The 254,809-nt window shown below is 42.6% G+C and overlaps 1 protein-coding gene across 12 annotated transcripts; it reads right to left on the bottom strand.

Annotated features, from left to right (window-relative positions):
- Nucleotides 1–15,488: 15,488 nt before the first annotated feature.
- On the bottom strand, nucleotides 15,489–228,535 carry LOC126067740 (zinc finger protein 343-like). 12 transcript variants are annotated; one of them, XM_049869923.1, is made up of 6 exons: nucleotides 228,217–228,531; nucleotides 71,358–71,621; nucleotides 71,128–71,186; nucleotides 60,371–60,497; nucleotides 42,664–44,322; nucleotides 15,489–15,576 (listed from the first exon to the last, which is right to left on the bottom strand). In XM_049869923.1, exons 2-6 carry the CDS (start codon nucleotides 71,473–71,475, stop codon nucleotides 15,521–15,523), a joined length of 2,019 nt encoding a protein of 672 aa, XP_049725880.1. In that variant the 5' UTR covers nucleotides 71,476–71,621; nucleotides 228,217–228,531; the 3' UTR covers nucleotides 15,489–15,520. The 12 variants fall into 12 exon arrangements, with proteins under 12 accessions (XP_049725880.1, XP_049725877.1, XP_049725878.1 ...); XM_049869920.1 differs by lacking the exons at nucleotides 15,489–15,576; nucleotides 71,358–71,621 and adding exons at nucleotides 31,826–40,053; nucleotides 224,223–224,476 and having other exon boundaries at nucleotides 228,217–228,535; XM_049869921.1 differs by lacking the exons at nucleotides 15,489–15,576; nucleotides 71,128–71,186; nucleotides 71,358–71,621 and adding exons at nucleotides 31,826–40,053; nucleotides 186,348–186,403; nucleotides 186,576–186,825 and having other exon boundaries at nucleotides 228,217–228,535.
- Nucleotides 228,536–254,809: the final 26,274 nt, after the last annotated feature.

Below are 254,809 nucleotides of genomic sequence, written 5' to 3'. Positions count from 1 at the left end.
TCATTCTCATCAATCTTCCCCTGGACTAGGCGCTTCGCCACACAGGAACCCTGCATCCAAAGGATGCACTGTGCTCCTGACAGTGCTTTCTTGGTGGTTTGAGGTCTCCATGTCTCTTTGCTCACTACTCTCTTTTATATTTCAAAAGAGACTGGCTTAAAATACTACCTAATCTTATAGATCTCATCAGTATAACTGCCACTAATCCATTATAGTGATAGGATTTACAACACATAGGGAAATTACATCAGATGACAAAATGATAGACAATCATACAATACTGGGAATCATGTAGCCAAACACATATTTTTGGGGGACACAATTTAATCCATGACAGTGCCCAGTCCAAAGAAAGGTGATCCAACAGAATACGGAAATTATAAAACAATATCATTAATATCACACACAAGTAAAATTTTGCTGAAGATCATTCAAAAGTGGTTGTGGCAGTACATCGACAGGAACTGCCAGTGGTTCAAGCCAGATTGAGAAGACATGGAACAAGGGATATCATTTCTGATGTCAAATCTTGTCTGAAAGCAGAGAATACCAGAGTGATGTTTACCTGTGTTTTATTGTCTATGCAAAGGCATTCGACTGTGTAGAACACAACAAATTATGGATAATATTGAGACGAATGGGAATTCCAGAACACTTAATTGTGCTCATTTGGAACACATACATAGTCTAAGAGGCAGTCGCTCGAACAGAGCAAGGGGATACTGCATGGTTTAAAATCAAGAAATGTGTGCATCACAGTTGCATCCTTTCACATACTTATTCAATGTGTATGCTGAGCAAATAATCCGAGAATCTGCACAATATGACGAACACAGCATCAGGATTGGTGGAAGAGTCATTAACAATCTGCGATATAACAATCTGCAACATTTCTTGCTGAAAGCAAAGAGAACTTGAAGCACTTACTGAAGATCAAAGGCTACAGCTTTCAGCACAGATTATACCTCAACATAAAAAAAACAAAACCCTCACTAATGGATCAATAAGCAACATCATGATAAATGGAGAAAAGATTGATGTTGTCTCAAGGATTTCATTTTACTTGGATCCACAATCAATGCCCATGCAAGCAGCAGTCAGGAAGTCAAAGACATATTGCTTCGGGCAAATCTGCTGCAAAAAAACCTCTTTTAGGTGTGAAAAAGCAAAGGCGTCACTTTGAGGACTAAGATGGACCTGACCCAAGACGTGATATTTTCAATCACCTCATATGCATGTGAATGTTGGACAAGGAATAAGAAAGAAAGAATAGATATCTTTGAATTATGGTGTTGGTGAAGAATACTGAATACACCATGGGCTGCCAAAACAAAAAACAAGTCTGTCTTGGAAGAAATATAGCCAGAGTACTCCTTGGATGTGAGGGGATGGCAAGACTTTGTCTCACATACTTTGGACATGTTATCAGGAGGGATAAGTCCCTGGACAAGGATATCATGCTTGGTACAGGGTCAAGGAAAAAGAGGAAGACCCTCAACGAGATGGACTAACACAATGACTGCAACCACGGGCTCAAGAATAATGATTGTGAGGATGGTGCAGGATCAGGTGGTTTCATTCTGTTGTATAGAGTTGCTATGCGCTGGAACTGACTCAACAGCACTTAACAACAATAACATGCTATATGACCCTATTGAAGTCCTTCACGTATGTGGTTCAGAGATCACATGTAGTGTTAGGAGCTATGCCACCTTCAGAAGCTCCTTACACACCCTGGCCAGGGTCTTAGCCCACATAACTACAATCCTACTGCCGTATTGTTGCTGTAGTTAGCTGCCACTGAGTCTTCAATTCATGGTGACCTCATGTTTCCAGAGTAGAACTGTTCAGTACAGTTTTCAAGGCTCTGACTTTTCAGAAGCAGATTGCCAGGCCTATCTTCCTTGGTGCCTCTGGGTGGGTATCAACTGTCAACCTTTCAGCTAGTAGTCAAGAGCTTAACTGTATGTGCTACCCAAGGACTCCTTACTGCTGCCTAGGACCCCTTTAAGGCTAGCTAGAGCTCCCCTAAGATGATCTCGTGAGTCATTTGCCAACACTGCAGACAGAGCTACTTACTCCATCTTCTGTCCAACCTAGATATGTCACCTTAGTCAAACTATTACAATTTTTCTACTTAAATGACTGCTTTTACTAGAATGTGAGCTTCTTGTAAACTGAAATCTCTATCATTCTGCTAATCCTGGTGATTAGGATAAAATAGGCCTCTCTGGCAGATTTTATCATTTTCCCCTACTATCTGTTTCTCAAAAAAGGGTTATACTTCCCTGCCCCTGACCTCCGGCTTGACCTTGTGACTTGCCTTGGGCAATGCATGTGAGTGAAAGTGATAGTGGGATTTCTAAGCATTGCAGGACTCCACCATCTCTCTTGTTCTTTTTCCTCTGCCATGAGAGAAACATGTTCCCAAAAGGGGCTCTCCTTCAGCCTTGGTTCTGCTGGAAAAGGTCACGGTGTAGAGCCAAAGCCAACCTATGAGGGGTGAGGGAGAGGGTTATGTTTAAGGTTAGATGACTGTGAGTTTTTGGGTCATGTGTTACTGCAGCACAACTTAGCCTGACCTGATAAATACAGCTCTCCTTTTCTCTGCAATAACTCTATCAGCAGCAAACATTTATAAACCAGGTGCTGTACTAAACAGAGTTCCCTTAATCTTCACAACATGGCCAAGATAAAGATATCACTACTATTTCCAACTGACAGAGAAAAAAACTGAGGCATTAAGAAGCTGGTTTACTTGTCCCTAAGGCCATACAGCCATCAAATGCTGGTGCCAAGCCTAGAATGCAAGATTCTTATTCATTCACCAATGTCTAAAATAATGTCCACTGAAAAAATGACTGCATAAAAAAGCAGTGACCAGATGTCCACAGGGTTCAAAACTCACCCTAAAGAAGCCAAGACCTTGAGAGTGAAGTGGAGGAAATGGTCTGTATTGTTTAGCATGGGCTGTGTTATTCTGCAGTGAGAAACAACCTCTCGCAATATCAGTGGCTTAAAGTAATAAAGGTCTGTTTCTCACTCAGGCTTCATGTCTATCATGTATTAGTTGCAACTGTGCTCAATGTTATCTTCATTCCAGGTCAAGGCCAACAGTTCACCCCTACTTGGAACATGGCCAGTGGGAATGTCAGAGAAAGGGAGTGAAAGAAGGAAATGAAAGATGAAGAACCACACACAGTAAATGAATAATTTCATGAACAAAAAGTCAGCACAAAGCTGGTTCCTATGAGGTGGCGGTTAAACACATGCCAGATTTCCACCTTCTCCAAGCTGCTGTCCCAGTCCATCATCTTGACGCCAGCCACCCCCCCTCTCTTCAGCACTCTTCTTTGCCCTGCTGGGTTCGGTAATTCACTGCAACGTCTCCCAGAACCCATGAGCTGTACTTACAGTTAAGTGATTTATTGGGATACAACTCTGGAGACAACTCAGAATAGGATACAACTAGGGAGGGACAGGAGACAACTCAGGATGCAGTCGCCTAATCAGGACAGCTTCCTGACAGGACGACCCTTGGAAGAAAAAATGCTCCCCACTGTTACACTTCCCCATCAGGACCTAGGACAGTCCTGCTATCTGGGCCTCCCTGCCGTCAGGGCGTCTCTGCTCTCTGCTGCTAACCGGCCCAGCTCGCACCCAGGGTAACAGCCTGCTCAGCTCTGCAGACTGTTCTCTGCCATCAAGCCTCTCTACAGGTAGATGGCTCAGCTCATAACCAGTGTAGCAGCTTCAGGGCCATTCATCTCCCTCATGGCTCTGCTGCTTCTGTCAGCTCAGCTTTCAGCCAGCATTTCTCTACCAGGAGACTTCAAAAACCTCTGCTTTTCACCCACCTATATATCCTGATCCTTATCCCTTAGAAGGCAGGGTATCCCTCACCAGACCAGAGACACCTATTCTCAATTACCTATGTCACTCAACTCAGGTATTATTAATCATCAGTCCAGGCCAAAGTATCAAACCATCATGCTGTTTACAGCTTATTTAGGAAATGTCAATCAACTCAGGGAATCCCCTGGGAAAGTGAAACAAACACCCCGAGGTGAAAATAAGCTGGGAGCCCCCTCCACTAAGCTGTTTCTCCAAAGAACTACAGCAGAGGCAACACTCCTAAGGCATTAGGTGGAAAATCCCCCAAGTTGTTTTCCCAAAAAAAAAAACAAGACAAAAGGCCACATAAAGGAACTCACTGCGCCACACACAGGCTGTTAGAAATTCTACCCTGTAACACTTCTGCCTGCAGTTCACTGGCAGAACAAGTCATACAGTTAGTCACTCTTGAATTCAGCACAAGGTAGGGCTATATTCTAACAGGGAGAGGCACCCAAGGTGGGGGGACAAATTGTCCATGAATAATAAAACATGCTACAAGGTCCCAGGCCCATGAACCCACTCTCATTCAGCCAAGTCCCCACTAATGAGTGGGACTTCAATACGCTGGCACCTGTGGCCACGCCCAGGACAGAAAAATAAAGAATATAGTTCCTACACTTGCCATACCCTAAGGGAACAGGTAGAAATACTGACCAAGGAAAACCTAACTCAGCACACAAAGAATAGATGCTTTCTTAGCAAACCCTAAAAATCTAGAGGTGGTCAGGTGAGGCTCTCAATGAGAGATTAACTTGAAGTACCCTTGTAAAAATAAAGGGGGAGGAGAGGGGAGAAAGGGCCTGGGTAGTTTGAGCCTTTTCCCAGAAAAAAGGTGCACGGACCTTTGCAGAAAACGTCTGAAAATATGTTAGGCTTCTAAGAAAGAAAGATGAATAGTTTGCAAACGCTGTGGTCCCAGTCATGAATCTCCAGGCACGCCACCCCTGCTGTACTTAATATAAAGCCAGCGCTTTGCCACAATTCACTGGAGCACTTTGTAGTGTTGCCTAGTTGCAGCTCTTACTCTTCCTCTATAAATCTCTTCTTTCATTCCTAAAAGATTGTTGGATTTTGTTACTTGACATTTCTGGCGTCAGAAGTGGGACACTAAAGCTGTGTTGCTTGAAGCAACACATGAGGAATCGAGCATTTATGTCCTGGTACAAGCCCAGGCGTTTAGGCTTTCCCCATTCACAAGCTCTTGAGAATCGTCGACAGGCAAACAACTTCTCAAATCCAAGCTCTGCTCTCTTTGCACTGAAAGCTCGAGCTTTATTGAAGGACCTATTTCTGTCCAGATCTGTTTTCTCTGTCCTTGCAAGGTAGTTCACTAGATTTCTGGAAAAATGGGAATGTCCTAAGGGCAAATTAGAGCCACCCTATGGCACTCCTGCCCACTATATGAACAAACACCTTGGTCCTTCAAGGTGTGTGTTTTCATCTGGCTGGCATGACCCTAAAAAAGACAGTCTGGAAAATCAGTGGCCACTCTGGGGTTCTACTGAACTTTCAAAATTGGTTTTTCTGTGTAGTAAACTAGAAAATCAAGGCTCCTGAATCGACCAATCTGAATGGGTTGCCTATTCGGACTGTTACTTGGAGGCATCCAGAAGACATTAAAAAATCAAAAATCAAACCTGTTGCCGTTGAGTCAATTCCGACTCATAGCAACAGGACAGAGTAGGACTGCCCCGTATGGTTTCCACGGAGTGCCTGGTGGACCTTTTGATTAGCAGCCATAGCTCTTAACCACTATGCCACCAGGGTTGCTTTGCTGCAGGATACTATTTTTAAATTTACTAAAGAAAATAAAAAATTACAATATCAAAATTCAGACCCTATCCCCTCCACACCATTGCCAACAGCTACTCCTTTGATTCCTTCTTTGCCACCATCTGCCTATGCCAACACTTTATCTGAGCTCCCTTTCTTTCCAACAAGATCGGCTGACAAACCTTTGTCTGAAATACCTTTTAAAATTAGTCCTTATACAGATGTAGAGGATCTTCCCTGTATTACCTCTATTCCTTGGATGGGCTCAGAATTACTTAACACTGCAAAAGATTTTCTTTGACAGTTAAGAAGGAATGAAACCAGGTATTGTATGGTTGTTACAAAGGAATCCCAGAGCTCTCAAGCCACAACAAAATGCGGGTACAGGTTCAAGCATCTTAAAAGCCTTTAGGGTGCTTGCCACCAACAGAAAGACACCCACGAAAGGGTAAGCTGAGACATGAGATGGCCAAAGCATTAGGCTTCCCGCTAGCTGCAAGACAACTCTCCTACAACAGAAGCACTCTGTGAAACACAACACCGTCCAAATCCTATGACAGACGCGTACTAGAAATTTTATTTCACTCTGGGAAACCAAAGTTTCAACCAAATTTTTAAATATATTTGATAAATGAGCCTGGATTTCTCCTACCAGGACACCAGTTTAGAATGTTCTTTGTCGATAGGTGCGTTCAATCAGAACAGATTATTAGCTCAGCATACAGACTGAATAGTGTGGTGAAAGGGTACAACCCTGATGCACACCTTTCCTGATTTTAAACCATGAAGTATCCCCTTGATTTGTTCGAACAACTGCCTCTTAATTTATGTAGAGATTCCTCAGGAGAACAATTAAGTGTTCGGGAATTCCCATATGCCGCAGTGTTATCCATAATTTGTTATGATCCACACAGTCAAATGCCTTTGCATAGTCAAAAAAATACAGGTAAACATCTTTCTGGTATTCTCTGCTTTCAGCCAGGATCCATTTGACATCAGCAATGATATCCCTGGTTCCATGTATCTGTCTGTTACGCTGTGGGGGCTGGTGTGTCGCTGTGATGCTGGAAGCTATGCCACCGATTTTCAAATACCAACAGGGTCACCCATGGCAGACAGGTTTCAGCTGAACTTCCAGACTAAGACAGACTACGAAGAAGGACCCAACAGTCTACTTCTGAAAAGAACCAGCCAGTGAAAACCTTATGAATAGCTGTGGAACATTGTCTGATATAGCGCCAGAAGATGAGCCCCTCAGATTGGAAGGCACTCAAAAGATGACTGAGGAAGAGCTGTTTCCTCAAAGTAGAGTCGACTTTAATGGCATGTATGGAGTTAATCTTTCAGGACCTTTGATGATATGGTGTGACTCAAACTGAGAAAAAACAGCTGCAAGTATCTATTAATAGTTGGAACCTGGAATGTATGAATCATGAATCTTAGAAAATTGGAAATTGTCAAAAATGAATGGAAGTCATAAAGGTCGATACCCCAGGCATTAGTGAGCTGAAATGGACTGGTATTTGTCATTTTGAATCTGACCAGTTTAGAACACATGTTCAAAATACTATAAGCTGAATATAATAGGAGAAATTTAGAATTTTAGTGATAACATTGGGAAGATGAGTTCCTGTTTGCATTGCTGTTTTGAGAACTCTGCTCAATGCTCAGTTTTAGTCCAAGGGTCCAAATAAAACCCTTCCATCTTGAGACTGTGGCAAGTTAATTTATCTAGGACCTGACTTTTCTGTTTATTTGAGTTGATCTTACCAAAGAATTGCTGTATATATTTTACGGAACTGGGTTCCTGTATTGCATGGTATTGTAGAAGCCTGGTTTTTGAGCTGGCCTCACAGGTCAGTGAATTTCTGTGGTTTTTCTGTTTCTTTTTGTTCTGAGAGTTTGCCTCTAGTCTAGAATGTTGTGTCTGAGTTTCTGTCCTGTATCAAGTTGGTGGCCATGGCTGGCAGTTGCTGTTTTTCATGAGGCAGTCTTAAATACACGTTTTTTTCTCTTCCAAGAAAAACTGTCTCTTGCACCTCTCATGATCTGGGCTTTCAGTAGCTACTCTGAGAAACCCTGATATAAATAGGTCTATTTGAAAAGTTCAACGATAAAGCATGCACTGTTTATTTTGATTTGTATAACAGGGCTTGAAGGACAAATTACTCTAAAATTGTATCTCTAAAGGATCCAATAAAGCATGCAAAAGACAGGGTTATGAAGATATAATAATTTCCTACCTCCAGATGGTATTATTAAGTTAGAATATAATATTTGCTCAAAGAACTTACTGGTTTAATATGAAATAAACACTTAAATTTAATAGTCCAAATATTTCCAGGAATTAATGAAAGGGAACGCATTCTGACAAAGGCTTTTATATTCTACACTACGGCAATCTTAAAAGCAAAACCTTTTTAAGTAACTTAAAAGTAACTTTGTTGTAAAGTAAAACTAGTAGTTCCAGAATGGAAAAATGGAAGCAAAGGACAAGACTACAGGAAAAAATGGCTAGCCAAGAACTGATGAATCATTTACAAAGCTGCTAAAGGGCTTTGGTAGTTACGATAAAGAGAATACAAAACTGTTTACCAAGAGAATAGGTAAGAATAAAAGGGCAAGAATTTGGTTTCTTTTGTCTTTCAAACTACTTCGGCCAACTTAAACACACGTAAACAATTGACACGACCTATTCTTGTCTTTAATGATGAATCAAATGAGAGGGAGGGCAGCAGCATCAGGCCTCCCCGGCCTCCAGCCTCTGAAGCCATGCAGCTCCACGGGACTGCTCCCAACTAAGTGAAGTCCTTTTAAGACAAAAGAAAATAAGATAAATAACGTGGACATTGAAATTAAAAAAAAAAAAAAAAGGCTGTCTTCATATAGTTATCAAAAACTGGGTAGATCCTCACCATAAAAGAACTGTAAACAAGTTCCCTCTATTGAAGACGATTTCAAAGAGGCCAAAACATAGAAATGACAGTGAGACACACCTGGAATGAAATGGCAAGATGGAATGGAGACATTTTGATTCCAAAAACAAACAAACAAAAAGTCAAAAAAATCTAAGGTTAAATTGAAAATTAAAGGAAATTGAAAAGGACTGAGTGAAAATACAGTTTAAACAAACTTTATTTCAACATTTTTGGGTACTTTACTGATACTAAAAAGAGTTATATTCATTATAATTGAAGTCTATAGGCTCTTCCTTTTCATGCCACAAAGAAAATACATACAGATATCTCGGTCTGGCCATGACTGTATTCACTACTATAACAGATATGTTACAAGGACAAGAAATTTAAACGGTTTCTTAATAAGGGAATTTATTTGATATGGTCAAAGTTTTTATCTGACTGGCTAAGATTTGATGGATTAATTCATGAGATTTTTAAGAACTTTTGATGTTAAATAGCATATAAAGCAAAGAGCTGGGTTTCTTTTTAAAATAACAAAATTTCTTTAATTACTGGGTTGAAGAGTTAATGTATTATTTGTGCAATCTGCTTCGAAGGCAAGGGTTTGGCCTCTCATTACAATAAAATTCCTGAGTCAAAAACTGGGACGCATGATTTTGAGAAAAGCTAACATTTTTACCTTTAAGGTATTTAATTAAGTAACTCAAAATATTGCTTCTCACTGACATACAATAAACTCCTGAGAACTTTGAAAGTTTGTGGAAAGCCACAAAAGATGTAATCTGCTTTAAAAAGGAAAAGGTGCTAAAAGAAAAAAAATTTTTTTTTTTTTGTTTTTTAAAGGGTTTATTTAATGTGTTATAAGTTACATGAAATGTGTTGTCAAATCAGAAGTGCCACATTTTCTTTGAGTTACAAATTATATCAGTGGTGTTCGCCTGATATCAGAAAACCAGTACATAATACTGTCATAATTTTATTATTTATTTTCTTAATTGCCAACATGTTCACAACTTTACTTCTTTTGAATCTAGCATTGTCAAAGCCAATGGTTTAACCATGGAATTCACATCATTTACCCATGCAGTCTATCATTACTATTCAGATGTTTAGAGACTTGATAATCTTGGTATATTCTTGGTATATCCTGACTCAATGGTATTACATCTCAAGTTTATTATATATAAAGGTCTTTGAAAGTAAGGTTGCTATGTTTAGAAATATTTTTGTCCAAAGTTTTTTTTTTAATTGACTTTATTTGGCTTTGCACTACTTTTGTAATTAGTTCTCATCAATTCTTTCACTTTTAAGAAGTATTATTACTATAAGTTATCATGGCTATATTAAGTTTTGTCACCTGCAGGTAAGTTTTTACTTTGCTGGCTCACTAAAAATGCTTGAGCAAAATATTTCAACAAAAGATAGACTATACTGGACTTTTGAAAAGGACTGTGATATTTTAAACATGGATACTACTAGACTGCATCAAGATTTCCAGAACTCTTGTGTAGAAACTGATCAGTTTACAGATTACAGCTGATCCAGAGTCATGTGGAACAGAAATTTAACTGTATAGGACTCAGTGGACTAAAGGATTACTATGAGGGAATACTGCTGATGTTTTAATTCATAAGAAACCATTTTCCTCCTTTTCCTAAATTATCTAAGGGTTTTCTTTTTTTTACCTGCAGATTTGGACTGCTTCTTGTTATGTGATTCCATGTGTTTATGTTCCTGTTGTTAGTACCATTGAGTCAGTTCCGTTTCATAGTGACCCCAGGTACAACAGAACGAAACACTGGCCAGTCCTGCACCATCCTCACAATCGTTGTTATGCTTAAGCCCACTGTTGCAGCCACATCTCATTGAGGATCTTCCTTTTTGCTGACCCTCTACTTTACCAGGGATGATGTTCTTCTCCAGGGACTGATTCCTCCTGACCACATGTCCAAAGTATGTGAGACATCCTTTGAAGGAGTACTCTGGTTGTACTTCTTCCAAGACAGATTCGTTTGTTCTTTTGGCAGTCCATGGTATATTCCACATTCTTCCCCAACACCACAATCCAAAGGCATCAATTCTTCAGTTTTCTTTATTCATCAGCCAGCTTTCACATGCACAGGTAACTGAAAACACGTGGCTTGGATCAGGTGCACCTATGTCTTCAAGGTGACATCTTTGCTTTTCAACACTTTAAAGAGGTCTTTTGCAGCAGACTTGCCCAACACAACGCAGCATTTGATTTTTTGACTGCTGCTTCCATGGCTGTTGATTGTGGATCCAAGCAAAATTAAATCCTTGACAACTTCAACCTTTTCCCCACTTATCGTGATGTTGCCTATTGGCCCAACTGTGAGGATTTTTGTTTTATGTTGATGTGTAATCCATACTGAAGGCTGTGGTCTTTGATCATCATAAGTAAGTGCTTCAAGTCCTCTTCACTTTCAGCAAGCAAGGTTGTGTCATCTGCATAGCACAGATAGTTAATGAGCCTTCCTCTAATCCTGATGCCCCATTCTTCATATAGTCCAGCTTCTCGGATTATTTGCTCAGCATACAGATTGAATAGGTATAGTGAAATGATACAACCCTGACGCACACCTTTTCTGACTTTAAACCATGCAGTATCCCCTTGTTCTGTTCAAATGACTGCCTGTTGGTCTATGTACAAGCTCTTCATAGTTAGTTAACTGTTTTGGAATTTCCATTCTTCACAATGTTATCCATAATTTGTTATGATCCACACAGTCAAATACCTCTGCATAGTCAATTAAACAGAAAGCAGAGCATACTAGAAAGTAAGCATCTTTCTAGTATGCTCTGCTTTCAGACAAGATCCATCTGACATCAACAAGGATGTTCCTCATTCCACATCTGCTTCTGAATCCAGCTTGAATTTCTAGCAGTTCCCTGTCAATGTACTCCTGCATTAGTTTTTGTGTTATCTTCAGCAAAATTTTATTTGCATGTGATATTAACGATACTATTTAATAATTTTCTCATTATGTTGGATCATCTTTCTTTGGGATAGGCACAAACATGGATCTTTTCCCACTGGGTGGCCAGGAAGTAGTCTTGTAAATTTCTTGGCATAGACAACTGAACACTTCCAGTGCTTCATTCATTTGTTGAAACATCTCAACTGGTATTCTGTCAATTCCTGAAGCCTTGTTTTTTCCAAGGTTTCTTCAGTGCAAATCAACTTTTTCTTTCAGTACCATCAGTTCTTGATCATATGCTACCACCTGAAATGGCTGAACATCAACCAAATCTTTTTGGTACACTAACTCTATTCCTTCCACCTTATTTTGATGCTTCCTGCGTTGTTCAGTATTTTGCTCATAGAATCCCTAAAATTGTAACTGGAAGCTTGAACTTTTTTCTTCAGCTTTTTCCACTTGAGAAATGTCGAGCGTGTTCTTTCCTTTTGGTTATAAAGTATTATTTCATTATAATACTCTGTCTTCGCGAGTTGCCCTTTTAAATCTTCTGTTCAGCTCTTTTACTTCATCATTTCTTCCGTTCGCTTTAGCTATCGATGTTCAAAAGCAAGTTTCAGAGTCAATTCTGATATCCATTTTGATCTTTTCTTTCTGTTTTGTCTTTTTAACGACGTTTTGCTTTCTGCATACATAATGTCCGTACGTCATTCTGCAACTCATTTGGTCTTCTGTCGTTAGTGTTCAACATATCACATCTATTCTTGAGATAGTCTTAAATTCAGTTGGGATATACTGAAAGTTGTAGTTTGGTTCTCATGCACTTAATTTTCTTGGTTTCACCTTGAACTTGCATATGAGCAATTGATGGTCTGTTCCACAGGTGGCCCCTGACCTTGTACTGACTGATAATACTGATGTTCTCCATCACCTCTTTCCAAAGATGTAGTTAAATTGATTCCTATGTATTCTATTTGGTTAGGTTCACACGTAAGGTTGCAGTGTATGTTGCTGAAAAAGGTATTTGCAATAAGTCATTGGTCTTACAAAACTCTATAATGCAATCTCCAGTGTCATTTGTATTACCAAGGCCATGTTTTTCAACTACTAATTCTTCTTGTTTCCAACTTCTGCATTCTAATCACCAGTAACTATCAAGGCTATCAATGAGCTCTGACTGCACGTTTAATCAATTTCAGACTACAGAAGTTGGGGAAAAATCTTCAATTTCCTCAATTCAGGCTTTAGTGGTTGGTGTGCAATTTGAATAATAGTCGTATTAATTGGAAACCTGGTGGTGTAGTGGTTAAGAGCTACAGCTGCTAACCAAAAGACTGGCAGTTTGAATCTACCAGGTGCTCCTTGGAAACTGTATAGGGCAGTTCTATTCTATTCTATATGGTCACTAAAAGGCAGAATCGACTCAACAGCAACAGTTATATATATGTACAGATACATGTAGACACATGGATATTATCCTACTACTGACAGCATTATACTTCAGGATAGATCTTGAAGTGTTCTTTTTGAGGATGAATGCTACGTCGTTCCTCTTTATTTTTTCCAGTAGACCGTATTATCGTCTGACTCAAAATGGCCAGGACCAGTCTATTTCAGTTCACTAATGCCTGGGATATCGATTTTTACGCATTCCATTTCATTTTTGACCACTTCCAATTCTGCTAGATTCATACTTCGTACATTCCACAGTCCAATTATTAGTGGATGTTTGGAGCCATTTCTTCTCCTTCTGAATAGTGCCACATCAGCTAACAAAGGTCCTGAAAGCTTGACTCCACCCACGTCATTAAGACTGACTCTACTTTGAGGAGGTAGATCTTCCCCAGTTGTTTTATGAGTGCCTTCCAACCCGAGGGGCTCATCTCCCAGCACTGTATCAGAAAATGTTCCACTGTTATTCATAAGTTTTCATTGGCCAATTATTTCCAAAGTAGGCCACCAGATTTTTTTTCCTAGTCTTAGTCTGGAAGAGCCACTGAAACCTGTTCAGCATGTCTGACCCTGCTGGTATCTGAAATACTGGTGGCACAGCTTCCAGCATCACAGCAACACGCAAGCCTCATAGTACTATAAACTGACAGATGAGTGATCTTTACCAACCCTAGGTCTAAAGGTTGTGCGGGCAGCTAGCAGAATCAGGAGACAGCAATATGTAGAAAGGATTGCTTGATACAAGTTTTGGCCTTCAGCAGAGTTACACAATTAACTGGGATGACCCAGTACAGAGGGAGTCAGGAGAATAAACACATAAAAATGGCTTAAGAGGGAATTCGGTAAAGACAGAAAAGCCATCTGAACTAGTTTCCTCTTAAAGCTAATGAGTAAATGTTATGAATTATGTTCTCCACCCCCGACCTAAAATATGCGTTGTCGCCCTAATTCCTGTACCTGTGGATGTAATCCAATGTAAATAGCTCACATGCGCTGTAACATAATGCAATCACCTTCCAAGACATTCTAATGTAATCAGTGAGTCAGTCTGTTATACCATAATAGATTGAGTCCTAGACCTAATCAATTCTGAGTTATAAAAAAAGCAGAACAGACACAACACACATGTGGTGGGAAAATGATGTGTGAGGATTGTCTACAAGCCAGGAGACCAAAAAACACCCGGAACTACCTAAAAGGAAGGAATCATCACTATTAATTACTGAGTTTGGGCAGCATCACAGGTAGGCAATAAGAAATGGCCTTTAGTAGGTGAGTGGCTTAATCATTTTTGACTCAGAGGAACAACTCAAAAGGCAGGGTGAAGGGTAAATGAAATGTGGAGAAGAGATGAAAATCTGAGTAGTGCAGAAGTAGAGACGACGGGAGGGGAAGAACAGAAGGGCATACCCGTCAAGGCAGAATTGAGAGGACTCAGTAACTAATCAGATGGATGAGAAATCTGAAATAACAAGGAGGTAAGAAGGACTCAGTGCTCCAGTTTCTGACAAGGGGTGGAAGTTGCAGCCATTCACAGAGATCAGCAGTAGGTAAAAAGAAAAAGAAGTGAAAGGGAAAATTCACCTTGCTGAATTCCAGATGCTCCTATCCATAAATGCTTCTTCCTGTTGACAGATTAGGTTTGAACTGTAAAATGACATCTTTAGAACAAATTGAAAAAATTCAAAACCAACTAGGTATTAAGGTATTATGGAATTACTGTTAATTTTGTTGACTATAGTAAGAATATTCTAGTTATACTTTCAAAAAACAATCCTTACCTCTTGGAAATGCATACTACCGTATTTACAGATGAAATGGTATGATGTCTGGACTTGCTTCCAAATACCCTAGCAAAGAAAACAAAACATGGTGGTTGGTGGTACTGGATGAAACAAGATTAGCACTGTGCATAACTTATGAAGCTCACCATCCTGACCCCAGCCACACTGCAATCATTTTTACTCCTGTAATGTGCTGCTACTTCTTCTGTGAAATGGGAATTTTGATTACTAACTTTTAAGTTGGCTGAAGGAATCGAATGTCACGCTGATGGTAAGGTACAGCGTCCGGCAAAGAACAACTGCCAATAAATGACAACAACTATTATTTTTATTTTCACAGCAGCTAGCACAGACCTGGGAATCCAGCTACCAGGATAAAATGCTGCTGGGGCAAGAATGGTGGTAACCTAAATGAGACCACAGGTCTGGGGTAATACACCTTGTACAGGCCCTTCTCCTTAGAACAGGCCTGGATGGTGGGAAAGGAGGCTGGGCCTCTGAGCCTCAGAAAGGATACTGCAGGGCACAAAATGTCAAGGACGCACAAAGGACATTCACATGGAGCAGAAGACACACTGTAGTGAAAGGCGGGTGGTACCCACCCAGAAGGAGTCTGACAGGAGCCAGGAGTCCTCTCTTTTTCTACAGGGTCCTCTCAGGACAGGCAGCGGTGTGAGGTGGACTTGGGAATGAGAACGGCAGTGTGAGCATAATGACTTTCTCTTTCTGTCCCCGCATGTCAGGCTAGGAAATCTCAAGTTTCAAATGAGGAGGCTTCCTCTTCATCAAAAACAAACAAACATCTCAGATCTGTCACAGAAGAGAAAAGTGCACAAACATTAAGCTAATACTGATTAGGGAATTCATCCTTTTTGTGCCTCAAGGCCACAAGTTGTATTATTACTTTAAACAGTTAATACTTACTAAACTCTTACTACATACCAGAAACAACTCCAGACATTATACAAGTTTATCTCCCAAGAGTCCCATGAGTTAGAGCTTATGGTAAACTGAGGCACAGAAAGGTTGTGCTTCTGGTACAAGGTAACAAAACTAACCTAACCTAAATTTGAACTCTAGCTGTGGAGTGCCACATTTTTAGCCAGGGAGGTCAGTAATAATGTCAGCAGTGATGAACCCTGAGGGATGTAACAATTCTCAGTGTATCCACACACACGGTTGAGAGAATGTAGATGAAACAAAATTATTCATAAGTTTCATTGTACTATTCTAAGTAGGTTTAAAGTCTGTCCTTAATGAAACATTAAAGTCCTGATATCAGGACAGCACCAGAGATGCTGGATGTGATCTGGATAGTCAGCCAACAGCCCTCAGATGTTTCCGCCCTACCTAACCCCACTACAGCCCCAAACCAGAGGGGATCAGCTGAGCTCCAAGGCTTGAGGCCAAAGTAGACAAGGGAAGATGGAATCAGCCAAATAGACACCTACACTACAACTGGATATCTTGGCACAAAGTAGAGTGGGCCCAGGCCTGCCACCCAACGAACACTGGGAGAGCAGATCTCTGAGAAGATGACCTGCCCCCACTCAGAAAAAAAACTGCCTGCCCTGCAGTTCACCACCACCAGAGTACGTTTCGCTGTCGGTCACAGGAAAAAAACTCCTCCATCCCCTAAAAGCCCCAGGGACCCCAGATCCCATACACTCTCCCATGAGCCCCCAGGAGTATTATACCGTTATTAAGCTCACCTCCAATCACGCCTACCCCCACAATAAACCAAGGCGCAGCACGTCCTGAGACACGACTCCTCCAGGCCCCTCTCAACTACCTCCTGGGACGTCTCCAGCCCCCAACAAAAATAAATAAACCTTGACATGCACGATGAGTCCTGGATGCCAACCATGACCTGGAAATGCAGGACCAAGGAAGCGCTCTCCTCCTCCCCCAAACATGGGGTTTTATAATCCTCGCCGCGCCCCCAGAGACAGGGAATGTTAGTCTCTGTGCCCCTGGCTGAACTCATCCCACAGCACAAATAACCCCAGGGATGACACCCGGAGCAGCCCTCTCTATTCGGGAATTGTTTGTCCCAGACTAATCCCACTCCTTTCAAAAAGGAAATTCCAAGTTCCAGGTCACTCTCGTCCCAGGCCCAACCCGTGCGCCTGAAGTCCGCAGAGCGCTCTACAACTCAAGAATTCAAGGTTGGGTCTTATTTACTCAACTTCCTCGCCCCAAAAGCGCGTCTAGAGCCGCGCCCCCTTCTCCTAAAATGGAGCGTCCGGAACCGGAGAAGCCGAACCGCCGAGCGCCGCCCCCGCCCGCCGCCGGGCCCTCTCCCCTCCCGCCGAGCTCCACCTCGGGCCCTAACGCTAGGCCCAACCCTTCCCGACCCTCCTTACCGCGGGGAAAAGACGCCCGGGGGTCGGGGACCCTGAGGGCCTCGCTCGGTCCCTCCACTCATCGGCCACGGGACTCCCCCAGAACTACAGTCCCCAGAATCCTCGCGGCCTGCGGCTCCCATTGGCCGTCACAGGAGCGGCTTCTGAGCCACGCGGGTCCCGGACCCGGACGACAGCCGTTGGGGCGACAGCCTCTTCCGTTTCTTTTTAAAATACTCATTCATCAAGCCCTAGCAGGTCCCGAAAGAAGTCTCCGCCCAGGCTTGCTCAAACGCTACACTCAAACGCTTTCGCTGACGCCTTCCGGACACCGCCCCCCGGCGCGCGACGTTACGTAAAAGGCGCTTCCGGTTGGCGTGCATGTCCCGTCCAGGGCGCTGGCTGAAAAGGTGGCTATTGACCTGACTCTTTCTGCTGAAGCAGAGCACGGTTCCCTGGGGTTAGGCCGTAACATATACCCCACCAGCCGTGAGCGCCATATAGGCCTGGCCTCGTGCTGCCCCGCACCCCTGTGGTCAGCCTCATTTTTCTTATGGGAAACAGACCAGGAAAGCAAAGAGGCTCCTGAAGTCTCAGTGGACCCCTTGCACTCAACTCCAGCGCTTTCCTCTGTCGTCATTTTCTTCTTGTCAAAGGTCTCAAAGTCAGTAGTAAACTCTCACCCTGCTCATGGGGAATGGAAGCCTCACTCAGGTCGGAGCCTGGCTTCTTGGCCTTTTTTCTGGGACCCTGATTGAGAACTGGGCTAGGCTAGTCCCTTCTGTAACACGCCAGTTGGGGTTCTACAAAGCAGGTGTACTTTCGTGCATGGAAATGGTGTTTAAATTGTAAGTGTAAATAAAAAATTAAATTGGATTTTCCCTGTTGCCAAAAGGGAAAGATACCTTTTCTTCCACAGTCTCAGGAGAATACATACTGTGTTCTTCATTTATACAACATTCTCAGAGACACGAAGCTCCAATCACGGAGAACAGATCTGTGCTTGCCAGGGAGGGTGGCAAGGATTTTGTATGAAGGGATTACAGAAGAGAGACTTTGAGTTGATGAAACTGGTCTCTATCCTGATTGTGGTGGTGGTTAAAAATAATGAAGCTGAACCCACTGTCTCATGTCATATACAAATACCAATTCAAAATGAATCACAGACCTAAAAGAAAGAGTTAAAATGGTAGAGCTCTTAGAAAAATATATAGGGTTAAAGCTTTTAGACCTTGATTAGGCAATGGATTCTTAGATATGACACCAAAGCATAAGGAACAAAATAAAAAAATAAACGTCATTAAATTAAAAACTGTGCTTCAGAGGACACCACCCAGGAAGTGAAAAGACAATCCACAGATTGTAAGAAAGTACTTGAAAAACATGTGTCTGATAAGGGACTTGTATCTAGAATACAAAAAAAAAAAAATTTACGATTCAATTTTAAAAGGCAAATACCCCCAATTAAAAAAATAGACGAAGAATTTGAATAGACATTTCTCCAAAGAAACTTTTAAAATGAACAATAAGGATATGAAAAGATACTCAAAACTGCAATGAAATACCACGTCACACCCATTAGAATGTCTTTATTCATAAAGATAAACAATAAAAAGTATGTGGAACCCTCATACATTGCTGGTAGGAATAAAAAACAGTGCATCTGCTATAGAAAAGATTTTGATGGTTCCTCAAGCAGTTAACTACAGAGTCAACATGTTGTGCACCACCGAGTCAATTCTGACTCATAACGACCCTATAAGACACAGTAATCATATCCACCCAGAGAGTCATAGAACCCAGTAATTCTCCTAGATATGTACCCAAGAGAATTGAAAACATACTATAGTGAGTTAATAGTGTCCCCTCTTTATTCATGTCCACTCAGAATCTCAGGATGTCACCTTATTTAGAATTAAGTTCACTGTAGAGTAATTTGCTAAGAAACTCAAGAATGAATCATACTGAATTCAGGGTAGTACCGAAATCCAATGACTGATGCCCTTATCAGAAGAGAAGACATAAACAGGAACACAAAGAAGAAGGCCATGTGAATACAGAGGCAGAGTTTGGAGTTATGTTGGCACAAACCAAGGAACTCCTAGGGCCACCAGAAGCTAGAAGAGTCAAGGAAGGATTCTCCCCTAGGGATGACATCAAGGACATCATACATGAAGAAAGCCAAAGGTCATTAAAAACAGAACATAAAGAAAAGACCAAAATGGATGCTAAAAGAAAATCTTAAACTTGCTCTTGAACGTAGATTAGCTAAACTGAATGGTGGAAATGATGAAGTAAAAGAGCTGAACAGAAGATTTGAAAGGGCAACTCAGAAAACAAAATAAAGTATTATAATGAAATGTGAAAAAACCTGGAGCTAGACAACCAAAAGGGAAGAACGCATTCAGCATTTCTCGAGATGAAAGAAACTGAAAAAAAATTCAAGCTTTGAATTGAATTTTGAAGGATTCAAATTGAAAATATTGAACAACACAGGAAGCATCAAAAGAAGATGGAAAGAGGCGGAGCCAAGATGGGAGAATAGACAGACGCTTCCGTCGAGCCCTCTCTACAACAAAGACCTGAAAAAACAAGTGAAACGAGTATATTTGTGACAAGCTGGGAGCCCTGAGCATCAAAGGCAAGCTTGGACAACAAACTGGGGGTGGGGGGGGAGAGGAAGAGGTCATTCAGAAGTAGAGAGGAGTTACGGGACCCGAATCGCTGGGAGCCCTCAGGCACCACTCCCAGAGCGGCAGCGGAGGGCTACTACTAGCGTTCGGCCGCAGTTTCCTCAGGGAGAAGCAGCAGCCAAACAGCCCACTGACACCTCTAGAACGTGAGGAGAATGGTGCTGCTCTTGGCAAAAGCTAAGTACTTGCATATATTTAACTGCGCCTCCCCCCGCCCCACCCCCAAGCCAGCTTCAGTGGCTGAATCCCTGGGCCTGAGATAGACCCTGGTGAGCACCTAGAGCCATCCTCCAGGCCTTGGGAAAGGAAAAAATTTGCAACTGGGGGGAAAAGATAATTTGCTAGCTCCATTAACCAAGGGAGCTCAGGACAGAAGCAGCTCCTGTCGAGACATAAACCATCCGTGGATCTTGAGCACCTGTCCCTTCTGCATGGACCTGTGTGGGCCTATTTTGGGAGAATAGGCCCTTGTTGGCAAACTCCAACCATTTCAGCTGTGTGGTGGAGAGGTGGGTGTTTGACATTTGACATTGCTTTGCCTATAAAACAAGGCCCTCACCTACCCACATCAGGGACCTAACCACTGGTAGCTCCACTCAGGTCACCAAGCCACCCATGACAGGGGTCCAAAGATAACTGGTACCTCCCAGTCCTTACAACCAAAAATTTTGGGTGCCCATGGTCCCTCTGCAGAACCCACCCACCAGCATGCTCTAGGGAACAGAGATGCGTTTTCCTCAGAGACACTTGGGGGTGGGTTCTCAGCCCCCTGCCTTGTTCAGAGCGTGACCCCCTGCTGCAATCAGATACCAGTATACATGCCAATCACCCCTGCCCCTCTAAGACTGTAGGACACAGCCTATACCACACACTTGATATCAGCTACCTGGAAACCTGAGCTGAATTCATACAAGAAAACTGAATGGACTCCTCGACTGATATACCTCATGACAGCTCTAGCCAGCTGGGGACAGGACACCAGAGCTCCAAAGGCGAAAATAATCAAGCTAGCTCACTCAAACAACCCATAGGGGTATACCAAAACAAAACAAAGCAAGTAGCTACAACACAGTAAGCAAGCACAAACTAATACAATAACTTATAGATGGCTCGGAGACAACAGTCACTATCAAGTCATATAAAGAAACAGACCATGATCACCTCAACAGGCTCTCAAAACACAGAATCCAGGGATCTTCTAGATGAAAGTGCATTCCTTGAATTACCAGATGCAGAATGCAAAAGTTTAATATACAGAACCTTTCAAGACATCAGGAAGGAAATGAGGCAATACGCAGAACAAGCCAAGGAACACACAGATAAAGCAACTGAAGAAATTAGAAAGATTATTCAGGAACATAATGAAAAGTTTAATAAGCTGGAAAAATCCATAGACAGACAGCAATCACAAATTCAAAAGATTAACAATAAGATTACAGAATTAGATAACTCAATAGAAAGTCAGAGGAGCAGAATTAAGCAAGTAGAAGCTAGAATTTCTGAACTTGAAGATAAATCACCTGGCACTAAAATATTTGAAGAAAAATCAGATAAAAGAATTAAAAAAAAATGAAGAAACCTTAAGAATCATGTGGGACTCTATCAAGAGACATAATCTGTGAGTGATTGGAGTACCAGAACAGGGAGGGATAACAGAAAATACAGAGAAAATTGTTAAAGATTTGTTGGCAGCAAACTTCCCTGATATTGTGAAAGATAAGAAGATATCTATCCAAGATGCTCATCGAACTCCATATAAGGTAGATCTTAAAAGAAAGTCACCAAGACATATTATAATCAAGCTTACCAAAACCAAAGATAAAGAGACAATTATAAGAGCAGCGAGAGATAAAAGAAAAATCACCTACAAAGGAGAGCCAATAAGAATAAGCTTGGACTACTCGGCAAAAACCATGCAGACAAGAAGGCAATGGGATGACATATTTAAAAAATTGAAGGAATAAAACTGCCTGCCAAGAATGATATATCCATTGAAACTGTCTCTTAAATATGAAGGTGAAATTAAGACATTTTCAGATAAATACAAGTTGAGGGAATTCGTCAAAACCAAACCAAAACTACAAGAAATACTAAAGGGAGTTCTTTGGTTAGAAAATCAATATCAGGTATCAACCCAAGACTAGAACACTGGGCAGGGCAACCAGAAGCCAACCCAGACAGGGAAATCCAAAAAACCAAAGCAAGATTTAAAAAAAAAAAAAGCCCAACACAGGGTAACAGCGATGTTATTATACAAAAGAAGGCAACATTAAAATAATAAAGAGGGACTAAGAAACGTAATCATACACCTTCCATATGGAGAGGAAGATATGGCGATACAAAGAAATAGAAGTTAGTTTTAAATTTAGAAAAATAGGGGTAAATAATAAGGTAACCACAAAGCAGACAAACTATCCCACTCATCAAAATAAAATACAAGGGAAAAATACAGACTCAGCAGAAACAAAATCAACAACAACAAATACGAGGAAAGGACAATGTATAAAGAAAATCTACTCAGCACATAAAATCAAGTGGGAAGAAGAAACTGTTAACACACCAAAAAAGACATCAAAATGATAGCACTAAATTCCTACCTGTCCATAATTACCCTGAATGTCAATGGTCTAAATGCACCAATAAAGAGACAGAGAGTGGCACAATGGATTAAAAAAAAAAGATCCATCTATATGCTGCCTACAAGAGACGCACCTTAGACTTAGAGACACAAACAAACCAAAACTCAAAGGATGGAAAAAAATATATCAAGCAAACAACAATCAAAAAAGACGAGGAGTGGCAATATTAATTTCTGACAAAATAGACTTTAAAGTTAAATCCATCAGAAAGGATAAGGAAGGACACTATGTAATGATTAAAGGGACAATACACCAAGAAGATATAACCCTATTAAATATTTATGCACCCAATGACAGGACTGCAAGATACATAAACTCTATCAGCATTGAAAAGTGAGATAGACAGCCCCACAATAATAGTAGGAGACTTTAACACACCACTTTCGGTGAAGGACAGGATATCCAGAAAGAAGCTCAATAAAGACACGGAAGATCTAAATGCCACAATCAACCAACCTGACCTCATAGACATATATAGAACACTCCACCCCACAGCAACCAACTATACTTTCTTTTCTAGTGCACATGGAACATTCTCTAGAATAGACCACATATTAGGTCATAAAGCAAGCTTAGCAGAATCCAAAACATTAAAATATTACAAAGCATCTTCTCTGACCATAGGCCATAAAAGTGGGAATCAATGCCAGGAAAAGAAATCAAACACTTGGAAACTGAACAATACCCTGCTCAAAAAAGACTGGACTATAGAAGACATCAAGGATAGAATAAAGAAATTCATAGAATCCAATGAGAATGAAAACACTTCCTATCAGACACTTTGGGACACAGCAAAAGCAGTACTCAGAGGCCAATTTATATCAATAAATGCACACATCCAAAAACAAGAAAGGGTCAAAATCAAATAATTATCGCTACAACCTGAACAAATAGAAAGAGAGCAACCAAAGAAACCCACAGGCACCAGAAGAAAACAAATAATAAAAATTAGAGCTGAACTAAATGAAATAGAAAACAGAAAAACAATTGAAAGAATTAACAAGACCAAAAGCTGGTTTTTTGAAAAAAATCAACAAAATTGATAAATCACTGGCCAAACTGACAAAAGAAAAACAGCAGAGGAAACAAATAACCCATATAAGAAATGAGATGGGTGATATTACAACAGACCCAACTGAAATTAAAAGGATCATATCAGATTACTATGAAAAACTATACTCAAACAAAATTGAAAACCTAGAAGAAATGGATGAATTCCTAAAAACACACTACCTACCTAAAGTAACACAAACAGAGGTAGAACAACTAAATAGACACATAACAAAAGAAGAGATTGAAAAGGTAATCAAAAAACTCCCAACAAAAAAAAGCCCTGGTCCGGACGGCTTCACTGCAGAGTACTACCAAACTTTCAGAGAAGAGTTCACACCACTACTACTAAAGGTATTTCAGAGCATAGAAAAGGATGGAATACTACCAAACTCATTCTATGAAGCCACCATATCCCTAATACCAAAACCAGGTAAAGACACCATAAGAAAATTATAGACTTATATCCTTCATGAATGTAGATGCAAATATCCTCAACAAAATTCTAGCCAACAGAATCCAACATCATATCAAGAAAGTAATTCACCATGACCAAGTGGGATTCATACCAGGTATGCAGAAATGGTTCAACTTTAGAAAAACAATTAATGTAATTCACCACATAAATAAAACAAAAGACAAGAATCACATGATTTTATCAATTGATGCAGAAAAGGCATTTGATAAAGTTCAACACTCATTCATGATAAAAACTCTCAGCAAAATACGAATACAAGGAAAATCTCTCAACGTAATAAAGAGCATTTATACAAAGCTAACAGCCAACATCACCCTAAATGCAGAGAGCCTGAAAACATTCCCATTGAGATCAGGAACCAGACAAGGATGCCCTTTATCACCACTCTTATTCAACATTCTGCTGGAAGTCCTAGCCAGAGCAATTAGGTTAGATAAAGAAATAAAGGGCATCCAGATTGGCAAGGAAGAAGTCAAAGTATTTCTATTTGCAGGTGACATGATTTTATACACAGAAAACCCTAAGGAATCCTCCAGAAAAACACTGAAACTAATAGAAGAGTTCAGCCGAGCATCAGGATACAAGATAAACATACAAAAATCAGTTGGATTCCTCTACACCAACAAAAAGAACATCGAAGAGGAAATCACCAAATCAATGCCATTTACAGTAGCCCCCAAGAAGATAAAATACATAGGAATAAATCTTATCAGAGATGTAAAAGACTTATACAAAGAAAACTACAATACACTTCTGCAAGAAACTGAAGGAGACTTACATAAGCGGAAGAACAGACCTTGCTCGTGGATAGGAAGACTTAACATTATAAAAATGTCTATTCTACCAAAAGCGATCTATACATTTAATGAAATTCCGATCAAAATCCCAAGGACATTCTTTAATGAGATGGAGAAACAAATCACCAACTTCATATGGAAGGGAAAGAGGCCCCAGATAAATAAGGCATTACTGAAAAAGAAGAACAAAGTGGGAGGCCTTACTTTACCTGATTTTAGAACCTATTATACCGCCACAGTAGTCAAAACAGCCTGGTACTGGTACAACAACAGATACACAGACCAATGGAACAGAATTGAGAATCCAGACATAAATCCATCCACATATGAGCAGCTGATATTTGACAAAGGCCCCAAAACAATTAAATGGGGAAAAGACAGTCTTTTTAACAAATGGTGTTGGCATAACTGGACATCCATCTGCAAAAAAAATGAAACAAGACGCATACGTCACTCCATGCACAAAAACTAACTCAAAATGGATCCAAGACCTAGATATAAAATCTAAAAGAATAAAGATCATGGAAGCTCCTAAAAATCAAACACCTATGCTCATCCAAAGACTTCACCAAAAGAGTAAAAAGACTACCTACAGACTGGGAAAAAGTTTTTAGCTATGACATTTCTGATCAGTGCCTGATCTCTAAAATGTACATGATACTGCAAAAACTCAACTGCAAAAAGACAAATAACCCAATTAAAAAATGGGCAAAAGATATGAATAGACACTTCACCAAAGAAGACATTCAGGTAGCTAACAGTTATATGAGGAAATGTTCACGATCATTACCCATTAGAGAAATGCAGATCAAAACTGCAATGAGATTTCATCTCACTCCAACAAGGCTCGCATTAATCCAAAACACACAAAATAATAAATGTTGGAGAGCCTGTGGAGAGATTGGAACATTTATACACTGCTGGTGGGAATGTAAAATGGTACAACCACTTTGGAAATCGATCTGGCACTTCCTTAAAAAGCTAGAAATAGAACTACCATACGATCCAGCAATCCCAGTCTTTGGAATATATCCTAGAAAAATAAGAGGTTACACGAACAGATATATGCACACCCATGTTTATTGTAGCACTGTTTACAACAGCAAAAAGATGGAAGCAACCAACGTGCCCATCAATGGATGAATGGATAAAGAAATTATGGTATATTCACAGAATGGAATACTATGCATTGATAAAGAACAGTGAGGAATCTGTGAAACATTTCATAACATGGAGGAGGAACCTGGAAGGCATTATGCTGAGTGAAATTAGTCAATTGCAAAAGGACAAATATTGTATAAGACCACTATTATAAGAATTTGAGAAATAGTTTAAACTGAGAAGAAAACATTCCTTTGTGGTTACAAGAGGGGGGAGGGAGGAAGAGTGGGAGAGGAGCATTCACTAATTAGATAGTAGATAAGAACTACTTTAGGTGAAGGGAAAGACAGCACACAATACAGGGGAGGTCAGCACAACTGGACTAAACCAAAAGCAAAGAAGTTTTCTGAATAAACTAAATGCTTCAAAGCCCAGCGTAGCAGGGGCAGGTGTCTGGGGACCATGGTTTCAGGGGACATCTAAGTCAATCGGCATAATAAAATCTATTAAGAAAACATTCTGTATCCCACTTTGAAGAGTGGCGTCTGGGGTCTCAAACGCTAGCAAGCAGCCATCTAAGATGCATCAATTGGTCTCAACCCACCTGGATCAAAGGAGAATGAAGAACACCAAGGACAAAAGGCGATTATGAGCCCAAGAGACAGAAAGGGCCACATGAACCAGAGACTACATCATCCTGAGACCAGAAGAACTAGATGGTGCCTGGCTACAACTGATGACTGCCCTGACAGGGAACACAACAGAGAACCCCTGCGGGAGCATGAGAGCTTTGGGATGCAGACCCCAAATTCTAATAAGACCAGACTTAATGGTCTGACTGAGAGTAGGACCCCGGTGGTCATGGCCCCCAAAGCTTCTGTTGGCCCAGGACAGGAACCATTCCTGAAGCCAACTCTTCAGACATGGATTGGACTGGATGATGGGTTGGAGAGGGATGCTGGTGAGGAGTGAGCTTCTTGGATCAGGTGGACACTTGAGACTATGTTGGCATCTCCTACCTGGAGGGGAGATGAGAGGGTAGAGGGGGTTAGAAGCTGGTGAAGCGGACACGAATAGAGAGAGTGGAGGGAGAGAGTATGCTGTCTCATTAGGGGGAGAGTAATTGGGAGTGTGTAGCAAGGTGTATATGGTTTTTGTGTAAGAGACTGACTTGATTTGTAAACTTTCACTTAAAGCACAATAAAAATTACTAAAAAAAAAAAAAAAAGGAAGAAGGAAGGAATACAGAGTCACTGAACTAAGAAGAATTGGTCCATGTTCAACCATTTCAGGAGGTAGCATATGATCAAGAAATGATATCGAAGGAAGACATCCAAGCTGCGCTGAAGGCATAATTGAAAAACAAGGCTCCAGGAACTGACTGAATACCAGTGGAGATGTTTCATAAAAGCACTAGAGGTGCTCACTCGTCTATGCCAAGAAATTCAGAAGACAGCTATCTGGCCAGCCAACTGGAAGAGATCTACATTTGTGCCCATTCCAAAGAAATGCGACCCAACAGCATGAGAAAATTTTCAAATAATGTCATTAATATCACATGCAAGTAAAATTTTGCTGAAGATATTTCAAAAACGGTTGCAGTAGAACATCAACAGAGAGCTGCCAGAAATTCAAACCAGATTCAGAAAAGGATGTGGAATGAAAGATATCATTATTGATGTGAGATGTATCTTGACTGAAAGGAGAGGATACCAGGAAGATGTTTACCTGTGTTTTACTGACTATGCAAAGGCATTTGACTGTGTGGATCATAACAAATTATGGATAACATGGCAAAGAATGGGAATTCCAGGACACTTAATTGTGCTAATGTGGAACCTGTACATAGACCAAGAGGAAGTTGGCTGAAGAAACAAGGGGAACAGTCAGGAAAGGTGTGCGTTAGGGTTGTATCCTTTCACCATACATATTCAATCTGTAATGCTGAGCAAATAATCCAAGAAGCTGGACTATATGAAGAAGAACAGGGTATCAGGCAGGATTGCAGGAAGACTCGTTAACAACCTATGACACGCAGATGACAGAACCTGCTTGCTGAAAGTGAAGAGGACCCGAAGCACTTACTGATGAAGATCTAAGATCACAGCCTTCAGTATGGATTGCACTTCATCATAAAGAAAACAAAAATCCTCATAAGTGGACCAATAAGCAACATCATGATAAATGGAGAAAAGATTGAAGTTACCAAGAATTTCATTTTATTTGGATCCACAATCAATGCCCATGGAAGGGGCAGTCGAGAAAAGAAATGCCATATTGCATTAGGCAAAGCTGCTACAAAAAGACCTCTTTTAATGTTGAAAAGCAAAGATGTCACTTTGAGGACTAAGCTGCCCCCAATCTAAGCCATGGTATTTTCATCTGCCTCATATGCATTCGAAAGCTGAACAGTGAATAAGGAAGATCAAAGATGAATCGACACATTTGAATTGTGGTGTTGGTGAAGAATATTAAATATACCATGGACTTCCAGAAGAATGGTGGACCTCTGGTGGCACAGAATTTTAAGAGCTCAGGCTGCTAACCAAAATGTCAGCAGTTCGAATCTACCAGCCGTTCCTTGGAAATCCTATGGGACCATTCTACTCTGTCCTATAGTGTCACTATGAGTCAGAATAGGCTTCACAGCAATGAATTTGGTTTTTTTTTTTTTTTTTTTCCCAGCTAGAAGAATGAACAAATCTATTCAGGAACAAGTACAGCCAGAATGCTCCTTAGAAGTGAGAATGGTGATGCTGCTTTATCTCACATACTTTGGACATGTTAACAGAAGTGACCAGTCCCTGGAGATGGACATCACGCTTGGTAAGATAGATGGCCAGTGAAAAAGAGGAAGACCCTCAGCTAGATGGACTGACAGGGTGGCTGCAACAATGCACTCAAACATACCAATGATTCTGAGGATGGCACAGGACTGGGAAGTGTTTCCCTGTGTTGTACATAGGGTCATTATGAATCAAAACCAACTTGACGGCACCTAACAATAATGACAAAATTCCAATGCCCCACCAAAAACCCTAAGACACACAGAGAAAAGAAGAACAATGGCCAATCCAAATGAGCATGATGAAGGAGTGAAAGTGCATTTGTGGAAGACTGAAAAATGAAAAGAACAAAATTATATAATACGACAATGTTAATCTTAATAAATAGATAAGGGAAAACATAGACAAAGATCTAAAAGAAATAAGGAAAGCAATGCAAGAACAATTTGAGGACCTAAAGAAATACACACAAAAAAATCAAACAGAAATACTGCAACTGATAGGGGCAATAAATGAAATGAGAAATACAATGGAAGGATTTAATCATAGAAAAGAATAAATCAGCAAATTAGAGGATGGGAGAGTCAAAATTTCAAAGGCTTAAGAGCAAGAAGAACAGAGCCTCAAGAAAGATGAGCACAGTTTAATGGAATTGTGGGACAATAATAAAAGACCTACTATATGCATCATGGGTACTGAAGGACATGAAAGAAAGTGACAGAAAGAATATTTGAAGAAATAATGACAGAAAATTTTTCTAATCTGACAAGGACTTGAATCTACAAATCCAAAAGGTCCAAAGAGCCCAAGCAGAATGAACCCAAAAGATCTACACCAAAACACATGATAGTTAGGCTCTCAAAAGTAAATAGAAATTGAGAATCCTGAAAGCAGTGAGAGAAAAGCAAACAGTCACATACAAATGATAATCAATAAGCGCCAATTTCTCTCCAGAAACATTGGAGGCCAAAAGGCAATGAAATGATATATTTAAAGTGATGAAATTAAAACCAAACAAACAAACAAAAAAAAAAACAGTCAAATAAGAATACTGCACGAGGCAAAACTGAACCTTTAAGAATTAGGGTGAAATTAAAACATTTACAGACGAAAAGAAGCTGAGAGAGTTCATATCCCCTACACCTGCCCTATAAGAGACACTAATGGTAGGTAGTTCTGTAGATGGAAGGGAAAAGACATGAGAAAGTAATTCAGAGCCATACACAGAAAGATTTATTAAAAAAGGGAATTGCATGGACAAGCATAATGGCTAGTAACAGGTATTCACACTTAATAATTCTAATTGTTTTCACCTTCATGCTTTTAAATAACAAAGTATAAAAAGCAAAGATAAAATCAGGTTACAGGGTACATAAAATGTAAATACTTTATTAGTGACAACAAAAACAAAATGGGTAGCATGGGAGGAATGATATAGATATAGAACTTCTAGTATGTTACTGAAGTTAAGCTGGTACCAACTTACTCTAGGATGTTATAAATACAAGCTGTTAAATGCAATATTCATGGTAACCACTAAGATAATATTTTAAAAACATACACACAGGGCAAGGAAGAAGGAACCAAAATGACTCACTACAATAAACCAATAAAACACAAAAGCAAGCAGTAGTAAAGGAAAAAGACAAAGAAGGCTTAAGACACACAAAAACACGGCAGAAGTAAGTCACTTCTTATCAGTAATTACAGTGAATGTAAATGGACTAAACACTCCAATAAAAAAGCAGAGACTGCCAGAATGAATAAAAACATGATCAAGACATGCACCTGAGGCCCAAGGACAGAAGTAGGTTGAAAGTTAAAGGATGGAAAAGAATATTCCAATCCATTAATAACAAAAAGAAAGCTGGGGTGGCAATCTTAATATCAAACACAGTAGGCTTTAATACAAAATCTTAAAATCAGTAGGCTTTAATACAAAAAGAGATAAAAATGGACATTATACAGTGATGAGTCACTTCATCAGAAGATTTATCATATATATATATATATATATATATGTAAACCCACTGCCGTCGAGTCGATTCCAACTCATAGCGACCCTATAAGACAGAGTTGAACTGCCCCATAGAGTTTCCAAGGAGTGGATGGTGCATTTAAACTGCCAACATTTTGGTTAGCAGTCAAGCTCTTAACCACTATGCCATCAGGGCTTCATATGCATATATAAATAAATATATATATGCACATAAACATATACACATAAATACATATATACATAAATGTATATATATATGTATGTATATATATATACATATGGTTGCTATAAGTCTGAATTGACTCAACAGCAACGGGTTTAGCTTTTTGGTATATAAATATAAATTATATATATGTATGTATATATAAATATGGAAACCCTGGTGGCTTAGTGCTTAAGAGCTAAAGCTGCTAACCAAAAGGTTGGCAGTTCGAATCCACCAGCCACTCCTTGGAAACCCTATGCAGCAGTTCTACTCTGTCCTTTAGGGTCACAAAGAGTCAGAATGGACTTGAGGGCAAAGAGTTTGGTTTTATATATTTATAATTTATACAATTATAAATAATTTAAGCAATCATGGTGTAGATGGTCATCATTATTAGGTAAAGGTAACAATGTAGCTGGATTCAGAAAGGGTATAATATTCGGTATGTAACTGAATATTAGAAGTGGCCCAAAGAACTTCATAAGAAGTCAGCCTGCTGGCCGACAGGCGTTGAGTAAGTGTTGAATATAAAATGGCTTACACCACAGGAGGGACAATATATGTCAAGAAAATTTACTAAAACAATATCTGCTGTGGCATCGACTAGTCTAGCAATTGTAGTGAGTACTCTAAGGCAAGGGGGTACCCCTTGGGACGGGGTCCAGCTGTGTGGTATAATAAGCAACGGGTGTCTGTTGTTCTCTGTGTTTTCGAATGACGAATGACGACTCTTAGAACATTCCCTGAAATCTTATGGACAAAAAGTGAAAATACTAAATTATAATTACAAAACTCTAGAGCAGAAGTGTTAATTAATGCTTCTTTAGTTGAGTTATGCACTTTTGGCTATCCTCGGAGAGCTGGAAGGGGCCAAGCTCTGAACTCTTTAGATAATGATAAAAAAGGATGAAGCAGCAGAGAAAAAATAGGTATTCAAGTTCTGCAATACCTGCAATCCCTCCCCCCGCAAAAAAAAAAACCCCACTGCCGTTAGGTCGATTCCGACTCATAGTGACCCTATAGGCAGAGGAGAACTGCCCCATAGAGTTTCCGAGGAGTGCCTGGTGAATTAAAACTACCAACCTTTTAGTTAGTGGCTGCAGCATTTAACCACTACGCTACTAGGATTTCCGCAATAGCTGCAGAGTCCTAGAAATTCTCTTGTTTCTTGGTAGTACAGACAGGACAAGCTAAGATGGTCTCTTTTCTTATGAGGTCTACAGTTACCCCTTTGGCTGAAATAATATGTCCCAAGTACTCAACAAATCTGATTGTTTGGACTATATGAAGAAAGGGGCATCAGGATTGGAGGAATACTCCTTAACAACCTGTGATATGCACATGACACAACCTTCTGCAAGTGAAGAGAACTTGAAGCACTTACTGATGAAGATCAAAGACTGCAGCCTTCAGAACGGATTACACCTCAATGTAAAGAAAACAAAAATCCTCACAACCGGACCAATAAGCAACATCATGATAAACAGAGAAAAGATTGAAGTTGTCAAGGATTACGTTTTACTTGGATCACTATCAACATCCATGGAAGCAGCAGTCAAGAAATCAAAAGACTCATTGCATTAGGCAAATCTGCTGCAAAAGACCTCTTTAAAGTGTTGAAAAGTAAAGATATCACCTTGAAGACTAAGGTGCACCTGACCCAAGCCATGGTGTTTTCAAATGCTTCATATGCAAGTGAAAGCTGGATGAAGAATAACGAAGATTGAAGAATTGACATCTTTGAAATTGTCAAGGAATATTGAATATACCATGGACTGGCAAAAGAACAAACAAATCTGTCTTGGAAGAAGTACAACCAGAATGTGCCTCAGAAGCTAGTTTGGTGAGACTACATCTCACCTACTTTGGACATGCTATCAAGAAGGATCAGCCCCTGGAGAAGGACATCATACTTGGTGAAGTAGAGGGCCAGCAAAAAAGACAAAAACCCTTAACAAGATGGATAGACATAGTGGCTGCAACAGTGGTCTCAAGTATAACAATTGTGATGATGCATGACCAGGCAGTGTTTCTTTCCGTTTTACGTGGGGTCACTATGAGTCGGAACCAACTCGATGGAACATAACAAGTACTTAACAAAAGGCTGGGCTAACTAAATTTTCTCTGGATGCTTTGTGACCTGTCTGGCCAAATGTTGTAACAACAAAATACTATCAGTAAGATGTGCCTGCTGATGTTTAGAGCAGATCAGTTAATCATCCACATGTTGTAATAATGTAGACCCTTAAGTGAAGTGTAAAGCCTGTAAATCTGCATGCAAAATCTGAGAAAAATAGGTGGGGGATTCAGGAAAACTTTGGGGCGTGATAGTCCAGGTAAATTGTTGGTCTCCCCAAGTGACAGCAACAAATACTGACTGTGCAGATGGACTGGAATGCTAAAAATAGCCCTGCAAAGTTTGACTACTGAAAAGTGAATCACTTCAGGGGGACATTAGAGAGGAGCAGGTAGTGTTACAAACTATGGAGGATCTTGGGATTACTATATGATTAATAGCATACAAGTCTTGTACAGATCTCCAGCCCCAATTGTTGGGTTTCTTAACAGGAAAAACTGAAAGTATTGCAGGAATTAGCACGAGGTGTTATTAAGCCTTTAGTCAAAACATCTTGAATTACAGGAACAAGTGTTTCCTTAGCTTCTCATTTTAAATGGTATTGAGAAATTTTAGGTACGGGTTTAAAGGCATCTATTTGAATTTGAATTGGTTCAGATGACAGGATTCAACCAACATCAGCAGAATTAGTAGCCCATAAACTCTCAGATACAGAAGAAAGACATTTCATAGTACTGGGTAAAGCAGGGGAATGACCTTCTTCTGGTGGTAAGCTGAGTGGTGTAAATAGCAGTAGGTTTCTTCACTCATTTTCCATCGTAGTCCACCTGTTGATTGGCTTCAGGTAAATCTAATAGCATTTCTCCTGTTCCTGAATTTTGGCAATTCCCTTTGGGTACAGATCTCTTCCTAATAAATTTACTGGAGTATTTAACCTGAGTAAAAATGAGTGCATGTCCTCTGTAGGACCTACAGAGACAGAAAAGGCTGAGAATGTGTTAAAATCTGTTCTTGATTAGCAATCCTCATGACTCTTGAAGTTTATAACTCCAGAACAAGGGCTTCTGTAAATTTGCATGGTTTATTGCAGATAGCACCAGTTTCAGTTAAAAATTTACATGGTTCTCTTTTTTATCTGAGAGGTAGTTTCTTCTGAGAGTTTACTGCTACCATTGGAAAGCCCTATTTTTACCCAGAGCCCCTTCATTCTATCACCTTATGGACAACACCTGGTGTTAGGTTGCTCAGATTATTTTTAGTTTTAAACATTCCCTTTTAGAATGTTCAGGCTTTTACAGTAGTAACAAACAAGGGGCAAGTTGCTGGTTCCAGTCTTACAAACTTAAATCATTGAAGGACATCACTTGATTGGTAATACATCATCATAAGCAGGAATTCCTGACGTGGGAACTCGTAGGGCATTACTTGCTGTGGAGGGACCTCATGAGGCAGGACTTCCTGTAATTCAAGTTTCTAAGGCAACTGGCTTAAAAAAATGTATACGTATCTTTCTTAGATTGGCTATACTGTAGTAATTACAAGGGGATGTGATGGCGGAAGTGGAGTCGTACTATCGTTACATCATCATTACTGGACATTCCTCTCTTAGAAACAGCAGAGAAGATGGCTGCTGCTACAGTGAATACAGGACCAGTAAACAAGGAATCACACCCAATCCTCAAACTCGCTGTTTCAGATCTTATCAGGTACTTTTATTTATTTTTTAATTCCCTTACACAATTGTTTTTTGTTTGTTGTTTGTTTTGGTCTGTCTGGGGGAGAGGGTTGTGGGGGATATTCTAATCTGATCACTTTTTCAGGGTGTCAGAGAAATGTCACAGGCTGGGGGCTCTAGTGCTGGTTGATATAGATAATCAGAGCCAGATTCCACACTGAGGCCACTGAGGGGTCCTACAGTGAAAGGGGGTGGCTCAAGAAGGTAGGTGTTCCAGGGGTCAGTACTTATCCCTGTTCCCGTTTCTTCCAGTGCAGGGTGGAGCAAGAGGGTGGGCCAGGAGCGGCTCTCCAGTGACAGGTAAGATGGGGCAATGCGTTTCTCAGAGCCTGCAGCACCCACTCCCCTCTGGCCCAACCTGGCACCATGCCACCCAGTATTTCTCTTTCATCTTTTTCCTTTCCTCCCTCACATTCACTTTCAACACAATGCACTGAACCTCTCCTCTCCCCAGAGGCAGGCAGTGTATCATTGGGAAGAACACAGAACCTGGAGTGCTGCTAGAAGGGGCCGAGACTCAGCCCTGGGCGCTAGGGAAGGCTCCCAGAAGAGTCACACTTGGGAGGCTCGTTCCAGGCAGGACTCACACCCAGAAAACCTGACTCCAGGGAGCACACTCTTAACCTCCAAATTTATCAGCAGCAGTGAGGTCTCGGTCACCTTCCACCGGGAATGTGATCACAGCTCTTCTGTAAGCCAGTGAGGGCTTTACTCCAGCCAGGCTGGGTGAGGCCCACCTGCCCAGAAGAAGCTGGACAGCCTATGGAAGCCCCAAGTGGGAGAGAAGACCTTTGGCTGTGATGAGGAGGGGATCCAAGCCACACCCACAGGCTGGGCATCCTACACTTCATGTCACAAAATATTTTATCGTACGATTCCATTCTCCCACAACCCAAGCAGGGCCAGGTCCCCACCCCGCTTACAGGGTAGCAAGCAGAATCTCAGGGAGTGATGGATTCTGGGGAACTAGGAGACTCCCCCACCACATTATGAGGGGGAAGGGACTCATCCTGGTGACCATCCTGGCATGTGGATCATGGAGGACCTGGCCTCAGCATGCACCCCAGCGCTCTTCCTCTCCTGTCACACACTGCTCCACTATTGTTGGCAGCCGGAGTCCTTGGTGAAGCAGCCCCATGACAAGGACAGAGCCTCAAGAGCAAGTGCCTCCAAGGAGCTAGGGCTCTACAGGAGGGAGTATGGCCTCACTGCTGGCACCTCTATGATCCTTCCTGTGCCCATGGCTCTCCAGTTCCTCCCCAGGCTGTCCCTGGGCCACTGTCCCTCTTCCCCACTCCATCTCCCTTCCCTAGCCACTCCTTACCTCGCTCAGACACAGGAGAGAGTGAGGAAAGTGTGCTGTGCCCCAGTGGCCAGATGAGAATGCCTTCCTCACAGGCTCCTTTGGTGACCAAGGCCTGTGGAGGCTCCCGTCTGGTTTTCCACATTCCATTCCCCTCTTGTTCTCTACTTCCTGTCCGCTCAGCTGAAGGGGTGGGCCTTGTCAGAGGGACCTCTAGGGAAACAGTCCCTGAGCAGCATTGACATGGAAGTTCATTTTACCTAAAACTCAAACCCCTCCTTACTGAAATATGCACGTATACTTGTTTTTCATTTCTCAAAGAAAAAAGGTAGCTGAGAAACGGGTCACAATGTTCATTTCAAGGATCTAAATGGCCAATGTGTTTTATTGACTATGCAAAGGCATTCGACTGTGTGGATCATAACAAACTATGGATAACACTGTGAAGAATGGGAATTCCAGAACACTTAATTGTGCTCATGAGGAACCTTTACATAGATCAAGAGGCAGTTGTTCGGACAGAACAAGGGGATACCGATTGGTTTAAAGTCAGGAAAGGTGTGCGTCAGGGTTGTATTCTTTTACCATACCTATTTAATCTGTATGCTGAGCAAATAATCCAAGAAGCTGGACTATATGAAGACTAATGGGGCATCAGGATTGGAGGAAGACTCATTAACAACCTGTGTTATGCAGATGACACAACCTTGCTTGCTGAAAGTGAAGAGGGCTTGAAGCACTTACTAATGAAGATCAAAGACCACAGCCTTCAGCATGGATTACACCTCAACATAAAGAAAACAAAAATCCTCATGACTGGACCAATGAGCAACGTCATGATAAATGGAGAAAAGATTGAAGTTGTCAAAGATTTCTTTTTACTTGGATCCACAATCAACAGCCATGGAAGCAGCAGTCGAGAAATCAAAAGACACGTTGCATTGGGCAGATCTGCTGCAAAAGACCTCTTCAAAGTGTTGAAGAGCAAAGATGTCACCCTGAAGACTAAGGTGCACCTGACCCAAGCCATGGTATTTTCATATGCATGTGAACGCTGGACAATGAATAAGGAAGACTGAATAAGAGTTGACGCCTTTGAATTGTGGTGTTGGTGAAGAATATTGAATATACCATGGACTGCCAAAAGAACGAACAAATCTGTCGTGGAAGACGTGCGGCCAGAATGCTCCTTAGAAGCAAGGATGACGAGACTGCATCTTACATACTTTGGACATGTTGTCAGAAGGGATCAGTCCCTGGAGAAGGACATCATGCTTGGCAGAGTACGAGGTCAGCAGAAAAGAAGAAGACCCTCAACGAGGTGGATTGACAGTGGCTGCAACAATGAGCTCAAGCATAACGATTTTAAGGATGGCTCAGGACTGGGCAGTGTTTCGTTCTGTTGCGCATAGGGTCACTATGAGTCGGAACCGACTTGACGGCAGCTAACAACAACAACAACAAATGGCCAAGGGAGGCTGTGAAGTTAAATGTTGGAAATCCATTAACTGAAACTCAATTACATCTAGATTTTCATTTAAGGATGGGAGAAATAGTCAAAGAAGGGTTATGAGTCCTGAGTTTGTTTAAACAAACAAAAAACAGTTGCCATCAGTGAACTCCTACTCATGACATGTGTCAGAATAGAACTATGGTTGATTTTCTAGTAGCAGATTGCCAGGCCTTTCTTCCAAGGTGCCTCCAAGTGGACTCAAACCTCCAAGCTTTCGGTTATCAGCCAACCATGTTAAATGTCTGCAGCACTCCGGGACTCCAAGATTCAGCTTGGGGTGATGTAAAACATATCGAAATGGAGTGGTGATGGTTACACAACATGGCAATTGTAATTAATGCCACTTAAGCGTCACTTAAAAAATTGTTAAAATGGCAAATGTTTTGCTATATATATATACATATAATCAAAATAAAATTTGAAAAAAAAAAGAGAAGGACAAGATTTCCATTTAAAATCTCCTCTGGAGGAACCTCTAAGGAGATCTGATATGCTATTCCTTCAGCTTATATTCTACTAGGAGGGAAAAAAATGTCTGAGAACGCAAAGTTCTTTTCTCAAAAAAAAAAAAAAATTACAATTTGATATCACATTTGCTTAAAAGGGTCAGAACTCTTCTTACTCCTGTATCATTTGGTAAATGCAGTTAACTGTTAACATGAATAAGGGGCGAGGTGGCCCAATGGTCCTTCCAGCCTCTCCTCAGCCTATTCTGTGCTCTGAATTCTCTGATTTGAGTCAGGTGCCTAAGCGGAGGAAGCCTATTAAAGTCTGTACCCGAAGTTTGAAGGTCTTCCTAGTGTGACTGCTGCCTTTCTGGCTCCTAGACTATACATGGTGTGGAGCCCATTGAAGACTGTGAAAGAAAAAAAACGAAAAAGCAGCTTGTGTTCTGTGTAGAAGAGGCGAGGGGAAAGGTGAAAGGTGAATTCTGACTATTTTCCATGTTCCACATGAATTTTGTTTAGTTGGGAAGGGAGACTGTAACAGGAATTTCGGCTTGGAAAAAAATTTATTAACCTCCATGTTCTATCTGCAGTGCTTGGAGGAATGCATAGTATGGTTCATTACCCAAAAGAAACCCATTTTACAAGCTGGTGGAGGACACATGCCAAGTTTAGAAGATGAAGCAAAGGGTATTGACTATCTTATCCAGTTTTTTAAGCAATATGGACTTGGTCTTGGATGGGTTCCAGGAGACCCTTCTCCTGGCTTCCCTTGCTCACTCCACTCAATATTTTATGCTCCTCTGCCCTTCCCCAAGGGCCTGCATCAGTCCTGGAGAAACTCTCTAACGACCCGCAGCTGTAGTGATATTTGTTTCTGGCTGCATATAGCTTTCAAAGGGGGGTGGGGTGGGGTGAAGGCTTTTAGAGCCATGGGGGAAGCATCTACAGAACAAACCCATTTCTCACTGGCTAATACTGACCAGCTTCCTAAATTGGACGAGTTATTACCCTAAAATAGACTTTCTCTACTTAGTCTTACCAAAGACCCTCTTTCTACAGAGGTCTGGGAGAAGAAAGGGGTTAGGGCAGGAGTGGATGAAGGCAGCCAAGGACACCGAGTCTCAAAGACATGGAGATGGTTAATAGCGGATTCAGACCAACGCTTCATACCTCTTCTTGCCTTCACACCAACTGAAGTAACCACAGCAAACATGCTTCCAGGGCCCCTTCCAGTGACGGGAACCAATGTCCCCGACTTCACATCAGCCTCTGCCATGTTGCTAGCACAGTTCTTGGATGCAGACCTCACTCAACAAAACCATGATCCAGCCTCACCCTTCCAATTCTAACCAAGCTCCCCATGGGCATGCACTGCTCTCTGGGCAACCTCCTTGTGTTAGTTTCCTAGCGCTGCTGTAACAAATTACCACAAACTGGGTGGCCTGAAACAACAGAAATTCAGTCTCTCACAGTTCTGGAGGCTAGACCTCTGCAATCAAGGTGTTGGCAGGACCATGCTCCTCCGAAGGCTCCAGGGAAGAACTCCCCTTGACTCTTCCAGCTTCCGGTGGCTCCAAGTGTTCCTTAACTTGTGGCGCCATAACTCTAATCTCTGTCTCCGTCTTCACATGGCCATCTTCCCTGTGTCTACTGTTCAACTTCATTTAATGTAGGCCACCACTTAATCCATGCTTCAGTGAACCAAGCAAATAAACTCTTACATCTTTCCTAACCCCTGGAGCTGAAATTGAATGAAGAATCTGTGCTTAGTGCCCCCATATCAATAAACTCAGACTGATTCAACTTGATGTTCCTTGCACTATTATCCTACACCCATAGCAGCCATTCTCACACACAGTCCCCAGTTTTCTGTTTGTATATATCTGACATCAAGCAGTTCTTCTGGAGTGTTGCATACTTCCTCCTGGGTCACAGTATATACTTCACCTTTTGGGTTATGCTGGGACTTAAGTCTAGTTATAGGTCTAGAAGCAAAAATGGATGGTGGGAATGGGTCCTAAGAATATTCAGCAATGTCTTGTAAGGCATCTGCTTCATGCAATGCCACAGGTGGCACAAAGTTGATATCTCACACAAAGACTCTTCAGGAGAAATAGCTGGATGAATTTCATCAGATGGGGGTGGAAAGAATAACAGTTCTATTAGCGAGGGAGGCTTAGCAAGCAGAAATGGAGTAATCTGTTCACATGGGAGTAAGAGAGCTCATTCTGTTGGCAGGAATGATTCAATACAATTTAGGTGCCCAGTGTCCCCAGCTTTCTGATTATCTGCCCATATGTCCCCATCCCCGGTTTCTGGATCTCATTTCTTCCCAATCAATGCCCTCACTTTAACTTCGGACACCATTCAAGGTTGGAAATTCAAGTGGTATTATAATTCAGCCACTCTTATGATAAGACTCAGGGTTTGGTTTTCATCAATATCGGCTCTGTTGCTAAAACAAATAAGGCTTTCAGGGAACAAGTGGAAACTTTCAGGTCTTTTATGCAGTGCTTGGGCTGTGACTTTCTTGCCCTGAGCTCATCCCTTTCGCTACTTTGTCTAGCAAAAGTGGACCAACCAGCCAGCCTCCCTGTACTTCTCACTCTGACAAATACCGTAAAGAATCAAATATAAAATCACACAGCGCCTTGCTTCTCACAAATATTTGATCTATTGGTGGTGATATTTTTGCATATTTCTACTGCCACCTCATGCCATGGACCAGCAGTGTCCTTTTTACTACTGGAGGCAGAGTCATCAGTGTCTTTAAGACTAGCCAGACTTGAGAGCCAATTCAGAATTCATCCTTACAATTGTGTTCCTCCAGAAGCACTCTGGATACCAAATGTCTTAGGCTGGTTTCTCTAGAAAAGCAAAACCAGTGAACCGTATATAAATAGATTTATCTCAGGGAAATGGCTCACATGACGGTGGAGCCTGGCAAATCCCAAATTCATGGGTCAGGCATCAGGCTGGAGGATTGTGGAGTCTTGTGATGATTAAAGTTTTGTGTCAACTTGGCCAGGCCATGATTCCCAGTAGTTTGACAGTTATGTAATGATGTAATCACTTCTATGATGAGATCTGATGTAATGCAATCACCTCCACAATGTGATCAATTATGAGCAATCAGTTGAAAGGGAGGTTCTTAGGGGTGTGTCCTGCATCCAATATACATGGACTTTCTGGCAGAGCTTGCTGGCTTTTGCTCACTCTGGATCCTGCATCTGGCATGTCATCATCTGACCTCCAGTTCTGGGGACTTGAGCCAGCAGCCTGCCATCTTACCTGCTTATCTTGCATTTGTCTGCCTTTGCAGCCCATGAGCCAGTAGCCTGCCATCTGACTTGCTGATCTTGGGTTTGTCAATCCCTGTAGCTAGGTGAGTCTTTAGTTTCTCTTTATTGATTTTCTCTTTATTTCCATTTTTCCCCAAGAAGGTGCTAGTGTTCTTGATTGGCTTTCTTTCCCAATGGCAGGGAAGGGGCCATATGATTATCTGGAATCCTCCCTCCTCAAACTCCTAGAGATTACATATCCATTTACTTTCCCTCTCACTTCCAGTTCTGAAGAGAGAATGTTGGTCTTAAGGCAGTAGGGAGGAGGTGGGGAGGACTCTGGAAAGGGACATTAAGGAAAATGTGGTAAAGTTTAGGGGACCACATTTCAGGCACTCCTACCCTTTCCACCTGAGCAGAATCAGAATCAGAATCTTTGGAAGCTGGCTTCAAGGCAAGAGACAGTGGATAGAGGCTGCGGGGCCAGTGACTGCTCTAACATTCCTGTGCCCTGCTTTGATCGTTTGTTCAAAACACTATACTTTTTCTATTCTCAAAATATGGTATCAGTTCTGCTGTCCTAGAAAACTCCTAGTGAGCAAACAAATTTGCGGCAGCCTAGACAAACCCTCTCTAGTGAATAGTTATTGCCCCAGGACACAGCAGTAAAAGCCAGGACATGCATAGTAGTCAAAAAACTGAAAAATTTCGGCTCCGAGGAGGAGCACTGAAGAGAGGCATGGATAAAGGACCAAGTCCTTGAAGTGAAAATCAGAGGAGGAGGTATAGCTAGGTTCTCAGAGTACTTATTAGAATGATGTGGGAGTGCCATTAGCAGCACTGAGTCCAAGGATCGGAGGGCTGAGGGTACATGGCTAGCGGTCCTTACACCTGGTATTAGATTATCTGTTTAGGTGTCGCTAAACCTAGCATTATTGACCTAACATATGGAGTAGCCAAGAGGCCTCAAAGGAACAGGACTGGAGAACAATCTGAATATGGTTAAAGGATCTGACCCTGGAATCTGGAAGGCTCTGGAACGCTGACTTCAAGGTGAGGGACAGTGGGTAGTTAAAAGGACCCTGGAGCTAGGACTGGGAACTGAGCATTAGGGAACAGCAATACTTCCATGGGTGGAGAAAGATTCAGCAGACCAGAATAGAGACTAGAAAGCAAGAAGGAAAACCAGGGAAGGGAGCTTTCACAGAAGCCAACAGAACAAGGTAGTGACAGAAAAAATTATTTAGGAGAAGAGGTAATTGAGTCTCTGGAGATGTAGGACATTCTGTCCCTTCACCTAGCATCTGTCTCCAAAACCTAGATCACTTCTCTCCCCCTGCAAAGGATCAGATTCCCCAATAAATGTGTGTGTCCTCTGGTGTGTGATGAGATTTGATTTGCGGTTAAAGCCTCGGCCACACTGCAGGCACACGTAAGGTTTCTCACCTGAGTGTGTCCTCTGGTGTGGGATGAGATTTGATTTGTGATTAAAGCCTCGTCCGCATTCCAGGCACATGTAAGGTTTCTCACCCGAGTGTGTCCGCTGGTGTCTGATAAGATTCGACTTCTGGCTGAAGCCTCGACCACATTCCTTGCACACACGTGGCTTCTCCCCCGAGTGTGTTCTCCAGTGCATACGGAGGTCTGGTTTCCGTTTAAACCCTCGGCCACACTCCTTACACATATACGGCTTCTCCCCTGAGTGTGTCCTCTGGTGTATCAGGAGGCGTGATTCCCGGTTAAAGCCTTGCCCACACTCCACACACACATGAGGTTTCTCACTTGAGTGTGTCCTCTGGTGTGCGATGAGATTTGACTTGCAGTTAAAGCCTCGCCCACACTCCAGGCACATGTGAGGTTTTTCACCTGAGTGTGTCCTCTGGTGTCTGTTGAGATTTGATTTGTTGCTAAACCCTCGCCCACACTCCTTGCACACATACGGCTTCTCCCCTGAGTGTGTCCTTTGGTGTGGGATGAGAGTGGACTTGTAGCTAAAGCGACGCCCACACTCCTTGCACACATACAGCTTCTCCTCTGCATGAGTTCCCTGGTGGGGATGGGGGCTTGATTTCTGGGTAAAGCCCTGCTCACACTCCAGGCTCATGTAAGGCTTCTCACCTGAGTGTGTCCTCTGGTGTGTGATAAGATTCGACTTCTGGCTGAAGCCTCGGCCACACTCCCTCCACACATGTGGCTTCTCCCCCGAGTGTGTCCTCCAGTGCACAAGGAGGTCTGATTTTCGTTTATACCCTTGGCCACAGTCCTTGCACACATAAGGTTTCTCCCCTGAGTGTGTGCTCTGGTGGATAAGGAGGTGTGACTCACGGTTAAAGCCCCGCTCACACTGCAGGCACACGTAAGGTTTCTCTCCAGAGTGTGTCTTCTGGTGTGTGATGAGATGTGATTTCCGGTTAAAGCCTCGCCCACACTCCAGGCACAAGTAAGGTTTTTCACCTGAGTGTATCCTCTGGTGTCTGCTGAGATTTGATTTGTTGCTAAACCCTCGCCCACACTCCTTGCACACATGTGGCTTCTGCCCTGAGTGTGTCCTCTGGTGCAAAAGGAAGACTGATTTCTGGGTAAATCCCAGGCCACACTCACTGCACACAAAGGGCTTCTCCTGTAAGAGGAACCTCTGGTGTGTAATGAAGTCTGACTTCAGGCCACAGTCTGGTTCATCCTCTCTATGGATGACTGCTCCTAATTTTGAGGTTTCTAATTCCTTCAACCCTTTGCCCCTTTCCACAGACTTTACCCTTTGGCCTGAGCTGGGCTCTATCCCTATCTCTGTGTTGCCTTCTCCAGGGCTTGCTGACTCTCTTCGGGGTGGGCTGAAGAACACCCTTGAAGTCTCTCCCTCCCCTGTCCTCCCACACAGGGGTCTGGAGACTTCTCTGTCTTGACCTGTGTTTTCCCTCCAGCAGCTGAGATCAGAATCCTGCTGCTCTGGCTGCTTCTGATGCCCTAGGCTGGAACGCCCTGGATGGAAGTGATGTTGTGCACAGAAGCCTGGGAAGATCTGAAGCACGTGCTGGCTGAGGAATTGCTGACAGGAGACAGCCAGAAGGCAGGAGGAGCAGGGGTAGAGTTCTGGCTTCGGTTCTGCTGGAGAGAGAAAGGTTTCCATTAGAGTGGTCGTAAGTGGGCGGCCTGGGCTGTTCTCCTTCTCTTACGACAGACAGCATCTCAGTGCTGGAGTCCCTGGGTGGCACAAACAGTTAAGCACTTGACTACAGACTGAAAGGCTGGTGGTTTAGAAGACAACCTGGTGATCTGCTTCTGAAAGGTCACAGCCCTGAAAACCTTACAGAGCAGTTCCACTTAGCAACATGGTGTCACCATCCATCAGAACTGACTAGATGGCAATAAAGAACAATTTATTGCCACACTTGTAATTGACAATATATACAACACAATTTGTTGCCCACCAATAATTCATTTATATTCCATTTTTACAAATTACACTTTCTGTTCCAATCCAGAAGGAGCCCTGGTTAAAGTGCTCAGCTGCTAACCCAAATGCTAGCACTTCGAACCTACCAGCCACTCCATGGAAGAAAGATGAGCAGTCTGCTTCTATACGATTTCCAGCCTTGAAAACCCCATGGGGCAGTTCTACTTTGTCCTATAGGGTTGCTGTGAGTTGGAATCCACCTGACGGCAGTGGTTTTGGGTATTGCAATCCAGATAAGCCACACCAAAAACCTCTTCAACATGTCACCTCGACTAGGAACTTCTCAAGCAAGCATCAGACGCTATTCTGCCTTATAAACACTTGTATTATAGTTAGCTTTTTTCTTCTACTAAAATCCCATAAGACATGGGCACTCACATTGATATACTGTCCATAACAATTTGCTAGTACTTGGAAATAACATCTCTACGACCTATGTGGAAATCTCCTCCATGATTTTTCTTCCTATAAAAAGGGACAGACGGACACAGAAAGTCACTCAGTCTGGCAGGATTTCAAGTGACAGAGAAAGTGGATGTGTAAATATGGCATAGTAGCAGTGTCCAAACCTGTCCAACTTCAGAGAGGGAAATGATCAGGATCAGCCCAAAGCGGATTCCCATGAGGTGGAGGTCAGACATGCTTCCACCTTCCAACACCTTTACCAATTCTGACACCAGCCGTATTCCCCACTGCACTCTGCTTCCCTTCTGGGTTCAATAATCCGTTGCAATGGCCACAAAGAACTCAGACCAAACTTACAGCTAAGTGGTTTATTAAGGAAGAGAGTACAACTCGGGATCACGATCAGGAAGCCTGCAGGCAAAGTCTCCCTTCTTCAGTTCAGTGCAGGACAGCTCTCTCAGCTCCTCTTGATTGTGCAGGCTCTGAGGGCAGGCCTCCTCTTGGCCTCGTGAGGACAGGCTTCTCTCAACCACCTCAGGAGAGGCTCTTCTTCACCCTCAGGGCAGACTCTTGGACCCCTCAGGACACACGCCTCTTGGCCCTGCCATCTCGGGCCACCAGCTCTGCCGCTGGAGCCATCCTGAACTTGCTGCTGGCTCTGCCAATGGGACCCTTCCTGGCCTCTTGTTACCTTCAGTGTTATAGCCCTTGATCTGAATTACAGCTCTTTCAGGAGGTTCCTTCCTCCTCTCTCTCTGCTTCTTCTCACTTCTCTTTTCTTTTTTCCTTCTGCTTCTTACTGCTGCTTCTCTTCCCGCTTCTTCCTGTCTGACAAATCCTCTGGGGGACTGGCTGTTTATATATGCAAACTCCTCATCACTTTCAAGGCATGGTCCTCCTACCAGGGCCACAAATGAACAATTCCATCTCAGTAGGCCACAGACAGACACTACTTTTGCCCAGTTCACTGACCAACCCCTCCAGGTGCATGCCAATCACAGGGCAGGCTGCAGCCCATGACAGAACAGAAAGTATCAAAACCAAGTTGTTTCCAGCTTACCCCGGAAATGTAATAAACCCTCTAGGGTAGAAAACTAATGCGAAGGTTACTCCTTAGGGAGTAGGGGCACAATCTCCCAAGCTATTTTTCAAGTCCAAGGCAAAGGGCCAAATAAAGGAACTCATTTTACCACAATATGCAATCGTGTTTATAGAGACTGTATATGAAATAAATCTGAATTACAAGTTGCTTACTCATAGACGAATACTTACTCAGCTTTTTTATTTGTCAACCCTTTGTGATCTCTGTTTTAGTTTTTGACTATCTGCACTTTGCTTGCTTGGGCTGGGACTGCTGGACTGCCATATGAATAACACTGTACTGGGACTGAGCCGCTCAAACGTGCTCAGATCCGGGGGCTTGGCAGCCTTGCCATGGCTGAGTCTCTCTGCAGGCTCTGGGTGCTCTCTCGGAGGGCTCCCCATTTTACTTTATTTACTCAGGTTCTCTGAGGAACCTAACTCTGGTTTGTTTCTACTTCTGGCCAGTCATCTCCTGTGAGACCATGTGGTGACTCCAGAGTTTGTGAGCTGAACTCTCAGTCTTGGCCTTTTGACCACCTGTGATTTGTCGCTGCCTTCCCTCTGGCTTACCTACAAGCTCACCAGGTCATTCAGACTACAGCCTGTTACACTCTACGTCTCTGAGAAGGATTGGAGTGGGAGAAAGAATCTCTTTTGTGTCTATTCTGTGTTAAACACGGGAACTGCAGGCTCATTACAGTTAACACCCTTGATAAAGGAAATCACATAAACTCACTATAATTCTAATTCCGTACAAGTAAAAGTGTCACTTCACTGAAGATTATTTAGATTGACAGAGGCCACTTTGGGGAACTTTATTTTACACTGTGCCCTTTAACCCTTAATAGGAACTATATTTCTGAAGAACAACCGTATGTATTTACATTAACCCCAGCACAATCATCGCAATCGGAACACTTAACGGCACAATGTTGTTAGGTGCCATCAAGTCGATTTCAACGGCCAGCGTCACCATGTGACAGAGTAGAACTGCCCTATAAGGTTTCCTAGGCTGTAATCTTCATGGGAGCAGATCCCTAGGTCTTGTCTCCAGCAGAGGTGCTGGGTGGGCCGAACAGCTGACCTTTAGGTGAGCAGCAGAGCACCTAACCCCTGTGCCATCGGGGCACCTTAATGGCACAATACTGTTATATTTATACACAAGTTACTCAAATTCACCTGGGGTGTGTGTGTTGTATGTGTATATATGTATACGTCTGTCTTTCTGTGTGTCCACGTGGGTATCTCCAAATATGTTAAAACTCCTAAGTCTCTTCTGACACCTCCTATTCCAGTCCAAATCCAGGTTCTTCCTAGCCTTCCCCATTCCATATTTGTATCTCTGTTCTCCAATAGTGAGAAACCTGGCTCCCATCATCAATATATTTATTTATTTACTTAATCTTAAAATTCAAAGAAAGGAGTTTCAGAAGAGTTGACCCATATAGCTACAAAAAACAAATAAAATATAGTTCAACATTATATACAGGTTTTTCCTTTTTGGGGGGAGGTGGGAGAAGTCAATAGACAAGGAGTTGGCCAACTTCTGTAAAGGATCAAATAGTAAATATTGTAAGCTTTGCAGACTACACGGTCTGTTCCAACTACTCAACTCTGCCACAACAGAATGAAAGTAGCCACAAACAGTACATAAACGAGTGGCTGAGTTCTGAACACTTTATTTACAAAAATAGGTGGTGGGCCAGATTTGGCCTTTGGGCTATAGTTTGCCAACGCTTGCTTTAGACTGAAGACATGGTCAAAGTTCTCTGTTCAAAGGTTAACTGGGTTTTTCTCCCCCTGTTCACCATGGTCATGTTATTCATTTCAAATACAGTTAGATTTGTTTTTTGTATTCTATTTTAGGGTTTTCTCCCTATCTTTATTGAATTAATTTTATTTCTTTGAGTATGTCAAATACTGTATGGTTCCAAAAGTGAAAAACTATTCAAAAAGGTAACCTCAGAAAAATGTCTCTCCTTCCCATATTCTTCCAGCAATATCCTACGCATAACCCCTTAGGAGATCAATCTCATTATTTTCTGGTTTATCTATCCTGTGCTGCTTTATGTAAAAAGAAACAGGTAGATGTTTAATTATTTTTTTACACTTTTATTCATTTTGTTGTTGCTGAGAATATACTCAGCAGAACATACACCAATTCGACAGTTTCTACACATACAATTAATTCACTGATGACATTAAGTCTTTGAGTTGTGCAACCATTCTCAACCTCCTTTTCTGAGTTCCTCCCTCATTAACATAAACTCCCTGCTCCCTAAGGTTCCCATCTAATCTTTCGAGTTGCTGTTGTCAATTTGATCTCATATAGATAGTTCTGAAAAGAGAATAATGCTCAAGGCACACATTGTTTTACTAGTTAAGCTATATTGTTTGGTTTTAAGAAGACTTTAGTGACATTTTGATCAGAGATTCCATAGACGAATCCTGATAAAAAGAAGGAAAATGCAGAACACAGTTTCAAATTCTCACGGACTCTAGACTTTCTGGAGCCTGAAACCATTGCCCTGAGATAATGTTAAACCTTTAATCAAAAATATCCCTGAAACATGGGAAATACACAGTGGAGAGAAAGAGTGTGCTGTCATATTGTAGGGAACACAATTAGGGTCACATAACAATGCGTGCATAAGTTTTTGTATGAGCAACTGACTTGAACTGGAAACTTTCACTTCAAGCACAATAAAAAAAAAAAAAAAAAAGATATTCCCTGAAGTCCTCTTAAAACCAAACAATAGTTTAGCTTAACTAGTAAAAAAGATTGGCCTTGATCATTACGTTCTTTTAAGAACTATCTATATGGGATCAAATTGACAACAGCAACTTGAAAGATTAGACAGGAGGAATCTTAGCAGGAAGTGAGTTTACGTTAATGAGGGAGGAACAACTCCATAAAGCAGGGTGAGAATAGCTGCACAACTTGAAGAATGTAATCAACGTCACTAAATTGTACATGCAGAAACTGTTGCATTGGCATATGTCTTACTGTGTATATTCTCAACACCACCACCAAAATAAATAAAATTTAAAAAAAGAAGACGATACCATCTGACCCCTGCAAAAACAGCAGTGATCAAAATACATAAAACGACAAATGCTATTGAGGTTGTGGGGGTATTGGAACTATTACACACTGCTGGTGGGTTTGTAAAAATGGCACACCACTATGGAAAACAGTATGGCACTTCCTCAAAAAGCTAGAAATAGAAATACCTTATAATCCAGCAATCCCATGCCTAGGTATATATCCAAGAGATATAAGAGCTGTCACATGAATAGACATACATACACCTATGTTCATTGCAGCATTATTCACAATAGCAAAAAGATGGAAACGACCTAAGTGCCCAGTAGCAGATGAATGGATAAACAAATGGTGGTACATACATACAATGGAATAGTACACAAAGATGAAGAATAATGAAGAATCCGCGAAACATAACACAGATGAATCTGGAGGACATCATTCTTAGTGAAACAAGTCAATCACAAAAAAACAAATATTTCATGGCCCCATTATTATAAAAAGTTAAGAATACATATACACACAGGAAGCAAAGTTCTTTGATGGTTACAAGGTGGGGGAAATCACTCTGTAGACAGTGGACATTTTTTATTTTGGGTGATGGAAAGGCAATACCAAATACTTGTGAAATCTGCAAAATCTGACCAAGGTAAATGAAGATACTAAGAAGTATACAAGAAAGGGGGCCAATTTCAGTAAATTTTGCAACAAAGTATTAGCAACCCCAAAATTATATGTGGTTATATAGATATACACGCACATAGGTTTATAGGAAGGCACTGGTACACATGTCCATGTGCATGTATAGGTGTATCTGTAGGCATATGTGTATACATGTTTGTGTGTGCTGCGTGTATATACACATATACATAACAAATCACAAAGGAGGCACAGTTATGGAGACTTCCTACACATATCCAAACAACTCATGGGACTGCTTTACTGGGTTAAAAGGCTTAGTTAGGATCATGGTCTCAGGGAACAACTTAGTCAATGGGAATAACATAGTCCAAAAAGATAATGTTCTACATTCTAGTTTGGTGAGCTGCATCTGGAGTATTAAAAGCTTACACGCAGCCATCTAAGATGTAACTATTGGCTTCTACTCATCTGGAACAAGAGAATGAAGGAAAAGCCAAAGACTCAAAGAAGAACACAGTCCGCAGGACTAACAGCCTACACGAACCACAGCTGCTTCTAATCTGGGACCAGAAGAACTAGACGGTGTCTGGCTACCACTACCAATCATTCTTACCAGGGACACAACAGAAGGTCCTGGATAAAAGGGGAGAAAAATATAGAGCAAAATATAAATTACTAAAAAACATCAGACTTACTGGACCAATAGAGACCAGAGGAACCCCTGAGACTATTATCCTAAAATACTCTTTGAACTTGGCAGTGAATCTACTCCTGGAGGTCACCTTTCAGCCAAATGATAGCTGGCATATAAAATACACAATTTCACCCATGAGTGATGTGTTCCCTTAAGCAATCAACTACATGAGACCATTTACCCAAAAGAAAAGATCAGAAGTCAAGGGCAGGAAGAGAAGCTACGTGAATGGGAAGAGAACAAACAGAATGAAATTAACGAGATTGCAGCCATATTGTGAAACCTGTAACCAATGTCACAGAACAATTTGCATAAAAATAGTTAAATGGGAACCTAATCTGCTGTTAAACTTTTACATAAAACACTTAAAAAACAAAAAGATGAAGAGAGAAAATGTGGGATGTAACAATCTCTCTGATTTTCTTCTATACAAACTACCTTTATTGTAATATTCACTTCATATTTATCGAGGGCTATCACTTTTTTTTCTTTTGGTTGCTGATAAAATGCCTTTTGTGCTCTTAAATATCCTGAATATATTGAAATCATATTTCTCCTGTGGCTTCACATTTAGCTTATTAAGAATGCCAAAAGCTTTAATTAATACATAATCATGTTGGCTTTCCACCAAAAAAAAAAAAAAAAAAAAAGGACGACTTCAGGAGTATATTTGGCTTATGGTTTAAAGATTGTCTCAGAGTAATAGTTTCAGGGTTTTATCCAGCCTCCATGGCACCAGAATGTCTGCAGTCCATTAGTATTTGAAATGCTGTCCTACATTTTCCCCCTTTTGACAAGGATTCTTCTATGGAATCTTTCATCAAAATATTCAGTAATGGCAGCTGGGCACCACGCATTTCTTCTGATCTCACAGCAAAGGAGGCAGCTGTTCACGGGGACAATTAGCCACACATTCTGTATCCTTCTCCTATTCCTGCCTCTTTCTTCCTCTGTTGCTCCAGGCAAAGAGAAACCAATTATTGTGCCTTGGATGGCCCCCTGCAAGCTTATAAGACCCCAGGCACCAGGCAACAAACTAGGTGGTAGAACAGAAACACTAAACATGTTATTCGGTCAATTCACTGGGATGTCCCATGAAGCCATAAACCTAAACACCAAACCAGGGAACCAAACCCCATGAGGTGTTTGGTTGTACATAAGCAGCCTCAGCAGCTACTCTTTTGTTGTTGTTGTAAATTATCTATGAGACAACTTTTGCCAATTCAACTTTTTACAGGTCTAAAATTTATTAACAGCAGTGACAATAATAGGCTGTGCAAACCTACCCTTCGTCAATGTGATTTTTCTATCACCACTATCCCTCACTTTTCCTCTCCCTCCCACCCCTGGTATAACTAATAAACTGTGGCTTCTATACATTTGTCTTTTTATATAAGTGAAGTAATACAGCATTTGTCCCTTTGTGATGGACTTATTTCACTCAACATAATGTCTTCAACTTCCATCCATATTGTACCAAGTATCAAGATTTCATTCCTCCTAGGGGATGAGTAGTGTTCTGTTGTATGTATGTACCACATTTTGCTTATTCATGCACTGCTGATGGGCATTTAGGTTACTTCCAACATTTTATGTACAAATAGTGCTGCAATGAACATTGGTGTACAAGTCTCTGTGTATACCTAGGTGTATATACCTAGGAGTGGGATTGCTGGATCCTACGGTAGTTCTATTTGTAGTTTTTTGAGGAGCTGCACACTATTCTCCACAACGGCTGTAACATTTTGAATTCCCACCAGCAATGGATACGGGTTTCAATTTTTCCACATCCTCACTAACGTTTGTTGCTTTTTAAATCTTAGCCATCCTGTTTGGGAGTGAAATGGTATCTCATTGCAGTTTTGAGTTGCATCTCTCTAATGACTAATGACATTGTGCATCTTTTCATGTGTTTGGTGGCCATTTGAATGTCCTCTTTGGTGAAATGTCTATTCAATTGGCAGAGCCCACTTAAAAACAGAACGCACGCAATATTTGAGTAAAACTATTTAATCCGTTGTAGAAAGGTACACCCGACAGCATCACCCCGCTTCTTCTGAGAATTTTATGGTTTCAGTTTGCATATTTAGATCTTTAGTCCTCTTGAAATTTTTTTTGTGTATGGTAAAAAGCATGGATCCTATTTCATTTTTCTGCGTGTGTAAATCCAATTTTCCCAAAACCATTTATTGAAGAGACTTTAGTTCCCTCATGGAATAGACTTAGCACCCTTGGCTAAAATCAGGTGACCATAATGTAGGGGCTTATTTCTGGAGTCTCAATTCTGGTCCATTGGTGTATTTGTCTATCATGCCAGTGCCAAGCTGTTTTGATTACTGTGGCTGTATAATATGTTTTAAAATCAGGATGTGTGAGTCCTCCTATTTTGTGCTTCTCTTTCAACATTGCTTTAGCTATTGAAGGCCTCATGTCATTCAATATGATGCTAAGGATTGGTTTTTCCATTTCTGCAAAGAAGGCTGTTAAAATTTTTATTGGGAATGCATTAAATTTATAGATCACTCTGGGTAGTATTAACATCTTACAATGTGAAATCTTCCAACCCATGAACATGAAACATCTTTCCATTTATTTCAGTCTTCTTGAATTTCTTTTCAGCAGTGTTTTTATAATTTTTATTCTTTAAGTACTTCCCGTCCATGGTTAAATTTATTCCTAGATATTTTATTCTCTTAGATGCTATTGTAAATGGAATTGTTTCCCTTTCAGATTTCTCATTGCTGGTGTACAGAAACTCAATTGGTTTTTTTTCTGTTGATCTATACCCCGCAATATTGTTAAATTCCTCTGTTAGCTCTAGAAGTTAGATGTGTAATTTTCTTCTCATTTTTTTTTAAACATTCTCTGCACTTGGCTTTTTTCACAATGTATCATGGATTTCACGCTACATCAGTTCAGAGATATGTTTCTTATTCTTTTTGAATACCTTTGCAGAAATTCATTGGGAGGATGTACCATAATTTCCTCAACCAATTTACTATATATGGGCATTAGGTTACTTCTAACATTTTATGTACAAATAATACTCAGTGAATAACCTGTATAAATGTACTTTCATATTGTTGAAGGTGAATCATCAGAGTAAATTCCTATAACTAGTAGGACTGCTGGGTACCTGTATACGGATATTTCATTTTGTTAGATATTGTCAAGTTTCCCTCTATAGTGGTTGCACCATTTCATACTGCCATCTGCAATGTATGATTTCCCTCAACCTTTCCAACAGTGTTTTGTCAACCTTTTGAAATACTGCCAATGTCATAGGTGAGAATGATATATACCTAAGTATAATTTTAATCTGCCTTTATCTCAGTAGAAGGGAAGTTGAACATCTTTTCATACACTTAAGGGTCAATGTCATATCTTACTTTGTGAACTGTCTGTTCATGTATTTTGCGATTTTTTTCTTGAATTTAAAAATTTCTTTCTGCATTAGGAAAAGTAAGGCTTCATAAGTCACATATGTGGCAAATGTTTCCTGCAGTATGTCATGTGTCTTTTGACTTCGCTTCTAGTGTCAAATTTATCAATCTTCTATGTATCTGGGTTTTTAGCCAAATTTAGAAAGCCTTTTTCTATGCCCAGGTTATGGGGGAATTCACTTATATTCTGGTACACCTGCAGTTTAATTTTTTACATTTAGATCTCTGAAAATTTGGAATTTTTCTTGTGTATAGTATACAGTATGATCCAATAGTATCTTTCACTAAATGGATATCTAGTTGCCAACATCATTTATTAAAATGTCCAGCTTTACCCAAGTAGTTTGAGATACCATCCTTATCATATACTAACACTCCATATGGACTTGTGTGGACTTCCTAACTTCCTCATCGATTCCACTGGTCTATTTGTCTATTCACACCAGTATGACACACTGTTTCACTTCTAAGGTTTCACAGCAGGTTTTAATGCCTGGTAAGACTAGCACTCTGTTTTAGCTTTTTCTTTTTAGTTTTTTCCTGGATATTCTTTTCCATGTGAACTTCATAAAGACCTTGTTGCTGTTTTTTTTTTTTTTAAATCGGTTTCTGTTAAATTGATAAATAAACTCAGGGATAACTGATAGCTTAATTCTAATCTAAACATATTTTTTGAGAAATTTTAACACAGATTTGGTATTAGATGCTACTAAGCTATCATCATTAACTTCACTGGATGAGGCAGCAGTATTGTGATTATGTAAGAATCCATTTTTAGTTTTTAAAGAAACATAAAACATTTATTAGAGAGAAAACATCATATTAGGGATTAACTACGAAATAATACAGTAGAAGAGAGAAAAAGGGAAGCAGGAAACAAGTGGTAATACGCTTATAACTGTCCATCTTAAAACTTGTTGCCATTGAGTTGATTCCGACTCAGTGACCCTACAGGACAGAGGAGAACTGCCCCACAGGGTTTCCAAGGAACGCACGTGGGTTTTTTTTGGTTACCGGTTAGCAGTCTGAGTTCTTAGCTACTGCACCAAACCAAAAAAACCAAACCCATTGCCGCTGAGTTGATTCCGACTCACAGCGACCATACAGGACAGAGTAGAACTGCCCCATAAGGTTTGCAAGGAGTGCCTGGTGGATTCAAACTGCTGACTTTTTGGTTAGCAGCTGTAACTCTTAACCACTACGCCACCAGGGTTTACACCACTGTGCCACCAGGGCTTAAATATTTCTTCTATGAAGTGTATAAAGACTATTTCAGGGAGAATTAGCCCATTAATTTTTTAACAGAGCACTTGAAGAAAAGACATCATAACATGAATATATGAAGAAACAGAGAAAAAGAGACTGGTTTAGGAGAAAATATATTATCCTAAATTCTGTTAAGTTTGAGAATAAACTTTTAATGTTTTGTAGGCAAGCAGAAATACAAGTGAGACAGTGACAGAGGGAAAATGGCTTCATCATAATATGTGATGGTCAGAATCATTAAAGTTCACAAGTTCTTTAAGGATGTGAATATAGACACAGAAAAAGAGCATATGGCACTAAGTCCTATGGACCACTACAGTCTGAAGAAAAGAGACAGAAATAAGAGAAAAACCCAAAAGTAGACATAACAGGCTAGAGACCTCAGGGTACTGTGTTGTCTAGCAAGAGAAATGAAAACCTGTCAAGAAACGCAACTGGATCCACGGTTTCAAAATCAATGTTAATTTTAACCAGGTAGTTTTAGTATTTTCCTCTCAACCAGTTAAATGTACTAACAAAGAGGAAGATAATACTATAACCTTAGAAAAATAAAAACCTAATCTAACTACACTGACTAGTTATGGTCAAATCAAACCACATAAAACTAGATTGAAATCGATACATCTACACAGGTAGTCCCCAACTTACAACAGGGTTCTGTTCCTAAGACTGTATCCTAAGTTGGTTCTGACCTAAGTCAAATATCTCAGTTTTTTTTTTTTCTTCATTATTATTGCTTTTTATTATCCTATCTTTGTCTTTGGGGGTTGGCAAGAGAATGGTAACATCAGCAAATTACACAGTGCAACATTATGTAGCACATATTACTAACAATAAGATGTTTCCAAAAAAAAAAAAAAAATGCAGGCAGTCCTAAGTGCACTTCATTTTAAGGCAAAGACGTTGTAACTCGGGGACTACCTGTATTGAGTTTGATGGAACCAGTTTGTGATGAGAATAGTTCAAACCAGACAAACTCAGATAAAAACATGTCAGAGAAGATGAAAACGGAACAAAATAAATCTGCATTAGGGAAACAGCCATGCTGTTTGAAGGAAAGGACTACCTGGAACTGGTTTGTGCCTCAAAAAATGTGATTCTTTTCTATGTGGTTGCTCTAGATTTAGGAATATCTAGAAAGGCAGTAACCAACACAGTAGCCACTCGCCTTATATGTTTACTGAGTCCTTGAAATTATTTTAGGGAGAATTAGCCCATTTATTTTTAACAGTGCATTTGAAGAAAAGACATCATAACATGAATTTATGAAGAAACAGAGAAAAAGAGACCGGTTTAGGTGGAAAAATACTATCCTAAATTCTGTTAAGCCTGAGAATAAACCTTTAATGTTTTGTAAACAAGTAGAAATACAATTCAAGGCTAGTCTGAACTAAGATGTGTTCTAAGTGTAAAACACACACGAGATTTTGAAGACTTCATACACAATAAAGAAAAATATCTATTGAATAATTTTTACATTGATTAAAACCTGTTAAACCAAATGCTTTGTAGTTGAGTCGATTCCAACTCACAGTGACTCTATAGGATAGAATAGAACTGCCCCCATAGGATTTCCATAGGATTCAAGCTGCTGACCTTTGGGTGGGCAGCCATAGCTCTTAACCACTGTGCCACCCGTGCCCCTTACACTGATGATATGTTAAAATGGTAATATGGTGACATACTGGGTTAAAAAATATTATTAAAATTAATTTCACCTGTTTAATTTTACTTTATTTAATGTAGATACAAGGGAGCACGGAGGGCGCAGCAGTTAAGAGTTCAGCTGCTAACCGGGAGGTCAGCAGTCTTAATCCATCAGCTGCTCTTTAGACGAAAGATTGGGCAGTCGGCTGCTGTAAAGATTCACAGCCTTGGAAATCCTATGGGGGAGTTCTACTCTGTCCAATTGGGGTGCTAAGAGTTGAAACTGACTCGATGCTAATCAGCTTGGTTTTTTTTTTTTTTTTGGTTACTCAAACCAAAACCAAACCCGCTGCCGTCAAGTTGATTCCAGCTCACAACAACCCTGGAAGACAGAGTGTAACTGCCCCACACGGCTTCCAAGGAGCACTTGGTGGATTTGAACTGCTCACCTTCTGGTTAGCAGCTATAGCTCTTAACCACACACCACCAGGGTTTCCTTTTGGTCACTAGGAATGTTAGGGTTACCTATGTGGCTCCCATTATATTTCTACTGGGCTGATCAATAACAAGAGATGGGAAACCCATGGCCCGGAGGCCAAATCCACCCCTCGATCTGTTTTTGCACGACATGCAACAATCTAAGAATATATTTTACATTTATAAATGGTTAGGAAAAAGTCAAAAGAATAGTATTTCACAATATGTGAAAATTATATGAAATTTAAATTTCCGGGTTCACAAATGAAAACATAGCCATGCCCATTTGTTTTTGTTGGTGACAGCTTTTGCCATGTAACAGCAGAATTGAGAGTTCTGAGGGACCTAAATAGCTACCATCTCACCTGTTAGAGAAACAGGTGGCCAATCCCTGACCTAGAATAAGTTGCAATGGATAATATTCATCAACCTGAATTTACAAATCTGCGGTGCGATGGATCGCTTTTGTATGGCTTTTCTTGCCATTTTCTTGTAACTTGAACCCAGATGATTGGGTTAAAAAAGAAATCAAAATCATTGCTGTCAAGTCGATTCTGACTCGTAGCAACCCTCTAGGACAGACTAGAACTGTCCCATAGGGCTTCCAAGGAATGGCTGGAGGATTTGAACTGCCAACCTTTTTGTTTGTCAGCTGAGCTCTTAATGACTACACCACCAGGGCTCTAGTGATTGGGTAGGGCTGTGCAAATAAGGTAATTATGGCCCACCAAGGGGATTGGTCAGTTTTGCCATGCAGCTAGGCTTAAAATGAGCCATTCCAGAGGCACCACTACCAAGGAAGAACAGCCAGGGACGGAGTGTGTCCATTGGACCTGGGATCCATGCACTAAGAAGCTCCTGGAACCAGCAGAAAGAGAGAGAAAGAGCTGTAACACTGAAGATGGCGAGGAACGGAGGAAGAGAAATGGTAGCAGGAGAGACCAGTGAGACACAACATGGTGGGCTTACCAGCCCATGGAGCGAGAAAACTGAGTGCCTTTGGGCAAGAGGGTTGCCGACAGAGTAGGGTGTCTCCAGGTAGTGGCAGAGCTAGGTTTGCTGACCTACAGAGCTACAGCTGAGCACGTTCGGGCCAAGGCCTAAAGGCAGAGAGGCAGAGTGGGGTGCCTTTGGGCACTTACTGGCACAGTGAAAAGATCTCTGTAACACTTTCCCAAGAAGGGCAGAGACCAAGGACCAGAGACGGGCAGAGAGGCGTGCCTGACTGCACAGTAGAAAGAGGCTGTTCTGATAGAAGAATTGTATCCTGAGCATTCCTGAAGCTGAATTGTAACCTGTTACTTCCCTAATAAACCCCGCAATGGTAAGTATTGTCTGTGAGTTCTGTGTGGCCATTGCAATGAATCATCAAACCCAGCAAAGAAACAGAGAGTGCTGTGCGAGGGACGACTGGTGTCAGAATTGGCACAGATGGTGGACAGAGAGGGCATGTCTGACCTCCGCCTCATAGGAACCTGCCTCAGGCTGTTAATATTGATTCTCCTGCCCCTTTGTGAAGTTAGAGGAGGTCAGGTCAGACACCCCTGCCATGCCATTCCTACAGAATCACTGTAAATTTTTTTAGTAAATAAGAAAAGAAAATACATGGTTTATGAAATCCAAAAGCCATAAAAAGTTTGGCATTTAATTTTACCTTCTGTTGCAGAAGGCATCTCTCATGACTCTCCCTTTGCAAACTATGCCCCAACTTCACTGGCCTCCTTACACTTCCTCACACTTGGCAGGCACATCCCTTCCTTAAGGCCTTGGCACCAATGACAACTCCCCCCATCTGGAATGCTCTTACCCTCGGTACTGAAAGTTCTAACACCATCACTACTTTATGTCTTTCATCAAATGTTATCTCCTCGCTGATTTCAAATACCCAATTTCAAAATTCAACCAGCTGCCCTGTCACACCCAATACCCCCTCCTCCTGTTCTATTTTTTACTAGTTTTTCACTTTATGGTACTTGTCATCTTTTAGTACACCATTCTGTAATTTTTCCAAGCATAAAGTGTACTTTTGGTGCCTGTCTCCTTATACTCAAAGATAGGCCCAGGGAGGGCAGGGATTTCCCACTCTTACATTTACAAAAGAGTTCTCAGTGTCTAGAACATTATCTGGCACACAGTAACAAAAAAACAAAACCCATTGCTGTCACCGAGTCAATTCCAACTCACAGCGACTGCATGTGTTACAGAGTAGAACTACTCCGAAGGGTTTATTTTTTCTTCTTGTTTATTTATGTATTTTATTTGGTCCATAGGGTTATATTGGCTGTAATCTTTACAAAAGCAGACTGCCAGGCCTTTCTTCTGTGGTACTGCTGAACAGGTGTGTCAACCACCAAGCTTGGGGTTAATAGTTAAGAGCAAAGTGTTTGCACCACCCAGGAACCTTTGGCACATACCAAAAACCAAAACCCAGTGCCGTCAAGTCGATTCCGACTTATAGCGGCCCTATAGGACAGAGCAGAACTGCCCCATAGATTTTCCAAGGAGTGCCTGGTGGATTCAAACTACTGACCCTTTGGTTAGCAGCTGTAGCACTTAACCACTATGCCACCAGAGTTTCCAAAACCAAACCCACTGGCGTCGAGTCAATTCCAACTCATAGCGACCCTACAGGGCAGAGTAGAACTTCCCCGTAGAAATTCCAAGGAGCGCCTGGTGGATTCAAACTGCTGATCTTTCGGTTAGCGGCTGTAGCACTTAACCACTATACCACCACCGCCGTTGAGTCAATTCTGACTCACAGCAACCCTATAGGACAGACTAGAGCTACCCCACACGGTTTCCAAGGCTGTAAATCTTTACAGAAGCAGACTCCCACATGTTTGTCCCATGGAACAGCTGATGGGTTTGAATTGCTGACCTTCTGGTTAGTAGCTGAGTACTTGACCACTGTGCCACCAGGGCTCCTTTGGCACATTACAGCTGCCCAATATATATCTGCTGAATTAATGAAGGAAAAGAATAGAACACGTGCTCACCCAATGAGAGCAGATTCCTGACAATCTCCAGCATCACTTCTTTGTATAGGTTCTTCTGCTCAGAGCTCAGTCTCTCCCATTCTGCCTCCGTGAAGACCACAGTGACATCCTTGAGTGTAACTGATTCCTACAATGAGCAATAAATCAATGCACAGCAAGTCACCACTGATTTTCCCAACAAAAGGAGTTTAACTGGTAGCCTCCAAGAGTCTGAATCTGAAGAAGCTCCTCTAGGTCTTTTCGGAAGACCCCATGTCAAGTTCTACTGGACACCAGGCTTTTGGATAAAATCTGAGGGACTACAAGTGATACACAAATCCCATCCCAGCGTTCACACACCTATGGCTTCACTGGAGAGATGCTGTGTGAATCAGTTTGAAAGCACTAAGCAGTATTCAGGAAAGTGACTGAGAGTTCATAATGGAGGAATACAAAGACAGGAGAGTACAGGACGGGCTAGAAAAGAGCCAAAGGCGTCATGGAGGTGGGGCTTGTGCTGGGCAGGAAGGGACAGTGAAGATTTAAAGGAGAAGATGGAAGGGAACTTCACCTACAGAGAAAAGTGGGATGGAACAGATGGGGTCTGGACAGAGCATTTCTGAGGAGTTCAGGAAATAAATGGGATCTGTAAAGTCACTGTCTTTGTGTCTGTATTTTAATGTCCCCTTCTAATAAAACCCTTAACACTTCACTCATCATGTAGAGTAGTATCTCATCTATGCAAAACAGGTGCCACAAGAATGGCAGTAATATTCCAGAAAAGGACATTGACAGATAACGTAATCTTTAAAAACAAAAACAAACACTTTAACCCATTGCCACTGAGTCATAGTGACCCTACAGGACTGAGTACAAGTGCCCCATAGGATTTCCAAAGCTGTAATCTTTATGAAAGCAGACCACCACATCTTTCTCCCCTGGAGGGGCCTAGTGGGTTTGAACCTTTTGGTTAGCAGCTAAGCGCTTAATCACTGCACCACAGAGGGTGCCTACAAACACTCTGAGGTATAATTTGCAATCCATTTGCTTTGTAATTCACCCACTTTAAATACAAGAACTTCTCACTTTGCAAAGTTTCAGTCATCCTGGATTTCAGTTACCACAGTTTAGTTAAATGACCATTAAAAAAAACCCAAACCGGAGGCGGGGCCAAGATGGCGGACTAGGTAGACGCTACCTCGGATCCCTCTTGCAACAAACACTTGGAAAAACAAGTGAATCGATCACATACATAACAATCTACTAACCCCGAACAACAAACACAGATTTAGAGATGGAGAACGAACAAATACGGGGAAGCAGCGATTGTTTTCAGAGCCTGGAGCCAGCGTACCAGTCAGGTAACCTTCGGCGCCCGATTCAGGGCAGAGCCCAGGGGAGCAGACGGCACAAACAAGGGGCCCAGCCCTAGTCCCTGAACTCACTCCGGGAGGGGGCCCAGCCGGTTCACGTGGGCGGCTGGCGACGCAGTCGGTGGGAGAAGTCCCCGGGAGGCAGTGACTGGTCTTGGAGCGGGGAGAGCAGCGTCACAGCCAGGGAACCGTCCTGCCGGGATTTTGACTGGGCGCAGGCATGGTACAAGCACAGAGAGCTGCTCCACTCCCCTGAACTAACCCCGGGAGGGGGCCCAGCCTGTTCGCGCGGCGGTGTGGCAATGCAGCCGGTGGGAGAAGTCCCCGGGAGGCAGTGACTGGTCTTGGAGTGGGGAGAGTAGCGTCCCAGCCAGGACAAGCGGTCACGGCACAAGCACGGGGAGCTGCTCCACTCACCTGAACTAACCCCAGGAGGGGGTCCAGCTAGTTCGCAGTGGCAGCAAGGTGACGCGGGTGGTGGGACGAGAAGTCCCCGGGAGGCAGCGACTGATTTTGCAGTCGAGAGTGCACCGTCCCAGCAGGGGAAACTTGACGTTGGGCATGGGGCTGGCAGCGAAGGATCTGACCGTGACTTCAGTGGGCCAGACCCCCCGGGGACAATCTCCACACAGCCAGCACACATAGGCGACGTGCCCCGCGAAAATCTCAGATATAATAGTCATTCCAAGCAAGGCAAGCAACTCTGGCTATATTCTGAGGTGCTACTCTCCTATCTCTCTGATCCCTCCCCCACCCTCCCCAGGCGGCTTCATTAACATCCGAATTGCCTGAGCCAGAGGGAGAACTCTGATAGGGATCTGACTGCATTTTTTTTTAGCGGATTTTCTGGAAACACTAGTTTCCAAGTGATGGCTCGGAGACAGCAGTCCATATCAAACCACATAAAGAAGCAGACCATGACAGCTTCTACAACCCCCCAAACAAAAGAATCAAAATCTTTCCCAAATGAAGATACAATCCTGGAATTATCAGATACAGAATATAAAAAACTAATTTACAGAATGCTTCAAGACATCAGGGATGACCTCACAAATGAAATAAGGCAAACTGCAGAAAACGCCAAGGAACACACTGATAAAACAGTTGAAGAACTCAAAAAGATTATTCAAGAACATAGTGGAAAAATTAATAAGTTGCAAGAATCCATAGAGAGACAGCATGCAGAAATCCAAAAGATTAACAATAAAATTACAGAATTAGACAACGCAATAGCAAGTCAGAGGAGCAGACTCGAGCAATTAGAATGCAGACTGGGAAATCTGGAGGACCAGGGAATTAACACCAACATAGCTGAAAAAAAATCAGATAAAAGAATTAAAAAAAATGAAGAAACCCTAAGAATCATGTGGGACTCTATCAAGAAGGATAACTTGCGTGTGATTGGAGTCCCAGAACAGGGAGGGAGGACAGAAAACACAGAGAGAATAGTTGAAGATCTGCTGACAGAAAACTTCCCTGACATCATGAAAGACGAAAGGATATCTATCCAAGATGCTCATCGAACCCCATTTAAGATTGATCCAAAAAGAAAAACACCAAGACGTATTATCATCAAACTTGCCAAAACCAAAGATAAAGAGAAAATTTTAACAGCAGCCAGGGATAAAAGAAAGGTCTCCTTCAAGGGAGAATCAATAAGAATAAGTTCAAACTACTCAGCAGAAACCATGCAGGCAAGAAGGGAATGGGACGACATATACAGAGCACTGAAGGAGAAAAACTGCCAGCCAAGGATCATATATCCAGCAAAACTCTCTCTGAAATATGAAGGCGAAATTAAGATATTTACAGATAAACACAAGTTTAGAGAATTTGCAAAAACCAAACCAAAGCTACAAGAAATACTAAAGGATATTGTTCGATCAGAAAACCAATAATATCAGATACCAGCACAACACAAGGTCACAAAACAGAACGTCCTGATATCAACTCGAATAGTGAAATCACAAAAACAAACAAATTAAAATTAAAAAAAAAACACATAACACGGAATCATGGAAGTCAATAGGTAAAAGACCACAATAATCAAAAAGAAGGACTAAATACAGGAGGCATTGAACTGCCATATGGAGAGTGATACAAGGCGATATAGAACAATACAAGTTAGGTTTTTACTTAAAAAAATAGGGGTAAATAATAAGGTAACCACAAAGAGGTATAACAACTCCATAACTCAAGATAAAAGCCAAGAAAAACGTAACGACTCAACTAACATAAAGTCAAACACTATGAAAATGAGGATCTCACAATTTACTAAGAAAAACGTCTCAGCACAAAAAAGTATGTGGAAAAATGAAATTGTCAACAACACACATAAAAAGGCATAAAAATGACAGCACTAAAAACTTATTTATCTATAATTACGCTGAATGTAAATGGACTAAATGCACCAATAAAGAGACAGAGAGTCACGGACTGGATAAAGAAACACGATCCATCTATATGCTGCCTACAAGAGACACACCTTAGACTTAGAGACACAAACAAACTAAAACTCAAAGGATGGAAAAATATATATCAAGCAAACAATAAGCAAAAAAGAAGAGGAGTAGCTATATTAATTTCTGACAAAATAGACTTTAGATTTAAATCCACCACAAAGGATAAAGAAGGACACTATATAATGGTAAAAGGGACAATTGATCAGGAAGACATAACCATATTAAATATTTATGCACCCAATGACAGGGCTGCAAGATACATAAATCAAATTTTAACAGAATTGAAAAGTGAGATAGACACCTCCACAATTATAGTAGGAGACTTCAACACACCACTTTCGGAGAAGGACAGGACATCCAGTAAGAAGCTCAACAGAAACACGGAAGACCTAATTACAACAATCAACCAACTTGACCTCATTGACTTATACAGAACTCTCCACCCAACTGCTGCAAAGTATACTTTTTTTTCTAGCGCACATGGAATATTCTCTAGAATAGACCACATATTAGGTCATAAAACAAACCTTTGCAGAGTCCAAAACATTGAAATATTACAAACCATCTTCTCAGACCACAAGGCAATAAAACTAGAGATCAATAACAGAAAAACTAGGGAAAAGAAATCAAATACTTGGAAACTGAACAATACCCTCCTGAAAAAAGACTGGGTTATAGAAGACATCAAGGAGGGAATAAGGAAATTCATAGAATGCAATGAGAATGAAAATACTTCCTATCAAAACCTCTGGGACACAGCAAAAGCAGTGCTCAGAGGCCAATTTATATCGATAAATGCACACATACCAAAAGAAGAAAGAGCCAAAATCAGAGAACTGTCTTTACAACTCGAAAAAATAGAAAGTGAGCAACAAAAGAATCCATGAGGCACCAGAAGAAAACAAATAAAAAAAAAAACAAATAATAAAAATTAGAGCTGAACTAAATGAATTAGAGAACAGAAAAACAATTGAAAGAGTTAACAAAGCCAAAAGCTGGTTCTTTGAAAAAATTAACAAAATTGATAAACTATTGGCTAGACTGACTAAAGAAATACAGGAAAGGAAACAAATAACCCGAATAAGAAACGAGAAGGGCCACATCACAACAGAACCAAATGAAATTAAAAGAATCATGTCAGATTATTACGAAAAATTGTACTCTAACAAATTTGCAAACCTAGAAGAAATGGATGAATTCCTGGAAAAATACTACCTACCTCAACTAAAACATTCAGAAGTAGAACAACTAAACAGACCCATAACAAAAAAAGAGATTGAAACGGTAATCAAAAAACTCCCAACAAAAAAAAGCACTGGCCCGGACGGCTTCACTGCAGAGTTCTACCAAACTTTCAGAGAAGAGTTAACACCACTACTACTGAAGGTATTTCAAAGCATAGAAAATGACGGAATACTACCCAACTCATTCTATGAAGCCACCATCTCCCTGATACCAAAACCAGGTAAAGACATTACAAAAAAAGAAAATTACAGACCTATATCCCTCATGAACATAAATGCAAAAATCCTCAACAAAATTCTAGCCAATAGAATCCAACAACATATCAAAAAAATAATTCACCATGATCAAGTGGGATTTATACCAGGTATGCAAGGCTCAGAAAAACCATTAATGTAATCCATCACATAAATAAAACAAAAGACAAAAACCACATGATCTTATCAATTGATGCAGAAAAGATATTTGACAAAGTCCAACACCCATTTATGATAAAAACTCTTACCAAAATAGGAATTGAAGGAAAATTCCTCAACATAATAAAGGGCATCTATGCAAAGCCAACAGCCAATATCACTCTAAATGGAGAGAACCTGAAAGCATTTCCCTTGAGAACGGGAACCAGACAAGGATGCCCTTTATCACCGCTCTTATTCAACATCGTGCTTGAAGTCCTAGCCAGGGGAATTAGGCTAGACAAAGAAATAAAGGTATCCGGATTGGCAAGGAGGAAGTAAAGTTATCACTATTTGCAGATGACATGATCTTATACACAGAAAACCCTAAGGAATCCTCCAGAAAACTACTGAAACTAATAGAAGAGTTTGGCAGAGTCTCAGGTTATAAAATAAACATACAAAAATCACTTGGATTCCTCTACATCAACAAAAAGAACACCGAAGAGGAAATAACCAAATCAATACCATTCACAGTAGCCCCCAAGAAGATAAAATACTTAGGAATAAATCTTACCAACGACGTAAAAGACCTATACAAAGAAAACTACAAAGCTCTACTACAAGAAATTAAAAAGGACATACTTAAGTGGAAAAACATACCTTGCTCATGGATAGGAAGACTTAACATAGTAAAAATGTCTATTCTACCAAAAGCCATCTATACATATAACTCACGTCCGATCCAAATTCCAATGTCATATTTTAAGGGGATAGAGAAACAAATCACCAATTTCATATGGAAGGGAAAGAAGCCCCGAATAAGCAAAGCATTACTGAAAAAGAAGAAGAAAGTGGGAGGCCTCATTCTACCTGATTTCAGAAGCTATTATACAGCCACAGTAGTCAAAACAGCCTGGTACTGGTACAACAACAGGCACATAGACCAATGGAACAGAATTGAGAACCCAGATATAAATCCATCCACGTATGAGCAGCTGATATTTGACAAAGGCCCAGTGTCAGTTACTTGGGGAAAAGATAGTCTTTTTAACAAATGGTGCTGGCATAACTGGATATCCATTTGCAAAAAAATGAAACAGGACCCATACCTCACACCATGCACAAAAACTAACTCCAAGTGGATCAAAGACCTAAACATAAAGACTAAAACGATAAAGATCATGGAAGAAAAAATAGGGACAACCCTAGGAGCTCTAATACAAGGCATAAACAGAATACAAAACATTACCAAAAATGATGAAGAGAAACCCGATAACTAGGAGCTCCTAAAAATCAAACACCTATGCTCATCTAAAGACTTCACCAAAAGAGTAAAAAGACCACCTACAGACTGGGAAAGAATTTTCAGCTATGACATCTCCGACCAGCGCCTAATCTCTAAAACCTATATGATTCTGTCAGAACTCAACCACAAAAAGACAAACAACCCAATCAAGAAGTGGGCAAAGGATATGAACACACATTTCACTAAAGAAGATATTCAGGCAGCCAACAGATACATGAGAAAATGCTCTCGATCATTAGCCATTAGAGAAATGCAAATTAAAACTACGACGAGATTCCATCTCACACCAACAAGGCTGGCATTAATCCAAAAAACACAAAATAATAAATGTTGGAGAGGCTGCGGAGAGATTGGAACTCTTATACACTGCTGGTGGGAATGTCAAATGGTACAACCACTTTGGAAATCTATCTGGCGTTATCTTAAACAGTTAGAAATAGAACTACCATCCAACCCAGAAATCCCACTCCTCGGAATATACCCTAGAGATACAAGAGCCTTCACACAAACAGATATATGCACACCCATGTTTATTGCAGCTCTGTTTACAATAGCAAAAAGCTGGAAGCAACCAAGGTGTCCATCAACCGATGAATGGGTAAATAAATTGTGGTATATTCACACAATGGAATACTACGCATCGATAAAGAACAGTGACCAATCTGTGAAACATTTCATAACATGGAGGAACCTGGAAGGCATTATGCTGAGCGAAATTAGTCAGAGGCAAAAGGACAAATATTGTATAAGACCACTATTATAAGATCTTGAGAAATAGTAAAAACTGAGAAGAACACATACTTTTGGGGTTACGAGGCGGGGAGGGAGGGAGAGAGGGAGAGAGTTTTTTACTGATTAATCAGTAGATAAGAACTGCTTTAGGTGAAGGGAAGGACAACACTCAATACATGGAAGGTCAGCTCAATTGGACTGGACCAAAAGCAAAGAAGTTTCCGGGATAAAATGAATGCTTCAAAGGTCAGTGGAGCAAGGGCGGGGGTCTGGGGACCGTGGTTTAAGGGGACTTCTAAGTCAATTGGCAAAATAATTCTATTATGAAAACATTCTGCATCCCACTTTGAAATGTGGCGTCTGGGGTCTTAAAAGCTAACAAGCGACCATCTAAGATGCATCAATTGGTCTCAACCCACCTGGATCAAAGGAGAATGAAGAACACCAAGGTCACACGACAACTAAGAGCCCAAGAGACAGAAAGGGCCACATGAACCAGAGACCTGCATCATCCTGAGACCAGAAGAACTAGTTGGTGCCCGGCCACAATCGATGCCTGCCCTAGCAGGGAGCACAACAGAGAACTCCTGAGGAAGCAGGAGATCAGTGGGATGCAGACCCCAAATTCTCATTAAAAGACCATACTTAATGGTCTGACTGAGACTAGAGGAATCCCAGCGGTCATGGTCCCCAGACCTTCTCTTGGCACAGGACAGGAACCATCCCCGAAGACAACTCATCAGACATGAAAGGGACTGGACAGTGGGTGGGAAAGAGATGCTGATGAAGAGTGAGCTAATGATATCAGGTGGACACTTGAGACTGTGTTGGCATCTCCTGTCTGGAGGAGGGATGGGAAGATAGAGACAGAGGGAAGCTGGCAAAATTGTCACGAAATGAGAGACTGAAAGGGCTGACTCAATAGGGGGAGAGCAAATGGGAGTACGGAGTAAGATGTATGTAAACTTATATGTGACAGACTGATTGGATTTGTAAACGTTCACTTGAAGCTTAATAAAAGTTAATAAAAAAAAAAAAAAAAACAAACCACTGCTGTTGAGTTGAATCCAACTCAAAGCAATCCTATACCAAAAACCAAAACAAACCTGTTACCATCAAGTCGATTCCAACTCACAGTGGCCCTGTAAGACAGAGGAGAACTGCCACATAGAGTTTCCAAGGAGCACCTGGTGGATTCGAACTGCTGGCCTTTTGCTTAGCAGCAGTGGCTCTTAACCAGTATGCCACCAGGGTTTCCAGCAAACCTATAGGGTCATAAATATCCCTAGTTTCCCCAAAAATGGTTTAAATTTCAGTTGCCATGGTACATTAACTGAGTAATTGCATAAATTACACCCTTTTCTGCTAGCTCTTCAGTTCACAGATCAGGACATAAACATAGATGCGAGTCAAGATCAGTCAGGAATCACACCACTTCTTTCAAAGTCCAGCTGACCTCAGGGGACTGATGCAATCAGTCAGGGCGGTGTAAGGATGTCAACAAAAGCTCTGGACACACAAGCTCCATGGGGTTCCTGGTTGGTGAGAGACATCGATGCACGTGGGATGGCAGCACATCCCTTTCTAGGACATGGAAGCTCCATACTGGGAATCCTCCCAAACTTTGTCCTATGCATTTATTCTATGCTTTTTTGGTATAACAAAACTCTACTCCTAATTACAGCCCTTTTGTGAGTTCTGTTAGTCATTCCAGTGAATTACAAAACCCAAGGAGTAGTGGGAGCCAAAAGGTAAGAAGTGAGGGAGCCCAAGGCAGGGACCACCAAGCTTGCAGCTGGCACCTTAAAGGGATAGAGGAAATCTCAGAGTTTGTAGGGAGCAGGTCAGAAGTCAGGGTGTCATGTGGACTCTCAAACTTGTGGACAAAATCGGCCTATCTGGCAGTGTGAAGAACAGTATCTTTTTAACTTGTGAGACTGACCTAGCTCCAGATGGCCAGGGTCAGAGATGGAAGTGCTGTGTGGGCAGCTGCTATAAGAACTGAACAGGGAAGGGGAAAAGTGGCTATTTTGGTATTTATCATTTTGAGATTCATCCAACACATTAGCATATTCCTATAAATAAGACTGGTCATAGATGATGGCTGAAGCTACACAATGGTACCTGAGAATTTATTTTTACTATGTTCTGTATTTCTGTATGTTTAAAAGGCTCAATAATTAAAAAGTAAAAAGATGCCACGTATACAAGATGCTTTCATTAGATAGTATGTATGTGGATGTTTAGTGAAATTTAATAGTACATTTTAAAGTTTTAATAATCAGTTTATCAAAAATATTCCTTATGAATCTAGCAAGAAAACATTCTGCATCCCACTTTGGAGAGGGGCTTCTGGGGTCTTAAATGCTAACAAGCGGCCATCTAAGATGCATCAATTGGTCTCAACCCACCTGGATCAAAGGAGAATGAAGAACACCAAAGATACAAGGTAATCATGAGCCCAAGAGACAGAAAGGGGCACATAAACCGGAGACTACATCAGCCTGAGACCAGAAGAACTAGATGGTGCCTGGCTGTAACCGATGACTCCCTGACAGGGAACACAATAGAGAACGTCTGAGGCAGCAGGAGAGCAGTTGGATGCAGACCTCAAATTCTCATAAAAAGACCAGACTTAATGGTCTGAGACTAGAAGGACCCCGGAGGTCATGGTCCCCAAACAGAATTCTGTTAGCCCAAGACAGGAACCATTCCCAAAGCCAACTCTTCAGACAGGGATTGGACTGGAGTATGGGATAGAAAATGATACTGGTGAAGAGTGAGCATCTTGGATCAAGTAGACACATGAGGCTATGTGGGCAGCTCCTGTCTGGAGAGAAGATGAGAGGGCACAGGGGGACAGAAGCTGGCTGAATGGATACGGAAATGCAGGGTGGAGAGAAGGAGTGTGTTGTCTCATTAGTGCGAGAGCAACTAGGAATACACAGCAAGCTGTGGATAAATTTTTGTATGACAGACTGACTTGATTTTTAAACTTTCAGCTAAAGCACACACACAAAAAAAATTATTCCTTATGACTTAGAGTTTCCTGGATTCTTAATATTAATCTTGGGTAGATTTTCCAAGAATAAAAATAAAATGCAAAATTGGAGAAACCATTCTAAATTGCCTAACAGAACACTTGACACAAACGCATGAAACACCTAAATGTTGATCACCTTTTCCCTTCTCAAAACAGAGAATATGTACCTATTCTCTTGAAAAGATGCCAGCATTTCAGAAAAATAAGGTAATTCCAACTCACCAGTATTTGGGGCTTCCTCTTCTTCTCTTGGTCCCAGTCAGTATCCTTAGAGGACAAACCTAAGGGAGAAAGAGAAGCTGTGAGAAAGCAGACCTCCCAGAACGCTCCCAGAGTACCTCTTCTCAGCCCTGGGATGGAAGGAAGTAGCCACTTCACTCAGCTGTGGCCACTCACCTGAACTTGGAGCCTTGGTGCCCCCTTCACCTCTCCAGATCCTACACAACTCTCACCTTTAGCCTCATGTTTTTGAGTCAGTTTCTTCATGGTCTCCACATCTTCCCTGTTCTGTGAAGCCAAAATCTTCTCCCAGTCCTGCTCTCCCCAGGCAGAAAGATCAGGCAACATCATGGCCCCAGAGCTGGTACAGTGGCTGCCTTGAAATTCTGCCACAGGGCCAGATGGAAGTTACTTCACCTCAAGATGGATTTCTGCTGCCTGGGGAACTTCTTCAAACCTCAGTTATGAAAGCCCTCTTGTTTTCACGCGTCCAGGACCTGTGGGAGGAGAAACTGCTGGATCCTTCACTGTGTGCTAAACCCCTGCCCCCTCAGCAGGGATCCTGTCCTCTCTCACCCACCTCACTCAACAACCACAGAGTCTCAGTCTACTCGGCTTCTCTGGATTTTCTACCTTTATTCATTTCTGCCCTACAAGCCCTCAAGTCTGTTCCCTGACACTCTCCCTTACCTGTCACAGTTTACTGGGTCCCTCTTGTCCCACACCTCAGATTCAAGCTCCATGTCCCAGATCAGTTTCTGCTACCTGAGTCAGAGAGAAGGGCAAACACAGCCTAAGGCCTGTGGAGAAACAGCCTCTAGCATCTCCCTCCAGACCCATCAGGGCAGCAGCAGTCAGCTTCCGACTCCCCAGCCAAGGTTCCAGCTGTGTTCAATTCCCTATGTCCCCACACTCTGAGGAGTTTGGGGTCTGAACTGAGTCCCTTCAGGCCTCACGACGACTTCTGCAAAAATAACACCCCCCGCCCCACCATTCTGTGTGTCTATGCCACGTGACCCTATCACTCAAGTCCTCCACTCATGTGGTCCAGAGGGGGCAGGTGGTGGTAGGAGCTATGCTACCTTTAGAAGCTCCTCAGCAGCGTGGCCAGGACCTTGGCCCACATGCCTACATCCAACTGCTGCCTTGTTGCTGTTGTTGGCTGCTGTTGAGTCAATTCCCACTCATGGTGACCTCATCTGTGCAAAGTAGAACTCCTTCATAAGGCTTTCAAGGCTATGACCTTTCAGAAGCAGATTGCTAGGCCTATCTTCCAAGGTACCTCTGGGTGGGTACAAACTGGCAGTTGTGAGCTTAATTGTCTGCACTACCCAGGGACTCCTTCCTGCTGTGTAGTGCCCTTTAAGGCTAGCTGGGGTTCCCCTAAGACGTTCCCCCAACACCGTAGGCAGAGCTGCTCAGCCTACACATCACCTTAGTAAAACCAGATTGCAATTTTTACTTAAATGACTGTTTTTACTAGATTGTGAGCTTCCTGTAAGGAGAAATGCCTCTAGGTCACTTTGTTAATCCTAGTAATTAAGATAAAATAGGCCTTTGAGCCAGATTTTATCATTTTTGCCTACCATCTGCTTCTCTATTAAAAGATTATACTTCTGTGTCCTTGACATCTGGTGGCTTAGTGGTTAAGCTTTCAGCTGCTCACCAAAAGGCTGGCAGTTTGAACCCACCAGCCGCTCCTTGGAAGCCCTACGGGGTAGCTCTAATCTGTCCTATAGGGTCGCTATGTCTTGGAATCCACTCAATTGCAATAGATTTGGTTTTGGTTTGACTCCTGACATCAGTCTTGTCTTGGGCAACACATGGGAGTGAGAGCAAAGGTGTGATTTCTAAGCCTTGCAGGACCCCACCACCTGTCGTGTCCTTTTTCCTCTGCCATGAGAGTGACAGGTTCCCAAAAGGGGCTCTCCTTTGCTCTTATTTCTCCCAAGCTGTTTTTCCAAAGAACCAAGGCAGAAGGCCCCATTAAGGAACTCATTTCACTGAAGACAGAGAAAACATTAAGGCAAACAGTCTCAGGACTAAAAAGGCAACATGTCTACGGATGGACATTTAAAAACTGTTATTGGTTCCACTTTGTAATTTAAAGTATCTGGAAGAAATGGGTAATTTCCTAGGAGAATACAAATTGTCTAAAATAGACTCAAAAAATGGGGAAGGAAAAAACACAGATATTATTAACCACAGAAGAAAACGAAAAGGTCGCCGAATCCACTCTCTAAAAGGCATCAGCCTCATGATTTTATTGGCCAGTTTTAGCCAAGTTTTTGGGAATAGGTAATTTCTGTATTAAATATTACATGCCCCAAAGTATTAAGCAGAGGGTTAGTGAAAAAGAGAGACCCTCAATGAGATGGACTGACACCATGGCTGCGACAATGGGCTCAAGCAGAGCAACGATTGTGAGGATGGTGCAGTACCAGGCAGCGTTTCATTCTGTTGTAGAAAGGGTCGCTATGGGTCAGAACTGACTTGATGGAACCTAATAACAATAGCAAAGCATTAAAAAAAAATAAGAAATGGTTTCTAACGCATTCACCAAGGGCACCAAAAGCAAACAAGAGCACTACAGAAAAAGAAAACGAGGTCAGTTCCACTTATAAACATAGATGCAAAAGTCCTAAGTAAAACACTAGCAAATTGCAGCTGTACCTTAAAAAATTATAGTACACCATAACCAAACATATTTTATCCCCAAAATGACAGTATTTTATTCCAAAAATGACAAAACAGCTTAATAACATCAGAAAATCTACTACGGGAGTGATGTAGGAGTTAAAATTGGAGCCATTATTCCTCTCCGTGAGTATAAAGAATGTAGCCTAGCTGGAGCAATAAGAACTCACAAGGACACATCACCTGGGCCCTGAGGTACAAAAGCGATAGCTAGGACAATCCTGGAGAACATCCTTTAGGGAACCTGTCACATAAATCCTAGATAGAGCGCAAAAGACCCTCAGTTGGAATCAATCCAGGTTTGTTTTGTTTTTTATTTATCTTTTTTATTAGCATTTAGTAAACAGTAAGATTTGTTGGACCAGTGAAGACAGCTCCTGTCATTATTGAAATCTGTACCAATGATTATTAGAAAAGACATTTGAAAATATAAAAGCTTGGTGATTTTGGCAGCTTTCAGCCAATCTCTGAAAACGTGAAGCTTCTGATGATTTTACATATTTGTAACGTTAACATACACTAACGAGTCTGTAACATTCCTTCAACTCGGGCAGACGTGGCTCTGGCACCATGCTTGTCTGTTTCCCACTTTTGCCTCTTGTCTTTCTTCTTGGTTTACTATAACTTTGTGGTGATTTCACCCTAGAACAGGAGGAGGAACCTCCATTCTTCTAGTAAACTTATACATTAGAAAACATTTACAAAAATCTTGGTAAAGTATGTGGAGGAGAACTCTAACTGAGGCCCCTGGCAAAAATGAAATGGCTGACACAGGTCTGGATCACAATCCATTTTGTTTTTGTTTCTGCTCTTTTCTGAATACATGACCCATAACTTCTATAATAGAAAAACTTTAAACGCAGAAAAACAGGAAAGAGAACAAACTGTGGTGAAGCTAAAGTAGGTACAAAGATACGCTTGTAGTTAGGAACACAAAGACATGCTTGTGGTTTTCCTGTGTAAAAAACACTTCTCTCCTCCTGAACATCAGAGCACACTACAATTTTACAATATGCTGCCCAGCTACAGCTCTTCTATTCCTCAATAAAATTTCTGTATTACGCCTAATAAAGTACCATACTTTCTCCATTGACAACTGTGATCCAATTATTTACATTTTGCCCTATTTGCTTCATCACATATCTATCCACTCATTTAGGTGGGCATACAGACATCCAGTGTAACATATCTTTCAGTTTTCTGTAAGCGTGAAAGTGTCGTAAGAAAACACTTGGAGGAAATAGGGTTCAGAGAGATTTAAATATTTATACAATATATAAGTCTAGAAGAACAACTTTCATCTGTTTATTTTTATTTCCCACATAAATGAATTGTGTGATTTTCATTTGAGTAAATAATTATACTTCTATGAGTCGGAATCGACTTGACGGCACTGGGTTTGGTTTTCTTTTTTCTATAGTATAAAAGACTTCGTGGATGAAACGTTATCTGTGGCTATAAACTGTAACATGAAGTGTGCAGAAAATAAACACTGTAAGCATGACTTGCATCAAAAAATTCTGTTTAAACCCAGATATAAATTCATCCACATATGAGCAGCTGATATTTGACAAAGGACCAGTGTCAGTTAATTGGGGAAAAGATAGTCTTTTTAACAAATGGTGCTGGCATAACTGGATATCCATTTGCAAAAGAATGAAACAGGACCCATACCTCACACCATGCACAAAAACTAACTCCAAATGGATCAAAAACCTAAACATAAAGATGAAAAACGATAAAGATCATGGAAGAAAAAATAGGGACAACTTTTGGAGCCCTAATGCAAGGCATAAACAGAATACAAAACATTACCAAAAATGACAAAGAGAAACCAGATAACTGGGAGCTCCTAAAAATCAAACACCTATGCTCATCTAAAGACTTCACCAAAAGAGTAAAAAGACCACCTACAGATTGTGAAAACTTTTCAGCTATGACATCTCTGACCAGCGCCTGATCTCTATAATCTATATCATTCTGTTAAAACTCAACCACAAAGATAAACAACCCAATCAAAAACTGGGCAAAGGATATGAACACGCACTTCACTAAAGAAGATATTCAGGCGGCTAACAGAAACAGAAACATGAGAAAATGCTCTCGATCATTAGCCATTAGAGAAATGCAAATTAAAACTACGATGAGATTCCATCTCACTCCAACAAGGCTGGCATTAATCCAAAAAACACAAAATAATAAATGTTGGAGAGGCTGCGGAGAGATTGGAACTCTTATACACTGCTGGTGGGAATGTCAAATGGTACAACCACTTTGGAAATCTGGCATTTTCTTAAAAAGTTAGAAATAGAACTACCATCCAACTCAGAAATCCTACTCCTCGGAATATACCCTAGAGAAATAAGAGCCTTTACACAAACAGATATATGCACACCCATGTTTACTGCAGCACTGTTTACAATAGCAAAAAGCTGGAAGCAACCAAGGTGTCCATCAATAGATGAATGGTTAAATAAATTATGGTACATTCACACAATGGAATACTATGCATCGATAAAGAATAGTGACGAATCTGTGAAACATTTCATAACATGGAGGAAGCTGGAAGGCATTATGCTGAGTGAAATTAGTCAGAGGCAAAAAGACAAATATTGCATAAGACCACTATTATAAGTTTTTGAGAAACAGTATAAACTGAGAAGAACACATTCTTTTGTGGTTACGAGAGGGGGGAGGGAGGGAGGGTGGGAGAGGGTTATTTACTGATTAGTTAGTAGATAAGAACTGCTTTAGGTGAAGGGAAGGACAATACTCAATACAAGGAAGGTCAGCTCAACTGGACTGGACCAAAAGCAAAGAAGTTTCCGGGATAAACTGAATGCTTCGAAGGTCAGCGGAGCAAGGGCGGGCGTTTGGGGACTATGGCTTAAGGGGACTTCTAAGTCACTTGGCATAATAAACTCTACTATGAAAACATTCTGCGTCCCACTTTGAAGTGTGGCGTCTGGGGTCTTAAATGCTAACAAGCGGCCATCTAAGATGCATCAATTGGTGTCAACCCATCTGGATCAAAGCAGAATGAAGAACGCCAAGGTCACATGATAACTATAAGCCCGAGGCAGAAAGGGCCACATGAACTAGAGACTTACATCGTCCTGAGATCAGAAGAACTAGATGGTGCCCGGCCACAACCAACGACTGCCCTGACAGGAAACACAACAGAGAACTCCTGAGGGAGCAGGAGAACAGTGGGATGCAACCCCAAATTCTCATAAAAAGACCAGACTTAATGGTCTGACTGACATTAGAAGAATCCCAGTGGTCACGGTCCCCAAACCTTCTGTTGGCCCAGGACAGGAACCATTCCCGAAGACTACTCATCAGACATGGAAGGGACTGGACAATGGGTTGGAGAGAGATGCTGATGAAGAGTGAGCTACTTGTATCAGGTGGACACTTGAGACTGTATTGGCATCTCCCGTCTGGAGGGGAGATGGGAGGGTAGAAAGGGTTAGAAACTGGCAAAAAGGTCACGAAAGCAGAGAATGGAAGAAGGGAACAGGCTGACTCATTAGGGGGAGAGTAAAATTTTTTTTTTTTTTTTAAAAGGGAGTATGTAGTAAGGTGTATATAAGCTTATATGTGACAGACTGACTCGATTTGTAAACTTTCACTTAAAGCACAATAAAAATTATTAAAAAAAAAAATTCTCTTTATGTCAAGGTGCCATGGATATAATCTTCTACTAAACCCAAAACCAAACCCACGGTTGTTGAGTGTATTCCAACCCATAGCAACAATCTTAGTGCTGCTATAACAGAAATACCACAACAAGATGCCTTTAACAAACAAAACTTTATTCTCTCAGAGTCTAGGAGGTTAGAAATCCAAAACCAGGGGGCTAGGTGCAGGGGAAGGCTTTCTATCTCTGCCAGTTCTGGGGGAAGGTCATTGTCATCATCTTCCTTTGGATAAGGAGTTTCCTCAGTGCAGCAACCCTTGGTCCAAAGGAAATGCTCTGCTCCTGATGCTTCTTTCTTGGTGGTATGAGGTTCCACCTTCTCTCTCCTTTTATCTCTTGTAGGATAAAAGGTGATGCAAGCCACACCCCAGTTAAGCTCTCCCTACATTGGATCAGGGCTGTGACCTGAGTTAAGGGTGTTGCATTCCACCCATCCTATTTAACATAACCTATTCTTGCCTCATGAAACACAGGCAGAGATTAGGATTCACAACATGTAACATAATCACATCAGATCACAAAATGGTGGACAATGACACAATACTAGGAATCATAACCTAGCCAAGTGGAAACACATTTTGGGGGACACAATTCTATCCATAACAGTGACCCTATATTAGTTCCATTTAATTATGAGAGATTCAGAGATGGCAAATGAAATAATTCCTATAGTACACGTTCAGTTACATCTCACTTTCCCCTTTGTTTGCCATGTCCATTGTGACAAATCTATCTCCTTATAAAAATGCAAATACTTCAAGGGCATAATCTTCTGCAAGCTACTATGGAGCTACAGAAAAAAAAAAATTATTGTGCTTTCAGTGAAAGTTTTCAAATTAAGTCAGTCTCTCGTACAAATATTTATATACACCTTGCTGTGTACTCCTAGTTGCTCTCCCTCTAATGGGACAGCACACTCCTTCTCTCCACCCTGTATTCACTGTGTCTACTCAGCCAGCTCCTTTCCCCCTCTGCCTTCTCATCTCCCCTCCAGACAGAAGGTGCCCACATAGTCTCATGTGTCTACTTGATCCAAGAAGCTCACTCCTCACCAGTATCATTTTACAGAAAAGTTTTGATATAATACAGGAATATTCTCTAAATTCTTGGTCAGTATTTTATCCGAAGGGTCTCCGGATATTATATCATTTATTTGGTCCCAATTATCATTAACATAGATGTTTTAAAGTGCATTGTCCTCACGTAAGCCAGGTAAAAGATGGCAAATCAACTAGGTAATTAGGGAGTTTAGCAAAGGGACAATTTATAAAGGCGTGGGCAGGATTACAGTAACTACAAAGGAAGCCGATGTACCACGGGAGCTTACAAGAGCATAGTCTTTACCAACCTAGCTTTAAAGGTGGTGGGGGCAGTTAGCAGGCTCAGGAGACAGCACTATGTAGAGGGGGTTGCTTTACAGAAGTCTCAGCCTTCAGCAGTGTTACACAATGAACTGGGATGACCCATTACAAAGGGAGCCAGGAAAGTAAATACATAAAAACAGCAGAGAAGGTAGCTCAGTAAAGGTAAAAAGCCATCTGAACTAAAAGTCCTTCCAAAGCTAATTAGTAATTGTTACGGATTGAATTATGTCCCCTCAAAATATGTGTTGGGGTCTGTCATGGATTGAATTATGTCTCTCCAAAAATGTGTGTATCAATTGGGCTGGGCCATGATTCCCGCTATTGTGTGACCTTCCTATATGTTGTAAATCCTGCCTCTATGATGTTGATGGAGGATGGGCGGCAGTGATAGTGAGGCAGGATTCAACCTATAAGATTGGATTGTCTTGAGGCAATCTCTTGAGATATAAAAGACAGAAGCCAGCAGAGACGGAGGGGGACCTCATACCACCAAGAAAGCAGCACTGAAAGCAGAGAGCATCCTCTGGACCTGGGGTTCCTGCACCTAAGAAGCTACTCAACCATGGGAAGATTGAGGACAAGGACCTTCCTCCAGAGTCCACAGAGAGAGAAAGCCTTCCCCTGGAGCCGAAGCCTTGAATTTGGACTTTTAGCCCACTTTTCTGTGAGGAAATAAGTTTCTCTTTGTTAAAGCCACCCACTTGTGGTATTTCTGATATGGCAGCACTAGGCGACTAAGACAGAATTCTAACCCCTATACCTGGGCATGTAAACTAATGTAATTAAGTGCTCCACATACAAGGTAATGCAATCACCTTCCAAGGCATTTTAATGCAATGTAACCAGTCAGTCAGTTGAGGTCATGCATAATACAATGTGTCCTAAACCTCATAATCACTCCTGAATTATTAAAAAACAGAATAGACCCAGATGCACACCTGGTGGGAAGAATATGCCATGTGCGGATCGTCTACAAGGAAGGCCCAAGAAACACCCGGGACAACCTAAAAGGAAGGAATCTTCACTATATTAATTATTGAGTTTGAGCAGAGCCAGAGGTAGACAATAAGAAATGGCCCTTTTTAGTGAGTGGCGTAATAATTTTTACCTCAGAGGAACAACTCGAAAGGTAAAGAGATGAAAGCCTGGGTAGCGCAGGAACACAGATGAAGGGAGGGGAAGAACCAAGGGGTACACCTGTCAAGGTGGAACTGAGAGGACTCAGTACCTAATCAGATGGATGGGAAATCAGAAAGAACAAGAAAGAGGAAAGGAGAATTCAGCTTGCTGAATTCCAGATGCTCCTACCTCTCACATTTCTTACTGGTGAAAGGGTGGAGGGTTTGAACTGAAAAACGACATGTTTAGGACAAACGCAAAGAATTCAAAACAAACTAGGTATTAAGGAATTACTGTTAATTTTGTTGACTGCAATAACAGTACTGTAGTTATAGTTTCAAAAAACAATTCTTATCTGTTGGAAATGCATCCTGGAGTATTCACAGTTGAAATGGTATGATCTGCTCCAAATAGTCTAGCAGGGAAAACAAAATGGAGGTTGGAGAGTACAGGATGAAATAAGAACAGCAGAATGTACATAACTGATGGAGCTCCCAATCCTGAGCCTAGACATGCTACACATATTAACTTCTATAATGGGCTACTACTTCCTCTGTAAAATGGGAATTTTGATTACTAGCTTTCAGATTGGCTGAGGGAATCAGAAATCGCAGTGACTGTAAAACGCAGCATCTGGCACAGAGACTACTTAATAAATAACAGCAACTATTATTTTTGGTTTCACGGCAGCTGGCACAGCCCTGGGAATCCACCTTCCAGGCTGAAGTGCTACTGGGACAAGAATGGCCGGAACCTGAATGTAATAACAATTACTATCTCTTAATACATACCAGAAACAATTCCAGGTCTTACTGGAAACCCTGGTGGCATAGTGGTTAAGTGCTACGGCTGCTAACCAAGAGGTCAGCAGTTCGAACCCACCAGGTGCTCCTTGGAAACTCTATGGGCCAGTTCTACTCAGGGTCGCTATGAGTCGGAATCGACTTGACGGCAGTGGGTTTGGTTTGGTTTGGTTTTTGGTGATAAACTGTGGCACCCAACCTACAGAGAGGTTATATATATCTTGCTCAGGACTACAAAACTAAAGTGCCTAGATCTGAACTCTAGCTGTGTGGTGCCACATTTTTAGGCACCAAGGCCAGGGAACATGTCAATAGTGACTGGCCCCCTGGGGTGCAACAACTCTCAAAGTGGATCTACACACAGGGTTGAGAGGATGTAGATGAAACAAGATTGGCCATGAATTAGTAAATGCTCAATCTGTTGATGCGTCCATCGGTTTCACTGTACTTATTCTAAGGATTAGGTTTAAAATCTTCCCTTCATAAAATATTAAAAATGAAAGTCCTGATACCTGGACCCCACCACGGATGCCGGAAGCGATCCGGATAGTCCGCAAACAGCCCTCAAAGGTTCCCGCCCTACCTAACCCCTCTACAGCCACAAACCAGAGGTGGCCGACTGAGCCCCAACACTCAAGGCAGAAACAGACAGGGGGAAGGAAAATCAGCCACATGGACACCCACCCTACAACAGCTAGAGATCTCTGTCACAAAGCAGAGCGGATCCCTGTACCCAACAGACAAGCCGACCTGCCTCCACTCAGAAAACACTGCCTAGATGCAGGCCCCGACGGCGCAGCTCCCCACCACCGGAGAACACATCGCTGTCAGTCTCAGGCCAAAATCTCACTCACCCACTAAAAGCCCCAGGGACTCCAGGCCCCATAAAACTCTCCCACGACGCCCCGGGGATAACATACCAGTATCAAGCTCACCTCCAATCACCTAGCACCCCAACAACACACCAAGCCACAGCAGGCCCTGAGACACCGCCAACCCCCACCCTCCGCTCAACTACCACCTGGGACGGCCCCGGCCCCTCTGAAAACAAACTAACTTTGCCGAGTGCGCTAAGCCCTGGATGCCCGTCACGACCCGGAAATGCAGGACCAAGGAAGCGCTCCCCACAAAAACCCCGGGGTTTTATAGCCCTCGCCGCGCCCCCTCCAACAGGGGTCTCAGTCTCCTGGCCCCTGGCCGAACTCATCCCACAGCCCAAGTAACCCCGAGAATGCACGACCGGAGCAGCCCTCTCTACCCGGGAACTGTTTGTCCCTGACTAACCCCACCCGCTTCCAAAAAGAAACTCCAAGTTCCAGGTCGCTCCTGCTCCAGCCCCAACCCAGGGGCGGAAGGCCCTCGGAGCGCCCTGCAACTCAGGGAGTGAAGGTTGGGTCTCATTTACCCAACTTCCTCGCCCCCAAAGCGCGTCTAGAGCCGCGCCCCCTTCTCCTAAAATGGAGCGTCCGGAACCGAAGGCGCCGAACCGCCGACCGCAGACCCGCCCGCCGCCGGGCCCTCTCCCCTCCCGCCGAGCTCCACCTCGGGCCCTAACGCTGGCCCAACCTTTCCTGACCCTCCTTACCGCGGGGAAAAGACGCCCGGGGGTCGGGGACCCTGAGGGTCTCGCTCGGTCCCTCCACTCACCGGCCGCGGGACTCCCCCAGAACTACAGTCCCCAGAATCCTCGCGGCCTGCGGCTCCCATTGGCCGTCACAGGAGCGGCTTCTGAGCCACGCGGGTCACGGACCCGGACGACAGCCACTGGGGCGACAGCCTCTTCAAAAAAACAAAAACCCAGCGCCTCTTAGGTCTCTTCTTAAAATATCCATTCCGCAAACCCTAGAGGTGCCCGAGTGAGACTAGGAACAAGACACTTCCGGTTGGCGCGCATGCCCCGCCCGGGTCGCTGGCCGGCAAGCCGACTTTGACCGAACTTTTTCTGCTGAAGTGGAGCCGGGTTCCCTGGGCTTCGGCTCGGCAACATACACCCCACCAGCCGGGAACGCCATACACGCCTGGCCTCGTGCTGCCCCGCAGTCCTGTGATCGGCCTCATTTTCCTTACTGGGAACACACCTGGAAAGCAAAGCAGGCTCCCAAAGTCTCGGTGGAGCCCTTACCCGAAACTCCAGCGCTTCCCTCTGTCGTCATTCTCCCCTTGTCCAAGTCCTCAGCCTTTGTAGCAGATTCTCAGCCTGCTCAGGGAGAATGGACGCCTCACTCCCAGGTTGGAGCTTGGCTCCCTGCCCTTTTTTCCCAGGAACATTGCGGAGTTATCAGTATATATTAATGTTATAAATGGGCAAAACCGTTTTCACAGATAGGCTAGAAACTCTGATCCTACATTTCGAATTGTCTGTCTTAACAATCATTCTTACAAGTTTTCGTGAGGACAGTCAGGAGGGTCTTCGTTGGTCCAACAATTATTACTATTCAGTAAAAGATAAGAGTGGAAAGTACCTGGGTCTTTCGATGTGTTTATGATTTATGGGAAAAGTTCCCTAAAAGATGTTTTTCCAAGATTGTCCTAGCTATTGTCTTTATACTTCAGGGCCCGGTTGATGTATCCTTGGGAGTCCTTGTGAGTCCAGCTCTAGCTGGGTCACATCCTCTGTGCAAGGACAGAGAATAATGGCTCCAGTGTTATCTCCAGAGCAATTATAAGGTTACATGAAAATTAAATTGAACTTTCCCTGTTGCCAAAGGGAAAGATACCTTTTCCTCCATGGTTTCAGGAACCTACATACTCTATTTATAATTTCATTTATAAAATGTTCTTGTAGAGATGAAACTAAAGTGATGGAGGACAGATGTGTGGTTGCCAGGTAGGGTGGCCAGATATTACTACAAAGAGATTGAACTAGATGTTTGAGCTGAGGGAACAGTTCTGTATGCTGATTGTGGTCCAGGTTAAAAAGAATGAAGTTTAACCCCCTAACTCACATCATATACAAATATCAACTCAAAATGAATCACAGATCTAAAAGAGCTAACACGGTAACGCTCTTAGGACAAAATATATGGTTAAAAGTTTGTGACCTAGATTAGGCAATGGATTCTTAGATATGACACCAAAGCATAAGCAACAAAAGAAAAAATAGATAAATTAAAAAAAAAAATTAGGCTTCATCAAATGAAATATTTTTGTGCCTCAAAGGACACCATCCAGAAAGTGAAAAGATAATCCACAGAATGTCAGAAAGTATTTGAAAACTATATATCTGATAAGGGACTTGTATCTAGAATATATAAAGAAATCTTAAAATTCAACGTTAAAAAGGAAATAACCCAATTTAAAAAATAGGCAAAGAAAAGAAATGACCAATATGAATATGAAAAGACACTCAAAACCACAATGAGATACCACTTCACACCCACTGGAATGCATTTATTCAAAAAGATAAACAATAACAAGTGTAAGAAAACATACATTGCTGGTGGGAATACAAAATGGTGCGACTGCTACGGGAAACTGGTGGTGGTTCTCAAAAAGGTTTTCTTTCAGGGCACAAGTGGAAACTTCCAGGTCATTTATGCAGCACTTGAGCTTTGACTCGGAAGCCCTGAGTGAATATCTTTCTTTCACCAGTTTATCTAGTAAAAGTAGGACCAACCAACCAGCTTCCTTATACCTCTCATTATGATAAAATTGTAGAAAGGTATCACACATGCGATCACCCAGAGCCTCGTCTTTCACCAATACCTGGCCTATTGGTGGTTCTATTTTGCATATTTGAATTGCCACCTCATGCCATGTTTAGTAGTGGCCTCTTTACTACTGGAAGGAGAGTCATCAACATCTTTAAGACCAATCAGACTTGAGGAAAAATTTAGACAACTCATCCTGACAATTTTGTTTCTCTAGAACCACTCTCGGTACCAAATGTCTTAGGTTGGTTTCTGTAGATAAGCAAAACCATTAAAGCATATAAACATATATATATATATATATATGCAGAGAGAGAGATTTTTTATCAACGATATTGTTCACATGGTTGTAGACATTGGACCATCCAACGTTTGTGGGTCAGGTTAGTGGCCTCTCCTGATTCAAGTAGCTGCAGAGGCTTGCGAACACAAGACTGGCAGGTCAGAGAGCAGGGCTATTGCTCACAGGCTGCGAAGATTGATGAATGCCAACATCGGCAGGCAAGACTGCTGGTAAGCTGCTATCTCAAGTCCAGGAACTGGAGGTCAGATGAACATGAGCCAGCTACAGGATCCAAAATGAGCAAAAGTCCACAAGCCTTGCCAGAACGTCTGCTTATATTTGGATGCAGTCCACACGCTCAGGGAAACTCCCTTTCAACTGATAGGCCGTTCACAGCAGATCCCATCATGGGGGTGATGACATATCAAACACCAACAGGGAAATGATCACAACATTACACAATTGGAAAAACACTGAGAATCATGGCCCAGCCAAGCTGACACGCAATCTTAACCATCACAAAGAGTAAATAAAACTTAAATTGAATATTCCTTGTTGCCAAAAGGGGAAGACACCTTTTCCTTCATAGTCTCAGGAGATTATGTACTGTATTATTCCATTCATAGAATATTCTCAGAGAGACAAAGTGATGCAGAACAGATCTATGGCTGCCAGGGAGGGTGGCTAGGTATTACTACAAAGGGATTGAACAATTGTTCTCTATTCTAATTGTGGTGGAGGTTAAACGATTGAAGTTGAACCCTTACCTCACATAGCAGAGAAACCAATTCAAAATGAATCACAGATCTAAATCCAGGAGATAAGATGGTAGCGCTCTTAGAAGAAAACATAGGGTTAAATCTCTGTGACCTCATTTAGGCAATGGATTATGAGATACAACACCAAAGTATAAGTAACAAAAGAAAAACATAGATAAATCAGAGTTCATCAAATTACTTTTTTTCTTCAAAGGACACCATCCAGAAAGTGAAAACACAATTCCCAGAATGTGAGAAAGTACTTGAAAATGAAATATCCGATAATTTCTACTTGTATGTAGAATATATAAAGAAATCTTAAAATTTAATGTTAAAAAGCAAATACTCCAATTAAAAAATGGGCAAATAATTTAAATACACATTTCTCCAAAGAAAATGGACAAATGACCAATAAAGATATGAAAAGATACACAAAACCACACTGAGATACAACTCTATACCCACTGGAACATCTTTATTCAAAAAGAAAAACAATAAAAATGTGTGGAAACCTCATATATTGCTGGTCGGAATACAAAATAGTTCAGCTGCTATGAAAAACATTTTGGCGGCTCTTAAAAAGTTCAGTACAGACTTATATAACCCAGCAATTCTACTCCTAGGTATATGTGCAAGAGAATTGAAAACACATTATAGTCGATCAAATTGTATCCCTTCAAATTTCATGTCCACCCATAACCTCAGAATGTGACCTTATTTAGAATTAGGGGCATTGTAGGGAAGGCTCTCAAGAACAAGTCATACTGAATTTAGGGTAGAACTTAAATCCAGTGACTGACATCAATATGCGATGAGGGCAAGGCATAAGCAACAACACAGAGAAGAAGAGCATGTGAAGACAGAGGCAGAGTCTGGAGTTCCGCTGGCACAAGCCAAAGAACTCCTGGAACCACCAGAAGTTGGAAGAGTCAAGGAAGTATTCTCCCCTAGACCCTTCAGAGGAGCATGGCCCCTCCTCCACCTTGATTTCAGATCTCTAGACTCCAAAAGTGTGAGAGAATAAATTTCTGTTGTTTTAAGCCACCCAGGTTGTGGTACTTTGTAGATGAATGCACATATACCCAAGGAAACCCTTGTACACACATGTTCATAGCAGCACTATATATGATAGCCAAAAACTGAAAACGACCCAAATGTCCATCAACTGATGGATGGATAAACAAAATGTGGTATATACACAAACAATGGAATACTATTCAGCCATAAAAATAACGAAGTACTACTTCATGCTGCAACATAGATGAACAATGAAAACATGGTCATCTACAATGAATGACCCAGACACCAAACACTATGTATGACTCCATTTATATGAAATGTCCAAGATAGGCAAATCCATAGAGATGGAAAGCAGATTAGTGGTTGTCAGAGTCTAGAGCAGAGGGAGTGGGGAATGGAAAGAGACTGCTTATACTTATAAAGTTTATTTTTTAGTACAGAAAATGTTCTGGAGTTAGATTATGGTAATGGTTGCACGTGGAGTCGCCAAGAGGTTGATCTGACTTGAAGACAGCTAACAACGATGATGGCACAGAAGGCAGTGGTGGTTCAGGGGCAGAATTCTTGCCCTGCATTCGTGTGAACTGGGTTCCACTCCCGGTCAAGGTCCCCGAGAGCAGCCACCACCCATCTGTCAGTGGAGGATTGCATGTAGCTATGATGCTGTACAGGATTCAGTGAAGCTTCCAGACTAAAACAGACTAGGAAGAAGGGCCTGGGGATCTACTTAAAAAATCAGTAAGGAAAATCCTGTTGATCACAGTGGTTCAATACCATTGTGCTCGGGTCACCATGAGCAGCTAACAATAATGTTTACACAACTCTGTGAATAAACTAAAGACCATTGAATTTTACGCAATAAGAGAACTTTTATTATGTGTGGATTATGCCACAATAAAGCTGTTAATTAAAAAGTAAGACTAATTAGACCTCAGATCTTCTCCCTCACTCCTATAAACCAAAAACCAAACCTAGTGCCATCGAGTCGATTCCGACTCATAGCAACCCTATAGGACAGAGTAGAACTGCCCCGTAGAGTTTCCAAGGAGCGCCTGGCGGATTTGAACTGCCGACTCTTGGGTTAGCAGCTGTAGCACTTAACCACTACACCACCTCACTTCTATAGATGATTCAAATTTGACTCTCTGGAGGGCCTGAAGATGTGAATCGCCCATCCAGTAAAAATCTTTCTCTCCACCCCAAAGTGTGTACTTGAATACCCGGGCATTCTGGTTTATCAGTGGTAACTTGCTAGGAAGAGTGAGCTTTAGCAACAGGTAGAATTCAAAGCAGCCAAGGGAAACTGTTAGTTGTATACTGTTTGGGATTTCCTGCCTTGGACTCTGCTACAACTCCACTAAGTTATCCCCAAACTGTGGTTCGTGACTGATTACACACAGCAGCCTGGGGTTGTTGCTGCTCTGTGGCATGTAGGAGGAGAGGCCATTCTGTTCATGAAGTCAAATGGGACAGAGAGAGCCCAGCAGAGGCCAGAAGTAGAACAGCCAACAGGGTGGATGTAATGTTCCTACCACCACGTTACTCATTAAAGTAGTAACACCCAGTAAGAAGGTTTTTAGCAGGCGTATGGAAGGAAGTTCAAATCCACCAGGCACTCCTTGGAAAATCTATGGGGCAGTTCTACTCTGTCCTATAGGGTCGCTATGAGTCAGAATCGACTCGATGGCACTGGATTTTGGGTTATGGAAGGACAGGAGGAAAGAAGTTGGTCCATGTAGTGGTAATCTGGGGCCTAGAGGTGCTACCAGCCTGAGCACTGAGCTGTGAGCACAGAGACAGAGGGGCAGGAATTCAGTGCAGAGTGGTCAGGGTAACAGAGATACCCCTCCTCACTCTTCAGACCTTGAGGGTGTTGAGGTTACAGACACATTATCTTGCTCAGCCCCCAAAGGGCCCTTGCAAGAATAGCAGCAGAATGACCTCCACCTAACACAGGAAGGGGGTCCCTAAGTAGTGCAAACAGTTGAGCACTCCACGGCAAAACGAAAGGTTGGAGGTTTGTGTCTACCCAATGGCAACTTGGAAGAAAACCCTGGCAATCTACTTCCAGGGAAATCATCCATTAAAACATTAAAAACCCTACGGGATTCTGAACGATGGTGGCACGAATAGGCCATTGTTTCTTCCCTCTCACACAAGAAAGAAAGAAAGAAAGAAAAGAAAGAAAGAAAGAAAGAAAGAAAAGAAAGAAAGGAAAGAAAGAAAGAAAGAAAGAAAGAAAGAAGAAAGAAAGGAAAGAAAGAAAGAAAGAAAGAAAGAAAGAAAGAAGAAGAAAGAAAGAAAGAAAGAAAGAAAGAAAGAAAGAAAGAAAGAAAGAAAGAAAGAAAGAAAGAAAGAAAGAAAGAAAGAAAGAAAGAAAGAAAGAGAAAGAAAGAAAGAAAGAAAGAAAGAAAGAAAGAAAGAAAGAAAGAAAGAAAGAAAGAAAGAAAGAAAGAAAGAAAGAAAGAAAGAAAGAAAGAAAGAAAGAAAGAAAGAAGAAAGAAAGAAAGAAAGAAAGAAAGAAAGAAAGAAAGAAAGAAAGAAAGAAAGAAAGAAAGAAAGAAAGAAAGAAAGAAAGAAAGAAAGAAAGAAAGAAAGAAAGAAAGAAAGAAAGAAAGAAAGAAAGAAAGAAAGAAAGAAAAATAAATGACACTCATTTTTGAGGAATTCTGAATCAGGAAGAGAGAAAAGCAACAGGAAACCGTAGACAGGCAAGAATGAACAAATGAACAAGTCGAGTATGACAGGAAAATCACTTCTTCCACCGTCCTTACCCATCCCCACCAGCCAAGTGGGCACAGGTTGCTGTGAACCAGGAAGTGGCCCCAGCAAAGAGACTGCTTCCCTAACCACTACACACTGTAGCTGAACAAAGAGACAGGAACCAAAGCTCCCACTCTAAAATCAATAAGACAGACCTCTCAGAGGTCCCTTTGGAGGGTTTCAGCACCTCCCCCACCTGGAAACCTTAGCAGCAAGGTTTTTGCAAATGGGTACAGAAGGTGTCCTGTGTTGGAGTTGGCTTTCAGAAGCAACACTCTACCTGCCTCCTAGCACACGCCTAGCTCATACCACTGTAATCAATGGGACAGACATTCCAGGGGGACAGTTTGGGTCTGTCTGCTCCCCCTTCTGGTTGGTGCTAAGGACTATTGCCTGTGTGTTAGAAAGCAGGCATCTTGAGTACAGACTACACCCACAGTCACCATACTACTGTGGGTGAGGCTCTGAGAGCAACAAGGCACACCTCTTTGGGGGTCTGTTTGGAGAATGAGAGCCCCTCCCCCACCCAGATGCTGTCAACTGCAAGACTGCTGTGAACTGCTACAGAAGACACTCTGCAGTAGTCTATTCCCACAGTCAGCACACTACCTGCTTCCCTGCACATCCCATGGCTCAGTCCTCTGAAATCAACAGGATCAGACCTCCTTGGGTATTAATTTGGGTTAATCTGTTACCACTTCTGGTCAGCACTTAGGACTTCTGACTGAGGCTACTGTATGGTAGGAAGCAGGTGTTTGAGTGGAGGCTGCACTCGAAGCCAACAATCTACGGGATGGGGGGTAGGTTCTGAGAGCAACAAGGCAGACCTTTCCGGAGATCCAATTGAAGTGTGGCACCACCTCCCCCACCTGGTAATTGTTTGTTGTTTCAAATTGCTACAGAAGGTCCCTGCAGTAGAGTCTGCTCCCATAGTCAGCGCTCTTATCTCCTGTCCTGTGCACCCCATAGGTCTGACTTCGGAAGCCAACAAGACAGAACTCTTTGGGGACTAGTTCAGGTCTGTCTGCTCCACTTTGCAGTTGGTGTTGAGGACCGCTGATGGAAGCTGCTGTGTGGTAAGCAGACTTTTTTAGTGGAGGCTACACCCAAAGTCAACATACTTCGGGGTAAGCTCTGAGAGCAACAGTGCAGACCCTCCATGGGGGTTCATTTGGAGTGTGACAACCCCTCCTCCACCAGGTAACTGATAGAACTAACTACAGAAGGATCCCTAAAGTGGAATCAGAAGACAAGTCATCTAAGTGGAGACTGCTCCCAAAACTACCACAGGGCCACTGGGGCTCTAGAACCAACAAGAGATGGGTAACTCATCTAACTGAAGACCAGACGAGTTGAGGGATGACATCAAGGACATCATACATGAAGAAAGTCAAAGGTTATTAAAAAGACAGGAAAAAAAGAAAAGACCAAAATCGATTTTAGAAGAGTCTCTGAAACTCGCTCTTCAATGTAGAGTAGCTAAAGCAAATGGAAGAAATGTTGAAGTAAAAGAGCTGAAGAGTCGATTTGAAAGGGCAACTCGAGAAGACAAAATGAAGTATTATAATGAAATGTGCAAAGAGCTATAGTTAGACAACCAAAAGGGAAGAACACAGTCAGCATTTCTCCAGCTGAAAGAACCGAAGAAAAAATTCAAGCTTTGAGATGAAGGATTCTATGGGGAAAATATCGAACAACAAAGGAAGTAACAAAAGAAGAAGGAAGGAATTTAGAGTCACTGAACAAAAAAAATTTGTTCAATGTTCAACCATTTCAGGAGGTGCCATATGATCAGGAACTGATAGCATTGAAGGAAGAAGTCCAAGCTGCACTTGCACTGAAGGCATAGTAAAAAGAAACAAAGCTCCAGGAATTGACTGAATACCAATTGATGTGTTACAAAAAATGGATACATTGCTAGAAGTGCTCACTCATCTATGCCAAGAAATTTAGAAGACAGCCACCTGTCCAGGAAACTGGAAGAGATCTATATTTGTTCGATGCCAAAGAAAGGGGATCCAACAGAATGGGAAAATTTTTAAACAATAATATCACATACCAGTAAATTTTTGCTGAAGATAATTCAAAAATGGTAGCAGTAGGACATCAACAGGAAACTGCCAAAAATTCAAGCAAGATTCAGAAAAGGATATGGAACAAACGGTAGCATTGCTGAAGAGAGATGCATCTTGGCTGAAAAGAGAGGATACCAGAACAATGTTTACCTGTGTTTTATTGACTATGCAAAGGCATTTGACTGTGTGGATCATAACAAATTATGGATAACATTGTGAAGAATGGGAACTCCAAAACACTTAATTGTGCTAATGTGGAACCTGTATGTAGAGCTAGAGGAAGTCATTCAAACTGAGCAAGGGGATACTGTGTGGTTTAAAAATCAGGAAAGGTGTGCACCAGGGTTGTATCCTTTCACCACACATATTCAGTCTTCGTGCAGAGCAAATAATTCAAGATGCTGTACTATATGAAGAAGAACGTGTCATCAGCATTGGAGGAAAACTCATCAGGCAGCAATAAGCAGATGACACAACCTGCTTGCTGAAAGTGAAGAAATCTTGAAGTATTTACTGACGAAGTATAAAGACTACAGCCTTCAGAATAGATTACAATTTACCATTAAAAAAAAATCCTCACAACTGATTCAATAAATATTATAATGATAAATGGCAAAAATATTGAAGTTTTTAAGGATTTCTTTTTATTTGGATCCACAATCAATAACCATGGAAACAGCAATCGAGAAAAGAAACACCATATTGCACTGCGCAACCAACCAAAACCAAACCCAGTGCCATCGAGTCAATTCCCACTCATACCAACCCTATAAAGCTGCTGCAAAAAGACCTCTTTTAAGTGTTGAAAAGCAAAGATGTCACTTTGAAGACTAAGGGGCGCTTGACCCGAGCCATGGTCTTTTCATTTGCCTCAAAGCTGGACAATGAATAAGGAAGACCAAAGATGAATCGACACATTTGAATTGTGGTGTTGGCAAAGAATGTTAAATACACCATGGACTCCCAAGAGAATGGTGGAGCCCTGGTAGCACAGTGGTTAAGAGTCCAGCTGCTAACCAAAATATTGGCAGCTCGAATCCACCAGCCATTCCTTGAAAACCCTATAGGGCAGTTCTACTCTGTCCTATAGTGTCACTATGAGTCGCAATCAATTTGACAGCAATGAGTTTGGGTTTGTTTTATTTGGCCAAAACAATGAGCCAATCTATCTAGGAGGAAGTACAGCCAGAATAATGCTCCTTAGAATTGAGCATGGTGACACTTTGTCTCACATACTTTGGATATGTTATCAGGAGGGAACAGTCCCTGGAGATCGACATCATGCTTGGTAAGATAAAAAAAAAAGATAGTGAAAAAAATGAAGACCTTGACTAGGTGGATTGATAGGGTGTCTGCAACAATGCACTCAAACATAGCAATGATTGTGAGGATGGCACAGGACTGGACGTTGTTTCGTTCTGTTGTACATAGGGTCGCTTTGAATCACAACCAACTTGACAGCACCTAACAATTACAATAAAATTTCAATGACCCAACAAAAATTCTAAGATACATGGAGGAAAGAAATGATGGCCAATCCAAATGAGCATGATGAAGGAGTGAAAGTGTGTCTTTGGAAGACCAAAAAATGAAAAGAATGGAATTATGCAATACAACAATGTTAACCTTAATTAAAGAGATAAGGGAAAACAGACAGAGATCTAAAAGAAATAAGGGAAACAATGCAAGAAGAATTTGAGGATCTGAAAAAAAAAAAGAAACCAAACAGAAATACTGCAGCTGTTAGAGACAATAACTGAAATGAGTAACACAGTGAAAGGATTTAACAAGAGATTTAATCACAGAAAAGAAAGAATCAGCAAATTAGAGGATAAGACAGTCAAAATTTCAACGGCTTAAGAGCAACAAGAACAGAGGCTCAAGAAGGATGAGCACACTTTAATGGAATTACGGGACAATAATAAGAGACCTAATATATCCATCATGGGAATTCAAGAAGGAAATGAGAGAAAGTGACAGAAAGGATATTTGAAGAAACAATGACAAAATTTTCCAAACCTGACAAGGACATGGATCTACAAATACAAAAAGCTCAAAGAACCTCAAGCAGGATAAACCCAAAGAGATCTACACCAAAACATATCATAGTTAGGCTCTCAAAAAGTAAAGAGAAAGTGAGAATCCTGAAAGCAGTGAAGAGAATCAAACAGTCACATACAAATGATCACCAATAAGAGTGAGTGCTGACTTCTCTTCAGAAACACTTAAGGCCAGAAGGCAATGAAACAATATATTTAAAGTGCTGAAACTAAAACAAAACGAAACAAACTATGGGCCAAGAATATTATACCAGGCAAAACTGAACCTTTAGGAATGAGGGTGAAATCAAAACATTTCAAGACAAAAAGGACTTGAGAGACTTCATATCCACCAGACCTGCCCTACAAGAGATACTAACAGGAGTTCTGTAGAGGGAAGGGAAAAGACACTGGAAAGTAATTCAAAACCATACATGCAAAGAAAGAGTCATAAAAAAGGGAACTGCATGGACAAGCATAATGGCTAGTAGTAAGTATTCATGCTTAATAATTCTAACTGTTTTGACCTTCATGCTTTTAAATAACGAATGTATAAAAAGTAAGGACAAAATTATGTTACAGGGCACATAAAATATATAGACTTTATCAGTGACAACAACAACAAAATGGTTATCATGGAAGGAATGATATAGGTATAGAAGTTGTAGTATGTTACTGAAGTTAAGTTGGTACCAATTTACCCTAGGATGTTATAAATACAAGCTGTTAAATGCAATACTCATGGTAATCACTAAGAAAATATTTAAAAACCATACACAGAGGGAAAGGAAGAAGTAACCAAAATGGATCACTATAATAAACCAAGAAAACACAAAAGCAAGCGGTAGTAAAGGAAAAAGACAAAGAAGACTTAAGGCACGCAAAAAACAAATAACAAACTGGTAGAATTAAGTCAGTTCTTATCAGTAATTACAGTGAATGTAAATGGGCTAAATGTTCTAATCAAAAAGCAGAGAGTGGCAAAATGGATAAAAACATGATCAAGACACACACCTTAGACCCAAGGACAGAAATAGTTTGAAAGTTAAAGGATGGTGTCTTAGGCTGGGTTCTCTAGAGAAGCAAAACCAGTAAAGCGTATAAATATATATAGAGAGATTTATATCAAGGAAACAGCTCATGCGATTGTAGGGGTTGGAACATCCCAAGTCCTTGGATCAGGATACACAGGCCTTTCCCAATTCACAGAGCCACAGAAACTGATGAACCAAAGATAAGCAGGTTGGAGAGTAGGGCTCCCACTCACAGGCTGTGAAGGTTGAGGATTCCCCAAGTCCAGCAGGCAAGACTGAAAAGTTTCTCCTGATTCAAGTAGCTGGAGGGGCTGGCAAACCCAAGATAGGCAGGTTTGGGAGCAGGACTCTTGCTTGCAGGCTGTGAAGATCAACTAAATCCCAAGATGGACAAGTAAGAACCAGAGGTCAGTCAAGAGAGAGCTGCTAGATCCAGAACAAGCCAACAACCTTTGCAAGGTGAGCAGGAAGGAAATAGGTGGCGGATGACAGAGAGATGAAGGCTGAGTGGGCAGTGAGCCACCACAATGAGCGGGTGGTAAGCCACCACAAGCCCCACCCCTACTGGTACCATGCAGCAGATTCCATCATTGAGGTGATCACATATCACATTTCAACAGGGAAGCAATCATAACATTACACAACTGCCGAAACACTGAGAATCATGGTCCAGCCAAGCTGACATACAATCTTAACCGTCACAGATAGAAACAAATATTCCATGCAAATAATTGCAAAAAGAGAGCTGGGGTGGCAATCTTAACATCAAACACAGTAGGCTTTAATACAAAATCTGTTAGAAGAGGCAAAAATGGACATTATATACTGATAAAAGTGTCAATTCATCAAGGAAATTTAACAATCATATACATATGCAGTCAATAGTGAGCATCTAAGTATGTAAAGCAAACACTGATAGAACTGAAGGGAGAAATAGATACCACCACAATAATAGTTGCAGACTTTCAGTATTGGATAGAACATCTAGAAAGAAGGTCAACAAGGAAACAGAGGACCTGAATGATACTATAAACAAACTAGACTTTACAGACATATATAGAATACTCTAACCAACAACAGCACAATATACATTCTACTACAGTGCACATGGGTCATTCTCCAGGATACACCACGTGTTAAGATAAAAAGCAAGTCTCAACACATTTTAAAAGATTGAAATCATATAAAGTATTTTCTCCAAGCACAATAGAGTGAAACTGGAAATCAATAATAGAAAAAAAAAAAAAAAAACCTGGAAAATACACAAACACATGGGAAATTAAACAACACACCATTAAACTACCAACTGGTGAAGGACGAAATCAAAACAGAAATCACAAATTTCTTACAGTCATATGAAAACGAAAGTACAACATGCCAAAAGTTACGGGATGCAGTGTAGACAGTACTCTGAGGGAAACTTATAGCAATAAATGCCTACATAAAAAAAGAAGACAGATTTTTTTTAAAAAAACCCAGCTTAACTCAACAACTCCAGGAACCAGGAAAAGAAGAACAAACTAACCTAAACCTGTCAGAAGAAAGGAAGGAACAAAGATCAGAGCGTAAATAAAATTGAAAACAGAAAAACAATAGAGAACCAATAACACCACAAACTGGTTCTCTGAAAAAATTGAAAAAAAACTGACAAACCATTAGCTAGACTGACAAAGAAAAAAAAGAGAGAAAATATACAAATAACCAAAATAAGAACTGAAAGAGGAAACATTACAACAGTTTCGATAGAAGTAAAAAAAACTATGACAGAATATTATGAACAACTGTATGGCAACAATCTGAATAACCTAGATGAAACGGACCAATTCTTAGGATGACACAACTACCCAAAATGACTCAAGAGGATATAGAAAGTCTCAACAGAACCATAACAAGTGAAGACATTAAATTAGTGATCAATAACGTCCCAACAAAAAAAGTCCCCGGCCAGATGGCATCACTGGGGAATTCGACCAAACATTTCAAGAATTGACACCAATCCTGTTTAAACTTCTCCCAAAACATAGAGAAGAAAGGAATACTCCATAATTTATTCTATGAAGGAAACACAATTATCTTAGTTACCTAGTGTTGCTATAATAGAAATACCACAAATGGATGGCTTTAAGAAACAGAAACTCATTTTCTCACAGTTTAGGAGCCTAGAAGTTGAAATTCAGGGTGCTGGCTCTAGGAGAAGGCTTTCTCTGTTGGATCTGAAGGAAGGTCCCTGTCTCTTTTGAGCTTCTGCTCCTGGGCAATCTTCATGTGACTTGGCATTGCTCTTGCCCAGTCTGTGTTTCTCTGGCTTGCTTGTTTAATCTCTTTCATATCTCAAAAGAGATGGACTCAAGACACATCCTACACTAATCATGCCTCTTTTACATAACAAAGACAACCCATTCTCCAGAAGGATTATAACCACAGGCATAGAGACTAAGATTTACAATGCAAATTTTGGGAGACACAATTCAATCCATAACATTCCACGCTTTGGCCCCTGTCATGGACTGAACTGTGCTCCCCCCAAAAAAATATCTATCAACTTGGCTAGGTCATGAGCCTCAGTTTTGTACGATTGTCCACCATTTTGTCATCTGATGTGATTTTCCTATGTGTTGTAAATCCTAATCTCTGCCTATGGTTTAATGAGGCAAGATTAGATTATGTTAAAGAGGGTTAGGGTTGGATGTAACGCCTTACTCACGTCACATTCAAGATCCAATGTAAAGGGAGTTTCCCTGGATTGTGTCCTGCATCATATTTTACCTTACAAGAGATAAAAGGAAAGGGAAGTGAGCAAAAACATGGGGACTTCATACCATCAAGAAACAAGAGCCAGGAGAATAGCACATTCTTTGGACCTGGGTCCCTGTGCTGAGAAGCTCCTTGACCAGGGGAAGACTGATGACAAGTACCTTCCTCCAGAGCCGACACAGAAAGAAAGCCTTCCCCTGGAGATGACGCCCTGAATTTGGACTTGTAGCCTACTAGGCTGTGGGAGAATAGATTTCTCTTTGTTAAAGCCATCCACTTGTGACATTTCTGTTATAGCAAGACTAAATGACTAGGACAGCCCCCCAAATTCATATGCTTGCTGCATGAAAAACACAGTCACCCCATCACATCATCCCAGAAGTCTTAAATCAACTCCAAGTACAAAAGTTCATCTTCTGAATCATCTCAATCAAATATGGGTGAGACTTTAGGTGTATCACCTCCTGGGGTAAAATTCCCCTTCATCTGTGAACCTGTGAATGCTAGAACACAAGTTATTTCTGTCCAAAGTACAATGGTGCTGCACGCAGAGGTAGACATTTTCATTACAAATATGAGAAACTGAAGGAAAAGAAGGGATAACAGGCACAAAGCAAGTCCAAAATCCAGCAGAACAAGTTACATTACCTCTGAAGGCTTGAAGATAATCCTCTGTTCTTTGGGACCATCTGGGCAATGACTCTGGGTATTGGCCATTCTCTCTGGATTCTGGTTGGAGGTACCTTGGACTTGGGCTTCAGCTTTGCTTTTGCGGCTCACTGGGATGACAACTCCACTCTCTTGAATTTGGGCAGCCCTACTTTTTTTTCTTTACTTTCCTAGTACATCTGAGTGGCAACCCATCCACTTGGCCGTGGCAGGCTCAATTTGCTGCTACTTAGACACGGCAGCTCCACTTCCTCAACTGTGGGCAGCAGCCCCATCCTCCTGGCAAAACTAAATAGCAGCCCTACACAGGAACAGAGTCGATGAGCACATGACTCTGAAAGCTAGGAAGGAGGATGTGGCTCTTCTCTTTGAGATCCCGGAGGCCATGGCTCCACTCTTTGAGACCTGTGGCCCTATCCTTTGAGATGGAGGCAGCTCTGCTTCCTGTGCTCCTTCCAACAGTTCTGTTGATTTCTGAGCTACTCCAGGGATGGTTCTTTTCTCTTCTTGGACAATAACAGATGCAGCTCCTTTGGCCTGTTTCCTACCTGAAGAATTCCAAGAGGCAGAGTTCTTTCTTTACGTTCTTTCTCTGTCAGTCTAAGCTGATGGGTTTTCCACTGTGGTAGTTGGTTAGATCCATCAGTCACAGGCTTAAGCTCTTTAACAAAAGGTTGTGTAGCCATGTCCTTGGTGAAAATTGTTGGACATATGTACTTAGTTCGTACAAAAGAACTTTACAAATCTTTACGTTCTGTTTGCAGTTTGCACAGTTCATTTTTAAGTCCATCTCTTTCCTCTTGCATTTTACTTAAGTGGCAAGGAGAAAATATGTGTCCCCTTTAAGATCTTTCTTAGAATTCTCTTCAGCCAGATAGCCAAGTTCATAACTTAAAAGTTCTACCTTCTTGTAAACGTTTGAACATAATTCACACAAGTTCTTTGCCGGTACATAAAAAGCATTACCCTTCCTCCATTATCCAACCACATTTTCATCATTTTCTTTTAAAGTCTCAGTAGAAGCACATTTAACATCCACATTTCTAGCAATGTTCTGTTGTTTGTGCCATTCTCTAAGACAACAGAGACCTTCTCTGTAAGTCTCCTCACTTCCATCTGAGCACTCACCAGATTTGCCTTTAATGTCCATAATAGAACAAACAATTTCTTCAAGGCAATCTAGGCTTTTACTGTTAAAACCTTAAAACTCTTCCAGCCTCCACCCATTACACAACTTCAAAACTGCTTCCACATTTTTGGTATTTGTTAGAGCAGCCCCCAATTCCCTTTACCAAATTCTGTCTTAATTATCTGATGCTGCTATAAACAGAAATATCACAAGTGAATGGGTTTAACAAAAAGAAATTATCTTCTTCTTACAGTTTAAAAAATATAGAGCCTAGAAATCCGAGTTCAGTGTATCAGCTCTAGGGGAAGGCTTGCTCTTTCTGTCAGCTCTGAAGGAAGGTCTTTATCTTTTTTGAGCTTCTTCTCCTGGGCAATCTTCATGTGCCTTAGCATATCTCTCTACCCATCTCTGCTTCTCACGCTTGCTTTTTTTATATCTCAAAAGAGCTTGACTCAAGACACATCCTACGCTAATCCTGCCTCATTAACAATAAACAAAGACAACCCATTCACAAATGGGATTAAAACTACAGGCATAGAGGCTAGGACTTACAATGTATATTTATGAGGGACACAATTCAGTCCATAGAAATAACCTTGATACCAAAACTAGACAAAGACACCAGAAGAAAAGTAAACTAGCCAGCAGTATTCGTTATGAATACTGATGTAAAAATTCTCAACAAAAAACTAGCAAACAGAGGCGGGGCCAAGATGGCAGACTAGGTATACGCTACCTCGGATCCCTCTTCCAACAAAGACTCGGAAAAACAAGTGAATAGATCACATACATAACTATCTATGAACCCTGAACAACAAACACAGATTTAGAGACAGAAAACGAACAAATACGGGGAAGCAGCGACTGTTTTCGGAGCCTGGAGCCAGCGTCCCAGTCAGGTAACCTTGGCGCCCAGTTTAGGTCAGGGCCCAGGGGAGCTGACGGTGCAAACAAGGGGCGCAGCCCTACCCCCCTGAACTCACCCCGGGAGGGGGCCCAGCCGGTCCACGCGGGTGATGTGGCGACGCAGCCGGTGGGAGAAGTCCCCGGGAGGCAGTGACTGGTCTTGGAGCTGGGAGAGCAGCGTCCCAGCCGGGGAATCTTGCTGCCGGGCATTTGACTGGGGGCTGTCAGGGCGCAAGCACGGGGAGCAGCTCCACTCCCCTGAACTAACCCTGGGAGGGGGCCCAGCGGGTCCGCGAGAGAGGCACGGCGACGCGGCTGGCGGGACGAGAAGTCCCGGGAGGCAGCGACTGATTTTGGAGTCAGGAGTGCAGCGTCCCAGCAGGGGAACCTTGATGCTGGGTGTTGGACTGGCAGCGGAGGATTTGACCGCGGCTGCAGCGGGCCAGATCCCCGGGGGCAATCTCCACACAGCCAGCACACATAGACGACACGCTCCTCGGGAATCTCAGATAAAATAGTGATTCCAAGCAAGACAAGCAACTCTGGCTATATCCCGAGGTGCTGCTCTCCTATCTGTCTGATCCCTCCCCCACCCTCCCCAGGCGGCTTCATTAACATTGGAATTTCCTGAGCCAGAGGGAGAACGGCTCCGGTTCCGCGGCAGCTTTGCTTTTCCCCCTTTTTCTTTCTTGTTTTTTTCTTTTGGTCTTTTCCTAACCCACTCTTCCAGCCTGAGAGAAGGAACCACAAAAAACCCAGGGACCAAAAATCCATCCCTAATTGGACTAAAAACACAGAACCAGCTACAGCCAAGCATATATGATCCAAATCACAGACTTTCATCCTTACAGGGAACAAGGTGGAGGTTATAATCCAAAGGCAGTTCTGATAGGGATCTGACTGCATTTTTTTTTAGCGGATTTTCTGGAAACACTAGTTTCCCAGTGATGACTCTGAGACAGCAGTCCATATCAAACCACATAAAGAAGCAGACCATGACAGCTTCTACAAACTCCCAAACAAAAGAATCAAAATCTTTCCCAAATGAAGATACAATCCTGGAATTATCAGATACAGAATATAAAAAACTAATTTACAGAATGCTTCAAGACATCAGGGATGACCTCACAAATGAAATAAGGCAAACTACAGAAAAAGCCAAGGAACACACTGATAAAACAGTTGAAGAACTCAAAAAGATTATTCAAGAACATAGTGGAAAAATTAATAAGTTGCAAGAATCCATAGAGAGACAGCATTCAGAAATCCAAAAGATTAACAATAAAATTACAGAATTAGACAACGCAATAGGAAGTCAGAGGACCAGACTCGAGCAATTAGAATGCAGACTGGGAAATCTGGAGGACCAGGGAATTAACACCAACATAGCTGAAAAAAAATCAGATAAAAGAATTAAAAAAAATGAAGAAACCCTAAGAATCATGTGGGACTCTATCAAGAAGGATAACTTGCGTGTGATTGGAGTCCCAGAACAGGGAGAGAGGACAGAAAACACAGAGAAAATAGTTGAAAATCTCCTGACAGAAAACTTCCCTGGCATCATGGAAGACGAAAGGACATCTATCCAAGATGCTCATCGAACCCCATTTAAGACTGAGCCAAAAAGAAAAACACCAAGACATATTATCATCAAACTTGCCAAAACCAAAGATAAAGAGAAAATTTTAAAAGCAGCCAGGGAGAAAAGAAAGGTTTCCTTCAAGGGAGAATCAATAAGAATAAGTTCAGACTACTCAGCAGAAACCATGCAGGCAAGAAGGGAATGGGACGACATATACAGAACACTGAAGGAGAAAAACTGCCAGCCAAGGATCATATATCCAGCAAAACTCTCTCTGAAATATGAAGGCGAAATTAAGATATTTACAGATAAACACAAGTTTAGAGAATGTGCAAAAACCAAACCAAAGCTACAAGAAATACTAAAGGATATTGTTTGGTCAGAAAACCAATAATATCAGATACCAGCACAACACAAGGTCACAAAACAGAACATCCTGATACCAACTCAAATAGGGAAATCACAAAAACAAATTAAGATTAATTAAAAACAAAAATGCTCATAACAGGGAATCAATGAAGTCAATATGTAAAAGATCACAATAATCAAAAAGAGGGACTAAATACAGGTGGCATAGAACTGCCACATGGAGAGGGATACAAGGCGATATAGAACAATACAAGTTAGGTTTTTACTTAGAAAAATAGGGGTAAATAATAAGGTAACCACAAAGAGGTATAACAACTCCATAACTCAAGATAAAAGCCAAGAAAAATGTAACAATGCAACAAACATAAAGTCAAACACTACGAAAATGAGGATCTCACAATTTAATAAGAATAACGTCTCAGCACAAAAAAGTCTGTGGAAAAATGAAATTGTCAACAACACACATAAAAAGGCATCAAAATGACAACACTAAACACTTATCTATAATTACGCTGAATGTAAATGGACTAAACACACCAATAAAGAGACAGAGAGTCTCAGACTGGATAAAGAAACACGATCCATCTATATGCTGCCTACAAGAGACACACCTTAGACTTAGAGACACGAACAAACTAAAACTATATATCAAGCAAACAATAAGCAAAAAAGAAGAGAAGTAGCAATATTAATTTCTGACAAAATAGACTTTAGACTTAAATCCACCACAAAGGATAAAGAAGGACACTACATAATGATAAAAGGGACAATTGATCAGGAAGACATAACCATATTAAATATTTATGCACCCAATGACAGGGCTGCAAGATACATAAATCAAATTTTAACAGAATTGAAACGTGAGATAGACACCTCCACAATTATAGTAGGAGACTTCAACACACCACTTTCGGAGAAGGACAGGACATCCAGTAAGAAGCTCAATAGAGACACGGAAGACCTAATTACAACAATCAACCAACTTGACCTCATTGACTTATACAGAACTCTCCACCCAACTGCTGCAAAGTATACTTTCTTTTCTAGCGCACATGGAACATTCTCTAGAATAGACCACATACTAGGTCATAAAACAAACCTTTGCAGAATCCAAAACATCGAAATATTACAAAGCATCTTCTCAGACCACAAGGCAATAAAACTAGAAATCAATAACAGAAAAACTAGGGAAAAGAAATCAAATACTTGGAAACTGAACAATACCCTCCTGAAAAAAGACTGGGTTATAGAAGACATCAAGGAGGGAATAAGGAAATTCATAGAATGCAATGACAATGGAAATACTTCCTATCAAAACCTCTGGGACACAGCAAAAGCAGTGCTCAGAGGCCAATTTATATCGATAAATGCACACATACAAAAAGAAGAAAGAGCCAAAATCAGAGAACTGTCCCTACAACTTGAACAAATAGAAAGGGAGCAACAAAAGAATCCATCAGGCACCAGAAGAAAACAAATAATAAAAATTAGAGCTGAACTAAATGAATTAGAGAACAGAAAAACAATTGAAAGAATTAACAAAGCCAAAAGCTGGTTCTTTGAAAAAATTAACAAAATTGATAAACCATTGGCTAGACTGACTAAAGAAATACAGGAAAGGAAACAAATAACCCGAATAAGAAACGACATGGGCCACATCACAACAGACCCAACTGAAATTAAAAGAATCATATCAGATTATTACGAAAAATTGTACTCTAACAAATTTGCAAACCTAGAAGAAATGGTTGAATTCCTGGAAAAACACTACCTACCGAAAATAACACATTCAGAAGTAGAACAACTAAATAGACCCATAACAAAAAAAGAGATTGAAACAGTAATAAAAAAACTCCCAACAAAAAACAGCCCTGGCCCGGACGGCTTCACTGCAGAGTTCTACCAAACTTTCAGAGAAGAGTTAACACCACTACTACTAAAGGTATTTCAAAGCATAGAAAATGACGGAATACGACCCAACTCATTCTATGAAGCCACCATCTCCCTGATATCAAAACCAGGTAAAGACATTACAAAAAAAGAAAATGACAGACCTATAACCCTCATGAACATAGATGCAAAAATCTTCAACAAAATTCTAGCCAATAGAATTCAACAACATATCAAAAAAATAATTCACCACGATCAAGTTGGATTTATACCAGGTATGCAAGGCTGGTTTAATCTCAGAAAAACCATTAATGTAATCCACCACACAAATAAAAGACAAAAACCACATGATCTTATCAATTGATGCAGAAAAGGCATTTGACAAAGTCCAACACCCATTTATGATAAAAACTGTCACCAAAATAGGAATTGAAGGAAAATTCCTCAACGTAATAAAGGGCATCTATGCAAAGCCAACAGCCAACATCACTCTAAATGGAGAGAGCCTGAAAACATTTCCCTTGAGAGCGGGAACCAGACAAGGATGCCCTTTATCACCGCTCTTATTCAACATCGTGCTAGAAGTCCTAGCCAGGGCAATTAGGCTAGACAAAGAAATAAAGGGCATCCGGATTGGCAAGGAGGAAGTAAAATTATCTCTATTTGCAGATGACATGATCTTAGACACAGACAACCCTAAGGAATCCTCCAGAAAACTACTGAAACTAATAGAAGAGTTTGGCAGAGTCTCAGGATATAAGATAAACATACAAAAATCACTTGGATTCCTCTACATCAACAAAAAGAACGTCGAAGAGGAAATAACCAAATCAATACCATTCACAGTAGCCCCCAAGAAGATAAAATACTTAGGAATAAATCTTACCAAGGATGTAAAAGACCTATACAAAGAAAACTACAAAGCTCTACTACAAGAAATTAAAAAGGACATACTTAAGTGGAAAAACATACCTTGCTCATGGATAGGAAGACTTAACATAGTAAAAATATCTATTCTACCAAAAGCCATCTATACATACAATGCACTTCCGATCCAAATTCCAATGTCATTTTTTAAGGTGATAGAGAAACAAATCACCAATTTCATATGGAAGGGAAAGAAGCCCCGAATAAGCACAGCATTACTGAAAAAGAAGAAAGTGGGAGGCCTCACTCTACCTGATTTCAGAAGCTATCATACAGCCCCAGTAGTCAAAACAGCCTGGTAATGGTACAACAACAGGCACGTAGACCAATGGAACAGAATTGAGAACCCAGATATAAATCCATCCACGTATGAGCAGCTGATATTTGGCAAAAGCCCAGTGTCAGTCAATTGGGGAAATAATAGTCTTTTTAACAAATGGTGCTGGCATAACTGGATATCCATTTGCAAAAGAATGAAACAGGACCCATACCTCACGCCATGCACAAAAACTAACTCCAAGTGGATCAAAGACCTAAACATAAAGACTAAAACGATAAAGATCATGGAAGAAAAAATAGGGACAACCCTAGGAGCCCTGATACAGGGCATAAACAGAATACAAAACATTACCAAAAATGATGAAGAGAAACCAGATAACTGGGAGCTCCTAAAAATCAAACACCTATGCTCATCTAAAGACTTCACCAAAAGAGTAAAAAGACCACCTACAGACTGGGAAAGAATTTTCAGCTATGACATCTCCGACCAGTGCCTGATCTCTAAAATCTACATGATTCTGTCAAAACTCAACCACAAAAAGACAAACAACCCAATCAAGAAGTGGGCAAAGCATATGAACACACACTTCACTAAGGAAGATATTCAGGCAGCTAACAGATACATGAGAAAATGCTCTCGATCATTAGCCATTAGGGAAATGCAGATTAAAACTACGATGAGATTCCATCTCACTCCAACAAGGCTGGCATTAATCCAAACAACACAAAATAACAAATGTTGGAGACGCTGCGGAGAGATTGGAACTCTTATACACTGCTGGTGGGAATGTCAAATGGTACAACCACTTTGGAAACCTATCTGGCGTTATCTTAAACAGTTAGAAATAGAACTACCATCCAACCCAGAAATCCCACTCCTCGGAATATACCCTAGACATACAAGAGCCTTCACACAAACAGATATATGCACACCCATGTTTATTGCAGCTCTGTTTACAATAGCAAAAAGCTGGAAGCAACCAAGGTGTCCATCAACGGATGAATGGGTAAATAAATTGTGGTATATTCACACAATGGAACACTACGCATCGATAAAGAACAGTGACCAATCTGTGAAACATTTCATAACATGGAGGAACCTGGAAGGCATTATGCTGAGCGAAATCAGTCAGAGGCAAAAGGACAAATATTGTATAAGACCACTATTATAAGATCTTGAGAAATAGTATAAACCGAGAAGAACACATACTTTTGTGGTTATGAGTGGGGGAAGGAGGGAGGGAGGGAGAGGGTTTTTTACTGATTAATTAGCAGATAAGAACTGCTTTAGGTGAAGGGAAGGACAACACTCAATACATGGAAGGTCAGCTCAACTGGACTGGACTAGACCAAAAGCAAAGAAGTTTCCGGGATAAACTGAATACTTCAAAGGTCAGCGGAGCAAGGGTGGGGGTTTGGGAACCACGGTTTAAGGTGACTTCTAAGTCAATTGGCAAAATAATTCTATTATGAAAACATTCTGCATCCCACTTTGAAATGTGGCGTCTGGGGTCTTAAATGCTAACAAGCTGCTATCTAAGATGCATCAATTGGTCTCAACCCACCTGGAGCAAAGGAGAATGAAGAACACCAAGGTCACACGACAACTAAGAGCCCAAGGGACAGAAAGGGCCACATGAACCAGAGACTTACATTATCCTGAGACCAGAAGAACTAGTTGGTGCCTGGCCACAATCGATGACTGCCCTCACAGGGAGCACAATAGAGAACCCCTGAGGGAGCAGGAGATCAGTGGGATGCAGACCCCAAATTCTCATAAAAAGGCCATACTTAATGGTCTGGCTGTGACTAGAGGAATCCCGGCGGTCATGGTCCCCAAACCTTCTGTTGGCACAGGACAGGAACCATCCCCAAAGACAATTCATCAGACATGAAAGGGACTGGACAGTGGGTGGGAGAGAGATGCTGATGAAGAGTGAGCTAATTACATCAGGTGGACACTTGAGACTGTGTTGGCATCTCCTGTCTGGAGGGGGGATGGGAGGATAGAGAGAGTTGGAGGCTGGCAAAGTTTTCACGAAAGGAGAGACTGGATCATTAGGGGGAGAGCAAGTGGGAGTAAGGAGTAAAATGTGTATTAACTTATATGTGACAGACTGACTTGATTTGTAAACGTTCACTTGAAGCTCAATAAAAGTTAATAAAAAAAAAAAACAGCAAAGAGAATCCAATAGCATATTAAAGAGTCATACACCATGACTAAGTGGGATTTATTCCAGAAATGCAGGGATCGTTCAACATTAGAACATCAATCAACCTAAGGAGCCATGGTGATGCAGTCATTAAGCACTAGGCTGCTAATCAAAAACTCAGTAGTTTGAACCCACCAGCCTCTGTGGGAGAAAAATGTGGCAGCCTGCTTTCATAAAGACTTACAGCCTTGGAAATCCTGTGGGGGGGGTTCTACTTTGTCCTACATGGTTGCTATAAGTTAGAGTCAGCTTGATGGCAACAGATTTTTTGTTTTAATACACCACATTAGTAGAACAAAGGAGAAGAATCACATGATCATTTCTATGGATGCAGAAAAAGCATTTGAGGAAATTCAACACACTTTATTGAGTGCTGAAACTCGGTGGGACTGCCTTTTTTCTCTGGGTCTCACAAGTTTTCTGCCTTTGACAGGGTACAGTCTTACCACTTTTCTATCACTATTAGTGGAAAATATTTGAGTTTTCCTTCTGTGACAGGTTTCCATTTTACACAGGTTCTGACTTTCACAAGTTTTACTATAATAAAAAAAAAGCACGCACAGCAAAAGACAAAATAGATAAATGGGACCTCATAAATATTTACAACTTTTGTTCATCAAAATATAAAAAAAGTGAAAAGATAAGCTACCAACTGAGAGAATATCTTTGGAAACCATTTATCCGCTAAGAATCTAATAGCCAGTATATATATAAATTTGACAACTTAACAACAAAAAGACAATCCAATCATAAAGTGGGCAAAGAACTTGAATAGACGTTTCACCAAAGAGGATATTTCCCTAAAAAGGACACCAAACACATGAACAGATTCTCAACATCATTAGCCAATGAGAGAGATGAAAATCAAAACCACGTTGAGATACCATTTCACTCCCACTAGAATGGCTAAGAGAAATAAATAAACAAAACAGAAAATAACAAATGTTGGTGAGGATGTGGGGAAATTAGAACCCTTATTCATTGCTGGTGGGAATGAAAAATGGTACAGCCATTGTGGAAAACAGTGTGGTGGTTCCTCAAAAAACTAAAAATGGAACTATCGTATGATCCAGCAATTCCACTCCTAAAAGACTTGAAAGCAGAGACTCGGACAGATACTTGTGCACCAATGTTCCTTGTAGCACTACTCACAACAGCCAAAAGGTGGAAACAACCTAAATGTCCATCAACAGATGAATGGATAAAGAGAAGGTGGTATATACATACAATGGAATACTACTCAGCCAGTAAGGGAAAGGAAGTATTGATATATGCTATAGCATGGATGGAGCTTGAAGACATTATGCTGAATGAAATAAGTCAATTAAAAAATGACAAATATTGTATAACCTCACTTCTGTAAAAAGACAAGAACAGGCAAATGTATAGAGACCAAAGCTTATTAGGGGTTACCAGGCATGGGAGGCAAAAAGATGGAGTTACTGCTTATGAAGTACTGAGTTATGGTTGAAAGTGATGGAAAGATCGATTTAATTAAGGGTAGGGTTACATATCTGATTGTTGTAATTGCCGTCAATAAGTTTTACACCTGCAAAAAGTTGAAATGGGAAAAGTTTTGTGATATGTATATTTACAACCATCAACAACAAAAGGAGTAGCTGCTGAGGCTTCTTATAGACAACCAAACACCTCATGGGATTTAGTTCCTTGATTTGGAGGTTTAGGGTCATGGTATCATGGGATATCCCAGTTAATTGGTTTAATGTATTTAGTTCTTCTGTTCTGCCTCCTGGGTCCTCGTGCAATACCTGGGGTCTTAAAAGCTTGCAGGCGGCCATCCAATGCATGACAATTGGTCTCTACTTGCCTGGAGTAACAGAGGAAGAAGGACAGTCAGGAATAGGAGGAAGACATGGAATGTGTCGCTAATTGTCTCCAAGAACAACTGCCTCATTTACTATCAGACCAGAAGAACTGGATGGTGCCCTGCTATCGTTACTGAACATACTGATTAAAGATTTCATAGGACAATCTTTATCAGAAAAGGGAAAATGCAGAACAATTACAAAATCTCATGGACTCCAGTCTTTCTGGAGCCATGTAGGTGGATGAACCCCTGAAACTATTGCCCTAAGGTAATCTTTAGGCCTTAAATCCAAAATATTCCCTGAAGCCTTCCTAAAACCAAACAATAGTTTAGGTTAACTAGTAAATAATGTCTGCCTTGAGTATTAGGCTCTTTTTAAGATCTGTCTGTATGGGATCAAATTGACAACAGCAACTTGAAGATTAGATAGAAACCTTAGGGGGGAGTGAGTGTATGTTCACAACAGAGGAACAACTCAGAAAAGGAGAGTGAGAATGCACAGCTCGATGAATGTAATCAATGTTACTGAATTGTACATGTACTAACTTGAATTGGTGTATGTTTTGCTATGTATATTTTCAACAACATAAATGAAAAAATTATTTAAAAAAAAGAAAACTCTATGGAGCACAGTAATACTGTGACACACATGTGGTTGCCATGAGTCAGGGTAGGCTGAACAGCACCTGGTGAGAGATAATGAAGAAGCAGAGGTAGAGAAATCTTCAGTGCTTCCCCACAGTTCCTTTGGAGCAGGGGACTGAAGAAGGATTTAAGCCCAAGCCTGTCTGACTCAGCTGATGTCCACATATGGAGTTTGATTTACTTATTGAACATCTTTCCTGTGAGGAGCATTTCCAAGTTATTAATTGTCCTGATCTCCACTGGGCAGATAAGGCTTTCTGCCTGAATCCTTTTTCCTTACTTTTCTTTCTCTGCCTCTTCCTCTTAAGGTGGTGGGAAAAGAAGCAGGCAAAAAACAAACAAACAAAAAAAACATGGACCCCTAGGTGTTCTTTTATCTTGGGCTGTGTAGAATGTTCCCAGCAAGGTGTCTTCATCGGTCTGGCTATATCTGTCAGTAACAGCCCCTGCCCTGGGGGTGACAGGCTCTCCCTAAGATCCCAGATACCTGTGTGGGGGTCCAACTTCCTGATTGAGACCAGAAATGGCAGGGACCATCCAAGCACTTCCTCACAGACAAGAGGAAGACCCCTTTGTCTCTTCTTCAGTGCCAATCACAAAAGGTCGAGGAAGTAAGTCCCTGCCCGACGGAACCTTAGAAACCCCTTGTCTTACTTTCCGAGAGCCTCTATAAAAAAAAATACCACAAGTGGATGACTTCAAAGAATCAATATTTATTTCCTCACAATTCTGGAGGCTAAAAGTCTAATTCAGGCTCTTCACCAAGTCAATTTCTTCCTTGTCCGTAGCTCTGGGCATTCCTTGGTTCCTTAGCCTGTAGATGATTCTCACATGGCATCTGTCTTCCCCAGCATGTGTTTGCCTCTGTGTCTAATCTGCTCTTTTTCTAACTCAGAAATAATTATGTTTAGGACACACTCTACACTGATTAAAGAAAAAAAATCCAAACCCATTTCTACCTAGTTAATTCTGACTCACAGCAACCGTATAGGACAGAGTAGAATGGCCCCAAAGGGTTTCCAAAGCTGTAATCTTTACGGAAGCAGATTGCCACATTTTTCTCCAGCAGAGCAGTGGATTTGAACTGCTGGGCTTTTGGTTAACAGCCAAACACCTAACCACTTCGCGACCTGGCCTCGTTAAGATAACACAGAAAACCCTGGTCCCAAACAGGGTTACATCTGATAGCCAACTCTGCCAGGGGTTGCTTGGCCACTGTCAAGCAAGACCTACTCCTCCTGTCCATCAGCAAACAAGTGATGGCTGTGTGTGTGGCTCAGCTGGGAACTGCTCAGACCACGCGGAACCTGCCCCCTCCTGTTCATTTTCCTCAAAGCCCTGCATGGGGCTTCGGCCAGTCATGGCCAGTTGACTAACCTATATGCCAAGGAAAAAAATGCAATTTGTCTTACTGCGCCTGTGTGCCATGATAACCTACGTAGTCCGTAACGTTTGTATGTACTTCTTTGTGACAGACAGTATCAAAGGCTCAAGTATAAAAGCAACATGAGGCTATTTTTGAATACCTGTGGGAGTACACTCCAGCAGCACTGTTGTTTATTGTCAATTTCGGGGTCCTCCCAGTGAAAGGCAAACAGTTCTTGGCTTTCAGACTGTCATAGTATACAAGAAAAGGCAATTTTAAGTCTAGAACAGTAAACCAGACAAAATCTCCTGAAAGGGTGGCTAGGAAAGTATATGAATTTGGCACTACACGATAGACTATAAATACCATTTGGATAATTGCTCAGAGGTCCTGAACAAAACAATACTCATTGGAATGAGGTTTCCTTACAGGAAAAATTGGTGTATTATAAGTGGATTGGCATGATCTTATGAGTCCAGATTCTAGATATTGGTGGGAAACGGGCAGAGGCCTTGTTTCTCCTGGTTAACACCTCAGCCTTGACTGCAAAAAAATTTTTAGCTCACCATGGTTGCCCACGTACCCATACCCCAGGGACTACTGCATTCTCTATCTGTTTAGGCACAGTCTTAGTGGGGATTGCAATGGGTGCCATGAGAGTCAACGGTTGGGCCTGCATTCTCCACCTGTTAAATTTAGTTTACCATCTTGGAAATGAATTTAAGCTTGTAATTTACAAAGCATAGCTCACCCTAGTAAAGGAATCGGGCACTCCAGCATGTAGAAAAAAGAGTGAGTTTAAGTAGAGCCCCCCCTGCCCTGTCCTCACCTTCATCTAGTGCAGGGAGTTGTCTTAATGGGTATAGCCCTATTGAGGGTTCCGGGACCTCCAGACAAAAGTGGGTACCACTTCAAGTATGCACCGACGAAAGCATCTCCGCACTGGAGGCCTTATGGGCTGACAGAGGTTTACAGGATAAAGGGGAGGTGTATGACCTCCAGTTAAAACCAGGTCCTCTTCCAGAGGAATAGACAAAACAGGGTTGTTGCTTTTTGTTTTTTAATTTTTACTGTGCTTTAAGTGAAAATTTACAAATCAAGCCAGTCTCTCACACAAAAATTTATATCGCACCTTGCTATATACTCCTAGTTGCTCTCCCCCTAATGAGACAGCACGCTACTTCCCTCTACCATCTAATTTTGTGTCCGTTCAGCCTTCTCTCCACCCTCTATTTTCGTGTCCATTCAGTAAGCTTCTGACCCTCTCTGACTTCTCACCTCCTCTCCAGACAGGAGCTGCCCATAGTCTCATGTGTCTACTTGATCTAAGAAGCTCATTCCTCACTAGTATCATTTTCTATCCTATAGTCCAGTCCAGTCCCTGTCTGAAGAGTTGGCTTTGGGAACGTTCCTGTCTTGGGCTAACAGAAGGTCTAGGGACCATGATCTCCGGGGTCCTTCTAGTCTCAGTCAGACCATTAAGTCTGGTCTTTTTACGAGAATTTGAGGTCTGCATTCTACTGCTCTCTTGCTCCCTCAGGGGTTCTCTGTTGTGTTCCCCTGTCAGGGCAGTCATCAGTTATAGCCGGGCACCTCCTAGTTCTTCTGGTCTCAAGCTGATGTAGTCTCTGGTTTATGTGGCCCTTTCAAAACAGGAGTTTTAACCTCGGTTTGAACTATAATTTTACATTGTTTCACAAGTTCTCATTTTGCCATAATGATATAAAAGTTTCAACATACATTCTCTCGTCCCATTTTCTATCTTTAGCACAGAACAAATCTATTTGCAGTATGGTATTTTAGGATCCATTCTTAGGGAGCATTCACCATTTCTGAGCTTGTATTTGGGCCAAGTGATGGTACAAAAGAAAATTCATTTTAGACTTTTCCATTGGGTCATATCCAACTCTTTAAAATACACCCTAGAGGACTACATTCTGGAATGCTCAAATTATTTCCCATGGTACCAAAAGCTAAAGCTACAGAATGCCATTTAAAACAAAAGTATTTGACATAACCTTCTCTGGTTAAGTATTACCATAATCTACAGTCTGACTGCTTTTCTACAAATAGGACTTATTTCTATACGAAATCTGGACTCACAGATGCCTACTCAAAATGAAAGTGTTTGACCCGACCCTCACTGACTAAGCATTACCAGATGTACAGTCTATCTACTTTCTGAGCAACACAACTTATTTCTGTACTCACCAATGGAGTCTTTTCCCTCTTCCCAGGGCACCATTCTCTCTCCTCTTCACGTAGTCCACCAGCAAATGTCTGAGTTTGGCTCTGGCCTGGAGAGACAAAATGAATCTTCCACTGAGAAAGATTACCAGTGAGGCATTGATCCCATATGCCTTGCCAGAATTTGTTACCCAAAGCAGGTACCTGCTTGGCCTGGCTTCTCGTCAGTAAATGTGCGTGAAGGTGAGGATGGAATAAGAGCACTTACTGCAAGCACGCAGGCAAGGAGCAAGGAGGTGTGAGGTGTATACATCAAATTAAGCTCCCAGGACGAAGGGAGGCAGAACCTTTGATACTGTTTCTCACAAGAAAGTACATACAAACATTATGGAGTACATAGGTTATCATGGCTTGCAGGCACAGTACGATAAATTGCATTTTTTTCCTTGGCATGTCAGTTAGTAAAAACTGGGTTTGACTGGCTTGAGCCACATGCAACATTTTGAGGACGGTGAACAGGTGAGGGCAGGTTCTGCTTGGTTTAAGCAGCTGCTAACTGAGCCACTCTCAGCACTGTCACTTAGAATTTTGTTTGATAATGTCTAAGCAGCTCCTGGCTCCATTGGCTATCATCATCCTCTGTCTTGGATTGAACTGTATACTCCAAAAAATATATGTTGAATTCTGTCTCAGTCATCTAGTGCTGCTATAACAGAACTATCACAAGTGGGTGGCTTTAATGAAGAGAAATTTATTTCTTCACAGTAAAATCGGCTAAAAGTCCAAATTCAGAATGTCAGCTCCAGGGGAAGGCTTTCTCTGTCAGCCTTCTCATCAATCTTCCGCTGGACTAGGAGCTTCTCTGAGCAGGGATCCCAGGTCCAAAGGACTCACTCTTCTCCCGGTGCCTCTTTCTTGGTGGTATGAGGTCCCCCTGTCTCTCTGCTCACTTCTCTCTTTTATTTCTCAAGAGATTGCCTCAAGACACAATCCAATCTTGTAGGTTGAATCCTGCCTCACTAACACAACTGCTGCCCATCCTCCCTCATTAACATCATAGAGACAGGATTTACAACATACAGAAAAATCGCACAATATCAGGAATCATGGCCCAGTCCAACTGATACACACATTTTTGTTGTTGTTGTTAGGTGCCTTCGAGTCCTTCTGACTCATAGCGACCCTATGCACCACAGAATGAAGCATTGCCCAGTCCTGAGACATTCTTACAATTGTTGTTATGCTTCAGCCCATTGCTGCAGCCACTGTGTCAATCCACCTCTTTAAGGGTCTTACTCTTTTCCGCTGACCCTGTACTCTGCCAAGCATGATGTCCTTCTCCAGAGACTGATCCCTCCTGACAACATGTCCAAAGTATTAAGATGCAGTCTTGCCATCCTTGCTTCTAAGGAGCACTCTGGTTGTGCTTCTTCCAAGACAGATTTATTCGTTCTTCTGGCAGTCCATAGTATATTCAATACTCTTCCCCAGCACCACAATTCAAAGGCATCAATTCTTTGGTCTTCCTTATTCATTGTCCAGCTTTCACACACCTATGATGTGATTGAAAATACCATGGCTTGGGTCAGGCGCACCTTAGTCTTCAAGGTGACATCTTTGCTCTTCAACACTTTGAAGAGGTCCTTTGCAGCAGATTTACCCAATCCAATGCATCTTTTGATTTCTTGACTGCTGCTTCCATGGCTGTCGAGTGTGGATCCAAGGAAAATGAAATCCTTGACAACTTCAATGTTTTCTCCATTTATCATGGTGGTGTTTACTGGTCCAGTTGTGAGGATTTTTGTTTTCTTTATGTTGAGGTGTAATCCATACTGAAGACTGTGGTCTTTGATCTTCATTAGTAAGGGCTTCAGGTCCTTTTCACTTTCAGGAAGCAAGGTTGTGTCATCTGCATAATGCAAGTTGTTAATGACTCTTCCTTCAATCCTGATGCCCCGTTCTTCATTTAGTCCAGCTTCTCGTATTATTTGCTCAGCATACAGATTGAATAGGTATGGTAAAAGAATACAATCCTGACGCACACCTTTCCTAACTTTAAACCAATCAGTATCCCCTTGTTCTGTCCGAACAACTGCCTCTTGATCTATGTAAAGGTTCCTCATGAGCACAATTAAGTGTTCTGGAATTCCCATTCGTCGCAATGTTATCTATAATTTGTTATGATCCACACAGTTGAATGCCTTTGCATAGTCAAAAAAACACAGGTAAACATCCTTCTGGTATTCTCTGCTTTCAGCCAGGATCCATCTGACATCAGCAATGATATCCCTGGTTCCACGTCCTCTTCCGAAACCAGCCTGAATTTCTGGCAGTTCCCTGTAGATATACTGCTGCAGCCGTTTTTGAATGATCTTCAGGAAAATCACGCATTTTGGGGGGGGGGGGGGAGACATAATTCAATCCATGACAGACCCCAACACACATTTTGGGGGGACATAATTCAATCCATGACATTCCACCCTTTGGCCCCCCTAAAATTGTATCCTTGCAACATGCAAAATATATTCACCCCATCATATCATAGCAAAAGCCTTAACTCTAAGTTCAAAGTCCAAAAATTCCTCTTCATCTGTGAAATCTAGAAGTTATCTGTTTCTAAGGGTAAAATGCAGAACAGGCACAAGATAGATATTTCTATTACAAATGGGAGAAACTGGAGGACAAGAAGGGATAAGAGGCACCAAGCAAGTCAGCAGAACACATTACATTAACCCTTAAAGCTTTGAAAATAATCCTCTGTTCTCTGAGACAATTTACACAATGACCCTGCCCTCCAGACTCTAGGTATTGGCCACATTCTCTGGATTCTGAGTGGAGGCCCCTCAGACCTGAGCTTCAACTCGGCCTTCGAGCCCCACTGGAACAGCAATTCTGCTCTCTTGGCTTTAGTCGCACCATTGTCCTAATCCAACTGAGTGGTGACTCCACCCTTAGAAACACCAGAGGCCATCATGGCTCCACCCTTTGAAACCCCTGAGGTCATGGCCATACCTTTTGAGACTGAGGTAGCTCGGCTTCTTGTATTCCTTGTCTCTTCAGCTCCCATTTCCTAGTTTCTTAGCCTCTCGGCTCTTGGGACCTTATGCCCACGTCTGCCCTGCTGGGGGAAGTGATCCGAAGCTCTATAGCTCCATGGATAAGTGTCTGGAGGCGCCCCACTCTGCCAGAAAGCCTCCTGTGCACAGGCACTCAGCTCTCTCAATCCATGGGTCAGCTCAAGCGTTGTCTTGTGCTGGTCTCCTGGTTCTGCTGCTGCTGGTTCTCTGCTCCTGCCTCTTCTCTTTCACTGCAGATTCTCTGCTGCTGCTGGCTCTCTATCCATTCACAGTTTCAAAACCACTACCACATTTTAGGTATCTGTTAGAGCAGCACCCTACTCTCTCGGTACCAAATTCTGTTTTAGTTATCTAGCGCTGCTATAACAGAAATACCACAAGTGGGTGGCTTTAACAAAGAGAAACTTATTTCTTCACAGTAAAATCGGCTAAAAGTCCAAACTCAGAGTGTAAATTCCAGGGGAAGGCTTTCTCTCTCTGTCGGCCTTCTCATCAATCTTTCCCTGGACTAGGATCTTCTCTGTGCAGGTACCCTGGGTCCAAAGGATGCGCTCTGCTCCTGGTGCCTCTTTCTTCCTCTTTTTTTTTTTTTTTTTTAAATTGTGCTTTAACTGAAAGTTTACAAATCAAGTCAGTCTCTCACATAAAAACTTGTACACACCTTGCTATGTACTCCTAGCTGCTCTCCCCCTAATGAGGCAGCACACTCCTCCTCTCCACCCTGTATTCCCCATGTCAACTCAACTAGCTCCTGTTCCCCTCTGCCCTCTTGCCTCACTTCCAGACAGGAGTTGCCCACATTGTCTCATGTGTCTACTTGATTCAAGAAGCTCACTCCTCACCAGTACCATTTTTTGTATTATAGTCCAGTCCAATCCCTGCCTGAAGAGTTGCCTTTGGGAATGGCTCCAGTCTTGGGCTAACAAAGGGTCCGGGACCATGACCTCCAGGGTCCCTCTTGTTTCAGTCAGACCATTAAGCCTGGTCTTTCTATGAGAATATGAGATCTGCATCCCACTGTTCTCCTGCTCCATCAGGGATTCTCTGTTGTATTCCCTGTCAGGGTAGTCATCAGTGGTAGCAGGGCACCGTCTAGATCTTCCGCTCTGAGGTTGATGTAGTCTCTGGTTTATGCGGCACTTTCTGTCTCTCGGGCTCATCTTTACTTTATGTCCTTGGTGTTCTTCATTCTCCTTTGCTCCAGGTGGGTTGAGAGCGATTGATGCATCTTAAATGGCCGCTTGCTAGTGTTTAAGACTCCAGATGCCACTCACCAAAGTGGGAGGCAGAATGTTTTCTTAATACATTTTGTTATGCCAATTGACCTAGAAGTCCCCTGAAACCATCGTCCCCAAACCCCTGACACTGCTACTCTGGCCTTCAAAGTATTTGGTTGTATTCAGGAAACTTCTTTACTTTTGGTTTAGTCCAGTTGTGCTGACCTCTCCCGTATTGTGTGTTGTCTTTCCCTTCAGCGAAAATAGTTCTTGTCTACTATCTAATTAGTGAATACCCACTCCCTCCCTCCCCACTCTCGTAACCATCAAAGAATATTTTCTTCTGTGTTTAAACTTTTTCTTGAGTTCTTATAATAGTGGCCTCACACAATATTTGTCCTTTTGCAACTGACTAATTTCACTCAGCATAATGCCTTCCAGATTCCTCCATGTTATATTTCATGGATTCATCATTGTTCTTAATCGTTGTGCAGTATTTTATTATGTGAATACACCATAATTTATGTATCCATTCATTTGTTCTTGGGCACGTCGGTTGCTTCCATCTTTTTGCTATTATAAATAGTGCTGCAATGAACATGGGTGTGCATACATCTGTTCGTGTGAAGGCTCTTATTTCTCTACGATATATTTCAAGGAGTGGAATTGCTGGATCGTATGGTGGTTCTATTTCTAGCTTTTTCAGGAAGCACCAAAGCAATTTCCAAAGTGGTTGTACCATTTTACATTCCCACCAGCAGTGTGTAAATTTTCCAGTCTCTCCACAACCTCTCCAACATTTATTATTTTGTGTTTTTTGGATTAATGCCAGTCTTGTTGAGGTGAGATGGTACCTCACTGTAGTTTTGATTTGCATTTCTCTAATGGCTAATGAATCGACTCGACGGCAATGGGTTTGGGAATGGCTAATGATCGTGAGCATTTCCTCATGTATCTGTTAGATGCCTGAATGCCTTCTTTGGTGAAGTGCCTCTTCATATCTGTTTCCTATTTTTTAATTGTGTTATTTGTCTTTTTGTTGTTGAGTTCTTGAAATATCACGTAGATTATAGAGATCAGATGCTGATTGGAATTGTCATAGACAAAACCATTCTCCCAGTCTTTAAGTAATCTTTTTAGTCTTTTGCTGAAGTCTTTTGGAGGAACATAGGTTTTTGATTTTTCGAAGTTCACAGTTACCTAGATTCTCTTCTGGTGTTTGTGCACCGTTACTAATGTTTTGTATACTGTTTATGCCAGGTATTAGGGCTACTAGTGTTTTCCCTATTTTTTCTTCCATGATCTTTATCATTTTAGATTTTATATTTAGGTCTTTGATCCATTTCGAGTTAGTTTTTGAGCATGGTGTGAGGTATGGGTCTTGTTTCATTTTTTTCCAGATGGATATCCAGTTATGCCAGCACCATTTGTCCTTTCCCCATTTAACTGAGTTTGGGCCATTGTCAAATATCAGCTGCTCATTTGTGGATGGATTTATGTCTGGATTCTCAATTCTGTTCCATTGGTCTATGTATCTGTTGTTGTACCAGTACCAGGCTGTTTTGACTACTGTGGCTGAAATCAGGTAGAGTGAGGCCTCCCACTTTCTTCTTCCTTTTCAGTAATGCTTTACTTATCCGAGGCTTCTTTCCCTTGCATATGAAGTTGGTGATTTGTTTCTCCATCACATTAAAAAATGACATTGGAATTTGGATCGGAAGTGCATTCTATGTATAGATGGCTTTTGGTAGAATAGACATTTTTACTATGTTAAGTCTTCCTATCCATGAGCAAGGTATGTTTTTCCACTTAAGTATGTCCTTTTTAGTTTCTTGTAGTAGTACTTTGTAGTTTTCTTTGTATAGGTCTTTTACATCGTTGGTAAGATTTATTCCTAAGTATTTTATCTTCTTGGGGGCTACTGTGAATGGTATTGATTTGGTTATTTCCTCTTCGATGTTCTTTTTGTTGATGTAGAGGAATCCAAGTGATTTTTGTATGTTTATCTTATGACCCGAGACTCTGCCAAACTCTTCTATTAGTTTCAGTAGTTTTCTGGAGGATTCCCTAGGGTTTTCTGTGTATAAGATCATGTCATCTGCAAATAGAGATAATTTTACTTCCTCCTTGCCAATCCGGATGCCCTTTATTTCTTTGTCTAGCCTAATTGCCCTGGCTAGGACTTCTAGCACGATGTTGAATAAGAGCGGTGATAAAGGGCATCCTTGTCTGGTTCCCGTTCTTAAGGGAAATGCTTTCAGGCTCTCTCCATTTAGAGTGATGTTGGCTGTTGGCTTTGTATAGATGCCCTTTATTATGTTGAGGAATTTTCCTTCACTTCCTATTTTGGTGAGAGTTTTTATCATAAATGGGTGTTGGACTTTGTCAAATGCCTTTTCTGCATCAATTGATAAGATCATGTGGTTTTTGTCTTTTGTTTTATTTATATGGTGGATTACATTAATGGTTTTTCTGAGATTAAACCAGCCTGGCATACCTGATACAAATCCCACTTGGTCATGGTGGATTATTTTTTTGATATGTTGTTGAATTCTATTGGCTAGAATTTTGTTGAGGATTTTTGCATCTATGTTCATGAGGGATATAGGTCTGTAATTTTCTTTTTTTGTGATGTCTTTACCTGGTTTTGGAATCAGGGAGATGGTGGCTTCATAGAATGAGTTAGGTAGTATTCCGTCATTTTCTATGCTTTGAAATACCTTTAGTAGTAGTGGTGTTAACTCTTCTCTGAAAGTTTGGTAGAACTCTGCAGTGAAGCCATCCGGGCCAGGGCTTTTTTTTGTTGGGAGGTTTTTGATTACTGTTTCAATCTCTTTTTTTGTTATGGGTCTATTTAGTTGTTCTACTTCTGATTGTGTTAGTTTACGTAGGTAGTATTTTTCCAGGAATTCATCCATTTCATTTAGGTTTGCAAATTTGTTAGAGTACAATTTTTCGTAATAATCTGATATGATTCTTTTAATTTCAGTTGGGTCTGTTGTGATGTGGCCCATCTCATTTTCTTATTTGGGTTATTTGTTTCCTTTCCTGTATTTCTTTAGTCAGTCTGGCCAATGGTTTATCAATTTTGTTAATTTTTTCAAAGAACCAGCTTTTGGCTTTGTTAATTCTTTCAATTGTTTTTCTGTTCTCTAATTTTTTAATTCATTTAGTTCAGCTCTAATTTTTATTATTTGATTATTTCTGGTGCCTGATGGATTCTTTTGTTGCTCCCTTTCTATTTGTTCAAGTTGTAGGGACAGTTCTCTGATTTTGGCTCTTTCTTCTTTTTGTATGTGTGCATTTATCGATATAAATTGGCCTCTGAGCACTGCTTTTGCTGTGTCCCAGAGGTTTTGATAGGAAGTATTTTCATTCTCGTTGCATTCTATGAATTTCCTTATTCCCTGCTTAATGTCTTCTATAACCCAGTCTTTTTTCAGGAGGGTATTGTTCAGTTTCCAAGTATTTGATTTCTTTTCCCTAATTTTTCTGTTATTGATTTCCACTTTTATGGCCTTGTGGTCTGAGAAGATGCTTTGTAATATTTCGATGTTTTGGATTCTGCAAGGGTTTGTTTTATGACCTAATATGTGGTCTATTCTAGAGAATATTCCATGTGCGCTAGAAAAAAAAGTATACTTTGCAGCTGTTGGGTGGAGAGTTCTGTATAAGTCAATGAGGTCAAGTTGGTTGATTGTTGTAAGTAGGTCTTCCGTGTCTCTATTGAGCTTCTTACTGGATGTCCTGTCCTTCTCCGAAAGTGGTGTGTTGAAGTCTCCTACTATAATTGTGGAGGTGTCTATCTCACTTTTCAGTTCTGTTAAAATTTGATTTATGTATCTTGCAGCCCTGTCATTGGGTGCATAAATATTTAATATGGTTATGTCTTCCTGGTCAATCATCCCTTTTATCATTATGTAGTGTCCTTCTTTATCCTTTGTGGTGGATTTAACTTTAAAGTCTATTTTGTCAGAAATTAATATTGCTACTCCTGCTCTTTTTTGCTTATTGTTTGCTTGATATATTTTTTTCCATCCTTCGAGTTTTAGTTTGTTTGTGCCTCTAAGTCTAAGGTGTGTCTGTTGTAGGCAGCATATAGGCGGATAGTGTTTCTTTATCCAGTCTGAGACTCTCTGTTTCTTTATTGGTGCATTTAGCCTATTTACATTCAGCGTAATTATAGATAAGTATGTGTTTAGTGTTGTCATTTTGATGCCTTTTTATGTGTGTTGTTGACAATTTCATTTTTCCACTTACTTTTTTGTGCTGAGATGTTTTTCTTTGTAAATTGTGTGTTCCTCATTTTCATAGTATTTGACTTTATGTTTGCTGAGTCGTTACGTTTTTCTTGGTTTTTATTTTGAGTTATGGAGTTGTTATACCTCTTTGTGGTTACCTTAATATTTACCCCTATTTTTCTAAGTAAAAACCTAACTTGTATTGTCCTATGTTGCCTTGTATCCCTCTCCATATGGCAGTTTTATGCCACCTGTATTTAGTCCCTCTTTTTGATTATTGTGAGCTTTTACATATTGACTTCAATGATTCCCTGTTTTGAGCATTTGTTGTTGTTTTTTTTTTTTTTAATTAATCTTAATTTGTTTGTGTGATTTCCCTATTTGAGTTGATATCAGGATGTTCTGTTCTGTGACCTTGTGTTGTGCTGGTATCTGATATTATTGGTTTTCTGACCAAACAATTTCCTTTAGTATTTCTTGTAGCTTTGGTTTGGTTTTTGCAAATTCTCTAAGCTTGTGTTTATCTGTAAATATCTTAATTTTGCCTTCATATTTCAGAGAGAGTTTTGCTGGATATATGAACCTTGGCTGGCAGTTTTTCTCCTTCAGTGCTCTGTACATGTCATCTCATTGCCTTCTTGCCTGCATGGTTTCTGCTGTGTAGTCTGAACTTATTCTTATTGATTCTCCCTTGTGGGAGACCTTTCTTTTATCCCTGGCTGCTTTTAAAATTTCCTGTTTATCTTTGGTTTTGGCAAGTTTGATGATAATATGTCTTGGTGTTTTTCTTTTTGGATCAATCTTAAATGGGGTTCGATGAGCATCTTGGATAGACATCCTTTCGTCTTTCATGATGTCAGGGAAGTTTTCTGTCAGCAGATCTTCAACTATTCTCTCTGTGTTTTCTGTCATCCCTCCCTGTTCTGGGACTCCAATCACACGCAAGTTATCCTTCTTGATAGAGTCCCACATGATTCTTAGGGTTTCTTCATTTTTTTTTAATTCTTTTATCTGATTTTTTTTTCAGCTATATTGGTGTTAATTCCCTGGTCCTCCAGATTTCCCAGTCTGCATTCTAATTGCTCGAGTCTGCTCCTCTGACTTCCTATTGCGTTGTCTAATTCTGTAATTTTATTGTTAATCTTTTGGATTTCTGAATGCTGTCTCTCTGTGGATTCTTGCAACTTATTAATTTTTCCACTATGTTTTTGAATAATCTTTTTGAGTTCTTCAACTGCTTTATCAGTGTGTTCCTTGGCTTTTTCTGCAGATTGCTTTATTTCATTTCTGAGGTCATCCCTGATGTCTCGAAGCATTCTGTAAGTTAGTTTTTTATATTCTGTATCTGATAATTCCAGGATTGTATCTTCATTTGGGAAAGATTTTGATTCTTTAGTTTGGGGGATTGTAGAAGCAGTCATGATCTGCTTCTTTATGTGGTTTGACATCAACTGCTGTCTCCGAGCCATCATTAAGATATTGTAGTGTTTTATTCTATATTTGCTCACTGAGTCTTATCTTGTTTTGTTTTCTTTCAATATACGTGGATGGGCTACTAGATTGTGCTGTCTTGATTGTTGTAGCCCTTGACTTACTTATGACCTATTACCAGCTGGTTTGGGCTGTTACCAGATATATAGGCCTGAGTCCATTCACTATTCTTGAGTAGAATCTGATTTTGGGTCATCAAGTGTGTGATGCACACTGTCACCTATCCACCTTGAGAAGTAGTGGTGATTGTTGTGTGCACCAGATTCTAGTAGCAGCTGGGGTTCACACTCCAGGGGGGCGGGGGCAGGATGCTGACAGGCTTCCCCCAAGTGTCAGTGAGGTAGGTGTGTCTCTATTCCTAAAGCACCTTGGTGGGTGGGCTCTGCAGCTGTACCTTAGGCCCCCAATGCAAGTACCTCTACAGATTGGTAGGTGTCACCCTCCTTAGACCCCTAAGGCAGGAGGCTAGGTGGTCTGGGGGGAGCTTCAGCCCTCAGTTCCCTGTTGTGGGTCAGTGAGGGCTCTGTTGAATAAGACCTGGGAAACTTTTCTTTCCAGTAAATCCGCTAAAACAAATGCAGTCAGATCCCTATCAGAAATGCCTTTGCATTATAATAGCCACCTTGTTCCCTGTAGGGATGAAAGCCCGAGACTGTGGGTCACATATGCTTGGCTGGAGCTGGTTTCTGTTTTTAGTCCAATTGGGGAAGGATTTTTGGTCCCTGGGTTTTTTTGTGGTTGCTTCTCTCAGGCCGGAAGAATGGGTTAGGAAAAGACCAAAAAAAGGAAAAGAAAGGAAAAGAAAAACCGCGGAGCAGTTCTCCCTCTGGCTCAGGAAATTCCAATGTTAATGAAGCCTCCTGGGAAGGGGAGGGGAGGGTTCAGAAAAGCAAGAGAGAGTAGCACCCCGGAATATAGACAAAGTTACTTATCTTGCTTGGGATGACTGTTTTATCTGAGATTCCTGAGGGGCGCATCGCCTGTGTGCGCTGGCTGGGTAGAGATTGCCCCCGAGGGTCAGGCCCACGTCCTGTGCTTGCGCTGTTTCAGAAGCTGCGGTCAGTTCCTCTGCTGCCAGTCCAAAGCCCAGCGTCAAGGTTCCCTGGCTGGGACGCTGCACTCCCCGCTCCAAAAACAGTCGCTGCCGCCCGGTGACTTCTCCTCCCGCCAGCCGTGTCACCGCGCCACCTCCGCGGACCGGCTGGGCCCCCCTTCAGGTCAGTTCAGGGGGCTGGGGCTGCGCCCCATGTTTGCACCATCACAGGATGTCCTGCTCAGCTCCCCTGCGCCCAGTCCAAAGCCCGGCGCCAAGGTTCCCCGGCTGGGACGCTGCACTCCCAGCTCCAAAACCAGTCGCTGCCTCCCAGGGACTTCTCCTCCCGCCAGTCGCGTCGCTGCACCGCCCTCGAGGACCGGCTGGGCCCCTCCCGAGGTCAGTTCAGGGGTGTAGGGCTGTGTCCCATGTTTGCACCGTCTCAGGATGCTGTGCTCAGCCCTCCCGCGCCCAGTCCAAAGCCCGGGCGACAAGGTTTCCTGACTGGGACGCTGGCTCCGGGCTCCGAAAACAGTCGCTGCTTCCCCGTAGTTGTTCGTTCTCCGTCTCTGTCACTCAGGTCAACTCTTTAAATCTGTGTTTGTTGGTCAGGGTTCGTAGATTGTCATGTATGTGATCGATTCACTTGTTTTTCCGAGTCTTTGTTGCAAGAGGGATCCGAGGTAGCGTCTACCTAGTCAGCCATCTTGGCCCCCTCTCAGACTTCAGCTTTTGACTTAAACTTTTTCTGCTGTAGTGGAGCTGAGTTTCCTGGGCTTAGGCTCTGTAACATACACCCCACCATCCACGAATGCCATATAGGCCTGGTTTTGTGCTGGTCCACACCCCTGTGGTCAGCCTCATTTTCCTTATGGGAAATAGACTGGGAAAGCTAAGCAGGCTCCCAAAGCCTTAGTGGAGCCCTTACCCTCAACTCCAGTGCTTTCCACCATAGTCATTTTCCTCTTGTCCAAGACCTTAACATCAGTAGCAAAATCTCACCCTGCTCATGGAATAGAAGTCTCACTCACAGGTTCGAGCCTGGCTCTTTGGCCTTTTTTTCCAGAACACTGATTGAGAACTGGGCTAAGCTTGTCCCTTCTGCAACATACCACTTGGGGTTCTACAAAGTAGGTGTACTTTAGTTTAGCTCATGGAAAGGGTGTTTAAATTCTAAGAGTGTCTTAGGCTGAGTTCTCTAGAGTGAGAAAACCAGTAAAGTACATAAAAAACCTATATATAAAGAGAGATTCATATCAAGGAAATGGCTCACACAGTTGTAGAGGCTGGACCATCCCAAGTCCATGGGTCAAGAGAGAGGCGTCTCCTGATCCATACAGCTACAGGGGCTGGGGAACTTAAGATTGGCAGGTCGGAGAGCAGGGCTGTTGCTCACATGCTGTGAAAATTGATGAATTTCAAGATTGGCAGGTAAGACTGCAGGTAAGCTGCTAGCTCAAGCCCCAAGAGCTAGTGGTCAGATGAACAGGAGCCAGTTACAGGATTTCAGAATGAGCAAAAGCCCACAAGCCTTGCCAGAAGTCTGCTTACATTCAGATAAGGCCACATACCCAAGTAAACTCCCTTTCAGCTGATTGGCTACTCACAGCAGAACCCATCATGGGGGTAATGATCTAACACACATTTCGACAAGGAAGGGATCACAACATTATACAACTACCAAAACACTGAGAATTATTATCGCACAGCCAGCTTGACACACAATCTTAACCATCACAGCCCACCCCTTGTTAACTTTGCACCTGTATACATTTCCTTAAACCATACATAATCTCCAAATAAAGAAAATTATAAAGTCATACTTGCGCCTAACACGATGAAATGAACACACATACAACTGCAAATGCACTAGCCCTGTTTATGTTATGTATTTTATAAGTAAAGGAAACAAAAATATTTGATGCACAGATACAAAGCAGAAATACTTGGAACAATTCCAGTCTTTCTCTTTTGCAACTGGTCACGTGGCCATAACCGATATTTAGAACTACCTTCTTCCACCACCCGTTCCATATTCCCTTTGCCTTCAGCAAGCACCTCAGCTGGTTGTGATTCTTTGCCTGGTGGGATGACCCAAACCTTCATTCCTGAACGGTCTGGGCTATTAGTCATATCAGAATTGGGTTGCTGAAGTTTTCCATTGACTTTAATCACAGGACATGGTAGTACTAAGAGAGGCCACAAGGGATCTGCTACATGCCAGACATACTCTTCTTCGTGTCCATTATGTAATATCAATCTGATTTCTTCTTGGTAATTAGGATCAATCACACTAGCCAGTATGGTATCTCCCTTCTTTGCCTGTTGTTCCAGAGGCAGAAGGAGCCCAAAGTCGCCAGGTGGCATTCTTAGCTTTCAGTTCAAAGTAATCAGTGATGTGTCTCCAGGTAAGAGCATTCCCCCCTTTGGAACTAAGACCTCTAGACTCGAAGAGCGTAAGGTCACAGGGACAGGAAGCAGAAATCTTGTGAGTGGGTCACTAGGGGTAATAGTGAGTGGTGCCACTCCCATTTCCATTCCTTGATTCCTGGACCCATGAATCCTGGCTATGGGAGAAACAGCACCATATAGTGGACACTGGTTTAGAGCATATACAGCCTTCTGAAGAATACTGCCCCAACCCTACAAGGTATTGCCATCTAGCTGGCACTGTAATTGTGTCTTTAGAAGGCCATTCCATCGATCTCTCAGGCCAGCTATGAATTTGCTTCAGGATGAGGGGGAACATGGTACAATGAGTGCCACATGTCTTGGTCACCTAGTGCTGCTATAACAGAAATACCACAAGTGTATGGCTTGAACACCCACTAAAACCCACTGCCGTCGAGTCAATTCCGACTCATAGCCACCCTACAGGACAGAGGAGAACTGCCCAATAGAGTTTCCAAGGAGTGCCTGGCGGATTTGAACTGCCAACCTCTTGGTTAGCAGCCATAGCACTTAACCACTATGCCACCAGGGTTTCCATGGCTTGAAACAAAGAGAAACTTATTCTCTCACAGTCGAGTAGGCTACAAGTCCAAACTCAGGGCATCACCTCCAAGGAAAGCCTTTCTCTCTCTCTGTTGGCTCTGAAGGGAGATCCCTGTCATCAATTTTCGCCTGGACTAGGACTTCTTTGCACAGAAACCCCAGGTCCAAAGGACGCATTCTGCTCTTGACACTGCTTTCCCGGCGTTATGAGGTCCCCATGTCTCTCTGCTTGCTTCTCTCTTTTATATCTCAAAAGATTGGCTTAAGACAGTATCTAATCTTGTTGATTTCATCAGTATATCTGTCACTAATCCATCTCATTACATCATAGTGATAGCATTGACAACACATAGGGAAATCAGATCAGATGACAAAATGGCAGACAATTATACAACACTGGGAATCATGACCTAGCCAAATTCACAGATATTTTTGGGGGAGCACGATTCGACCTATGACACCATACTTCATTTGCTGTGAAGTAAATCCTTCGATTTGAAGTGACACCGTGTGGGGTAACATGATGGTGGATAAGGCATTCTGTAAGTCCACAGATGACAGATTTGGCAGAAGCATTTCATGCAGGGAAGGCAAATCCATAACTGCAGTAAGTGTCTATTCCAGTAAGAACAAAATGCTGTCTCTTCCATGATGGAAGTGGTCCAATGTAATTAGCTTGCCACCAGGTTGCTGGCTGATCACCTCGAGTGATGGTGTCATATTAGGGACTCAGTGTTGGTCTCTGCTGCTAGCAGATTGGGCACTCAGCAGTGGCTATAGCCAAATTGGCCTTGGTGAGTGGAAGTCCATGTTGCTGAGCCCATGTATAACCTCCATCCCTGCCACCATGGCCACTTTATTCATGATCCTATTGAGCAAAGACAGGGTAGCAGGGGAAGAAGGATAGCTAGTTTCCACACAATGCGTCATCCTATCCACTTGGTTGTTAAAATCCTCCTCTGCTGAGATCACCCTTTGGTGAGCATTCACATGAGACACAAATATCTTCACTTCTTTGGCCCATTTCGAAAGGCCTATCTACATACATCTTCCCCATAAATCCTTGTCTCCAATTTTCTGATCATGTTGCTTCCAAGTTCCTGACTATCCAGCGAAGCCATTGGCCACAATCCACGAAAAAGTATGCAATCACAGATCTGGCCATTTGTCCTTCCAAACAAAGTGAACAACCAGGTGCACTGCTCAAAGTTCTGCCCATTGGGAGAATTTCCCTTCACCACTGTCCTTCAGGGTAGTCCCAGAAAGGGGCTGTAGTGCTGCTGCTCTCCACTTTCTAGTGGTGTCTGCCTATTGCACAGAACCATCTCTAAACCAGGCACGAGTTTTCTCTTCTTCACTTGATCATAAGGAACTCCCCTTGAGGCCATAGGTGCAGACTGGGAGATGGAGGGTAATGTGATAGGAGTGGAGATGATGGGAATTTGGGCCACTTTCTCATGCAACTGACTTATGACTTCAGGTCCTGTTTGGGCTCGATCTCGTATATACCACTTCCATTTAATGATGGAGTGCTGCTGTGCATGTCCAAATTTATGACTCTGTGGGTCAGACAACACCCAGCTAATGACGGGCAGCTCAGGCCGCATGGTGACTTGGCGTCCCATGGTTAAGCATTCAGTCTCTAGCAAGGCCCAGTAGCAAGCCAAAAGCTGTTTTTCCAAGGAACAGTAGTTATCTGTAGTGGATGACAGGGCTTTGCTCCAAAATCCCAAGGGTCTGCTCTGTGATTCACCAATAGCGGCCTGCCAAAGGCTCCAAACAGCATCTCTAACTGCCACTGACACTTCAAGCACCATTGGATCAGCCAGGTCATATGACCCAAGGGGCAGAGCGGCTTACATGGCAGCCTGAACCTGTTGCAGAGCCTTCTCTTATTCTGGGCCCCACTCAAAACTAGTAGCTTTTCATGTCACTTGATAAATAGGCAGGAGGAACACACCCAAATGAGGAATATGCTGCCTAATCCAAAGAAGCTCAGCAGGCATTGTGCCTACTTTTTCAGTTATGGGAGGAGCCGGATGCAAAGACTTATTCTTCACTTTAGAAGGAATATCTCGACACACCCCATGTCATGGATTAATATGTGTCCCCCCAAAAATATGTGTCAGCTTGGTTAGGCCATGATTCCCACTATTGTGTGGTTGTCCTTCATTTTTGTGATTGTAATTTTATGCTAAAGAGAATTAGGGTGGGATTATACCACCACCCTTACTCAGGTCACCTCCCTGATCCAATGTAAAGGGAGTTTCCCTGGGGTGAGGCCTGCACCACTTTTTTTTTTTTAATTTTCATTGTGCTTTAGGTGAAAGTTTACAAATCAAGTCAGTTTCTCATACAAAAATTTATATATACCTTGCCACCTTGCTATATACTCCTAGTTGCTCTCCCTCTGAGACAGCACACTCCTTCTTTCCACTCTCTATCTTCATGTCCGTTTGGCCAGCCTTTGACCTGCTCTGCCCTCTCATCCAGACAGGAGCTGCCCACATAGTCTTACCTGTCCACTTGAACCAAGAAGCTTACTCCTCACCAGGATTATTTTCTATCCTATAGTCCAGTCCAATCCCTGTCTGAAGAGTTGGCTTTGGGGATAGTTCCTGACTTGGACTAACAGAAGGTCTCGGGATCATGACCTCTGGGGTCATTCTAGTCTCAGTCAGACCGTTAGGTCTGGTCTTTTTAGGAGAACTTGAGGTCTGCATCCCACTGCTCTCCTGCTCCCTCGGGGGTTCTCTGTTGTGTTCCCTGTCAGGGCAGTCATCAGTTGTAGCCGGGAACCATCTACTTCTGGTCTCAGGCTGATGTAGTCTCTGGTTTATGTGGCCCTTTCTGTTTCTTGGGCTCATAATTACCTTGTATCTTTGGTGTCCATTCACCTTTGCTCCAGGTGGGTTGAGACCAACTGATGCATCTAGATGGTCGCGTGCTAGTGTTTAAGACTCCAGACACCACTCTCCAAAGTGGGATGCAGGATGTTTCCTTAATAGATTTTTTTTTTTTATTAACTTTTATTGAGCTTCAAGTAAACGTTTACAAATCAAGTCAGACTGTCACATATAAGTTTATATACATCTTACTCCATACTCCCACTTGCTCTCCCCCTAATGTGTCAGCCCTTCCAGTCTCTCCTTTTGTGACAATTTTGCCAGCTTCCAACTCTCTCTATCCTCCTATCCCCCCTCCAGACAGGAGATGCCAACACAGTCTCAAGTGACCACTTGGTATAATTAGCTCACTCTTCATCAGCATCTCTCACCTACCCACTGTCCAGTCCCTTTCATGTCTGATGAGTTGTCTTCAGGAATGGTTCCTGTCGTGTGCCAACAGAAGGTTTGGGGACCATGACCGCCAGGATTCCTCTAGTCTCAGTCAGACCATTAAGTATGGTCTTTTTGTGCTAATTTGGGGTCTGCATCCCACTGATCTCCTGCTCCCTCAGGGGTTCTCTGTTGTGCTCCCTGTCAGGGCAGTCATCGATTGTGGCCGGGCACCAACTAGTTCTTCTGGTCTCAGGATGATGTAGGTCTCTGGTTCATGTGGCCCTTTCTGTCTCTTGGGTTCTTAGTTGTTGTGTGACCTTGGTGTTCTTCATTCTCCTTTGATCCAGGTGGGTTGAGACCAATTGATGCATCTTAGATGGCCGCTTGTTACCATTTAAGACCCCAGACGCCACATTTCAAAGTGGGATGCAGAATGTTTTCATAATAGAATTATTTTGCCAATTGACTTAGAAGTCCCCTTAAACCATGGTCCCCAAACCCCCGCCCTTGCTCCGCTGATCTTTGAAGCGTTCATTTTATCCCGGAAACTTCTTTGCTTTTGGTCCAGTCCAGTTGAGCTGACCTTCCATGTATTGAGTATTGTCCTTCCCTTCACCTAAAGCAGTTCTTATCTACTAACTAATCAGTAAAAAACCCTCTCCCACCCTCCTTCCCTCCCCGCCTTGTAACCACAAAAGTATGTGTTCTTCTCAGTTTATACTATTTCTCAAGATCTTATAATAGTGGTCTTATACAATATTTGTCCTTTTGCCTCTGACTAATTTCGCTCAGCATAATGCCTTCCAGGTTCCTCCATGTTATGAAATGTTTCACAGATTGGTCACTGTTCTTTATCGATGCGTAGTATTCCATTGTGTGAATATACCACAATTTATTTACCCATTCATCTGTTGATGGACACCTTGGTTGCTTCCAGCTTTTTGCTATTGTAAACAGAGCTGCAATAAACATGGGTGTGCATATATCTGTTTGTGTGAAGGCTCTTCTTTCTCTAGGGTATATTCCGAGGAGTGGGATTTCTGGGTTGGATGGTAGTTCTATTTCTAACTGTTTAAGATAACGCCAGATAGATTTCCAAGGTGGTTGTACCATTTTACATTCCCACCAGCAGTGTATAAGAGTTCCAGTCTCTCCGCAGCCTCTCCAACATTTATTATTTTGTGTTTTGTGGATTAATGCCAGCCTTGTTGGAGTGAGATGGAATCTCATCCTGGTTTTAATTTGCATTTCTCTAATGGCTAATGATCGAGAGCATTTTCTCATCCTTAATAGATTTTATTATGCCAATTGACCTAGATGTCCCTTAAACCATGGTCGCCAACCCCCCCCCCCGCCTCTGCTACACTGGCCTTCGAGGCATTCAGTTTATTCAGGAAACATCTTTGCTTTTGGCTTAATCCAGTTGCTGCACCACCTTTTTATTATTATTATTATTATGCTTTAAGTGAAAGTTTACAATCAAGTCAGTCTCTCATACAAAAATTTATATACACTTTGCTATATACTCCTTTGCTCTCCCCTTATTGAGACAGCACACTCCTTCCCTCCACTCTCTCTTTTTGTGTCCATTCGGACAGCTTCTGACCCCTTCTGCCCTCTCATCTCCCCTCCATACAGGAGATGCCCACATAGTCTCATGTATCTACTTGATCCAAGAAGCTCGCTCTTCACCAGTATCATTTTCTATCCCATAGTCCAGTCCAATCCCTGTCTAAAGAGTTGGCTTTGGGGATGGTTCCTGTCTTGGGCTAACAGAAGGCCTGGGGACCATGAACTCTGGGATCCTTCTAGTCTCAGTCAGACCATTAAGTCTGGTCTTTTTATAAGAACTTGGGGTCTGCATCCCACTGCTCTCCTGCTCCCTCAGGGGTTCTCTGTTGTGTTCCATTCCAGGGCAGTCATCGGTTGTAGCCAGGCACCATCTAGTTATTTTGGTCCCAGGCTAATGTAGTCTGTGGTTTATGTAGCCCTTTCTGTATCCTGGGCTCATAATTACCTTGCGCCTTTGGTGTTCTTCATTCTCATTTGCTCCAGGTGGGTTGAGACCAACTGATGCAGCTTAGATGACTACTTGCTACCGTTTAAGACCCCAGATGCCACTCTCCAAAGTGGGATGCAGAATGTTTTCTTAATAGATTTTATTATGCCAATTGACTTAGATGTCCCCTGAAACCATGGTCCCCAGACCCCTGCCCCTGCTATGCTGGGGCGGGGGTTTATTCAGGAGGTTGTTCTGTTTATTCAGGAAACTTTCTTTGCTTTTGGTTTAGTCCTGTTGTGCTGACCTCTCCTATATTGTGTGTTGTCTTTCCCCTCACCTAAAATAGTTCTTATCTGCTATCTAATTAGTGAAAACCCCTCTTCCTCCCTCCCTCTCTCCCCCCTTCTGTAACCATCAAAGAATATTTTCTTCTCTGTTTCAACTATTTCTCGAGTTCTTATAATAGTGGTCTTATATAATATTTATCCTTTTGCAACTGACTAATTTCACTCAGCATAATGTCTTCCAGATTCCTCAATGTTATGAAATGTTTCACGGGTTCATCATCATTCTTTATCGACGCATACTACTCCATTCTGTGAATATACCATCATTTATTTATCCATTCATCTGTTGATGGGCACCTTGATTGCTTCCAACCTTTCGCTCTTGTAAACAGTGCTGTTATTAACATGGGTGTACATATATCTGTTCGTGTGATGGCTCTTATTTCTCTAGGATATATTCTAAGGAATGGGATTGCTAGATTGTATGGTAGTTCTATTTCTAGTTTTTTAAGGAAGTACCAAATCAACTTCCAAAGTGGTTGTACCATTTTACATTCCCACCAGCAGTGTATAAGTGTTCCAGCCTCTCTACAGCCTCTAACATTTATTATTTTGTGTTTTTTGGATTAATGCCAGCCTTGTTGGAGTGAGATGGAATCTCATTGTAGTTTTGATTTGCATTTTTTAATGGCTAATGATCATGAGCATTTCCTTACGTATCTGTTAGCTACCTGAATGTCTTCTTTAGTGAAGTGCCTATTCATATCCTTTTCCCATTTTTTAATTGGTAAATACAATTGATTTTTGAATACTGACCTTGTGCCTAGAGACCTTGCTAAATTCACTTGTTAATTATAATTGTTTATTTGTGGATTGAACTGAAGAAATAATTCAAGCCTCGAGTTGCAATACTGAAGGATTCTATGGGAAAAATATTAAACAATGCAGGGAGCATCAAAAGAAGATGGAAGGAATACACAGAGTCATTATACCAAAAAGAATTAGTCGATATTCAACCATCTCAAGAGGTGGCATATGATCAGGAACTGATGGTACTGAAGGGAGAAGTCCAAACTTCTCTGAAGGCATTGGTGAAAAACAAGGCTCCAGAAATTGATGGAATATCAATTGAGATGTTTCAACAAACAGATGCAGTGCCGGAGGTGCTCACTCGTCTATGCCAAGAAATATGGAAGACAGCTTCCTGGCCAACTGACTGGAAGAGATCCATATTTACGCCTATTCCCAAGAAAGGTGATCCAACCAAATGTGGAAGTTATAGAACAATATTAATATCACACGCAAGCAACATTTTGCTGAAGATCATTCAAAAACGGCTGCAGCAGTGTATCAACAGGGAACTGCCAGAAATTCAGGCCGGTTTCAGAAGAGGATGTGGAACCAGGGATATCATTGCTGATGTCAGATGGATCCTGGCTGAAAGCAGAGACTACCAGAAGGATGTTTACCTGTGTTTTTTTGACTATGCAAAGGCATTCGACTGTGTGGATCATAACAAACTATGGATAACATTGCGACGAATGGGAATTCCAGAATACTTAATTGTGCTCATGAGGAACCTTTACATAGATCAAGAGGCAGTTGTTCAGAAAGAACAAGGGGATACCGATTGGTTTAAAGTCAGGAAAGGTGTGCGTCAGGGTTGTATTCTTTTACCATACCTATTTAATCTGTATGCTGAGCAAATAATCCAAGAAGTTGGACTATATGAAGAAAAACGGGGCATCAGGATTGGAGGAAGACTCATTAACAACCTGCGTTATGCAGATGACACAACCTTGCTTGCTGAAAGTGAAGACGACTTGAATCCCTTACTAATGAAGATCAAAGACCACAGCCTTCAGTATGGATTGCACCTCAACATAAAGAAAACAAAAATCCTCACAACTGGACCAGTAAACACCTCCATGATAAATGGAGAAAAGATTGAAGTTGTCAAGGATTTCATTTTACTTGGATCCACAATCAACAGCCATGGAAGCAGCAGTCAAGAAATCAAAAGATGCGTTGCATTGGGCAAATCTGCTGCAAAGGACCTCTTCAAAGTGTTGAAGGGCACAGATGTCACCCTGAAGACTAAGGTGCGCCTGACCCAAGCCATGGTATTTTCAATCACATCATATGCATGTGAAAGGTGAGCAATGAATAAGGAAAACTGAAGAAGAATTGACACCTTCGAATTGTGGTGTTGGTGAAGAATATTGAATATACCATGGACCGCCAAAAGAACGAACAAGTCTGTCTTGGAAGAAGTGCAGCCAGAATGCTCCTTAGAGGCAAGGATGGTGAAACTGTGTCTTACATACTTTGGACATGTTGTCAGGAGGGATCAGTCCCTGGAGAAGAACGTCATGCTTGGCAGAGTACAGGGTCAGCAGAAAAGAGGAAGACCCTCGATGAGGTGGATTGACACAGTGGCTGCAACAATGAGCTCAAGCATAACAACGATTGTAAGGATGGCGCAGGACCGGGCAGTGTTTCATTCTGTGGTGCATAGGGTCGCTATGAGTCGGAACCAACTCAACGGCACCTAACAACAACAACAACATTTGTGGATTCTTTTGGATTTTCTACATGCACGATATGCATCTGTGAATACTGAATTTTTTACTTCTGTTCCGGTTTTTTAGCTTTTACTTCTTTTTCTTGCCTAATTTTTTTTTTAATTGGACTGACTAGTATCTCATAGAATGTTAAATAAAAATGATGATAAGGGATAGTTGGCCTAAAGGGAAAAGCATTCAATATTTTACCATTAAGTATGGTGTTAGCTATAGCGTTTTGTAGATGCTCTTTATAAGATTAAGAAAGTTCCTTTCTATTCCTAGTTTGTTCATGATTTTTATTATGAATGGGTGCTGAAATTTTTCGAATACATTTTCCACATCTTTTGAGATTATCACTATTTTTTAACCTATTAAAGTGGTGAGTTATTTTGATCAATTTTTGAATGTCAACCCATGTTACATTCATGGAATAAATTCGTGGAATAAATCATATTGGTCATGATGTATTATACTTTATATATATATTTTGTTTAGTATTTTTACATCTATGTTCATGAGAGATATTGGCTTATAATTTTTCTTTACTGTAATGTCCTTCTCAGAATTTGGTATCAAATTTATGCTGAACTCATAAGCTGAGTCAGGAAATAATTCATGTTCCCTGGAAGTGCACCACCTTTTATTCCTCAAGAGATGAAAGGAAAGGGCAGCAAGCATAGAGTTGGGGACCTCATACCACGGAGAAAGCAGCACCAGAAGCAGTGCACGTCCTTTGGACACGTGCCTGAGAAGCTCCTCAACCAGAGGAAGATTGAGGAAAAGAACCTTCCTCCAGGGCCAACAGAGAAAGACTTCCCCTGGAGCCGACGCCCGGAATTTGCGCTTGTAACCTACTAGACTGTGAGAAAATTAATTTCTCTTTATTAAAGCCACCCGCTTGTGGTATTTCTGTTATGGCAGCACTACATAACTAAGACACCCCACATCACTGGACCTCTAGAAATTTCACTGAGGTGGGAGGTGCTTGAATTTTTGTGAGATTAATTTCCCACCCTTTAGCACACTACTGTTTAACCAATAAGTCCAGAGTCATTGGCACTTCTTCCTTAATAGGTGCAATCAGCATAATATCATCAATATAATGGACTAGTGTGATGTCTTGTGGAAGGGAAAGGCGATCAAGATCCCTGTAGATCCAATTATGACAGAGTTGGAGAATTGATATAGCACTGAAGTAGGCAACTGAAGGTGTATTGGTGGCCTTGTCTGGTAAAAGCAAGCTGCTTCTGATGGTCCTTCAAAACAGGTATGAAAAAAACACATTAGCCAGATCAATAGGTGCATGCCATTTACCAGGAGATGTATTAATTTGGTAGAGCAATGAAATTGCATCTGGAACAGCAGCTGCAATTGGAGTCACCACTTGGTTACGTTTTCAATAATCCACTGTCATTCTACAAGATCCATTTGTTTTTTGCACAGGCCAAATAGGTGGGTTGAATCAGGATGTGGTGGGATTCACCACCCTTGTATCCTTCAAGTCCTTGATGGTGGCAGTAATCTCTGCAATCCATCCAGGAATGCCTTATTGCTTTTGGTTTGCTATTTTCCTAGGTAGGGACAGTTCTAATGGCTTCCACTTTTCCTACCATAATAGCCCTTATTCCTTTTGTCAGGGATCCAATGTGGGGGTTCTGCCAGTTGCTGAGCATATTTATTCCAATTATGCATTCTGGAACTGGGGAAATCACTACAGGATGAGTTTGGGGATCCACTCGACCTACTGTGAGATGGACATGAGCTCAGACTTCATTAATAACGTGACCTCCACATGCCGCCACTCTGACTGGTGGGCACAGTGAAGTTTTGGACCTCCTGGAATTAGTGTCAGTACAGAGCCAGTATCCTGTAATCCCAAAAAAGTCTGATTATTTCCTTTTCCACGAAGAACAGTCACTCTTGTAAAAGGCCGTAGATCCCTTTGAGGAAGTCTTGGAGAAAAATTAACAGTATAACTTTTTGCAGTGTATTGAAGTCCTTCCTCAAGGGGACATGGCCTCTCCTTCAATCAAGGGGTTGTGGGTCTTTAAACTTCATCAAGTCTCTTCTGGTGCTTCAGGTTAGACTGCTGTTCACGTGACCTAGAATTCATTTGCTTGTACAGATCAAGTAAATATTTAGTAGATTTCGTATCTATTTCACTCCTTGGAACACCTTGACTAAGTAACCAATGCCAAAAATCCATATGAGTCAGACTTTTCTGATTACTGCTTTGAATCTGCTATCCCTTATGGAATCCACACCCACCTTGGGTTTGTCAATTGAGTACCACCACCTGACCCCTAACACCACAGGCTCCAATCAGCCACATTGTAGTTAGGTGTGTTAATTCAGTTAGGGCAGCTCCCATTGTCAAATATGACTTATATAAAATATCAATCACAGCAGTCTTCAAGGATGCTGAGGCTCCCATCACAAATTTTCTCCTCACCGCTGTGATAAAAGGTATGTCCAAGTGTGGGTCTATGGGTCTACCCCGATAAATCCACTCTAGCAAGCCAATTTCCCTAAGCCTTTTGGATACCTTTTTCTACAGTATAGCAAGGCAGGTCTGGAAATTCAACTTTATTTAGTATAGGCCACAGCAAAATCCATGCTTCAGCAACCCAACCAAATAAAATATTAGATCCTTTCCTAACTTCTTGAGCTCAAGCATTGAGTGAAGAATCTTGTTTTGTGGGCCCATATCAGTGAACTCACATTGATCCATCTTTATGTATCTTGCATCATTATCCCGCACACTTAATAGCCATTCCCACACACATTCCTGAGGTTTCTGTTTGTACTTACTAGAAAAGTGAAGCAGTTCCTTTGGAGTGTAGCATACATCCTCCTGGGCCACACTTTGTACTTCACCTTTTTGGGCTCACTGGTACTTAAGTCTAGTTATAGGTCTAGAAGCCAAAATCAGTAGGAAAATGTTTTGAGAATATTCAACATTATCTTGTAAAGCATCCGCCTCAGGCAATGCCCCAGACAATGACTCAGAAAAAAGTGCTTTAGATACAGCTGGGTTAATCTCATTAGATGAGAGCAGAGGGGCTAATGGTTTACTTGGCAGGCTGGTTTAGCAGACAACATGGAGTAATCTCTTCAGATGGGAGTGAGAGGATTGGTTCTGTTGGCAGCAGTGATTCAATGGAATTCATGGGCTCAATGCCTCCAGCTTCCTGATATCTGCCAATATTTCCACATACCAAGTTTCAGGATCTCATTTCTTCCCAATCAGTGCCCTCATATTAACTTCAGATACCTTTCGAAGTTGGCAGTTGAGTTGGTGTTGTAATTCAGACACTCTTACAATACCACTCTGGGTTAGGTTTTTGGCAATATCACCTCTGTTCCTACAAGAAATGAAGGCTTTATTTCAAGGTACGAGAGGAAACTTTCAGGTCGCTTAATGCGGCACTTGAGCTTTGACTCTGAAGCTCTGAGCCCATCTCTTTCATTCACAAGTTTGTCTAGCAAAAGTAGTACCAACCAACCAGCTTCCTTATACTTCTCATTATGACAAAACTGTAGAAGGGTATCACACATGCAATCACCCAGAGCTTCACCTTTCACCAATACCTGATCTATTGGTGGTGATATTTTGTGTATATGAATTGCCACCTAATGCGATGGGTTAGCACTGCCCTCTTTACTACTGGATGGAGAATCATCAACATCTTTAAGACTAACCAGACTTGAGAAAAAATTTTTAAAACTCATCCTGTCAATTTTGTTTCCCTAGAACCACTCTTGGTACCAAATATCTTAGGCTGGTTTCTCTAGAGAAGCAAAATCATTAAAGTATATACACATATATATAGAGAGAGGGAGAGATTATATCAAGGAAATGGTCCATGTGTTTGTAGAGGCTGGACCATCCCACGTTTGTGGGTCAGGATAGAGGCTTCTCCTGATTCACATAGCTGCAGGGGATTGCAAACACAAGTTTGGCAGGTCGAAGAGCAGGGCTGTTGCTCACAGGCTGAGAGGATCGATGAATGCCAACATTGGCAGGCAAGACTCGTGGTAAGCTAGTAGCTCAAGTCCCAAGAACCGGAGGTCAGACAAACAGAAGCCAACTGCAGGATCCAGAACGAACAAAAGCCCTTGAGCATTGCCGGAACGTCCGCTTACATTTGAATGCAGGCCACATACTCAAGGAAACTCCCTACTACAACGTAGATAAACATTGAAAACATAGCCATCTATTAATGAATAAGCCAGATACCAAATACTATGTATTATATGACTCCATTTATATGAAATGTCCAGAATAGGCAAATCCACAGAGATGGAAAGCAGATTAGTGGTTGTCAGAGCCTACAGGGGAGGGAGTAGGGAATGGAAAAAGATTGCTTATAAAGTTTATTTTTTAGTAAAGAAAATGTTCTGGAATTAGATCGTCGTAATGGTTGTGCATGGAGTTGCCACGAGGTGGAACTGACTCAAAGACCACTAACAACAACAAAGGCACAGACGACAGTGGTGGTTCAGTGGTAGAATTCTCGTCTTCCATCTGTGTGAACTGCGTTCGACTCCTGGTCAACATTCCTGAAGAACAGCCACCACCCATCTGTCAGTGGAGGGCTGCATGTAGCTATGATGCTGTACAGGATTCAGTGGAGATTCCAAACTAAAATAGATTAGGAAGAAGCACCTGGGGACCTACTTTAAAAAATCAGCAAGGAAAACCCTACTGATCACAATGATTCAATACCATTGTGTTCAGGTCACCATGAGTTGCGGGATGACTCTACAGCAGCTAACAACAACAGTGTTCACACAACTCTGTGAATAAACTAAAGACCACTGAATTTTACGCAATAAGAGAACTTGTATTATGTGTGGATTATGCCACAATAAAGCTGTTAATTAAAAAGTAAGACTAATTAGACCTCAGATCTTCTCCCTCACTCCTACAGATGATTCAAATTTGACTCTCTGGAGAGCCTGAAGATGTGAATCTCCCATCTGGTAAGTTCTTTCTGTCCACCCCAAACTGTGTACTTGAATACCTGGGCATTCTAGTTTATCAGTGGTAACTTGCTAGGAAGAGTGAGCTTTAGCAACAGGTAGAATTCAAAGTAGCCAAGGGAAACTGTTAGTTGTATACTGTTTGGGATTTCCTGCCCTGGACTCTGCTACAACTCCACTAAGTTATCCCCAAACTGTGGATCATGATTGATTACACACAGCAGACTGGGACTGGTGCTGCTCTGGGGCACGTAGGAGGAGAAGCCATTCTGTTCATGAAGTCAAATGGGACAGAGAGAGCACAGCACAGGCCAGAGGTAGAACAGCCAATAGGGTGGATGTGACCTCCCTACCACCATTTTACTCAGTAAAGTAGTAATACCCAGTAAAAAGCTTTTTAGCAGGTGTATGAAAGGATAGAAGAAGTTGGTCCATATAGTGGTAATGTGGGGCCAAGAGGTGCTACAGGCCTGAGCACTGAGCTGTGAGCACAGAGACACAGAAACAGGAATTTAGTGCAGGGTGGTCAGGGTAAACACAGATACCCCTCTTCACTCCTCAGAGCTTGAGGGTGTTGAGGTTACAGACACATTATCTCACTCAGCCCCCAAAGAGCCCTTGCAGGAGTAGCAGCAGAATGACCTCCACCTAACACATGAAGGAAGTTCCTAAGTAGTGTGAACAGTTCAGCACTCCATTGTTAAATGAAAGATTGGAGGTTTGTGTCTACCCAGAAGCAACTTGGAAGAAAACACTGGCAATCTACTTCTAGAAAAATCATCTATTAAAACATTAAAAACCCGCCAATAGAATCCAACAACACATCAAAAAAATAATTCACCCTGATCAAGTGGGATTTATACCAGGTATGCAAGGCTGGTTTAATATCAGAAAAACCATTAATGTAATCCACCACATAAATAAAACAAAAGATAAAAACCACATGATCTTATCAATAGATGCAGAAAAGGCATTTGACAAAGTTCAACACCGATTTATGATAAAAACTCTTACCAAAATAGGAATTGAAGGAAAATTCCTCAACATAGTAAAGGGCATCTGTGCAAAGCCAACAGCCAATATCACTCTAAATGGCGAGAACCTGAAAGCATTTCCCTTGAGAACGGGAACCAGACAAGGATGCCCTTTATCACCGCTCTTATTCAACATCGTACTTGAAGTCCTAGCCAGGGCAATTAGGCTAGACAAAGAAATAAAGGGTATCCAGATTGGTAAGGAGGAAGTAAAGCTATCACTATTTGCAGATGACATGATCATATACATGGAAAACCCTAAGGAATCCTCCAGAAAACTACTGAAACTAATAGAAGAGTTTGGAAGAGTCTCAGGTTATAAAATAAACATACAAAAATCACTTGGATTCCTCTACAGCAACAAAAAGAACACCGAAGAGGAAATAACCAAATCAATACCATTCACAGTAGCCCCCAAGAAGATAAAATACTTAGGAATAAATCTTACCAATGATGTAAAAGACCTATACAAAGAAAACTATAAAACTCTGCTACAAGAAATTCAAAAGGACATACTTAAGTGGAAAAACATACCCTGCTCATGGATAGGAAGACTTAACATAGTAAAAATGTCTATTCTACCAAAAGCCATTTATACATATAACGCACTTCCAATCCAAATACCAATGTCATACTTTAAGGGGATAGAGAAACAAATCACTAATATCATATGGAAGGGAAAGAACCCCCGGATAAGCAAAACATTACTGAAAAAGAAGAAGAAAGTGGGAGGCCTCACCCTACCTGATTTCAGAACCTATTATATAGCTACAGTAGTCAAAACAGCCTGGTACTGGTACAACAACAGGCACATAGACCAATGGGACAGAATTGAGAACCCAGATATAAATCCATCCACGTATGAGCAGCTGATATTTGACAATGGACCAGTGTCAGTCAATTGGGGAAATAATAGTCTTTTTAACAAATAGTGCTGGCATAACTGGATATCCATTTGCAAAAGAATGAAACAGGACCCATACCTCACACCATGCACAAAAACTAACTCCAAGTGGATCAAAGACCTAAACATAAAGACTAAAATGATAAAGATCATGGAAGAAAAAATAGGATCAACCCTACGAGCCCTAATACAGGGCATAAACAGAATACAAAACATTACCAAAAATGATGAAGAGAAACCAGACAACTGGGAGCTCCTAAAAATCAAACACCTATGCTCATCTAAAGACTTCACCAAAAGAGTAAAAAGACCACCTACAGACTGGGAAAGAATATTCAGCTATGACATCTCAGACCAGTGCCTGATCTCTAAAATCTACATGATTCTGTCAAAACTCAACCACAAAAAGACAAACAACCCAATCAAGAAGTGGGCAAAGGTTATGAACACACATTTCACTAAAGAAGATATTCAGGCAGCCAACAGATACATGAGAAAATGCTCCCGATCATTAGCCATTAGAGAAAAGCAAATTAAAACTACGACGAGATTCCATCTCACACCAACTAGACTGGCATTAATCCAAACAACACAAAATAATAAATGTTGGAGAGGCTGCGGAGAGATTGGAACTCTCATACACTGCTGGTGGGATTGTAAAATGGTACAACCACTTTGGAAATCCATCTGGCGTTATCTTAAACAGTTAGAAATAGAACTACCATACAACCGAGAAATCCCACTCCTCGGAATATACCCTAGAGATACAAGAGCCTTCACACAAACAGATATATGCACACCCATGTTTATTGCAGCTCTGTTTACAATAGCAAAAAGCTGGAAGCAACCAAGGTGTCCATCAACGGATGAATGGGTAAATAAATTGTGGTATATTCACACAATGGAATACTACGCATCGATAAAGAACAGTGACCAATCTCTGAAACATTTCATAGCATGGAGGAATCTGGAAGGCATTATGCTGAGCGAAATGAGTGAGTTGCAAAAGGACAAATATTGTATAAGACCACTATTATAAGATCTTGAGAAATAGAAAAAACGGAGAAGAACACATACTTATGTGGTTACAAAGGGGGGAGGGAGGGAGAGGGCTTTTTATTGATCAATCTGTAGATAAGAACTGCTTTGGGTGAAGGGAAAGACCAATACAAGGAAGGTCAGCCTAATTGGACTGGATTAAAAGTAAAGAGGTTTCCGGGATAAAATGAAAGCTTCAAAGGTCAGCGGAGCAGGGGCTGGGGTCTGGGGAACTTGGTTTGAGGGGACTTCTAAGTCAACGGGCAAAATAATTGTATTATGAAAACACTCTGCATCCCACTTTGAATTGTGGCGCCTGGGGTCCTAAATGCCAACAAGCGGCCATCTAAGATACAACAATTGGTCTCAACCCACCTGGAGCAAAGGCAAAGGAAGAACACCAAGGTCACACGACAACTAAGAACCCAAGAGACAGAAAGGGCCACATGAACCAGAGACCTACATTATCCTGAGACCAGAAGAACTAGTTGGTGCCCGGCCACAATCGATGTCTGCCCTGTCAGGGAGCACAACAGACAACTCCTGAGGGAGCAGGAGACCAATGGGATACAGACCCCAAATTCTCATGAAAAGACCATACCTAATGGTATGATTGCGACTAGAGGAATCCCAGAGACAATGCTCCCCAGAACTTCTGATGGCACAGGACAGGAACCATCCCCGAAGACAAATCATCAGGCATGAAAAGGACTGATCAGTGGGTGGGAGAGAGATGCTGATGAAGAGTGAGCTAATTAACTCAGGTGGACACTGGAGAGTGTGTTGGCAACTCTTGACTGGAGGGGGGATGGGAAGATAGAGAGAGAGGGAAGATGGCAAAATTGTCACGAAAGGAGAGACTGTAAGGGCTGACTCAACAGGGGGAGAGCAAGTGGGAGAAGGGAGTAAGATGTATGTAAACCTACATGTGACAGACTGATTGGAATGCTAAACGTTCACTTGAAGCTTAATAAAAATTAAAAAAAAAAAAATTAAAAACCCTATGGGATTCTGGGAAGATGGTGGAATGAACAAGCCATTGTTTCTACCCTGGCCCACAAACACACACACATGAAGAACAAAAAAATGACGCTCGTTTTGGGGGGATTAGGAATCAGGGACCAGAGGAAAGCAACAGGGAACTGCAGACAGGCAAGAACAAATGAACAAAGAATCGAGTACAGCAGGAAAATCACTTCTTCCACAGCCCTCATCCACTCCCCAGTCAGTGGGCACAGGCTGCTGTGAACTAGTAAGTGGCCCCAGTAAAAGAAACTGCTTCCCTAACCACCACACACCCTAATTGAACAGAGAGACAGGGCCCCAAATTTCTGCTCTAAAATCAACAAGACAGACTTGTCAGAGGTCCATTTGGAGGGTGTCAGCACCTCCCCCACCTGGACACTGTCAGCAACGAGGCTTTTGCAGATGGGTTTAGAAGGTGTCCTGCAGTGGAGTTGGCTTCCATACGCAACACTCTATCTGCCTTCCAGCACACCCATAGCTCACGCCACTCTAATCGATGGAACAGACATCCCGGGGGGTCAGTTCGGGTCTGTCTGCTCCCCCTTCTGTTTGGTGCTGAGGACTACTGAACGAGGCTGCTGTGTGCTAGAAAGCAGGCATCTTCAGTAGAGATTACACCCACAGCCATCATACTACTGTGGGGGAGGCTCTGAGAGCAACAAGGCACACATCCTTGGGGGTCTGTTTGGAGCATGACAGGCGCTCCCCCACCCAGACTCTGTCAACTACAAGACTGCTGTGAACTGCTACAGAAGACACTCTGCAGTAGAGTCTGTTTCCACAGTCAGCACTCTACCTGCCTCCCTGCACATTCCATAGCTCAGTCCTCTGACATCAACAGGATCAGACCTTGGGTATTAATTCTGGTTAATCTGTTACCACTTCTGGCCAGCAATACTGAGGCTACTGTATGATAGGAAGCAGGTGTTCGAGTGGAGGCTGCACTCACAGTCAACAAACTACGGGGGAGGGGCTCTGATAGCAACAAGGCAGACCCTTGTGGAGATCCAATTGAAGTGTGGCATCACCTCCCCCACCTGGTAATTGTTTGTTGTTTCAAATTGCCACAGAAGGTCCCTGCAGTGGAGTCTGCTCCCATAGTCAGTGCTCTTATCTGCTGCCCTGTGCATCCCATAGGTCTGACTTCTGAAACCAATGGGACAGAACTCCTTGGGGATCAGTTCAGGTCTGTCTGCTCCACTTTGCAGATGGTGCTGAGGACTGCTGACAGAGGCTGCTGTGTGGTAAGAAGCAGACTTTTTGAGTGGAAGGTACCCCCACAGCCAACATACTGCAGGGTAAGATCTGAGAGCAACAAGGCAGACCTCCCTGGGGGTTCACTGGAGTGTGACAACCCCTTCTCCACGAGGTAACTGACAGGACCTCTTACAGAAGGATCCCTAAAGCAGAATCAGAAGATAAGTCATCTAAGTGAAGACTGCTGTCAAAACCACCACAGGGGCACTGGAGCTCTAGAACCAACAAGAGAAATGTCCCCAAGGTCCTACTGGGGAATGCCAGCCCCTCCTCCTCCTGAAACGGAGGAAAGTTAGCCTCCACTTCCCCTGAATGCCAGCTTAGCTATAAGCAGCCCCAATGGAGCAGGGAAGAAAGCCTCGAGGACAACCATAGGGCCTGAAAGGGGCTTTCTGGGTGTGGGTTTTCCAACTGAACCTGTGGTTGAAGACAGAGAAAAGAAAGGAGTAATAACCAGAGAGAGAGGACTGTGTCCCCTGGTGGACAGATTGATCGCACACTGTGCGATATCTCACCCGTGTGGTAATACCTGCCGATGGACAGACTGACAACAGCTTGTTCTCTGGTGTGTTTGGGAGCCACTGAAAGTAGAAAACAGAGATGTGTAACTTCTGAATTCTAACTCAACTGAAGAGAGAGAAGGAACTGTCACAGAGAGAGAGAAGAAATGGTAAGCAGCCTAAAGGCTCCATCTACCTAAGAGTTCTTTGCAGAATGTAGTATGAGCAAAAACACCAAACACTTGAAGAACTGAAAAAGTTAAAATAACTCCATAAGAACGTAAATACAATCTTGAGTATATCCCAGCTGAATTTGGAGACCATCTCAAAAATAGATTTGACGCATTGAACACTAATGGATGAAGACCAGACGAGTTGTGGGATGACATCAAGGACATCATACATGAAGAAAGTCAAAGGTTATTAAAAAGACAGGAAAAAAAGAAAAGACCAAAATGGATTTTACAAGAGTCTCTGAAGCTTGCTCTTGAATGGAGACTAGCTAAAGCGAATGGAAGAAATAATGAAGTAAAAGAGCTGAACATAAGATTTGAAAGGGTAACGTGAGAAGACAAATTTAAGTATTATAATGAAATGTGCAAAGACCTAGAATTAGAGAACCAAAAAGAAAGAACACACTTAGCACTTCTTGAGCTGAAAGAACTGAAGAAAAAATTCAAGCTTTGAGTTGAAGGATTCTACGGGGAAAATACTTACTGAACAATGCAGGAAGAACCAAAAGAAGTTAGAAAGAATACAGAGTCACTGGTCCAAAAAGATTTGGTCAATGTTCAACCATTTCAGGAGGTACCATATGATCAGGAACTGATGGTATTGAAGGAAGAAGTCCAAGCTGCACTGAAGGCATAGTTATAAAATAAGCCTCCAGGAATTGACTGAATATCAAATGAGATGTTTCAAAAAATGGATACAGCTGTATAAGTGCTCACACATCTAGGCCAAGAAATTTAGCAAACAGCCATCTGGCCAGTCAACTGGAAGAGACCTATATTTGTACCCATTCCAAAGAAAGGGGATCCATCGGAGTGTGGAAATTGATCAACAAAATCAATATCACATAGAAGTAAATTTCTGCTGAAGATAATCCATAAATGGTTGCAACAGAACAGCAACAGGGAACTGCCAGAAATTCAGAAAAGGACATGGAACAACAGGTATAATTGCCGAAGACAGATGCATCTTGGCTGAAAGGAGAGGATACCAGAAAAATGTTTACCTGTGTTTTATTGACTATTAAAGGCATTCGACTGTGTGGATCATGAAAAATTATAGATAAAATTGTGAAGAATCAGAATTCCAGAACACTTAATTGTGCTAACGTGGAACACATACATAGACCTAGAGGAAGTATTTTGAACAGAGCAAGGGGATACTGCATGGTTTAAAAAATCAGGAAAGGTGTGCATCAGGGTTGTATCCTTTCATCCTACTTATTCAATCTTTATGCTGAGCAAATAATCCGAGATGCTGTACTATAGGAAGATGAACATGGCATTAGGATTGGAGGAAAACTCATTGACAGCTAGCAATACGCAGATGACACAACCTTGCTTCTGGAAAGTAAAGAGAACTTGAAGCATTTACTGACAAAATATAAAGGCTACACCCTTCAGAATGGATTACACCTTACCTTAAAAAAAAAAAAAAACTCACAACTGGATCAGTAAGCAACGTCAAGACGAATGGAGAAAATACTGAAGTTTTCGTTTTATTTGGATCCACAATCAACACTCATGGAAACAGCAGTTGAGAAAAGAAACACCATATTGCATTGGGCAAAGCTGCTGCAAAAAGACCTCTCCTAAGTGTTGAAAAGCAAAGGCGTCACTTTGAGGATTAAAGGGTGCCTGACCCAAGCCATGGTCTTTTCATTCGCCTCATATGCATTCGAAAACTGGACAATGAATAAGGAAGACTGATGATGAATTAACAGATTTGAGTTGTGGTGTTGGCAAAGAATGTTAAATACACCATGGATTCTGAAAAGAATGGTGGAGCCCTGGTAGAACAGTGGTTAAGAGATCAGGCTGCTAACCAAAATGTTGATAGTTCAAATCCACCAGCCGTTCTTTGAAAACCCTATGGGGCAGTTCTACTCTGTCCTGTAGTATCACTATGAGTTGGAATCGACTTAACAGCAATGAGTTTGGGTTTGTTTTATTTGGCCAGAAGAATGAGCCAATCTATCTTGGAGGAAGTACAGCCAGAATGCTCCCTAGAAGTGAGAATGGTGACACTTGGTCTCATGTACTTGAATATGTTATCGGGAGGTACCAGTCCTTGGACATGGACATCATACTTGGTAAGATAGAAAGCCAGTGAAAAAGAGGAAGACCCTTGACTAGGTGGATTAACAGAGTGGCTGCAACAACGCACTCAAACATAGCAATGATTGTGAGGATGGCACAGGACTGGGCATTGTTTCATACTGTTGTACACAGAATCACTGTGAATCACAACCAACTGGATGGCACCTAACAATTATAATAAAATTCCAATGCCACAACAAAAATTCTAAGATACACGGAGAAAAGAAACGAAGGCCAATCCAAATGAGCAAGATGAAAGAGTGAAAGTGCATCTTTGGAAGACCAAAAAATGAAAAGAAAGAAGATAAAAAATAAAATGAAAAGAATGGAATTATGCAATACAACAATGTTAATCTTAATTAAAGAGATAAGGGGAAACATAGACAAAGATCTAAAAGAAATAAGGAAAACAATGAAAGAACAATTTGAGGATCTAAAAAAACACAAAAAGAAACCAAACAGAAATACCGCAACTGATAGGGACAATAAATGAAATGACTAACACAACAGATTTAATCACAGAAAAGAAAGAATCAGCAAATTAGAGGATAAGATAGTCAAAATTTCAAAGGATTAAGAGCAACAAGAACAGAGGCTCAAGAAGGATAGCACCGTTTAATGGAATTATGGTACAATAAAAAGAGACCTAATATATCCATCATGGGAATTCAGGAAGGAGATAAGAGAAAAGTGACAGAAAGGATATTGGAAGAAATAATGACAGAAGCTTTTTCCAACCTGACAAGGACATGAATCTACACGTAAAAAAAAGCTCAAAGAACTCCAAGCAGAATAAACCCAAAAGATCTACACCAAAACACATCATAAATAGGCTCTCAAAAAGTAAAGAGAAATTGAGAATTCTGAAAGCAGTGAGAGAGAAGCAAACAGTCGCATACAAATGATCATCAATAAGAATAAATGTTGATTTCTCTTCAGAAACATTGAAGGCCAGAAGACAATGAAATGATATATTTAAAGTGCTGGGGTGGAGGCGGGGAACTGTGGACCAAGAATACTATACCAGGCAAAACTGAATCTTTAAGAATGAGGGTGAAATCAAAACATTTTGAGACAAAAAGAACCTGTGAGACTTCATATCCACCAGACCTGCCCTACAAGAGATACTACCGGGAGTTCTGTAGATGGAAGGGAAAAGACTGGAAAGTAATTCAAAGCCATACACAGAAAGGAAGATTCATAAAAAAGGGAATAGCATGGACAAGTATAATGGCTAGTAATAGGTATTCACACTTAAGAATTCTAATTGTTTTCACCTTCATGCTTTTAAATAACAAATGTATAAAAAGCAAGGATAAAATTATGTTTATGGGGCACATAAAATATAAAGACTTTGCTAGTGACAACAACAACGAAATGGGTAGCATGGGACGAATGATATAGGTATAGAAGTTGCAATATGTTACTGAAGTTAAACCAAAAAAGCCCACTGCCCTCGAGTCGATTCCGACTCATAGCGACCCTATAGGACAGAGTAGAACTGCCCCGTAGAGTTTCGAAGGAGCGCCTGGTGGATTTGAACTGCCGGCCTTTAGTTTAGCAGCTGTAGCACTTAACCATTATGCCACCAGTGTTTCCGTTACTGAAGTTAAATTGGTACAACTTACCCTGGGATGTTATAAATACAAGCTGTTAAACTCAATATTCATGTAACCACTAAGAAAATATTTTTAAAAAAACATACACAGAGGGAAAGGAAGAGGGAACAAAATTGGCTCACTATAATAAACCAACAAAACACAAAAGCAAGCAGTAGTAAAGGAAAAAGACAAAGAAGGCTTAAGACACACAAAAAACAACAAACTGCTAAAAGTAAGTCACTTCTTATCAGCAATTACAGTGAATATAAACAGGCTAAATGCTCCAAACACAAAGCAGAGAGTGGTAGGATGGATAAAAACATGATCAAGACATGCACCTTAGTCCCAAGGACAGAAATAGGTTGAATGTTAAATGATGGAAAAGAATATTCCATGCAAATAATAACAAAAAGATAGCTGGGGCGGCAACCTTAACATCAAACACAGTAGGCTTTAAAACAAAATCTGTTAGAAGAGGCAAAAATGGACTTTATATAGTGATAAAAGGGCCAATTCATCGGATATTTAACGATCATATATATATAAATATTCCACAGTGAAGCACCTAAATACCACAAGTGAATGGCTTTAACAAACAGAAATTATGTTCTCACAGTTTAAGAGCCTAGAAGTCTGAATTCAGTGTGTTGCTCTAGGGGTAGGCTTTCTCTCTCTGTGAGCCCTGAAGGAAGGTTCTTGTCTCTTTTGAGCTTCTGCCCCAGGCAATCTTCATGTGCCTTGGCATATCTCTTTTCCTATATCTGCTTCTCGTGCTAGCTTGTTTAATCTCTTTTATATCACAAAAAGAGATTGACTCAAGATACATTGTATACTAATCCTGCCTCATTAACAATAAACAAAGAAAATCTGTTCCCAAATAGGATTAAAACTACAGGCATAGAGGATACAATTTACAGCACATATTTATGGGGGAATACAATTCAGTTCATAACAATAACCCTGATACCAAAACCAGACAAAGACACCAGAAGAAAAGTAAACTAGATGTCAATATCTGTTATGAATAAAAAAAAAATACTGATGTAAAAATCCTCAACAAAAAACCAGCCAACACAAAATAAACTCTATTATGAAAACATTCTGCATCCCACTTTGAAGTGTGGCGTTTGGGGTCTTAAATGCTACCAAGCGGCCATCTAAGAGGCATCAATTGGTCTCAACCCACCTGGATCAAAGGAGAATGAAGAACACCAAGGTCACACGATAACTATGAGCTCAAGAGACAGAAAGGGCCACATGAACCAGAGACCTACATCATCCTGAGACCAGAAGAACTAGTTGGTGCCCAGCCACAACCGATGACTGCCCTCACAGGGAGCACAACAGAGAACCCCTGAGAGAGCAGGAGAACAGTGGGATGCAACCCCAAATTCTCATAAAAAGACCAGACTTAATGGTCTGACTGAGACTAGAGGAATCCCGGCAGTCATGGTCCCCAAACCTTCTGTTGGCCCAGGACAGGAACCATTCCCAAAGACAACTCGTCAGACATGGAAGGGACTGGACAATGGGTTGGAGAGAGATGCTGATGAAGAGTGAGCTACTTGTATCAGGTGGACACTTGAGACTGTATTGGCATCTCCTGTCTGGAGGGGAGATGGGAGGGTAGAGAGGGTTAGAAACTGGCAAAACGGTCATGAAAGGAGAGACTGGAAGGAGGGAGTGGGCTGACTCATTAGGGGAAGAGTAAATGGGAGTATGCAGTAAGGTGTATATAAGCTTATATGTGACAGATTGACTTGATTTGTAAACTTTCACTTAAAGCACAATAAAAATTATAAAAAACAAAAAAAAAACAGCCAACAGACTCCAACAGCATATTAAAAGAGTCATACACCATGACCAAGTGGGATTTATTCCAGGAATGCATGGATTGTTCAACATTAGAGCATCAACCCACCTACGGAGCCATGGTGGCGCAATCGTTAATTACTAGGCTGCTAATCAAAAGCTCAGCAGTTTGAACCCATTGGCCTCTGTGGGAGAAAAGTGTGGCAGCCTGCTTTCATAAAGACTGACAGCCTTGGAAACCCTGTGGGGCCAGTTCTACTCTGTCCTATACGATCACTATAACTCGGAATCAGCTTGATGGCAGTGGGATTTTTTTTTTTGTTTTAATACACATTAACAGAACAAAGGAAAAGAATCACATGATAATTTCTATGGATGCAGAAAAAGCATTTGATAAAATTTAATACACTTTATTGATGAGAGCTGGAAGTTAGCAGGTCTGCCTTTTTTCTCCGGGTCTCATAAGTTTTTCGCCTTTGACAGAGTGCAGTCTTACCACTTTTCTCTCGCTTTCTATTAGTGGGAAATATTTGAGTTTTCGTTCTGTGACAGCTTTCCACCTTACACAGGTTCTGGCTTTCACAAGTTTTACTATAATAAACAAAAGCAGACGCAGCAAAAGACAAAATAGATAAATGAAACCTCATAAATATTTAAAATTTTTGTTCATCAAAATACAAAAAAAAGTGAACAGAGAAGCTACCAACTGAGAGAATATCTTTGGAAACCATCTATCCAATAATAACCAGTATACATATATAAATTTTGACAACTTTTCAACAAAAAGACAAATAATCCAATCATAAAGTCAGCAAAGAACTTGAATAGACATTTCACCAAAGAAGGTATATCACTAAAGAGGCCACCAAACACATGAAAAGATTCTCAACATCATTAACCATCAGGGAGAAGCAAATCAAAACCACAGTGAGATACCATTTCACTCCTACTAGGGGCAGTTCTGCCCTGTCCTGTAGGGTCGCTATGAGTCAGAATCAGCTCGATGGCAGTGGTTCAGTGGGTTAGGATGGCTAAGAGAAATAAACAAAACAGAAAACACCAAATGTTGGTGAGGATATGGGGAAATTGGAACCCTCATCCATTGCTGGTAGGAATGAAAAATGGTACAGCTGTTGTAGAAAACAGTGTGGTGGTTCCTCAAAAAACTAAAAATGGAACTACCATATGATCCAGCAATTCCACTCCCAAAAGACTTGAAAGCAGAAACTCAGACAGATATTTGTGCACCAATGTTCTTTGTAGCACTACTCACAACAGCCAAAAGGTGGAAACAACCTAAATGTCCATCAACAGATGAATGGATAAAGAGAAGGTGGTATATACACACAATGGAATACTACTCAGCCAGTAAGGGAAACGAAGTATTGATATATGCTATAGCATGGATGGAAACCCTGGTGGCGTGGTGGTTAAGTGCTACGGCTGCTAACCAAAAGGTCGGCAGTTCGAATCTGCCAGGCACTCCTTGGGAACTCTATGGGGCAGTTCTACTCTGTCTTAGAGGGTTGCTATGAGTCAGAATCAACTCAATCACAGTGGGTTTGGTTTTTGGTTTTGGCTATAGCATGGATAGAGCTTGAAGTCATTATGCTGAGTGAAATAAGTCAATTTAAAAAGGATAAATATTATATGACCGTACTTATATAAAAAGACTAGAACAGGCAAATGTATAGAGACCAAAGTTTACTAGGGTTTACCAGGTACTGGAGGGAAGAAGTAAGAGGGAGTTATTGGTTATAGAGTACTGAGTTATGGATGATGGTGATGGAAAAATTGAATTGATTAAGGGTAGGGTTGCATATCCGATTATTGTAATTGCTGTCAGTTTTGTGATAGATATATTTACAGTGATGCACAAAAAAAAAAAAAAAAAAAAAAAAAAAGCAGCTGATGAGGCTTATTATGTATAACCAAACACCTCAGGGGATTTAGTTTCCTGATTTGGAGGTTTAGAGTCATGGCATCATGCGATATCCCAGTTAATTGGCTTAATGTATTTAGTGCTTTGTTTCTGCCTCCTAGTTCGCTGTGTATTGCCTGGGGTCCTAAAAGCTTGCAAGCAGCCATCCAAGGCATGACAATTGGTCTCTACTTGCCTGGAGCAACAGAGGAAGAAGCACAGTCAGGAATAGGAGGAGAACATGGAATGTGTGGCTAACTGTCTCCATGAACAACTGAGTAATTTGTTATGAGACCAGAAGAACTGGATGGTGCTCTGCTATCATTACTGAACATATTTATCAAAGATTTTATAGAACAATCTTTACTGAAAAAGAGAAAATACAGATCAATTTCAAAATCTCATAGACTCCAGACTTTCTAGAGCCATGTAGGTGGATAAACCCCTGAAACTATTGCCCTAAGGTAATCTTTAGACCTTAAAACCAAAATGTGCACTGAAGCCTTCCTAAAACCAAACAATAGTTTAGATTCACTAGTAAATAATGTCTGCCTTGAGTATTCCATACAGACAGATCTTAAAGACAGATCTCTTTAAGATCTGTCTGTATGGAATCAAATTGACAACAGCAACTCGAAGATTAGATAGGAATCTTAGGGGGCAGCGAGTTTATGTTCTTGAGAGAGGAACAGCTCAGAAAAGGAGGGTTAGAATGCACAGCTCAATGAATGTAATCAATGTCACTGAATCGTACATGTACTAACTTGAATAGGTATACATTTTGCTATGTATATTCTCAACAACATAAATGAATAAATTATCTTAAAAAAGAAGAAAACCCTATGGAGCACAGTTCTACTGTGACACACATGTGGTTTCCATGAATTAGGGCAGGCTGGATAGTACCTGGTAATAGATAACAGATGAAGAAACAAAGGCAGAGAAATCTTCAGTGACTTGCCCACGGTCCCTTCGTAGAAGGGGACTGAAGAAGGATTTAAGCCCAAGTCTGTCAGACTCAGATGATGTCCACATCTGGAGTTTGATTTACTCATTGAACATCTTTCCTCTGAGGATAATTTCCAACTTATTAATTGTCCTTATCTCCACTTTGTCCCTTCTTCAGTGCTGATTATGAAAGGTCGAGGAAGTAAGTCTCTGCCCGACGGAACCTTAGAAACCCCTTGTCTTACCTTCCAAGTGCTGCCGTAACAAAAATACAACAATTGGAAGGCTTCAATGAATCAAAATTTATTTCCTCACAATTCTGGAGGCTAAAAGTCTAATTCAGGCTCTTCACCAAGTCAATTTCTTCCTTGTCCATAGCTCTGGGCATTCCTTGGTTCCTTAGCCTGTAGATGATCCTCACATGGCATCTGTCTTCCCCAGCATGTGTTTGCCTCTGTGTCTAATCTGCTCTTTTTTTTAACTCAGAAATAATTACATTTAGGACACATCCTACACTGATTTGAAAAAAAAAAATCTAAACCCATTTCTGTCTAGTTAATTGTGACTCATAGCAACTGTATAGGGCAGAGTAGACTGGGCCCATAGGGTTTCCAAGGCTGTAATCTTTACAGAAGCAGACTGCCACATCTTTCTCCAGCAAAGCAGTGGGTTTGAACTGCTGGCCTTTCAGTTAACAGCCAAGCACCTAACCACTTCGTAACCAGGCCTCATTAAGATAACATAGAAAACCCTATTCCCAAACAGGATTATATCTGATAGTCAATGCAGCCAGGAGTCACTTGGCCATTGTCAAGCAAGACCCTCTCTTCCTGTCCATTAGCAAACAAGTGATGGCTTAACTGGGAGCTGCTCAGACTGTGGGGAACCTGCCCCCTCCTGTCCATTTTCCTCAAAGCACTGCGTGTGTTTCCAGGCAGTCAAAGCCAGCTGACTAGCCTACATGCCAATGAAAAATATGCAATTTGTTTTACTGTGCCTATGTGCCATGATAAACTGTGCAGTTGGTGATGTTTGTGTGTACTTCCTCGTGAGAGACAGTATCAAAAGTACATGTATAAAAGCAACATGAGGCTATTTTTGAACACCTGTGGGAGTACACTCCAGCAGAATTGCTGCTTATCACCACTTTTGGGGTCCTCCCACTGAAAGGCAAGCAGTTCTTCAGTTTCAGACTCTAACGATATACAAAAGAAGGCATCTTTTAAGTCTAGAACAGTAAACCAGGCAAAATCTCCTGAAAGAGCAGCTAGCAAAGTATGTGGATTTGGCCCTATGTGATAGATTGTAACTACTTTTTGGATAATTGCTCAGAGGTTCTGAACAAAACAATACTCATTGGGATGAAGTTTCCTTACAGGCAAAATTGGTGTATTATAAGTGGATTGGCGTGATCTTATGAGTCCAGATTCTAGATATTGGTGGGTAAATGGGCAGAGGCCTTGTTTGATCTTTAGCCTTAGAGGGTATTGCTTTACCTGTGGTGGGCCAATTCCTGGTTAACATTTCAGCCTTGACTGGAACAACATTTTTAGCTCGCCATGGTTGCCCATGCGCCCATACCCAAGGGACTACTGCATTCTCTATCTGTTTAGGCACAGTCTTAGTGGGTGTTGCAATGGGCGCCATGAGAGTCAACAGTTGAGCCTGCATTCTCCACCTTACTCCTGAGGTACTGTTAAATTCAGTTTACCATCTTGGAAATGAACTTAAGCTTATAATTTGCAAAGCGTATCTCACCCTAGTAAAGGAATCGGGCACTCCAGCATGTAGAGAAAAGAGTGAGTTTAAGTAGAGCTCCCGCTGCCCCGTCCTCACCTCCACCTAGTGCAGGGAGTTGTCTTATTGGGTATAGCCCTGTTGAGGGTTCTGGAGCCCCAGACCAAAGTGGGCACCACTTCAAGTATGTACCGTCGAAGAATCTCAGCACTGGAGGCCTTAGGGGCTGACAAAGGTTTACAGAATAAAGGGGAGGTCCATGATCTTTAGTTAAAACCAGGTCCTCTTCCAGAGGATTAGACAAAACAGGGGATTTAACCCCGGTTTGAACTATGATTTTACATTGTTTCATAAATTCTTATTTTCCCACAACAACATAAAAGTTTCAACAGACATTTTCTCATCCCACTTTCTTTCTTTAGTACAGAACAAATCTATCTGCAGTATGATATTATGATTTAAAGATTCACTCTTAGGCAGTGTTCACCATCTCGAGCTCCTATTGGGGCCAGGCAATGGTACAAGGAAAATTTCATTTTAGAATTTTCCATTGGGTCTTATCCAAAATAAGATGAAATTCTTTAAAATACACCCCAGAGAACTACATTCTGGAATGCTCAAATTATTTCCCATGGTACCGAAACCTAAAACTACAGAATGCCTATTTAAAATGAAAGCATGTGGTGAAACTTCACTGGCCAAGTATTACCATAATCTACAGTCTGTCTACTTTTCTACAAATAGGACTTATTTCTATACAAACCTGGAGTCACAGACAACTATTCAAAATGAAAGTGTTTGACTTGACCTTCACTGACTATTTCCAAATGAACAGTCTATCTACTTTCTGAATAATAGGACTTATTTCTGTACTCACCAGTTGAATCTTTTCCCTCTTCTCAGGGCACCTGACACCATTTTCTCTCTTCTTCACATAGTCCACCACCAAAAGGTCCGAGTTTGGCTTTGGTATTGAGGGAAGAAATGACTCTTCCACCAAGAAATATTACCAGCGTGCAGGTGGAAGAAGTGGTCAGCTCCTGTTGACCAGAGGCAGTCTCAGGAGTCGGGTATCACTGATCCCGTCTGCCTCGCCAGAATTTGTTACCCAAAACAGGTCCTGTTTGGTGCAGTTTCTTATCAGTAAACACACATCGAGCTGAGGAAGGAGTAAGAGTATTTACTGCAAGCACACAAGCAAGGAGCAAGGAGGTGCATACCTCAAGTGAAGCTCCTTGAACAAAGGGAGGCAGAACCTTTTATACTCTTGCTCACAAGGAAGTATATACAAGCATTATGGACTACATAGGTTATCATGCTGCCCAGGTGCAGTATGACAAATTGCATTTTTCCCTTGGCATGTAGGCTAGCAAACTGGGTTTGATTGGCTTGAGCCACACGCAACACTTTGAGGATGGTGAACAGGCAAGGGCAGGTTCCACTTGTTCTGAGCAGCTGCTAATTGAGCCACACCCAGCACTGTCACTTAAAGTTTTGTCTCAAAATGTCTAAGCAGCTCCTGGCTGTGCTGGCTATCATCATCCTTCATCATGGATTGAATTGTCTTCCAAAAATAAATGTTGGAGTCCTAGCCCCTATACCTATGGATGTAATCCTGTTTGGGAATAAGGTTTTCTTTGTTATGGTAATCCTGTTTGGGAATAAGGTTTTATTTGTTATGGTAATGAGGCCATGTGAGTGTAGAGTGAGTCCTAAATCTAATCACTGCTGAGTAGTATAAATAAAATAGATGCTACATGGAGATCTCCATGGAACCAGGGAACGAAAGGGCTACAGAAGCTGGAAGGGATGAGGGCTTTCATAAGAGAGAGGGAGCTGATAAGGAGACTTCCCCTATAGCCAGTGCCCTGAATTCGGACTTCCAGCCTCCTAACTGTGAGAAAATAAATTTCTGTACGTTAGAGGAACCCACGTGTGGTATTTCTGTTACGGCAGCACTAGACAACTAAGACATCCTCCAAAAGAAATTCACCACCTACCCCAGGGACATGGTATGGCCAATTCTGGTAGTATCCCATCACCCTGGAGCAGAAGGCCAATGATGCAAGGGGAATACAAGCCAACGTCAGACATTTGGCAAAGTACTGACTTGATCTCAAGTGGAGTCTGAAGTGCCACAGGAATAGGGTATAAACAACACAGACATCAGCGTAACTGTGATCCCCTACCTGGCTGCCCAGAGAGATCTTCCACAGATTACTGCTGCCCCACCTTCTCTGGCATCATCGGAGGCCGATAGGCAGGATAGGCTACATTGTCTTTCCCCACTGGTGGCTGGAGTTGGATATAGTTTTCTGAAACTCCATATCGTGGCTAAGATTTCTCAAGGAACGGCAAAACCTTTAGGATTTGATGACTCAGTATCACGGAGGTTATTACTCATCTTCTGCTTCTAACCCTGTGTTTATTTGAGCCTTTTGTGCCCCTGCTGAACTTTTTCAGAGTTCGGTGTCGACAAGATGGTTAATATCTCCTCCAAGTCAGCCTGGCCTGCCCATCAGCCTCATCCTCCTACTGGCTTCCCTCACACTTACCCACCAGCAAACCAACACCAGACGACTCATACCAGACTTCTTGCCTTGTTCCTTCCATTTCCTCCACATAGGATGCCCCTGCACCCCGATCCCATTTACCTCTTCTCATCTTTTAATATTCAACGCAGCATACTGCTTCCTGCAGGTCTCTGATCCTTCCACAAACAAGACTGGGAACCTGCTCTTCCTGGCATTGTGGAGGGTCTGTGCCTCACAGAAGATAGAGAGGGAGAGGACACAGAGAGAGAGACAGAAGCATTTCAAGGTGTCAAGTATGGTCAACTCAATCAAAGAGTAGTGGGAAATGGGGTGGTAGCTAGTTTGGGTTGGTTTGCACTCCATGGAGACAAACAACCAAATCCATGTGTGAGATGGGACAACCGGGAAGTCAGAGGCCTGGGCACTTCCAGTGGTGAGTTCATGTGCTTATGTCCACTCCTTGAAACATCCTACCCTGAGAACCTAACCTGAAAGTCTCAAAAATCAAAGGAGCTTGGATAAAACTTGGACCGTGCTCTGCACTGTCCCTCATTAAAAGCTGTGAGTGAACTTCTGTCTGTAAATCCTGTATGAATAGGCCACAGGAATAAATGATCTCAATGGCCAATGTTGTGCCACAGTCAAAAGAGCAGCCTTAGAGAAGGTCACCTTCCCATCCCTGGAGGTATTCCAGTCTAACAAGACTCACACCATGTTGGCTCATGCCTGCAAGATCACCATATCTTCTAGTAGAGAAGTTGATGTTAGTTGCTGTCCAGCCAATTCTGGCTCACAACAACCTTATGGGTAACAGAACAAAAGGTGGTCCAATCCTGGGCCATCTTCGGTATCGTTGATATGTCTGAGCCCAGTGTTGCAGCTATTGTGTCACTTCATCTCACTGAGGGCTTTCCTTGTTTTTATTGACCCTCTACTTTACCGAGTAGACATTGAAAACTCAGTATGGTGTGGAGGGATGTGAAATCAACCCAGCAGTAGCATCAGGAGGTGGCCCTGATATGGACACTGGAGCCCTGGGACACACTTCTGTGGATATGTCTGCTCTAACAAGACTCACCTCATTGGGAAGGATGTTAATCAAATCTAACAAACATCATTTCAGAGTGGAAAAATTAGTCTGAATGGCCTGAGTTTCTACCTGAAGCTTTCTGGAAGAGCGGTTTTTGGAATCTGGCTTGGGTTGATTCCAGGTGCTTCTCTGCTGTTGGTAAGCAGATCTTCTTGGCTGACACAGGACTAGCCTAGGGATATTCTTGGTGACAAGGAAGAGACAAGGCTTCTTTGCACAGCCACCAAAGGCAAACAGAGGCATGAGAAGAGAACATGGTATGATGGGAGATAAATGAGGTCTGTCTTAGTTATCCAGTGCTGCCATAACAGAAATATCACAAGTGGATGGCTTTAACAAAGAAAAATTTATTCTCTCACAGTCTAGTAGGCTAGAAGTCCAAACTCAGGGCGTTAGCTCAAGGGGAAGGGTTTCTCTGTCAGCTCTGGAGGAAGGTCCTTGTCATCTGTCTTCCCCTGGACTATAAGCATCAAGCACAGGAATTCTGGGTCGAAAGGATATGCTCTGCTCCCAGCACTTTCTTCTTGGTGGTATTAGGTCCCCCACTTTCTGCTCGCTTCCTTTTCCTTTTGTTTCTTGTAAGATAAAAGGTGATGCAGGCCACACCCCACGGAAACTCCCTTTATATTGGATCAGGGATGTGACCTAAGTAAGGGTGTTACATCCCACCCTAACCCTCTTTAACATAATCTAATCTTGCCTCATTAAACACAGGAAGAGATTAGGAAAATTTCATCAATCACAAAATGGAGGATGATCCCACAATAATGGGAATTATGGCCTAACCAAGCAGACACAAATGTTCAGGTGACATAATTCAATCTATGTCAGGGTCCTAGAGGGCCCCAAACATGCAGCTGGCACCTGCAGGGGGTGGGCAGTCGGACATAACCTCCATTTACTGGGCTTTATCTGGTCTGTGTAGGCTTTTTAGAGGAGTTACTCTTATCTTCATCTTCCAGATGAGGAAACAGAGGATAAATAGCTTGCAGAGGTCATGCAGGATTGGTCCCTGTGTGATTTCCCAGCTCAAGTTCTGAATCTCTCCCTTATCCCGTCCCTGCAAAGAACTCTGCTGGGAAAAATCACTCCAAAACCCGTTGCCATTGAGTCAGTTCTGACGCCCAGCAACTCTATCAGACAGAGTAGAGCTGCTGAAGTTTTTGGTTAGCAGCTGAGCTATTAACCATTGTGCCACCAGGGCTTTAAGACACATTTTAAAATGCTGGATGGCCAGTGTACCCAGGGCTGTGCTGCAGCTCTTCACAGTTGTGCCCCGGGCAGAGAGAATGGGGGAGCAAGGGCCAAGTAAAATAAGCAGTACTAAGAGGTAGAGCAAGTGGACTGAAATGGACAGACAGGGAGGGCTGGAGAGACCTAGTGTTCTCAGGGCTGAGAAGGCACATTAGGGAGTCTGGGCTCTATTCTGAGGCTGTGGGATTCCAGAGAAGAGTATTACGTGGAGGAGAGATGAGGTCAAACTTCTGTCCTGGGGGGGTCTCCTGGCTCCTGCATTGGAATAGGCCTGCAAGGGCAGGGCCAGAAGCTAGGTGCCCAGGTAGAAGATAAATGCAGGGAGCTTTGGAAGGGAGCAGATGGTGTGGTCCCATTTTCCTGAGAGGTCAGATGGGTGTAGGGAATAACAACCTGGGCTGTGGAATTAGGGCAACCAACGATGTTGGACCCTATCTCCAGGGACTGCCAGGACACATGGCTTATCTCAGCCTCAGGCTCATCACTTAGAGAATAAGACTATCTGCTTCAAATTCAAAGGGTTGTTGTGATGATCAAATAAGTAACTTAAAGGACTTGGCAAGTGCCTGGCAAAAAGGAAGTGATGGGTAACTCTCAGCTTTTACGGTGTTGTTTTAGCTAGCTAGTGCTGCCATAACAAAAAATACCAAAACTGAGTGGCTTTAAACAGCAGAAATGTATTGTTTCACAGTTTTGGAGACTAGGAGTCTGAATTTAGGGCATCAGCAAGGTTAGACTCTCTATCTGCCGTAGGAGAAGATCCTTGTCTCTTTCAGCCTCTGTAGCCCCAGGCATTTCTTGGCATTCCTTGGCTGCTTGTAGATGTATCTTCACATGGCTTCCCCCTGTGTGTGTCTTTCCTTTTTATAAAATGCCACTGAGAAGGGATTAGATTTAGGACCCACTTTTATATTCCAGTAGGTCCTAAATCCAATCACTGTCCTATAGTGTCGCTATGAGTCGGAATCGACTCGAGGGCACTGGGTTGTGTTTTATGGGTGTACTCCAGTATGACCTCATTAACATCACAAAAGAAAAACCCTATTTCCAAACAGAGTCATCTTTACACAGGTTAGGACTTTTAACATATATTCAATTCATAAGAGCAGGCTTCATGCGTGTACAACCATGCGGTTGCTCACGGCCCCATGATCAGAAGGGCCTTGCACTTGGTTTAATGCTATGCTGTCACTACCTCGAAATTTTAATAATTTTATCATGGGACTTGTGTTTTGTAAGTTAAGTCTGATAGGATAATGGAGCATGTATGTGAGCAAGGAGATGCATGCAATATGCTGTCCATTCACATATACCATACATGATGCCCCATGAGCACGTAATTCTGGTGTCTCTTAAAACTCATCCAGTGGCTCCACAGAAGAAAGGCCTGGTGATCTACTTCCGTAAAGACTACAGCCAAGAAAATCCTATGGGGCTCAGTCCTACTCTGTAACACATGGAGTTACCGAGAGTCAGAATCAACTCAACAGCAACAGGTTTTATTTTATTATACATATATATACACACACACATATAATATATATATTCTGTGTGTATATACATATATATCTCACGTATATATGCACATGCATATACATATACACATATACATATATTCCATATAGGTCTCTGGGTGGTGCAAAAGATTTGTGCTTTACTACTAATCAAAAGGTTTGTGGTTTGAACCTACCCAGCAGCTCTGCGGAAGAAAGGAGGCCTGACCATCTGCTTCTGGGAAGATTACAGCCAGGAAAACCCTGTGGAGCAGTTCTACTCTGACATGCATGGGATTGCCATGAGTTGAAATTGATTTAAATGCAACAAGTTTGGTTGTTTTTATATCCTATATATATATATATATATATAGGATTGTATTACTCCTCAGCGTTCTCCAGAGAAACAGAACCAATAGTATGCAATATATACCTATATGTTGTTGTTGGTATTGTTAGGTGTTTACGAGTCCATTCTGAATCATAGTGACTCTATGTACAACAGAACAAAACAGCCTCACAATTGTTATGCTTGGGACAATTGTTACAGTCACTGTGTCTATCTCACTGAGGGTCTTCCTCTTTTTCACTGACCCTCCACTTTACCAAGCATGATGTCCTTCTCCAGGGACTGATCCCTCATGATAACGTGTCCAAAATATGTGAGACATAGTCTCTTTAAACTTGCTTCTAAGGAGTGCTCTTGTTGTACTTCTTCCAAGACAGATTTGTTAGTTCTTTGGCAGTCCATGGTATATTCAATACTCTTAGCCAACATCACAATTCAAAGGTGTCAATTCTTCTGAGAAAAGACAAAAAACAAGAACAAAAAACCAAACCTGTTGCCGTCTAGTCAACTGAGACTCATAGCCACCCTGTAGGACGAGTAGAACTGCTCCATTGGGTTTCCAAGGAATGGCTGGTGGATTTGAACTGCCGACCTCTTGGTTAACAGCCATAGCACACCATAGCTCTTAACCACTGCATCACCACAGCCCCCAGTTCTTCTTAGGTCTTGCCTTATTCATTGTCCGGTTTCCTCATGTATATAAAGAGACTGAAAACACCCATTGCTTCAGTCAGGCACATCTTATTCTTCAAGGTGACATCTTTGCTTTTCAACACTTCAAAGAGGTCTTTTGCCCCATTTGCCCAATGAAATGCCTTTCTTGATTTCTTGACTGCTGCTTCCATGGGTGTTGATAGTGGATCCAAGTAAAATGAAATCCTTGACAACTTCAATCTTTTCTCTGTTTATCATGATGTTGCTTATTGGTCCAGTTGTGGGGATTTTTGTTCCCTTTATGTTGAGGCATAATTCTTACTGAAGGCTGTGGTCTTTGGTCTTTGATCTTCATCAGTAAGTGCTTCAAGTCCTCTTCACTTTCAGCAAGGTTGTGCCACCTGCATAACACAGATTATTTGCTATACTTAATCTGAGAAGGTGGACTACATGAAGATCGAAGCATCAGGATTGGAGGAAGACTCATCAATCGGTGTTTCATTTGTTCATTGGAACATCTCAGTTGGTATTCCACTGATTCCTGCAGCCCCGTACATTTATATATATACCGTTAGTTCTTTTTTTCTAACTGATAGAATCTCAAGTACCTTGTTCCGGGCAGAGACTCATAGTAGGGAAGAGCCCTCTGCTGTGTCACCGGCCTGCTCCTTACACCTCCCCTGACCAAGTACAACTGGTATTATTGCCTGAAGAACTCCTGGCCTTTCCAAGGCCCCTTCATGTTTAAATTTTGCCTGAATTGTGTGTCCACAAAGCCTCTTTGCAGGAAATCTGAGCACAGGAGTGCATGGCTGAATTGATGAGCCGTGAACTCACCACCTCCCTTCCCAGCCTCTTTCCCAAAATTCATCCACTGCCACATTCAATCTCAAACAGGCCAGGGAGCCCTGGCTTCCCTCGGGCCCAGGAAGGGAGGCCTGGCATCATGAGGGCAGGAGAGCACCCTGGGCTGGGTGTTGCACAATGGAGCAGGCTGTGTTAGCCTGTGTGGGGATGTGTTTGAGCAACCATCTCAAGGTCCTGGAGAAGGAAGATGCATCCTGTGGATGCAGGATGCAGGGGAAGCAAACGGGGTCTTTCGGAGTTGTAGGGACTGGGTCTGGATCCAGGGTCTGCCACTTGCTCTCTGTGTGACCTTGGTCTGGTGATTTCGACCTTTCCCTGCCTCATCTGGGAGATGAAGATAGTCATCACCTCCTTGCAGGGCTACTGTAGGGATGAAAACAACCACTGTGAAGTCCAGGCACAGTGTGTATGTTAACAATGACCAGTGGAGACCACAAGGTGGCTGATTTTTCACAGCCCCTGGGTCTTTCAGCTTCCTATTCTATTGTTTAAAGTCGCCTTGCCCTAGCAAACCCTCTGCAGATTTTTGAGCATCTGTCTATATCCCTGGTTGTCACAAACAGTTAAGTGTTTTGCTATTACCCAAAAGGATGGAAGTTCAAGCACGCCCAGAGGTGCATCAGGAGAAAGGCCTGGTGACCTAGTTTTGAAGAGTCATAACCATTGAAAGTGCTATGGAGCACAGGTGTACTCAGGAACACATGGGTTTGCGATCTGTACCCTGATTAAGCTAAAATGGAGAGATTTACTGGAAAAAAAAAAAAAAAAGAATCAGCATGGGCAGGTGACAGACTTACATCCATGCAGTGGAATCCCAGTAATCCAAAATGGCAACTCAGCAGTGCCATTTTATAAAAGGAGAACAAAGGAAATGAAACACATCACTTGATTCATATTTATAAACTTAGACCATGGAAACACTTTATTTGATTATTAACAGGTCTTTTTTTCATTATAAGGCAAGACTTCCTATGGCTGGACCTGGTGAAGCAGCACTTCCTGCAGCAGGAACTCAAAAGGTAGGACCTCGTGTAACTCAAGCTCATAAGACGATTGGCTTAAAAGAACATACGTATTCTTAGATAGGTTAAAAAAAAAAAAGATAGGTTACAGTGTGGTAATTACAAGGGCGTGTGTGGGAGGGGGAGTCGCACTGTAGTTACATCATCATGACTGGACATTCCTCTCTTAGAAACAGCACGGAAGATGCTTGTTGCTAGTGTGAAAACAGAACCAGCCAACAAGGAATCAGAGCCAATTCACAAACCAGCCATTTCAGATCTTATCAGGTACATTGATTTTTTTTAATTCCCTTACACACTCCCTGCTTTTGACCAAGGATTTAGAGAGAAATTCTTTGATAAGTTCACTAACCACTATTCTGAAAGAAGACTTTCTTCTGCACGGACTTTGAACATGTTTATTCTGGATGGTTGTTTATTTAATAAGACCTACAGGGTTATCCATGTGAAAAGGTTGTTATTGTTAGGTGCCATCAAGCCGGCTCTGACTCATAGTGACTCCACACACAACAGAACAAACCCCTGCCTAGTACTTCTTTCAAGACAGATTTGTCTGTTCTTCTGGTAGTGCATGGCATTTTCAATATTCTTTGCCAGCATGCTAATACAAAAACGTCAATTCTTCTTCAATCTTTCTTATTTACCATTCGTCCATCACATGCAGGTGACTGAAAATATTAGAGTTTAGGTCAACTGCACCCCTGTCCTCAGTGTGACAACCCTACTTTTTAACACTTCAAAAAGCCCTTCTGCAGCACAGTTGTCCAAATGCAACACATTGTTTGATTTCTTGACTGTTGCTTCCAAGAGCGTTGACTGATGATTCAAAAAGAAAGAAAGAAACAGAACTATGAATAGCACCAGAACACTGTGAAAAGGGATCTGGGTATTATTTGATGTCTTCACCATGCCATAGCTTTGGCCTCTTGCGTCTGTGGTTTTACTATTTCAGGGGTACAGTAGGGCATGCCACATTAAGGGAATAACCTGACATCTGTCGGCTTACTCAAGAAGTGGACTCAAATTACATCTGAAATGTAGGTGCTGTCAATGTACATTATTCTTTTCATAGGCATCAAAGGGTCTTTTGGGTAATAGAATTTGTCAAAAATTTCATACAACATTTAATAGTCCCTACAATTATTACAATGACAATGATTATTATTAATCCAGTGGACAATATAGACTTAATCCATGATCCAATGCCTGAGGTTAGCTGGCTGAAAACATCTAGAAAAGAGGAGTTTGAGGGTGAGGGTATATGGAGCCATGTAGCGGTCTGGCAAATTCGTTTAACGCTTGTTCCACCTCTCCTGAAGTGTTAATTTAGGTGCGACAAGAGGTATTACCTATAGCACAGACCCCTCCTTGCTCAGCTAACAGGAAATGTAGCGCAATTTGATGATCCAAAACTAGTGTCGCAAGTGAGTTCAGTGATTTCTCTTGAGCCGTCATAGCATTGGCAATATCATCTGCTATTCCTTCCATGGTTCCATGTTACAGTTGGTGAGTTCTCCTACTCCATACAAAGGGAAGGATATCCTCAAAAAATTAAGACCTAAACCAAATATCATGGATTGAATTGTGTCCCCCCAAAATATGTGTCAACTTGGTTAGGCCATGATTTTCAGTACTGTGTGGCTGTCCTCCATTTTGTGATTGTAATTTTATGTTAAAGAGGAATAGGATTGTAACACCCTTACTAAGGGTGTTACATCCCTGTTACATCCCTGATCCAATGTAAGGGAGAGTTTCCCTGGCGTGTGGCCTACACCATCTTTTATCTTATAAGAGATAAAAGGAAAGTGAAAGGAACAGAGAAAGACCTCATACCACCAAGAAAACAGCGCTAGGAGCAGAGCGCATCCTTTGGACCCAGGTTTCCTGCGCTGAGAAGCTCCTTGACCAGAGGAAGATTGATGACAAGGCTCTTCCTCCAGAGCTGACAGAGAAAGGCTTCCCCTGGAGCTGATGCCCTGAATTTGGACTTATGGCCTCCTAGACTGTGAGAAAATTAATTTCTTTGTTAAAGCCATGCACTTGTGGTATTTCTGTTACAGCAGCACTAGATGACTAAGACACCGAGGAACTCCTTTAAGGGGTTCCTTCCATCTCTCCCTTGCCCATCTCTTGACTGTTTGTTCCTCCTCATTTCTAAAAGCTACAGGTGGTCAGTCCAATGCAAACTCTCATCTTAAGAATGGATGTCTAAAGGGATTCCCACATGGCCTAAGGTACATTGCCTTGTCATATTCCAACAATCCAAACAGGAAAAAGCCCAGGTATAGGACTCATTATTTGAATTTGAATTGGCAAAAGTGGGGTATCTTGATCCTCCACATAAAAATACTTATCCATATGGGGCACACGTCATGTAAGTCCTGGCATCTTTCCCTGGGACAGGGATGGTTTGATTCATCTGTTCAAGCCAACTGTCTGTCAAGGAGTTGTTGCAAATAGACACTCGTCCTCACCTTAGCCAATTCCACATTTAGACACAAAAAGACTTTTTTCCTTGTAGATATGCAGTTAAATTTCCTGAAAAAGCCACGTTCCAATATCTGGGAGAGGCATTATATGAAACTAACAGCTCATTTTTACAATCTGGAGAGGAAATTCAGGATATTTCAAACATTCTTTAACTCTAATCCAAGTCAGATTGAAACATGGGACTTGGGGTTGAGTCGGTATCTCAGGAGGATGCCACAGTCTCACACGTATGGCTCACCCAGAAGTGACATTAAAATTGGCAGTAGCAGGGGAAACAATGATATAATTCAATATGGGAGTAGCTAATGGATCTGGGTTCTCATGTACATCTGGTGTTAGGTTGCCTAGGTTACTATTATTATTTTTTATTTATTGTGCTTTTGGTGAAAGTTTACAAGTCAGTCTCTCATACAAAGTTATACACACCTTGCTGTGTACTCCTAGCTGCTCTCCTCTTAATGAGACAGCACATTCCTCCTCTCCACCCTGTATTCCCCGTGTCCATTCAACCAGCTCCTGCCCCCCTCTTCCTTCTCATCTCACCACCAGATAGGAGTTGACCACATAGTCTCAAGTGTCTACTTGAGCCAAGAAGTTCACTCCTCACCAGTATCATTGTCTATCTTATAGTCCAGGCCAATCCCTGTCTGTAGAGTTGGCTTTGGGAATGGTTCCAATCTTGGGCCAGCAAAGGATCCAGGGACCATGACCGTCAGGGTCCCTCTGGTCTCAGGCCATTAACCCTGGTTTTTTTACGAAAATTTGAGATCTGCATCCCACTGTTCTTCTGCTCCATTTTTATTTTAAACATTTCCTTTTAAAATGTCCAGGCTTTTTACAGCAGTAACAAACAAAAGGCAAGTTACTAGGCCCAGTCTTAGCTACATGGGTGAACCTGTTCTGTGTGGGGAAATTATTTTGAGGCTGGGTCTGCAACTGCTTTTATTGCAGGGCTATAAGATGATTTTGTTTAGCTTTAGTCCTCAGTTCAGCTTCCCTACCCTGCTGTTTAAGAGTCTGAGACACCTTATAGGCTAGAGTGGCTAACTGTGAAGTGTTTTCATTTTTCCAAACTAGTTTGTGGGATTTGGCTAACTCAGCAAGCTCTGGATGGGGGCCATGGACAAAAAGGGAATTGGAAGCGATATGAGATCCAGATGCTTCTAGCTTTAAACCACAGTGTTCTTGAAAGAGTTTAGTCAAACAGTCCCTATAATCATAAACATTTTTACCTTCGTTTAGTTTGCAACCCTGAAATTTGGTCCAATCTATTTCTATGGGGGAAAGCCTTTGGGATAGCGTCAATAAGGTTTATGACAACAACTCTGGTATGTGCTACTATATCCATGGTTGAATTCTGTACAAGTTTTCCATCAGGCCTTTTCTGCCCACCTTTGAGCATCACCTGGCCCTATCAGTGAATTTATTAGAGTCTGTTGGACCAGGTTCATAGGTATCAGCCAAGATTCAAAATTTTTGAGTAATTTGTGAAGCTCTTCATGAGAGTTAGGAAAATCCTTAACATTAGAGTGAAGTTTCACTTTTGATTGGGGGCAAAAGTAGCTTGTAGTGGCTTCTGAGTCTCTTCAGCACATTTAATCTTAAAAGCATTTCATAAATGGGTTTTAGTTCTTCTAGAGGCTCCTTGAGATAATATGGAGGTTCAGGAAGGGGGTTTTCAGTGGCGTATGTAGGTGAAGATGGAGACTGGGGATTAGCTGCTGGAAGGGCAGAGGAAAACGAGGGGCTCTGGGCATCAGAAGCTGAGGTTGGACTACATATGTGAGGGACTTCACCATTTGAGAAAGGAAGCCATTTTGGGAGAATGAGTCATTTTGAGAGAGTCATTTTGGGAAAGGGAACCATTTAGGGAAAGGGGGCTATTTTGAGAAAGGGAGTCATTTTGGGAAAATGGAGGGAATATAGGCTGCTTCCAGTACATGGTCATCGAGGTTATAGAGGTCTGACATTGTCTAATTCTTTGTTTATCTTATTTTGAAACAGTTTCCTACAGGAGGTGAATTTGTCATTATGGTTTCTTTTAGAAGCCTCCAAATACCAATTACAAAGTGTTTCCCATTGCTTTACCTTTTTTCATAAGCCCTTAGCCTCTAATTTGTGGTGCAGAAAGTTCAACTTAGTTAACTCAATGATCACCAAAATGGCCACTGGCCCTTTAAATTTCCCTCCTTAAATTTATGCCAAACCAAGCCCATTGCCGTCGAGTTGATTCTGACTCATATCTACTTAAATAAAAGACTGAACCAGGGCCATAATACCCATTGCCATCAAGTTGATTCTGACTCATAGTGACCCTATAGGACAGAGTAGAACTTCCCCATAAGGTTTTCAGGACGTGGCTGGTGGATTCAAACTGCCGATCTTTTAGTTAGCAGACACAGCTCTTAACCACAGCACCACCAAGGTTCCTGGGCCATAATGCTTGGTCATATAATCAGCAGGAGTTCCCTCCTGCTTCACTCTTGGACATGGCAGTTCAAATCTCATGAAGAAACTTGCAAGTATTAAAGACCTTAATGTGTGTAAAAACCTTATGGTGCACCAGAAAGAAAAGAGAGTTCAATAAAAGACTGGCCACAAGATGGCAGTACAACCAAACTTGATTTGGTAATAAACTCAGGGAGATGCTCAGGAAACGAGCAGGAAAAGATAGGCAATAAACCTGTCAGAGTCATCCTCGAAATCAGTGGAGTCTTAGATCTGAGAGGCTGACCTACAGCAACCTGGAGAATTTGAAGAGATGATTCTGGGCATAAGGGGCCCTTGCCGGTACCAGGGTGAGCCAGTTCCATGACTTCTTGGGAATGCAGAAGATAATATTCCTTCAGAAATCCTTGGGACTATGCTATTAAATGTCATAGTGTAACCATCTGTACTCTGATTAATATAAGACTGAGTGATTTACTGGGGCGGGTGGGGGAAGCATCAGCTCAAGCAGGGGATGGACTGAAATCTACTCCGTGGAATTCGGTAGTCCAAAATGGCAACTCAGTGACATTTTATAATAGGGAACAAAATATGAAACACATTACTTGATTGGTATTTACAGACTTAAATCATCTAAAGACATTATTTGATTGGCAATAGATTATAATAAGCAGGACTTCCTGAGTCGGAAAAATGTATGGAATTACTTGCTGTAGAGGGAACTCATAAGACTCCCTGTAATGCAAACTCCTAAGGCAACTGGCTTAAAAGGATATATGTATCTTTTTAGACTGGTTAAAGTGTGGCAATTACAAGGGTATGTGACAGGAGGAGAGGAGTTGCAGTGAGGTTATGTCATCATTACTGGACAGTCCTCTCTCAGAAACAGCAGAGAAGATGGCTGCTGCAAGGGTGAAAACAGGACCAGCAAACCAAGAGTCACACCCAATTCTCAAAGTGGCCATTTCAGGTCTTATCAGGTATCTCAATTTTTTTTTTTTTTTCCAATTCCCTTACACAACTGGCTTTTTTTGTTTGTTTTGGTCTGTTGGGGGCAGAGAATTGCAGAGGATATTCTAATCTGATCACTTTTCCAGGGTGTCAGAGAATTGCCACAGGTTAGGGGCTCTAGTGTTAAGCCCCTGGCCTGTGACAATTCTCTGACGTCCTGGAAAAATCGTCAGGTTAGAATAATCCAATTTAAATAACTAGAGCCAGATTCCAGTCTGAGGCCACTGAGGGGTCCTGCAGTGAAATGGAAGTGGCTCAAGGAGGTGGTCAGTACTTATCCCTGTTCCTGTTTCTTCCAGTGTGGGGTGGAACAAGAGGGTGGGTCAGGAGCAGCTCTCCAGTGACAGGTAAGATGGGGCAATGTGTTTCTAGGGGGCCTGCAGCACCCGCTCCTCTCTGGTCCAAACTGGCACCATGCCACCCATTCAATGTTTCTCTTTCATGTTTCTCCACCCTCCCTCCCTTCCTCTCTCTCACCTTAACATGCAATACAATGCATCCACTGCCCCCTGAGAGGCAGGCAGTTTAACTGGGGAGGAGACAGCACCTGGAGTTCTGCTAGAGGGGGACGAGGCTCAGCCCTGGGCATCAGGGAAGGCTCCCAGATGAGTGACACTTTGGGTCAGCTCTGAGAAGCAATGAACGTTCACAGATTGTGGGGCAGGGAGGCTTGCTCTAGGCAGGACTCACACCCAGATCACTTGACTCCAGGGAGCACACTCTTAACCTCCCAATCTACCAGCAGCAGTGAGGTTTCGGTCACCTTCCACTGGGAATGTGACCACAGCTCTTCTGTGAGCCAGAGAGGGCTTTAATCCAGCCAGGCTGGGCGAGGCTCACCTACCCCTGAAGAAGCTGGACAGCCTATGGAAGCCCCAGATGGGAGAGAAGACCCTTGGCTGTGATGAGGAGAGGAGAGAAGCCATACCCACATGCTGGGGCTCCTACACTTCATGTCACAAAACATGTTATCCTATGACCCCACTGTTCCACAACCCAAGCAGGGCCAGGTCCCCACCCCGCTTACAGGGTAGGAAGCAGAATCTCAGGAAGTGATGGCCTCTGGGGAGCTAGAAGAAACCCTCTCCCCCATTACAAGGGGCAGGGATTCATCCTGGCACCCATCCTGGCATGTGGCATGTGGAGGACCTGGCATCAGCATGCACCCCAGCAGTCTGCTCTGCCAAGCTCTTCCTCTCCTGTCACACACTGCTCCTCCATTGTTGGAAGCCTGAGTCCTTGGTGAGGCAGCCCCATGACAAGGGGAGAGACTCAAGAGCACCAGCCGTCAAGGAGTTAGGGCTCTACAGGAGGGATGGAGTATGGCTGCATCGTTGATACCTCAAGGCTCCTTCCTGAGCCTGTGGCTCTCCAGCTCCTCCCCAAGCTGTCCCTGGGCCACTGTCCCTTTCCCCACTCCATCTCCCTTCCCTAGCCACTCCTTACCTGACTCAGAAGTGGGAATGAGTGAGGAAAGTGTGCTCTGCTATGGTGGGAAGGAGTTGTGGAAAAGGGACATTAGGGCAAATGTGGCAAAGGATGGGGCCCACATTTCCAGGCACTCCCACCCTTTCTCTCCACCTGAGTGGAATCAGAATTCTCTGGAAAGCTGGCTTCAAGGCAAGGGAGAGTGGGTAGAGGCTGTGGGGCTGGTGGCTCCTTTGACACCTTCCCATGCCCTGCTTTGAAGGGTTGTCAAAAACACTCCAGGCTTTTTCTATTCTCAAAACATCAATTCTGTTGTCCGAGCAAACTCCCAGTGGGCAAACAAATTTGCAGCATCTTTTTTTTTTTTTAGGTAAACCCCCTCCAGCGAATATTTATTGCCCCAGGACACAGGGGTAAGAGCAAGAACATGCAGCATTTGTCAAAAAAAACTGGAAAATTTGGGCTCCAAGGTGGAGTACTACACCGAGGTGTGGCTAAAGAGCCAGGTCCTTGCAGTGAAAAACAAAGGAAGAGGTATGGCTAGGCTGTCTCACAGTACTTATTAGAATGATGTGGGAATGCCAGTATCAGGACTAGTCCAAGGATCGGAGGGCTTGAGGGCACATGGCTAAAGGTCCTTCACCTGGTATTCGAAATGTGCTCAGGTGTCTTTACACCTAATACTGTTGACCTGACAAATAGAGGAGCCAAAAGGCCCAAAGCAACAAGACTGGAGAACAGTTTGGGTATGGTTAAAGGATCTGGCCCTGGAATCTGGAAGGCTCTGGAAAGCTGACTTCAAGGTGAGGGGCAGTAGGTGGTTATAAGGCCCTTGGAGTTAGGACTGGGAACTGAGCATTAGGGAACAGCAATACTTCAATGGGTGGAGAAAGACTGAGCACACCAGAGACTAGAAAGCGTGACGGAAAACCAGGGAAGGGAGCTTTCCCAGAAGCCAACGGAAGAAGGTAGTAACAGAAAAAAATGATCATTTAGGAAAAGAGGTAATTGAGTCCCTGGAGATGTGGGACATTCTGTCCCTTCACCTGGTATCTGTCTCCAAAACCTAGATCACTCCTCTCCCCATGCAAAGGATCAGATTCCCCAATAAGCGCCTTTAGGACTTATTTTTTTCCTTACGGGTTGAATTCATTCAAAAAACTTGAAGGGTGAATTTGATTTCCATGTGCCATTCAGGACAGATGAGTAACAGAGCCTGAGCTATGATTTATTGAAGAAAAATTTTACAATGAAGGGACAACAAAGCATGCGAAAGAACTGGTGGTGTATCAGAATAAAACGTCACCCATTCCAGGATTACTTCAGTAAGCCTTCTAATTTTCTATTCTGTAATGGCTACAGAATGTGGAAAATTAGTCTGTTTAGTTACTACTGACACCATCACCTCATACAGAGTATAGGTAGTCAGGAGACCTCCTGAAACTCCCTCAGAGGGGGGTGAAGTAGTGATTTGTGGGGGCAACATTTCGTCCTAAGTCAGCTGAGGAGGGACGCTAGAATGAAGTTCTGCCCACACAGCTCTCTCCGTGAGCGTCTTCTGGTGCAAGAGGAGGTATAACTTATTGCTAGAGCAGCTCCCGTTCTCCCTCCCCCCACCCCAAAATAAGGCTGGCTCTCTGATGTATACTGTTTTCCCAAATTCTTGCCCTTACTCCCTGCACACTTAAAGCTTCTGTGTACTCCGGTGTAAGAGGAGGACTGATTTAAAGTCTCACCCACACTAACTGTAAAAATACAGCTTCACCCCAGTGAGCCTGCTGATGTATGAGGGTTTGCTTAGGGCTAACGCCTTTCTGACACTCCTTGCACACATGGAGTGCACCCCCTGGTGGAGAAGGAAGCCTGACTTTTGGCTAAAGCCTCACCCACACTCTAGGGGCAAATGAGGTTTCTCACCTGCGTGTATCCCCTGGTGTCTGATGAGATTTGACTTGCAGTTACAGCCTTGATCACACCCTTTGTACATATGTAGCTTTCCCCAGAGTGTGGTCCGCTGTGTACAAGGAAGCTTGATTCCTGGTGAAAGTCTTGGCCACAATCACTGCTAACATACGGCTTCTTATCTGTGCGTCCTCTGATGTGTGATGAGGCCTCACTTCTGGCTAAAGCCGGGGCCATACCGCATGTGGATTCTACCCCAAGTGTGTCCTCTCGTGTCTGCAAAGATCTGTTGCTAAACCCTCGCCCACACTCACTGCACACATATGGCTTCTCCCGAGTGGGTCCCCTGATGGAGGAGGCCTGACTTCTGCCTATAGCCCTGCCCACACTGTAGGCACATGTAGGTTTCTCACCTGAGTATGTCCTCTGGTGTGTGATGAGAGTTGACTTGTGGCTAAAGTTATGCCCAGTCCTTGCACACATATGGCTTCTCCCCTGAGTGTGCTGCCTGGTGAGGAAGGAGGCTTGATTCTGGCTAAAGCCCCGTCCACACTGCAGGCGCACATAAAGTTTCTCACCTGAGTGCGTCCTCTGGTGTGTGACTGAAATTTGACTTCTGGATGAAGCCTCACCAACACTCCTTGCACACATGTGGCTTCTCCCCCAAGTATGTCCTCCAGTCCACAAGAAGGTCGATTTCCGTTTAAACGCTCGGCCACAGTCCTTGCACATGAGGCTTTTCTCCTGAGCGTGTCTTCTGGTGGATTACGGGGCATGATTCCCAGTTAAAGCTACACCCACACTTACTTGCACACACACATCTTCTCTGAATGTGTTCCCTGGTGGAGAAGGAGGCCTGCCTTCCGGCTAAAGCCCCGCCCACACTCCAGGCACAGGTAAGGTTTCTCATCTGAGTGTGTCCGTTGGTGTGTAATGAGATTTGACTTCTGGCTGAAGCCTCGCCCACACTCCTTGCACACATGTGGCTTCTCCCCCGAGTGTGTCCTTTGGTGTGTGATGAGAGCTGACCTGTGGTTAAAGCCACGCCCACACTCCTTGCACACATATGGCTTCTCCCCTGAGTGTGTCCTCTGGTGTGTGATCAGAGTTGACTTGTAGGTAAAGCCACGCCCACACTCCTTGCACACATACAGCTTTTCTTCTGAGTGTGTTCCCTGGTGAACAAGAAGGCCTGATTTCTGCCTAAAGCTCTGTCCACACTGCATGCATATGTAAGGTTTCTCACCTGAGTGTGTCCTCAGGTGTGTGATGAGATTCGACTTCCGGTTGAAGCCTCGCCTACAGTGCAAGCAAACATAAGGTTTCTCACCTGAGTGTGTCCTCTGGTGTGAGATGAGATTCGAATGCTGGTTGAAGCCTCGCCCACACTGCAGGCACATGTAAGGTTTCTCACCTGAGTGTGTCCTCTGATGTGTGACAAGATTTGATTTGCAGTTAAATCCTCGCCCACACTCCAGGCACACATAAGGTTTCTCACCTGAGTGTGTCCTCTGGTGTATGATGAGATTTGATTTGCACTTAAAGCCTCTCCCACACTCCAGGCACACATAAGGTTTCTCACCTGAGTGTGTCCTCTGGTGTGTGATGAGATTCGACTTCTGGTTGAAGCCACGCCCACACTCCTTGCACACATGTGGCTTCTCCCCTGAATCTGTCGTCCAGTGCATAAGGAGGTTTGATTTCCGTTGAAACCTCTGGCCACACTCCTTGCACACATAAGGTTGCTCACAGGAGTGTGTCCTCTGGTGTGTGATGAGACTCGATTTGGGGTTAAAGCCTCGTGCACACTGGAGGCACACGTAAGATTTCTCAGCTGAGTGTGTCCTCTGGTGTGTGATGAGATGTGATTTGCGGTTAAAGCCTCGCCCACACTCCAGGCACATATAAGGTTTCTCACCTGAGTGTGTTCTCTGGTGTCTGGTGAGATTTGATTTGTTGCTAAACCCTCGTCCACATTCCTTGCACACATATGGCTTCTCCCCCGAGTGTGTCCTCCAGTGCATAAGGAGGTCTGATTTCCATTTAAACTCTCGCCCACACTCTTTGCACACATGTGGCTTCTCCCCTGAGTGTGTCCTCTGGTGCATAAAGAGAAGTGATTTCTGGGGAAATCCTTGGCCACACTCATTGCACACAAAGGGCTTCTCCTGTAAGAGGGACCTCTGGTGTGTGATGAAGTCTGACTTCAGGCCACAGTCTGGTTCATCCTTTCTACAGATGACTGCTCCTAATCTTGACATTTCTAATTCCTTCAACCCTTTGCCTCTTTCCACAGACTCTACCCCTTGGCCTGAGCTGGGCTCTGTCCCTATCTCTGTGTTGCCTTCTCCAGGGCTTGCTGACTCTCTTTGGGGTGGGCTGGAGAACACCCTTGAAGTCTCTCCCTCCCCTGTCCTCCCACTCAGGGGTCTGGAGACTTCTTCTCCGTCTTGACCTTCTGTGTTTTCCCTCCAGCAGCTGAGATCAGAATCCTGCTGCTCTGGCTGCTTCTGATGCCCTGGGCTGGAAGGCTCTGGATGGACGCGATGTTGTGCACAGAAGCCTGGGAAGATCTGAAGCACGTGCTGGCTGAGGAACTGCTGACAGGAGACAGCCAGAAGGCAGGAGGAGCAGGGGTAGAGTTCTGGCTTCGGTTCTGCTGGAGAGAGAAAGGTTTCCGTTAGAGTGGCCGTAAGTGGGTGGCCTGGGCTGTTCCTCTCTTATGACAGACGGCATCTCATTGCTGGAGTCCCTGGGTGGCACAAACAGTTAAGTGCTCAACTAAGAGCTGAAAGGCTGCTGGTTCAGAAGACAGGCATAGCGATCTGCTTCTGAAAGGTCACAGCCTCGAAATTCTTACACAGCAGTTCCACTTAGCAACACGGGGTCACTGTGCATTGGAATCGACTAGATGGCAATTAACAACAATTTATTGCCACACTTGTAATTGACAATATATACAATTTGTTTCCCACCAATAATTCATTTATATTCAGTTCTTACAAATTACACTTTCTAATGCAATCCAGAAGAAGCCCTGGTGGCACAGTGGTTGAAGTACTCGGCTGCTAACCCAAATGCCAGCAGTTCGAATCCACCAGCCTATAGCATAAACATGTGGTAGTTTGCTTTCATAAAGAATTCCAGCCTTGGAAACCCTGTAGGGCAGTTCTACTTTGTCCTATAGGGTTGCTATGAGTTGGAATCGACTCGACGGCAGAGGTTTTGGGTATTGCAATCCAGATAATCCACACCAAAAACCTCTTCAATGTGCCAGGCCAACTAGGAACTTCTCAAGCAAGCATCAGATGCTATTCTGCCTTGTAAACACTTGTCTTATAGTTAGCCTTTTTCTTCTACTAAAATCCCACAAGACATGGGCACTCACATTGATATACTGTCCATAACAATTTGCTAGTACTTGGAAATAATGTCTCTACGACCTATGTGGAAATCTCCTCCATGATTTTTCTTACTATATAAAGGGACTGACAGACATAGAAAGTCACTCAGTCTGGCAGGGTTTCAAGTGACACAGACAGTTAATGTGTAAAAATAGCATAGTAGCAGTGTCTGAACCTGTCCAACTTCAGCAGGAATAATGATCGGGATCAGCCCACCTTCCAACACCTTTACCAATTCTGACATCAGCCATACTCCCCACTGCACTCTGCTTCCCTTCTGGGTTCAGTAATCCGTTGCAATGGCCACAAAGAACTCAGACCAAACTTACAGCTAAGTGGTTTATTAAGGAAGAGAGTACAACTCGGGATCACGATCAGGAAGCCTGCAGGCGAAGTCTCCCTTCTTCAGTTCAGTGCAGGACAGCTCTCTCAGCTCCTCTTGATTGTGCAGGCTCTGAGGGCAGGCCTCCTCTTGGCCTCGTGAGGACAGGCTTCTCTCAACCACCTCAGGAGAGGCTCTTCTTCACCCTCAGGTCAGACTCTGGGACTCCTCAGGACACACGCCTCTTGGCCCTGCCATCTCGGGCCACTGAACTTGCCGCTGGCTCTGCCAATGGGACCCTTCCTGGCCTCTTGCTACCCTCAGTGTTATAGCCCTTGATCCGAATTACAGCTCTTTCAGGAGGTTCCTTCTTCCTCTCTTTCTCTCTGTTTCTTCTCACTGCTCTTTTCTTTTTTCCTTCTGCTTCTTACTGCTGCTTCTCTTCCCGCTTCTTTCTGTCTGACAAATCCTCCGGGGGACTGGCTGTTTATATATGCAAACTCCTCATCACTTTCAAGGCATGGCCCTCCCACCAGGGCCTCGAATTGAACAATCCCCGGTCAGCAGGCCACAGACACTACATTTGCCCAGTTCACTAATGAATCCGCAAGTGCATGCCAATCACAGGGCAGGCTGCAGCCCATAACCAAACAAAAAGTATCAAACCAAGTTACTTACAGCTTATCCAGGAAATGACAAACGCTTTGGGATAGAAAACTAGGGCAGAAGTCACTCTTCAGAGCTTAGGGGGATAATCTCTCAAGCTGTTTTTCCAAGGACCAAGGCAAAAGGTCACATAAAGGAACTCATTTCACCACAATATGCAATAGAGGTTATAGAGACTGTATATGAAATAAATCTGAATTACAGGTTGCTTACTCATAAACAAATATTATTCAGCTTTTTTACGTATTAACCCTCTGTGATCTTTCTTTCAGTTTTTGACAATCTGTTTGCACTTTGCTTGCCTGGTAAAGTAGTGAAAATGTTTTTCCTTTAGTGTTTTAATATTAGGGAGAATATATTTTCTCATTTGTTTTAATATAGCTGTATAAGCTGTGATTAATCTCTAGTCCTTGGAAAATGGTACAGGCTCTGTTCAAAATATAGCTGAGCAGCCTGTTCCCCTCTTAAACATAACAAACACCCTAATACCTTACAACATATTTTCCCTTATTCGAAATAGGTGATTGAGAGCTTGACATGGCTAATGCCATAATGAAAGGAGTTTAACCGGCAACCCTGAAGAGTCTGGATCTGTGCATGTCTAAAATGGCACAACCACTATGGAAAACAGCATGGTGCTTCCTCAAAAAGCTAGAAATAGAAATACTGCTTTTGCTTTATAAGAACAGAATTGAGAGTTGGCCAATCCCTGACCTAGAATAATGTTGAAATTGATAATATTTATCAATCTGGATTTAAGAATCTGTAGTGCAATGGATTGCTTTTGTGTGGCTTTTCTTGCCATTTTGTTGTAACTCAAATCCAGATGATTGGGTTAAAAAAAAAAAAGAAACCCGTTGCCACCAAGTCGATTCCAACTATAGCGACCCTACAGGACAGAGTAGAACTGCCCCATAGGGTTTCCAAGGACTTGCTGGTGGATTCGAACTGCTGACCTTTTTGGTTGGTGGCTGAGCTCTTAACCACTATGACACCAGGGCTCCAGTGATTGGGTAGAACTGTACAAATAAGGTAATTGTGGCTCACCAAGGGGATTGGTCAGTTTTGTCATTAAGCTAAGCTTAAAATGAGCCACCCAGAGGCGGGAAGGTGAGGATCTCACTACCACCAAGGAAGAACAGCCAGGAGCGGAAAGCGTCTATTGGACGCAGGATGCATGTGGTGAGAAGCTTCTGGAACCAGGAGAGAGAGAGGGAGAGAGAGCTATAACCCTGAAGGTGGCAAGGAGCGGTGGAAAAGAAATGGCAGCAGGAGAGACACAAGAGACAGCATGGTGGGCTTCCCGGCCCATGGAGCGAGAAAGCTGAGTGCCTTTGGGCAGGAGGCTTGCTGGCGGAGTAGGGTGCCTCCAGGCACTTGGCAGAGCTAGATTTGCAGACCTACAGAGCTAGAGCTGAGCACCTTCAGGACAAGGCTTAAAGGAGGAATGGAGGGCCTTTGGGCACTTATCAGCAGGGCAAAAAGAGCTATGTAACACTTGCCACAGCAGGGCAGAGGCCGAGGGCCAGAGAGGTGCACCTACAGGCACAGTGGAAAAGAGACTATACTGATAGAAGAACTGTATCCTGAGCATTCCTAAATGAAATTTGTAACCTGTTATTTCCCTAATAAACCCCACAATGGTAAATATTGTCTGTGAGTTCTGTGTGGCCACTGCAATGAATTACTGAACCCAGCAGAGAAGGAGAGAGTACTGTGTGAGGGACAGCTGGTGTCAGAATTGGTGCAGACGGTGGAGGGAGGAGGCATGTCTGACCTCTGCTTCACAGGAATCAGCCTTGGGCTATTGATACTGATTCTCCTTCCCCCTTGTGAAGTCAGAGGAGGTCAGCCACTCCTGCCATGCCATTCCTACATAATCATCATAGATATTTTTAATAAACGAGAAAAAATATGGTTTATGAAATCCAAAAGCCATAAAAAGTTTGGCATTTAATTTTACTTTCTGTTGCAGAAGACATCTCTCACGACTCTCCCTTTGCAAACTATGCCCAAACTTCACTGGCCTCCTAACACTTCCTCACACTTGGCAGGCACATCCCTTCCTTAAGGCCTTGGCACCAATGACAACTCCCTCTATCTGGAATGTTCTTGCCCTTGGTACTGAGAGTTCTAACACCATCACTGCTTTATGCCTTTGGTCAAATGTTACCTCCTCGCTGATTTCAAATACTCAATTTCAAAATTCAGCCAGCCACCCTGTCACACTCAATACCCCTTTCTCCTGCTCCATTTTTTACTAGTTTTTCACATAATGGCACTTGTTATCTTACCATACTGTAATTTCTCCATACACAGAATGTACTGTTTGTTGCCTGTCTCTTTATACTCAAAGGTAAGCCCAGTGAGGGCAGGGATTTCCAACTATTACATTCACAAAAGCGTTCGGAGTGTCTACAACATTATCTGGCACATAGTAAAAATAAGACAAAACAAAACCTGTTGCTATTGAGTCAATTCCAATTCACAGCCACTGCATGTGTTACAGAGTAGAGCTGCTCCATAGGGCTTATTTTTTGTTTTATTTTATCTAGTCCATAGGAATTATTGGCTGTAATCTTTAGAAAATCAGACTGCCAGGCTTTCCTTCTGTGGCGCCACTGAAAGGGTGCGAACCACCAACCCTTAGGTTAACAGTTAAGCACAAAGTGTTTGTACCACTCAGGAACCTGTGACACACGGAAAGCCAAAAAACTCATTGCCATTGAGTCGATTCTGACTCATAGCAACCCTATAGGACAGACTAGACCTGCCCCGTAGGGTTTCCAGTGCTATAAATCTTTAAAGAAGCAGAGTGCCACATCTTTCTCCTGTGGAGCAACTTATGGGTTCAAACAGCCGAACTTTCGGTTAGCAGGTAAGTGCTTAACCAACGCACCACCAGGGTTCCTTAGGCACATAATAGCGGCCCAATAAATATCTACTGAATTAACGAAGGAAAAGAAAAGAACACGTACTCACCCAACGAGAGCAGATTGCTGTAAATGTCCAGCATCACGTCTTTGTACAGGTTCTTCTGCTCAGAGCTCAGTCTCTCCCATTCTGCCTCTGTGAAGACTACAGTGACATCCTCGAATGTAACTGGTTCCTACAATAAGCAATAAATCAATGCACAGCAAATCAGCATCCATTTTCCCAATGAAAGGAGTTTAACCGGTAACCCTGAAGAGTCTGGATCTGAAGAAGTTCCTCTCTTTTCAGAGAACATGGTTCCCCGTATCAAGTTCTCCTGGACACGACTATACACCTGGCTTTGGGATAAAATCTGTGGGAGCACAAGTGATACACAAAACCCATCCTGGCCCTCACACACCTATGGATTCACTGGAGAGATGCTGTGTGAATCAGTTTGAAAGCACTAAGCAGTATTCAGGGAAGTGACTGAGAATTCATAATGGAGGAATATAAAGACAGGAGAGTATGGGACGGGCTAGAAAAGAGCCAAAGGCGTCATGGAGGTAGGGCTTGTGCTGGGCATGAAGGGACGGTGAAGATTTAAAGGAGAAGATGGAAGGAAACTTCAACTACAGAGAAAAGTGGGAGTCAATAGATGGGGTCTGGACAGAGCATTTCTGAGGAGTTCAGGAACTAAATGGGATCTGTAAAGTCATTGTCTTTGCGTATTTTAATGTCCTTTTCTAATAAAGTCCTTAACACTTTACTCATCAGGTAGAGAAGTATCTCACCTATGCAAAACAGCTGGCAAGAGAATGGTAGTAATAGTCCAGGAAAAGGACATTTACAGATAACTTAATCTTTAAAAACAAAAACAATTTAACCAGTTGTCACTGAGTCATAGCAACCCTACAGGACAGAGTACAAGTGCCCCATAGCATTTCCAAAGCTGTAATCTTTATGAAAGCAGACCACCACATCTTTCTCCCTCAGGCTACTGGGTTCAAACCTTTTGGTGAGCAGCAGAGCACTTAATCACTGCGACACCACGGTTCCTACAAACACTTTATTGAGGTATAATTTACAATCCATTTGCTTTATAATTCACCCATGTTAAATACAGGAACTCCTCACTTTGTACAGTTCCAATACACATGGATTTCATTACCATGGTTTAATTAATATGAACTTAAAAAAAACCCAAACCATTCCTGTTCAGTCGATTCCGACTCACAGCAACCCTACAGAGTTATAACTAACCCTAGTACTCCTAAGAGTGGTTTAAATTTCAGTTGTCATGGTACAGTAACTGTGAGTAACTGGATCAAGTACACACTGTTCCACTAAGCTCTTCAGTTCACAGATCAGGACATGAACACAGATGCGCATCGAAATCAGTTAGGAATCACTTCTTTCCAGCTGACCTCAGGGGAGGGAAGGGGGCTGATGCAATCAGTCAGGGCTGTGTAAGGAAGTCAACAGAAGCACTGGACACAGAGGCTTCAAGGGCTTCCTGGTTGGTGAGAGACATTGATGCACATGGGATGGCAGCATATCCCTTTCTGGGGCACGGAAGCTCCACCTTGGGAACCCTCCCAGACCTTGTCATATGCATCTATTTATATCCTTTTTTGCTACAATAAAGTTGTAATCATAAATATAGCCCTTTTGTGAGTTCTGTTGGTCATTCCAGCAAATTATCAAACCCAAAGGAGTAGTGGGAGCCAGAAAGTCAGAAAAGAAGGAGACTGGGGGGCTCCCAGTCTTGCAACTGGCATCCTGAAGGGATCAAGGACACCCCAAATTTTTAGCCAGCAGGTCAGAAGTGTCAGTGTCATGTAGACTCTCAAACCTGTGTCTAGAATCAGCCTATCTGGCAGTGTGAAGAACACTATCTTTTTAACTTGTGAGACTGACCTAGCTCCAGGTGGCCAGGGTCAGAGAAGGAAGTGCTGCATGGGCACCTGGTGTCAGAACTGAACAGAGAAGGGGAAAAGTGATTATTCTGATATTTTCAATTTTGAGATTGATCAACACACTATCATATTTCTGTAAATTGTTATCAGGTGCTGTGGAGTCGGTTCCAACTCATAGTGACCCAATGTACAACAGAACAAAATACTGCCCGGTCCTGCTCCATCCTCACAATCGTTATGCCTAAGCCCACTGCTGCAGCCACTGTTTGAATCCACCTAGTCGAGGGATCTTCCTCTTTTTCACTGACCCTCTACTTTACCCACCAGGATGTCCTTTTCCCGGGACTGATCCCTCCTGATAACATGTCCAAAGATTGTGAGACACATCCTTGCTTCTAAGGGGTATTCTGGTTGTACTTCCTCCAAGACAGATTTGTTTGTTTTTTGGCAGTCCATGGTATATTCGATATCCTCCGCCAGCACCACAACTCAAAAGCATCAATTCTTCTTTGGTCTTCCTTATTCACTGTCCAGCTTTCGCATGCATATGAGACAACTGAAAACACCACGGATTGGGTCAGGCACATCCTAATCTTCAAGGTGACATCTTTGCTTTTGAACACATTAAAGAGGTCTTTTGCAGCAGATATGCCCAACACAATGCGTCTTTTGATTTCTTGACTGCTGTTTCCATGGGCGTTGATTATGGATCCAAGTAAAATAAAATCCTTGACAACTTCAATCTTTTCTCTGTTTATCTTGATGTTGCTTACTGGTCCAATTGTGAGGATTTTTGTTTTCTTTATGTTGAGGTGTAATACATACTGAAGGCTATGGTCTTTGATCTTCATCAGTAAGTGCTTCAAGTCCTCTTCACTTTCAGCAAGCAAGCTTGTGTCATCTGCATATTGCAAGTTGTTAATAAGTCTTCCTCCAATCCTGATGCCCCGTTCTTCTTCATATAGTCCACCTTCTCAGATTACTTGCTGAGCATACAGACTGAATGATACAACCCTAATGCACACCTTTCCTGACTTTAAACCACACAGTATCCCTTTGTTCTGCCTGAATGACTCCCTCTTAATCTATATACAGGTTCCTTATGGGCACAATTAAGTGTTCTGGAATTCCCATTTTTCACCATGTTATCCATAATTTGTTATGATTCACACAGTCAAATGCCTCTGCATAGTCAATGAAACACAGGCAAACATCTTTCTGGTATTCTCTGCTTTCAGCCACGATCCATCTGACATTAGCAATATCCTTGGTTCCACATCCTCTTCTGAATCCAGCTTGAATTTCTGGCAGTTCTCTGTTGAATATACAGGTCACTATACCAGAGAGAACTGGTTGATGTTCAACCATTTCAGGAGGTAGCATATGACGAGGAACCAGTGGTACTGAAGGACGAAGTCCATGCCGCACTGAAGGCACTGGCAAAAAAAAAACAAGGCTCCAGGAATTGATGGAATACCAATTGAGATTCCTGTAAATAAGACTGGTCATTATAGATGACTGTTGAAGCTACAGGATGGTATCTTTGAGAATTTATTTTTACTATGTTCTCTATTTCTGTATGTTTAAAAAACTCAGTAATTACAAAGTAAAAAGATGCCCAGTATACAAGATGCTATCATTAGATAGGAAACCCTATTAAGAGCTACATCTGCTAACCAAAAGGTCAGAGTTTGAATCCACCAGGAGCTCACTGGAAACTCTATGGGACAATCTACTCTGTCCTACAGGGTCACTATTAGTCAGAATTAACTCCATGGCAATAGGTTTGGGTTTTTTTGGTATCATTAGATAATATGTATGTGGATATATAGTAAGATTTAATAGTACATTTTTAATTTTAATAATTTCAGTTTATCAAAAAATATTCCTTATGCCTTAGAGTTTCCTGCGTTCTTAATATTAATCCTGTATATATGTTCCAACAATAAAAATAAAAAGCAAAAATGGAAAAACCAATCTAAAATCTCTAACAGGGTACTTGACATGAAGGCATGAAAGGCCTAAATGCTGATCACCTTCTCCTTCCCCAGACAGGGAATATATGCCTATTCTCTGAGAAAAGGACCAGTATTTCAGAAAAATAAGGTAATTCCAAGTCACCAGTATTTGGGGCTTCCTCTTCTCTTGGGGCCAGTCAGCATCCTTAGAAGACAAACCTAAGGGAGAAAGAGAAGCTGTGAGAAAGTAGACCTCCCAGGACGCTCCCAGAGCAGCTCTTCTGAGTCCTGGGATGGAAGGAAGCGCCCACTTCACTGAGTTGTGGCCACTGAAGCATTCTCACCTGAACCTGCAGCCCTGGTGCCCCCTTCACCTCTCCACACCTCTCACCTTTGGCCTCATGTTTTTGAGTCAGTTTCTTCACAGTCTCCATATCTTCCCTGTTCTCTGAAGACAAAATCTTCTCCCAGTCTGCTTTCCCCAGGCTGAAGGATCAGGCAACTTAATGGCCCCAGTGACTGCCTTGAAATTCTGCCACAAGGCCAGATGGAAGTTATTTCACCTCAAGATGGATTTCTGCTGCCTAAGGTGACTTCAAATCTCAGTTATGAAAGCCCTCTTGTTTCCATGCATCCAAGACCTGTGGGTAGAGAAGCAACTTGATGCTGCTGGGTCCTTCACTGTGTGCTAAACCCATGCCCCCTCAACAGGGATCCTGTCATCTTTCACCCCCCACTCAACAATCACAGAATCTCAGTCTACTTGGCTTCTCTGGATTTTCTACATTTATGCATTTCTGGCCTACAAGCCCTCAAGTCTGTTCCCTGACACTCTCCCTTACCTGTCACAATTTACTGTGCCCCTTTTGTCCCACACCTCAGATTCAAGCTCCATGTCCCAGATCAAGCCTGTGAAGAAAGAGCCTCTAACATCTCCCTCCAGATCCATCAGGGAGAACAGCAGTCAGCTTCTGACTCCCCTAGCCAAGGTCCCAGCTGTGTTCAGTTCCCTATGTCCCTGTACTCTGAGGAGTTTGGGGTCTGAACCAAGTCCCTTCAGGTCTCACAATGACATCTGCAAAAATAACACCCCACCCTCCATTCTGTGTGTATACGCCACATGACCCTATCAGTCAAGTCCTCCACTCATGACAACTTCAATCTTTTCTCCGTTTATCATGATGTTACTCATTGGTCATTTTGAGGGTTTTTGCTTTATGTTGAGGTGTAGTCCATACTGAAGGCTGTGGTCTTTGATCTTCATTAGTAACTGTTTCAAGTCCTCTTCACCTTCAGCAAGCAAGGTTGTGTCACCTGCATAACGCAGGTTGTTAATGAGTCTTCCCCCAATCCTGATGGCCCATTCTTCTTCATATAGTCCAGCTTCTGGGATTATTTGCTCAGCATACAGACTGAATAGGTACGGTGAAAGGATACAACCCTGACATACACCTTTCTTGACTTTAAACCAATCAGTATCCCCTTGTTCTGTCCGAACAACTGCCTCTTCATCTGTATACAGGTTCCCTATGAACACAATTAAGTGTTCTGGCATTTCTGTTCTTTGCAATGTTATCCATAAGTTGTTCTGATTCACACAGTCAAATGCCTTTGCATAGCCAATAAAACACAACAAAACATCCTTCTGGCATTCTCTGCTTTCAGCCAGGATCCATCTGACATCAGCAATGATACCCTCTTCTGAATCCGGCCTGAATTTCTGGCAGTTCCCTGTCGATATACTGCTGCAGCTGTTTTTGAATAATCTTCAGCAAAATTTTGCTTGCATGTGATAATTTCTGCATTTGGCTGGATCACCTTTCTTGGGAACAGGCATAAATATGGATCTCTTCCAGTCGGCTGGCCAGGTAGCTGTCTTCTAAACTTCTTGACATAGATAAGTGAGCGCTTCCAGCACTGCATCCATTTGCTGAGGCATCTCAACTGATATTCCGTCAATTCCTGGAGCCTTGTTTTTCGCCAATGCCTTCAGTGCAGCTTGGCCTTCTTCCTTCAGTACCCTCGGTTCCTGATCATATGCTACCTCTTGAAATGGTTGAATGTCGACTAATTCTTTTTGGTATAATGACTCTTTTTATTCTTTCCATCTTCTTCTGATGCTTCCTGTGTCATTCAGTATTTTCCCCATAGAATCCTTCAGTATTGCAACTAAAGGCTTTTTTTCTTCAGCCCTTTCAGCTTGAGAAATGCCAAGTGTGAGAAACTAATTTGCTCTATTAACCTTCATCTAAGGTACAATTAAGAAAAAAAGAAATGCCAAGTGTGTTCTTCCATTTGGATTTTCCAACCCCAGGTTTTTGCACATTTCATTATGATACTTTTCTGTCTTTTCGAGCTGCCCTTTGAAATCTTCTGTTTACCTCTTTTATATCATCATTTCTTTGGTTCACTTTAGCTACTCGAAGTTCGACAGCAAGTTTCAGATTCTCTTCTGACATCCATTTTGGTCTTTTCTTTCTTTCCTGTCTTTTTAATTAACTTTTCTTTCTTTACGTATGATCTCACTCCACAACTTGTCTGGTCTTCGGTCATTAGTGTTCAATGCAGCAAATCTATTCTTGAGAAGGTTTCTAAATTCAGGTGGTGTATATTCAAGCTCATATTTTGGCTGTCGTGGACTTGCTCCATTTTTCCTCAGCTTCGACTTGAGCTTGCATAGGATGAATTGCTGGTCTATTCTGCCGTCAGCCCCTGGTTTTATTCTGAATAATGATATTGAGCTTCTCTGTCGTCTCTTTTCACAGATGTAGTCGATTTGATTCCTGTGTATTCCACTTATATAATCACCATTTATGTAGTTGAAAAAAGGTACTTGTAATGAAGAAGTTGTTGGTCTTGCAAAATTCTATCATGTGATCTCTGGCATCATTTCTATCACGAATTGGCTGAGGAAATAAATTTCATGCTGATGGTAAAGTGCTATGTCTGCCACAGAACAACTGCCTATAAATGACAGCAACTATTATTTTTGTTTTCACAGCAGCTGGCACAGTCCTGGGAATCTGCCTGCCAGGATGAAATACTTGCTAGGGTGAGAATGGTGGTAACCTGCATGAGAGTACGGGTCTGGGGTAACATTCCCTGTACAGGCCCTTCTTAACACAGGCCTGGTGTGTGGGAAAACAGACTGGGCCTCCGAGCCTCAGATAGGATATTGCAGGGCACAGAATGTCAAGGGCACCCGAAGGACATTCACCCACCATTTGGAGCAGATGAAACACTGTAAGAATGTGAAAGGTAAGTGGAACCCTCCCAGAAGGGGTCTGTCAGGAGCTAGGAGTCCTCCGTTTCTCTACACAGTCCTCTCAGGACAGGCAGTGATGTGAGGTGGACCTGGGAATGAAGTAGGTGGTATATCCCTAACTACTGTCTCTCTCTGTCTGCATGTATCAGGCTAGAAATTCCCAAGTTTCAAACAAAGAGGCTTCCTCTTCTTTAAAAACAAACAAAAAGCATCAGATCTGTCACAAAAGAGGAGTGCACAAAACAGTGTTTACATCATAATACAGTCTGCCCTGACATCTGATACTGAGTAGTGAATTCATCTTTTTTGTGCCTCAAGGGCAGAAATAGTATTAGTAATAAAAATAGTTAACACTAAATTCTTACTACACACCAGAAACAATTCCAGGCACTGTAGAAGTATATGACCCAAAAGTCCCATGAGTTAGGACTTGTGGTGAACTGAAGCACTGAGAGGTTATATATCTTGCTCAAAGTGACAAAATGTTAAGTGCCTAGTAGAGTGCCATATTTTAAGCCAGTGAGGCCAGTGATAATGTCAGTAGTGACTGGTCCCCTGGGGTGTAACAAGTCTCAAAGTGTATTCACACATAGGATTGAGAGGATGTATATGAAACAAGACTGGCCATGAATTAATAATGTTGAATCTGTTGATGGGCCCACTGGTTTCACTGTTCTACTCTACTGAATAGGTTTAAAATCTGTCCTTAATAAAAAATCAGACATTAAAGTCCTGATATCTGGACTCAACCAGAGATGCTGGAAGTGATCTGGATAGGCAGCAAACAGCTTCAGAAGTTCTGGTCCTACCTAACCCCCCCTACAGCCTCAAAGCAGAGGTGGGCAGCTGAACCCCAACAACCAAGGCAGAAGCAGACAGGGGAAGAGAGAATCTGCCAAATGGCCTCCCACACTACAACTGCACTGGAAAACTTTGTCACAAAGTAGAGCAGGTCCCTGCCACCCAACAAACACTGGGAAAGCAGGTACCAGAGAAGCAGGCCTGCCCCCATTCAAAAAAAAAAAAAAAAACTGCCTGAGTGCAGGCCCTGGCGGTGCAGTTCCCCACCACGGGAGTACACCCAGCTGTCCTGCCCAAGCCTCTAAATGCCCCAAGGACTCGGTATCCTAAAAACTCTCCCACAAACTCCTAGGCACCTCATACCAATATCAAGCTCACCTCCAATCACCACCCCACCCTCGCAACAAACCATGCCACAGAAGGTCCTAAGACACCACCAAGCCCCCACCCTCCGCTTAATTATCACCTGGGGTGTCTCCAGCCCCCACCAAAAACCCTGACATGCACGGTAAGTCCTGGGTTCCCACCATCACCCGGAAATGCAGGTCCAAGTAAGTGCTCCCCACCAAAAAAACCCGCGGTATTATAACCCTTGCCGCCCGCCCCCTAAAAGGTGATGTCTCTTTGCCCCTGGCTGAACTCGTCCCACAGCCCAAGTAACCCCGAGAATGCACGACCGGAGCAGCCCTCTCTACCCGGGAACTGTTTGTCCCTGACTAACCCCACCCGCTTCCAAAAAGAAACTCCAAGTTCCAGGTCGCTCCTGCTCCAGCCCCAACCCAGGGGCGGAAGGCCCTCGGAGCGCCCCGCAACTCAGGGAGTGAAGGTTGGGTCTCATTAACCCAACTTCCTCGCCCCCAAAGCGCGTCTAGAGCCGCGCCCCCTTCTCCTAAAATGGAGCGTCCGGAACCGAAGGCGCCGAACCGCCGAGCGCAGCCCCCGCCCGCCGCCGGGCCCTCTCCCCTCCCGCCGAGCTCCACCTCGGGCCCTAACGCTAGGCCCAACCTTTCCTGACCCTCCTTACCGCGGGGAAAAGACGCCCGGGGGTCGGGGACCCTGAGGGTCTCGCTCGGTCCCTCCACTCACCGGCCGCGGGACTCCCCCAGAACTACAGTCCCCAGAATCCTCGCGGCCTGCGGCTCCCATTGGCCGTCACAGGAGCGGCTTCTGAGCCACGCGGGTCACGGACCCGGACGACAGCCACTGGGGCGACAGCCTCTTCGCTCTCGTCTTATAATATCCATTCATCAAACCCTAGTAGTTACCGGGTGAAGCCTCCCTCCCCGCTGCCTCAAACGCTACACTCGGGAAAAGCCTCCCCGGTGGATTTTACGGACGACTTCCGGACCCGCCCCTCGGCGCGCGAGAGGCACTTCCGGTCGGCGTGCTTGGCAGATCCAGAGCGTGGGCTAGAAAGCCGACTTTGACCTAACTTTTTCTGCTGAAAATGAGCTGAGTTCGTTGGGCTTATGCTGCTTTACACCCCACGGTCCGTGAGCGCCATATAGGCCTGACCTCGCGCTGCTCCGCACCTCTGGTCGGCCTCATTTTCCTTAGGGTAAGCAGACCTGGGAAAGCAAAGCAGGCTCCCAAAGTCTCAGTGGAGCCCTTACACTCAACTTCAGGGCTTCCCTCTGTCGTCATTCTCCTCTTGTCCAAGTCCTCAACGTTAGTAGTAAACTCTTCACCCTGCTCGTGGAATAGAAGCCATTCTTTTCATAAAGTCAAATGAGACAGAGAGCACAGTAGAGGCCAGAGGTGGAGCAGCCAACAGGATGGGTGTGACTTCCCTACCAGCATGTGAGTCAAGCAACAATACCCAGTAAGAAGCTTTCCAGCAGGTGTGTAGAAGGACAGGAGGAAAGAAGTTGGTCCCTGTAGTGGTAACCTGGAGCCAAGAGGTGCTACAGGCCTGAGTACTTACTGCGAGCACAGAGACAGAGGAGCAGGAATTCAGTGCAGGGGGGCCAGGGTAACACATATACTCCTCACTTTTCAGGGCTTAAGGGTGTTTGGGTTATAGACAGACACATTTTCTCACTGAACACCCAGGAACCATTGCAGGATTAACAGCATAATTACCTTCGCATAACAGATGAAAGGAATCCCTAGGTGGTGCAAACAGTTAAGGCTCTCCACTGTTAACTGAAAGGAGGAGGTGACTTGGAAGAAAACCCTGACGATCTACCTCCAAAAAACCATCCGTTAAAAACCCTATGGGATTCTGGGGGAGATAGCAGTGTGAACAGACCATTGTTCATATCCTCTTCTACAAACACAAAAGAGAATACAAGGAAATGGTGCTCATCTTTGAGAGATGCTGAATCAGGGAGCAGAGGAAAGCAGCAGGGAACTGCAGACAGGCAAGAATCGACTATTCCACAGTCTCCATTGCTCTCTCCAGCCAAGCAGGCTGCCAGCTCCTGTGAACTAGGAAGTGACCTCAGCAAAAGAATCTGCTTCCCTAACCAGCACACCCTCTGCCTGTACAAAAAGAAAGGACCCCAAGCTCCTGCTCTAAAATCAACAAGGCAGACATCCTCAGGGTTGTATTCTCAGCCTGTCAGCACCTCTCCACCTGGACACCGTAGGTAGCAAGGCTGCTGCCAATTGCTAAAAATTCATGTACTTGCCACATGAAAAATCTATTCACCCCATCGCTTTATCCCAGAAGTCTTAAATCAACTCCAAATTCAAAATTGCGTCTTCTGAATCGTCTAAATTAAATATGGGTGAGACTTTAGGCATATTCCATCCTTGGGCAAAATTCCTCTTCAACTGTGAACCTGTAAAATCTAGAATACAAGTTATCTGTTTCCAAAGTACAGTGATGGAACAGGCACGAGGTAGACATTTTCATTACAAATATTAGAAACTGAAGGGAAAGAAGGGATAACAGGCACCAAGCAAATCCAAAATCCAGCAGAACAAGTTAAATTACCTCTCAAGCCTTGAAGATAATCCTCTGATCTTTGGGAATGGCCCTGCCCTCCAGACTCTGGGTATTGAGCATTCTCTCTGGATTCTGGGTCTAGGTGCCTCAGACCTGGGCTTCAGCTTCACTTTCCAGGCTCACTGGGATGGCAACTCTGCTCCCTTGAATTTGGGCAGCTCCATTTTCCTAGTTCATCCAAGTGGAAACTCCACCCCCTAGGCCCCAGCTGGATCCATTTTTCTGCCACTTGGGCATGGCAGCTCTACCCCCTCAGCTGTGGACAGCAGCCCCATCTTCTTGGCCAAACCAAATGGCAGCCCCACACTGGATGAAGATATGACTCTTTGAAACCTAGGATGCCATGGCTCTACCCTTTGAGACCCCAGAGGCAATGGCCTGCACTGCCTTTTATCTTACAAGAGATAAAAGGAAAGGGAAGCAAGCAGAGAGTTGAGGACCTCATATCACCAAGAAAGCAGCGCCAGGAGTTGATTGCGTCCTTTGGACCTGGGGTTTCTGTGCAGAGAAGCTCCTAGTCCAGGGGAAGATTGATGACAAGGACCTCCCTTCAAAGCTGACAGAGAGAGAGAGCCTTCCCCTGGAGCTGATGCTTTGAATTTGGCCACGTAGACTAGTAGACTGTGAAAGAATAAAATTCTCTTTGTTAAAGCCATCCATCTGTGGTATTTCTGTTATAGCAGCACTAGATAACCAAGACAGTGATAAACCAGTCAGATACACCATACCATCCCTTTGCAACAAAGACCTGAAAAACCAAGTAAAACAGATGCAGATATCAATTCTGGAACTCTGAACACAAATTGAAGGGATAAAGAACTAGATTAAATGCCAAATGGAAGAAGAAACTGACTGAAAACAGCAAACAAGAAAAAGATTGAGTGGACTTGCCTAGTGAACTGACCCAGCACAATGGGGCTATGTTGAGATACACACAGCTGAGATTGAGGGTGAGGAGCACAGGAGGCAACTTCAATGGAATGCCTGTGAGGACACAGAGAGTGAGCTGAGCACTGACAGACCGCCCGAGCAACCCAAGCACAGGTACGCAGCTCCTGCATAACTTTGGCCATGCCTGGCCCCCATCCAAGTGACCCAAGCACTGGAAGGTAGCTCAGGCATGGCATTAGCTCTGCTTCACCTTTCCATGCTGCCTAAGCAACCCCAGCATCAGCAGGTAGCTACTGTACGACTTTGGCCCCACCCCACCTTTTCCATTTGACCTACCGCACTGAGTGCTGGCAGGCCACTCAGACACGGATATGACTACCTGACCCACCCTTCCTACCCGCTGACCCTGCCAAGCTCATGGAGGCTGTGCCAATTTGGCTTGGCTCCTTGTCCTGGCTCTTTTGTTGCCTGACCAAGCCAAGTGACAAATGCTACTTAGATGCAGGTCCCACTGCCTGCCTCACTTTTTTTCCCTGCTGACCCCATAGAGCTCTGGCAGACAGGTCCAGCATAATTTCGGCTTTTCCCGCCTTCCAAATTGCACACAAGAGATAGCTCATATATCACCCACCCCACCCCACCCCACTAGGTGAGCAATAACAACCATGAGTTGGTGTGCTCTCAAGCCCATCACTCATCCTCTCCTTTCAGACCAGGCTAGCAGAGGTGCCCGTGCACTCCTACATCTAGCCACCAGTGCTAGGACTGCGGTCCAGCAGCGCCTTCTACTTCCTCCGACAACCTGCTCTGGGGGACTGAGGACCAGTGGCACACCGCCCCCCATAGCATGTGATAGAAGACAGAGGCATGCCTTCAACTGGTCACTGTGGGCTGGCGGAATCTTCCCTACTTTGCCCCCTCCCATAACCAGAAGCTTGTGCCCACTCCAACCACTCCCGCTCAGCTCAGCCTGCCGGGGACTGTCAGCAAAAATTTCTGTGCTACTCACCCAGTGACTGATGATCTAGTCACCCTCAATCAGAACACAGGGCAAACGACAGTTTACACACACAATACCCAACACAGTGACCGATGAGAACATCATTACACCCAGGTCCACCTAACCAGACACATCATCTCACCAGAAATACCAGCTGTAGATTCAACTGCACAGTAAGACCAGTGAACAGAGAACTGAACTTTCACACCCAGTCCCTACCCTACCCACCAGAAGACAGGAGGTGAGAGCTCCAGTGAGACCAGATTAGCAGCCCAAGTAGCACACATGCCTGACCTACTTCAATATATCAAAATGAAAAATCAGGATGCAGCAAGCAAATATACGACAAATCAAAAAATATAATAACACCTTGATGCTTTGGGGAGCCCTGATGGTTCAGTGGTTAGAAGATTGGTTGCATTGCTGACCAAAATTTAGAAGTTTGAATCCACTAGCTGCTCCTTGAAAACCCGATAAGGCAGTTCTACCCTCTCCTATAGGGTCAATATGAGTCAGAATCAACTCAATGGCAATGTTTTTTTTTTTTTTTGGATGCCTTGGAGACAACAGACAATATAAAATCACATAAAGAAGTAAGTCAAGATGGCTCCAGCAAGTGACCAAAATAAAGAACCAGATAACCTTCCAGAGGAAGAAACGGTAATGGAACTACCTGAAAAGGAATTCAAAAGACTAATATACAGGGTTCTCCAAAAGATCAAGAAAGAGATCAAGGAAAACACAAATAAAACCAAGGAAAATACAGACAATGCAATAGAAAAACTGAGGAAAACAATACAAGAACAAAATGACAAAATACACAGCTAGAAATCATACAAAAACAGCAACTAGAAACCCAAAAGTTTAACAATAAATTCTCAGAAATGGACAATTTAATATAAGGATATAGCAGCAGAATTAATATTACTTGAAGACCAAACCCATTGCCATTGTCAATTCTGACTAATAGTGACCCTATAGGACAGCACAGAACTGCCCCATAGGGTTTCCAAGGAGCACCTGGTGGATTCGAACTCCTGACCTTTTGGTTACCAGCCATAGCTGTTAACCACTATGCCATCAGGGTTTCCTACTGGAAGAAAGAATTGGTGAAATTGAGGACAAATCCCTTGATGCCAATTTGTTTGAGGAAAAACCAGAAAAAGAATGAAGAAAAATGAAGAGGAAAAATTGCACGTGATTGGATTGAAATCCCTGTGGAACACAGTTCTCTGAAACACATGGGATCACCATGAGTCAGAATCAACTACACAGCAACTGTGTCATAATGTAAGCATCTGTACTCTGATTAATGTAAAATTGAGAGATAAAAAAAAAAATCAGCTCAAGCCGGGGATAGACTAACATGCATGTGGTGCAATCCAGGAATCCAAAATGGCAACTCAGCAGTGACATTTTATAAGAGGGGCACAAATGATATGACTCACTTGATTGGTATTTATAAACTTAGAATGACATTACTTGGTTGGTAATAGATCATAAGGCAGGATTTCCTGTGGTAGGGTGTCATAAAGCAGCACTTCCTGTAGCAGGAACTCATAAGGCAGGACTTCCTGTAATGCAAGTTTGTAAGGCTATTGGCTTAAAAGAATATAAGAATTTTTCTTAGATTGGTTACAGTGTAGTAATTACAAGGGTATGTGGTGGAGGGGAGTCACAGTGTAGTTACATCATTGTTACTGGACATTCCTCTCTTAGAAACAGCATGGAAGATGGCTGCCACTAGGGTGAAAACAGAACCAGCAAACAAAGAATTGCACCCAGTCTTCAAACTGGCGATTTTGGGTCTTATCGGGTGTCTCAATTTTTTTTTATTTCCTTACACATTCCCTCCTTTTGATCAAGGATTTCAAGAGAAAGTCTTTAATCAGTTTACTGACTATTTTTCTGAAAGAAGCCTTTTGTTTTCTGCATGGATGGCTGCTTATTTAAGTCTGTAAGAGCTGGGGTGCTATGCATGTGAAAAGATCGTTATTATTGTTAGCTGCCATCGAGTCAGCTCCTTCTCAGTGACTCCATGCACAAGAGAACAAATCTCTGCCTGGTACTTCCTTCAAGACAGATTTTTTCACTTTTCTGGCAGCCCACAGCACATTCAATATTCTTTGCCAGCACCCTAGTACAAAGGCATCAATTCTTCTTCAGTTTTCCTTATTCACCACCCAAACTCACATGCATATGAGGCAACTGAAAATACAGTCCGAGTTAAGTGCACCCCAGTCCTCAATGTGACATCCTCGCTTTTTAACATTTTAAAAAGGTCTTTTGCAGCAGATTGGTCCAAATGCAACATCTCATTTGATCCCTTTACTGTCATTTCCAGGGGCATCAAATGAGGATTAAAAGAAAAATGAAACCATGAATAGTAGCAGGACATTGTGAAAACATAGCTGGGCACTATTTGACATCTTTATCATGCCACAGCTTTAGCCTCTCACTTCTGTGGTTTTTACTACTTAAGGATGAGCACATGGCAGGCCACATTAAAGAAATAATCTGACATCTGAAGGTTTACTCAAGGAATGGGCTTGAAAATATAGGTACTCTCAAAGTACATTATTATTTTCATAGGCATTAGATGGGTCTTTTGGGTAATGGCATTTGCCAAAAGTTTTATACAATATTTAATAGTCCACACAATTATTACAATGACAATAAGTATAACTAATCCAGGGGACAATACAGACTTAATCCATGACCCAATGCCTGAGGGTAACTAGCCAAAAATATCTGGAAAAGGGGAGCGTCTTAGTCATCTCGTGCTGCCATAACAGAAATACCACAAGTGGATGGCTTTAACAAAGAGAAGTTTATTTTCTCACAGTAAAGTAGGTTTCAAGTCCAAATTCAGGGTGTCAGCTCCAGGCAAAGGCTTTCTCTCTTTGTCGGCTCTGAAGGAAGGTCCTTGTCCTCAATCTTCCCACGGTCAGGAAGCTTCTCAGGCGCAGGGACCCCAGGTCCAAAGGACGTGCTCTGCTCCTGGTGCTTTCTTGGTGGTATGAGGTCTCCAACTGTGTGCTTGTTTCCCTTTCCTTTTATCTCTTGAGAGAGAAAAGGCGGTGCAGATCACACCCCAGGGAAAAATCCCTTTACATCTGATCCGGGAGGTGACCTGAGTAAGGATGGTGCTATAATCCCACCCTAATAGGAAACCCTGGTGGCGTAGTGGTTAAGTGCTACGGCTACTAACCAAAGGGTCGGCAGTTCAAATTTGCCAGGCATTCCTTGGAAACTCTATGGGGCAGTTCTACTATGTCCTATAGGGTCCTTATGAGTCGGAATTGACTCAACGGCACTGAGTTTGGGTTTGTTGGTTTTTGGAATCCTCTTAACATAAAATTACAATCACAAAATGGAGGACAACCACACAATACTGGGAATCATGGCTCAGCCCAATTGATAGACACATTTTGGGGGGGGACATAATCCCATCCATGACAGTCATCTAGTGCTACTGTAACAGAAATACTACAAGTGGATGGCTTCAACAAACAGAAGTTTATTCTCTCACAGTCTAGTAGGCTAGAAGTCCAAATTCAGGGCATCAGCTCCAGGGGAAGGCTTTCTCTGTCAGCTCTAGAGGAAGGTCCTTATCATCAATTTTCCCCTGGACTAAGAACTTCTGCATACAGGAACCTTGGGTCCAAAGGAAGCACTCTGCTCCTGGCACTGCTTTCTTGGTGGTATGAGGTCCCCTTGATTCTTTGCTTCTATCTTTTATATCTCAAAAGAGATTGACTCAAGACACAATCCAATCTTGTAGATTGAGTTCTGTCTCATTAATGTAACTGCAGCCTCTCCCACCTAATTAACGTTACAGAGGTAGTATTTACAACACATAGGAAAATCACATCAGATGACAAAATGTTTCACAATCACAAAATACTGGGAATCAGGGTCTAGCCAAATTGATACACATATTTTTGGGGGACACAATTCAATCCATGACAGGGGGTCTGAGGGTGGATGTATACAGAACCATGTACCATTCTGGCAAGTCAGTTTAATATCTTATTCCACCTTTCCTGAAGTATTAACCCAGGTGTAGTCAGAGGTTTTAGCTACAGCACAGACCCCTCTATGCTGGGCTAACAGGAAATGTAAGGCAATTTGCCTTCAGTGATTTTTCTTGAGAAGTCAGCATTGGCAACATCATCTGCTGTTGCTACTGTGGTTCTGGAAATGTTATGGACAGTGTGTTCGAAATCTCCTACTCCATACCAAGGAAAGAATATCCTCAAACCAGGGAACTCTTTTAAGGGGTTCCCTCCATCTCCCCCTTGCTCATCTCTTGACAGTTTGTCCTTTTCCTTTCTAATAGTTTCAGGTGGTCAGTCCAGTGTAAACTCTCATTGTGATAATGGATGCCTAAAGGGATTCCCATATGGCCTAAGGACTTTGGCCTGTCATATTTCACCATCCAAATAGGATAAAGCCCAGGTACAGGACTCAGTATTTGGATTTGAATTGGCAAAGGTAGGGTATCTTGGTCCTCCACGTAAAAATACATATCCACATGGGGCATATATAATGCAAGTTCTGGCATCTTTACCTGGGAGAGGGATGGTTTGATTTGTCTGTTCAAGCCAATTCTCTGTCAAGGAGTTGTTGCAAATAGACAGTCATCCTAACCTTAGCCTATTTCATATTTGCACATGAAGACCTTTTACCTTGTAGACATGCTGTTAAGTTTCCTGAAAAAGCCACATTCCAGTATCTGAAAGGAACATTATATGATATTAAGGGCTCAGTTTTACAATCTGAAGAGGAGATTCAGGGTATTTCAGAATACTCTTTAATGCAAGTCAGATTGAAACACAGGACTTGGGGTTGAGTCTGTATCTCAGGAGGATGCCCCAGTCTCACACGTATAGCTCAATTAGCATTAATATTGACAGCAGTAGGGAGAACAACGCTATAATCCAGTATGGGAGTAGTTAATACATCTGAGTTCTCAAGTACGGTTTTGAGTAAAGGATGACAGATCCAGCAGTCAGTAAAATTTGTGGAACATGCAACTGCCTGAACAAGCTTAACAAAGGCATTCTCACGCAAGAATTAACGGAAGCTGCGATGAACAGCCAAAAACCCTGCTGGCATAGTTGTTAAGAGTTCAGCTGCTAACCAAAAGGTTAGCAGTTTGAATCCATGAGGCATTCCTTGGAAACCCTATGGGGCAATTCTACTCTGTCCTATGGGGTCCTTATGAGTCAGAATTGACTCAACAGCAATGGGTGGCAATTAATGGCAGTATGGGCAGAAAGTTTAAGAAGGGCTTCAGAGTGATGAAACACAGCTCAAAAGAAATAAACAAGGGGTAACAGTACACGAATAATAGTGATGACAAAGTAAACTTCAGCAGTGAAAGGCCTGAAGGATAGAAAAGTTACTGAACATTAAATGACAAATATAACTAGAATGCTAATGATAAAAAGATACAATATTACTCCAATATTCATGTGTCATACTAAATTAATCTGTGAGTGGTATCAATAGCAAGGGGTTAATAGAATATAAATGGTAGTAACAATTACATAAATATAATTAGAATTTAAAACAAAAGAACTAATAAGGATTCCAATCCAAGGCAGGTCATAAGAAATATAACTATTCAGTAAAAGTGGTGTTATAAAAAGAGGTTTGGGTTTTCAGAAAAAGAACAAGATATTCAAACAAGGAATAATATCCCACAGTTGGAGTGCTATGACAATAAAAAGGATTAGGATAATCAGAAAACAAATTCTTAGAACCTCTACACCAAACATTTTTTACTCTAAAAGTTCGAGTTTATAAAACAAAAAGCTATTTCAAAAGCAATGGCAAGTTATAAATTCAAATTAACCAAAAATGACTATAATGGTCAGAAAGTAGCACTACAGATGAGTTAGGTCATTTAAAACATCAAATACCCACAACTAAAAATTGTGATCCCAATGACTAAGAAAAATTTGACAAGAGTTAAAGCACTCATTTAAACAACTTATTTCAGATATAATGATTGGAACAATATGATCACCAAAACTACCGGATATAATTCCACAATCATGCATAACAGCTAATAATAAAAAGATATCAAAAATAACAAAGAAAAATGTGACCAGACCAATGTTTACTGCAGGCTGCATAGGCAGTTTCAGGTCAAGTCTGAAGACCTCAGGAGAGCAGTCTACCCAGCCATCATCTGCTTCTCTTCTTGGTGATGTTCGAATTTTACTTTCAAGCCTTCATGAGGCTGAACAGTCCATTTGTGAATCGGAGTTTTAATCAGTTAGGATAAATAAATACAAGCCTTAACTCCCTGTAACTTAGCAGCACAAGGATTAGTGAGAAGGACCAAATAAGGTCTTTTTCATTGAAATTTGGGAGAATCTTTTAATTGATATCTTTTCCGGTAAACATGATACCCAGGTTAAACATTAGGTAATTCGGGTATTTCTTCCTTTTCATTATCAAAAGCTTCCTTAACCTGTATAAAGTATTCTTTAAAATACTGGATCAAATATTTACAACATGGAAACAAATCAAATTCAACTAAATTTGAATCAAGTCATGTTGCCCAAAAGGGAAGGTCCATTGGCTGTCCAGTGATAATTTCATGAGGAGTCAATTTGTGAGATCCAAATGGAGTAGTTCTTAAATTTAAAAGGACCAGAGGTAGCACCTTAGTCCAAGGCAATTGTAAAGATCTGGAAAGTTTGGCTGGTCAAGTTTTTATTATACCATTAGTTCTTTCAGCTACGCCAGAGCATTCAGGGTGATAAGGACAATGAAGTCTTTGAAAAATGGGGATTTTACATATTCCTTTAATTATATGCCCAGTAAAACAGGGACCCTGGTCACTAAAAAGGACTCTTGGGGCTCCCCAAGTTGGAATAATGTTCTGAAGAAGTTTGTCAGGCATAAATTCAGCAGTAGCTCGACAACTGGGGAAAGCTTCTACCCAGTGGGAAAAAATGATTTGTAGAAATCATTACTAGTACAAATTTGTAGCCACTTGCTGGGGGAGGGGGGAAGCTGGATAAAATCCATCTGCCATTAAAGCATTGGTTCTGACAGAAAGGGAAATCTCCCACGTGGAGCTTTATAAAGTTTACTGGAATTAAATTGAGAGCAAATCGAACATTGGGAAGCCACTTGTTCAGGGGCTTCATAAAAATGCCCCGACCAATATTTCTTTAAAATTTCTATCCTCTTATTTCTTCCCAATGGGTATTCATATGCCATGCCTCCAATACAGGGGCTTACAGGGCTTTGGGGAGAACTAAGTTCTCACTGGGTCCCATCCATATCCCAGAGATGGGGGTTTGGGAGCAACCACGTTTCTTCCACTTTTCAACCTCATCATGCAGGACTGACTTTTGATGGTCAAAAAATCCTTTAAGACAGTTTCTCCAGGATTAGAGGGATTATTTATAAGAATATTAAAAGGTTGTTCATCATTTGAACAGTCCACCAATGTAAGGGACCATACATAACTGTTAAAATCTTGTGAGGAGCATTAACAGGATTGAAACAAAGTGCAGTGTGACCTTTAAAACTTTGAGAAAAAACATGGTGTACACTGACAGAAAAATCTCCCCACCAATGGGCTTCTAAAGCCCTGATTTCTTCGTCTGTCACTGTTTCTGTATTATCATGGCAGTTATTTCTAACCATAGGAACATGTAATCATTCTGACAAAATGAGTGTCATGGATTGAATTACATCCCCCCAAAAATGTATGTATCAACTTGGCTAGGCCATGATTCCCAGTATTCCCTGGTTGTCCTCCATTCTGTGATTGTAATTTTATGTTAGAGAGAATTAGGGTGGGATTGTAACACCCTTACCATGTCACATCCCTGATGCAATGCAGAGAGAGTTTCCCTGGGGTGTGGACTGTACAATCTTTTATCTTACAAGAGGTAAAAGGAAAAGAAAGCAAGCAGAGTTGGGGACCTCAAACGACCAAGAATGCAGCGTGGGAGCAGAGCGCATCCTTTGGACCTGAGGTTCCTGCACTGAGATGCTCCCAAACCAGGGGAAGACTGATGATAAGGGCCTTCCTCCAGAGCTGACACAGAGAGAAAGCCTTCACCTGGAGCTGGTGCCCTGAATTCAGACTTCTAGCCTACTGGACTGTGACAGAATAAACTTGTCTTTGTAAAGCCATTCACTTGTGGTATTTCTGTTACAGCAGTACTAGATAACTAAGACATAATTTGGTACCAGGAATGGGGTGCTGCTTTAATAGATAACCTAAAATGTGAAAGCAGTTTTGAAACTATGAATGGATAGAGGACCAGCAGCAGGAAAGGATTGGCAGTAGCAGAGCAGCAGCAGCCAACCCTTAGCAGCAGAGAAGTGGCAGCAGCAGAGGACTGGCAGCAACAGTGAACTGGTGGCAGCAGCAGCACTAGCAGCGGAAAACCTGCAGTAGCAGAACCCGGAGACCAGTGTAAGCGCTGGAGCCAACCCACGGAGTGAGAGAGCTGACTGCCTGTGCACAGGAGGCTTCCTGATGGAGTGGGGTGTCTCTGGGCACTTATCAGGGGAGCTAGGATTGCTGAACCATGGAGCAAGGGAGCTGAGTGTCTTCCAGCCAAAGTTTACTGGCAGAGTGAGGTGCCTCCAGACACCCAGCAGGGCAGATGCGGGCGTGAGGCCTGAGGAACCTAAAGGCCAAGAAAACATGAAGCAGAAGCTGAAGAGACAAGGAACACAGGAAGCCGAGTCACTTCAGTCTCAAAAGGTATGGCTAGGACCTCTGCGTTTTCAAAGGGTGTGGAGCCATGGCCTCTGGTGTTTCTAAGGGTTGAATTACCATTCCAATGGACTAGGAAAATGCTGTGCCTAAAGCCAAGGGAGCAGAGTTGCCATTCCAGTGGGCCTGGAAGGTGAAGCTGAAGCCCACAGCCGAGGGTCCTCCACTCAGAATCCAGACAATGTATCCAATACCTAGAGTCTGCAGTGCTGGGCCATTGTGTAAATGGTCCCACAGGACAAAGCATTATTTTCAAAGCCTTGAGGGGTAATGTAATGTTTTCTGCTGACTTGCTTTGTGCCTGTTATCCCTTCTTTTCCTCCAGTTTCTCCCATTTGTAATGGAAATGTCTAGCTTATACCTGTTCTGCCATTGTACCTTTGGAAGCAGATAATTTGTATTCTGGATTTCACAGATGAAGAGGAATTTTTAGATTCTGGACTTGGAGTCAAGACTTTTGCTATGATATGATGGCATGAATATGTTTTGCATTTGCAAGAATGTGATTTTTGGGGGGTCAAAGGGTGGAATGTCATGGATTATGTCCCCCCAAAAATGTGTGTATCAATTTGGTTAGGCCATGATTCCCAGTATTCCCTGGTTGTCCTCCATTTTGTGATTGTAATTTTATGTTAAAGAGGATTAGGGTGGGATTATAACACCCTTACCAGGTCACATCCCTGATCCGATGTAAAGGGAGTTTCCATGGGGTGTGGCCTGTACCACCTTTTATCTTACAAGAGATAAAAGGAAAAGGAAGCAAACAGACTGTTGGGGACCTCATACGACCAAGAAAGCAGCGTGGGAGCAGAGTGCATCCTTTGGACCTGAGGTTCCTGTGTGGAGATGCTCCCAGACCCAGGGAAGGCTGATGACAAGTACCTTCCTCTAGAGCTGATAGAGAAAGCCTTCCCCTGGAGCTGGTGCCCTGAATTCGGACTCCTAGCCTACTGGACTGTGAGAGAATAAAATTGTCTTTGTTAAAGCCACCCACTTGTGGTAGCACTAGATAACTAAGACAATGAGTTTTTTATTTGGCCCGGTCCACAATTCAATGGTTGGTTGGATACTCATAACAGCCAGCCTATTCCGATGCTCTAATTTCCTCTGAGAGGGTTAGTTGTTGGTGTTTAAAAAGTGATTCTGAAATTGCTTTCCAGTCAAATTTTGGTGGGGAACATTTTACAGGTGCCATATTTACAGGCATCCTAACTGTTTTATTATTATTAGCTACTCCCTTCTTTTCACCATGATCACAAGTGAAATTATCATGGTCATAAACAAGGGCAGCATCTTCAAAGAGTGATAGGGAAATGGCTTGTTTAGCCGATCTTTCAGCTAAGCTGTTTCCTTTACTTTCCTCTATTCATGGAGCTCTTTTGGATTAGTGGACCTGGATTTTAATTACGCAATCTCAGAGGGGAGCAAAAGGGCCTCTAAGAGATCTGCTACTAAGGGCCCATTTTTAATTTGGATTCTAGAAGAAGTTAGGAAACCTCTTTGTTCCCTGAACGTGCCAAAATCATGAGTAACTACAAAAACATACCTGGAGTCTGTAAAAATATGTACTGACTGTCCAGAAGCCAATTTGCAAGACTTCGTAAGTGCAATGAGTTCAGTTTGCTGAAGTGAAGTGTCTTCAGGAAGGGTGCCACTTTCTGGAGCCTTGGGTTAGGTAGTCATGGCATATACTCCCTGGTAATATAAACTGGTAATTTCAGGCTTTAAATGTGACCCATCAACAAATAGAACTAAATCAGGATTCAATAATGGGGTTTCTTGTAAATCTGGTCTAGGAGACAAAAGCTGTTCGGTAAGATATAAGGAATCATAGGGTAGATGATCATCATTATTAGGTAAAGGTGACAATGTAGCAGAATTGAGAGAGGTTATAGTATATAACTGAATATAAGCAGCAGCCAAAAAGAGAATTTCGTAAGAAGTCAGCCTGCTGGCTGATTGATGTTGAATAAAGTGCTGAATTTAAAATGCCTACACCATATAACGGAGATAAAAGTCAAGAAAATTTCCTAAAACAATATCTGCTGTGGACTTGTCTGGCAGTTGCAGTGACTGCTCTAAGGCAAGGAGGGTAGCCCCTTGTGACAGGGTCCAGGTGGTGCTATAATAACCAATGGATCTCTGTTGTCCGTGTTTTTGAGTGAGGACTCCTAAAACATTCCCAGAAATCTCATGGAAAAAAAAGGTGAAAGGTCTCAATTAGGAAATGCTAAAGCCCAAGTGTTAGTGCTTCTTTTAGTGGAGTGATGGCCTTTTGGCCATGGTTGGAGAGCTGGAAGGGGTCAGGCTCTGGACTCTTTAGATAATGGTAAGGAGGTTGAGCCAGTAAAGGAAAACTAGACATCCAAGTTCAGCAATTTCTAGAGTCCTAGAAATTCCCTCAACTGTTTTTTGGTAGTAGGGACAGGATAAGCTAAGAAGGTCTCTTGTCTTTAGGGGTATATAGTGATCCCTTTTGCTGAAATAGTATGTCCCAAGTACTTAACAAAAGGTTGGGCTACCTGTAATTTTTCTCTGGGGGGTTTGTGACTTCCTCTGGAAAAACGTTGTAACGACAGGTTACTATCGGTAATAATGTATTGTAATAATGTAGACCTGAGTAAAGTCTGAAAACTTGCATGCAAAATCTGACAAAACAGGTGGGGGACTTGGGGAAATCATGCAGCAAGACAGACCAGGTAAATATTGACTGTCTGGATGCATCTGAATGCTATTAAAAAAAAAAAAAAAAAAAGCCCTGCAAAGATCAACTACTGTAAAGTGAGTTGCTTCAGGGGCGATGTTAGAGAGGTGCAGGTGAGGGTTAGTAACTATGGGGACTCTTAAGAATTAAATACAATTAATAGTACACAAGTCTTGTACAAATCTCCAGCCCTGATTGTTTAGTTTCTTAAAAGGGAAAACTGGAGTGCTGCAAGGACCAGTGCAAGGAATTATTAAGCCTTTAGCCAAAAAGCTTTGAATTATAGGAATAAGTCCTTCCTTAGCTTCTTGTTTTAAAGAAAAAAAAAATTTAGGGTATTGGAAAATTATAGGTAAGGGTTTAGAGGTATGTATTTGAATCTTAATTGGTTCAGCTGATATTGCCCAACCAACATCAGTAGAAGTAGTAGCCCATAACTTGCAGGTTTTTGTTGTTGTTAGGTGCCATCAAGTCAGCTCTGACTCACAGCAACCTATGTACATAAGAACAAAACACTGCCAGGTCCTGTGCCACTCTTACAATTGTTGTTATGTTTCAGCCAATGTGTCAATCCATCCTTTTGAGGGTCTTCCTCTGTTTTGCCAACTCTCTACCTTACCAAGCATGATGCTCTTCTCCAGGGACTGCTCCCTCCTGATAACATGTCCAAAGTATGTGAGATGAAGTCTTGCCATTCTTGCTTCTAAACAGCATTCTGGCTGTACTTCTTCCAAGACAGATTTGTTCATTCTTGCAGTCCAAGGCGTATTCAATATTCTTCACCAACACCGTAATTCAAAGGCATCAATTCTTCTCTGGACTTCTTTATTCATTGTCCAGCTTTCTCATGCATATGAGGCGACTGAAAACGCCATGGCTTGAGTCAGGTGCAACTTCGTCCGCAAAGTGACATGTTTGCTTTGTAACACTTTAAAGACATCTTTTTTTTTGCAGCTGATTTGCCCAATACAGTACATCATTTGATTTCTTGACTGTTGCTTCCTTGGGCATTGATAGTGGATCCAAATAAAATGAAATCCTTGACAACTTCAATCTTTTCTCCGTTTGTCATGATGTTGCTTACTGGTCCAGTTGTGAGGATTTTTGTTTTATGTTAAGGTGTAATCCATGCTTAAGGCTGTAGTCTTTGATCTTCATCAGTAAGTTCTTCAAGTTCTCTTTGCTTTCAGCAGGCAAGGTTGTGTCAACTACATATCTCAGATTATTAATGAGTCTTCTGTCAATCCTGGTGCTGCGTTCTTCATACAGGCCAGCTTCTCGGATTATCTGCTCAGCATACAGATTGAAAAAGTATGGTGAAAGGATACAACCCTGACGCACACCTTTGATGATTTTAAGCCACCACTATCTCTTTGTTCTGTTCAAATGACTACTTCTTGGTGTATGTACGAGTTCCTTATGAGCACAATTAAGTGTTCTGGAATTCCCATTCTTCATAATGTTATCCATAATTTGTTATGATCCACACAGTTGAATGCCTTTGCATAGTCAATAAAATGCAAGTAAACATCTTTCTGATGTTCTCTGCTTTAAGCCAAGATCTATCTGACACAGCCAGCAATATCCCTCATTCCACATCCTCTTCTGAATTCAGCTTTAGTTTCTGATAGTTCCCTGTTGATGCACTGCTGCAACCATTTTTGAATGATCTTTAGCAAAATTTTACTTGTGAATATTAATGATATTGTTCAGTAATTTCTGCATTCTGTTGGATCACCTTTCTTTGGGATGGGCACAAATATAGATCTTTCAGTCAGTTGCCCACATAGCTGTCTTCCAAACTTCTTGGCATAAACAAGTGAGTGCTTCCAGCGCTACCTCTGTTTGTGGAAACACCTCAGTTGGTAGTCCGTCAGTTCCTGGAGCCTTGTTTTTTTGCCAGTGGCTTCAGTGCAGCTTGACTTCATCCTTCAGCACCATCAGTTCTCAATCATGTGCTACCTCCTGAAATGGTTCAACATCAACCAATTCTTTTTGGAAGAGTGACTGTGTATTCCTTCAATCTTCTTTTGATGTTTCTTGCGTCATTTAATATTTTTCCTGTAGAATCTGTCAATATTGCAACCTGAGGCTGGAGTTTTCTCTTCAGTTCTTTCAGTTTGAAAAATGCCAATTGTATTCTTCACTGCTGGTTTTCTGTTGGTCTTTGCACATTTTATTATAATACTTTACTTTGTCTTCTTAAGCTGCCCTTTGAAATCTTCTGTTGAGCTCTTATTGCTATGCTAACATGGTCTTTCTCTACTTAGTCTCACCAAAAACCTTCTTTTCACAGAGGTTGAGGGGAAAAGGGGCTGGGGTGGGAGTGGGTGAAGAAACTCTGTTCCATTACACATACAACTATCTATCTTTGAATTCGAAAACCAGCACACACCACTTTGGGCTGCATTTACACCAGTTATCTGATCAGTCTCTGCAGTTACAGCAGTAATTGCTTGAGAAGGACAATGCTGTTCTAGGAGGCTCATTTTACAGCTGAGGACGCCGAGTGTCAAAGACACAGAGATGGTTAATAGTGGAGTCAGACCCATGCTTCATGCCTCTTCTTGCCTTCACACCAGTGAAGCAGTCACAGCAAACATGCTTTCAGGGACCCTTTCAGTGACAGACCAGTGGCCCCCACTTCACATTAGCCTCTACCATGTTGCTACCATGGTCCTTTGATGCAGACCTCACTCTACAAACCATGCTCCAACCTCACCTTTCCAATTCCAACCAAGCTCCCCATGGGCATGTACTACTATCTGGGCAGCATCCTCGTGTTAGTTTCCTAGAGCTGCCGTAACAAATTACCACAAACTGGGTGGCTTAAAACAACACTTCTGGAGGCTAGAGGTATGGAATTAAGGTGTTGGCAGGGCCATGCTCCTCTGAAGGCTCTAGGGAAGAATCCTTCCTTGACTCTTCCAGCATCTGGTGTCACCAAGAATTCCCTGACTTTCGGTACCATAACTGCAATCCCCACCTCCGTCTTCATGTGGCTGTCTTCCCTGTGTGATTTGTTCAACTTCATTTAATATAGGTCACTGCTTAATCTGTGCTTCAGCGAACTAACCAAATATTCTATTGTTTCCTAACACCTTGAGCTGAAATTGAATGAAGAATCTGTTCATCAGCCCATGGAGGTATGTGAGTCATGGGAAGCCTCCAGCTGATGCTTGACCAATGGACTGGGGACTTTCCATCCTCTACAGTGGTGTGAGCCATTTCCTTGATATAAATCTCTCTGTATATAGACATATACACTTGACTGGTTTTGCTCCTCTAGAAAATCCAGCCTAAGGCAAGGTTTCTCCTGGCTTACATGGTTGTAGGGGATGACAAACCCAAGATCAGCAAATAAGATGTCAGGCTTCAAGCTCATGGGCTGCAGAAGCTGATGAATCACAAAGTCAGCAGGTTCCTGGCTAAAGTCCCAAGAACCAGAGGTCAGTTGAAGATGAGCTGGATGCAGGATCCAAAGCAAGCCAGTACGTTTTGCTAGAACGTCCATATACATTGGATGTATGTGACAAATGGGGGATGATTATAGTAGACTACAAAATGTAGGATGACTACATCATTACGTATCTGTCAAATCACATCATTCCGTAATTGCCTGTCATGGTGTAAAATAAGGCTCCTTAAACCTGCTAAGGAGAAAGCAAAGGGTTTTACTGTCAAATAAAATGGTTCCAGAAGGGAACAGGGAAGCGCTCCTGTGTTCGAAAAGAGAGGGGGATTTTACACATGAGGGCTTGGGTTTGCAAAATGTCACGAGTAAATCTTCCTAAAGCCAATTTGCATAAGGATTTTTTTCATAACATTTTGCATAAACATTTTTGAGAACAGAATATTTTTGTCACAATCCTTTTAGAATATTCTTATCACATACTTAAACAAGCTTAACCACATAGTTGTTGACTCAGGATAGGGGCAAATTAATTCACGTGAGTCAGAAATTTAGTCATACCAAGGGTCTCCAACTTTACACTGCTTTCACATATTCTCCCCTTCTGATCATGAATTTCCCTAAAAATTCTTTGAATACCATTGTAAGAGTGTTTTGTTTTGTATGGGTTCTTTGCCTCAGATTTTAGATTGCTCTCACACACTGCCAAACGACTGAGAACCATGGTCCAGCCAAGCTGATACATAACCTTAACCATCACAGGCAGATGCCATGAAGCAAATTCAGTGTGAGTTTCCTGATTTTTCAAAGTACCCACTCCGCACCTCCAATCTGAATTTGGTTCCCCCATTAATAGGACTTGTCTGGGCTCTGCAGGCATTTGAGTTTGAAATCACTGACCAAATGTCAGAAATAAGCCGTTGGATCCTAACACAAAAACTAAGGTAATCCTACTTGGGCACCAAAGCCAAAGTTTGGGCAAGTAGGGCATTCGTACCTCCCTTTTGACAACACTGCCCCTCCCTCACTCTTCCTTCTGCTGGAGACCTCAGCACACTTCAGTTCTACTTCTCTCTAGGATGGAGTGATGGGGGCCTGATTCCAGCAGACCTTTTGAGAGACAAAGGAGGAAGGGAGCAGTAGTCTGGGGAAGCTCCTTGCCAGATCTGGAAAGATAACTCCTTGCCCCTGCCTCTGCTAGGCTAGGAGAAAGTCTATTTTCCCTTGGCATGGCTGAGGCTGCTACTGTGAATGGGAGATTTGGGTAATAGTCTGCACGGTTTTCTATTATCATCCTTTTTTCCCCAAGGAAGCTGTTGGTTTTGATTGCATTTCTTTCCCAAATGCACGGAAGGGGCCTTGGGATTATCAGGACTCCTCCTTCCTCAAACCCCTAGAGATTAAATATCCAGATCACTTTCCCTGTGGCTTCCAGTTCTGACCAGAAACAGAGTATTGGTGTTATGGAGGGAGTGCTGGCCAAGGTGCATTAGGCCAAATGTGGCAAAGGACAGGGCCCACGTTCCCAGGTGCTCCCACCCTTTTTCCCCACCTGAGCGGACTCAGGATCCTCTGGAAAGCTGACTTGAAGGTTAGAGTGGGTATAACCTGTGGGGCCAGTGACTCCTTTGACATTTTTCCATGCCTTGATTTGATGAAGTGTCAAAAACACTCAATGCTTTTTTGATTCTCAAACTCTGATACCCATTCTGTGGACCTGGCAAACTCCAACTGGGCAAACAAATTTGCTGCAGCCTAGGCAAGTCCTTTCCTGTGGATAGTTATTTCCCCAGGATGCTGGTTAAGAGCCAGGATATGCAGACTTGTCAAAAAACTGGACAATCTGGGCTCCCAATGAGGAGCACTAGACAGGCATGGCTAAAAGGCCAGGTCCTTGGAGTGAGAAACAGTGGAGGCTGAATGATTAGGTTGTCTTAGAGCAGTTATTACAATAATGTGGGAGTGTCACTAGCAGGGCTGGGTCCTAGGATTGGAGGGCAGAGAGGACACTGCTAAAGGTCCTTACACCTGGTATTAGAAATCTGTTTAGGGGTCTTTAGACCTATCATTGCTGACCTGACATATGGAATAGCCAAGAAGCCCAAGGCAACAAGACTGAAAAACAGTTTGGGCATAGTTAAAAGACCTGACCCTGGAACCTGGAAGGCCCTAGAAAGGTGACTTCAAGGTGAGGGACAATGGATGGTTAAAAGGACCTTGGAGCTAGGACAGGAACTGAGCATTAGAGACCAGCAATACTTTGATGGGTGGAGAAGATTCAGCAGATCAGAACAGAGACCAGAAAGAAGGAAAACCAGGCAAGGGAGCTTTCATAGAAGTCAACAGAAGAAGGTAGTAACAGAAAAAATGATCATTTAGGAGAAGAGGCAATTAAGTCCCTGGGGATATAGGACATTCCGTCCCTTTGCCTGGCATCTGTCTCCAAAACCTAGATCACTGCTCTCCCCATGCAAAGGATCAGATTCTTCGATAAATATATTTAGGACTTATTTTTTCTTATGGGTTGAATTCATTCAAGAAACTTGAAGTGTGTATTTGATTTCCATGTACCATTCAGGCAGGTGAGTAACAGAGCCTGAGCTATGGTTTACTAAAGAAAAATTTTATTACAAAGAGAAAGACAACAAAGCATCAGAAAGAAATGGTATATGAAAATAAAACAAGTCAGCCATTCTTAGATTACTTAATTAAATAAAACATTCTAATTTTCTATTCTATTTGGTTGCAGGATGCAGAAAAGTAGTCTATTTTGTTACTACTAACACTGCCACCTCGTACAGGTGGTCCGGAAGCTTCTCCAGAAACTCCCTCCGAGGTGGCTGAAGTTGTGGTTTGTCGTGGTAACATTTTGTCCTTTTAAGTCAGTTGTGGAGGGACAGGAGAACGAAGTCCCACCCAGACCCTGCCACACAGCTCTCCCTGCGTATCTTCTGGTAAAAGACAAGCACCTCACATTCTCCCTGCCCACATGCTTCTCCCCCCAAAAAAGAAAAGGGCTTTCTCTGATCGATAATGAAGTGTGCCTTTTCCCCAATTCTTGCCCCTTCTCCCTGCACACACAGAGCTTCTGGGTCCTCTGATGTGTGAGCAGTGATTTACAGTTAAAGCACTGGCCACACTAACTGTAAACATAAGACATCTCGTCTGAGTGTCTTACGATGCCTGGTGAGGACTGGCTCCTGGCTAAAGCCTCGGCTACACTCACTGCACACATATGGCTTCTACCCTGAGTGTGTCCTCTGGTGGAGAAGGAAGCTTGACTCCCGGTTAAAGCCTCGCCCACACTCCTTGCACAGATATGGCTTCTCCCCCGAGTGTGTCCCCTGGTGGGTAAGGAGGATTGACTTCTGGCTAAAGCCTCTTCCACACTCCAGGCACACATAAGGTTTCTCACCAGAATGCGTCCTCAAGTGTGTGATGAGATTTGACTTGTGGCTAAAGCCTCGCCCACACTCCTTGCACACATATGGCTTCTCCCCTGAGTGTGTCCTCTGGTGATTAAGGAGGACTGATTTCTGGGTAAAGCCTCGCCCACACTCATTGCAAACATAAGGCTTCTCTCCTGAGTGTGTCCTCTGGTGTATGAGGAGGCTTGATTTCTGGGTAAAGCCTTTGCCACACTCACTGCAAATATAAGGCTTCTTATCTGTGTGCTTCCATTGATGTCCAATGAGGCCTGACTTCTGGCTAAAGCCCCGCCCACACTCCAGGCACACATAAGGTTTCTCCCCTGAGTGCGTCCTCTGGTGTGTGATGAGATTTGACTTATGGCTAAAGCCTCGCCCACACTCCTTGCACTCATGTGGCTTCTCCCCTGAGTGTGTCCTCTGGTGCATAAGGAGGACTGACTTCTGGGTAAAGCCTCGCCCACACTCCTTGCACACATGTGGCTTCTCCCCTGTGTGTATCCTCTGGTGTAAAGGGAGACTTGACTCCCAGTTAAAGCCTTGTCCACAGTCCTTGCACACATGTGGCTTCTTCCCTGAGTGTGTCTTCTGGTGTATAAGGAGATCTGACTTTCGTCTAAAGCCTCGCTTACACTCCTTGCACACATGTGGTTTCTCCCCTGAGTGTGTCCTCTGGTGCAGAAAAAGGCCTGACTTCCGGCTAAAGCCTCGCCCACACTCCAAGCACAAGTAATGTTTCTCACGCGAGTGTGTTCTCTGGTGTCTAATTAGAGTTGACTGGTGGTTAAAACCTCGACAACACTCCTTGCACACATATTGCTTCTCCCCTGAGTGTATCCTCTCATGTAATAGAAGGCCCGATTCCCGATTAAAGCTTTGCCTGCACACCTTGCACACATGAGGCCTCTCCCGTGTGTGTGTCCTCTGGTGCATGAGGAGGACTGATTTCCGGGTAAACCCTCGCCCACACTCTCTACACACATAGGGCTTCTCCTGTGAGAGGGACCTCTGGTGTGTGAAGTCTGACTTCAGGCCACAGTCTGGTTCATCCTCTCTAGAGATGACTGCTCCTAATCTTGACATTTCTAATTCCTTCAACCCTTTGCCTCTTTCCACAGACTCTACCCCTTGGCCTGAGCTGGGCTCTATCCCTACCTCTGTGTTGCCTTCTCCAGGGCTTGCTGACTCTCTTTGGGGTGGGCTGGAGAACACCCTTGAAGTCTCTCCCTCCCCTGTCCTCCCACTCAGGGGTCTGGAGACTTCTCTGTCGTGACCTTCTGTGTTTTCCCTCCAGCAGCTGTTATCAGAATCCTGCCACTCTGGCTGCTTCTGATGCCCTGGGCTGGAATGCCCTGGATGGAAGTGATGTTGTGCACAGAAGCCTGGAAAGATCCGAAGCATGTGCTGGCTGAGGAATTGCTGACAGGAGACAGCCAGAAGGCAGGAGGAGCAGGGGTAGAGTTCTGGCTCTGGTTCTGCTGAAAAGAGAAAGGTTTCCGTTAGAGTGGCCGTAACTGTTCTTCTCTTATGACAGACAGCATCTCATTGCTGGAGTCCCTGGGTGGCACCATTAAGTACTTGACTACTAGCAAAAGGTTTGCAGTTCAGAAGACAGGTCTGGCGATCTGATTCTGAATAGTCACAGCCTTGAAAACCTTATGGAACAGTCCTACTCTGCGTACATGGGGTCATCATCCACTGGAATTGATTTGACGCAACTAACAATTTATTGCCACACTTTTAATTGACGATACATACAACACAATTTGTTTCTCACCAATAATTCATTTATATTCCATTTTTACAAATTACACTTTGTATTACAATCCAGAAGGGCCCCTGGTAGTGCACCGATCAAAAGGCTTGGCTGCTAACCAAAACGTTGGCGGTTTGAACCCACTTACTGATCTGTGAGAGAAAGATATGACAGTCTCCTTCTGTAAAAATTATAGCCTTGGAAACTATGGGGCAGTTCTACTCTGTCCTACAGGGTCACTATGATTCGGAATTGACTCGATGGCAGTGGGTCTGGGTACTGCAATCCAGATAACCCACACCAAAAACCTCTTCAACATGTCAGCCTGACTAAGAACGTCTCAAGTAAGTATCAGACGTAATTAACACTTTGTTATACAAAAACAAACAAAAAAACTCATTGCCATTGAGTCAATTCCAACTCATAGTGACCCTCTAAGACAGAGTAGAATTGCCCCGTTGAGTTTCCAAGGAGCGGCCGATGGATTTGAACTGCCGACATTTTGGTTAGCAGCCTAATGCTTAACCACTGAGCCACCAGGGCTCCCACTTGTGTTACAGTTAGCTTTTTTCTTCTACTAAAACCCTCTAAGCCATAGACACATTTGATATACACTGCGCATAACACTTTGCTAGTAGTTCGAAATATTTCTACAACCTGTGCAGAAATCTCCTTCATGATCTTTTACTATAAAAAGGAACAGACAGACATAAAAATGTGACTCATCTGGTGGGTTTCCAAATGTAGAAGATAGTATATGCGTGAAAATGGCATAGCAGTAGCGTCTGAACCTGTCCAACAGAAGGGATAATGACTAGAATCAGCCCAGAGCTGATTCCCATGAGGTGGTCAGACATACTTCCACCTTCCAACATTTTTACCAATTCTGACTCTAGCCGTCCTCCCCATAGCACTCTCTTCTTCTCTTACGGCTTAGATAATCCTTTGTAATGGCCACACAGAACTCACAGACCATACTTACAGTTAAGTGATTTATTAAAGAACTGGCTACAACTTGGGAGCAAGATCAGCAGGCTACAACTCAGATCAGGGTCAGGATCAGGAAGCCAGCAGACAGTCCCCCTTCTTCAGTGCAGGACAGCTCTCTCAGCAACTCTCGACAGTGCAGGCTTCCTCCTGGCCCCCTCAGGACAGGCTCCTTTTTGCACTGCCGTCTGTTGCCACCGACTCTGCCACCAGGCCCCTACCAGGCCATTCTCTGTCTTTAGTGTTACAGACCTTGACCCGTGTTACAGCTCTTTTAGGAGGTTCCTTGCCTGCTCTCTCTCTCTCTGCTGTTTTTCTTTTTTCTTTCTGCTTCTTTCTGCTGCTTCTCTTCCTGCTTCCTTCTACCTGAAAAAAATCTCTGTGGGGTTGGCTGTTAACATACACAAACTCCTCCGTTTTTCCAAAGAACCAAGGCAAAAGGCCACATAAAGGAACACCTTTCACTACAATATGCAATAGTGGTTATAGAAATTATGAATTAAATAAATCTAAATTACAGATTGCACAATCGTAATTAATGCTTATTCAGCTTTTTTATTTGTTAACCCTCTAAGTGATCTTTGTTTTAGTTTTTGACTATCTGTTTGCACTTTGCTTGCTTGGGCTGGGACTGCTGGACTGCCAAATTAATAATAACACTGCACTGGGACTGAGCCGCTCAAACGTGCTCAGATCCGGGGGCCTGGCAGCCTTGTCATGGCTGAGTCTCTCAGCAGGCTCTGGGCGCTCTCTCAGAGTGCTCTCTGAGTTTATTTACTCAGGTTCTCTGGGTGATCTAACTCTGGTTTGTTTCTACTTCTGGCCAGTAATCTCCTGTGAGACCATGTGGTGACTCCAGAGTTTGCAAGCTGAACTCTCAGTCTTGGCCTTTTGACCACCTGTGATTTGTCGCTGCTTTCCCTCTGGCTTACCTACAAGCGCACCAGGTCATTCAGACTACAGCCTGTTACACTCTACGTCTCTGAGGATTGGAGTGGGAGAAAGAATCTCTTTTGTGTCTATTCTGTATTAAACACGGGAACTGCAAGCTCACTACAGTTAACACCCTTGTTAAAGGAACCCCTTAAACTCACTATAATTCTACACCCTTATAAGTAAAAGTGTCGTTTCACTAAAGATCATTTAGGCCAACAGAGGCTACTCTGGGGAACTTTGATATCACGCTCTTTTACCCCTTAATATTTCTAAGGAACAATTATATTTATTTATATTAACCACACTACAATTATTACAATCAGGACATTTAATGGCACAATGTCCTTGTCAGGTGCCGTCGAGTCGATTTCAACTCATAGCAACCCCAGGTGGCGGACCTGAACTGTCCTACAGGGTTTCCCTGGCTGTAACCTTTATGGGAGCAGCTGACCAGGTCTTTTGTCCCACAGAGCTGTTGGGTGGGTTTGAAATTCCAACCTTTTTGTTGGCAGCCGAACATTTAACTGGTGCACCCTCAGGGCTCTTAATGGCACACTATCGTTACATTTATATAGAACTGACTCAAATTTAACTGGTGTGCTACAGGGTCACTATGAGTCGGAATCGACTCGATGGCACTGGATTTGGGGTTTTTTTTTGTTTGGTGTTTGTGTGCATTGTATGTGTTTATATGTATGTGTCTGTGTGTTTGTGTGTGATTTCCAAATATTTTTTAAAAACTTCTGACACCTCCAATTCCAATCCAAATCCAGATTCTTCCTAGCCTTCCCCATTCCATATTTGTATCTTCCTTCTCCAATAGTGAGAAACCTGGCTCCCAATATCAATATATTTATTCATTCACTTAATTTTAAAATTCAAAGAAAATGGTTTCAGAATAGCTGACCCATATGGATACAAAAGACAAATACACAAAATATAGTTCAAGATTTATGCACAGGGTTTTTTTTTTTTTTTGTCAATAGACGAGAAGCTGCCCAACTTTTTGTGTAAAGGATCAAATAGTAAATATTGTAAGCTTTGCAGACTACACGGTCTGTTCCAACTACTCAACTCTGCCGTAACAGAATGAAAGTAGCCACCAACAATACATGAACGAGTGGCTGTGTTCTGAACATTTTTTTTACAAAAATAGGTGGCAGGCCAGATTTGGCCTTTGGGCAGCAGTTTGCCAACCCTTGCTTTAGAATGAAGACATGGTCAAAGTTCTCTGTTCAAAAGTTAATTGGGTTCTTCTCTCCCTGTTCACTGTGGTCATGTTATTTACTTGAAATATAGTTAGATTTGTTTCTTTTTGTATTCTACTTTAGGGTTTTCCCCCCTTTCTTTGTTGACTTAGTTTCTTTGAGTACATCAAACACTAGTATGGTTCCAAAAGGGAAAAATTATTCAAAAAGGTAATCTCAGAGAAACAACCAAAAAATATGTATGTGGCTATCCAGGCAGGTATGTAGGTATACATGCGTATAAGAAGGTATACGCAAGTACAGATACGTGCAGGTACTGGTGTTACCTGTAGGTATATGCATGTACATGTTTGTGCATGCTGCATACATACTCATATATGCAATAAAGCACATGGGGGCACCGTTACGAGACTATCTAGACATATCCAAACGACTCACAGAATTGGTTTACTGGGTTAAAAGGCTTAAGACCATGGTCTCAGGACACAACTTAGTCAACTGGCATAGTATAGTTCATAAAGATGTTCTACACTCTAGTTTGGTGAGTAGCATCTAGGGTATGAAAAGTTTGCAACCAGTCATCTAAGATACACCTCTTGGTCTCTACTCCCCTGTAGCAAAAGAGAATGAAGGAAACCAAAGACTCAAAGAAGAAATCAGTCGACAGGACTAACAGACTAAACGAATCAGCCTATTCCAACCTGAGGCCAGAAGAACTAGATGGTGTCCGGCTACCACTGCCTACTGCTACTACAAGGACACAATAAAAGGTCCCAGATACAATGAGAGAAAGGAGAAAATTGTAAAACAAAATTCAAATTCACAAAACAAGGCCAGACCTACTGGATCAACAGAGACTAGAGGAACCCCCAAGGCTACTGCCCTAAGTTACCCTGTGAACTCAGCACTACAGCTACTTTAGTACTGGAAAAGTAGCTTTCAGCCCAATAACGTATGGACTTAAAAAAACACAATCTCACCCATGAGAAATGTGGTCCCTAAAACAATGAACTATGTGAGACGAAATGGTCAACATTTACCCAAAGTCAAAGAAGAGAAGGCAAGGAGAAGAAGGGAAGCTAGATCAAAGGAAACAGAACCAAAAGAATGGAAATGATGAGAATGCTGACACACTGTGAAAACTGTAGCCAATGTCAAGGAACAATGTGTATAAAAATTATTAAACGGGAACCTAATTTGTATATAAAGTTCACTGTTTTTTATCTCTCTCCTTAAACTCAAAGGTAAGCCCAATGAGGGCAGGAATTTCCAACTATTACATTTACTAACGTGTCCTGAGTACCTAGAACGTTATCTGACACATAGTAAAAACAAAACAAAACCATTTGCCATCAAGTTGATTCCAACTCAGAGCCACTGCACGCCTATAGAGTAGAACTGTTACATGGGATTTAGTTTTTGTTTTCTTACTCATTTTATTTATTCCATAGCGTTTTATTGGTTGTAATCTTTACGGAAGGAGATGTCCAGGTGACCTTCTTTGGTGTTGCTGGATAGGTTCGAATCACCAACCTCTAGGCTAATGGTTGAACACAAACTTTTTAGCCCAAAGAAAACCTTTGAAACCTAAAAAAACCTCACTGCCATCGAGTTGATTCTGACTCACAAGAGACCCTACGGGAAAGAGAAGGTCCCATAGGGTTTCCAAAGCTATAAATCTTTAAGGTAACAGAATACCATATCTTTCACCCACAGAGCAGCTGGTGGGTTTGAAATACCAACCTTTCTGTTAGTAACCAAGTGCTTAACCACTGTACCACCAGGCATCCTTTGGCACATAATGGCTGCCCAATAAATATTTACTGAATTATTGAAGGAAAAGAATAGAACACGTGCTCACCCAATGAGAGCAGATTGCTGTAAATGTCCAGCATCACGTCTTTGTATAAGTTCTTCTGCTCAGAGCTCAGTCTCTTCCATTCTGCCTCCGTGAAGACCACAGTGACATCCTCAAATGTAACAGGTTCCTACCATAAGCAATAAATCAATGCACAGCAAATCGCCATCAATTTTCCCAGTGAGAGGAGTTTAACTGGTGGCCCTCAAGAATCTGGATTTGAGGAAGTTCCTCTAGGTCTTTTCAGAGAACACAGTTCCCCATATCAAATTCTCCTGGACACGACTATACACCTGGCTTTGGGATAAAACCTGTGGGAGCACAAGTCATGCACAAAACCCATCCTGGCCCTCGCACACCTATGGCTTCACTGGAGACATGCTGTGTGAATCAGTTTGAAAGCACTAAGCAGTATTCAGGGAAGTGACTGAGAATTCATAATGGAGGAATATAAAGACAGGAGAGTATGGGACGGGCTAGAAAAGAGCCAAAGGCGTCATGGAGGTAGGGCTTGTGCTGGGCATGAAGGGACGGTGAAGATTTAAAGGAGAAGATGGAAGGAAACTTCAACTACAGAGAAAAGTGGGAGTGAACAGATGGGGTCTGGACAGAGCATTTCTGAGGAGTTCAGGAACTAAATGGGATCTGTAAAGTCACTGTCTTTGTGTCTGTATTTTAATGTCCTCTTCTAATAAAGTCCTTAACACTTCACTCATCAGGTAGAGTAGTATCTCATCTACGCAAAATAAGTGCCAAGAGAATGACAGTAATATTCCAGAAAAAGACATTTACAGATAACTTAATTTTTAAAAACAATGCACTTTAGCCCATCACCAGAGTCGATTCTGACTCATAGTGACCCTATAGGACACAGTGCAAGTGCCCTAAAGGGGTTCCAAAGCTGTAATCTTTACGGAAGCACACTGCTACATCTTCTTCCCATGGCTGGTGGGTTCGAACCACTGACCTTTCGATTAACAGCTGAATGTTTAATCACTGCGGCACCAGGGCTCCTACAAGTACTTTACTGAGGTATAATTTACAATCCATTTGCTTGATAATTCACCCACTTTAAATACAGGAACTCCATACTTTGCATAGTTCCAGTATGCAAGGATTTCAGCTACCATGGTTTAAATAACCCTGGTCCTCCAACAAAATAATTCATTTCAGTTGCCGTGGTACATTAACTGTAATTACATAAAGTACCAAATATAAATGCCACACAGGTGCGCATCAAGATCAGTCAGGAATCACATCACTTCTTTCAAAGTCCCGCTAATCTCAGGGGAGGGAGGGGGGCTGATGAAATCTATCAGGGCTGTGTAATGAAGTCAACAGAAGATCCGGGCACAGACGCTCCATGGGCTTCCTGGCTGGTGAGACAGCAGTGCATGTGAGATGGCAGCATATCCCTTTCTGGGTCATGGAAGCTCCGCAGTGGGAATCCTCCCAGACCTTGTTCTATGCGTCTCTTTATTTATATCACTTTTTGCTATAATAAAGCTATTATCATAAATACAGCATTTTTTGATAGTTCTGAGTCGTTCCAGCAAATTATCAAACCCAAAGAAATAGTGGCAGCCAACAGGTCAGAAATGAAGGAACTCAGGAGGAGACTCCCAAACTTGCAGCTGGTATCAAGAAGGGAGAACAGACACCCCAAATTTGCAGTCAGCAGTTCAGAAGTGAGGGTGTCGTGTGGGCTCTCAAACCTGTGTCTAGAATCTGCCTATCTGGCAGTGTGAAGAAGAGTATCCTTTTAAGTTGTGAGACTGACCTAGCTCCAGGTGGCCAGGGTCAGAGAAAGAAGTGCCATGTGGGCAGCTGTTGTCAGAACTGAAGAGAGAAGGGAAAAGTGAATGTTTTGATATTTTACATTTGATATTTTCAGATTTATTGACACAGTATCATATTCCTGTAAATAAGACTGGCCATTAAAGATGATGAAGCTACATGATGATATCTGAGATTCTATTTTTATTTTTCAATAATTTTTATTGTGCTTTAAGTGAAAGTTTACAAATCAAGTCAGTCTCTCACACAAAAACCCATACACACCTTGCTACACACTTCCAATTACTCTCCCCCTAATGAGAATTTTTTTTTTTTTTAATGAGACAGCCTGCTGTCTCCCTCTACTCTCTTTTCATGACCATTCCACCAGCTTCTAACCCCCTCCACCCTCTCATCTCCCCTCCAGGCAAGAGATGCCAACATAGTCTCAAGTGTCCATCTGATCCAAGAAGCTCCCTCCTCACCAGCATCCCTCTCCAACCCATCGTCCAGTCCAATCCATGTCTGAACGGTTGGCTTCGGGAATGGTTCCTGTCCTGGGCCAAAAGAAGGTCTGGGGGCCATGACCAGCGGGGTCCTTCTAGTCTCAATCAGACCATTAAGTCTCGTCTTATGAGAACTGGGGGTCTGTATCCCACTGCTCTCCTGCTCCCTCAGGGGTTCTCTGTTGTGTTCCCTGTCAGGGCAGTCATTGGTTGTAGCCGGGCACCATCTAGTTTTTCTGGTCTCAGGATGATGTAGTCTCTGGTTCATGTGGCCCTTTCTGTCTCTTGGGCTCGTCATCGCCTTGTGTCCTTGGTGTTCTTCATTCTCCTTTGATCCAGGTGGGTTGAGACCAATTGAAGCATCTTAGATGGCTGCTTGCTAACATTTAAGACCCCAGACGCCACTCTTCAAAGTGGGATGCAGAATGTTTTCTTAATAAGGTTTTATTATGCCAATTGACTTAGATGTCCCCTGAAACCATGGTCCCCAGACACCTGCCCCTGCTATGCTGGCCTTCGAAGCATTCAGTTTATTCAGGAAACTTCTTTGCTTTTCGTTTAGTCCAATTATGCTGACCTCCCCTGTATTGTGTGCTGTCTTTCCCTTCACCTAAAGTAGTTCTTATCTACTATCTAATTAGTGAATGCCCCTCTCCCACCCTCCCTCCCTCCCCCCTCTTGTAACCACAAAAGAATGTTTTCTTCTCAGTTTAAACTATTTCTCAAGTTCTTATAAGAGTGGTCTTATACAATATTTGTCCTTTTGCAACTGACTAATTTCACTCGGCGTAATGCCTTCCAGGTTCCTCCATGTTATGAAATGTTTCACAGATTCCTCACTGTTCTTTATCGATGTGTAATATTCCATTGTGTGACTATACCATAATTTATTTATCCACTTATCCGCTGATGGGCACCTTGGTTGCTTCCATCTTTTTGCTATTGTAAACAGTGCTGCAATAAATATGGGTGTGCATGTATCTGTTTGTGTAAAGGCTCTTATTATTCTAGGATATATTCCAAGGAGTGGGATTGCTGGATCGTATGGTAGTTCTATTTCTAGCTTTTTAAGGAAGCGCCAAATCGATTTCCAAAGTGGTTGTACCATTTTACATTCCCACCAGCAGCGTAGAAGTGTTCCAATGAGAATCTATTTTTATTATGCTAGTGGGTATTTGTTTTAAAATTCAATAATTAAAAAGTAAAAACATGCCCAGTATACAAGATGCTATCATTAGATAGTTACATGTATGGATTATGTAGTGAAATTTAATAGTACTTCCAAAAATTTTAATAACCTCATTGTTTCTCAAAAATATTCCTTAATTCTTAGAGGTTCCTGGATCTTAATATTAATCTTGGGCATATTTTCCAAAAATAAAAATAAAACGCAAAAATGGAGAAACCATTCTAAAATGTCTAACGGGGTACCTGACACGAAGGCATGAAACGCCTAAAAGTTCATCACCTTCTGCCTTGGAAAGACAGAGAATATATGTCTATTCTCTAGGAAATGAGGTACCATTTCAGAAAACTACGGTAATTTGAACTCACCAGTATTTTGGGCTTCCTCTTCTCTTGGGGCCAGTCAGTATCCTTAGAGAACAAACCTAAGGCAGAAAGAGAAGCTGTGAGAAAGCAGACCTCCCAGAATGTTCCCAGAGTAGCTCTTCTGAGCCCTGGGATGGAAGGAAGTAGCCACTTCACTCAGCTGTGGCCACTGGAGCATTCTCTCACCTGAACCTGGAACCTTGGTACCCCCTTCACCTCTCCAGACCCTACACAATGCTTACCTTTAGCCTCATGTTTTTGAGTCAATTTCTTCATGGTCTCCATACCTTCCCTGTTCTCTGAAGACAAAATTTTCTCCCAGTCCTGCTCTCCCCGGGCTGAAGGATCAGGCAATTTAATGGCCCCAGTGACTGCCTTGAAATTCTGCCACAGGGCCAGATGGAAGTTACTTCACCTTAAGATGGATTTCTGCTGCCTGCGGTGACTTCTTCAAACCTCAATTACAAAAGCCCTCTCATTTCCATGCATCCAGGACCTGTAGGTGGAGAAGTAAACTAATGCTGCTGGATCCTTCACTGTGTGCTAAACCCCTGTCCCCTCAGCAGGGATCCTGTCCTCTCTCACCCGTCTCACTCAACAATCACAAAATCTCAGTCTACTCGGCATCTCTGGATTTCCTACCTTTATTCATTTCTAGCCCACAAGCCCTCAAGTCTGTTCCCTGACACTCTCCCTTACCTGTCACAATTTACTGCACCCCTCTTGTCCCACACCTCAGATTCAAGCTCCATGTCCCAGATCAGTTTCTGCTACCTGAGTCAGAGAGAAGGGGAAACACAGGCTAAAGCCTGTGGAGGAGGAGCTTCTAAGATCTCCCTCCAGGCCCATCAGGGCAGCAGTAGTCAGCTTCCGACTCCCCCAGCCAAGGTTCCAGCTGCGTTCAATTCCCTATGTCCCTGCACTCTGAGGAGTTTGGGGTCTGAACTGAGTCCCTTCAGGCCTCACAACAACTTCTGCATAAATAACACCTCACCTTCCATTTCTGTGAGTATACGCCACATGACCCTATCAGTCAAGTCCTCCACTCATGTGGTCCAGAGGAGGCAGATGGTGGTAGGAGCTATGCCACCTTAGAAGCTCCTCAGCATCCTGTTCAGGACCTTAGCCCACGTGCCTACATCCGACTGCAGCCTTGTTGCTGTTGTTGGCTGCTGTTCAGTCAGTTCCCACTCGTGGTGACCTCACCTGTGCAAAGTAGAACTCCTTCATAAGGCTTTCAAGGCTGTGACCTTTAGGAAGCAGACTGCCAGGCCTATCTTCTGAGGTACCTCTGGGTGGGACTCCTTACCGCGGCCTTTAAGGCTAGCTGGGGATGCTCTCCTGACTCATCCCCCAACCCCTTTGGCAGAGCTGCTCACTCCCTCTTCTGTCCAACCTACACATCACCTTAATGAAACCATACTGCAATTTTTTAACTTAAATCACTGTATTTACTAGAATGTGAGCTTCTTGTAAGAAATGCACTGGTAATTTGCTAATCCTACTGATTAGGATAAAATAGGCTTCTGTGGGCAGATTTTATCATTTTCCCCTTCTTGATAAAAGGATTATGCTTCCCTGACCCTGACCTCAGTCTTGACCTTGTGACTTGCCTTGAGCAAGCATGTGAGTGAAAGTGACAATGGGATTTCCAAGTGCTGCAGGACTCCGCCATTTCTCTGTTCTTTTTCCTCTTTTGATGAGAGAAGTATGTTCCCAAAAGGGGCTCTCCTTCAGCCTTGGTTCTGCTGCAAAAGGTCATGGTGCAGAGCTAAAACCAACCCATGAAGGATGAGGAACAGTGTTGGGTTAAGGTTAGATGACTGAGTTTTTGGGGTCATGTGTTATTGCAGTACAACTTGGTCTGACCTGAGAAATACACCTCTCCTTCTCCCAGCAATAACAGTATCAGCAGCAAACATTTATAAAGCATTTACCGTACTAAACAGAGTTCCCTTAATCTTCACAACATGGCCAAGGTGAAGATATCACTATTATTTTCACTTGACAGAGGAGAAAACTGAAGCATTAAGAAGTTGGTTTACTTGTCCCTAAGGCCATACAGCTAACAATTGCTGGTGTCAAGCCCAGAATGCAAGATTCTCATTCTAAAGACCCTTCTCTTCACCAATGCCTAAAATAACGCCCACTGAAAAAATGACTACATGAAAAAGCAGAGTGACCAGATGTCCATACGGTACAAAACTCACCCTGAAGAAGGCAAGACCCTCAGAGTAAAGTGGAGGAAAGGGTTGGTATTGTTTAGGATGGGCTGTGTTATTTTGCAGTAAGAAACAACCTCTCGAAATCTCAGTGACAAAGTAATAAAGGCTTGTTTCTCACTCAGGTCCCATGTCCATCATGTGTCAATTGTAACTGTGCTCAATGTCATCTTCACTCCAGGGCCAAGGCCAACAGTGCAGCCTCTATTTGGAACATGGCCAGTGGAAACAGCAGAGAAAGGGAGTGAAGGAAGGAAATGAAACATGAAGAACCATAAACAAGAAACAATTAATTTCATGAATAAAAACCAATACAAAGCTGGTTCGTTCCTATGAGGTGGAGATTAAATACATGCCAGATTTCCATCTTCTCCAAGCTCCTGTGCCAGTCCTTCATCTTGGCGCCAGCTACTCCCTCTTACCTCAGTATTCTCCTCTCCCCCACTGGGTTCAGTAATTTGCTGCAACATCTCACAGAACTCATGAAATGTACTTACAGCTAAGTGGTTTTATTGGGATAAACTCAGGGGACAACTCAGAATAGTATGCAAGTTGAAAGTAACAGTACACAACTCAGCATGCAGTTGCCCAATCAGGACAGCTGTCTGCCATCAGGGCATCTGTCACTAACTGGCCCAGCTCACAGCCAGTGTAGCAGCTTGCTCAGCTCTCTTACCTGTTCTCTGCTATCAAGCCTCTCCGCTGTCAGGCCTCTCTGTAGCTATCTGGCTCAGCTCATAGCCAGCACAGCAGCTTCAGGCCACTCAGCTCCCACATGGCTCTGCCAGCTCAGCTTTTAGTCAGCATCTCTGTCTCTTTACCAGGGGGCCTCAAAAATCTGTGCTTTCCGGTCACTTATACACCCTGAGCCTCACTAGTTAACAAGACAGGGCCTCTCTCACCAGACCAGAGTTCAACCAATCTTCAGTTACCCATGAAATGTCAATTAACTTGGGTCTCGTTAATTACCAGCCCAGGCCAGATGAAAGTATCAAACCATCAAGCTTATCCAGGAAATGTCAATCAACACAGGGACTCCCCTAGGAAAAAGTATCAAACCCCCTGGGGTAGAAAATAAGCTGGGAGTCCCCTTCCTGCTCGACCAAGTTGCTTCTCCAGAGAGCTAGGGCAAAGGTAACAATTCTTCAGGGATAAGGGAAAGAGCTGCCAGTTTTTCCAAAGAACCATGATAAAATCCTGGATTCTCACTAAGACCCAGGAATTGAGGACCGCCAAAAAACCCTGGGGTTTCATAGCCCCAGCCACACCCCCTAATTGGAAAACATAAAAATGAAAGGGATTGGACTTGTCACCAGGAGGGATCAGTCCCTGGAGAAGGACATCATGCTTGGTAAATCAGAGGGTCAGCCAGAAAGAGGAAGATTTTCAACGAGATGATGGACACAGTGGCTGCAACAATGGGCGACGGTGGGTGTTGTCTCTTTGCCCCGGCTGAACTCATCCCTATAACCCAACTAACCCCGTGAATGCATGACCAGAGCAGCCGTCTCCATTAGGGAATTGCTTGTCCCAGACGAATTCCCTAGTAGCCTAGTGGTTAAGTGCTACGGCTGCTAACCAAAAGGTCAGCGGTTCAAATCCACTAGGCGCTCCTTTGAAACTCTATGGGGCAGTTCTACCCTGTCGTATAGGGTCGCTATGAGTCGGAATCGACTCGACGGCAGTGGTTTTTTTTTTTTTTTTTTAAGACTAATTCCACCGCCTTCAAAAAAGAAATATGAAGTTCTAGGTCACTCTCGCCCCAGCCCCAACCCGGGAACGGAAGGTCCACGGAGCCACCTGCAACTCAAGGATTCAAGGCTGTGTCTCCCCCAATTTCCTAGCCTCACATGTACATCCCGAGCCGCGCCCCCTTCTCCAAAAATGGAGCGTCCGGAACCGAAGGCGCCGAACCGCCGAGCGCAGCCCCCGCCCGCCGCCGGGCCCTCTCCCCTCCCGCCGAGCTCCACCTCGGGCCCTAACGCTAGGCCCAACCCTTCCCGACCCTCCTTACCGCGGGGAAAAGACGCCCGGGGGTCGGGGACCCTGAGGGTCTCGCTCGGTCCCTCCACTCACCGGCCGCGGGACTCCCCCAGAACTACAGTCCCCAGAATCCTCGCGGCCTGCGGCTCCCATTGGCCGTCACAGGAGCGGCTTCTGAGCCACGCGGGTCACGGACCCGGACGACAGCCACTGGGGCGACAGCCTCTCTGGTCACTTCTTAAAATACCCACTCATCAAACCCTAGTGGTTCCCCAGTGAAGTCTCCGTCCCTGCCCGCCTCAAACGCTACACTCGGGAGAAGTCTCCACAGCGGTTTCCGCGGGCGACTTCCGGACCCGCCCCTTGGCGCGCGGGATTGCGTACCAGGCACTTCCGGTCGGCGTGCCTGACCCGCCCAGCGCGCTGGCTGGGGCCGCTGGCTTTTGGCTTTTGCGCTAACTTTTCCTGCCGAAGCAGAACTGAATTCCCTGGGCGTAGGCAGCGTAAACATACACCTCATCACCCATGAGCTCCATATAGGCCTGGCCTCGTGCTGCCACGCACCTCCCAGCCTCATTTTCCTTACGGGAAACAGACCGGGAAAGCAAAGCAGGCTCCTGAAGTCTCAGGGGAGCCCTTAACCTCAACTCCTGCGCTTTCCTCTGTAGTCAAAGTTCTGTCAAAATTCTCAAGTTAGTAGCCAACTCTCACTCACAGGTTGAAGCCTGGCTCTCTGGCCTTTTTTCTAGTGTTTTAGAGTGAAACTTTAAGACTCTGCTAAAATAAAACAGACTTACTGAAAGCATAAGAAACATCCCCTAGGGCAGACGTTAGCAACACAAAGAAAAACCAAGGAATTCAAGGGGAGGCCATTTCTCGAGGATAGAGAGAGAGTGGAATCGGGAACCTCTCAGCAAGACTCTGATTGATTGACCCTCCCTTGACTTTCCCGGACTTCCCCAAGCTTGCCCTGGCTTGTCTTCTTCTTGTTGCTGGTAGGTGCTGTCCAGTGGGCTGCAACGCATAGCGACTCTAGGTACAACAGAATGAAATGCTGCCCAGTCCTGCACCATTCTCAAAATCATTGTTAGGCTTGAGCCCATCGTGGCAGTCACTGTGTCAAACCATCTCTTGAAGAGTCTTTCTTTTTCGCTCACCCCCTACTTTACCAAGCATGATGTCTTTCTCCAGGGACTGATCCCTGCTGATAATATGTCCAAATTATGCAAGACATAGTTTCACCATTCTTGCTTCTAAGGAGCATTTTGGCTGTACTTCTGAGGCAGACAGCCTCAGAGCCCAACCCTTATAAGAGATACCTGCTCTGGCCTATTCTCTTACGCAGAGCAGAATAAGCTGCACATTCTTCTGAAATTGTCCCTAACAAGATAACCACAGAGCAGGTCATAGATGGCCTCACCCCACCTCTGGGTGGAGACTTAACATCCTAATGAAGGAAAATTGACCTCTTCCTCTATCCCATTGGATCAAACCCTTGTCTAGAAAAAATACATAGTCATCCCCAAGCTCTGAGTGCCTGAATATTCATGATAAATTTGCATTTCCTTCTCTGCTGTCTGTAAAAGCCCACCTCCCCAAACAGCCTGCAATCAGCCTTGGAGGCAGCAGCCTTGACTGCTCCTTTCCTTGCCCAATGGAATAAGGGGGCCTTTCTTCTCCCACCTCAGCTTCTTGTTTATTGGCCGTAACAAGTCGCACCGAGCAGAACCTGGGGTTTCCACCAGCAACATTTCTTCTAAGACAGACTTGTTTGTTCTTTTGGCAGGTCCATGGTATATCCAATATTCTTCACCAACACCACAATTCGAAGGTGTCAATTCTTCTTCAGTTTTCCTTATTTATCGTCCAGCTTTCACATGCATATGAGGTGATTGAAAACACCATGGCTTTGGTCAGGTGCACCTTAGTCTTCAGGGTGACATCTTTGCTTTTTAAGACTTTAAAGAGGTGTTTTGCAGCAGTTTTGCCCGATACGATGCATCTTTTGATTTCTTGACTGCTGCTTCCATGGGTGTTGATTGTGGATCCAAGTAAAATGAAACCTTGACAACTTCAATCTTTTCTCAGTTTATCAGAATGTTCCTTATCCGTCCAGTTGTGAGGATTTTGGTTTTGTTTATGTTGAGGTGTAATCCATACTGAAGGCTGTGGTCTTTGATCTTCATTAGTAAGTGCTTTAAATCCTTTTCACTTTCAGCAAGCAAGGTTGTCATCTGCATAATGAAGATTGTTAATGAGTCTTCCTCCAATCCTGATGCCCCGTTCTTCTTCATATAGTCCAGCTTCGTGGATTTTTTGCTCAGCATACAGATTGAATAGGTATTGTGAAAGGATACAACCCTGACACACCTTTCCTGACTTCAAACCACTCAGTATCTCCTTGTTCTGTTCGAGCAACTGCCTCTTGATCTATGTACAGGTTCCTCATGAACACAATTAAGGGTTCTAAAACTCCCATTCTTCACAATGTTATCCATAATTTATTATGATCCACACAGTTGAATGCCTTTCATAGTCAATAAAACACTGGTAAATATCTTTCTAGTAATCTCTGTTTTCAGCTGAGATCCACCTGGCATCAGCAATGATATCCCTTGCTTCACATCCTCTTCTGAATCTGGCTTGAATTTCTGGCACTTCCCTATTGATACACTGCTGCAGCTCCTTCTGAATGATCTTCAGCAAAATTTTACTTGCATGTGATATTAGATACTGTTTGATAATTTCTGCATTCAGTTGGATTACTTTTCTTTGGAATAGACATAAATATGAATATCTTTCAGTCAGTAGGCCAGGTAGCTGTCTTCCAAATTTCTTGGCATAGATGAATGATCTCTTCCAGTGCTGCATCAGTTTGTGGAAACACCTCAATTGGTATTCCATCAATTCCTGGAGCCTTGTTTTTTGGCAGTGCTTTAAGTGCAGCCTGGAGTTCTTCCTTTCAGTGGTACTGGAGGAAGAAGTTCAAGTTGACTTGGCTAGACTTAGCTATATTGACTGTTGGTTCCACCTAGCCAGAGGCCCAAGGCCATATACATGTAAATGGGAAGAAGTCAAAGTTAAATTTTCAGAAATGCAGAAGCAGGAGTTTATAACAAAATGAAGTCTGGCCTGTTCCTAGGCCAGCTGCTCTAAGTAAGCCAGGCATCTTTGTTCTGAAACTCTTATTTGTTAGGACCCTAACTGACAACTGGGCTACACTGGTCCCTTTTGCAACACACCAATTGGGGTTTTGCAAGCAGGCGTACTTTAGTTTAGCTCACAGAAAGGGCATTTAAGGCAACAAGGCAAATTCAATTTAATTTTTATTTACATTGGTCATTCAGGACCAGTGTCCGTTCTGAACTATAACCCACCTCAGAATTGTCTGGCATGTTCTTTGGGAGGGGCAACTATTAGACATAGGCTTGAACAGTTGGCATTTTTAACTAGGACTTGCAGGCAGGGATACATTGTATGAAACAGCAGGACCATATCCCTATGGCCAATATTAATACTATAAAAGTAACCAGTGGTTTTAACCATCCTAGGTTGGGTAACCATTTTGTCAGACAGCTAAAATCAGGACATGAAGTCATCATTAATTGTTCTGTGGTTGCATGATCTTGTTGTAGTTGTTTAACTACCAAACTCAGCTTTTCTTGGTCATGTTAAATCTGTCTAGGTGCACTGACTAAAGAGCAACAGCTAGTATTGATATATATACAAATTCCTCCATGAGAAGCTAACATTAGATCTAAGTCAACCCGATTTTGTAGAGCCGTGGTTCTAACGGAGTTTACTTCAGACTACAGTCTGGGTCAAGCTTTTGGTGGTATTGGCTACTGTCCCAAGTGACAGAAATACATTCTTAATGAACTAGTACATGGCACAAATGTCATCATAATTCATCCCAACCCCAAGCATTGGGAGTAACACCCTCTGCCTTTTCCTAAGCACTCTTAGTAATATCCATAGTTTCTCTTTTAAACCTATGGATGCTTCTGGTGGGATATAGAACCTCTTGTTGTTGTTGTTAGGTGCTATCAAGTCGGTTCTGACTCATAGCGACCCTGTGTACAACAGAATGAAACACCACCTGATTCTGTGCCATCCTTAACAACCGTTATGCTCGAGCTCATTGCTGTAGCCACTGCGTCAATCCACCTCATTGAGGGGCTTTCTCTTCTCCTCTGACCCTGTACTTTGCCAAGCATGATATCCTTCTCCAGGGACTGACTCCTCCTGACAACATGTCCAAAGTATGTAAGACACAGTCTCGCCATCCTTGCTTCTAAGGAGCATTCTGGTTGTATTTCTTCCAAGACAGATTTGTTGATTCTTTTGGCAGTCCATGGTATATTCAATATTCTTCACCAACACCACAATTCGAAGGTATCAATTCTTCTTCGGTCTTCCTTATTCATTGTCCAGCTTTCACATGCATATGATGCGATTGAAAATGCCATGACTTGGTTCAGGCGAACCTTAGTCTTCAAGGGGACATCTTTGCTCTTCAACACTTTAAAGAGGTCCTTTGCAGCAGATTTACCCAATGCAATGAGTTGTTTGATTTCTTGACTGCTGCTTCCGTGGCTATTGGTTGTGGATCCAAGTAAAATGAAATCCTTGACAACTTCAATCTTTTCTCTGTTTATGATGATGTTGCTCATTGGTCCAGTTGTGAGGATTTTTGTTTTCTTTATGTTGAGATGCAATCCATACTGAAGGCTATGGTCTTCATTAGTAAGTGCTTCAAATCCTTTTCACTTTCAGCAAGCAAGGTTGTGTCACCTGCATAACGCAGGTTGTTAATGAGTCTTCCTGCAATCCTAATGCCCTGTTCTTCTTCATATAGTCCAGCTTCTTGGATTATTTGCTCAGCATGCAGATTGAATAGGTATGGTGAAAGGATACAACCCTGACACACCTTTCCTGACTTTAAACCATGGAGTATCTCCTTGTTCTTTTCAAGCAACTGCCTCTTGATCTATGTACAGGTTCCTCATGAGCACAATTAAATGTTCTGGAATTCCCATTGTTCACAATGTTATCCATAATTTGTTATGATCCATACACTCGAATGCCTTCGCATAGTCAATAGAACACAGGTAAACAACCTTCTGGTATTCTCTGCTTTCAGCCAGGATCCATCTGACATCAGCAATGATATCCCTGGTTCCACATCCTCTTCTGAAACCAGCCTGAATTTCTGGCAGTTCCCTGTCGATATACTGCTGCAGCTGTTTTTGAATGATCTTCAGCAAAATTTTGCTTGAGTATGATATTAATGACATCGTTGTATAATTTCCGCATTCAGTTGGATCACCTTTCCTGGGAACCTCTTCTAGGGGAGTAAATATATGCCTCCTGCCCATAACCAGCCTAGGGTACATGTGCCAGTATGATTAGCTGGACATGTCTTATAGGCTGAATGCCCACGTAACCAATAAAGCCCTTGGTGTCTTAATGAGTAGGCTGTAGGGAGAAATTGGAAGACTTCTTTTATAATGCTTTGATCAGTTACATTGTGCCCTAGTTTTTCTAACATAACCATGCTAGAGCTGTCCCATTTAAAAGAGATGTTGGTATTGAATTTAGTTCATGTTTGGTTAGCATAGACCCAGGTAGTATTGCATCGTGGCCACTGTCCTACTGTTGAGGCATTATGGGTAGGATGCCACTGTATGCATCAAGTTTCTGGAAAGTCAGACCTCACAGTAGTGTATTGGACTCTGTCTAGGGTTTTGTTTTTATTCATTAATTGTGCCCCCTCTTCTTTTAGCCAGTAAGTTGGATGGAGAGGTAGAGGGATTATGGGTAATCCTTGCCCTGCATACTAAGGGGAGTGTGAACAAATCCAGCAATTGTTAGCCCATGCAGTATGGTTTACAACTGACTGGTGCAACCTATTAAGAACATTGAAATTCCATTGAGCATTTACACATAGGGTGACTACTAGGAATAACCATATCACCCTGTTCATGGTTGATTCTGCTCACTCAAAAGTCTACAGCATTCTAACCTGTTCAAGTAGAGTATACAGGTATAGGAAACAGAATACTAACACCAAAGTTATTAGCAGTGTTAAGAGTCTTTAGGAGATTTCACTCATGCAGGAGGGTGTTGGGAAAACAAGTGCTTAAGGTCCCTCAACTGGCTCACAAGTCCAGTTCTCACAGTTCTGGTGAGCTTGTCCCTTGGTGTCCAGTGGAGTGGTTTTCTTTATTCAAATATGGTGGATCCAAGCTTTGAGTCCATTGAGTTTGACGGCATTCAGTTTAGCCAAGAGGACTTCAAAGGGACTGGCCCACTTCTGCTGATGGGGGTTGGCTTTCCACGTCTTGAGAAGGACACAATAACCAGGCTGGAATGGATGTAGGGGCACATCTGGCTCAGGTGGTCTCCTCAGGTGAGTGTATCTATGGAGAGAAGACAGAGTTACCCAAAGGGACAGCAAGTATTTAGTAACTTGAACATCTCCAACCTCATAGAGGGATGGAAGTTGGTCCATCATTAAGATAAGCTATGTTGGTCATATTGGGCGTTCTATGAAGGACACCTATATAATGGCTCGACCCAAGCCATAGTATTTTCAATTGCATCATATGCATGTGAAAGCTGGACAATGAATAACGAAGACCGAAGAAGAATTGATACCTTTGAATTGTGGTGTTGGTGAAGAATATTGAATATACCATGGACTGCCAAAAGAACGAACAAATCTGTCTTGGAAGAAGTACAGCCAGAATGCTCCTTAGAGGCAAAGATGGCAAGACTGCGTCTTACATACTTTGGACATATTGTCAGGAGGGATCAGTCCCTGGAGAAGGACATCATGCTTGGCAGAGTACGGGGTCAGCGGAAAAGAGGACAACTCTCAATGAGGTGGATTGACACAGTGGCTGCAACAAGGAGCTCAAGCATAACAACGATTGTAAGGATGGCTGGGGACCAGGCAGTGTTTCATTCTGTTGTGCATAGGGTTGCTATGAGTTGGAGCCAACTCGATGGCATCTAACAACAATGGCAACATATAATTGCTCAAATGGACTAAGTTTTATTTTGCCTCTGGGGTGGACGAGACTTTCAAGAAGGCCATAGACAGTGCTTTTGTCTGTACCAACTTTGTCTCTTGGCACAGCTTTGCTAGGTGTCTCTTTAGAGTCTGGTTAGCCTGCTGTACATTACCACTGGGCTGAAGTCTCCAGGCTGCGTATAAATTCCAATTAATGTCTAGGGCAGTTGCCACCGATTGTACCACCAAGGCCACAAGATAGGACCTGTCGTGACTGCCAGTGGACACAGGAAGCCCGAAGGATCCAGGGATTATTGCATTCAGGAAGTATTTCACAACCTCAGTGGCTTTTTCAGTCCTGCAAGGAAAAGCTTCAACCTAGTTAGTGAAGGTGTTGATAAGGACTAACATATTTATAGCTCCTGGGAGTTAAAGACATCTCAGTGAAATCTACCTGCCAGTGTCTTCAGGTATTGCCCCAGTTCGCTGGACACCTGGGCTTGCTTCAGCAGTGTTTTTGTGATTATTTTTCAAGCAAGTGGGGCAGGTCTTTAAAAGTAAAAAAAGTTTTTTTTTTTTTTACCACTGCTAAAATAGTGGCGTGGGCCTTTGGTTCAATTAAATGCCTCTTAACCCAACTGTGTAGCCCATTGTGCCTATAGTGGGGGGACGGGTGGGGCTTTCTGTAAAATAGGGTGCATGAGTTTTGATGGAATTAAAATCTTTCCATGGGAGGTGTACAGTCATCCAACCTTGTTTAGAGTGGCTCCCAGGTCTTGGGAAAGTCTTTATCTTGTTGGGAATAGTCCAGGTGGAGGTCAGGTGGCAATAACTCTAAATGGGGAATTAATGGGGCTACTACGGTAGGTTTCTTTTGAATTACAGCCTTTTTTTTGCTGCTGCATCTGCTTTGTAATTACCGTTGGCCACCATGGTGTCCGCTTTCTTATGCCCTCTAGTGTATACTACCGCTAGTTGGGTGGGTAGGAGAACGGCTTGTAAAAGTTGTAAGATCGCTTGAGAATATTTAATGTCTTTACCTCCTGCTGTTAGGAACCCTCTTTCCTTCCGGATTGCCCCATGTGGGTGCAACACCCCAAATATGTACTTGGAATCAGCATAAATAGTTGCTTACTTACCTTTGAAAATTTTAAGGGCATGTAACACGGCTACGAGCTCAGTCTTCTGGGCAGAGGTACCTGGGGGAAGCATATTAACTTCTAGAACCTCTTCCAAAGTGACTACCACATATCTAACTTTTCTTTCTCCTTGTTCCATGTAACTGCTTCCATCGGTGAACAGTTCAAGGTCTGGGTTTTGGAGCAGCTGGTCAATGAGGTCAGGCTGACTGGCATACGCCAGGTCAATGGTCTTTAGGCAGTCATGTTCCTTTTCTTGCCTTGGCAAGGTAGGCTGAGTTTAAACTGGCAGTTTCTTGTAGGGTAATGGCTGGGTCATCTAACAGCGCTGCTTGGAACTGGGCCGTGCACCCCGGGGAGATCCAGTGTGATCCTCTCTGTTCTAAGATGGTCAGAACGGAGTGGGGCATGATCACCCAGAGAGATTGGCCAAGGGTGAGTTTGTCAGCTTCTTTGATGATTAATATTGCTGCCGCTACTGCTTGAAGGCATTTCAGCCATCCTCCAGCAACCAGGTCTAACTGCTTTGAGAAATACGCCATCAGCTACTTCCAAGTCCTGAGAGTCTGGATAAGTACGCTGGCTGCCACTCTGGCAGACTCGTGTACAAATAGGTCAAAAGGTTTATTCATATCAGGGAGTCCTAAGGCTGGGGTCTCTATAAACTCTGTTTTAATATCAAAAGCCTGTTGTCTCTAGTTCCATTCTAAGGGTTCTGTGTCTTTTCCCTCTAAGGCTATGTATAACAGCTTGACAAGAAGTCCAAAATTTGGCATCCAGATGTGGCGAAAACCAGCCATTCCTAAAAAACCTCGGAGCTGTCTCCGGTTGGTAGAGGCTGCCAATCTACAGATAGTGTCTTTTTGGACAGTGAGGAGTTCTTGCTTTCCCTGTCTGATTTTAAAACTCAGATAAATCACCTCCTTTTGGTTGACCTGAGCTTTTTCTTCCAAGACCCAGTACCCTGTGTTCCCCAGGAAATTGAAAACTTCTATGGTGTTCTGGACTGAGTCGTACTCACTGCGACTGGCGATAAGTAGATCGTCCATGTTTCGGAGGAGGACACCATTGGTCACGGTCAGTTGTCTCAGTTCTTGGGCCAAAGCTGATCCAAACAGAGTAGGACTGTTTTTGAAGCCCTGTGGGAGGACTTGCCAGCACAGCTGCTGTTTCTGTCCTGTTCCTGGGTTCTCCCACTTGTAGGTAAACATTTCCTGACTTTTCTCCTCCATTCAGATGCAAAAAAAGGCATCCTTTAGGCCTAACACAGTGAACCTGGAAAAGGTGGGTGGAAAGGTTGACAGTAGGGTGTACAAATTGTGAATTACAGGGTGGACCATAACTGTTACCTGGTTGATGGCTCACAGATCCTGAACTAACCGTTATTCTCCGTTTTCCTTCTTCACTGGCAGGATGGGCGTGTTGAACTGTGACTGATACAATCTGAGCAATCCATGTTTCAGGTATCTGGTGATGATTTTTCCCAGTGTCTGACAGGCCTCTGCCTGGATGGGATATTGCTTAAGTCGGGCGGTGAGGCGGGGGGAACTATCCCCAGTAAGAGCTGGGCCACCACTGAAGGAATGTTGTTTGGTGTATCCTGGCACCTTTTTGGCCCATACCCATGAAACAATGTCCTTGGTGTCTGGCTCTACCAATACTGGGTGGTGTCCTTCTGCATTATAATTGGTGAGCACCTCAGCAGTAAGGGCCATCCGCAGTTGCCATCCATTTTCTGGTGGTACCTGTATCTGCATGGTTCCTTTATTAAAATAAATTTGAGCTTGCAATTTGTACAACACATCTGTCCCCAGCAAGGGAATAGGACAATCAGGCATGGAGAGAAAAGAATATACTAATGACTTCACTTGTATGGAGCAGATTAGAGGCTGGAGGAAGGGAGGATCCTCCCTTTTACCTGAGACTCCCACAACCAACACAGTTCATTTTGTTGGGGCTGTCTTTTTCAGGGCCAGGACAGACTGGGTTGCTCCGGTATCTGCGAGAAACCATATAGGTTCCCCTCCCACCTTCATTATAACCAGAGGCTCAGGTGGTGGGCTTGCCTCTGGCTCTCCTCAATCTGAGACTTCCCCTCATCAGCATCATGGGGCACTAGGCAGCCCCAGGTTCTTTATTACCTCTGGGTAGGAACTCTCTCTTTGCACCAGGTGCACTGGTCTCAGCTTAACAGGGGTCAGAGGCTCTCACCTCCTTCTCTCCTAAGGGATCCTCCTTTTCTTGGGCCACCAGAAAGCGGGCCGTTTCCCTGCAAGGTGGTGGCTAGGAATACGGCCTGTCCCTTCCGATTGGTGATTTTTCTTTTCCTTTCCCTGGTCCCTATTGGAATACACCTGGTAGGCAAGCTCAACAAGCCATGAAATCCCTAACTCTACGCATCCCTGAAGTTTTTGGAGTTTTCTCCATATATCTGGGGCACTCTGCCTGATGAAAATCATATTCACCATGCAAGCGTTTTCAGGACTCTCAGGATCTGTGTCTGCAGACTGTCTAAAAGCCTCATAAATTCTTTCCAAAAACTTAGAGGGATCTTTGGTTGGTTCTTGTTTGATCCCATATATTTTGCTAAGGTTTTTTTTTGTTGTTGTTGTTTAGGCACCCCTTTCTACAACCTTTCTAAAAGGCACTCCCTATCATAAGCAAGCCTGATCTGACCCTCAGCCATATTCTGATCTCAGCCAGGGTCCCCCACGGGGAAAGTCTCTGCCCCTGGCTGATTTACTGCCTGCACTTCGTGACGTCTGTTGGCCTTGACCTTAGCCTTTTCTGGGACCGTGCGCCTTTCTTCTGGGGTCAGGAGCATGCCTAGCAGCACCTGACAATCTGCCCAATTAAGGTTATGAGTGCAGAAGATGGAGGCAGAAAGATCCTACATTCCCTTAGGGTCTTCCCAATATCTGGGACAATGGTTTTTCCAGTTATAAATGTCACTTGTTGAGATAGGTTGGTGGACCCAGACCATGCTGGCATCTCCTGCCAGGACTTGTCGGAGGGGGTGCATGCCCCTGGGCTCAGTTGTGCTATGGCTCTCCCAAGAATTGGTTGACCTAGTGTTACTTTCGTTCTCCCTAGTCACCAAATTGGGGCACCCAAATGCCATTCCACTCTGCATATGGGGTGGCGAGCCCAAGGCAGGGATGGAAAGGGTTGGGAGGGGTGGAGACAGAGGTTAAGGGGGCCTACAGTGGGGACTGTCATTGGCACAGAGGCCCCATTGCGTGGGGAGGCAAGATGTAGGGTAGGGCAGTACAGGCACTGGAGTGAGGGTGGCTAGCCAGCAGGCCAGGAGTGTGGGACCAGAAAATTCTTGTTGGTGTCAGGAGGGAGGACTGGTGGTCGCAATCTGCCAGCCCCCTTCTGGATTAGAATTTCACATTTCTTGTTCAAACCCTTTTCCTGATAGAGAATCGTGAAAGCTTCTACATAATACTTCTCACCCCACTTTCCCTTGCAAGTACAGAAAAGGCCCACCTGAAGGATGATATTAAAACATAGGGACCCATTTTCTAGGAATTCCTCTCCATCTGCTAATTTATGTTTTCACCAGGCAGCGTTGCAAAGGAAAGTCATTTTCTTCTTTTTATGGGGCTTGGCCTGAAATATTTCCAATTCACAAGAATGCATCCTAAGGGGCTATAATCGGGAACCCCTTAAATGTTCCCCATTCTCCAGACACACACACACCTTGCACACTCACACAACCTAATTCAGTGCACCACCCTAATAACAGACACCTAGAGCCTTTTATGTCCTTTACAGTCAATTTCTCCTGCTTCTTGGGACTTTTCTAAGTCCTTACCTAGGAATCACCCTATTATTTGTCAAATAACCTCCAGTACCTGATGCCCTCAATGGTCAATTCCTTCTGCTTCTTGGGACTCTTCTAAGGCCTTACCTAGGAACTTACCAAATAACCCAGCAGTGTTGCATGTCTCCCACAGAATCACCATTAGGTCCGAGGTGGATCGGCTTTCAGGGCTGCTCCAAGGTCTCCAGGAGAAATCTGTTGGCACCAGACATCGAGGCCAGTCTGTTGTCTGATCTACTCCCAGAGCTGAGCAGATGACTCCTGGCTGGCTTGCCAGAAATGTTACTGCTCAGCATGGTTAGTTTGGCCAACAAATGAGACGCTGAGGTGGGAGCGTGGAAAGGTGCCTTTACTTCATTGCTCAGGAAAAGAAGCAGTTGGGGCTGCTGCTGCCAAGACTACTCTACAGGAGTCAGGGGAAAAGTTATTTTTAAGGGGTTTACAAGTAGGGACTACATACAACTTACATCAGCAACATTCTTATACGACACAGGCACCAGGATTTTTATGGGGCAGGCCAAGAAAAGGAGCTGGGATTCTGATGCAAAATTGCGAGACAGGCCAAGCAAGCTGCAGTGGAATTTTCTGCAGCCTGGAAACTTCTGTGTTATTAATGTTAAATAGCACATAAAGCAAAGAATTGGGTTTTTAGCTGTTAAAATAACAAAATTTTCTTTGATTACTAGGTTGAAAGGTTAATTTGTTTCTTGTGTAATCCACCTCGAAAGGCAAAGGTTTGGCCTCTCATTAAAATAAGATTCCTGAGTCAAAAACTATGACGAATGGCTTTAAAACAAAAAAGCTAAAGTTTTTACCTTTAAGACCTTTGGTGAAATTAAATATTGTTTCTCAGTGACATGTAATAACTTCTGACCACTTTGAAACTTCATGAAAAGCCACGAAAAATTTTATAAAGAAAAAGTGCTGAAGGTTTATTCGATATGTTATAAATTACATGGAGCATGTTATCAAAATCAAGAGAAGTGCCTATTCTCTTTGGGTCAAAATTTATGTTAGTATTTCTTCTTATGTGTTTGCCCAATATTAGACAACAGATGCATAATATTGTGTCATAATTCTATTGTCTTTTAATTGCTAACTTGGTCACAACTTTTTTTTTTTGATCCAGCGTCATCAAAGCCAGTGGGTTGACTGGAAATTCTCATTTACCCATGAAGTTTTTTTTTTAAATTACTATTCAGATATTTAGAACTTGATTATCTTAGTATATTCTTTGTATAACCTGACTATATGGTATTATGTTTCAGGATTGTTGTTGTTGTTAGGTGCCATCGAGTTAGTTCCACCTCATAGTGGGCCTATGTACAACAGAACAAAACACTGCACCATCCCATGCCATTCTCACAATTGTTGTTGTGCTTGAGCCCATTTTTGCAGCCACTGTGTCAATCCATCTCCTTGAGGGTCTTTGTCTTTTCCACTGACCCTGTACTTTATGAAGCGTGATGTCCTTCTCCAAGGACTGATCCCTCCTAACAAGATGTCCAAAGTATGAAAGATGCAGTCTTGCCATCCTTACTTCTAAGGAGCATTCTGGTTGTACTTCTTTCGAGGCAGATTTGTTCATTCTTTTGGCAGTCCATGGTATTTTTTATATTCTTCACCAACACCACAATTCAAAGGCATCAATTCTTCTTCGGTCTTCCCTATTCATTGTCCAGCTTTTGCATGCATATGATGTGATTGAAAAATACCATGGCTTGGATCAGCCTTCAAGGTGACAGCTTTGCTTTTCAATACTTTTAAAGAAGTCCTTTTGTGCAGATTTGCCCAATGCAATGTGTCTTTTGATTTCTTGAGTGCCGCTTCCATGGCTGTTGATTGTGGATCCAAGTAAAACAAAATCCTTGACAACTTCAATCTTTTCTCCGTTTATCATGATGTCGCTCATTGGTACAGTTGTGAGGATTTTTGTTTTCTTTATGTTGAGGTGTAATCCATACTGAAGGCTGTGGTCTTTGATCTTCATCAGTAAGTGCTTCAAGTCCTCTTCACTTTCAGCAAGCAAGATTGTGTCATCTGCATAATGCAGGTTGTTACTAGCAGATTGGTAGTAAGTACTGGAAAGGTAATATTAAATTGTTACACACTGTAAAACGAGAGTCAGAAGAAAATCCATTGGCCCTACACTCAGGGTGGGGTTGGTCATTTCTAAGAGCTTTAATTCTTACTTACGGTATAGTTGAATTAGAAAAATCTTTAAGAAATTTATCAATCACTATGGGACAAATGGAGCCCTGGTGGTGCAGTGGTTAAGATCTTTCCTGCTAACCAAAAGGTTGGCAGTTTGAATCCACCAGCTGCTCCTTGGAAACTGTATAGAGCAGTTTTACTCTGTAGAGTCACTATGAATCGGAATTGACTCGACATCAATGGGTTTGGTTTTGGTTTCTATGGGACAAATAGCAGATAAAGTTGCTAATAGGATGGAAACAAAATTGTGACCTCATTAGCCAAGGTAGCATTAGATAACAGAATAGCCTTATATTTTTCATTAGCCCAAGAACTTAGAGTCTGTGCTGTAGCAAATACATCTTCTTGCATTTGGATAAATAACATAGGAGAAGTAGAACAAGATATACATAGAATTAGACAGCAAGCTACTTGGTTACACATTATATCATTACAAACACTAGATTTATTTGGTTGGTTACCATCAGGAATAAGTACATGGGCTGGATCACCATTGTAAAGAGTAGTAATATTCTTAATCTGCATCCTGATAGTATTAGGCATAATAAAACTTTTCTTCTATTGTCTTACACACTTAAAAGCAAAAGTAAGGCTTGGGTTAAAATGTTGGTGTACATAGACCCTGCTCATTTCTGCAATGTGATTATGAGAACGTCATTCTTACTTAAGATCCTGGTGAAGGACCAGATGGTATCTGGTGGAAAGCCAGCACTGTGAGTTTAAAGAGCCTGCCATGGCCACCATCTAGAAGCCTGACTAAGCCAAGATTTTGATCATCAATGTGTTATCTCCAACGTCTGATCAAAAGGAGAGTATGACTTAGGAGTCATTATTCCCTGATCTTGAGTACAAAGAATATGACCCAGCTGGAGCAATAAGGACTCACAAGGTACGCATCTAACAGGCCCCGACGTATAAAAACAACAGCTAGGACAATCTTGAAAAACATCTTTTAGGAAGCCTTCCACATAAACAAATACTCGGAGCACAAAAGATTTACATATTTTCCACTCTTATTTTTTTCTGTTAGCATTTAGTAAATTGTAAGATTTGTTGGACCAGTGAAGACCTTCCTGACTGTGATTACTGAAACTTGTACCGATGATTATTAAGAAAGACAATCCAAAATGTTGAATCATGGTGATTTGGCAGTTTTTAGCCAATCTGTGAAAAGGCAAAGCTTTTAATGATTTTATCCATTTGTAATTTCAATATATACTGACGATTTTGTAACATTGCTTGGACTTGGGCAGACATGGCTCTGGAAGCATGCTTGCCTGTTTCCCACTTTTGCTTCTTTGAACATATGCTGAATAAAGTCGTTTTTCTTGCTTTACTATAATTTTGTGGTGATTTTACCCTAAGACACAGCTAACCGATGAGGGGAGTCATGGGTAGTGCAAAGAGTTAAGGAACTCCACAGCTAAACGAAAAGTTGGAGGTTTGTGTCCACCCAGAGGTGCCTCAGAAGGAAATTCAGGCAATCCGTTTCCAAAAAATCATCCATTAAAATCCTATGGGATTCTGGGAATATGGCAGCATGAACAGACCATTGTTTTGATCCTCCCCCACAAACACAGAAAAAAAAATACAAGGAAAAGGTGCCCGTCTTTAAGGGAGCAGAGGAATGCAGTGTCATGGATTGAATTGTGTCCCCCAAAAATACGTGTATCATTTTGGCTAGGCAGTGATTACCAGTGTTGCATGATTGTCCACCATTTTGTCACCTGATGTGATTTTCCTAGGTGTAAATCCTACCACTGTGATGTTAATGAGATGAATTAGTGGCAGCTATATTGATGAGATTACAAGATTACACAGTGTCTTAAGCCAATCTCTTTCGAGATATAAAAGAGAGAAGCTATCAGAGAGACACGGGGACCTCATACCACCAAGAAAGCAGCACCGGGAGCAGAGCGAGTCCTTTGGACCTGGAGTCCCTGTGCCTGAGAAGCTCCTTGGTTAGGGGAAGATTGATGACAAGGCTCTTCCTCGAGAGCTGAAAGAGAGAGAGAAAGACTTCCCCTAGAGCTGATGCCCTGAATTTGGGCTTGTAGCCTACTAGACTCTGAGAGAATAAATTTCTATTTGTTAAAGCCATTCACTTTTGGTATTTCTGTTATAGCAGCACTAGATGACTAAGACATGCAGTGAGGAACTGCAGACAGGCAAGAACCAATGAATCAATAAGTCACGTACACCAGGAAAAACGCTTCTTCCACTGTCCCTGCCCCTTCCCCCAGCCACGTGGGCTGCCAGCTGCTGAGAACTAAGAAGCAGCCCCAGCAAAAGTGTCTGCTTTCCTAACCACTACACCATCTACCAGTACAAAGAGACTGGACCCCAAGCTTCTGCTCTAAAATCAGCAAGCCAGACTCCCAGGTTTCCATTCTGAGCATGGCAGTACCTTCCCCACCTGGACCATGTCAGCAGCAAGGCTGCCACAAATTTCTACAGAAGGAGCCCTGTAGTGGAGTCAGCTCCCGTAATCAACTCTCCACCTGACTCCCTGTGTACCCCATAGCTCAGGCCACTGTAACCAAGAGGACAGACATTCCTAGGGGTCAGTTTGGGTCTGTCTGCTCCCCCTTCTGGTTGGCTGAGGACTGCTGATTAAGGCTGCTATGTGCTAGGAAGCAGGCGTCTTAAGTATAGGCTATACCCTCAGTCATCATAGTACCGTGGAGTTCTGATAGCAACAAGGCAGAACTCCTTGGGGGTTCATTTGGAGCTTGACAGCTCCTCTCTCCCCCTGGACTCTGTCAACTGCAAGGCTGCTGCGAAGTGCTACAGAAGGCACCCTGTAGTGAAGTTTCCCATAATCAGCACTCTATCTGCCTCCCTGCACATCTCATAGTTCAGTCCTCCAAACTCAACAAGACAGACCTCCCTGGATATGAATTCAGGCTAGTCTGCCACCACTTCTGGTTGGCACTGAGGGCTTCAGACGGAGGCTGCTGTGTGCTAGGAAGCAGTTGTCTTGAGTGGAGGCTACACTCACAGTCAACAATCTACCAAGAAGAGAAGGCTGTAATAGCAAGAAGGCAGACCTTTGTGGGGATCCAGTTGGAGTGTGGCATCACCTCCCCCACCTGGTAACTGTTGGCCAACAGGTTGTTGCATATTGCTACAGAAGGCCCCTGCAGTGGGGTCTGCTCCCATAGTCAGCACTCTATCTGCCACCCTGTACACCCCATAGCTCAGACCTCTGAAACCAATGGGACAAAACTCCTTGGGGGGTCAGTTCAGGTCTGTCTGCTCCCCTTTGCAGTTGGCTCTGAAGGCTGTTCACGGAGGCTGCTGTGTTCTAGGAAGTAGGTTCTTGAGTGGAGGATACACTGACAACCAGCATTCTATGGTACAGATTTTGATGGCCACAAGGCAGACCTCCCTGGGGGTCCATTTGGAGTGTGACAACTTGTCCCCCACCTGGTAACTGATAGAGACTCTTACAGAAAGACACCTAAAGTGGAGCCAGAAGGCAGGTCACCTAAGTGAAGACTGCTCCCCCAACTACCACAGGGCCACTGGGGCTCTGAAAACAAGAGAAATGTCTGTGAGGTCCTCCTGATGAGTGCCAGCCCCTCCTCCTCCATGAAATGGGGGAAAGTCTGCCTCTGCATTCCCTGAATGCAGGCTCAGATATAAGCAGCCCCAACAGATCAGGGAAGAAAGCCTTAGGCAAAGCCAGAGGACAATACCCAGCCCCAAAGGGGGCTTGCTGGGTTTGTGTTTTCCAAGAGAAACCATGATTGCAGAAACACAAAAGGGAAGGGAGTAATAACCAGAAAGAGAGAGGACTGCGCCCCCTGGTGGACAAATTGATTATGTGCACTGGTGTCCTCTGGTGGGCAGATTGACCACGGCACGTTCTCTGGTGTGTTTGGGAGCCATAGAAAGTTGAAAACCAAAACCTGGAATTTCCATTTTTAATTATATCAGGGAGACAGAAAGAACTATTACAGGAAGGAAGATGAAATGGTATGCAAAGCCCAAAAACTCTGTCCAACTAAGAGTTTTTTGCAAAAAGTTGTGTGAGCAAAAACACCAAATACTGGAAGAACTAAGTAAGTTAACACCCTCTAAAATTCCAATACCCCAACAAAAAATCCCAAGACACACAAAGAACAGAGAAACGATGGCCAAGCCAAATGAACATGATTAAAGAGTGAAAGTGCATCTATGGAAGACTGAATAATGAAAAGAATATAATACGACAATGTTAAACTTAATTATTAGGGAAGACATAGACAAAGACCTAAAAGAAATAAGGAAAACAATGCAAAAACAAGTTGAGAACCTAAAGAGAAACCAAACAGAAATACTCAACTGAAAGGGACAATAACTGAACTTAGAAACACAATGGAAGGATTTAACAACAGATTTAACAAAGCAGAAGAATGAATCAGGGAATTGGAGGATAAGATAGTAAAAACTGTAGAGCCTTAAGAGCAACAAGAATGGAGGCTCAAGAAGACTGAGCACAGATTAATGGAATTATGAGACAACAATAACAACAACTGCAGAAGGAGATGAGAAAGGGAAACAGACAGAAAGACTATTTGAAGAAATAGTGTCAGAACATGTTCCCAATCTGACAAAGGACATGAATCTATAAATCCAAAAAGCTCAAAGAGCCCCAAGCAGGATAAACCCAAACCCAAAGAGATCTACACCAAGACATACTGTAGTTAGGCTCTCAAAAAGTAAAGAGAAAGAGAGAACCCTGAAAGCAGTGAGAGAGAAGCAAATATTCACATACAAAGGATCTTTGATAAGAGTAAACACCGACTCCTTCTCAGAAACATTGGAGGCCAGAAGGCAATGGAATGACATATTTAAAGTGCTGAAAGAAAAAACTGTCAACCAAGAATACTACACCCAGCTAAACCATACTTCAAGAATAAGGGTGAAACTAAAACGTTCCCAGATAAACAGGAGCTGAAAGAGTTCATATCCACCAGACCTTCCCTACGAAAGATATTAATAGGAGTCCTGCAGATGGAAGGGAAAAGACACTAGAAAGTAATTTAAAGTCATACCTAGAAAGAAAAATTCCCCAAAAAGGGAATTGCACAGAGAAGTATAAGGGCTATTAATAGGTATTAATACTTAATAGTTCCAATTGTTTTGACCTTTGTGCTTTTTAATAATAAATGTATAAAAAAAACAGGGCTAAATTTATGTTACAGGGCACATAAACTATAAAGATGTTATTAGTGATAACAACAATGAAATGAGTGGGAGTGGGAAGAATGGTATAGGTATTGAATTTCTAGTGTGTTACTACTATAGGGTCTCTATGAGTCAAAATTGGCTCGACGGCACTGGGTTTGGTTTTTGGTTTTACTTAAGTTAAGTTGGTACCAACGTACCCTGTTGCTGTCAGGTGCTGTTGAGTTGGTTCTGACTCATAGTGACCCTAGGTACAATAGAATGAAACATTGCCCGGTCCTGCACCATCCTCACAATTGTTGCTATGCTTGAGCCCACTGTTGCAGCCACTGTGTCAATCCATCTCCTTGAGGGTCATCCTCTTTTTTGCTGACCCTCTGCTTTACCAAGCATGATGTTCATTTCCAGGGACTGGTCCATCCTGACACCATGTCCAAAGTATGTGAGAAGAAGTCTCACCATCCTTGCTTCTGAGGAGCATTAGGGCTGTACTTTTTCCAAGATCGGTCATTCTTCTGGCAATCCATGGCATATTCAATATTCTTTGCCAACGCCGTAATTCAAAGGCATCAATTCTTCTTCAGTCTTCCTTAATCATTGTCCAGCTTTCACATGCATATGATGTTATTGAAAATACCATGGCTTGGGTCAGGCACACCTTAATCCTTAAAGTGACATCTTTGCTTTTCAACAACTTAAAGAGGTCTTTTGCATCAGATTTGCCCAATACAATATGTCATTTGATTTCTTGACTGCTGCTTTCCTGGGCATTGATTATGGATCCAAGTAAAATGAAATTCTTGACAACTTCAATATTTTCTCTGTTTATCACAATGTTTTTTTTTAGTTCAGTTATGAGGATTTTTGTTTTCTTTATGTTGAGGTGTAATTCACAATTAAGGCTGTAGTCTTTGATATTCACCCGTAAGTGCTTCAGGTCCTCATTGCTTTTCAGCAAGCAAGATTGTGTTATTTGCATATTGAGGTTTGTTAATGAGCCTTCCAGTCCTGATACCCCTTTCTTCTTCATATAGTCCAGCTTCTTGGATTATTTGCTCAGCATACAGATTGAATAAGTATGGTGAAAGGATACAACCTGGACACACACCTTTCCTAACTTTAAACCATGCAGTATCTGTTGTTCTGTTCAAACAACTCCCTCCTGGTCTATGTGTAGGTTCCTCATGAGTACAATTAAGTGTTCTGGAATTCCCATTCTTCACGCAATATTATCCACAATTCTTTATGATCCGCACAGTCAAATGCCTTCGTATAGTCAATAAAATGCTGGTAAACATCTGTCTTAGGCTGGATTCTCTAGATAATCAAAACTAGTGAAATACACACACACATAGAGATTTATCTCAAGGAAATGGTTCATGGGGTTGTAGAGGCTGGCAAGTCCCAAGTCCATTGGTCAAGCATCAGGCTTCAGACCGGAGGCTTCTCCTGATTAGTTCAGCTGCAGGGACTGACAAACCCAAGATCCACAAGTAAGATGGCGATCACTGGCGCAAGGCTGTGAATTTTGACAAATCCAAGATTGGCAGTAAGACGGCAGGCTGCTGGCCAAAGTCCCAAAAACTGGAGGTCAGATGGTGATGAGCTGACTACAGGATCCCAAGCAGATCAAAAGCTAGAGAGCTTTGCCGGAAAGTCCAAATATATTGGATCCAGGCCATACCCCCAATGAAACTCTTTTTCTACTGACTGGTTACTCACAGCAGACCCATCATGGAGGTGATCACCTTATATCAGATCTCATCATTTAGGTGATTTACATCATTATATGACTGCCAAACTACATAATAACTGCCAAACCACTGAGAATCATGGCCCAGCCAAGTTGAAATACAACCTTGAGGATCACAAAGTCTTTCTGATATTCTCTCCTTTCAGCCAAGATCTATCTGATATCAGAAATGACATCCCTCATTTCACACCCTCTTCTGAATCTGGCTTAAATTTCTGGCAGTTCTCTATCAATATACTGCTGCAACCGCTCTTGAATGATCTTCAGCAAAATTTCACTTGTGTGTAATATTAATGATATTGTTCAATAATTTCCACATTCTGTTGGATCACCTTTTTGGGGGATGGGCACAAATATGGATTTCTTCCAGTCAGTCGGCCAGGTAGCGTCTTCCAAATTTCTTGGCATAGACAAGTGAGAACTTCCAGCACTGCATCTGTTTCTTGAAACATTTCAACTGGTATTACATCAATTCCTGGAAACTTGTTTTTTGCCAATGCCTTTAGTGTAGCTTGGACTAAGTTCTTGATCATATGCTACCTCCTGAAATGGTTGAATATCAACCAACTGTTTTCAGTACAGTGACTCTGTGTATTCCTCCCATCTTCTTTTGATGCTTCCTGTGTTGTTTAATATTTTCCCCATAAAATCCTTCAATATTGCAGCCTGAGGCTTGAATTTTTTCTTCCGTTCTTTCAGCTTGAGAAATGCCAAGTGTGCTCTTCCCTTTGGTTTTCTAACTCCAGGTCTTTGCGCATGTCATTATAATACTTTACTTTGGCTTCTGGAGCCACCCTTTGAAATCTTCTGTTCAGCTGTTTTACTTCATCATTTCTTCCTTTTGCTTTAGCTACTTGACATTCAAGAGCAAGTTTCAGAGTCTCTTCTGACATCCATTTTGGTCTTTTCTTTCTTTCCTATCTTCTTAATGACTTCTTCCTTTCTCCATGTATGATGTCCTTGATGTCATTCTACAACTTGTCTGGTCTTTGTTATTAGGGTTCAGTGCATCAAATCTATTTCTGAGATGGTCTCTAAATTCAGGTGGGATATACTCAAGGCCATACTTTGGCTCTCGTGGCCTTGTTCTAATTTTCTTCAGCTTCAACTTGAACTTGCATGTGAACAATTGGTGGTCTGTTTCACAGATGGCAACTGGCCTTGTTCTGACTGATGATATCCGGCTTTTACATCATCTCTTTCCACAAATGTAGTCAATTTGATTCCTGTGTATTTCATCTGGTGAGGTCCATGTGCATACTTGCCATTTATGATGCTGAAAAAAGTATTTACAATGAAGAAGTCATTGATCTTTCAAAATTCTATCATGTGATCTCCGATGTCATTTCTATCACCAAGGCCATATTTTCCAACTGCTGTTCCTTCTTTGTTTTCAATTTTTGTATCCCAATCACCAGTAATTCTCAATGCATCTTGATTACGTGTTTGATCAATTTTAGACTGCAGGAAAAAAAAAAAAAAAACTTCAATTCCTTCATCTTTGGCCTTAGTGGTTGGTGCATAAATTTGAATAATAGTAGTGTTAACTGGTCTTCCTTGAGGCATGTGGATATTAGCCCTTCCTTGAGGTGTGCGGATATTAGCCTAACACTGGCAGCCTTGTACTTCAGAATAGATCTTAAAATGTCCTTTTTGACAATGAATGTGATGCAATTCCTTTTCGATTTGTCATTCTGAGCATAGTAGACCATAAGATTGTCCAATTCAAATGGCCAATGCCAGTCCATTTCAGCTCACCAATGCCTAGAATATAGATGTTTATGCATTTCATTTTTGATGACTTCCAATTTTCCTAGTTTCATACTTCGTACATTCCACATATTAATGGGTATTTGCGGTTGCATTTTCTCATTTTGAGTAGTGCCATTGTTAGCAAATGAAAGTCCCGAAAGCTTGACTCCATTCACATCATTCAGGTCAACTCCACTTTGAGGAGACAGCTCTTTATCGGTCATATTTTGAGTGCCTTCCAAACGGAGGGGCTCATCTTCTGGCACTATATCAGACAATGTTCTGCTGCTATTCACGAGGTTTTCACTGGCTAGCTTTTTCAGCAGTAGACCACCAGGTCCTTCTTCTTAGTCTGTCCTAGTTTGGAAGCTCCGCTGAAACTTGTCCGCTGTGGCTCACCCTGCTAGTATTTGAAATACTGGTTGCATGGCTTCCGGCATCACAGCAACACACAAGCCACCACAGATGACAAACTGATGGACACGCGGGCAGATTACCCTAGGATGTTATAAATACAGCTGTTAAATGCAATAGTCATGGTAACCACTAAGAAAATATCTAAAAAAAAATATGCAAAAGGAAAGGAGAAGGGAAACAAAATAGCACACTACAATAAATCAATAAAACACAAAAGCAAGCAGTAGTAAAGGAAAAAGACAAAGAAGGCTTTAAAAAAAAAAAGGCTTAAGACACACAAAAAGCAACGAATGACAGAAGTATGTCACTTCTTATCGGTAATTACCGTAAACGTAAATGGACTAAATGTTCCAATCAAAAGGCAAAGACTGGCACAATAGATGAAAAAAAACACAATCCAACTAGATGCAGTTTTCAAGAGATATAACTTAGACCCAAGGACAGAAATAGATTGAAAGTCAAAGGATGGGAAAAAATATTCCATGCAAATAATAACTAAAACAGAGCTGGGGTGGAAATCTTAGTATGAGACAAAATAGATGTTAGGATTCAATTGTGTCCCCCCAAAACATGTGTCAACTTGGCTAGGCCATGATTCCCGGTATTGCCCACCAATTTGTCATCTGATGTGATTTTTCTATGTATTGTAAATTCTGTTACAATGTTGATGAGGTAGGATTAGAAACAGTTATGTTAATGAGGCAGGACTCAATCTATAAGGTAAGGATGTGTCTTCAGTCAATCTCTTCTGTGATATAAGAGAGAGAAGCGAGCAGAGAGACAGGAGGATCTTCTACCACCAAGAATGAAGAACCAGGAGGGAAGCGCATCCTTTGGGCCTGGAGTCACTGCACCGAGAAACTCCTAGACCCACCCAAGAAAAGACTGATAACAAGGACCTTCCCCCAGAGCTGACAGAGACCGAAAGCCTTCCCCTGGAGCTGGTGCCTTGAAATCAGACTTCTAGACTCCTAAACTGTGAGAGAATAAACTTCTGTTTGTTAGAGCCATCCACTTGAGGTATTTGTTATAGCAGCCCTAGGTAACTAAGATAAGACAAAAACCCAGTGCCGTCGAAGTATATCCCAACTCATAGCGACCCTATAGATAAAATGTTAATACAGAATCTGTTAGAAGAGATAAAAATGGACATTACACAGTGATAAAAGGGTCAATTCATCAAGATTTAACAATCATAAATATATATACACTTAACATTGGAGCACCTAAATATTTAAAGCAAATACTGATAGATTGAGGTGAGAAATAGATACCAACTTCTCGTCCCTTAGAGTCTCCTTTATTGTTATGAACAGAATATAGGGGTATTTTGTAAGAAATGACTACCAAACAAGAGGTTTCATGAAATGATTTCTTTTTCTTTTTTTTTTAAACAATCAACAACATATGTAACAGCCACTCTGGGTTTCTACTGGGACCAGAGACCAATGGGCATACGGCAGAGAGAACGGGCTGCCGGTTTGGACAGACCTGGATTTGCATCCTGGTTCTTTTCTTACTAAGGAGCCCTGATGGCACAGTAGTTAAGAGCTGGCTGCTAACAGAAAGCTGAGTGGTTCAAACTCACCAGCCACTCCACGGGGGAAAGATGTGGCAGTGTGCTTCTGTAAAGATCCCAGTCTTGGAAACCCTAAGGTCCTTGACAAGATTTCGTAAAACTAATTAAGATCTAACAAACGATGCAGGTGAAGCAGGCAGCACAGGCCCTGGCACACGGCAGATGCTTAATACGCGTTCAACAGTATACTAGCATTTGCTCCAATGCAGCAAAACACCCAAAAAACCAAACCCACTGCCGTCAAGTTGACTCCAACTCATAGCGACCCTATAGGACAGAGGAGAACTGCCCCATAGAGTTCCCAAAGAGTGCCTGGCAGATTTGAACTGCCGACCTCTTGGTTAGCAGCGATAGCACTTGACCATTATGCCACCAGGGTTTCCCCAATACAGCAAAGTAGCTATCAATCCGTACTGCAGATGAGGAAACTGAGACTCAGAGAGGTTAAGTCACTTGTTCAAGGTCGCATGACCAGGAAGTGGCAGAGCCAGGGCTGGAGCTTGGGTTGGGGAGGGGGGTGCTCTTGGATGCCAGCAAGTAGGCACCAAGCTACCTGACCACTGGGCAGTAACCAGGGCCCCACTGAGCAGCAGATATTCCTGCCCACAGCAAAGGGCTGGGTGGGATGAGCCTGGCCACCTTGTCCTAGGAAATGAACTACTGTTCTTTTTTTGTTTGTTTTTTAAGCAATCTATCTAATTTTTTTGTTGAAAATATACACAGCAGAACCGCACCAGTTCAACAGTTTCTCCATGTACAATTCAGTGACGCCGATTACTTTCTTCACGTTGTGCAGCCATTCTCACCTCCTTCTCTGAATTGTCCCCGCATTTACGAAAGCTAACTGCCCCCCATGCTTCCTATGTAACTTTTCAAGTTGCTCTTGTCAGTTTGATCCCATATAGACAGTTGAAATAACTTTCTATCTTTACAGCACTGACAGTAACCTGTAGATGCTCACGCCTAACGTGGGGAAAATTAGGGTGAATCTGTTCCCCTCGCCCCACCCAGGAGAACCAGGAAGAAGCGGTCCCAGCCACAGGATGCCTGATGGCGCTCCATGTGGCCTGCAGAGGGCAGCAAAGGCCTCTCTAAGGAGGAGAGGGCTCTGGGAGCCAGGGGAGGCTCCGGGACTCGGCAGCAGCAGGTGTCCCCTGCCTGGGTCCTGATACAATAACAACAATGGGAACCCTGCAGCCCTCCAGGTGCAGGCACTGTTAGGACTATGTCCACTTCCCAGGAGACTCTTAAGTGCACAGCAGGGCGCTGGGGGGCCACATCTTAACCCAGCCACAGGGCCGGGGGGGGGGCCCTCACTTTCTGCCATTATCCCAGGACAAGGATGGTGCAGAGGCCCAAAGCCCCGCAAGCAACAATCCCAAGGGGTCGGCACAGTTAATTGTCCTTTTGCGGATGCAGGGGCTGAGGTTCAGGGGGGGCTGGAAGCCTCCCACGATGTCCCTTCTACCCCCAGTCTGGGCTCCCAGATCCCTGGGCCTCCTCCATCATACTACACACGTCTGCCTCCCCCACCAGACTTCCCTAATCACTATTGTACTGCCACATAGTAGGAGCCCTGGTGGCGCAGTGGTTAAAAGCTTGGCTGCTAACCAAAAGACCAGCAGTTCGAATCCAACAGCCTCCTTGGAAACCCTATGGGGCAGTTCTACCTTGTCCTATAAGGTTGCTATGAGTCGGAATCCACTCGATGGCAACGAATTAGTCTCAGCACATAGTAGGTGCTTAGT

The sequence above is a fragment of the Elephas maximus genome, chromosome 25 (assembly GCF_024166365.1).
Source record: "Elephas maximus indicus isolate mEleMax1 chromosome 25, mEleMax1 primary haplotype, whole genome shotgun sequence".
Taxonomy (NCBI): Eukaryota; Metazoa; Chordata; class Mammalia; order Proboscidea; family Elephantidae; genus Elephas; species Elephas maximus.
Note: the sequence above shows the minus strand (reverse complement) of the source record. Positions and strands in the feature narration are given on the sequence as shown.

Coding starts and splice junctions, on each gene's coding strand:
- LOC126067740 (XM_049869916.1), bottom strand. CDS start 184,682: ATGGACTGCCAAAAAACAAACAAATCTGTCTTGGAGGAAGTACAACCA. Junction 182,504..184,550: donor CCCGGGAAAAGGACATCCTG/GTGGGTAAAGTA, acceptor TGCTTATTGTAG/GAACCAGTTACATTCGAGGA. Junction 177,662..182,376: donor CAGCAATCTGCTCTCGTTGG/GTGAGTACGTGT, acceptor TTCTCTCTCCAG/CAGAACCGAAGCCAGAACTC.